General features: G+C 38.1%; 1 pseudogene; it reads right to left on the reverse strand.

Annotated features, from left to right (window-relative positions):
- Positions 1-5,582: 5,582 nt before the first annotated feature.
- LOC150020315 (farnesyl pyrophosphate synthase pseudogene) lies at positions 5,583-6,707 on the reverse strand (annotated as a pseudogene).
- Positions 6,708-288,358: the final 281,651 nt, after the last annotated feature.

The raw sequence follows: 288,358 nt of genomic DNA on the forward strand, positions 1-288,358 counted from the left end.
TTCATCTGGTTAGCCCCTTAAACCACAAACATTTTATAATAAGTACAGGTAACAGCCAACATAAATGAAAGAAATGCTAACTTCTCTATTATAGTAAAAATTACTGTGACTCCTTTTACTTGATGTCTAGTGAGTGAAAGAAAGTAGGTAAAAATAAACATTTTGGGATTTGTCTTTTAGAGAGCTTACCTCGATGTTTAAGGAATGTATTATCCCATATAATTAGAAGAATGTTTCCTGGATAATGATAGTCAAGAGTATAAAGTGCATGTCTCTGTTATTAACAAAGTAACAAATTTTAGCAACTTAACAACATACATTTATTATCTCACAATTTCTGTTGGTCAGGAGTGTGGCACCAGCTTAACTGACTTCTCTGCTTTGTAACCTCTCTCAGACCTGCAATTAAGGTGCCCAATGGCCTGGGGACTCATCTGAAGGTGGAACTGGGGAAGAATTAACTTATATGCTTACTACACGGCTGTTGACAGGATTCAGTTCATTGTCATTGCTGGACTTCATGCCTTGGTTTCTTGTTGGCTGTTGCCAGAGAACATCCATGTTCAGTTTCTTGCCATGTTGGCTTCTCTAATATGGCATATTGTTTCATCAAATCAGAGGGGCGGGGGAAGGAGATGAAGAGGAGGAAGGAGGAGGAGGGGGAGGAAGAGGAGGGGAGACTGCTAGAAAGATAAAAGTCACAATCTTACATAGCCTAATCATGGAAATGACATCCCATCACCTTTGCTGTTTTCTGCTCTTTAGAATCAAGTCTATCCAATCACCTTTGCTATATTTTATATTTTAGAAGTTAGTACAAGCCCACACTGAAAGGGTGTGGGATTATACAAGAATCCTCTATTTTAACTTATAATCATTCTGTTTAAGTTTAGCATATAGGTTCTGGTGAACTTATATAGACTTTAGTTTCTTTTATCTTTCTGGTGCTGCGGGGGCTCCTGCACAGTTTGTTCTGGTGGGGACGGAAGGGACTTCCTTGGGGTGCCTGCCGTTGCTGAGTGACCCTCTGATCAGGAGGAGAGAAGCTGCTGGCCCTGGCTCTTTTTCTACCATTTTGTGGGCAGGGGGACATTGGAGTTTACTGCTGGCTGTTGCTGCTGGCAGATCAACTTGCCTGACACCCAGATTATGGAGTTGAACCTCATTAGCCCAGGGCTTTGCTACTGCAAAGGCATCAGACTCCCAACCAGCCTGGGTAGGGGAGTGGGGCTGGAGCTTCTCACTAGGCTAGGCATCCCTTTTACCAATCTTCTGTGTTTTCTTGTGTGTTTTGTATAGTACCTGTTGGTGGCCCTGGGTTGCAAGGCTCTCTGGCATCCTATCTGGGGGCGTGTGGGATATAAAGTGATCATGCAAGGATATCGCTTTATTGTTTCTCAAGTTTTGAGGTCTGTAGCCAATTTGCTTCTTTCTATCTAGATTTTAGGTCTCATTATCATTGTCAGTGAAATAATTAGAGTACTTAGTTGTATTTAGTGGGAGAGAGTGTAAGCTATGCAATCTGGTTCTATAACCCATCATTATTCTTAAAGTCTTCTATATGTAGATGAGCAAGGTTCTAGAAACCAATTGGTCTGTAAAAATTCTCCAGCTTATTCCAGACACAGATAAAAATACTGACTTCCTTGAAGAGCTCTTTACTCCCTTACAAATGCGTTCACTAGGCAATGTGATCTTCGCAAAGGTCATACCACAGTACCTGTCACTATTATCACAATTTTGCTACTGAAGCATGCCCAGAAACAGCCCACAGCTGCAAATATATTCACTAAAATATTAAATAGTTGAAACTGGAGTCTGAATCTTGTTTTTCCAAATTGTGACTTCCACCAGCTAATCCAGGCAAGGGGAAAATATGTTTTACTGTGGCTCAAAAGAATTCAATTAATTGCCTTCCTAAATTAATTAGGAAGTATTCTACGAGGTAATATTATCTGATATCACTCTTTAACTATGGTTAGAAGACAAACAAGGATGAATTGGAGAGGCAGTCAAGAAAGAAGAATGGGCATTAGTATACGCGTGGAGTTGCAAAGGTACAAAAGCTTTATTAAAGAACTAAATGGCGGACTTTTTGTTTGGAATACATAGCATATAGAGGAATATTATGAATAATAATGAACTTGGAGACTTGCTATAGAAGATTTTGAATGCTATTCTAGGAAACATGTTGCTAATTTGTGAAGCAATGGAAAATCTTGGATAAATGTATTAGGGACATTCATCATTAAAGCCATGCCAAGCATCTGAATATGGGTATAAGATTCCAATTGTGACAGTAATGACTTACATAGTAAAAGATAGACAAAATAAAAATCTAAGTTAAGCTAGTAATAATTAGTTTGCTCAATGCATAATGGTTGGAGGTACGTATGTGCTATGCAGTGGGGTGACATTGTGCTAGGCACTCGGGTATATGGGTGACTGTGACAGGCATAGCCCCTGTCCATAATGAACTTGCAGTCTAAAGAATGTAAGAAAGATAAACAGGAAATTCAAGTATGGTAAGCTATGTTATTTGATAAATATTATGTAAATTTAATGAAAAATAAGTTGCAGTTGCCAATTAGAAATGTTTTCCAGAAAGAGGTTCCTCATTGGGTTATCCATCCTGGGTTTTCCAGAAAAATTATCATTTATGTCTGTTCTTCTGTTATAATCATTACTGATATCTCCTTCTACTCCAAAAAGAATCCCAGCTTGAGCAACTAATTATCTGATAACCCTTTGTCCAAGTGAAAACAGGAATGAGTTGCAGTTTTCCAGATAAATGGCTGGGGGGAGAGAATGTTGTAACTACAATCAATGGCATACATGTAGACCTGGAGGCAGAAGGAAACATAACCAGTTCAGAGCATTCTAATAATAAATAGTGTTGCCGGAAAGATCAGTGTGATTAAAAACAAAAGGTGCAGTTGAGCACTTAGTTGAGCTCCAGAGATGGAAACTACAAATGCTTTCTTAAGGACTTTTACTTTATACTGAATGCAATGGGAAGTCTTTGAAGGATGGTAAGCAGTAATTAGATTTGACTTTAGAAGTACTTTCTGGTTCATCTGTGGATGATGGCTTTTAGGACATTGTGTGGGATGAAAGAAGGACTACAGCAGGAAAACTAGCTAAAACTTGTCGGAGTGATACCAAAGACAGATGATGGGAGGCTAATCCAGGATAATGGCCGTGAGGATAGGCCACTGAGGAAGGATTCAAACAAAATATTTCATGATTAGAGTTTGTAGAAATTGGTGAATTGTTGCAATTTGGAGATGAAGGAGTCAAAATAATTAAGGATGGGACATTCTTCACTGGGTGAAACAACTCAGTTGGTGGTACCATTTACAAGCCAAGAGGATGAAAACAAAAAGAGGTATTCAAGGTGTTTTGTAGAGGAAATGCTGCAATTAATCAAATCCAATGAATGAGCAAGAATGGTAAATAACTGGTAGTTTGATGAAAACAAGACATTTAGCACATTTCAGTGGAAGAAATGGTCCAGATGGGAATCAGGAGTTGAGCCTTAGACATGCTCTCAATAGTTTAAGAGGAGAAAAAAGTTTAAGTGTTAAAACAAAGAGGTTTTTCACAGATGGTTATGTCTGGGACCACTAGGAAAGTGCAGGTGGATCCCAAGAAACAGTATAAAACTAGAGATATCCAAGGGAGAGGCAATGCTATGGACTGTGAAAAGCCTCCGGGTGGCGGAATTTCCAGAGAGGTCCAAGGGACAACGTGCTGGACAGGGTTGTCATAGGGAGGAAGACCAAAGCTGGTTCCTATTATCCTAGCCAAGCATGAGATTTGATTCAACACTTTTCAGTGCTGAAGAGAAGTCAAGGAAAAGTGCTAATTTAATTTGGCCATTTTACAGTGAGTGACCTTTGGGGAAATATTGAAAGTAGAATCAAGGAGATGAAAAATCAAAGGTAAAACTTTGAGAAGTTAAACAGTTGTGGCTAAGTAGAGACAGAGAATATAAATTAGCTTTTCAATAGATTTTTACTGGGAAGTATAGAAGAAATGGCTTTAGATTTGATGGCATAAGAGAGAGGAAGGGATGTTCCTTGTGAACGCATGAAGTGATAGCACATTTGCAAGCGGGGAAGTACCCCCAGAGAAGGAAAGTTTCAAAAGGAATCAGGGGGATTTATTGATGAAGCTAGTTACACAGATCGGGATAATAGTATTCATAATCTAACAAAGAAAGAGGACAGTTTTTATCTCAGTAATAAGAAAGGTAAAAAACAGAGCTGGCAAAGATATATAGATTTTTAAAGTGGACAGGGAACAAAATGAGAGGAGGGAAAAGAAGTGAATAACTTTTATTGATTTTTCCTTTGAGACAGGCTCTGTACTGAATTTTACTCTAAGCAATTCTTGTAAGAACCTTTGTAATTATAGGTCTACTTAGTCAGGTGAGGTTATATAATGTACATTTTTAAAGGAAAATTTTAGTGACTTAATTAAGCAAATTTTACAGCGTGCTCACATTAAGGTTAAATACAGTTGTTCAGAGGCGATCCTGACTCATTTCCCTTGACCATCCACTGGGTTCTTGGAATGGCATATGGCCAATGGACCAGGAAAGGAGTGTTTGTGTTAAGAGTTATAACACAGTTCCTAACTCATTTAAGAAAGGATTTGAAGTAACTATATATTATTGCAAGTGGAAGAGATGTGAAAATACATTAAGCCAAATTTAATCAGCACTTGTTTCTTTTATTTAGACCTCACATCTCTGTAGTTGAAAACCACTAACATATAGTAAAATATAAGTTAGATAAAAGTGAGAAGACAAAAGAAAATACAAAGCGATAACACGAATTATAGACAGAAAGTAGGAATTATATTCCACAAAGGGTAAAAACAAATAATTAAAGGGAAGCCGACAGAGGTTATAGATGAGTGAAGTGGACCAGTACAAGATAATGTGGGTAGTGGAAACTTTGGTCAGTTACTTCCTTTCAAGGGATCAATTTTAGCTAAGTGTGGTTAGAATATGGGTTTTCTTTTTTATTTTTATTTTTTATTTTTATTTTTTCCTGGAATAACATCGTTTTTATTCGCCTTCATTTCCTCGTTTGGGAAAATATAATCTATTCCATCCAGGTGCACTGTGTGGAGCTTGCATATTCTTCCCTTCTTTAGGTTTCCTCAAGGACCCAAGTTTCTTCCCACATCCCAAAAGATAGGCATGTAAAAATTGGTGTCTATAAATTGCCTGAGTGGGTGTGGCTATGAGTGGGCCCTGTGATAGAAGGGGCCCCTGTCCAGGGTTGGCTCAAATAGGCTCCTGTCACCTACAACCCTTAACTGGAATAAGTAGGTTGGAAAGTAATCTTACCTGTTTTTATTTATTCCTTAACTTAAAAAAAAAAAGTGTGTATAGCTCATATTTATTTCAGTGTTTTATATTAGAAGTGTTGAGTGATGTTTTTGTGGCCAAAAATAGGCCATAGGAACTTATCTCTTGGCTACATAAATTAGCCTATGGCAAAATTTTGTCACAGTACTCAAGAACATATGACGTTAAGTGAGGATTTACTGTAACGTATGGTATCTCCCCTCCCTGCCCTGGTAGTCTCTAGGTCACTTTTTCCTCTTGTAGATCTTGTGTGCTAGCCTCAGGAAGATGGCTGGGGGCAGGGGCGATGAGTACTGCTCAATGAGACCCATAAGGTGGCTGTAACTGTCTTCCTCATGCTGCATAAACACAGCCTGCAGATTCTGCTCCTCATAGAGCGCCTTCACTCGGGCCACCTTCTCAGCCTCTTTCTGCCCATAATTCTCCTGCAAGATCTGGCGCTGTTCCGGAGAAGCCCGTTGTAGACACTGAACCACCAACCAGCTGCATTTGTTGTCCTGGATGTCAGTGCCAATCTTGCCTGTCACACTGAAGTCCCCAAAGAGGTCAAGGTATTCATCCTGAATCTGAAAGAGCTCCCCCATCTCCAGCAGAATCTTCTTGGCATTGGCATGTTCCTTCTCCCCATCAATGCCCGCCATATACATGGCAGCTGCTACAAGAAGGTAGAAGGAGTAGAAAGCTGTTTTATACTTGACAATAGATTTGTACCTCTTTTCAGTGAATCTGCCAAGATCCACATTGCCTTGTGGGGCTGTGATGAGGTTCAGAGTCTGTCCAATCTCAGTCTGATAGGAAGTCTGCAGGAAGAGCTCGATCAGGTTCAGGTAATAGGGCTGCTCCTGGCTATAAAGCTTCAGCAGTCGGTAGATACATGCTTCCAGAAGCATAGCATCATTGATGGCATCCAAACCTATGCCTGGCTTCTGATACCAGCAGATCTGCCCCCGTCGGGTAAGGGATGAATCCATAATGTCATCTGATACCAAGAAGAAAGCCTGGAGCAGTTCCACACACCAGCCCACAGTCATGGCCTGCTGGAGACTGTCAGCATCCAGCTTTCTTGGTTCCACCAGATCCTGGAATGTTATCAGCACTGTCATACCCCGCTGGTACTTGCCTCCAATGACATTGTACTCCAGGACATCCTTGAGCCGGGCAATAGCATCTCCTATTTCTGGGTGCCCCATGTCAACCTCAGTCAGGACCCTGACAATCTCGGAGAAGTGCTGGATGAAATCCTTTTTTTTTTGGTCATAAACATCCAATTTCTGGTCTCCATTCATTCTGAGGGAGGAGTAAAGTACTCTGTTGCTGGATGCCGGTTCTTCTTCTTTTTTATTATATGTGTGTTTCTCTGTGTATGTGTTTGTGAAATTTCTGATTATCCAGTTTACCGAAAAAACAAAGAAACACACATGTATGGGATAAATCAAATTCCTTAGGCATCCAAATACAGCTCCTTCCATCCCTACTCCAACTCCTTCTAGTAGACCATAATGTTGTATCTAAGCATTCTTGCAGCTAGTGTATACAGGGACTCTTAGTTAGTTATAGATTTCAAAATATCTATCAAGTAAAATCAAACCAGTTGTTAAGGGGAATAATAAGATCAAAGGAGATTTTTCTGCAGGGGCAGAGAAAGAACTCTGTGCAATGTATGGGCAACATCACTTACTTATCTTTACTGTAGATGGAACAGTTAGCTCCTTGGCTCACCTTCAACAGCAGTTGTGAGGGTATAGGATAGCCCTACTGATGTCGGAAGAAAATATATTCATTCAATTGCTAACACAAAATGGCAGGTTCTCAATTTTCACTAACTTTAAAAACACAATGAGAATCTCTTAATTCCTTACTTAGATATTCAAGTTGTTACACATATTTAAAACACCCACAAAAGTATTGAAATGTTTTTTCAAACACATAGAACAGTGGATTTTCTTTTTTCATTATTGAAAGTGCCTGTTACATTTTAAAATGGTGTAAAATGTCACTCAGAGTTGTTTTCAGCTTTAAGCCTGTAAAATGTATGCCTAAAACATAAAATGTATGCCGTCAAAGGTCTGCAGCAGTGCACATCACAGGGCACTGTCGCGTTAATGAATGCTACTAAAAGTGCTAACACTTCTCATATTTCGCATCATTCAATTTCACAGACTGGTAGAACTGCAAAACTTTTGTTCATAATTTCATATTAACTACTTAAATTTGTTGACATATTCCAAATTTAGATTATATTGTTGCTGCATAAATATGTAATTTCGGTGAACTCCTTAATGCTTTAATATTTCTGGTGTATTTGTTCCTATGTGTTTTTTTTCACACATCTTTTGGAGCTTATTATAAGTTCCCAGGGGGTAATAAACAAGTACAGGTTGCAGAAAAGATGTATTTTAAATGAATTAAGGAATACGTTTGCAAAGTATTTCTGTGTGCTTGCAATAAACTTGCCATTTTTTCCTCAGGAATGTAGTTTAAAGAAGGTAGAGATACTTTTTTTTTTTTTATAATATTCTATAAACAGTTAATCAGAAATGGATTAAAATAACACTGTTGTATCTTTACCTTTCTCTTAAATTAAAATTCTCAGAGGGCAAGATTAGCTTTTATATCTGTTCAGATTCCTAGACCCCATCATAGTTCATGGTACACAGTAAGCATTTAATAAATATACATTAAGTAAGTGATTTGTCTCTGCGTGGTTGGTTGGAGCAAATATATTGTCTTTCTTTAAGCAAAACTTGTAGTCAGCCTATATTTGATGATTGTATATATGTGTATACAAGTGTGTGTGTGTGTCCTTTCATTGTGGGATGTCTACAGCCAGGTTTCATTTTCTGCCTATGGATAAGATTTCTAAGCTCCAGTTGAAGCATATTATATTTTGAAATATTAATTAAATATAGGATCTGCTCACTTTTACATCTATACTTTCTTTCCCTAGATACTTCTGTTTAAAAAAAAAATGGCCTTGCCATTCTGTTTCCTTGTTAGATTTTTGTCAGAGGGAATATTAATTGAAATTTTAAAAAAATAGGAAACAATGAAAGAAAACAAACTAATGTTGAGACCCTTGGGCTTTTCTATTTGGACCAAAGTTGTTAATAAATATGAGTCATTTACTGCTGCTACAATTATGGATAGTGGCTATCTTTACTTGCAGACTTAAAAAAAACAACAGGATCTTATTATAAATTGTTAATTCCAGAATAATGCAAACATTCTCTTTTCTTTTTCTCCTTTTCCAAGGAGTCAACTACAAGGAACAAAGAATTGCTATGTAAACATAAAAAATAGGATTTTTTTCTGCTATTTGCACTTGAGTAACTTGAATATTGAATATGCATTTAGAAAGGTGCTTCTGAAACTTGATACATGAATAAAAATAGAAGGCTTTAGATAAAGACACTGATATCATTAGAAAATAGAGGAAGAGGTCAGGTATTTTACTCTAGTAGATAAAAATAAATATGGTAGGGTTAATTGCACCTTTATTTATGTATTAAATGAATTGGGGTGACATTGGTTAATAAGATTGTACATGTTTCAAGTATACACTTCTATGATATATGATCTGTCTATTGCATTGTGTGCTCACCACCCAAAGTCAAATAATCTTCCATCACCATATATTTGACCCCCTTTACTCTTGAGTACCCCTACCTCCCTTCCCTCTGGTAGCCAGCATAATGTTGTCTTGTGTCTGAGTTTCAGTTTTATATCCACATAAAGGACTGAACAGAGTCAATGGCTGCCAACAGGTTATGATGTGACAGGTGGTAAAAGACTTCTCTGTCCCTATATTTCCCTTTTGTCAACCAAGCAATTGTGAAATTATGAGAACGCTACTTTGAAAGTTTTTTGTGAGAACAAAAGAAGAACTATACAGTGCACCTAACACAGCACATTGTACCTAACACATAGTAACATGTTAATTAGTATTGTCTTCCCCTCATCTTTCTTCTGAAGCCATGGAGGGCTGGGAGAAAATTCAAAAGCTCATTATAAAGGCTAACATTTAAAATATTATTTTCCTAAATTGGAAAGCCCCAAAGCATGAACTTTCCCTAATAAAGGCTGACCATAATTCTCTGGTTGCCTGGACAATTCTGGTTTATGAGGTATTATCACTAGCATTAATTTACATTCTCAAAATTGTCTCAATTTGAATAATAAATGTTATGCTAATTCTATTCATAAGGCACATTTAATTGGAGATTTGATTGTGACTAATAGAAAAGTTCTAGAGACAAGATATGATTTTGGCAGTGCTGGATTATAAAAAACTTCATTATGGGGTTACCTGAGCAGCAGCAGAAAACAGAAAAATTGTTGATAATGGAAGTGAGAGAGAAGGCCCCTCTTCGTATAGGGAAGGAGGCTGAGATCAAAATTGGTAAATAAATTTACTAAAGTCATGTTGTAAGTGCAGATATAAGACAATAATTTTTCTTAGTAAAAGCATTATTAAAAGAAATAATAATATAAATTAGTTTTATTTATTAAAACAAATAAAGCTATTCTTTAGTTCAAAATAAATCTTAACTTTGTAAATAAGAAAATATATAAAAAGAGAAAAAGGGTTTTTTCTTTGGAAAGTTCTACACAGAATATATCTAGCATAAAATTATCTGTAACTTCCGGTAATCTAAGTGTTGATACCGGAAGGTGCTGTCCTTTTCCTCTTAAAGAATAATACAGTTTCTTAAGGTATATGGAAAACACGTACCTAGTTTGGGATGCTTTTCATAGAAAGCCAACAGAAATTTAGATTTTGTTAGAAGCTAACAGCTGGGGAGATAAGAGGTGGGGAGAGGAAGAACCCCAGGAGGATGGCGGGCTGCCCGGTCAGAGGGAGACAGCTAGTGGGGAAGTCCCCATGGCGGACTGTCTGAAACAAAAACGTGTAACTTTAAAGTATAAATTCCTGTCTCTGCTGTGTATTTTTTCAGTTTATCATAATATTTTTTTAAACGTTTTCACAGTAGCCTTCTGCCAATGGAACTCTGGAAAATAAGAGATTCGAGTGAGGTAAGAAGTGAGGCCTGACAATGACCTGGCCCTGGGGATTGTGGGTGATGATCCCCAGTGGAGAAAAAGGTGACCTTAGGGACATTGTACGGGCCTGGGGAGGAACCCAAGACCAGGGAAAACTGGCTGCCAACTAGGCGAATTCAGAGGTAGACATGAGCCAGAGCCTATTTATCTTAAATATGTTAGTGAAAAGTACTCTTTAGGGTTGAAATTCCAACTCACTACTTAGTAGGTATATGATCTTTGATAAATTATACAATCTCCAAAACCTGTTTGCTTATGTATAATACTCCGACGGTGAGAGAATCCACTGCATAGGGTTGCTGGGAAAATTTCAAGCACTGATCAATGGTAAGTGACCAGCCATGGGCCTAGCTAGTGGCCAGAAGTATATATAGAAACTAGACACAGTTAGTTTTGATGTTAGCATATCATTTTTGTATCTAGTGTATTATTTTTGCATTTACTTGATATTATAAGATAAATCTTCTACTGTATCACTGAATATTCTTTAAAAACATAATTAAAACAAAAAATCTAGGAGTTCACTATTGAATCATATGCTCAATTTAATTATTTTTCCATTCTTTAGTTGTTTATGTTTTTTCACATTTTAACTGTCATAAAAGACAATAAGTTGCAAGTCCCCATATTTAAAAACTTGATAAAAATTTCTGATTATTTAGTCAGAAAGAAATCTTTTGAATGCCACTTAAATGTGCTAAAATATACAAGCATTTTAAGATTCTTCATACATGGAGAGCTTACTCTGCAGGAAAAGACTACCAAAGTACAACATTTTGATTATGATGTTTCATTCTGCAAGTAAAGTACCATTCTGAAGTGACTTAAGCAAGAAGAAAAAATATTGTAAATGCCAAAGGTAGGTCAGCCTCGCAAGTTACTTGATAAGAAAACTCAAGATCATTAAAGATCCATGTTCTCTCTATGCGTTGCGTCTCTCTTAGTGTTGGCATTGCACTCAGGCAATTGGCAACGTGGCTATAACAGCTTGCAGTATTTTATCTGGACACAGGGCCTCCTTTATACCACAAGAACGCCTTCAAAGAAGCCTTCATGGACTTCATTGGTCGTTCACCAGACTGACCACATGACTAGTCCCAACCAATCCCTGTGAGTAGAGTTGGGTTACCATATTGATTTGAGTAGTTACTTAGGATGGACTGGAAGTAGGGAAAACAATAATAACTATGATTTCCATTGTCAGTCTTCAAGAGTAACACTTCAATTTCATCCTCACAATACTATGTTTTATTGTCAACTTCCATTTCTATTTGTATATTATCATAAGATATTTTTGGGTACAATATACACCATGGTTCCATACTAGTACTATTGGATGACTTTTGGATTGAAAGTGAAGAAATTAATGACTAATTGATAGACTGGGACTTTACAGGTTTTTAGTTCAATTGGGCTGTAATCTACTGGGTCAAATATTCCTAGCTTGAAAGAGGAAATGAACCTTCTTACATACAAAGGGGTCATTATATGCAATGAAAGAATCTTGAGCAATAATATTACACAACAGCTAAATCATTATTTGGGGGACTCTACAAACTGACTGTAAATTAAAACGTGAAAATGAGTGTAGAGGGAAGTGAAATTTAAGCTCTCAATGGGATAATCCTTCAGCTGAAATGGCCTCACACTGTTTTCCTAGGATTATTCTGAAGCCCATTGTATTATCTGAAGGAAGCCTATTGAACAATGATTGACTGATACTGACCTGCCGCTACACTCCTTTTGCACAAAAGCTTCTCTGCTGCAGTGCTTGGTGAGGTTGGTTATATATGAAGGCCAGATGTGATCTTGAAACAAAATGAAACTGCTCACCCACTCCTCCAAGCTTTCGGTATGACACATTCTATTATATTATAATTTTGAAAAAAGTCATTTCTCCTGATGGCTAATCTTTAACTTTTAAATGGATGCTGTGCAAATTGCAATCAGCTATCTTTACTTTTAGAATGTATACATCTTGAGGAAATAGATCCCACTTTAAAGGGTTTCACACTTTTACCGACACCCAGATCTCTTTGTTCTGGTTTTGGTCCCCCCTCTTGCTGCCTCCTGGCAAATTGAAAACCTACTCTATTGAGCTTCACGTTTCAAAATTCCTTGATGTGCATCACTGCACAAAATAAATGCTCAGGTGATTTTCAAGGTTTTTTCTTTCTATTTTTAACTTTTACTTAAATGTTGTAGAGATGCGATAGCCTAGCAACAGTGTTTAAACAGGTGCACCCAAACATTACATGTGAAAGATTGTAGCTGCGTTTTCACATCTCCACCTTAAATTGTAATTTGACTGCAGTTCACATATGGCCCTGAAATTTGAATTTAAATTGGTGTATAGAATGGTTAGAATCTTTGTATATATATAGTCTTTCCAGAAGGTAGGAATCCAGCCATGTAATGTGAAAAATAGAGGCATTTATTGAAGAAGGTACAAGATACAAGAAACATTGTACATTGTCTCAGTCCGCTACAAAATAGGCACCGTGGGACCTCACACAGTCCTCCCAATCTCCATCAGCTACCCCATCATATTTTTCTGAATCTCATTGATGGTCTGAAATCTCTTCCCTTTCAAAAGTGATTTTAGTTTTGGGAAAAGCCAGAAATTGCCAGGCACCAAATCTGGGATATAAGGGGCTGAGTCACCTGGGTGATTTGATGTTTTGCCATAAAACTCTGCATGAGATGTGATCTATGAGCAGGCACATTGTTGTGATGAAGCTGCCAATCACCAGGTGCCCATAGCTGTGGCCTTCTGAATCATCTGAATAGTTTCCATGGAGGAATGTTCAAGCTTAATGCAAAATTTGATGCAGATCCGTTGCTTTACTCTCTCAGTCATTTTGAATGTGACAACCACACAGTACACAGGCTCACTCAAGGGTGTCTGTCACCTCTTTGACTAGTACAGTGGAGTTGCCATTATTCAACTGTGTGTATTTCAGTCCCCTCTCCTTGGCTGCCAGGTTACATCAATGTCATGCAAACCATTCTCATTATATTAACAGTGGCTGCATCCTTTCCTCACAGACCATAAATATATATATTCCAAGATAGTTAGCATATTCAAATATATATTTTAAAAGAGATAGCGTGTTTCCACTAAATCTGTCCCTCCTGGAGGCTTGCTTAGATGTTTCTTCTCTCTGCTTTTTTAACACTCTGCACCATCCCTGTCTGTAGCACTTATCACTTTGCCTTGCACACGTCTGTGTCACAGATTAAATTGTAAGCTCCTTAATAGCAAAGCCAGTGTATGCCTGCACTCTCCTTCAGTCTATTTCTTGGACCTAAGTACTCAATAGTGTATTAAATAATTGAGTGAATTAAGAAAGGAAGAAACGTCTTTTAAAATATATTCCTGCACTTGAAAGAGTAACATATTTTATCATTTTATACATTGGAAAACATGTATGATATTTCTTAAACATTGTATTTTACTAGATTATTCAGCTTGAAACACAAAATGATTGAAAGAACTCTATAAAGAACAGAGCGAAAACATTGAAGCCATTGTAAATGATCTTGAAAAAAAATGAGGGAATCCACTAGCTAAAGGGGAATGAAGCATAAGTTTGAGTCCATGTATAATACATACCAGTAACCTAAGTTCCTCAGATCCCAGTAAGTTACATTGTGCAAATCATGATACTGTATATGACACTAAAGATCTTAGGATTCTGCTTTCTAGGAATTTTTGATGTGTGGCTTCTTGGACATCATCTATCTGGTTCTTCCTTTCATTTTAGATATAAGGGAGCATAACTGCAGAGATAAAATGTGATTTACAGAGTTTATCTTCTGGACACAGGGAGAGGAATTCAGACACTGAGTAGTCTGACATACCTAGAATACCCGATAACTGGAGAGATTAAAAATTACCTCTAGAGATATGATAAGCAAATATTGTGCTTCCAGATCACCAAGAAAGCTTTTTAAGTTAAAGGGTTTCTCATATTTTGTCCTCTAGAGGAGGGGCACTTTTTCCCTTAAGAGACCTACAGCTGTTTGTGGCCATTTTATTACGAACACTAGTATATGCGGGAGCTGCCACTGGTATCTAGTGGGTAGAAGCTGAGGAAACTTCTAAGCATCCTAAAATGTTTCAAATTTCAATAAGCTAAGGTTACACAACCTTGCCCTTGAGTATCTTGCAGATAACAAAGACTAGGTTACATGAGAGGTCTATTGAGCATGTATTGCTGATTACTCTTTAAAGCGCATAAAATTGCACACACATATACATGCCTAGTCTTGTCATGATCTGCATCATGACAAGGCTGTGACCAGAGTGTGTGGCCCACAAGGTCAGGATACACAGTTGGTGTTGTTTCGAGGCCATATGTCTATGGGGATGCCTTACTTATGGAGAAGAGCTTGCCTGAAATAGCATTCAGGATCTAAACCGAAGTCAACCAGCAATCAAGTTTGTATCTGCAATTCTTTCTTCTAAGGATGTTGTACTCCTTCACCTTCCCATGTCTTCTTCCTTCTGGGCATAAGGATGTCAGCTAATGTATCACCTGCCATCTTTTCCTGACTACCCAATTTAATCTGCCCTTGCCATCTTCTGTGGGTTAGATGTCCGGCTGGCAAGGAGAGTTACAGTAGGCTGCATCATCTCACCTCTCAGGGCCCTCGATTTTCCTGTATTGATCCAGGCCCCTGGTGACCCACATGCCTCAAACGCCTGAATATAGAAATATTGGATTATGCTGTGGGTGTGCAGTTTTAAAACACCTTTCAGGAAATTCTAATTACACCTTTTCAACTCAGGAAACAGCACTGCATTAGATGCCTTGCATGGAAATCTCATAGGGATAGTAAAGTCATTAAATTGAAGTTTACAGAGGTTTAATTGTCAACAGTGTGCTAGATACATATCAAAAATTAAAAATACTCAACCCGTGGGTGACCCCGTTGTTCTCTTGAAGGTTTAACTTGCAGATGTATTTTGCATAAAATACCTAATTTTTAATGTTAAGTTTGCTCTGCTGGCTAGGCCAATCTCTATGACCTTCAAGAGTTGCTGCCAATTTTGGTAAACAAGTAATTAATTAAAATAATTTTTTAAAAAGTATCATGATTGCAGATAGTTATTGGTCTTTTTCAACTTTACCCCCTTCCTCTAAGGAAAGAACAGTATGCTTATCTTACTTTCACTTATAGAATTATGGGTGAACTGGATTAAAATTCACACTTCATGTTCAACTTGTCAATAACACCTCCTTAGGCAGTGTATTAATGGTGCCAAACATAGACATGGAAAAAAAAAAAACAAAAAAAAAACAACCTATGAACCTGAATCAAATTGCTTTTACTCCCTGTAATCATGTTCATTTGTCCTGATAGATCTCCTGAGAGGAGCTGTTTTCATCCCCCTTTCTTTGAAGTAATACCTTTACACTTAAAGCAGTAGGGAATTAATTGTGGAAGACTAATCACCCATAATAATTACCAAAAAATGAAGATCTGTAGTTTGGCTGATCTAAAATAAACTGGTGCTCTCAGTACCCTGGAGAGAGGTCCTCTCAGACAGGAGACAGGACTCCTCTCTACCTTTGCCCTCGATGTGAGTTTTGTTCTCTGTGCTCAGCAGAAATCCTGATGTTGGATAGACTGAGAGGGCTAAGGCTTGTCAAAGACCAGTGACGGCTGGGCGAATGTGCAGCCAATCATAGGCTTCAACAGTCTGGATGATTCCTTTTCTGTCAATTAAATAGTATCTATCACCCCTTTCCAAATCTGTTTATTCATTATTTATTTAAAGCTTCAAACAGAACACATTTATTGTGAGTAAAATAGAACATACCTTGGCTGGCTTAGTCCCCTTAATTTATAACAATGGAAAATCCAAGGAAAAAGTCAATGTAATGCGTTGTTTTATGATAAAGGAAAACAAATGACAGGCTCGGAAATGAAGTAGAGTTTTCAAATTGATTGTGTGATCTTAATCTTTAACAGATAAGTACCATTACCATTTTTTTGTTTGTTTTCTTGACCTCCTTCCAGCTGCAGGAAAAGGGGCTGGGAGTGCTATAGAAATACCCAGCATGAGCCTGCTATTTGGACAATAAAGTGAAAAATGTGGCACGAAGGTCTGGTAATGCATTGGGGGATAATATTGTTAGAACAGAGAGAACTTTACCTGGTCATTCTGTGTTCTGCCAGCAACAGCCCAGGGAGAAGTAGTGAAATCTGTTATCATTGACATCATATGCAGTCTTTTTCCTTAATGGTGTGACACAGGTCAGCATAGTAAGCACTGATATTTTCCTGCATATCATATTATGTTCTGCACGTTGCCTCATTAAATGTATATCAAATAAGGAAGGAGAATGCTGTTAGAAAACCAGTATTGTAACTATGAAATTATAATATTTCATTTTTATAGCTTTGGCCTTGTAATCACTGGAAGAAATTCTTTCCCCAAAGATGAGTTTTTTTCATCAACCCTATCCTAGGAAGAACAGTAAACTAGAAACCTTTTTGTATGTTAGCCTTAGCAAGAATCACCCATTGAAAAACTGGTAGGTAATTTGTCTCTGGAAAACCCTCTTCCTTTTATCTTCTGGGACCTTTTCATCCTTCGTGACATGGTTTAATCACTGATACCCCTGAGGTCTATTCCCTTTTGTCAATTCTCCTCAGAAAAAAGATTCACCATCCATCCATCCACTCATCCACCCATTTGCTCATCTGTCTGTCCATCTCTCTACTTCCTCAGCATCATTAGTATGCTTGCTATGCTCATAACTATCTTCCAGAAATAGTAAATAGTGACACAGTTTCTGTCTTCTATTAGTTAAAGTATGCCGGGGAAAAGAGAGAAGTGGCAATTGCAAGTCATTATTTTTAGTGCTATTGTTCAATATAAGAATACAGTGCAATCAAAGCCCTTGGAATGGTAATTAAATAGATTGGAAGGTCAAACAGTGTTTCCTGGAGGACATCAGAACATCTGAACTGAGATCCGAAGGGTAAGATTTGTCAAGCAGAAAGGGGCAGTAAAATGGGAGGAATGGAGAGAATGCCCCAGCTTAAGGAGTAGCATGAATTATGGATGGCCTGAAAGAAAAAATATACAAAGGAAATTGAAAGAAGGTTCACATTTTTGTAGGATAGGAAGATTAAGAAGGGTAAATAAACTCTGGAGAGGTCATCTGAGTCTGGGTTATTTCAAGTCCAGCCAAATTTCTGTTTGGGAATTTGGACATAGGCAAAGGGAGATAGGGAGCCACTGAAGGGTTTTTCAGCAGTGAAGTCATTTGATTTACAACGTTAAATATGACTCTCTCAATACTATGGATTACGGATTGGAGAGGAAAATACTCTGAGAAGGAAGACTCTTTAGGTTGCCTCTGCAATCTGATCATGAGATAATAATGACTCTTCTAAAACAGGAAAGGGAGGATAGATACTCAAGATTTAGGAACTACAATTGGCAGGACCTGGTCATTGAATATTGATGATTAAGGACAGAAAGACATCAAAGATGATTTCTGAGTTGGCTTCCAAGTCAGATGATAACCAGTTACTTAAGAGAGATGATACCAGAATAGATGGCCCAGTCATCAAATTAGTTGGGTTGCTGGGGAGTGGGTTTTGTGGAAGAATGATGGGCTCCGTTTTGGCCTGTTCAGTGTGAGCTGTCAATGGGACGTCAAGATGGAGGTGCCGAGAAAACATCGTTTGGAGTTCACCTGCGCAGAGTGGGGATGAGCACTCAAAGAGAGCGTGAAGGTGGAGGGAGAAGCTGGCAGGGAACATGCCAAAAGTTCCAGGAAAAACAAATGGGGAGGAGCCAGCAAAGGAAACTAAGAAGGAGTCTGCAAAGAAGTGCAAGGAAACCTGGGAAGAATAATGCTGGGGAAGCTATTTTGACATTTAATATCTGTTATAGCTTTGTATGAGTTTACTTGTCTCCTTCACTAAAATTCAATTACTTAAGGACATGAACCATGCCTTTGTATGCCTTGATTCTAGTTACAGTATCCTGCACCCAGTAAATACTCAATACAATGTATGTTAAATGGGAAAAACACAGTGTCCAATAATAGAGGTGAATTTCTACTTTGTTATTTTGGTGAAGCAGCAAAACATTTAAGGAGCAGGACTGGTGAATTCAGGTATAGACAGGGTTATCTGGCAAAAGGAGTATGTGTCCTTCTCTTTGCAGCGGTTTACATTCTTCTGTGTGACCTAAACTTGAGTAACCTTGGCATCAGGTTAAGAGCTCTAAAATAGATGGCAAGTTACAATTGTGCAGAAGGAAAGCAGTGCATGGAAGAAACAGTGTCAGTCACAATGAGCCAGTGTAGAGTCCAAGACATTCTGATCGAATTAAAGAAAACATGTCAAATAAGTTGGAAACCACAGGCCACAGGGAAAATGTTGTAATAGGAATCTTGCCGGAAAGAGCCTGTCCAATCAGTTTAGGAAGGAGGTATGTGCCAGGATAGAATGATTTATGTGGAAATTTTGAAAACCTGATCCACACCCTATTGAAATTAGTGGATCATGGGAATAATATGTGGTTATTATGTCCAAAGTCAAAGGGTTTGGTTTACTATTCTCAATAGAATATCAAGCAGGTAGTGAAGGAGATGAGAATATTCCTCCCAGAAAAAGCAACATAAAGGCCAAAATTTCTCATAAAAGTGGAATGTGCTCAGAAATAAGTAAGTTTGATATTTAGTTTATAGGCAGTTGTGTGTAATGGAAAGAGGACACATTTGGGAGTCCCACTAAATGGATTTCAAAATCTGATGTAGCCAAAATCAAATTATATGACCCTGAGTAGGTTGTTTAACCTCTTGGGCATCTCAATTTTCTCATTTGTAAAATTGGCATAGTATTTCCCAATGTGTCAGGTTGCTCTGAGTTGATTAAGTGATGACATGTATATAAAGTGCCTTGGCAGTATCAGGATATTAGGTGCTCAATAAAACCTGAGTTTTCTGACATATGACCATACTTTCTAAATGGCACTCAGTAACAGAGGCATGCAGAGGCAGTAATACTAGTTTGTTGGTTATTCTAATGATTATGTATTTTAAAAAGGTACATTTTTCCAAATTACTTAAAATACAAAGAAATTTCATTTAATATTGTAATTGCGTTCTATGGTATAAGTTCAGGTTAAAGCTGTGACAGTCAGTGTATGTGATTATGTGACTTTGTGTTGTTCTGCCTTAACACACACTGCAACAGCAAAAACAAAAGAAATATATGTTCATGATCAAAGTAAATATTAACTTGTACTATATGCTCTAAGCAAAATATTTTCCTGGAAATACAGGCAAAGTGAAAAGATAAGGTTTTATATTAGTCTGACAACATGATGGAGAGTCAGAAGTTATAGGGAAGATCATAGGAAATTGAAATAATTGCTGCCAGCTATTTTCAGCAACCCCAGAGAAAGCGAGGGAACTCAGGGGTCCCCACAATAGTAAACTAAACTACTGCCTATGTTATGGCGCAGTTCCTGTACTAGTTCGTAAGGAATTAGGAGAAAATACACAAACAAAGAGCATAAGCAGCATTGTAAGTGAAGGATTAATTCTTCTGATTCTTAAACCAGAGTGAGAAAACAGCAACAAAACCATGCATTAGTATTGTAAATATAAAGTGAACTGAATAGAATTTCCATAAAAATTGATTTGGATTTGATGCTGATGAAATTTTAAAATCCCATCAAGCCTGTGAGATGTAATGCTAGGAGTTGTTAAACTAATGAAACTCCCTTGTTTTTAGAAAATGAGATTTAAAAAAAGTCTAGATTGGTTCCTCAAGTGGTGATGTTATCTTTGCACAGGGAACAGAAATGTGACAACATTTGTATTTTGACTAGAATTTTTAAGTTCCACTTGCAATGCTGAGTATGGACGTTGTATCTCAAATAATTCACAAACACAGTGCCATATCTATTTGACAGAATTGAAGGTAAACATAGAAGACACAAAGGAGATTAGACGCTAGAAGTCAGAAGGGAATTTATAGTCAAAGTGGGAATGGAATAGAAATCAAAATATTCATGGGGATGAGGGGTTGATTATACTCAGAGTATCACAAATAATAACAAATGGTACAATACCAAACTGCATGCCATCTTATTTTGGGAGTTAAAGTCTTAGGGACTAGTTTCTTTCCTATAATACAGTATAGAATAACAAGGCTTTTCAATGAAGTGTCTAGGATGATTGGGGTGGCAAAGATAAAGAAATATTTCAATATTTTAACAATTGACACTGTGTACTGGCTAGTTGCCAACATTGGATATATCATCATCAGTGTCATAGTAAATCAAGCCAGAATGTTGAGGGTCTAGCCTCATTCATGCATGGAATTCAACTTGCAATCCTTACATAGTTCTCAAATCCAGGAGGATGCTATTTCTTCCCTCATTGCAATCCAAAGATATCCACTTGACATTCATTTTAGGGTTCTGCCCTACTAGTGAGCTCTCTGCCCGAGCCACTAATGGAAATCATCCTGAGGAGAAATCAGAACACCCAGCAAAACCACATATGTGTGTAGAACCTCAAATCATTCGTGTAGTGTGAAAACCTCAAGTCTGGAAACTAATCTAAAACTGGCCTGAAAATAAAAACCTCTGTAGGGACTTTTCAGAGACAAATGTAGAAGTACTTCCAAAATCTTGGGGAAACAATGAAATTCTTATGCAAGAAAACCTATACTGAATGCAATAACAGACAAAATAACAATGCACCCAAGAAAACCCACAACCAAAGATTGTCCTCTGATTCTAAATGGGGGAATTTATGTTTGCAGAACCATAGATAATAGCACTGTGAAAGGAGTTGTAAAATAAGTATATTCAAATTATAAAAGAAGATGAAGCACTAATTTTTATCCCCAAAGTAACAATTTATCATAGTAGTGGATATATATGCCTGTCCAGAAAGTACTCAGCCATGCAATATGAAAAACAGAGACATTTATTGAAGAAGATAGAAGATACAAAACACAAAAAAACATTGTACATAAGAAATTGATACCTGAGTCTCCTTCAAAATGGGTACCTTGGGACCTCACACAGTTCTGTCAATCACCGTCAGTTGGCCTCTTATATTTTCCTGAATCTCATCAATGGCCTGAAATCTCTTCCCTTTCAAAGGTGATTTTAGTTTTGGGAAAAGCCAGAAGTTGCAGGGCACCAAATCTGGGCTGTTGGGGTCTGAGTCATCTGGGTGATTTGATGTTTCACCAAAGCCTCTGCATGAGTGGGCATGTTGTCATGATGAAGCTGCCAATCACCAGTTGCTCATACCTGCATCCTTCTGAATCAGGGAATGGTTTCTGTGGAGGAGTGCTTAAGCTTAACATAAAACTTGATGCAGATTTATTGTTCTACTTGCTCAGTCATTTTGAATGCAGTCGCCACACCATACACATGCTCATTCAACAGCATGTACTGCCTACACTGACTACTACAGTGAAGTCGTCATTGTTTGTGCATCTACATTCCAGTCCACTTTCATTGGCTTCCAGGTTACATTGATGTCACACAAAACATTCTTATGAGCAATGGCTGGACTTTTTCCAGATAGATCTCATAACTTTTTCTATTGTAGTAGTAGGCAAATTTATGACATATTTTAAAATCAGTCCCATACTTGTAGAAATATTGTTGTTTGCATTGTCCATGTATTATTTACCATATTACAGGCAATACAATTAGACAAGACAGATGCACCAAATATGAATTAGAATGAAGGACGTATAATGATAATATAGCTATTCCTGGAAATTTTTAGAAAATAAACAGCAGAATAGCCATTCAGAAAATAACACAAAACAAAAAGTGAGATCCTTCTCTCATTCTTTATAGTAAATACAATCTGAGAAAGAATAAATAGATAAGTATAAAATATGAATAAAATTTTTTAAATATTATTTGGTAGAACTTACAAACAATGAATAGAAGTCTTAGAGGCCAGTGTAAGAAAGAATAAGTGACTGTTAGACTTTCTCAACAATGCAAGAAGTCTCTTAAGATTGCTGTGAACAAATCAGTATCTGAAATGTTGAAAAAAAAGACTGAAGTATTACTACCCAATACAGTAGTCCCTCTCTACATCACAGTTCACTTATTGTGGCCTCACTGTATCGCAGGATTTAAAAAAAAAATACATTTAATTAGTTATTGTGCATTTTGCGCTATATCGTGGGATTTTGCAGTACTGTACAGTAAATACTAAAATAAATATAAGGTTCCTACTTCGCGGATTTTCACCTATTGCGGGGGTTTAGAACATAATACCCACAAGAAGTGAGGGATCACTGTAATTCTAAAGATGGGATCTTTGCACGAGGTGAAGTTTCTTATAATTCTCTAGATCTCTAACATAATATTATTCAAATTCATGAGCCTGTAACGGGGTGGTAGAATGAGAAGATTCCAGTTTAAAATTGTTTAGTGAGTATATGTGCTTACATTTCCTGTCTCCCATATGCCTCTGAATTCGCATTAAATAATTGCAAAGAGAATATATGTGAGAGCAATGAGAATAAAGAGCATTGTTGGAAGGAGGGGATCTCTTGCCAGTCTCTTACCTCACTCAGTCAGGTATAGTAAGACAAAGAGACCTTCTAATAGACCTGAAGTCAGCATGAGTTCTGAAACCCTAATTTCAGAACCCATCTCTCATTTGTATGCAGTATAAAATAAGGATTTTTCCTTTTCCTACTAAAGTATATCACAATATTCAAACAGCATTTATTAAGTAAACCATTATTTTCCCATGAATTGAAATGCCAATGAAGTGAACTTTATCACATTTATACATACATTTCAATCTATTATTAGACTGTTTTCTTTGACTTATCTATCTGTCCCTTTGGTACCAGTACCACTGTGTTTTTTATTGCAATGGTTTTTGAGTAAATTCTCTTATTTAGTATGTCTCCTCACACTTTTTTCTTTCAGACTATTGTTGGCTAGTTGTAGATATGAAGTTTTCTAAAGAAGTTTAAAATTATTTTACCTAACAGATAAAAACAAGGTTCTTGTTGAATTGTAACATGTAATTTTTACGTAGAATCCTTACTTTCATATTTTTCTTTTAATATTTATTAATTGTTTTATTATTTTATGTATTATTATGTTATTTATTGTATTGCATATAATCTTATTAGATTTGCATCTACTACTGATATAAATAAAATGAACAATATTTAAACATAATTTTAAATGACAATGGAGAAGTACATTTAACTGAAAAGCAAGAGTCCAGCATACCAGGATTTAAACCCTGCATTTCCCATGTCCTCCCTCTGTAGTCATTTGTCAGCTGGTTCACTTCTCTCCCTCAATGTAGTACTCAGCTTCTCAGAAAACGACAGTGTTGTGCTCCTCAGATTTCATAAAAGCGCACAGCTATATTCCTCATACGATAATGGAACATGGCTTGAGTATTTGTAGTTGAGTAAAATGAAATTTTTTTGAAAAAAATTCCTTTCACCATTTGTTAAACTAATCTCAGCTATCTGCTGGATTTCAGCCAAGTAAGTCCTGAGAGTGTAAATGTACTGCATTGTTTTGCTTTTGTGGAACTATTAGTGGAATTACACGTTGGCATTTGGCTGATGGCTTTTCATTTACATTGGAGAGACGTTATTATAAATGATGCTAGGAAATCCATTGCTGTATTTACTGTAATGATATTGTTGAGCCTTGTTTGAACTTCCCTCTATACCAGTTTGGCTTCTCCTGGATCACCAGTTGGATTGTTGTGTTAGGTATTTAAGTGAATTTTGATTGGTTTCTCTTTACATTGGCTAGTAAAAAACTCAAAAACAATATTTTGATTTGGAAAGTAGATTTTGTACATAAACCCAAATCTTTCTTTTTCTATTTCTCTACATTATTTTCCCCGTGCCTGGATTTTCTTACATTTTTTTTTATCGACTCTGGCTGTCTTTAGGATTTGTTCTTAAGCCTTTTAGAATTGATTTTCAAACAAAGAAAATATGTAAATAAATACACAAGAACATAAATAAATGAAATCATCTTTCATAGCCTCAGTTTCTTTTAATTATTTCCTCTCCTTTTGCATGCCTCTGCGTATCAAGGTCTTTCTTGATCATCCCTTTGAAGATAGCCCCTGTCTTAGACACTATCCATTTTTTCCACATTATCTTTCTTCACAAAAGTCCCCGTGTTCTGATATGTGAAATCTATTTCATTGGTCTTTTTTTTTTCCCACTAGGATATAGTTCCATGTTGACTTCTTTATCCTCAGAGTGACTGGCACCAAGTAGGTGCTTGGGTAAAATTTAATGACTATCGGCTGCAAAGTAGTTTCAGAAAGTAGTAGATGACAGGTTGAAATGACCAGTACAGTGCCCAGAATATTGACTCCTCTTCCTTCTCCTACTTGACTTCTAGAGAAGGCATCATTGGCAAGGCTCTGACTGTTACCTGCTTCGATAGGATGCTGGGATTTGGGGCTCACTGAGAACCTCTTCTATTCCAACCCCAAATGCCAGTCTTGGAAGACCTTTTATACAGAAGACTCAAATACATAATGCTTTAGACTAATAATGAAATGTAATCATATTTATTATAATGTCAGTAAACATTCCTTTCATTGACAATTGAAACCTCCTTCATAGAAGTAGGTAGTACAAAACTGGAGAGTACCCATTTGTTGAATAATGAATGAATAATTATGATAATTATAATACAAATTATTCTGATAAACATTTTAATTATCATCTATTTTAATTCTTCCTCATACAATAATGTGGATTGGATACTGTTATTACACCCTCACCCCAGATTGTTACCCACATTTTACAACAGAGTAAACAGACTGAGAGAAATGAGATAATAAGTCTAATAAACTCATATAGGTAATAAGCACAGAGCTGGGACTTGAATCAAGGGTTTTCTGTTTCTAGAACCATACTCTTAGATTTCACCACCATCACTTTGGACAAGTCCTAAATTCCTTTTTCATGTCAGACTTTTGTGTGTGTGTGTGTGTGTGTGTGTGTGTGTGTTACTAACTGGTTGCATCCTTCAGTGAAAGTGTAGATAGCCCTATTTGTGGGTATTGAAACCAGGTTGTGGTACTGCAAGGTTTATTTTTCCAAGAAAATGAAAAATAGTTGTTATAAAAATGACTTTTGAGTCTCTTAGATTGTCTGATAAGCCACGTATAATGTCTGAGTTAATCTTTTCTGAAAGCTCTTTGGGCAAATTGCTGTTAACACTCAGGTCTGACAGTTTAATGCTATTACACTACAAAATATATGTTCTTTCCCAAAATAAACATGTTTTACAATAGCAATACAGATGTCGTCAAGGGGCAAGGTTATCAGGAGATAATTAGACCCCAGAGAGATTACAGGCTCTTAGATCATGAGAGCACTATGGCGAGCCTGCCTTATTAAATAATTGTAAGAAAGTCAAAGTCAACTCTAAGTGCACACATTTCCCTGTAATTACTTTGAAAAGTATAAACCCAAGGTACATGCCGATGTACTGAGATGATAAGGCCTCTCTCTCTATTACCCAAAAATGTCTAAATATAACCCAGAAAACCAACTTTCAAATTGAATTTTAAATAAGAATGTGAAAGGAAAGACACTTCTTCCTTCCTTTGTTAACATTTTTAGGTTAGCTGTTTTTAAGGACATTTTAAAACCCTGGAAAATGAATGGCTGCATTCCAATAAATAATCTACCCTTCCTACTTAATACTCCATAAAAGTATAATAATAAAAACCCAACTACATGTAATTTTCAAAATATAAGTTTCTGTGTATTTTCACATAATATTCTCTTGCCCCAAAAGATGTTCCCCTCTCCCTCTACTGAACTTGCTAACTAGAAGTTGACACAGGCTTGAGAAAGTTCTACATCTTCAAAAACAGCCTTACAGTGAGGTTTGTGAAATCTTCTCCAGCTCCCGCTCACCACCATATCTCCTCAGCATCAGAATGTTTAAGTATTTCTTATTTGGTAATTAACTTTATTAACACAGTTATCATCTGATTTCATTTTACTATACATTTCTAGATATTTGACTGTACTAGATCAAAAATTAGAAGCATAACCCAACAGTTTCTACCACAGTCCTTAGCACAAAGCATTCCCTCAAAAGTATTTATTGAAGAAATAAATGCAGAAATTAATAAGGTGAGGTTATCTAAAACAGGTAAATAAGATCAACTATCAACTATTGTATACAAAAGACGTTATTTCCCCTAGATGACAGGTTCATTGTTCATTGCTTCCATCCTTAGTCCCAGAGTGGGGCTTTAAGGGCTCTTGTTCTCAAGTAGGAGGTGCATATTCAAGTGGAAGGTGTAGAACATTAAGAGTCACATTGCTATGCAAACAGTGGTCATTTACATTTAAACTCCCTGAAGGACTTAGTTTGTCTTATTTGGTGCCACATCCCCCAGGGCCTGCATCACTGCTTGGGACTTAGCAGTCAGTAAGGGACTTCAAGTGTCTTGGGATTCTTTTCCGCTTGTTGCTCTTAATGCAATTACATACCTTTCCCAGAACATCACAAATAATTAGTGGCAAAGCTGAAATGAAAAGTAAAGTCTTCTGTGCCCAACTATGTGTATTTTCCATGAGATTATTTCCAGTTTCCAATCAATCCCGCTTAATACAACCACATCAAACTCATTTGTTGCTTATCTTTGAACTTGAACTTTTCCAGATTCTCAAGAGAAATATCTATGAAGTATCTTTTTTTTCCTAGGGCCTGGATGCATTTTATAGTTTCCAAATTCTGAAATCCTGTCCTAATCAGGAGCCTGGTTATTTCTTCCTCCCCCATATTTATTGTGGTGTAACTGACAAAAATAATTTTAAAATCATATATATTTAAGGTGTACAATGTGATAATTTAATACACATATGCAAGGGAGACCCCCAAAACTGGAATTTTTATTAAAAAATTGAATATTCTTACATTTTAAACTTCAGTTACCTTCAAAGTACTATTCATTTGATGCAATGAACCTATTGAGATGTTTTTTCCACTGCTCAAAACAGTGTTTGAACATGTCAAATTTGATGCCTTTTAGTGCTTCTGCTGTTTTTTGTTTCACCTCTTCCACATCAGCAAAACATTTCCCTTTGAGGACGTTTTTCATCTGGAGACACAAAGAAAAAGTGTCTCAGGGTGAGATCAGGTGAATAGAAAGGGTGGGGCACAGGTGTCATGCCGTTTTTGGTCAAAGACTGCTGAACACTCAGCCAGGTGTGGGCAGGTACCTCTGTAAATCGCCCATCATGAAATGGGCCAAGACATTAAAAGAATCTTCAAAAAAAATCTCACTGAAAGCAACCCCAGCCTCTCATATCACCAGCTGGCACACTGATACAGATGGGGTCCCAGAACACCCACCTAGCAGGGGAAGCCTGTACTACAGGGAGCCCACGATCCAGAAGATAATTCCATTTTATTTTGGGGGGGGGGAGTCCTGCCTCATACATTGTGGAATGATCACCGATCAGGTTAATTAACATATCCATTACATAGTTACCTTTCTCCGTATGGTGATTTTATATCTTTTTCTGTTGATAATACAGCAGGAACCTAACAGAAAGCATTGACTATGAAGCATTTTTAGGTTCATGTAATCTCTTGAATTCAGACAACAGAGACTAACTACGAAGCACTCTCTTGTCCCATCGTCTGCTATGGCCAGGTACTTTTTAGACTATGCTATTTGTATTCATTCATCTATTCACTCTATATTTTTTTCAATGGCACATTCAATTAACAAGGGTTCTTTTACATTTATACTTCAGGAACTTCAAAATCTTAAAGAAATTTAAACCTAATAGTAAGCAAAACAATTCTTGTCATGCTTTTGAAACCTGTTCACTGGCAAGAGATCTCTCTGTTATTTTGTATTGAACTATTCAGAGCTTTTCCAGACACAGAAGAGAGAAAAAAATATCTTCCAACCTTACATTTTCCCATAAGTGTTTACATTAGTCTAGATAAGATAAGTTGTGCTATAGAAACAAATAAGCTCATGAGTCCTGATGTTTTAGCAACAACAGAAAGTGTATTTGTTTATGTGGCATATCTAAAATGGGCCATTGCTTAGGCTGGGGGTTGGGGTGGAAAGTGGAATCTGCCAGATGTAATCACTCAGAGGCCGAAGCGGATAGAAGCTGCACAATATTGTAGCTGTACCATCTGGAACATGAGGACTCGGGGCTCACTATGGAATGAGAAGTGGTGGCATAGGGCTGGTGTGCCACTTCTTAAATGCCTCAGCCTTAAAGGGGCACTTGTAGATTCTGCTCATATTTCTATAGCTCTTTGGCTAGAATTTCTCACATGGCCCCAAAGAAACTGCAAGGCAGTTTAGAATATGTGAGGGAGAAAAGGGACATGCATGGATGTATAGTTTTTGCTGTACCAACCAATGAAGCACACTTTAAAGTAAACTAAACAAAGCTGACCCTTGAGTCTAAGGACAAATTTTCAAGACATATATAGATTTGCCAGTAATTTAGCTTGTAGTTCTTTAACAAACAAAATAAAAGTTTTGGGATAAACGGTGTTACACACGATTCATAGTGGTGGTTGTATTTACAAAGAGAAACAACAACAACAAAATCCCACTGTATCATGAATGTTGTGTGACATTCTTTAAAACAGTATCTTAAAAACAGTACCTTTCTATTTAGCACCCTTTTGTTTTAGCTGAAATATGGAAACATGGCCCTGAGCTCTCACTCTCCCCTCTTTCTCCCTTCAGTAGACAGAATCTTAGCTGATGGATTCAGAGGAAGTGAAGGACTCCCAACCATATCATTTAATGAAGAAAGGGGCGTATCATGAATAAAGGATTAGAGTGTTCATAAATTTCATCGTTTAGCAAGAAAGAGTTCATATCTGTGTATGGATGGATGAATGGCCATGATGAATCATGAAGTAGGTGTTATCCACTATTCCCCCTCCAGTAGACTTCCTAATAGTTTTGTGATGTACAGTCTTTTCTTTCTTTTAGTCATTTATTTACTTATTCATTCAAAACCAATTATATATAAAACAGACAAAATCCTTGTTGAAACTAGTATTATGAGAAATGTTAAAGAAACTTCTTTAAGAAGAAGGAAAAAATTTGAAAAATAAATGGCAATAACTACATACCTATCAATACTTATTTTAAATGTAAATGATTAAGTGCACCAATCAAAAGGTATAGGGTGGCTGAAGGGATAAGGAAGCAAGACCTATGCATACGCTACCTGCTGCAAGAGACCCACTTCAGGTCAAAAGGCACACACACACTGAAAAGAACAGGATAGAAAAAACATTTCATGCAAATGGAAATAAAATAAAAGCTAGGGTAGCAATACCTGCATCAGACAAAATAGACTTTAAAACAAAGGCTGTAATAAAAGTCAAAGAAAGACATTTCCTGTACAATGGCCAAGATATGGAAGCAAATGAAATGTCCATTGACCATTGGATAAAGAAGACGTGCTGTATATATACCGGAATCTACTTAGCCATAAAGAAGAATGAAATGTTGCCATTTCCAACAACATGGATGAACCCAAGTGTCATGAGTGAAATAAATCAGACTGAGAAATACAAATACTCTATGCTTTCACTTATACGTAGAGTCTAAAGAACAAAATAAATGAGCAAACAAACAGGAAAATCTCATAGATACAGAGAACAAACTGGTGATTACCAGTTAAGAAGGATTGGAGGAGAGGTCTGGGTGAAAAGGTGAAGGATGAAGAAGTGCAAAAGGGCAGGTACAAAATAGTCATGGGGATGTACAACACAGGGAACATAGTCAATAATATTATAATAATTATGCGTGGTGCCAGGTCGGTACTGGACTTCTCAGGGGGATCATTCTACAAGTTGTATAAATGGCTAGCCACTATGTTGTACACCTGAAACTAATGTAATATTGAATGTCAACTATGATTGGAAAAAGTTCTTGAAAGATTCATGTTAATAAGGAACATAAATTCTAACATGGAGGAAAATAGACAGTAGAAGTCCAAGAGGCAGACTGAGAAGAAAACAAAATGGATAAAACATGTCAATGAGACAGAGAGTAACTGGTAAATATTGTCCAAAGGTTTGTCATTATTTAATAGGATGGAGCAAAATGGAGCTATAGGGTTTGAGCAACCTGATGAATGGAATACAAAGAAAAATCAGAGAACAGGAGATGCTCTTTCAAGGCAGTTGATTGTGAAGAAGTAAGACAGTTGCTTGTGGAGGAGGCAGTGATGAAGGCAGGACTCTGTTATGATTTGTTCTTTGTGATGAAGAGGTGAACCCTTGGGTTTTTCCCCTGGCACTCCTGTGTTTTTCTTATATCGTTTGTAAAACTATCTTAGCGCTAATAATAGTGCATGCCCTTGTATGGTCAACATCCTCCTGAGTGTGGGTGGAGCCCATGGGACAAGGCAAGGGGATGGAATGTGCGCATTGCAGGGATGGGATTGTGCTGCCTGAGGTCACAGTGCCTGTCTTGCTGGATCTGCCTCTCTCCCCTGCTGGCTTGGAGAGGCTGACATCCATATTGGGGAGTCCCGTGTGGCTTCTAGGAGATGAGAGTGGCCTCTGGCCAATGGTCAGCAAAAAGCTGAAGTCTTCGGTCTTGCAGCTTCAAGGAACTGAATTTTGTTAACAACAGGAGTGAGCATTCAGAGGAGCCTGAAGACCAGACCACCTTGACAACCACCTTGGAAGACATCCAAGTAGAGAACCCAGCTAAACCACGCCCCTGAGTCCTGACCTGCAAAGTAAAGACAGTAATACTTTTTAGCACTTATTTTGAAGATTAAATTATGTGTTACATATAAAAAGCCTAAAATCATGTAGATGCCTAATGAATATTTTTTCTTCCACCTATTTTATTCCCCTACCATGTAACACTCCCTATATGAGCCTTACAATGATAGAATGAGCAATTTCAATCATGTTCTAGAATTTACTTTGTCCTAAGGAAGCTACCACTTCTTTGAATGTGACAGGGGCTTTTCATTAAATCTATTTTAACGTAGATGGCAGGTATCGTATCGGCAGCCGTCTGTCTCGAGAGACGATGGTGTAGCTTCTTAAGAGTCTATCTGCACCGCCGAGAATGGCTGTGCAGTCCGACTCGGGAGTGACACGGTATCTGTCTCCTCCCGTGTTGAATCGACATCTTGCGATGACGCTGGAGTGTCCTCTCCAGTGGAGCTGAAGCTACAGAGCCTGGGCAGGGTGATATGGAGGGTCTGCTGTTGCCCATGCAGCAGACACCCCCTCTCTTCGCAGCTGAAGGGTCCAAGGGAAAGACAGAGTCAATACAGCTTGGCTTCAGGTGCGCCACAGGAGTTGCCGGTGTTGACTACAACGTCAAACCGCCTTAGGGACTCCGGCTCCGGATTTTCTGTCCGGGTTTACTCCCTTAGCCTTTCCCCTGAAAAGGTATGCTGCAAGGCAGCGGATGTTTTTTGGAGTCAGAGTTTTCCTTCTCTGATGTGCCCTGACTGGAAGATCGAACCAGCGACACTTAGCTCGCAGGCCGACGCTCAATCCACTGAGCCAAACCAGCCAGGGTAGAGATGGCAGGTAGTTATATGCTAATGGACTGTATACACATACGGCATTTTTATAACAAAGTATAAGAGCTTGTCTAGCTCTTCCTAAAGGCAGTGGTGAAAGAGTTAAAAAGAAACTGCTGCTGGCAAGTCTCCTTAAATCAAGTGCCTGTTACCAACAATGGAAAACTGGTAAAGGGGGCTGATGGCAGGGGGGGGTGAAATAAATAGTCCTTCTCCCAAGCACAGATCTCACTTCTATAGGCACGAGGGGAATAGCAGAGGTACTTATAAAGGGTCTTTTATGCAAAGCATTTCAAAGGACTGTGATGAAAATTCAATATAAAATACACTCTTAGAATATTAGCCAACAGCTAAGCCTAGAAAAATAAGAACATTTTCAATTTACTCTTAGAAGTCTCAAAGGAGCTGGAAGTTCTTACAGCTGCAGAAAAAATAAAAAAGAGGGGTGAGTTTGAATGCAGCCTGAAGAAAATATGCCGTCCTTACTGAATCAAGTTGAACAGGGGCCACTACTGGAAAGCAAACCCTTGAAGACGGTTGGTATGTAGGCAGCAAGAATCTCTGAAAAGGAGTAGAGTTCTTGGTTGTAGAAATCTCTGAAAATCAGGCATGAAGTCTATAAATGAGTCAAGGATTTCAGAGAAGAGAAATACCACTTCATTAAGTGCAGACAATAAATACGGCTGGGTCCCAGAGAAGACCCGCACTAATCCCAGTGTCTCTAGAATTAAATGTCAGTGCCGGTGGAATGCGTACAGATCTATTGTCTGTATCTTGTAGCCGAAACCCTGACAGAGAACTGACTGATTTTCAGGTGTACGCTGATTCTTACACACAGTTAGTGCTTATTTGGGAGGAGGTTAAAAGCAGAAAGGTATGTAGCGAAGAGGAGCAAGGAACTCTCAAAACAGAGGTCTACCTTTTGCAGAGTTTTGAATTGTGTCCATGAGCAAGACTGACTTGACTCAATTTTCGCAAAATACATGTTCAGCTATCCCTTTAAACATTCCAAACTGGAAGCACCACAGTGGAAGCCTGAAATAGCACACGAATTGTGAAACACACGTGAGCCTATTACCGTGTTCTTTTAATGAGCTGTGACGTAACGATGGGATATCAGGAGCAGGTCACAGTTAAGGTTTTTCTTAGCCTTGGATTGGTTAGCTGTTGGTTTTTCCTTAAAATATATTGAAAATCTAATAATTTCTTCCTGTTTGCGCTGCTACCACACTTGTTCGTGATGCCATCATCTCTGTGGAATTAACGGAGTAGCCTCTTGTCTCAACGCTTAGCCAATGAACGCCTGTTCTCCATACTGAATAAAAATGATCTTTCTAAAATAAAATTAATATTACAGTATTCTTTTGCTCAAAGCCCAGCAATGGCTTGATACCCCTTCAAAAAAACTCCTTTTCATGACTTATAAAGCTCTTCGTGATCAAACCCCACTGGCTTCCCTGGCTCCGTCTCCTGCCATTGTCATCCTTACAGGGGCCTTCTGTCACCAGACAACTAAAAGACAGAATTAGGTTGCACCCCTGTGTCTTTGCTACCCCATACTGCCTCTAACCACAGTGTCCTTCTCTCAGTAATGGCATGCTGAGTCCCAGTGACCACTTTTACTTTTCTAAATATTTCAGGACCCTATGTATGCTTAATAATTCATTATAAAAAGTTGCTGGGGATCAAGGGTACACTTTTGTTTGGGAAGTCAAATGTTCATTGTTGCTAGATTTCTGATGCAGTAACTAATGATCAATTCTCAGCCCTCATCTCGCTTTACCTTTCAGGAGCATGTAACCGAAGTAATGACTCCTTCCTGAAAGTACCTTCTTTACTTGCCTTCTCTGGGTGTTGTGCCTACTCCTTAGCTCTCTCCTCTGCTGCCTCTTGCTCAGATTCTTAACCTCTACATAGTGCCGTGCCACAAGGCTCCATCCTCAGATCTTGGTTCTTCTTTATCCACTCCCAGTCTCTAGATGACCCTGTTCTAACTCATGCCTTCATGTAACATGCCTGTGTGGATGGCTAGCAGCTCTAGCCATCTTCATAGATGCCATACTCATGTGTGTGGAAGCTTATTCAATTTCTCTCTGTGGATGTCTGGGATATCTCAAGATTAACACGTCTCAGACTTTAAATCTCCAAATTTGTCCCTACCCAGTAACACCCCATTTTAATATATTACATTTGTATTTATCTTATTGGTGAGATGCCCTATGTTCGCATCATCCTAATTACTTTCTTTTTCTCATATTTCACATCCACTCTCTGGAGACATCCATTTAAGGGTCTCTCCTACTGATAACTCAAATCTGGCCACTTCTTACCACCTAATCAAAGCCAAAATTTTATTTCATCTTGACTACTGAAAATCCTTCCTAAGTAATCTCCTTGATTCCACTTTTTCTTTGACTTCCTTCAAAGTCTATTCCCCACAAAACAGTGATTCTTTCAAGCATAAACCAAATCACAACCTGACCCAAACCTTCCAATTACTTCTCATTAAATACAGAATAAAATCCAAAGTCTTTACTATAGCTTATAAGCCCCTACGTGATTTGACCCTTGGATATCTAAATTCCTTTTCTGTCACTCTTCTCTTTGCTTATACACAACGGACATGCAGTGTTCCTCCCTCTTCCTTAAACACACGATCTCTGCTCACAATTCATGGCCTCTGCACTTGCTGCTGTTTTTTTTCCCTGCATAGCTGATCACGTAGTTTATTCAACTATTTACTGAAATGCAACCTCTTCATGGAAAACTTCCTTGACATCCCCATCTACAATGTCAACCTCCAGTATAATTGACACGTTTCTTATTATATTTTCTTCATGTCACTAACTCTACATCATCTAATTTATTTATTGATTGATTGATTTGCTCTAGGAAGGTTGTATTGTTTATTGTTTATTCTCAGTGCATGAACTAGTACATGGAAATACTAGGTATACAACTGATGTCTTTTATTAAAAGAACTATATTTTGTGATTCATTAAGTAGTTCTGTTTTATTTTTTTCATTTTTAAAGTTGTTCTATTAAGAGTTGTCCCAATTTTTTCCTCATTGCTCTCCTCTGCTCCACCCATCCTTTGATCTGTCTTCTATTGTTAATGTTGAATGAAAAAAATTATAATTAATGACTTTAGTATTTTTAAGCTATTTTCTTATTTATCTTTTGTTTCATTTATATTGGTTTTCCTTTAATAAGGCATTTTTCTTTATATGGGTACCTTTTCCTAATTTATCTATTTGATTATCCTAAATATAGTTATCTTGAAATCCTTGTCAATATATTTTTTAAATGAGTTTCACTTAAGTGAATGTATAACCCAATAATTGATTTTGTTTTCTGTTTTACTAATGATATATTTTCTAAGACAACATCTAAACACGAGACTTAAAACAGTAACAGTTTATTATCTCACTATTTCTGTGAGTCCAAAATATAGGAACAGATTAGCTGAGTGGTTCTTGTTAGGGGTCTTCCATAAGCTATTCAAGGTATCAGCTAGGGTTGCACTCATCCAAAGGCTTGACAGGAACTCTTCCAAGATGGCAATCTCATATTGCTATTAGTAGAAGGCCTTCATTTCTCAGCATGTGAATTATCCGCTGGGCCTCTTGAGAGTCCTCTAATAAGACAGCTGGCTTCTCCAGAGTGAGTGATGTAAGAAACAGAAGTCATGCATTTTGTGTGACCTAGCCTAGGAAATTATGCACTGTTATTTGCCCAATATCTTATTGGTATAGAAGCTGACCCTACTCAATATGTGATGAGTAAGCAAGGGCATAGATATGAGGAGATAAGAATTGGGAACCCCCTTGGAGATCGGCTGCTATAATTGTGTACTGGTGTCACCAGATCTGTAATGTTGGTTGAAAAGTCCTGCCCAAAACTGATATTGGAGATTTCAAGTGCATAGTAGAGATGTCTAAATTTTTCTGATTTTATACAACTTCATCCTCCAATCTGTGGCCAACAGTCAAGGGAAGACAGGATTTCTTCACACATATTTCATGAACTCTACTTCAGTCTCTGGTTTCTAGCAATAGTCTGAATCAGGAACTCTGCTTATGTGGGGTGCTCTTAGTTACCACTATTTCTTGTGGAAACAGAGCCCATCAAGTGAGTGCTTTAGTCCCACAACATGTTTGGTGTTCTGTTTCTGATACCTGGAGACCTTTGCCTTGATTTCCAAATTTATACATATATATTTAATCTCCTATTATTACCACGTATTTATCATGGAATGAATATATCAAAGTGCATAGTTAGTATTACATTATAATTTGAATTATCTGCATCACCAGCCAGGCAATTACAAACTTTGTGCATGTTCTTAAAATTATAGACTGCAGTTTTAAAATCAGTTTAGGCATATCTTCTGAAAGAAAGGGACAGCAGTGGACATTCAGAGTCATTATGAGTGTGTCAGAGGGGGTCTCTAGGGAGTCATGAAGGCATGCAGAACAAAATTTGGTCACATTACCTGGACTCAACTTAAGCTTAAAAAATTAATCAGATCCCTAGCTTCAAAAAAGATAAGACAGTACTTTGTCTGGAATTTTACCACCAATCCAAACTGATATTTAATTATGGTTCTTTTATGGTTTGAGAATGTAGAATGGATACAAATATAGATTTGAATAAAATCTTAGACTACATATATTGATGGCTCACCATCTTTTGGCAGGTGGACAATTTTTGGAGCTATATTCATTGGTGTAATAGAGATGACTTTATTTCATTGAGTTCTCCTCCTGATATCATTTGGCATTTCTTCGTTAGTAAATCTCTTCACATTAATTGCAGTTCCACTGTTTGACTTGATCTGACACTTGCAATACATGTGATATCTTATTTACTCATTTATAAATGATCTCATAACAAACTATGAGATCCATGTCTAAATGGCTATAATCACTCAAACAATCTTGGAAAATAATGGATAACATTGTAAAGGTCAATAGCCAAGCAGGAAATTATTTTGACCAATGAGGTTGAGAATGTATTGAGAATCATCCTTCCATGCTGTTACCAGATATGTATGTACAAGGTCAATTTATTTGTCCAATAAAATGAAAACACATAAAAATGTAAGTGCACATTGGCTGTCAATTATAGCTCTGAAAAAAATGAATAGACTTTTACATAAAAACATTAAAATGCTTAGTCTGCTGCTGAGATATAGTGCTTATATTCAAAAATGTAATAACCTGACACTAGAACATGAAATAAAGTTGAAACTTCAGAAATTTTTGAGGTATCACCTAGGGAAGGGAAAATATATAAACTTCAAGCTAATACATGTTCAGATAATATGTTATGTAACTGACCTTATCCTCTGACCTTGAATGTTGAAATAGGCTATACATCCAGCAAAGTGAGTGATTTGAAAAAATTATGATTTTACAACCCTCAAGAAACTGATGATTTAGAACAAACAATTCAAGGAAAATAACAGTTTCCAAATCAAATGGAAATAGAAGAATAAGAAAATAATTCTAATAACATCCAGATAATAAGCATGACTTTTGTCAATGCATAATTAATGCCTAGTATTAAATAAAGCCAGATTTGGGAATTAGTTCACAGGCATCCTGACATCTATGCAACACATACAAATACACATTTGAGTCTACCAGTGTTAATATTACCAAATCTGCAAAATTGGTCGACTTCATTCATTATCAAACATTAGTTAATCACTGCCTGTTTTGTCCAGCACTGTGCAATGATAAGACCTGCTGCCAACTTCATATGACAGCCGTGGGAGAGGAATTGATTGTTTTTTTTCTTTTTAAGTATGATGCCTTTCTGGGTTTTATATTAGAAAAACAACAATACTTAAAAATATTTGCATAATGTTTTATACCTACAAAAACACTCTGTCCTCACTAAAATTTCATAAGTAGTTAAGACAGGGAGAATTATTTTTATTTTATTGAAGATACACCAAGCTTTTTGTATTGAAGATACACCAAGCTTTTTGAGGTCACATTAATTTACCTAAACCTTTGCCTCTAGTTAAGGTAGAGAAAGGATGAAACTCAATCACAGATTTTCTAACTCTGATGGAATCCATTCTTCAAGGTGCAGCACAAAATGCCCTCTCTTCTGCAAAGGGAATGTTTGACCCTTATTTCTCAGTACTTACCAACATTTTAGGTCTATTTCCAGTACCTAGCTCATCATGCTGTATCCAAGGGCAATAAAACAAAACAAAGTGGAATAGAATAGAGTAGAATAGACTAGACGAGAATAGGACAGAATAATAAAATAAACTGGAAACAGATAAATATTTAATACTGTCAAATTAGAAGCTAAGATTTTAAGCAGTTCTTTAGGTCAGTTAAGACATTTTTAATGCACACAGATACTTTTGGAAAGAATAATAAGAACTACATATTATAAGAGAACTGATTAGTGATTAAAAGTTTGTGAATGTAAACACAGGAATTAGTTCAGGGCAGCCATTTTTAATTTTCTATACCAGTCAGGAAATCTATCTAGGGCATTTTATTTAGCTCATTAACATATCTTAGGAAACAAAATAAATTATTTGTCAGAAAGAATTATCTGCAAAGAAATTAGTGAGCTCAGTGTTGCATATCTTTGTGGATATTGCCACACCAAAATTAATTACAATTATTAATAATGGTATTCTCCAGGGATGCTTCTTCTGCCACACAAATAAGTCATTCTGTGTTCAGGCTGAATGCGAACGCAGTCTGTGTTTTTTTAGTGCTATTGCATATTTTAAGACATATTGAAATAATAGTTGGATCAAAGATTTCAAAAATGTAAGAACACATTAGAAGTGCAGCTATTCAAAATTAAAATTTTAACCTGTAGTAAGTATATAGGTTGTCAGGATCAACAAGAAACAACTTGTCTTTGGAACAGTATAGTATCTGGCACTTTCTTACCTAGAGGATTCTGTTATTAATAATTCCATGAATATTAATAGGTGTTTTCCATTTACATGACAATGGAAATAGCCATATTTGATGTGGAATTGTTAAATGACCATCTATCATAGCTGGGAAAAACTGGTTGCATTTAGTGGGATGCTGGCTGAAAGATTGGATTTCACATAAATGAAACAAGTTATTTTTCTGTGACCTTATTCTCTTCTTTGCCAATAACCCTTTATATTTGAGCAAATTACCTATGTGTTATGCTTGATAGTTTGAATGAGTTTGTCAGAAAGCAGATTGTGCCCACATCAGTCATTTGCTCTGAGACTGAGGGAGGGTGAGAAATTGTGTGAGGTCCCAGAGCCGGGGCATTGGGGACTTTCTCAGTGGCACAATTTCACAGCGAGCTTTTCCACAGATCATTGGAGGGGCAATGATATCTAGTGCTATATTCTAGATTCTCATCTTTTTAAAAGTTGATTCAATCTTAAGCTATCAGGAAAGTCTCCAGAAGTAGAAGAATGGATATTTCCTTTATTGAACACACAAGCACAAAATTTGGAAATTGTGTCTTATCTATATAGATTTCACATAACAGTAATTCCATATGTACATCCTGGACAAGATATTTCTTTACCAGTGATGCTACTAACAAAGTATCTCCTGACAATCTGGGAGGCAATAATAGCTGCCATGTTCATAGTGTGGATTATGTTCTGATTATAGTGTTTAGAAAGCCTCTCACCTAATGTTGAATGGAGTATTTTTGGTTGTCTCTGGATTTTGGCTAAGGCCTGCTAGTTCTAAACAAAAGAGATAGAGGGGTTCTAGATGCATCTGTGTTGTGTTTCCCGAGATAGTTAAAGTGGTCCAGACATTATCACCCCCTGTTACTCATTGCTAGGCTTTATAAGAGAAGCCTATATATTTGAAATTGTAAGTATAGAGTTAAGGAGTTTGAGAACTTTTGATATAGGAGATAAAGCACATTGATGTACTTTTCTTTTTATGTCTGGTCATGAATAGAAAATGACATTCCTGTGTACCTCTGGGCGAGGAGGAGGGCTCTGAGGGGTATGCTCCTGAAGCTCTGGGGAGTACTAGTTGAATATTTATGGACTTGTGAAAATTAGGACCCTTTCTGTCAAGGAACCAGAGGAAATGTGAGAAGAAAAGTCTTGGGAAAACTTGACATATGTCCCTGGTATTTGGAAACACATATGACTGTGTCTTGCTGCTCAGTGATATAATTTTGAAGACAAGCAGTTGCCAGGGACATCCTCCAATGGCCAGAAAGAGAACCTGAGGGAAGGTGAGGGCTGCACAAGAGATGCACCGTTCTGCAGTGGCTTTGAAAACTCATAACAGAGCCTGGATTTAGAAGCCATCTGTAATGGAAATGTAATGGCCGAGAAAAAAATGACAGTAACACGTGGATGTGAAATGCGTTCTTTTTCTTCTAATATAATCCCTTACTCTGACCCTGTCTCTGGAGGTACTTAAAGATAGAAAAATAGCGATGGACTGGATCACCACCTTCCTCAAGTGGATTTTACCAGTTGGAAAGATTGTGACTCAGTTGTAGCAATTAGAGAATAATTAATTATATGTGAAATTGAAGCATTGATATGAGGCCAAAATGTAGGCCAAAATTTTAAATCTTAAACGTGAATTATAAGCATGAAAATGGGTGAGTTTTTGTTTGTTGGTAGGCAAACTGACGTGAACCAAGATATCAGCTCAAGTTATAATGCAGGGATATGAGAGGGAGCATTGATGCAATATAGGTGAGCAGCAGAATGGGAAACTTTCATTAGCTTATCTTGGTTACATCCATTGCAGGTACAGTCATACCTCTGTACTTGTTGGCTTCAGAACTCATCAAACCCTGTACTCATCGCATATTGACAGAAAAAAAAATGTTTCAGCACTCGGCGCTTGCTAAGGTCTCATCACACATGCTAGAAACTCGTATGAGTCATGATGCTGCCTGGCAAGAGAAAATGCTTCATCATTTGGTACTCATCGATTTTGGCACTAATCATGAGTTCCGGAATGAAATAATGACCAGTACCGAGGGACAACTGTATCTTATTTAATCGATCAGCTGTTTCTTTAAAAATGATGTTCTTAAGCTTCAGGGAGCCACTAGGAAACCAGGCTTGTACCTGATATGTCTAGATCTGACACCTTACCTCCGGTATCTATAACTTAGTACCACTCAACAGAATTGTCTGCAGTAATAATAATAATATTCTTTACATGGATGACACAATGTGATATCCAGTTGATACATTTGACCATTGAGTACTTGTAGCTAGTGTGACTGAGGAAGCCCATTTTAAACTGTATTTATTTTACATTAATTTAGGTTTAAATAGCTACTCTTGGCTACTGGCTGCTATATATATTTCACATCCTTGCTCTAGACTGCTTCATTTGTCCCCTGATTTTCAATTTCTGTGGACCCTGGGAATATGTAAGACAATTGCCCTAGCTCTTAGTGAGAGTTCATATTTCTCATGCATTTAAGAACATAAAGGGAAACACCCAAACAAAATCACACATGAAACACACACGCATATTTGTTTAGTTAGAAGAACAGTGAATGTGGAATTGCTGAAGATGCCTCTCTCTGTGCCTTCACGAGAGGGGTGATTGTCAAACATGGGACAATAGTGTGCAACATTCCCTAGGCTTTAGAGACCCTACGCCTGGCAAGCAAATGGACAAGCCCGTTGGACCTTGCATCCCTCACCTCTCAGGAAACCTCACTAAGTCCACTTTATTATACCAAGCTTTCTAAAGACCTATATTTGACATACAGTATATAAGTATATAGGAAGATAGATATATAGACAGATGAACAAAAGCTACTTGGAAATGCATTAAGAATCCAGGAGAGCTTACGTTTGCTATCAGGTCTTCAAGTTATTAGCAGTGTGACCATAGGCAACTTAGTTCACTTCTTGGAGTCTCTAATTTCTCATCTGTAACCTGGGGACTGTAGCAGGTGTGCCTCCCTTGGGCCCTTGTCTGAGCCTTTTTTTTGTCATAAATGAGGTCTGCATGAGAAAGGAATGTGTGAGTGGTCAAGTGCCACACAAGTGCGGTGATTATTCATTTGTTACCATGGTAACTAAAGGGCATCTCTGTGACAACAGAGCATCTGACTGAAAAGCAAAGATTTCGGAAAAAAAGGCATTGCCAAGATTGAGAAACATGATACTTTAACAGCCAGAAAGCCTTGTTACTGACATTGCTCCCAGGTCCTTTTCTTTCCGATCAAGGACATGTACATAGAAAAACAATATTTTAAGTGCAGAGAACTATAAAAACTCTTGTCATATTGTTAAATAGTCTTTTAATGTTTTTTGACTCACGAATATATTCATATATTTATATTTGTATAGATATGTAGGCAGAGGGATATAACATCAAATTTTAAAAATTGAGATTATACTCTATATGCTGTTTATTTGCTTTTTATGTGAATAGTATATCATAACCCTTTATGTAATTTTTTTTCTAAAATACTATTTTAACAATGGCATAATATATTATCACATGGCTATACTATAATTCACTTAGTAAACAATTAATGGATGTATTTCTCTCTCTTCCTGCCTCTTGCTTTTCCTCCCCCTCTCTTACTCTTTTCTCTCCCTCGCCCTCTCCCTCTCTCTCTTTTTTTCTCAGTGTGGTTGCCTATTGAAACAACACTGCAAAACCATCAAAGGCCTCTAGAAATACACAGATAAAACCTCTCATAGGGAGCACATTCGAGCTGAAGTTGAACACTCAGAGGGAGTCAGATATTAGGGTGGAGCACTCCAGGCAGCAGGGCAAGCAAGCACAAGGCTTTTGGGGAAATGTGTTTCACTGATGACTCTGTATTACCTCCCTAGAGAGGGTTTATAACTGACCCCTTATTCTTATTGGCACTGGGTGAGATGCTATTTCCTTGCTTAAGCAACTGCAGAGGGGTGGTGGCAGGTTCCTAGGTCCATTCCAGGCTGTGTGTTTGAGCCAGACTTTGTCCCCTAAACAGGGTTTCCATGGCACATGGGAAATGGATACTGAAGCCAGAATCTTTAAACAGCAGTCATCCCCGTCAGTCCTTAGTATTGGCCATATATAATCTTGTCAGGAAGTATGTGCTTAATGAATGGAGCAAAATGAAAATATTTGCAGTTTAATCTACTATTTTATAAAGTGAAAACTGCAATAACAGTTTTCTACCACACAGGGCCTATTTAAAGAAGATACTGTTTCGTATGCTGATAACTAATATTTCAGGGATTTACAGAAATTATTGGGAAGATCAAAAGAGTATACAGAACTCAGATAAATTAATTATTTCCTAATGTAAATTTCCGGTACTGATACCCATAGATGCAGTGAAAAAATAAACAAAGACACAAAAATATTTGCGAAAAGGCATTATCCAGTGATCATCTCAGTTCCAGAAAAAACGATATCTTCTTTGTTTTTATTCTTCTATGTTAACAAAAGCTCATGACTTTTTGTAAGTGTAACATATAGTATGTCTATTCCAAAATTAATGCAACTAGTTTAAGCATCATCACGTTTCATGTTCTATCACTTTCCAAGTAGGGTTTTTTTTTTTTTCCATCCGTTAGCCTGTAGGATGCATTGGAGCACTTGGAGCAGACATTAGGATATTGCATTCTGTTGGTTGGTGAGGGTGGCACACTTAGTTTAGGGACAATTGCCAGTCATACTTTCAGTGTTTTCACCTAGTTTAATACTTATGCGGGTGCTCCTGTTTTACCAATATGCTAGAAAAAAGATTTCTGAATATTCAACAAAGTATTCTTCTTTGTGCTGAAGACAACAATGCTAAGCTGTGTTAAGATATCAAATTTATTTTTAAACCAGCTTCTAGAGCAAGCCTAATGCTTAACCTGTCCATAACTCAATAATGCAGATAAAAATATCATCTAATAATTTGAGAGCATGAATAAAAACCAGGTGTGCTCAACAGTTCCCAGATGTTTTTCTCAAGAAACTCCGCTGTACATAAAGCAGCAATTTTAGAAAAATCAAGAAGTGTTAGTGCTTCTACTTAGGAGAAATTAAAGAGTCCACTGAGAAACTCATTTTTGCTAGAGGTTTCTCCCTAAGAAGCTTGCACCACAGGTGGACTGAAGAAGTCAAAGAAAGCTGGGTCATGCCAGGCAGCTTTCCACAGAAATGCACATTAATTATGTGTATTGGGGTGGGGGCACAAACAAACACTACTTGCTTTGATTGTGCACTTCACAGTCAAAGTAGGGGGTATTCTGGGAAAATGGTGACTACGTCTCCGAGACGCTCCAACATGAAGAGAGCTGGGCTGAGCTGAACACCATTCTTGTCAATTTCCTTGTGCCTTAATATGGACTCTAGCTGGCAAAGACCAGGAATGGGACATTCCCCTATCCCCATAGGTCAATGGGAACTTGACAACGGACTCCCTCTACCAAGCGCATGCAGCAGGCTGAGAGGTTCTCCGTTGTGACTCTTTACCTTAGAATCTCAGGGTAGAATAGTCCATTTGCCTCACAGAGCCCCAAATGAAAAGAGAAGATTGAAATATATTAAAAACAAATCTGAAAGCTTCCCTGAGAACTAACACTGGTAGACAACTTGGACCGATGTGTTTTAGTGCTGTGTGAAAAGCAGAACTTGTAAGCGATGAATTCAGATATTTAGCTGAGGATAATTCTAAGCAAAGTGTTGAAGGCACAGCCTGGTTTTTGTTGCTGCTTATAGTAAAACATCAGAGAAGAGAGGTAAAATGATGAAGGGGTGTTAAGCAAAGAGGGATTACCACTTGGCGATTTGGAAGATTCTCAGTCTATCCAGGTACTGTGTTCTGGAAATAAGCCTAAGTGTGCGAATAGACAACTTTTCTTGAAAAATTAAGTGTGGGACTCAGGGATCCAATCAGCTGTCTCGGGAGAAGCCAAAAAATAAAGATGCTTTTATCCAAGAAATGTCTGTGAAGGACCCCTTTTCTGTGGGCTTGGATCCCTATGAATTATTAATACATATGAGGCCAATGAGGATTTTTAAAAAATTGTTTCTAGAGAGAGGGGAAGCGAGAAAGAAAGAGAGGGAGAGAAATATGTTGGTGCGAGAGAACATTGATCGGTTGCCTCTCGCACGCCCCAAACCAGAGACCTGCAACCCAGGTATGAGCCGTGACCTGGAATTGAGCTGGCGACCTTTTGCTTTGTGGGATGACACCCAACACACTGAGCAATGCCAGTCAGGGGAGAGATTTTAAGAAATTTTTACCAGCAGAAACATTGTTGGCCTGGATTCAAAGGGTCAGAGATGGGATGTAGTGAAGGAAGAATGGCTTTGAAGGCGAAGCCTCAAGGCAGAGGGTAGCGGGACTGCCACTTCTGCTGCATACCCTGTGGGCACAGGCACAGGAGCTCAGGACTGTCTGCATCTTGGCCCCAGAGGGCAGAGCCGTCTCAGTGGTTTCAGAGGATGGAGCCGCTCTTGGGAGGTGGGGTTGCCATCCCAGCAGGCTGACAGAAGAGAGCATCAATCAAAGAAGTATAATTTTTCAAGCCTTAAAAATCTAATGGAATTTGCCCTCCCAGGTTTCACATTTGGCACGGGTCTGAGACCCCTTTTATTTTTGTAGTATTCTTTTGGAATGGAAGGTCTGTTTTCAGGCCTGTTCTGTCTTCATATTTTGCAAGCACATAACTGTCTGGTTTTATAAGCTCAGGGATGAAGATGATTTTTGCCCCAGAATGACTCGTACTCTAAGTCTCACTCATAACTGAATTGGATAAAATATGGACTTAGAGTCGATGCTAAAATGGGTTAAGTCTTTGGGGAATGCTAGTGTGAAATGAATGTATTTTGCATGTGAGAAGGACATAAATTTTTGGATAGGCGAGGGGGCAGGCTGGTATGGGTTTAATGGTGCCCTGGTAGAATGTATATATTGAGGTCCTAATCCCCAGTGCCTCAGAATGTTACCGTATTGAAAGATTGAATCTGTACAGAGGTAATGGAAGTACAATGGGGTCATTAGAGTAGGCCCGAATCAAATAGGGCTGGGACCTTTACAAAAAGAGGAAATAGGAGACACACACACATAGAAGGAAGATGTTGTAAAAAGAAATACGGAGCAGACGACTGTCTATGAGCCAAGAAGAGACTTGGAACAGATCTTTTCTTCATAGCCCTCCGGAAGAACCAACCCTGCTGACACCTTGCTTATAAAATTTTAGCCTCCAGAACTGTGAGACAATAAATTTCTGTTGTTTAAGCCACTCCGTCTGTGGTATTTTGTTCTGACAGCCCCAGCAAGCTAATACAATCCAGTATGATTGAGAGTCCTCAGTTCTCCCACAATCTGTGATTAAGCTAAGAAAACAGCCCTGGTGTTATCAAGTCAATAAATAATTCAATGCCCACTGTGTGCAGCGCCCTGTAACAACAGCCAAAGGGAATAAAAGAACAGTGCATGTCAGTCTGTGCTTATGGACTGCAGTTGGAAACAATCGTATATTAAATTGTCTGGAGAAATGTGACTCAGGAATTCCTAAAGTAAATAAGTTCATGCATTTGAATTGGAAAACCTTTTTAGATAGATTGTTGTTTATGTGGCCCATCTGCCACCTTGAACAACACTCAGAGCACTGCTGGTGGAAAGTGATTTTGAGGAGAGTACACCAAGAAATAAAAGCAGTTGACAGTCTCAGAGAGAGTACAACGTGTCATTCATTGTTTCAAAATTTTATGCAGAGCTGGATCTGTGTTTCAGCTCAAGTGTATATCATAAGTGTAGTACTTAGTTATTTTATGCTTTGGGATATAAGATACAATATACAGCGTTTATTGTGGTGAGCTATATTGCCAGTTGAAGAAAGTTACCTGGTGATATCCCATGTGCCCTTTGTTTTAAAGTATTTTTGTAAGTTCTTTTTTTCCTATTTTGAACCTCATACTTTCAGTATATGATTTGTACATTTTTTCTATTTTTTTTATAGAGAGTACTTAAGAGTAATTTTCTAAATGTTCTCTGATTTTACACATGGAGCAAGGCAATTATCATTATATGGTAGTGTTGTAATTTTCATAAATTAATATTATATTCGAAGACAATATATCTGGCTAATAAATTATATATCATGTTGTGAATCTTGGTACAGTTGGTTGATAAATTGTACCAATAATGATGGACATAGTTCATGTAGACAATTCATTAGTTAGGCTAAGACTACAGCCTTTATATTTATTAACCAATAAATTTAAGTCTAGAGGTAGTGTCGGAAGCAATGAAGATAACAAATATTTATAAGTTTATGAAGTTTAGTTGTAGAAATGAGACTAGGGAATAAAAATTATTAGCATGGTACCTAGACCAATCAAGCAGTGATAGGTTTTCCATAATGAGGTGTTTTGACCACATCTGGCTGATAGGCATTAAGGGGAATGGCTGGCAGCAGAGAATGAAAAAGATGAGCTGGAAAAATACCTAGCCACACGGGTTGTACACTTTTCACCAGTGAGAATCCCCATGGTAATGGAAATCACAGGTTCCACTCACGTAGGATTCATGTAGACTTTCTGAATAGATATTCTACCAGGGTGGTTTGACCTGATGGGTGGCACATTGCAAGTTCTTGACAAGTTCAACGGGATCCATCTGTGAGAGAGAAAGTCACAGTAGGAGAGAGGCATGAAAAAACGGGTTTGGATTTTAAGGGAAAGGAAGATTTAAAGAAAACTAATCCTTGAGTTAATGGTACTCAAATGGTTTCAGAAACAAGAATGAGACCATATTTCATGAAGAATAGTATCGTTGCTATATCAGTTATGTTTCTGAGTATTTTATTGTAAACTAGTAAACTCTCCTGAGAAAATTACACGTTTACTGGTCAAAGGACTTTAAATTACTAAGAATAACTGTGGTGAGTCATATTGAAGCTGAACAGAGCTACCTAGTGATAATCTGTACTTCCTTTGCTTTAACGTGTTCTATTTTCACCAGCTTTCTAGTTGATATACTAGAGGCATATTAGTCAATAAATCATTCATTCACTCATTCATTCATTCATTAACACATGTTTACCATATGCCTAGCAGGCAGCAGTGATAGAATTATGAGCAAAATTAGATGTCTTAATATTTGATATAAAATCTACCTAGTATGTTCTGAGGGAGTGAGTGAATATTCATTTCTAAGGATAAAGGTCTTATTTGTAGGTCTACCCCTCTCATTGCTAGGGAAACTTTTTTGCAGCTTGTAACGGGGTAAGTAAGGTGTGTGGTAGGGAGAGTAGTAAGACAAACCTAGAAGAAAACCGCCCAGTGTCATAACAGGAGGGAGAGACGTGTGACATTCATGAGCCTCTATAATTAGACATGCAATATTTTTCAGTGGTGCTTGTTAAGAGGTAATAGCTCCATTATCTAGTCCATGATGTCAAGGTGCATTACAAGGTCCCAAGAGAAGCCAAGAATACCAGGGTAAGCCTGGCATCATAATATTTATCTGCTTCCTCTTAATCCTCAAACAGCCAATTTAGCAAAGAGAAATATAGGGTGTCCAGTTAAATTTGAATTTTAGATCATCAGTGAATGAAAGAACATCCTGCAGCAATGCTTCCTCCTCCATGAGGTGCATTCCTCCTACCTACTCCACAGAACCCTGAGGGAACATCTAGCCTAGTGCCTTTCAGCTGGGACACAGCACTGTCCACCAAGAGCAGTATTCTCAGTCCCAGCAGCAGGCACACCCTCCAGAGAGAAAGGATTTTACTTGGAAGGTGTGTTTTGAAAAAAATCTTCCTTCATGTGATTTAGGTATGACATACAGTTTCCAGAAAGACATATACAATGTCCATACTCATCTAATTTGAAAGGAACCACTATCCTGTTGTAAAGTCATTCTTCAGATGGGCACCTCGCTTGAAGCATCTCTGTAATACTGCTGTTCATGTATTAGCTTCGATTACTGCTGTTATAATTCTTGCTACTGCTACTGCTATTACTACAATTCCCTAATAAGCTTTTATATATGTATGATCCTATTTTACGTTCTTTCGACTCAGCAGCTCTTTAAGGTCTGAGTGTCTGGTCGTTCTTAAACTATTTTACAGATAGAGAAGAAAAGACCCAGGGAGATTAGGTAACTAATCCTCTATCATTTAAATAGGCAGCATCAGAAATGAAATTCATGGTCATAAGCTAAGTCTTGTAACTCAAAAAATAAATGGTTTCCCTCTTTAGCACAGTGCAGTTAACCTTGTCTTTCCCTTTTCCAGTCTTACAAAGAGACAGCATTATAGAGTGGAAAAACGAAGGAGCTTTTCTGTTCCTCCTTTCCATTTGCACAACTTCTCTAATGCAGAGGCAGAAGAACATCGGACCATTCACATCTGTTAATACAAGTTTGAAAATTGCGAAATGAGGAATATTTACTTCGTCTGCTCATTTTCAAAGATGGTCTCTCTTTAAAGAAGTCAGATCAGCATTTTAGACATAGGGCAACTCACACTAAATCATGAAAGCTATTTTGTCTCTTTGTCATAGTTAATACATTGACTGCTGCCAGGTGCCAACGAGTAAAAGCAAGTTGAAAGCATGTTGTTTTATCTTAGATCTTAATTATTTATGAGACAATGGATGTATTTAAGGATTATCTAGGAAATTACCTTATAACAAATCAGGGAAATACAATATTAAGTAAAGCAGACTAATACAAAGATTTAAATTAAGTGGTATCTTTCTGTATTTTGATTGGAGTCCAGCTGGGAAGTAAAACATGAAGACATGAAATGTTAAATATGGGTAATCCCCATATAACATGATTGTTAGGTTCCTAACAAATGCTGTGTTATGCAAATCTGTGTTATATGGAACAAAGAGCTAGTACATAAAGGAGGGTTAGTTTCCAAACATTAAAAAAACCCCAACATACTATTATATTTTTATAATTAAGAGAAATATCTTTATTAAGGCCATTTTTATCAGAAGTATTACATATTAAGATGAATGAAGTAATGTTTTCTTCATCATCACTACTAAGCTCCATTAACCGAATGTGTTTTCTTTTTGACAAGATATCCTCATCCTCTGAACTTTCTTCAGCATTATCTTGATTCCTATGCTCTACATTTTGCAAAAAAATCCATTATTTTAGATTGCTTGCTTTTAGCTGAGAGGTCTTTATAAATTTTGTAATACTGTGCTAAGCACTTTTGAAGTTCTCTCTTAAACTTTGTGCTCCTTTCAGTGCAAGGATCTTTGTTTAAGAAATATGACTCTAACTGTTCGGCTAAGTCTAGGCCTTTCTTTACACTTTTCAGAGTAAACTGATATGATGTATGTGCTCAAATGAAAATTTTTAAATGAGTTATCCTTTGCTCTTAAAAGCTTTCATCACATTCAGTATTGTACGGGGATTTCCCTAATTTCATGTTATATGGGAGTTTCCCCCAATTACCTGACCATGTTAGAGTGAAACTGTGTTATAGAAGTACTGTGTTTTGTGTGTGTGTAACAATAAGTAATAAAAATAGAATTTCTGAAAAATAATATAGGAGGTGTTTCAAGGTAGACCTGGCAACATCATATGCAAAACAATGTGGACTATGGTGCTATATAGACCTGGATATGATTCTTAAACATTTTTATTTGTGTGGTCATTGTCTAGAATATCACCATGTTCTAGTTCTCTGAATAGTACTTACAATAATCTGATTTTATTTGTATTAATGTAAAAGCTCCCTGAGGACAATGATCCTGTCTGCACTTTTCACTAAAGCATCTCTAGGACCTGGAATGGTTCCTAGTACATAGTAGATAAATGAATGAGTGAGTGAGTAAATAAATGAATAAGTAAATTTTCCAGTTAATAGCTGTGTGGTCTTAGGCTTTTATAGGTCCTAAGTTTTATCCATTTTTAAGTATTAAATAATTATTTTCTCAAAGAATTCTGGTGATTTTTAAGTATTAAATAAGTAAATCATACTGGTTAGTGGTAGCAATGAAAAGGAATTTGGTACTCTTACCTTCAACATAAAATGATGATGTATCCTTTTCTCCTTGTTGGGTTTGGTAATTATTATGTCTAATTTAATGGGAGCAGAAGTGACTTAGATGCTTCCAGGCAGAAGCCTGATGTCGCTCATTCTTCCCTCTTCCATGATATGTGCCTGCACGTTGAGCTTGAATCCGGGAATGAAGTTGTGTGGAGCAAACCCAGCCCCAACTGCCAGCTTGAAACTGTGATTCACAGACAACCTACTAATGTGTAATGTAATGTAACAAATACTTGTTGTGGAGAACCACTGAGATTTTGGAGTTGTTTGTCATATAGGATAGTCTATTGAACATTGACTATTAGAATATCCTACGGCATCTCAAGAGATGAACTGTCTATCTCAGAATGAAATTAGTTGAAAAATATGGATTTTTAATTGGCCCAGGAAAAGGAGCAATACATTCCTGTCAAGGAACAGGACATGGCCATTGGCCTCCCTGCTCTGCTTTTAACATATTAGTGCCTTGCTTTATTGTATTTTGTCTTCCTTCTTACTCTGTCCCCACCTAAGTTAGTCCACTTACCAAGTTTTCTATAAATCTGGTGACATCACCATAGGTAACGCTGCTGCTATACTGAATTGCTTCATTTGTTGCTTTGAAAGTATCATACCATGTTGTGCTTCATATACTTTGCACAAGCCTTTTCCTTTGCCTGATATGTCCCCCTTCTCCTCAAAGACTCTGTGTTCCCAACGTTTACAAGTGAGATCCTCTTCAGTCCTAATCCATTTCAGAGATTGGTCACTCTATGCCTATTATCATTACTGTGACATTTTAGGCCAGGGTCATTATTTAATCACCTTTATTATCCTTGGTGCTTAACACAGGCCTGGAATTTAATATGTGCCCAATCAACAAGTTGAAGTGATTTGGACTGATAGTGGATTCAAAGGTAAAAAAAAAAAAAAAAAAAAAAAAAAATCTAGAAGAATCATTCTGACTGAAATCCAACCTGTTCTGAACGTGACTTTTGTCAGTGTGTTTTGTGAATTAGGTTGGGAACAGATTTTTGAACAGAGGGAGTTGGAAGAATTTTTAAGCCTAGAATGTGACTTTTTCCTCAGTCACTCCACTAGCATAGTTTCAACACCAGGGATTGAAAGGTCTTTGGTCTTCTCCAAGTCACCAGTTGCTGTTTTCATGACTTTAGGTTAGGTTTACATCAAGAACTAGGCAACTGTAACCAATTAAAAAAAAAATAGAGTTATCTCTGGTTTGGGGGAAAAAATCTCAATTTTCTTATTTAATAAAACAAATCCAATATCTATATCATTGGATTAGTATTATAAGTTCATGAGCAATTGCAATGTAAGTTGTTATTGTTAAAATAAACGGACATGATTTACTTTGTATATATTCACAGAGTAGACATGAGGAAGTTTAGGGCACAGGAGAACCTGAGAGTTTATATACTCAGATGAAAAGATATCCAAGAGCCAGGAAAGAGCCTGTGAGAGGTGGGAGGCACCTCAGTGAATTTTCCTAACATTGCAATTTACCTTCATGACTAGCATTAGCTGAGGAAGCAAACAGAGAACAATTAAATTGCATTTTTTAAAAAGGAAAGGTAGAGAGGAAAAAAAAAAAAAACCTCCCTGGAATCAGTGAGAAAAAGACCAGAATTGTATCTTTCATGTTATATGGAGTTTTATTGTGAAGGATCTTTTTAAATGAGTTTGTAGATGGCTACTCCACGTAAGGTTTCCTTTCTTGACTTTTGCCTGTAACATGATGCTTTGCTATATATTTGTTACAAAACGTAATAACTTCTCATTGGCTCTTATATGTCTCAGTAAGAGAAATTTAATTGAAAAGCCAACAAAAGCATTCATTCAAAAAGAAAGACTGATTTAGCTGCCACAAAGAAATGAAATGTTGAATAGGACTATCAATAATCCTCATGCTCTATGTAAAAGAAACAGATAGCCTGATTGTACAAAATGACCTCTACCTTCACATAGCACCAACGGATTGCCTCTCATGGATCTCTTTGACTTCCTTTTACCTTTGACTTCCTTACTGTACAAATTACTTATTTCCACCAAATGTTATGCCATTTACTGCTCTTAATGAAAACCAGACTGGTGGTCAACTGATAAAATATTATGCAGGAGAACAATTAATGGTATCAATATAAAGTGTCACTTAGATCATCTTCTGATTAAGTCCTTGTCTTAATCACAAATTTAGAGATTGAGATAAGCCTTAAGCTGGATTGAATGATCCTGATCTTGGTGAATCAAACTATTAAGATGACTGGGTTAGATATGCATTCAGTTCTTTTTCATGTCACATGGCTAACGTGGTTAGAGTGAAAAGATTCCCGGCCCACATAACGTTTCAGGGGAGACTTTACAGATCTATTTGGCACACAGGCAAAATTCCTTGAACTCTCCCCGGCCCGCCCCACCCCACACCTCAACAGCCTTCACTAAATGCAAGGAGACTGGCAATGCACACACTTTCCCCGGCTTCGAGGGGGACTTGTTCTTATAAGTGTGCTGTGGGCAATAAATACTTCGGGCAGTGGAAGAGGAAATAAAATTTGCACAGCAAAGGAAAAGCCAAGCACTGAAATGTTCCCAGGAATTATAGCTTAGCTAGAATACTGTATGCAGGATTAGCCCATAGAAGTAATTTTGTAAGTCCCTTGTGGCAGACTCGGTCTGGTAGGGGAGCACTGTGATGTACAGAATGTTTCCATTATATTCCATAAATTTGCATTAGAGGTTCAGAGTAACATAAATAATGCATGATAAGTTCTATCAAAAGAATCTCCGGCTGGCGTGAGTGCACACAGCAAGCTGCCTGTTAGGCCTTATTTTAACAGGCCTGGGTAATGACCTGGCTGGCCACGTTCATGCCCATAGAAATTCAGGGGCTTGCAATTTGTCACAGGTTAATAATGGAGAAGCAAGAGAACTGAGTGTGTTTTAAACTTTGAGATGCTTTTCTTTGAAGGATACAGAGTCCTTGCACAGTACCTAGGGTACTTCCATCTCTCCGTATAAAAGTAAAAGCATTTTGGCTGACCCACAGATTATTCAATGAACCTCCCAATCTGGCATTCACTCCTGAAATAACGACTCGACAGCAGAGAGAAGGTTTGGCTGTGGGAGAAAGGGTCCTCCACATGCTAGAATTAATGAGGACGGTGAGTACTAGTTACTGAGAGCTTCTTCGGTGCCAGGTCCCCTGCTAAGACTTGGATTTGCTATCTCAGAATTACCTCATTTAGTCCATATAGCATCCCTACCACAGAAGGTTTAACTTTGAATAATAGGTAAATGTCTCCGAAGAATTAGATGAATGAAGACCCCAAGGTTCACGTATAGGGGACATCTACACTTGAGTCTGTTTGTTCTTCTCACCACTACGTTACACTGCTCTGTGGTAGATGCGGTGAATTCAGAAGTTAGCTTGAAAGAAGCAGCTCTGGAGCAAACAGCCTTGCCTGAGCCAGAAAGAAAGGCCCTTGGTGGCGCTTAGCAGTCAGTGCTGTTTGAAACGTACATTGAAGGCAGGGCTCAGGGACGTGGGATGAAGCTCTCTAGAACAGCCTGGACCTGTGAGGCCCTCATAGAAGCCACGATCGGCCGTGTGAGTTGGGTTGACTAAAGAAGATTGCAGCACAGGAGACATCTGCTTTTACCTATGACCCAAAGTTGCATGGCATTCTTGTCTTTACTAAAGGAAAAGAAAATTCATTTGAACACCAGCTCTCCCCAGTCTCTCTCTTCCCCCTTATTCATTCCTCCCAGTGGACCATGTGTTCTTCTGGGCCATCAGTGTTCTTGTTAGCCATTACTTCCCTTTGCTAGAATTCATTCTCCACCCTCCTCAGCCTGCTATGGGCCAGGGTGGGTAGAGGCAGGGTGAGGGCACAACCCCCGCGGACTGAGTCACTCTAGGACTTTGTATCATGTTTGGCCAATGGCATCTCCAAGTAGGAGATTGGAGGGCAAGAGGAGAGAGGTCACACTATTTCTTTCCTTTCTCCTAGTTCCTCTCTGCCTGAGTCTCATTCCCGCGGAAGTAGCTATCTTTTTTACAGCTATAGCTACTACTGCTGCTCTTTCCCTACAGGCCTAATTCTCACCGGGCTCCAAACGCACGATTCCCTCCCCAAGTCCTTCAAGCCCTAGTGGTTGTCACAGTTTCCACCTGTTGCTGGGCTTTGGGTGCTTCTCTACCTTTTATTTCCTAAACTCTGACCTCACCTCTATAAATAGTGTCTTCATTAAAGTCTTTTTGAGTTATCTAGAGTAGGTTCTGTTTCCTGCAAAAGCTCTGACAAATACTAATAATACTAATAAACTTTCTTTCTGGGATGTGCCTGCAAGGAGCACAATCTCTGTTCATCTTGCCTGAAGTTGTACTGGTTCAGGCCCCAGTGCAGAAGGATGGATGAGGTCCTGCTCTTCCATGTGAGGATTCATCATTATTAATAAACCCACTTGCCCATAGTCCCAAGAATTTGGTATCTAATTTCTATAGCTGTTTCTCAGTAGACTCTGCAGTTCATATAAGAAAAAGAAAAGAGGAATGATTTACCGAGTCCTTCAAACACCGGCAGTTTTCGTGTCTTCTGCCAATGACTTGGCTTCCTTCCCAATGCCATGGAGTCTGTACACAGCGTGGCTTCACCTACATAGCGGTAAGGTGGGGGGGGGGGTGCGCTCTTTCTACTCCCTACAGAGGGAGCCTTTCGATGGACCCAAGTCTGTCGGGAGAGCCCCTGGGCCTCCAGGGACTAGAAGGAGAGAACAGCTGGACCAAGACAAGAATCAGACTCTCTTGCGTGCAGTTTTTGAAATCCTAGAAAGAAATATGGAGTCCTTGGCAGTGCTGCACTTTTGATATGTACCCCTTAAATTAATGAAATGATAAAATACTTGCTAGACTAAAAGTAATTAATTGAGGAGTGGAAGCCTGCCTGTGGGTGAAGAGAGGCCTGCTGGTAACCAGAAAGGCTGTTGTTGGTGTCTTGTCATGTAGTAAAGGAAAGAATATTATCTCTTTCCAACTTCCCCTTGGGGGGGGGGGGGACTCTGTTGTGGTGCACAGCCTTTCAGGGCATGTAGTCACAAATGGGGGAAGAGTGGAGGGAGCGATAATGATATTTGTAATGTGAATATACAAATAAACAGTAAAGCCGTTATGCCCTCCTCTCCACTTCATCCTAATTGCTACCCTAGTGCCTTCTCCTGGCTTTCTGGGGAGGGGATGTCTGCCTATAGAAACACCTCAAGGACAGGGAATCCCTGTGGAAGGAGGAATCATCAAAAACCATTTGTCATAAGCGTTTATTATGTGTTTCTTATACTTCACCATCCGCCTCAAAGAGGCATCCCGGGGCAGGAAATGACAGGTTAGGAACAGATGAGAAGTGAGCTGGATGTAGACAGGGCAGAATCATGTGTGACGGGGTGCATCTGTTGTCCCATGATCCCCAGTCTTGTGAAGGAAACAGAGAGAGTCCCCTTCATTACAGAGCAGCGTGACCAACAGGAGGAAGGGGCAAATCCAGGGAAGGCACCCTGTGTTGGCACTGCCTCATCCTCTGCCTTTCAAAGATGAGGAAACTGAAGCCAGAAACATTAGTGACTCATGTTGGGTCACACAAGTTCCTCAAAAAGAACCTTTGACTAAAGCTCAGCTTCTGGGTTGCAGAACTAAACATGATAGAGGGATGTGTAAGAAAGACAAGGAGAGGCATCTGTTGCTTTCCTTTTTTGTTTTTCCTTTCTCTGAGTTAGAGAATTGGACTTCTGTGTGGAATCAGAGTAGAGGACTCTGGTTTGCTAAACTACCCTAATCATGGCAGAAAATGAAGACAACCTAATCTTAAATTTGAGATGCAATACTTTTCAGTTGTTTCGAATCCGCACTATTGTATCTAAGCTACTAGTGCCCAAGTGAATTGTTAAAAACTGAAAACCTTTCACAAAATGAATGTATGTCTGTGCCACACACATCAAACCCCAGACATTATCGCAAATACCACTGCAGCAGATGCATGGGAGCCTAATGCAGTGACTTCTAGACTCATCTGACTTTTCAAGACGTATTTAATATTTGAAGTTGCTTAACACAGATTCTTCATATTCAGCATTCACTTAATGAAACAGTAGTGTTAATAAATTCAGCTCTCACTGGTGACAGAGACTAAAAATGATGTCACTAATGACAGGCATTAAAGTGTTTTGCCTGGCACGTTCAAGCCCTGGTGTGTTCACCAAGAGTCATTTTTTAATAGAATTTCAAAGGAGAAAAAAATGAAGAAATGTGACACAGATTGAGTACACGAGCAAAGTGGGATCTCCTTTTAACTTCCCTAACTAAGCAGAGGACCAGGTTGGGGAGAATAATAAGCATTGATTAGATAATAGGCTCATCTCATCTCCAAAGATAAATAATTGTTTTATTTTTTGCGTTTCATACCATGAAGAAAGCCTAAAACCAAGAGTCGTTTATAATCGTATTTCTTATTTTCTATTACTTTGTTTTTCAACGCTTTGTGAGCGTTGTTTGTGCTTTCAATCAGAGATGTTCATGCAACAGTAATTTTGTCTCCAACTTAACGAATTATTAATTAAGGACCCAGATGCAATGGAAGCTAAAATCAATGAGTGTCTAACCTGAGGGTTAGGCTCAGGCAATGCCAGAATAAGCCAAATGTATTATTAGACCATGCTAATGAGAAGCTTAGTGATTGTTGGAAAATGGAGCTATGGCAGGGTGACATGAAATAGACCTCTGTATATGCTCTCCCCTTCATTTTCTCCCTAACCCTGGGAAACATAATGATTTAATTCCCTTTGATGGTTCCCACTGGTACTACTAGGTTTCCCTGGGAGTTATGATAAATGAAAAGTCGTGTTTGAGCTTTATGTCTGAGGAGGAAATCCGGAGCATTCTGTAGAAACTAGTTAAGAAGGAGAATAGAATCCCCACTTGCTTCCGCTCAGCCCATCCTGGCCAGCCCACTCTCCAAGATTATACTGTCTGTGTAGCAGAGGCTCATCCAGCCCCACCCGTGGTGCGTTCGATTCCGACAGCGGCAGAGCAGTATTCTCCATGAGTAATCTGACCCCTAGAAAGCCAGTCTGGACCCATGTGATCAAGGAGACAGAGAAGGAAGCTAATATTTGGGAGGCAGGCTGTAATTAGGTGGTGGACACCGTACCGGACACTTCATACAGGTCGGGGCATCTACTCCTTAGAATGATGTGCGGGCTTGAAAACAGCAGATCCTACTCATCCTCAGAGGAGAAAATCTAGGCTCAGAGAAAGAAAAGCACCTTTACCAACTTTTTCACTGCTCACAAATAAAGAGGCAGGTTTGATGCAGGTGTCTGCCTTCAGGTTTGGATGTGTGGAATCAAAGATGTAATACCAGCCTGACTGGTGAGAAACCTATGAATCTTATTCTATGCCAGGTCTGTCTCTCTCAGAAGGAAATGCTTGGCTATGGCTTTAGTAATCTTACTGAACAAACGTAACTTCAAGCAAGCTATTGAACTTCTTAGAGACAATTTCCACATCAGTAAAATGGCAAAGTTGCAATAGATGTTGCCAAGGAAGACTTTAAGCCCCGGAGAGTTTTGTACTCCTGCTATAGTACTGGCATATTTTTTCTTTCCCATCCATATTGTTTTGTTTTCATCTTCCAATCTGATCTTGACAAAGTTAGAGACAACAAACATTTTCCTGAAGGACACTTCAACTTACTAGGAAATAAAGCTAAGGAATAAGAAAGGTCTCTGAAAATAGGGAGGCATTTCTTTCTGTGTAGAAATCTTTATTTACCATTTTTAATCCTGGTGCATTTTTAAAGTATTTAGATGTTTTTTTATGGGATGATATCTTAGTATTATGCTCTCGTATTTTCCTACTTAAAAAACAAACAAATAATTCTATAGAGACAGTCTGTGATGACACAGGCAAAGATTATAGGGATTTATATACTACCTTTTCATGGATTTTAAACAATGCATTTCATGCAAGTTTGCCAAAAGTAATCAGAATATAAAAACAGTGAAAGAAACATTCACTTATCTATAAAAATACTTCTTAATATAAAAATGAATTTAAATCTACAAAAACTTCTTATGTGTCATGGGTTTCTTAGAATTAAGTTATAAGGTAAATATTCCAGAATTAAGGATTTCATATTAAATTAGTGTATTCACTTAAATTAGGATAAAAATCTAGCTATCCTCTGTTTGTAATGAACACATCTAAAAATCTAATGCCATGTGATGCTTGTAAGTATCACACACACACACACACACACACACACACACACACACAGATGCATTAGATGAATAGAAGCACAAAAATAAGATACCAGAGGTAATAATTATTCAAATAAAATAACTATAAGCCTTAATCAACATAAGGGATATAACCCATGAAGAATATCAGCTATCTGTGAACCATTCAATACCTGACATCCAGAGAAAGAGAATTAGCAAAGTAAAACTCATAGTGAGAGTCAGAATGTCACAAATCAAATAGATTTTAAAACCATAAGGATATATGAGATTACATTACAAAATTGGCAAAATGACTTAATTTCTGTTCATGGGATTTTATACCCTGTAAAATGCATACTTTTCTCTCGTGACCAAGATTCATTAGGTACCAAAATAAATAACATGTAACTGGCTATAACACAAACCTTCATAAATTCCCAAAGGTGAAAAATTTAGAGGCCGCATTTTTTTGGCTAAAAGCCCCAAAGCATAGACTTGTAAAAAATAATAAAACATTTTAATTGTCTATAGCAAAAGTTAATTTAAATAACTAGAAATGCATATGAGATAAAACTATGATTCCAAATAATTTAGAGATTAATAAATATTAGATCACTTCATATAAAACCTTATATAATGCATCTAAAACCATATTCAGAAGAAAAATTAAAGCTTAGAATTATTTTATTCATAAATGATAAAGACTAAAAATGGATTAATATTACACTTAAGAAATTTTAAAAGTAATAAAGAAGAAGAATAGTGAAATTTAAATAAGAAGTTTTGTGAACCAAAGAATACCAAGAAGAAAATATTGATAAAATTAAAAGCTGGTCAAATCAAATAGATAATTATAATTTTAGTTAAAGAAATAGGTACAACATGATAAGTAGTCAGAGCTACAATAGAAATTTTAATAAGATAAATATCGTAAACAATTTTATGAAATCTGAATACAAATGATTTATGGAAAAGAACAATTTTCAAGATAATATAAACTTCCAAAACAAATTCAGAGTGAGAGAGTACAAAAAAAGAATACTTTGGAAAATATTATATAGAATTTTAAGGTCTAACCCTAAAAAACATACCAACCAAGATGAATTTACAGGTAAATTTTATCACATCTTTTGGAAATAAAAATAATTTGTATGGTATAAAATTACTTCTGGGCCTAGACAAATATGAATATCTACTAAGCTTATATAACCGTATACCAAAATGTGCTAACGGTGGCACAGAAAAATTACACTACACAAGAATGATACTGAAAATATAAATGAAGAAAATATAATGTAAATAGCATTCAGGGAAATATTATCTACCATATGGAAGTAGAATAGATTTCAAGAAAGCAAGGTGGTTAACCATAGAAAACCAACCACTTAGCACGCTCCATTGTTTAAGATATGATTGAACAACAGGGTGGGGTTGACTGGGAGATGGGGGAGGTGGGCGGGGCAGGAGAGAGCAATAGGGAAAAATAGGACAACTGTAACAGAAAAACAATAAAAAAAAAGATACGGTTGTATCAATAGATAAATAAGTTAATAACATTCTACAAATTCTACTGTTTTAAAAATAGTAAATAAAAAAAATAGGACAAAATCTCCTTCAAAAGCTGGGGAAAAAATATGCTCGACAACAACAGATGCCATCATAAGTACACTGACACATTCCGTTGAGTTCAAGATCAAATAGCGATGCTGGCTGTCACTGCTGCACCACTGTTACTCAGTATTGCTTTAGAGTTTCCAGCTGCAGAAGAGACAACATAATAGCTTTATGTTTGGCCACAAGAGCACAGGAGTCAGAGACATACTCTGGTTCCAAGTCTGTGACAGACATTTACTTGGGGGGTGTAGAGGGGCAGATATTTATTACCTAGAAAATATTTGGCAATTCCTTAACCCTTGTAAGCTTCAATTTTTCACCTGTGGAAAAGCACATTGATCTCTCTTGATCAGGAAGATTATGAGGATTTGATCTAATAAAGTTGTAAAGTGATTAGCCAAATGACTGATACTTAATTAGTTCTTAATTAATAATACAATTATTAAACATATTAATCTTATTATTCGCATCATAAATATTGTTATTGTGCAATATTTTAACCACTGGATAGAAGGAAAATAACTTCAAGTTATTTTAGTTATGTTTATTATGGAATATCAGAATATATATTGGGGGGAGCCAAATCCAAAATATAAAATACAAAACAAACAAAAATTAAATCTAAAAATATAAAATATGAAGATAAATATTTAATATAAATCTGTGTAAAACCAATATTAGGAACTCAATAAAATGTTACTAAAATATTTAAAATTTTAATAATCGGAGAGTTGTATTATCCTCTGAGATGGGAGAATGTCTCTCCATCTCAAATAATATATACATATAATTTAATGTAAATCAGAATTCTAACTTTTGATGATTTTGTGAGAAATTGCAAATGTCAGCTGTAAGAGTAAATGTAAGAGAAAGGTCAAGAAAATATTGAAAACTATGACTAATGAAAGCGCACTTATGCTCTTAGAATTTCTAATATACTACAGAGAAAACACAAAGGGTCACCCCATTGTTGCTTTCCCCAAGTGCCGTGCACACCTCTGTCAACAGTCCGTGATCACACTGCACTTCCCCAGTGTGAGTGTGCAGCTGGCTGTTTCCCGTTGGTTGTCTCTCTCCATCCAGTATTCATTAACTGTGATCCCCTGACTTGCGACCCACCTGGTTTAGTTGGGGTTAACCCATGGCTGGAACCTCAGTTTGGCAAATACGATTATCGATTATCTTATTCCTCAATGTACATTGATCGACTTGGGGGTGGACATGTAACTTATTGAGCTGGGTGATCAGAGACAAGCACAGGTGTTCAGCTGCAGTTAAAGGGAAAGAAGCAATTTCTTCCCATTGTGTTAATCTTTCCCCTGGTAGACCGAAAGCCTAATGCTTCCGGTGGCCATTTCTGTCACCACGTGGGAAAAGCCTGAGGGAATGATGGCAAGGCAGTTCAAGCAGAATTGAGAAATGAAGACCAACATATTCCCGATGATATAATTTGACCTTATACCTTTAGTCATATCTTTGCTTTGATTCTCCATGAATTCACAAGATACATGAGCTAATAAACACCCCTTTCCTTTTTTCTAATTTCAGTTGTAACAAAGGTTCCTGAACAATACAAATACTGCGTGGCCATATCTGCTCATCCCAGGGCAATGACTTACACTGGCCCGCTCTCTACGTCATAACTTCGGGTGACAAACTGCGGTCTCAGACTGAGGTGATAGTTGAAACCTGGCCTAAACAGATTCCTAGATTCGGTTTCTCTCTCCCCCTCTCCCACTTCCTCCTTCCTTTCCTCCCTCTCCTCTGTCCCCTATCCATCTCAAAATTAAAACAAGGAACATGGGTAGATTGTACGGGTGATTGGAAGAAAGAAAAAAATAAGGGCAGTTACTTCATAGCTGACTCATATCTTGGCAGCCTGGTGCCATTTCACAAAGCTCCCGCTGCTCACCTCTCAGGGCTGCCAGGAATCCCCAGTTCCCCAGTTCCAGTGGCCATGATGTTTGAACACCCTTTATGGGGAAAAGAAAAAAAAAAAAAAAGTTAAGTCTCTATCCCTTACTTCTCCATAGAACCGTTTTTATTTGAATTGTTGTGTATGGATGACTAATCCTTTAATGAAAAAATATCTTAGCTAAAGGGCTTATTGATATGGGACCGCGTTTATTTTATGTTTGCTGGGAAAAGCTCCTTTAAAATAATATGATTTGGTTTCAGCTCTCTCTCTCTTTTCTCCATTTCTCTAATCAAGCATTACTGGTACTGATATTGATGCTTATGTGAATATGTATCTACAGCTACCCCACTTACATGCAAGCTCTGCCTGCACTTGTGCTTATTTCTATATTTACACTGATACCTACTTTTCTATTGTTACCAAGTTATTACATCTGAGAGTCATCTCTGCCCCAGAAAGGGTTATGAACGCTGATGCTTATTCAGGAAACATGGTCTGGAAACCAAAACAATAATTTCTCAATCACTCAAATATTTTTCATGTTTTTCTGGAACACCATAAAGATAAGTCATACCATATAATAATACATTTTCTAAATGCTCCCTTTTTGTTTCTGCACACACCCCAGCTTTCGCTCGCCACCATCCTGCAGAATGTCCTCTCTAATATTTCCCCTACTTCAAGCTAAAGCTCTCCTCTTAACCTCCCCACTTATCCTCATTTGTAATGCTTAATGGCTAGAGAGCTGGTCTAGAAATAGGTGGACACTCTAGAAATAGCTGAAAAAAGAAAGTGAAAAGAGAAATGGGTAGGCGCAGACAGGATTCTCTTTACCAAATACAGAAAAAGTGAAGTCTGGGAATTCCCTGGTTAATTTCTGCTTTGTTGCAAAAAAAAAAAAAAAAAAGAATTATAAACATACATTAAGGCTTAGGAATTCAACCACGATTCAACAGTGGCTATTTCTGAATGGGTATACTCTTTAACCTCAACAATGTTTTTCTACGTGGCTCACAATAGGCATATGTCGCTTTTATAATCATAAAAATATGTCATTGACAAAATTAATATTTGGAATACACACGCCTAAGCAAAGTAATACTGAAACCTTGAATATCCTTGGAGATGTATTGTAGAAAATGAAGCCATCTGCCCCTACGCGCCTCCCCTTGTAGGTACATATCACCTGTTGCTACTTCCCTTAGGGCCCATCACCCTCCTGACATGGCTTCTCTTCGCAGCATTTCGAAATGGCATTGCATAAGGCACAGCTTGTGTCCTGAGAACAAATCATTCTGTTCTCTGGAAAGGATGGAAGCAGGACCCACATCCACTCTGTTTTTCTCCTCGGTATCGGTGCAAGTGCTTTGCTGTGATGCCCTAAGTAGGATCACAGAGCACCTACCAGGTTGTTCACCACCCCGGCTGCAGTAGCCTGTCTTTGCATCTTTTACTTTTATGATGCCTTCATCAATTGGATTAAGTACTCTTTTGTGCTTTTTTCCTGGCAGAGAGCCTAACGAGGAAAGGTTAAGCTTGACTGATTCAGTAGAAAGGAAGAAAAATATTTCCTCGGCACTTGTGAAGGTCAGCACAACTAAGTGAGTTCCCATTAGTCACTCTCAAGTAACTAGGAAATGTGAATAGGTAGAGAGGGTCTGACTCAGCCACTCACTGATTCATGAGATGCTCAAGGAGCACGTCTTGTAGATGCTGGGGACCAGATGAGCATGACACACTCACTACCCAGAAGGTACTTCTAGAATGATGGGAAAGATAGACATGAGCAGGTGGAGCCCAAAACTATTAATGCTGGTAATCGCAATGAAAAAAGTCATTTTATTTATTTCTGTTTACCACGTGCCAGGGTCTGTCCCAAATTCTTTGTATATCTTACACCATCTCTCAACAACTTAAGGAAGAAAGTATTATTATTTTATCTATTTTATTGATAAAGGAATTTAAGGCCAAGAGTTTATAACTTGTTCAAGGTCATAAAGTCATAAGTAGGAGAGCCAAAGTTCATATTCAAGGAGTCTGACTCCAGTTAAGAGCTATAATAAAATAGGGAACTCAGTGCTGCGGGGTCCCAGAAGGGAAATGCTAACCCCTTGATAGAAATGAAGGTTTGATCAAAGAGAAGCCTTCCGGTTGGCCTTGAGAGAGACATTATTTGCACACAGAGATGCAGTAAAAATGTACTTGTGAAAAGAATGGAAAAAGGAGTCCATGTATCCATTTACTATCTGTACCAGAGGTCCTAAATTGCCAGCCTAGAAGCAGAAATAGCCTACAGATATAATTGGTTTGGCAAAAAAAAAGAATTAAAAAAATAATAATTTCAAAGATGCAGGAACCTGGGGAACCTGTCCTGACTCCTCTCCTGGTTTGCAGTGTGACCTTGGGCAAGTTGATGAATTCTTTCACTGGCCCTGTCTTCTCATTCAGTTGTTTGTGTTGGAATCTACTTCAGTGAGATGTAATTTACATAAAATAAACTTCATCCATGTAACATAAAATTCATAAAGTTTTGACAGGTAAATAGACCCATAAGCCACTACTATGACGAAGATAGGGAACGTTTCCATCTTCCTCACAAGGGTCCTCAGGCCCTTTGGGTCCCTCTCACCCTCCATTCCTAGCCTCTGGCAGCTACTGTCTTGTTATCACTACAGATTAGTTTGATTTCTCTGGAATTTTATATAAACGGAGTCACATCATATGCAATCTTTTGTGCCTGGCTCTGGTAAGCATATCATAAGGATGCTAAGGCTTATCCACATTGTATCTGTAACAGCAGTTCACCCCTCCCTTTTTTGAGGAGCATTTCATGACCACATTTGAGTTGTCTGCAGTTATTGGCTATTGTGAATAAAGCTGTTATGGATATTGCCCACACGTCCTTGTGTGGACATTTGTTCTAATTCCTTTTGCATGAACATATTTCTTAACTTTGAGAAGAAGCTGTCTAGTTGCTTTCCAGTGTGGTTATACAATTGTCCACTTTCACCAGCAGGTCCACATTGCTGCCAACCCTCAGTTCGGTCAGTATGTTAAATGTTCTGTAGTAGTGGAAATATAGAGAGAAACACAATGTTTTAAGAGTCTTGTAACACTGGAATCCCTGTGGGCAGGGCTTGCCACTCTAATTTCATGATGTTTCCCCAAATTCCCTTTTAGCTGATGCCAAGGTGCGGAGCCCATTGCACTACCTTCCTGGTCCTGAAATCTCTTCCAGCAGGAGTTTTATACATATTATCTTACGTTAACTTCCCATGAAATATTTTATTTTATTCTCTTAACTTTAAAATGTAGATATTAGCAAGCCCCCGTTCACAGATAAAGAGGTAAAGGCCAATAAAAAAAGATTAAGTCCTACTCATAAAAGAGCAATTAGGATATAAGCTCAAGTTTGTTGGGATCAAACACTGACCTTTTGACAAGAGATCACACCTGTAAAGACAAAGAACTAGGAATGACTGGGATGTTTAGAGAGCTGTACCAATTGAGGGAGTCTGTTTGTAGGACCTATAGGTAGTCAGGGCCACCTATGTGATTTAAAATATAATGATGCAGTATCTCCCGTTCAAAGATCAGGAAAATTTTTGTTAAGATTATTGAAATAATATTTTTTCTTTTCTTCCATACTCTCTCAACTGATATATTTAAAATTTTCTATTGGTGTCATTCTAAGCATATAAAAATCACTGTTTTAAATTATTAGCCTATGTTTTTCTGAACATCTTTTTGACTATACAATGCCAGCTTCAGATGAAAGTATAGCCACATTTAAGTCATATGTGGAATCACCAACATTATACAATTGGTATTTTGTTGCTCGTACATCCAAATGTATATCATTCTTACCAGAGCAGTGAAAACATGGCACAAAACTAACTCAGCTGGTTTTAGTTCACTTTTGATGCACACACATTGTCGACATTCCCTACCTTCAGCCTACAGAGGAGGAGGAAAGAGCACGAAAGAAGAGGAACTACAGTTTGCCTTATCTCCTCCTTTCCTTCTATGCCTTGATTTTCACCATAAGTGACTGGTTAATATGGGGAAGTAACACCAGTAAGAAAGCATATGAGCACCCTCGGCCGTTTGTGTTTGTTAGAACACCATTTCCTTCTTTCCAGTAGAAGAGTCTGATTCGAACAGAAGACATGTCTCTTGAGGCTGTCAGGGCCCCCTTACTCAGCCATAGAGGTGGCATATTTTATGTTTCTGTGAGTGCTGCAGACCTCCATGCATCATGGGCCCATGGGAATTCTGTGTCCAGGTGGCATAGTGAAGGCTGTGTTCAAAAGGAATGGCAAGTTATTTTGAACATTCACATTCATGTGTATCTTCTGCTTATGCACATCCTCCTTATCCCACCGGATGTCGCTTACAATTACCTTTTTAGAGATAAACTTATTAAGAACTTCAAACCAGGAATGGCAGAGCATTAAATCAGACATCTGAGTGCCAGGGTTTGTGATACTGCTGTGGGGAAAGGCTCATGAATCTGGCTTTTCAAACAGTGGAGAAGCAAGACAAGAATAATTTATACAAATAGTCTTTATTCAATAACTCAGTCAATGAATAGTCACTTAACACCTACAATGTGTCAAATAATGTTTTAGGTGTTTGGGATACTTCAGTGATAAAGAAAAGAAAAGATAATTTTGCCTTCATGATACTTATGCTCTATTTTCCTTTGAGGAATAAAGTAGATATGTAATATTGAACTATCTGTCCTTACTGGAAGAATATGAATGACTAGAAGTCAACTAAAAATAACCAGGTTCTTTGAAAAAGAAAATCTTGTAAGTGTATTTCCAAAAAGATTATATATGTTGGAATCCATTAAATGTGTAATATGGGGATAAATTTTTCTTTTGCTCTTTTGATTGTTTTTCTGGTCCAAATGTCAGAGTTAGATAACATCCTTTCATTTGTTTGATATATGCTTTTTTTTCCCTTGGCAATTGGTGTAAGCAAAAACCGCTAATTAGATTTGTTCTCAATTTTCTGCATGTTTTGATAAAACAAACGTAATGCAATTCCATCATCAGTTTTCCATAGAAACCTGCAATTGAGAAGGGCTCTATTATCTAATTAATAAATCATTGATTGTGGTTATCATTTGCCAAGTCTATTTTTCAGCAAGATGGGCCAGTAGGCAATGATCTCTATTATCAATCCTAAAAGGCAGCATAAGAAAAATTGGGCTATTTCTAGCCCAGAGGTTCTCAAACTTTAGCATGCTCATAGTCACCAGGAGGACTGGTAAAACTCATATTTCTGGGTATATCTTCCCTTTGTGATTCAGCAGGAGAAGGATGGTTCCTGAGATTCTGCATTTCCAACAAGTTTCCAGGTGCTACCTGTTGCAAATATAGAGAACAGGACCAATAAAATGGCATTGATCCAATCAAGATAACATAAAGTATATAAAAGGAGATGAAGTAACTCCTGTCAACCAAGAAAGCTACCAGTCAGCCATGACACTTTGGTTCAGGAGGGAAACTACCCAAGTCAGGGCAGATATATCAGGCAAGGAGACAAACTTTAGATATCTGCACATGTGGTCAGAGCAGACATATCTGGCAAGGGGACACACCTAAGATATATGCATATTTGATCACAATAGCCATGTCTACAGAATGGGACCACCCATAGATAGGCTCCTGGGGAAATTCCACACTTGCCATCATGGATGCCAAGCAGAACAGCCATGCACCACCAGTAAGTTCCTGGGCAAATTCCCCACTTGGTATCAGGGGTACCAAAACATTTATTAAAAGACCAAGAAGGGTGGTTGACACCACTTTCCAGATATAACTGAGGCAGGTTCCAGACCACTGCTGAGAGCTGAGCTCCATAGACCAGAGCGCTGCTCCATGCCATGCTGATCTCCCTTGGCATCAGCTGCTGGAGGCTCTGCCCTGCTGACTGAGGACTCCGTCTGCCCCACTGCCCACCTGGCAGATCCAGAGATCCTTCCTTGCAAGACGCTGACAATTCCTCAGCCCACCGTGCTGTCTCCCAGACCTGCAGACTGAGACTCTGGTCCCCACTGATTGCTGTGTGCGTGTGTTACAATTCTCTTAGATTGTTAGAGTGTGAGTAGGATATTAATGTATGTTGATGTTCTACTTTGAGTGAACCTGCATTCAATAAAAGCTGAGTGAATAGCAGAGTCATTATGTGTGACTCCTGTCTATTACTTTGTGCCAGGCTGCTCAGCAGGCAGCTAGCCGAGCCATTGCCTGGCTAACTTATAGGAAAGACTATATCACGAAAATAATACACTCATGACAGAAAGTTAGTTGACAGAGGCTCTGACATTCCTTTTTCACTTAAAACTCCTGTGGGTTTTATTGCCATGGGCTTAGGACCAGAACTTTCTACCAGTTGTGTAACAGACTGAAACTAAGAGACTAAGTTGAAACTGTCATTTTTATCCTTGTCTCTATTTACCAGATGTGAGTGTAAGTATGTGTGTGTGTGTGTATAAAAAAAGGAAGTAGTGAATGGGGAAAGATAGAGATAAACAAAGAAAAAGGAAGAGACAGGCATATAAAAGGATAGAAAGGAAAGAAGTCCCCCAAAAGTTTCATATTCTCAAGCTGTCCCCACTTAAGGAATGAAAGAATAAAGTGAATTTCGCAAAAATTTTATCAGTAGTTCAAATCTTATACAAGCCAGCAAAAAATAACAGTTTATCGCCGAGTTATCATACAAGTACTTTTACATTTTATCTCATTATTACTGCAACATGAATCTTTGCAGAACATCTTTCCAGGTCCTTTTAGAGATGAGACCTCTGTCCTGTCCTTCATGTCACTATCCTGAGTCAACATAGTAGTTGGCAGGGACATTCCTGGAAGCTACTCCCACATCAGGGTAGACAGTAACTAGGCAGAACCCCATAAACATACCTCACCAATTTTCAACTACATGTCAACTTTTCCTTAGCTGGATCCAAATAAATCTGTGGCCACTTCAGTATCACCTGACATAAGTGAACACGTGACAGAGGGAAACTAGGAGTGGTAGAGTGTTTACAATACATAAAACATGTTAACACATTGATCCTGTCTCTCTAGGCCATTGGAAGGTGCATTAGTTTTCCAGGGATGCCGTAAAAAATTAACACAACCCTGGTGGCTTAAAATAATAGACATCTGGATTCCTTCCTTTCCTCTTCCAGCTACTGGGGACTCCAGGAGTCCCTTGGCTTGTGGCCCTATATCCCCAGTCTCTCCCTCCATTATCTCTTTATCCGTGTGTCTCTTATAAGAACACTTATCATTGGATTTGGGGACCACCTCAATAATCCAAGACAACCTCATCTCATGATTCTTAACTTTAAATATATCACAAAGTCCTCCTTTTCAAGTAACGTCACAATCACATATGCTAGAGATTAGAACAACATAGTTATATCTTTGGGGGTTCTGGGGTGGGCACTATTCAATCCACTATAGAAGGGTTTCATATGAGACAGGACTTGAAAAATAAGACTCGTGATCGTACAGATTACAGGAGAAATAAGTAGCTCAAACTAAGCTTCTAGAAGTAGCTGAACAGATATTTAAATTTGGATTTTTTTAGGTGCTTTTCTCTGTGCCAATCTGCCTTTGAATTGTATTTACAACTTAGGCAGAAAGGTAATTTAGAAGGCTCATGGGTCCCCTCAAACCTTTATAAAGAAGAGACAGAAATCAAATGAAATATTACCTATCCACAAGTGATTTCATTTAGGATACTACCAGTATCTTTTCATACTGGACAGATACCAGTATGGACTGAAACAGCACCCAGGCCTGTGGTTTCCACTCTTTATTCTCCATATCTTATGCTGCTCCAGTTCTCAGTACATCCATTTTATTCTTTTCCTGAGCCTATTTTATTTCTGTCAAAGCCATCTGAATGATTTCATTTTAATTAATTTTATGGATTTAAAGGATAAAGTATATTATGTGTATCTCTTTTAGGAAAATATAAGATGACTCTAAACCCTATGTTCTTTAAGAATTTGTTATCACCAAGTCTTAACATTTTATAGTTTCTGAATATTAATCTTATTTTCAGCTATGGATTATGAATGAAAAAGGATATCAGAGTAGCAAATTGCCAAAAGCTCTTTTTGAGATTATTATGAATAACAGATATTAAATTAGTTTTGCTTATTTTGAGAAATTATGCAAGTCATATAAGTACATTGCTCCTGCAGTGAGGTGTTTTGATAAAAACAGCTAATTCTCTTTGTTACAGCATGTATGTAGTGTTTAAGCTAAGCATATGAAAATCTTCAGGCTTCCTGCTATATTATAAAAACCCAAGTTATGTAAAAATAATATGCTCTCTCATAAAATTAAGATTTTGGTGAATTTACCCTCAATTCTTTTAATTTCACTCTTCATTCTACTAAACTAATAATGTGTCATTTCATATGGTTTCAGAAGTTATTACGTTTTTTTATTGAGCTTATGACTTGAATATACCTAAAGGAAATAATCATCATAACTATTCCTTGGGCTAGAGCATTCTTGTTATAATTGAGTAAAGATGTATATTCACCAAGTGCCCATGGAATGCAGAACTCAAGTGATTGGATCCTACCTTCAAAAGGCTGAAAGTCTTCCAGAGGAGAAAAGCCATGAACCTTAGAAAGCCAGGATATAGGCAGTATGTGTGGGGCTACAGGAAGAAGATTCCGTTTCTGGGTTTAGGGGTTGAGTGGCACTCAGTGAAGATGTCACAGAGGTATTGACATTAAAGCTGAAAATTAAATTATGGAGAGATTTTGTACGTAAATAGATGAGAAAAATTGATACAAAGGAACAGGATGAGTGATCACTGAAAATGAGAAAACATAGGTTATTTTGAGAAATAAAAAGTTATTCTGCTTCAACAGACAAGTAGATAAGCCACATGTGGAGTCTAAGATTATAATAATAATAAATAGTAATAAATACAATGAAAATAATAAAACCTACCATGCTGAACACTCACTAGATTTAAGGTCAGCTAATTAACAACCCTTCTTCCATTCACAACTTAAATTACCCTTTGGTATGTAACCTTTTTCATAAGTTTCAGGGGTAGGGAGTGGGAGTCCATTATTCTGTCCATCACAATTCTCTTTCTGCCCAGTTCTACTTGCTTCCCCACCCTTTTCAGTTATTGGTCACTAGTACACTTTATATCTCCTACTATGCTTGGTCCCAGATTCTACTTCCTGAGGAATTTGACTGTTATCCTGATAGTGGTTACTGCCCTATGTGAACCATTATAATAATCCACTTCTGATTTTCACTTGGCTCTTGCATTACCCCTTTATCATTACATTTCCTTGGGTCCTTATGTTGGCTCTGTTATTGCCCTTCATAAATATGTTCCATTCTCTATTCTTCTAGCACAAGTTCCTTTCACACTATCATTCTATTTATCTTTTTTTTTTAATTCAGCTTTATTGAGGTACAATCAACATATAAAATTGTAAGATATTGAAAGTGTATATCATGGTGACTTATTATGCATATATAGTGAAAAGATTCCCTCCTATCTAGTTAATTACCATATACAGCTTCTCACATGTATATTTATTTGTTATATTATTTTGTTTTATTTTTTGGTGAGAACATTTAAGGTCCAATCTCTTAGCATAATACATTGTTACCAATTACAGTCATCATATTTTACATTAGGTTTTCAGGCCTTTTTCATTTTATAGCTGAAACTTTGTATCTTTTACCAAACTCTCTATTCCTCCTCACAAGTACCCTGGCAATCATTCTTCTACTCTCTGTTTCTGAGTTTGACTTTCCTTTTTCAATTTCACATAATTGATACCATACAGTATTTGTTTTTCTCTCTCTGGTTTATTTCACTTAGAATAATGCTCTCAAAATCTATCCATGTTGTCATAAATAGCAGGATTACCTTCTATCTAATGGATTTATATATAATTATATATATATATATATATATATATATATATATAATTATATATACTTACACACACACACACACACAACATCTTCTTTGTCAATTCTTCAGTTGAAGGGGACTTATGTTGTTTCCATATCTTGGTTATTGCAATGAATGGGAGTGCAGATATCTCTTTGATGTCCTGTTTTCATTTTCTTTGGATATATACCCAGAAATCGGGGTGCTGGATAATATGGCAATTCTAGGTAGTTTTATTTTTAATCTTTTAGGAACCTTCATATTGTTTTTTATAGTTATGGTACCAGTTGACATTCCAACTTAGAGTGTATAAGAGTTCCCCTTTCTTTACGTCTTTGCCAACACTTGCTATCCCTTGTCTTCTTGACAATAGCCATTCTAACAGGTGTAAAGTACCTCATTGTGATTTTGATTTGTTTTTATCTGATAATTGGTTATGTTAGGCATATTTTTATGTAACTGTTGGACATTTGGATGTCTCCTTTGGAAAATGTCTATTCAAATCATCTGCCTATTTTTTTATTGAATTAATTGTTTGTTTTTGTTGCTGAATTACATGTGTTTCTTTTTCTATCTTGGATATTATAAGGAATATACAGTATAATATAGTGTCCAGTTTCATTCTTTTCATGCGACTGTCCAGTTTTCCCAACACCATTGACTGAAGAGACTATCCTTTTCCTATTGTATATTTTTGGCTCATTTGTTGTGAATTAATGACATAGATGCATAGGTTTATTCCTGGTGTCTTTATTCTGTTTTATTGTCTATGTATCTGTTCCTTTGCCAATACCATACTGTTTTGATTACTATAGCTTTGTAATATAGTTTGAAATTAGGAAGCGTGGTACCTTCAACTTCATTCTTATTCCTTAACATTACTTTGGCTATTGGAGGTCTTTTGTGGGTTGATAAAACTTTTAGGATTGTTTTTTCTATTTCTGTGAAAATATTGCTGGAATTTTGATAGGTATTGTATTGAATCCATATATTGCCCCTGCATAACTGAGCCTACATGGAGGATGGAAGTTGATGGTAAGTGGTCAAAGCCAATCTTTGCACCTGACTGGCTTGGGTATATCCCTCCCACTGATCTCTTAACAGCAGCCAAGGCTCAACTACAAGAGGAGGGTGTACTCAGACCACATGAAGGGCACATCTTGAGTAACCAGCTTGAGTGATAGGAGAGGCTGTGCCACTGAACCCCACAGGACACCTACTACATTAGGCCACACTACCACGACACAGAGTCAAAGCAGCACTACATAATACATAGAAACAAACACAGTGAGGCTGCAAATATGAGGAGACAAAGCAATGTGGACCAAATGAAAGAATAGATCAAAACTCCAGAGAAAAGCTAAACAAGATGCAGATAAGCAATTTATTAGATGTGGAGTTCAAAACACTGATTATAAGGATGCTCAGGGAACTTAGTAAAGACCTCAGCACCATAAAAAAGGTCCAGTCAGAAATAAAGGATACACTAATTGAAGTAAAGAACACTTTACAGTGAAACAACAGTAGTGTGGATGAAGATGAGAATCAAATCAATGATTTGGAACATGAGGAAGAAAAAACAACCAATCAGTATAAAAAGAAGAAAAAAGAATACAAAAAACATGAGCATAGTAAAAGCAGCCTCTGGGAAAACTCAAGAGGTCTGAAATTCACATCATAGGGGTGCCAGAAAGAGAAGAGAAAGAGCAAGAAATTGGAAATTTGTCTGAAAATATAATGAAAGAAAGCTTGCCTAATTTGGTGAAGGAAACAGACACGAAAGCCCAGGAAGCACACGGTCTTAAACAAGAAGGATGCAAAGAGGCCTACAGCAAGACACATCATAGTTAAAATGCCAAAGGTTAAAGATAAAGAGTTAGTCTTAAAATCAGCAAGAGGAAAGAAGTTAGTTACCTACAGGGGAGTTCCATAAGACTGTTAGCTGATTTCTCAAAAGGAACTTTGCAGACTAAAAGGAATTGGCAAGACATATTCCAAGTTATAAAAAGCAGAAACCTACAGCCAAGATTGCTCTCACCAGCAAAACTATCATCTAGAATCAAAGGGAGATAAAGAACTTCCCAGACAAGAAAAAGCTAAAGGAATTCATCATCACCAAACCATTATTATATGAAATGTTAAGGGATTCATTTAAGAAAAAGAAGATTAAAACTATTAACAATAAAATGGCAAAAATACATATCAACAGTTGAATCTGAAAAACAAACCAAGCTAACAAGAAGAACAGAGACACAATCATGAATGCAGAGAGCATTTTGATGGTTGCCAGATGGGAGAGGTGTGTGGGGGAATGGGTGAAGAGATGAAGGGATTAAAAAGTACAAACAGATAGTTAGAAAATAGTGATGGGGGTGTAAAATACAGTACAGGAAATGGAGTCACCAAAGAACTTATATATATGAATCATAGACATGAACAATGGTGGGGTATAGTTTGAGGGAGTGGGGGGTGCTAGGTGGAAGTGGAAAAGGGAGAAAACTTAAGACAACTGTACTAGCGTAATCAATAAAATATTATTTTTAAATGATTTGTATGGTTTTTTGTTTGTTTGTTTGTTTTGTCTAAGTTCTCTGGATAGAACATCCAATCTATGTTGAATAAAAGTGGAGGAAGTGGGCATCCTTGTCTCATTCCTGATAGAGCCCTCAAAAGAAAGTCCAAACCACATGGCATCACAGTGAATCCTACCAAGTATTTAAAAAATAATTAATACCAATATTTTTCAAACTCCTCAAAGAAAATAAAGAGGGGGGAGCACTTTTGATTGCATACTATGAGATTAGCATCTCTCTAATATCAAAACCAGACAAGGACAGTACAAACAAAGAAAATTACACACCAATATTATTGAAGAAGGTAGATGCAAAGATTCTCAACAAGATATTAGCAAACCAAATTCAACAATACATTAAAAGGATCATAAATCATGAGCAAATGAGCTTTATTCCAGGAATGCAAGGATGGTTCGACATCTACAAATCAATCAATGCAATACTCATTAACCAAATGAGGAATAAAAATCATATGATCATCTCAAAAGATTTTAAAAAATTTTTGAAAAGTGCATCCACCAGCTGAGTAAGCGCAGAACTGCTCATCCAACCCACAAAGTCATGAGAAATAATAAAGGATGATTTAAAGCCACTGTATTGGGGTAGTTGCTCATGGAGTAATAGGTAAGAAATATAAACATACTTCATTCTACCTGAAATACTCAATGCACATTAACTTTTTGAGGTCTAAAAAATACTGCACTATAAGAACAAAAAAAAAACCCTGCTTAACTTAGTTTAATTCAGTCAAAATGATTTGACTAAAGAAGCATTTGTTCTTAGTACTTACACACTTTATTCAGATTTATAGTGCTGAAACTCTTCTGTAAACCCAGATTCTTATGATCTGTATACAACTTACTCTTTAGCTCTATTTTTCATTATTGTGTTTTCAATACAGAATCCAGGCTTTCAAATTCAATTATCTGCAGTTTCTAAATATTCTCATTTCTCCCTGGCCTTTGACCTTGGCCAAGTTCTTCACTTTCCTTTCTCAGTTTCTATTCACAATTCAAGGAGTATTTAAAGCTGTGCCTCTTCTTGGAAGCTGTTGCTGATTGTCTGTTTTTAAGTTATCAAATTATTTTATGACATATACAGCAATCAGCTCAGCAATTACCCAATTTCTTTGTGTACCTACTGTGTGTCAGGGACCATGGTGGTCCCTGGAAAGCCAGACCTCAAAGTTTTCAAGTGATTTCATTTTGGTTATTTGTATCTTATTGGTCTGCATATTCCATGAGGTTAGAAGGGGTTTGTTAAGTGCATTTTATAAAATTTTAATGCTTTCTTTCTTTGGGTAAATTCCCAAAAGATACTTGTGGAATGGTAAGTGAATGAATAATGCAAATAAGTGGACTTTAATATTCATCACTTAATCTATTGCATAACAGGAAGGCCTTTAGAAGCTACAAAATGTTGCACTGATTCCTAACATAAACCACGAGAAAAAAGAGCTTTAAATGGTCATTGAACGAGTCTTCACTCCATTAACTCAAACAATTGTTCCCTTGAATAGTCAGCCTAGATAAAAACATAGTTCATGAACTTTTTATAAGCTTCAAGTGCCTGTCCTTTATGTTTTCATTAGCAGTCCATATGATAAAAGCAGCATTTCAATAAGGCTAGGATAAACATTTAATTACCACATTAGTGTCTTAAAACAACACAAATATATTACCGTTAGGCATAAGTCAGACAAGGGTCTTACCAGGCTAAAAAAAGGGTATCAAACTGAGTTCCTTCTGGAGGCTCCAGGGAAAAATTGATCCCTGTTTCTTTTCCAGCTTCAAGAGGCTAGCCTTCCTCCATCAATAAAGCCTGCAATGTTATTTCTCTTGTCATTCTTCGCTTGCTCCCTTTTTCTGTGCACACCTGGGAAGGTCCTCTCCTTTTAACAACTCGTGTTAACTAGGCTGGGGCTAAAATAATCTTCCCACCTCAAGGTCCTTATCCTTGGTCACATCTGCAAAGTCCTTTTTGTGAAGGCAACATATTCACAGGTTCTGGATGTTAGAATCCAGGCATTTTTTGACGAGCTATTATTCTGCCTTCTGCAACAGATATGTTAACTGCTTTAAAAATTTAGTGTTATGTATAAGACACTAAAACACACTGTGTGGAGATAACATCAGCCATGTTTTATAGGTGAAGAAACTGAACCAGACCATTGAACTTGCCTAGAATCACGCTATCAGCTTCTACCACAGGATGTCTGTCTTTATGGCCTTTATGCTATGACTGTTCTACTAGAGTGACATGTTGTTCGAAATTACAAGGTGTGAACAGTATTTCCTGATGCAGGGATAAAAGGGGGCCTCAAGGAGAGGTGGTATTTAAATTGTGTTCTCAAAGATTTCACGATGACAAACAGGGAAGCGAATGTACTACGGGCATAAAGGTGATTGTAGCAGGTGTTTCTGGAAGCTTGAATGAGATGTGGGATCTCATCTGCAAAGTGCTCCATGTTTATGATCCTGGGCAAGTCGTTCATCTAACCTGAACCCCAGCCCTAACCACAACCTTAGCACATTTCCTGCCATATTGTAAACACTAACAAACTGTAAAATCAGATTTAACAATGACAATTTGGATATCTGTTTTAAGGGTAACAGAGAATGCTTACACGGATATGTTTATATTCACTGATTGCTTGTTAATGCAGACTGGAATTATCCAATGAGTTTTAAGTATAGCGTTTACAAAGCACCCCTATTTTATAATAGGCCAAATTATGATATTCAGAAAAAAATAATTTAGGAACTCATATTTCATGGGAGTATGAATGAATTGAAGGAACAAAGAAAGTGACTTAGGAAATTTCTAAAAATATGAGAAAAAATTAAGATTAGTTACATTAGATGTGTGACAATTGCTTACTAAAGGAGATAGAGTGCGCATTAAGTCAGAAGATAAATCTAGAAAATGTAGTTACCAAGTCCTAGATTGATGTGGGTCATGGGTTTTTTCCTGAGGAAGTATATCGGGAAAGAAAGACAACCTACTTGCTACCCCAAGTGATAAATGAATTGGTACATTGGAGGCGAAGACGAACGTTATGGCTCAAGGCACGGGGACTCCCCCATGCATCACCATCGACGGATACACCCTGGAGGTTGTCAACGACTTCACTTACCTCGGGTCCACCATCTCGAGCTCTCTGTCAGTCGACTTGGAGGTCAACCGGAGAATCGCCAGGGCAGCCACAGTTATGGCCAGACTGAACCGGCGAGCGTGGAACAATTCCAGCCTCACTGAGAAAACCAGACTGCGCATCTACCAAGCCTGCGTACTCAGCACTCTCCTCTATGGCAGCGAGACGTGGACCACCTACGCAAGGCACGAAAGGAAACTCAACAGCTTCCACATGAGGTGCCTGCGACGCGTCCTGCATGTCGCCTGGCAGGATAAGGTCCCCAACACCGAGGTGCTGAAGTGAGCCAATATGAGCAGTTTGCATGCAGTTCTTAGCGAGAGACGCCTCAGGTGGCTCGGCCATGTCAAAAGAATGGATGCAGGCCGTATCCCCAAAGACCTCCTCTACGGCAAGCTAGCAGAAGGCAAGAGGATGACAGGGCGCCCAAAACTGCGGTTCAAAGACATCTGCAAAAAGGACATGACACGATGCTCCATCAATCTCAACACATGGGAAGTTCAAGCAGACGACCGCCTAGCCTGGAGGCTCGCGGTCAGGCAAGGTACGTCACGCGCGGAGGCTGCGCGCAACGAGGAGGCGGTCCAGAAAAGATCGAGGCGGAAGCAGCGTCAACAGCAGCAACAACAGCCATCTGCCTTCACCTGTACCAAGTGCGGCAGGGATTGTCACTCCCGAATCGGACTGCACAGCCATTCTCGGCGGTGCAGATAGACTCTCAAGAAGCTACGCCATCGTCTCTCGAGACGGACGGCTGCCGACGATGACATTGGAGGAAAGGACCTTGGAAATTTGGATCGAAAGAGAAGTAATGGAGGAACAAAGGAGCCAAAGCATGCTTCTCGTATATTTAGCCAAGAGGAAAGACAAATTCAGAATAAAGAAAATCCTTGGGCGCAATCATTAAGAAAAAACAAAACAGAGCTCAGACCTTAGTTTCTTTACATCGGGCAGCCAGCACACAATCTGCAGGGCACCTGATGGAACTCTCATGGAATGGCAGTGTCTTATTTACAGAACAGCGGATGCCAGGTTACTGAGAATGGTTTTCTTACACACTGGGGGTTCTAGGGGGAAAGGAGGGAGAGCACCAGGTTTCCAACGTAGTAACCTAACAGGAATACCAGTATAAATTCCTCTCCAGAAGTGAGGTCTTCATAGAATTCAAGTATATTTCCTTGGGTCTCTGACTTCATTGCAATCAAGATCTGTCTGTACAGCCCAGTGAGAAGGCTAATGAAGCTTGCTGGGCTGTCATGATGGATGCATGGTCGGGTTTAGAAGCACACTAGAGGGAAAGAAGGTATTAATTCTACACGCCTATTAATTACATAGAGTAGACTCATATATGGAGCTATGCCTATTGTAAATATGAAGGGCACTGCTGGGTTGAAGAACAATTGTTTAGGTGTCATAAAGATGAAAGTTTGATACTAGATTTTCTATTTATTCTCCTGGTTACATGGCCAATTTACTTAATGCCCTCCAATCCTCAGGGTTATCTGTGAAATGCAGATAATACTTACCACAGTGAGATCACAAGGTCAGAAACAAAATGAGCAATAAACTGAAGATAGCACAGTTTCTCAGATAATTTCACTAAATTTTCACTAAGTACTGAATGATATATAATGTGCATGTTATGGTAAGTATAAGCTAAGAACGCTTTTTTTTTTTTTTTTTTTTTGCTATACCTTTAAGGAAAGTAGTCATCGCGCATACAGCTCTCCTCAGAACACTCTGCTTGCCACATTCCACCTGAGAAAGGGGGTCTTATAGTGACTCAAAGCTTTTGAACGAGAGCAAAAATAAACACGAACAGGTCTATTTCTGTAACAGGGCCTTTGTGAATTCTCCGCCCCCCACCTATATTTGCACATGTAGAGATAACTTCACAGTCGGATGCCTTGTCTATGGTTTATGTTAATAAATTGCTGTTCCGTGACCCTTTTATATTACAGACTAGGGAGAGGCCATAGTTTATTATTTCTGTTTTATGGATTATATCACTGAAACTCTAAACCTGAAATGGCTCCATTTTGACCCCAACATTTTAGTTCATGGAATCTATCCCAAATAAATAATCAGAGAAGGGGCTAGAGATTTATGTACAGGAATGTTCACCATGGTGTTATTTATTATAGCAAAACAGAGAAAAATTCCAAATATCCAACTTTAGGAGATTTATTAAATATATTATGGTCTATTCACATGATGGAATTTGTTCAATAGTAAAGTGACATTTTTAGAAGGCGATTTTATGATATATTGTTGAGTAAAGAAAACATGATTCAACACTGTTTATATAAGTGTAATAAAAAATTTAAAATATTTTACAAATTACCAACTAAAACAACTGCACTCAAATACTTGTATTTCTTTTCCTTTAAATGCCTGGACTACAGGATATAGTTTTCTATCTGAGTAAAGATATCTATAAAAAGCATAAATTGTTTCATTAGAACAAGGAAAAGTACACATCATTATCTTTTAAAAATAAAAGGGATGTCTGTCGATACTGGAGCACCAAATTTAAACACCACCTGTATTTGCACCATTAAAAAATATATATATACATATTCTGTTAATTCAAAATATCCAGTATATATAGAGTGGGGCAAAAGTAGGTTTACAGTTGTAAATATGCAAAACAGTTTATTTTCATATTATTATTGATTAATTATTGTATTATTTTCTATAAAGACAACTATAAGCCTACTTTTTCCTCATACTATGTATATAACGTAGTTATACTTCAGAATATATTTATATTATATATACTTCAACATTGTTAAGCTTATATGTTATGTATTTATATATTATATGACAATAGTATATGTTTTTAATTATATATTAATATAAGATTTCAATTAGTTTTATATAAAAACTGGATTCTGGTTTACCTGAATAAGTGATGCATACTCTTCTTCCTTCAGTATTCACTGTTATCAAATCAATAGGAGTGACCCCCATAGATGGAGAGGAAATAAATAATGGGAATTGCAATGCAGTGGTGCAGTCATTTGTCATATGGAAGTCCTTCCCAAGGCCTATTCCTGGGATGATTGTATTAATTCAAGTTGTACTTTAAGCAAACACTTTTTATCATCCTTTATTAGATAATGGACAACATTTTCAAAATATTTGTGTGATCTTCTGTTAACATTTCACATCTTGTAGAAGAGTTAATTCAAATATACATGTGATAATCTTTGGTTTACCTCTTTTGCAGTTTAAATTAGGATTTCTTGACCTTAACACTATTGAATTTGGGGGCTGGAAAATTCTGTTGTGGGGAATCATTCTTTGCATTGTAGGATATTTAGCAGCATCCCTGGTCTTTCTATCCCTTCCCAAGTCATGAAAACTAAAAATGTCTCCAGACATTGCCAAGTATCTCTTAGGACAAACAAAATTTCTCCTAGTTGAGAACCACTGTATTAAACAATAGATATGTGTCTGAAAATCATAAATATGTTAACTGGAAAATCTCAGTGGTCTCCTTTTCTAAATCAACTTATTTAATTCTTATGAAAATAACACTTAATTTTGTAATGTTGTGGTTGTACTAGTTATATCTAGACAGTCAATCTTGTTTGAAGATGCCTAATTTGAACAAATAACTATTTCAAAATTTAATTGAGTAGAAGGGCTGGTAATTAACTGCTTATCTGATTTTAATCATCTTCTTCCCCCAATCAGTTTGTGTATAGTAAGTTACTCAATCTAACACATCACTGAGTGTCCCAGTCAATGATTTACTCAGTTTTTATGGAGGAATACACATCTTCTAGTAATCAGAAAAGCATCTGTGTGTAGTGTGCTGGTGTAACTTTGGGCAGGTCATTAAATTTCTCTTGGGTGTATTCTTTTTATGTTTATAAAAACATTAAAGTTAATACTGACATCTTTTAAAGATTTTGAGGGTTAAACAGAGAAGAGCAAAATATTGCAATATTAAGTCCATTATTACATCAATTATTTTTCAGACAGAGCACTAACTTTTACAAAGTTGAATCAGACCTTTTTGTTGACTTAAAACAGCTCACAACCTAATGGATGAGACACACATGCAAACAGCAGCCACATGCTGTGTCAAGGGCCAACCACAATCCCAGCTTGCCAAGGACTGAGTGATTTTCTGGGCAAAGGGCTTTCCATGTTAAAACAGGAAGAGTCTTGTGTAATCAGGGACAGTTGGTAACCCTAATAATAGATGCTTCTACTAGATTCTGTGAGCACAGTAGAAGAGCACATTTGACTTTGCCAGTGGGGTTTTAAGGGGTCAGACAAACGATGTCACATTTGAACTTGAATTTTTGAAGATGAAGTAAGGATTTGAAGGAGGCAGGTGTCCTGGCAAAGGAAGGGGCAAGTACTGAGCACTAAGCATTAGAGAGCATATCAGATAGTGTGCAAAATAATCTTATCACTGCAACCTAGGGTGCTGGGAACAGAGTGCTTTTGCAGAAAGCAAATATCAAGAAACAGTATAGGGCTGGCGACAGTAAGTCTTTTAAGTCATGTTTTGAAGTCTGGGCATTTAACCTTTGGGTTACAGGCAGCATTAACTAACTCTAACCTGGAAGTGACATCATAAAATGAGTTTAAGGAAGAGAATTTTGACATTAAAATATAGGACGGATTGGCATCAGTCAAGTTAGAAGACTCGGGACCCTACTAAATGCATGTTTCCAAGGCATTGTGAACAGAAAAGCATGATGTGTTTAGGAAAACCATGGCAGTGGAGATATATAATAAATAAGGATTAGCAACTGATTTAACAGGGACAGGAAGCAGTTGAAAATAATGTCCAAGTTTGTGGTGATGGTTAGAGTAGTGGAATGGTAGAGCCATGCACAAAATTAAAAACACAGAAAGAAATGGAGGTGGTTGTAAGGTGTGGGGTGGGTAAAGATAATCAAATCTCATTAGCTGCATTGAACTTGGGGTGCATGCATGATTTCTGGTCAAAGTTGTCTAGCTGGCAGCCACCAGAAGTATAAGGTGAAGAGCTGAGCTTGAGGCTGGAAATGTAACTTTAAATATCTTCTGCACCAAAGTCATTGCTGAATCTATGGGACTTATGTCACCCTAAGAGATTATGAGGTTTAAAAGAGGAAAGTCCTGAGCCACTGGCCTGCTAAGAGAAGGTTTCTCTAATTCTTTATGGCTTTTCATTTACTTAGTGTCAGGAGAGACCAATTCTCACCCACAAACACTGAAGGATTTTGACATATCTGGTTTTAAAGAAATTGTCTTTGATATTAATTTTGCTCTGACTTTTCCAATTTGTTTAGGGACAACTTTATTGTTCTCATATACACTATTGTCCGTGAAGAAGGAAGGAAAAAGGGTGGTTTGATTAAAGTAAGTACAGCTGGAGAAAAAAAAAAATACCAGCAACCCATTCCATCCCACTTTCCTGAGGTTCCCCTAGTTCATGTCTTGTTATTTTGGGTACGGGTGAAAAGAGGCAGCAACTGAAATCACCTTTAAGTTGCTTGGCCAAAAGCGCAGCTTCCTAAGTTTAACTGAAATAAGCAGACCTCCTTTTCGAGCCAAGAATTAAGGCACTGAATTCAGCCATCAATTCCCATTGCACGTGATGTGTGATCTAACAAATTTTCAAACAAGCATTCTGGAAACAATTAAAAGTAAGCAAGCTACCCTGATCAAAGGCTGCTGAAGTTTTAAATTGCATCTTGGTCACCCACAACTAGTCTTCCAGAATGTGCCTTGCCCTGCTGGGGCCTGGAGCATAAAAAAAGAAAGTTTTTGTCATCCTGCCCAGTGTGAGTTTAAGGCTGTGGGTCATTAGGAAGCAAACACATTAGGACTAAAAAAATAATTGTTTGGTTTATAGCCACTTGGGGCTTCAGCCTGAGTCAGACCTCAGCTGCGGTGTGGCATGCGCACATGCGATGCTCTATAAAAACAGTTTGCTGGTTTGTCACTGACAGGAGCACATGTGATGTTAATAACTTCTCAAACAAACTTGAAATTCATCCTGATCTCAGAAAGACAAATACCATCATATTAACAAAACATGCTTTAGATTTCCATGCAAACCTGGGCGATATAAATAAACATGCCTTGTGTATCATTTCAGCTCTGCAAATCCTCCCCGTTCTGGACACAATTTAAAATTTGGGATCTTTGCCTCCCATTCAGGAATCGTCTGCATTTGACAGTCCATGGCCAGGAACTGAAGGGGAGGGGATTTCACTCTGGGTCCATCCAAGGAATGTTTAAATGCTGTTTATGACTTTAGCCAAGATCCCAACTTTGGCTCACACATGTATTTTTGGTACAGGGAACTCAATATGATGCAATAAGAATAATTAAAAAAAAAAAAAAAGAGAGAGAGAGAGAGAGGAAGATGAGGCACGGTCTGTTGGCCGACATCCATGTCAGTAAACATATACTCATGATGCCGTCGGGAAGGAAGGAAGTGTAACTATCCAGTTCAAATCCTCATTTTACAGAAGAAGGGCACATGGCCAAGAGAATTTGAGAGAACTTGCTGATGGTCTGGGCTAATTAGTGACAGATACAGGACCGGAGACTGCATGTTTGAATTCCCACTAACATTCTTTCCAAGGCACCATATTGCATCCATAAAAAAAAAAAAAAAAAAAAAAAAATTTAAGTCCAAGAAATATTAGGCATGTTGAAAAATGAACTGTACTGTAGTAATATATAAGCAAATTATAAGTCCCTGGGATTTACAGAGTTCACTGTGTCAGTACTTAAATTTAGTATTTAAAATTTCTTAATCATCAGACTTGAATCCAATCATTGTCACTATTGAATGATCCCTTGAAATGTAATAGATCATGTGGTAGGTTGAATTAGTGATGTCAATTCTTCCTTCCCCTGGGGTAATATTACATATCCATAACCTTGCATTGTTCATGTGGTGCATGGAGTAGTCTTCGCTGCACCTTGACTTTGGGCTTGATGTGTTTCAGAGTTAAGGGTTGTCCGAAGGGTTGGATGTTAGCAGATAGAATGGCAGAGGACTAGCCCTATGTGCTCCTACCACTCCCCAGGAGCACATATCTAGGGGAGCCACTCATCTTACCCAGAATCAGAGCGAAGTGGAGCCACATCCAGCCTAGATTAGCTGTACCCCAGCTGACCACAGACGTGTGAGTGAGAAATCATTGCTTACTGTGAATGCCTTTGAGATGTGGTAGTAGTTGATTAAACATTATTACGATAATAGTGACTAATGCAAACTATTATCAGTTGAATTCACTTATGTGACATAAGTAAATGTTGAATGGATAAATTCTTCTTTACTTATTAAGGCAAAAAATAAGTGAAGTCTTGACTTCAAGGGTGCAAGGTTGCCCAACTGACTGATGCAGTTCTTCACTTACTCAATTTTTTCCCATTGGTTTATATCTCTGGTGCTTTTTAAAAAATCATTCTTATATATAGTTCCCTTCACAGGGAGTTTGTTATAGACTGAATGAGAACCCCCGTGCCTGTCCAGAATCATGTGTCAAAATCCTAACCCCCAATGTAATGGTATTTGGAGGTGGGACCATTTAAATGAGGTCATGAAGGGGGGTTCTCCACCCCCCTCGATGGATTAGTGCCCTTATTTAAAAAGAGAGAGTCCAAAAGAGAGACCAGAACTCCCTTTCTCTCTACCATGTGAGACCACTGAGAAATTAGCTGTCTGCCAGCCAGAAAAAGCTCCTTACGAGGAACTGAATCTGCTGGCACCTTACTCTTGGACTTCCCAGCCTCCTGAATAATGAGAGAGAAATTCTTTTGTTTAGCCACCCAGTCTATGATGTTTTGTTATAGCAACCCAAGTGGATTAATGTACAGTTCCGTGATGATCAAGTGTTACAAACCATGATCCTTGAGAGTGTAAACCTCTTTTTACAGCTTATCAAATTGATCTTCCCAAGCAAAAAAAAAAAAAAAAAAGATGCGTAAGAGATACATTTGCATCAGAGTTACATTGCTAAGAATGTTCTTTACCCCATTATAGATTGGCAGCCTGGCTGATCCAACCCATAATCTACTTCTGGATGGAGTGGGTGGGACCCAGTGATTAGAAATCCAGACCCACGTAGAGGAAAGACAAGAGCAGCCGGTGGTAGGAATACCTAGAAAGTACTCCAAGGTGGAACAGGGCCTGGACCTTGGCAGATAACATGGCTGCGATCAACAGGACAGGAAAGGATCCGCCAATGAGTGCTGAGCACATAGTAGCTTCTCCGCCCTGGGCTAAGCTCTGAGGGTACGGTTATGAGGCGATGTGACTCCTAGCAGAGGAGGACGTGCAGTGTGATGTGGACAACAGCGCATGGATCCTGAGTGGGCGAGATCACTACTACACAGTTGGTGATAAGACAGGGGCAGGCACCGCTAGCCCCTCACGTCCTTCTGGTGTTCGCTGAAGTGCCACTTCAATCACAGAGGCTTTCCAGGCCACTTTATATGAAGTGGTGTCTCCCTAGGGTATCTGCTACCCACCTGACCTTTCTGCTCAGAAACTGTGAAACACATTTTAATTTTACTGCTTTTTCTAGTTTCTTGTCTTTCTCCCCTATCATAGCATAAGATCTCTGGTTAGAAATGTGTACCTGTTGTATTTTGTTGTTATTGGTATTATTATTGTTTTTCAGTGCTATACAACTAATGTCTAAAAGAATGCCTAGCACACACAGTTCTGGGGAAAAAAAAATGTCGAATGAATGAATTCATAAGAAGTTCGAGGCCCATAGAAGACCTGAGCCATGCTTGCCTTATCTGAGACTTTGTAGTTTCCACAAGGGAGCGATGCTGGAGCTGAAACATGACATATATTTGTTAGCTTTGTGTACAAAGTCGAGGGGTGTTATGAGGTAGTCGGGGAGGCCTGTGAGGGGGTGCTGTGCACACAGAAAAAACAGCTGAGGGCCAATTATTCATGTTGCTGTTGTAAAGGCGGGACAATGTTTCATACGGGGCACACTTCTGGATGCTTGTTGTCCATCTGGATTTGTTGCAAGAACAAAAGGATAAAGAAATGCCATTTTTCCAGCCAGACATTTGATATGAAACTCATTTAGCTTTGGCATCAAAGAAGAAATATTATGAGATAATATTCAAGAATTTGAAGTAAAATATTCATTATCAACAAGATGGCCCTGCTGGGAAGGGGAAGTGATGAGTCTTGGGAAGTAAGTTAGAGAGGCCAGGGAGAGAGTGACATTTCCCCCAAGTCCTCAGCTTTAAGTTAGAGTTGGATCTGAAATTAGAACCACAGGTGGGAGGAGGTCTGTACACCTTCAAAGATGGGGAAGGTAGATGGTTTATGGTGGTGGCCCAGTGCCTTGAAAGGGGGACCATGCACTGAAGCAGAGATGGAAATATCCAAACAGAATGATTGTACCAAAGCTAATTATATTTTAATTATGAATGGAAGGTATTTTAATAATAATTCCATAGTCATTTAATGAAAGCTTAGTCTCTCTGGGTATATGTGGCCTCGTTTGATCCTTGTAGCAATCCCATGTAGAAAATGGTATTTTAAAATTGTTTCTTGTGAGGGAAATGAAGTTAGGCAGGTTAAATAACTCATCTGACATCACTCAGCTAGAATGCAGAAAAGTAGAAAGCATTTATTTATTCAAAAAACTTTTTTATTTGGTAATAAATCAACATTGAGCATCTGCTAGCCCTCTGCTAGCCTTAGGGATATATTGTGAGTAAAACTGACAAATACTTGCCCCCATGGATGTACAGCTAAGTGCAATCTCAGTTCCCAGGCTGCTGGACACCTGAACCTATGCTTCCAGCCATTGACCTATGGGTGAGAGGGAAAGAAAGGGGTGGATGGGATGGGAGTCGAGGGGGGGGCAGGAACCATTAGCGACTGCCGTTCCTCAAAGAGGAAAGGCATGAGAAGGCAATTGTTTGCCTTGATCCAACAACGAGTGGGAATTCATTAATTTATCTAGTCGATTGATTCAACAGATACTTAGTTGCAATGACTGGCCCTGATCAAGGTGCTGAATGAGTAATTCAGTGATGTCAGCTAGTAATAGAGACTGTGATAAAGAGTAAGTAGGTTTTTTGAGGGCAGCATTAGGAAGGGGTCAAGGGGATGTATCTTAGAGCTGAGATCTGAATACACAAAGAAGGCACCCATGAAAGAGGTTTTCCAGGCAAAGGCCCTATGCAGAAAACATTAGGAATGTTTGAATAATAGAAGTGGGACCTGGAGTGTAGGGGGCATTTAAAGGGCAAGAGGGTGGCCTGGTATGACAGAGTGGGAGTAGCCCTATCATATACCACTTTCCTGATCACAGTGAGGGTCCAGGGGTGGAGGGAGATGATGGGATATTTTTCTCTTTAAATTATTGTGGTTTCTCTCTTTGAAGGCTTATCCCCCACAGCAACTGAAATACACTGCTTCTCACCTTTAGTAGATTAATAGAAACATCCCCTCTTAAGTCCAGGAAGAGAATGTCCTCAAAGGCATTATTTTTCTGCATTTGAAATGCTCTGTGTTTGGTCTATATTAGGGGAGCCCACAGCACTAGCGGTGGCCGAGTGTTCTTTGTGTGTGTGTGTGTTGTGTGTGATTTTGCAATTAGAGATTACATAGCACTTTGCTGATAAGATCATTAATTTTTTTTAGTTGTTATTAATTGTTTTTCATCCATTTATAAATTGTGCCTCTGCAAACTGGCCCCAGGGTATAAGTACAGAAATTGAGCTTTGATTATTATAATAAGTAAAGTATTATTAACGAAAGCAATTACAGTTAATAGCTTCAACTAAGGAAAACAAAATGATAGCCTTTAGTGCTTTCCCACTGGGTAAACCAGATTAAATTACTTGCAGAGAAGAAAAATCTTTATTCTTGCTCCCACCAAACGTTATAACTAGATGTCGCTTTTGGATATTTCTGTCTCCTTTGTTCAGAGGCAGAAACTGAGGCTTGAAGTATATAAGGTCATTGCTAATTAATTGTTCAGAAAAGGCTAGATCATAGCAATCAGGATTTTAATTTGGATGTTATTTTCCCCCTGTGACAGATGAGCTAACTGAGTTTCAGAGAGTTTATCTAACTTAACCTCAGTCTTATAACTTAAAACGTAGTGCAGTGGAGATTTGAAAACAAATCAGTCTTCACTCAGGACTTTTCCACTGTTTACTTGGAACTCTATTATCTGATCCAGTAATGATATGTGACATTCAACATTTTCTAAATGAATCAAAATGGAAATTTTCATGTATTAGGTTTCTTATTTATTATAATTTTCTACAAAATTCAATGCCAGGTGTTACCTTTATTGTGTTTATCAGTATGATCAGAGAAGGCCAAAGAGTAGTTACAGAGCTCAAATTTTTCTAGGAAAGTGAGGCTCAGAGAGGTTATGGGATTTGCATCTAATCGCAGAGCTATTAGTGGGAGACCTGATATATTTGAACTCAGATCTTTCTGTCTCCAAACTTCAATCTCTTGCCAAGAGGACCCAAGGTCACATCTTACACAGGGCTTCTCCTTTCACAAACAACTTACTCATTCTGAACAAAAAGGCCAGCTCAGAATAGCAGCCATGGCTTCTGCTCCCAGCTCTCTTTGACGTAACACAATCTGCATTTCCCAAGACCTGACCAGTTGTTGGCTATTTATGGGATGCTAACCGTAATATAATCACTCGTGTTTTGTTGACTTTTGCCCCTGCCTTCTTACACAGTTCCTGACAGTCTTCTTACTTATGTTTGGAAGTCCAGTCCATGGTGAGCTCTGGGACGTGTTAGTCAACTTGACTCACCTCGCAGAGTTCACTTACTTGCTCCCAGCTCCCTTGTGAACATCCTCTGTGGTCTGAAGGTGGTCGCCCAGCACCAGTGGAACAGACATCTTAAGGGCCCCACAAGCCAGGGCACTCCCGTCCCTCCCTCCCTCTAAATTTTAATTATAGGGAATACATATGAGGGTCCAAGAGAGAATTAAAGTATAAACTCATTAGCATTTTGATTGGAGCGTCCAGTTTTTGCCCATGGATGACAGAATGACCTAATCCATCATCCTATCTTGAAAACACCAGTTGCCCAAATGAAAGACTGCCTTTAATACCCACCCAGTTTTAGGTGGAGAAATATGAACGGAGAGAGCAGAGAGCAACAGCAAGCCACTCTCAGTCTGCTTATCACAAGGAAAAAAGGGTCAGGGTGACCCCATCCCTCCCTGAACATAGACAGTTCAAGCCAGAAAAAGAAAAATGATACAAGACAAGGAGTGGCTCAGCTGCCTTTCCGTTCTAAACTGTACATAGTGACAAACGCAAACCAAGCAACACCAGACTCTCCCCATTCCCACCCAACAGAGATCTCACTCCTAACAAGGAAGGCAGCAGAGGGGTGGGGGCTGCGAGGGGAAGGAGGATGGAGAGACAGAGGCAAAGACACTCTTTGGAAAGCCCTTCCTAGAGAGAACGCAATTGCTACTGGAAGCTTCTTCTCCAGGGACAACATGAGGGCATTTCCAATGATCTCAGGGCCCACATGGCCACATCTCCTGCGGGTGCTGAACTCCCATCTTCAGCTGAGTGGGGAGAATACTCCTCCTCCCAGCTAACCGTGCATTGCCCTGCAAGTCAGCTCTTGTGAGCGGAGGCCTCCCAGGACCTGAAACCATGGTCAGCACAGCCTAGCGTCAAACAGGGACACCACGCCTGGTCAGCTCTGGGACACTTTGCCTTTTCCCGCCTTGCAGGGTGCGTGCTCCAGCCCCATTTCTGAACCTCATGTCCTCTTTACTTCCTTAGGAGATCACCATTCTTTTTCATTTCTCGTCTCTCCTTCCTTAATTCTCTGCATGTCACTCATCAAAGCCTCTGTTTCGCTTGGGAAAACACATGCACTCCAAACACAAAACCCAGCCCTCAAGTCAGAACAACATTGTTTTCCAGGGGTGAACTTCATCCTTTATTCTCTGCCTCAAAACCTACTAATGCACCACTGTCCTCCTGTACTAAAGTTTCCTTTGCTTGCTTTCTGGTCATTTATTATCAAACCGCCTACAATCTACAGTTCCTGCAATAGGTGCTGAAAATACAAATAGATACAGCTCAGATCCTGCCCTTGAGGCCCTGGCACTTAACTGCAGAGACAGGTAGGCCAACACACATGTGAAACAGAATGTAATTTGGGGTAAAATTGTGGTATGAACCCAGTGAAGAGGCAGCAGAGCTAGTTGGTAAGGACATGCTTTCCGAGCTCACGTTCCAGCTCTGTCATGTCTGTGTGGCCTGATCTTGGGCAAACCATTTATTATGCTTGCACGTCAGTCTCCTCACTTGGAAACGGAGGTCATGTTAGCCCCTCCCCCATGGGGCCATTGTGAAGACTAACTGAATTAATCTACAAAAACCTGTCTGGAGCTGGATTGTGGAGGGTCCCACGTGTCGTTGAGGGATGTTCGCATCCCACCCTGCAGAAAACAGGGAGTTTGGAGGAATGTTGAGTACAATTGCTTTGTCGGACCATGACCACGGCGGCAGGCAATGGTTTTGCTCTTGCGTACCAGGCAGTGCTGAGGAAGTACACATGCGTTTCCTTCTAAGGGATCCTTTCCCTTGAGGTGTATCCATTTTGTTGTTTGAGGATTGGCTCCTCCAAGGCAGCAAATCCCTGCCAGTCACCGTGGGTCACATAAATGAGCTCACTTTGTGGATATTCTCATGTTTCAGACTATTTAGCCTCCCCTCCTTTAGAAGTGCTGAGGCTCTCTCCTCCAGCACTTTGCGTTGGCCCTGCGGCAGGCATCCAGACCTCATGGTGACCAAGAAGGGTCTGCGATGTTTGGATGTTATCCCTTCTGCAAAGCGACTCACAGATGAAAAGTGCTATTCTCCGCTGGAATTAGACTCGCGACTGACCCGCGACTTGGACTGGTGAAGGTTACTGGAACTCGGAGGAACACCGTGTGCACTTGAGTCCCCTCTGTCCTTCGCAGAGAGGTGCTGTCCTTGGCCTGCAGTGAGAACTTTCTCACAATCACGTCTCCATCACTCGACCTTGTTCTGTTTATTTCTAACCATGGAGAGACTGACCACGAGCCTGTGGAGCGCGCCTCACCCTACAAAACGTGCCTGTGCTGTGATGCAGCAGCCCTTCTGGTGCATTAGGAGTATGGGCTGCTGATGCACCGCCAATAACGTGTCAGGAAACACGGGGGAGGACCTCACAGTTCATGTGCAGATGGGCTCCTGCAATACGCAGTGAAAGTGCCATACGTGGCCCAGGATAGGGTGGTTTTTTGTACACGTTTGCATGCACACACATGTATTTGGCAGCGGACATATGGATACAGATGTCATATTCTTAATAAGCGTTCTTTTTTTTTTCCACGTTGCAGAGTTCTTCTCATTAACTATTTAGTTTTCCCCCTATTTTGAAATAGATACTTTTACTTTCTGTGAAACTTTTCCCTTCCCACCCAATGCTGCTTAAAAAAGCAAAACAAAACAAAAAACAAAAACACAAAATGCAGTTATTTCTTTTTTTTCAGTAAGTTTTTAAGTATGTGACTTATAAGGGTATGCACAAATCAGGCAGAAGAATCTTAGTGCCACTGGATACTGTATTTATGATGATAATCTGATCATCTAGAAAGACCATTTTATTTCCCTGGTACGTGGCACAGGACTGGCTGTATAGATTTATTAGTGATTACTTCATATCCACTAATAATTTGGAGCTTATCTATTTAAGTGTAAAGTATCTTTTTTAGATTACTTTTAAATTTTTATTAAAGTTATCGGGGTAACATTGGTTAATGCAATTATGTAAGTATCAGGTGTATAATTCTATAATACACCATCTGTATATTGTATAGTGTGTTCACCACCCCAAGTCAAGTCTCCTTCCATCAGCATTTCTATCACCCCCACCCTGATTTCCATCTGGTAATCACCACACTGTTGACTGTGTTTATGAGTTTTTCATTTTTGCCTAATCCCTTCTTCACCTTTTTCACCCAGCCCCCAAATCTCCCTTCTGACAGCTGCCAGTCTGTTCTCTGTATCTATGAGTCTGTTTCTATAGAATACCTCTTTTTTTGTCCTCAAATTTTTCTCCTCGATATTACATGTATGTACTATAATGTTTTAGTTTTGAGAATGACAGTTTTGTATTGTCTACATAAGAAAACATCTCATATTTTTGTGGTCTAACATCCATACTCCAGCATGATAGCATATTAATATTTCTGGATATTTGCCCTGGCTGATGTGGCTCAGTGGATTGAGTGCCGTCCTGCAAACCAAAAGGTCACTGGTTTGATTCCCAGTCAGGGCTCATGCCTGGGTTGTGGGCCAAGTCCCCAATTGGGGTACACAAGAGGCAACCGCACATTGATGTCTCTCTCTCTCTCTTTCTCTCTCCCTTCCCTTCTCTCTAAAAATAAATAAAATCTTTAAATAAATATATATATACATTTACATATATATATATTATGGATATTATAGTTGATTTTAATTGCATTGGCAAGCAAAGAGAAGCAGTAGAGTGTGAGGGTTAAAAGCTCAGGTTCAGTCTGTCTTGTTTGAAACCTGGCTCCCCTTCTATCAGTGTAAACTTAAGTAAGTCCTTTTACTTCTCTATCGTTCAATTTTCTAATTCATAAAATGTTTAAAACCCACTACCAGAGCCATATTGTGAGCATTAAGCAATTTAACTCCCATAAAGTGCTTTTAAGAGGAACTGCTCCAAACTAAGCAGTCTGTAATTGCAAACTGTTATTTAGTGCCTCGACTAAAATACCTTTCTGTCATCTGTCATTTGTATTTCTTTCCATAATTCTGTAATGTCTAGACTGGTGCCCCTACTAGGAGCCACAGATAACAAATCTAATGAAATGTCTATCCAGTCTTTCTTTAATCCACACACCAACCTTGCTTCTGGCCTCCAAGCACAGGATGCAGCTTCTTAGGGAGGAGCCAGGTTTCCAGAAGATTAGAAAAGGATCCTCTCTTTCACCCAAATAACCATAGCATCTCATGACTCAACCGAACCAAAGGCCTCCATTAAAATGCTGCCCGGCATATGTTATCACACTGACATTTATGGAGCATTCACTATGTGCTGGATACCAGCGTATCACTAAGTAATCTACATGTGCTAACTAGCTGTCCTCTTAACCCTATGAGTTAGCTAATATTACCCCCCCACCCCCAGATTTCATGGATGGATAGACAATGCACACAGGCTAAGAGATTACCTGAGGATGCCTGTGCACTAGAGGTGGAGGTTAGATTTGGATGAAGCCATCTGTTTGCAGTTTGAGCTTTGGAACCACTCTATTTCTGCCCCCTTCTCACTCCTGAAGAACTAGGTCATCATCCCTTGAGAATTAGGAACCTGTGTGGCTTCATCGCAATCCAATGATTTCCACAGTACCCGGCACATAGTACATTCTCTGTAAATGTTTACTCAGCGAATGAGCAAACTATCAATGCTTTTGAATTATTTTATGAGATTAAATAGTCCATATGCAGACCCGAGGTAAATAGTTGGATAAACTTTGTAATGGATCTGGTGAAGGTCAGGGAGAAGAATAAAATCTTGAGTTTATTAAAACTCCACTGGGCTGTAATCGCTGTGTTTGACACATTTATATTCATTATGGTTGAACCCTCAGAAATTCATGGAATAAGGAATGGAGTCGCCCATTTATGTCATAGCAGTTCTTTATTGCCCTGGACTCATATTCCTCCCAAATAAGAATGAGTGGAACACAGCTATGTCCTCTGAGGCCTCCAAACCACAACGTGACCAATTGCGTCACATTCTTGTGATTGGATAACAAGAATAACAGTAGCACTAACAAGCCACGTATCCATCCAAGTTTCACAAACCAATTTACCGACTCCAGCAGGGCGCATGCGGATTTGCCCCAGGACATTGCTGTTTATCGTTCCCTTGGCTGACGTGTGTTTTGAGGAAGCTTTTGTTTTGTTTTAGGCAAGAGTCTGAGAAAAGCTGACACAGTCATATACAGTCGGGGGAACCCTCAAATGAATTTTAACTACACATTGCAGGTCCATAACAAAACAGTGCAACCACAGGCTGTTCAGACGGCAGTTAAAACCACTTGATCTTCCTCCAGATGTTTCCTGTATCCCACGAAGCAAACTCTTGGAGAAGAGTGCCTTTCCCCAAATCTCCCTGTGTTTAAAATGTAGGTGCTAAACATACACAGTCAGTGAAAATGGAGACGTAAAAATTCAATTACTCATCCCAGTTGCCCCCTGCAGATGTGTCTCCTTGCCAGATGTCAGATCCATTACTGATTATTACGGTGGCTTTTCAAAAGCCTTTCTTCCTTTTCTGCTTTTCGTAGACTCTGATGGAATTCCTTTCTCTTCCTTTCTGGCAGCTGCTTTTATGACATATTGAATCAGGGTTTGAGAAGTTAAAAGATGAGTCAGCTTTACTTTTCCTCCTGCCTTTCTCCATATAACAAATTGCTTACGGACCAACCCTGTAGGGGAAACATAATAAAAGGCCTGTGATTGGATTGTCTTCTTGCCTTTGCCTAAGTACCGTCAACCCTCCCAGGCCTGAGAAAACCATGACCCTGGCGGGAGACACAATGATCTTCCCTTCCGCTGTCTGGAAGCCTCAAAACCCACACCCATTTCCTCTCCAGGCAGCATCATCTCACTTTCAAACCTCATATTGCAGGGTTGGGAAGTGGCAAGTCAGGTTTGTTGGAAATGCCAGACTCTCAGGGTGGAGTTTCATTGGATGGCCAATGACATCCCCTTTTCGCTCCTGCTTTTCTCTTATCCACAACAGGAAAAGCTTTTTTTATACTTCTTGAACATCACAGAATCTATCCACTGAACTCTTTCATCCCAAGAGTTGCTTTATATACCATTTATAGTTTGCTTCAAAACACTATATTTTAAGTAAATATTTTATCAATACAATTTTTTTCAGGGTAGTGTTTTTCAGTGTACTATTGACTAAATGTTCATGGCCCTTCCCCAAATGTATATGTTGAAATCTTAACCCCCCAATATGTTAGGACGTGGGGCCTTGACAACTGATTAGGTCATGCGAGCTCAGCCCTCATAAGTAGGATTAATGAGATTATAAAATAGATTCTGGAGGGATCCCCTCCCCTTCTCCTGTGGAAGGACACAGCAGGAGGATGGCTATGAACTAGAACTAGGAAATGGACTCTCGCCAGACACCAAATTTGCCTGCACCTTGACCTTGAACTTGCCAGCCTCTAGTAGATTAAGATTCAACTAGTTTATAAGAAAACAAGAGCAGAGCTTGTTGTGAAATAACATGAACATGTGATTTAAGACTCATTAGTGTACTTAGGTAGCTGGGTGGCTTATCGCATATATTGGACAAGACAAATAATATCATAACTACTTGTAAGTCTTGAGATTAGAGAATTGTTCAGAGATATGTGAGATTTTCCTTGGACATTTGTGTACGCTCAGTAAAATAGGGCCATGCCAGCGAAAGCCTTCATTTGATTAAATTAGTCACTATAGGTGTTCTGGCTGAGTGGTTCTGGTTTCCCAACGACAATAGCCAAGTTTGATGCTTTTATTGATGAAACTAAACAGAAAATGTTTATATCTTCAATTTGATGTTCGTCTTGATTTTATAATATAAGGTTCTTTGAGCAATTGGAGTGAATTCAGGAAATTTTACTTACCTTCCAATATTATTTTTTAGCACTCATCTAATCCAACTGTGTTCTTTCCTTACATATTTCTTAAAAGTCTGTTCACACACTAGGTTTTCCATGCCCCATTTTGTTACAAATGCCATTACCTCTGTAAGTACCACCCTTCCCCTGTTTATTTTCTCAGACTGTCTTACCACACTGGGAAGGTGAGGGAAACAATCATTTATTTGAAACAGATGAATAGGTAACATTAAGGATTGCAGTGTGTTGGTCTCTGTGGATTCATTTCATAGAAGCATTGACATCTGAGCAGGCAAACAATCCATTTGTTAGACCTTCCTACCTGAGCCCCGCTTGCTGGCTGAGGTAAAGTGTCATTGTGGTCAATTCAGTATTAATTTGTTCAGGCAGCTGACTTCCTAATGCTTCCCATGAGAGATTAATCTCTGTGCTCAGTGACTCAGTAATTTCCTGGTTAAAAAAATGTTTTTATAATGTATACGTGTGTGTGTCTGTGAGTGTGTGTATATGTTCTGTACATGTGGATCACCCTTTTCAATGTCTTTCTCTCAGTGATATTAACAGATCGTATACTTCAGATGGTGTTAGCTGGTTCTCCTATCCTATTTTCATTGGCTCATGGGCAATGTATACTTTGCTCTGTTTCTCTACTTGGAAGTTAAATCCTACAGATATTTAAGTTGAGTTCTTACTGATTTAAAAGCACATTTCTCCAATGAATTATTCTGTTCTTTAATTAAAATACTTCATACTGACAATAGATCTTTGCAAAGCCTGCCTCACTTTGCTATGGTCAGTGACCCCCTACCACCTAGATCTTTTCCTTACCCTTCACCAGATATACAACTTAGTTTTGTCTACTCATGGAATTCAAATTCTATAAGGAACCCAGTGATCACTTTGTCCAGTGGTAAGAATTTAGGTGTAGAAATGAACAAAATGGACTATTGGTGAAGATAAATTCTAGGTGAAATTTTTAACCATTTTTTCACTAAGGTTATTTTGACAATTTGCTGAGTCAAAAATTTAAACAATAATAAGATTACCATATAGACAATAAGTAGCTTAGATAAAGAATCTTATTTTTTAGTTGCATCATACCTGAGGAATTGATTATAAAATTAGTGCTTAGAGTGAAAAATCAATCCAAAATTTTCATTGAAAATTTCATAATTATCTACAAAATACAAACATGATTAGTGATTGGGAAAAGTACATGCAATTATTTGGCATCGGTTTGCTAAAATACATTGATTATGTCTAGGAATGATGGCTATATGATGCAATCAACACACTTGAATGAATTCCAACTGAAAATTCATGATTCATTTTGTGCAAGTTAAATATGCGTATTTATTGCATAACTATAGTCACTTTGTAACCCACATACCAATTAACACAAATAGCAGACTTTTGAAGCCAGTGCACAAATGAACACAGTTCCTTTTCATTGTGTTAGAGTTGCTGTAGTAACAAAGCAAGGTGGATTTTTTGTAGGTCTTGGTCTTGAGTATCTACAGTGTGAAAGATCTCCCTGCTAACCTATGCTGGTCATGTAGCGTGAGAGAAAACTATACTGTATATAAAGCCGCTGGAGCTCAAATATTATTTGTTACTTCAGCATTACATGGTATATCCTGATTGATAAGATGCTATTTTAAATCTTTCTCCTCAACTGTTCAACCCTTTCACTGTACAACTTCAGCCTGGAAGATGAACTGCTTCTTATTTCACCAAGAAAGTAGCACTTAAAAGATTACATCTTTATCCTTCAACCTAGTCTATAAACCCACTTATTAAATGACTCACATATTCTGCACAATTTTCTGTTAAAATGAAAGAACTATCATTATATATAAAAGAAGAAGAATCATGTTATGCTTCCGACTTACTCCAGGTCTTCTTATCCTTGAAATAATCCTTGCTCCCTCTTTCAATATCAGATGCACCTTCTCTGTTAGATTATTTATCTCAGTATATACAAGGTGGAGAAAAGTAGGTTTACAGTTGTTTGTATGAAACATAATACAATAATTAATAAATAATAACACAAGAATAAACTCTGAGTTTTGAGTACTTACAACTTTAAACATATTTTGCCCCACCCTGTACATGGGCTATGATAGTGTCTAGATTTAAAACCCTCCCTAGATCAACTGCCTTTTCAGGTTTACCTTCATTTCTCAGCACAATTTACAAATAAACTTTAAATAACATTTTCCTGTGCTGGCTTCCTTCAATTTTTTACCTCCAATTCTATTCTGTTATTACTTAATTCCCATCAGTCTGCTTAATAAAGTTTTTAATTACTGTCATCTTGCCATATCTGATGGCCAATTCTCATTCCTTTTTAAAATTATTCTCTCATACCAACATAAGACATCACTGATAGAACTTTTTACCTTGAATTGTTCTTCCACTAGCTCCAAAACACTTTTCTCTCCCTTTCTCAAATGTCACTTCTAACTTTGTGGGTATTTCTCTTATTCTTAACTTTAAATATTAAAATGCCCCAATGAAGACAATACATTTAGTAACTTTTATTAAAATAAATTAATGAAAGATCTTTGATATAAGTCTACTTCCATTCAAATTTATGGGGAGGTTTTATTGTTTTTTATAGCTAGTAGGTTTCTCAGAATCTATTTTACCTACTGAAGGAAAGGTGTCCTGCTCTTTGTCCAGTATATCTGTGCTATACGCATTACCCACGTGTTAGTTACTTAGTGACCTTGGTTATTAGATTGACTGTTGTGGTATCACAGTGCTTAGGCATGTACATAAAGGGGAAAAAAACATAGTGTCTGTAGGGTTCACTACTCTCTGTGGTTCGGGGCCTTAGAACATATCCTCATCAAATAAGGGGGGGAGGCCTACTGTAATCATGAATTCACAATAAAATGGTGGCCTGTGATTATAGGGCTCATTCAGTAGCCTAGTCAGGTCAATAATGTTTCCAGCTCACCCCACCATTTTTCTCAGTTCTTATGATCATTTTGCCTTTTCCTTAATCCAAATCACCACCCATGGTTGCAAGAGGAGCTCTAAGAATCATGTTTTTGAGCTATTTTCATGATAAGAGTCTGAAAGCTCTTTAGTTTTATCAGTGAGAACCACATTCTCTCCTTTATAGTTCTGCAAATATTCTTTTGGCCATAACTCGCTCACAAAGCTTCCTCTAGCTTCATGGGAGACTGCGTGTATCATGTAAAGGGAATGACTTATTTTCATTGACTTTGCTGTATTTATACTTTCATTTTGGGGGGCTGGCCACATTGCAATTCCAAACAATTCAGGATTCTGTTAACAACCCTCCTTGAGTAGGGAACTAGCAATGCCCACCATACTTTCCATCCTTTCCTCCCCATTCCTAGCTATCCTTTTTTATTTGAGGAAGTCACAGGACTTATGCTGGGATTAAAGTGAAAGTACTATTTATCTACCTTTAGATTTCCAATTTATCTTGCCACTAATCCATCCCCCTCTATTTGTGCTATTAGGGCCTCTTTGCACCTACCCCGGCAAGTCTTGCTGTTTTGTCCTCATATGCCTGTCTTGTATCTTATTTAGTTTATTATCCCTTAGTAGCTGGCATTTAGAGGACAATTGATAAATATTTCTGAAGTGAATGAAGGAATGGTTACCTGGTTGTGAGAAAACCATTCTGAAATGCTGTGCTTATCATAAAGCTTCCCTGTTCTGATCCACTCATGCCTCCCTTTTCTCTGTTGGAAAGAACGCAAATGGTCACCTGCCTCCCAGGGCATCTACTGAGTAACTCAGACCCACTCACCTTTAGTTGGTTTTACTCTTTAGTAAGCTGTCAGAATTTAGTCTTCTGGTGATATTTTCACAGTCCTATGTAAACTAGTCTATTTAATGACATGTTTTACATGTGAGAGTGATTTATACATGATAAAATGATAGAAAACAATAGTGATTATTTTGAGAAGCTTCACATTCTTATACATACTAATGCTTCTATTATATTAAAATCCTTTCTTTTCCTCTTCTTTTTCTCTAAATCTTTGTCTTTCTGCCCATCTGTTGCTGACTCCATCAGCAACCCAAATACATTTTCATAGTGCTCATCTCCACATACTGAAGGCCGATATTTTTAACATCCAGGACTCTCTACCAAGAACATTAATTTTGTGGCTGAGGGGAAAAATTCAACCTGTGGACAGCCACCGGCAATATTGAAAAGTTAATGCCTCTTGGATCAGCCCTTAGCTAATAATATATGGGGAATTTGTGAATATATATCTTAACTTTCTCATCCATCAGTTGGTATAACTGTGAGATATGCTGGATGTGGTCTGTCAGAATACCCATTGGACTAAACCTAGCTGTCCACAGTGAAGATCTGTTATGTTGCCATGTATTAAGGGTTTTCAGGGTTTTCACTTTACCCGACTCTCTTACTTTCCTTGTCTTACTTTTCTATCATTATGTTCTGGGAGTTTCTCAAAGAAACCCCTGGAATTCAATTCCTTGTCTCAGCATCTACTTCCAAGGGATCTAGGTTAACACACTAGACCGACCCATACTCATATCCTGACTAACACACCTCCCTTGAGGGACTTCATTCATAACTTTGACTGATTTTTAAACCAGTATTCATTTTTTCTTCCACGTGTTACTGCTGGTCACTCTTTTTTTTTTCCTTTAAAATATTAGTTGCTGCTTAAACTCTCTTCTAAGACCCTCACAATGATTTCCTGTACCATTGTTTATTTCTTCAATAAAATCCTCAGCTTCCCAAGGGAAGTTGTTATGTTGCCTAGACATTCTCTATAACCTTAAACTACCTGGCCTGGACTTGTCCACTCAGAAAGTACTCCACAAGTGCTTGCTGGTTAATAGGGTATTCCAGGTCCATGAGATACAGTGGACTCCTGATAATTCAAAAGAAGCTGTGACTCCAGACTGTCATACAGAAACTATTGATTTCTAGTATTGCAACTCATTGACATTTTCAAATTACATCTGAATTTAGATGCTGACTTTTCCAACTAATTATTGCCTGATAACTTTGGAATAGTCACTTAATTTCTCTGAGCCTCAGTTTTTGCATTGGATAAATGGAGCTAATTATCTCTATCTCACAGAATAATAATGCCATCAGAATATATATAAAAAGTCAAAAAGGACAGATTTGGTAATTAATGGAAAGATAGGCCACAGCATAAATGCTACAGACAAGGCAGGCAGTGTGATCAGCAATAATACAGAGATATGTGACCCCAAGAGTAGAGTTGTTTACCAGATTAGGAAGTCTAAAATTTCTTTTCAAAATTGGTAATCAAAGAAGGGGAGTTCTAGAAGGCAGCCCATTATGGAAATTTAGTTTAGTTTAGATGCATCAAAGGTAGGAGAAACAGAGCAAGAGCAGCCACAGTGGGAGAAAAGAGATTATAATAAGGATAACAGGTCTTGATCTGCTCCGAGCAGTTTCTGGGCAAAGCTCAGTCTGAGAGTTCCCCTAGCTAACTGGGGAGTCTAGTTTTGTAAAGATAAAAGTAGACATAATGAAGAGAATCAGTATTAGAATGAAGACTCTGATTCCAGCCACCTGTCTGTAGACTGAGAGGTGAGTACCTAAACAAGACCACAGGTGATTAAATGTGTGTGAATTATTATCAGCATGCTACAGAGGAGATACATTTTGCTTTCTATCTCTTTTGCTCTATGATTTTGCTTGTTTGTACCACAGATACTTATGGTAAAGAGACATCTGAAAGAAATAGATATCAGAATTCATTATTCAAGATCTACTGTGTCCAAGGAATTTCTGATCATTTTGTTGATCCTTGACTAACTCGTTAAGGTCACTGTCTACAGAGTCTCTATTTTCACCTAGGGAAACTCAGCCTTTCTTTGGAAAAATCGATGGGGACTGTCTCTTTTACTTCTTTCCTACAATTATTTTGAAAAATACCTTAGTGTCTCACCAATGCTAAGTCTAAAAATCATGCCAAATATGGAAATGCAAAGTATATTCTGATTATGTTGGCACACATTGACCAGTGAATGCCAGTTCCAACTAATTGCTGTTTGAAATAAAAAGAAAATTTAATGAACATTTATGGTCAAAATCCCTTTTTCTTAATAGTTATCTCAAAAACCACCTTCCTACTGAACACTATGTGTGAATTATTACAATGCTTTCTGTTAACTCATTGTTCAGAAAAATTTTTGTTTGTGTAATTCTTTACAAAGGGCTATCTGCTTTCTCTGTATTCTGTTGGAGCTCGATTCTGATGACCTTAAGGGCCAGTAAGTTTCTGATAAATGGTGGCTGAGATGGGAGTGGACTTTAATTGCATGTCTAGAGGAGGACTGCTGGATTGCATTAGTGAATATATTAGTATTTTATGGAAATGCAAAATTTTCCAAATGAATTTAGTTCACAGCACTAACAAAAACAAATCTTTCATTTGAAAATCAGCCTGGTCATTTGTGTTAATAAAGTTGGTTGCCTTCTGTACTCTCTGAAAAACTGTTATAAAATGTTTTGCAAAAAAACCCTTGAGTGCAGTATATTGTTAACTTGCAATTAAATTCTGAGGTATCTAGGAAAGAGAAATACAACTCTCAAGTAAAGAATTTCCAATCTATTTAACATTGATGCCTTCCTTTGCCTAGTTAAATATTTATTGTGCCTGTTGTGTGCCAGCTACATTGTATGCTATATAGTTATGTGAGATAAAGGTAAATTAATGACACAGAGTTGGAAGCTATTATAGAACACATATAATAATTGTAATACCGGGTGATAAATATAGTACATGTGTCTGGAGTGGTCAACTTTGTGGTATGAAAATATAGTTGGATTCTGAGAACTATTCTCAGCAGAGGGGACAGTTGGACTGTGTGTGGAGGATATTAGGGGTTCTATAGGTCAAAAAGATGACTTAAAGGGCAGTTTGACAGAAGACATAGGAAATATGGATGAGAGCTGCACTCAGCAAAGTTTTTCTGAGAAGAACCGGACAATGCTACTGTAAACTGTGTGGGCCTCATGGCATCTGTTGCAACAATAAAACATTCCTGTTCTAGTATGAAGGCAGCTGTAGATAACTTACGCGAGTGTGGCCATGTTCGCTAAGACTGTATGTAAAACAAACAGGCAGTATGTTGGATATAGACTCTGGACCAACCGCTTCAATAGGCATTCTTTCCCAGAAGACATCTGAACAGTTCTTTTGATATCCTAAGATGGACTACAGGAAGCTGCCAAATATTCCAAGGCTGTAGCAATTAGTCCTTGGTCCACTCAGACACCCACTTCTCATGCATCATCTTGGTTTCTACTGGGCACGCACCCAGCAGAGAAAGTTCTCCTGCTGTTTTTATTCTTTCCCTCGTAATGACCAGTAACAACCTTTCTGTCCACTTCCGACCTGCTTCAGGAATTAGGTCTCACAGGTGAGCGATGCCCTAGGGAGTGTGTGAAGCTGTAAATGCCTAGCGAAGCAAGCAGGCTTATTGTCCAATTCAGCTCGCTATTTTATTAGGCTTGGTTTCTTATTCTCTTTGCCCTCTTCCTTTATTATTATCTAGTTGCCTACGCTGAGAGTCTCTGCCTTATTAACCTTACAATTCTAGTGCATCAGAGATGGAGTCAAAATAATTACACAATAGACTATTTACTCAAGTACAATAAATGCTATGAAAGAGAGGTATGGGTTAAGGACGTGTGTAACAGGAAGGTGAAGACTTGGAGAAATGAAGAACAGGAGCGTGCCAGGTGACATGGGAGGAGATAGGTATGACAAATGTGCCTGGTATAAGAAAATTTCTGTAAATTATGAAGAGGCAAAGCATGTTCAAAAAACTGAAAAATATAAAAGATATGTCGAATACAATTAGAATATAGAAACTAAAGGAGAAAGTTATATGAAATTAAGCTGGTAGAAGGCAGGGGAAGACTGTACATGATATATCACGACGATATTAAAAGGTCAATCCCTCTCCTGTGGTGAGAACTGATTAAGGTATAAGAAGGAAATCAGAGAGAGCTACCTGGATGCTATTGAAATGCTTCGGGGGAAATACAGTGTTGGCTAGTGACTGTCGCCGAGATAGACGAATAATGGTAGATTACTATGCATTAGAAGGAGACATCAAAGGGCCTGCTGTTGTTTTAGGATTAATAATATAAAACCTGTATTCAGTGATTTATCTGGCACAGAGTAAGTCTAGATAAAGGTTAGCAAAATCCCAATTATTATAATCAATGCAGGCTTCTGAAATAGTTTGAACCTACTGAATATGAAGCAGCTCCTGGAATTTGCTGCCAAGTGAATAATCATCTCCTGATACCAGGAGAAGCAGCCCCCTGGATGCTTCCTAGGCGCCCTTCACACCGATTTTGAATGACACCTTTTGCAGGGTCACCTTTTGTCCCGTTGAACTTGCGCTCCACCTCTGCATTGGGGAAGCCTTGCACAGATGGAGCAGGGGCTGCTGTTCTGTAGTGATCTGCAGAAAACATGCGGATGCATTTCCTGGGCTCAGCTGCCCCTGTCGCTAAGAGTTGAGTGTCTTTGTCTTCAATAGCATATTTATAGTAGAAGCTTCTCCTTTAATTCTTTGACATGTAGTGCTTGAAATCTTATCAACAAGAATCCAATTTTGTTCAAGCCTTTGGACAATTCATTGTGTGTTCCACATTCTAGCTGCGCCATTGGTAATTTAACTAATACACACGTTCCAAACAATGTACCGAGCAGAGGCCTGAAATGTAACTGGCAATAACCAAAATAGAATTTTAATTAATCAACTGTAAAATTTACAACTTTTAGGAAGAGATGGGCTGGGTGGGGGGAGCAAGTGGGATGATTGTAACAAAAAAACAATAAATAACTTTTAAAAAAGAAAAAAAATGACTAATGTCCATGGTGAAAAGGATATTGTTGTATTTCAACAATTTCTTGATATCTCACAGTTCTAAATGACACCGGACTTGTGAGAAATCTCAGGAGAATCTCCTAAATTAAGGCCTAAAGTGAGCGTTCACCTGTTAAGGCTCTGATTTTTTTTGCTGGAGGTAATATGGTTGGATGGACAGAAAGTCAAGAGAAACGAAAACCGTTCAATGGTGGCTTCTGAGCTTTTAACATTTAGCCTCAATTTATCGTGACTTAAACCTATGTAATACAAATCCTGGGAAATAGGCTTATGGACCTCAAAATCTTAAAATACTTTAAAGCAATCATTTCAAGTTTTGGAATCTTCAAATTCCAAGGTGGTGTTGGAGAGGAATTTATTATCTTCCATTGCCACATTGGCTACCTAATGCAATCTTGTTTTGTCATAGTCAATAGTTCAACCACTCTGTGTTCAGAACGTGTCACTCATGTAAAGGCTGGATTTACCAGGATTTGTTCCCTAAATGTGATCAGGTCGTTGAAACCTTGCCACGAACAGTTCTTTACTGAAGTCAAAGTCACTCAGTGGGCAAAATCTTAAATTGCTACATTTGAATGGAATAAAACTATCACTACTAAGAATTAAATAAACATGGCATGTGTTCTCTCTCATTAAAAATAATTATTGAGCTTTCTCAGTGTTCCACCACGGGGGCAACAGCAAGTCAAACAGTCACAAATCTCTACTCTTTGGATCTTTTGTTCTAGTGATGAGAGGCAGACAACTCTCCTGGGTTGTCAGGGGAGCCTCACTGAGAGGCTTACATCTGAGCAGAGATTTAAAGAAGAATCAAACCATAGAGAAATATAAATGCCGGAGGGAAAATGAGTCTAGAAAGAGGAAATGGCAAACACCGAGATGCTGAGGCTTTGAGGAATAGCTGGGAGGTCAGTGTAGCTGGGTTATAGCGACATGATAGGAAAATGATAGAAGATGCAGTCGGAAAAGTAACTACAGTCCTTACTGTGCAGATCTTTGAAGACCACTATAAAAAATGTGACTTTTTACTATGAATGAGATAGAAACAATGGCAGATTAAGAACGGTCACAAAAACTATTGACATATATATTCCATGGAGAGATAGTGGGTATGTCCCCTTCTACTGAATGTTAAGAACCCACTGAAAGTGGCGCTGTGCCAGTTTCTGGGCCCAGGTCTTTACAGACTGGCAGCTCCTGCTTCCTGTTATTGGGAATATTCACTTTTGGAGGGCTTCACACTCTGAGAACCCCAACCCACATGGAGAGACCATGATAGGCCATCTGACTGATAGCTAGCTGACATCCCAGCCAACTGGCGGCATCTACTTCCAGCTACGTGGCTGAGTTATGTTGAGTATCCCGCCCAGTGAAGCTTTCAGACGACTCCAGCCCCAGTAGCTGCCTGTTATCATTCACCACTTGCATGAGTGACCCCACGCCCGAGCCACTTGGCGAAGCCCAGTCAACACACAGATTCATGAGCAAGAATAAAAAAGAACTGCTGTTTAAAACTATGATACTTTATTGTAATTTGTTAGGCAGTAATAGATAGCCATAACAGCATTTATTGCAGGTTTCTGGGTGGAGGCTCTCTTCTTGTTTTATTAAGAAGGGATGGTGTCAGACAAGAGAAAAAGTTGGTCATGTAAGAGGAGGCTATTATATTAATCCGAACTTGAGAGTGGAGCCCTTGGACCAGGAGAGTTAAATATGAAAGTCAGAAATAGTCAGGTTCTGGATACATGTTTACGGTAGAGATAACACAATTTGTTAATGAATTAACTGTGCAGTGTAAGAAATTAGTGGAGCCAAGGATGATTCCAAAACTTCTGTTCAAGGAACTGCAAGAGCAGGTTTGGGAGCTTGCAGGAGAGGTGGTTGGGGGGGTAAGGTTCTGTCTGGGTGATATGAATTTGAGGGTGCTTAAATTAGACATGTTTATGAAATAACAGGTGGGCAGTTACATGTATGTTTCTGGAAGTAGGTGAGAAAACATGTGGTAGCTGTTAGTGACTACATGCGCTCACAGAGTGAGAGTCATAAATAAGTAAGAGAAGAAGCCAAGTAATTGCCCCCCAGGATACTCCCACTTTAAGTGATCAGAGAGAAGATAACAGATCAGAAAAGGAGACCAAGGAAGGTCCATGAGATAGAAGTGGCATGAGGAGAGTGAAGGCAAAGGAAGAAAGTGAATAAAAGATGGAAGCGGGGGCTCCTCTCAGATGATACTGCCGAACTGACCATTGGACTTAACTGTGAAAGTCATGGTGACCTTGACACAGTAGCTTCAGTGGAGTGGTGGAGGCAAAAAACCTGCTTGGACTGGGTTCAAAGAAAAAGGGAGAAGAGGAATCAGAGATACAAACATAGGTGATTCTTTCAAGGAATTTTGCTGTTATAGTGCAAAGAGGGGAGTCTTTATTTGGAGGGGTGAGGTTAAGAGAAACAAAGAGATTTCTGTTTTGTTCTTTAAGATGGGACAAGCAACAGCATGTCTGTGTGCCAATAGGAATGGTCTGGTAGAAAAATTGCTGCAGGATTAAGGGGATAATAACTTGATCAATATCCTTGAAAGGAATGTTTGTCAAAGGAATTAGAAGAGATGACAGAATATGTTGAATTAATATCATTAGTAGATAGTGAAATGGTGAGATTATTTCCATATTCCGAGTGAAGTAAGAGGAAAGGTTATCAGCAGAGCATGATATTGGGAGCCAATATGTCAGCTGCTTGAAGAGAGCAGAGAAAGTATGACATTGTGGTCCAGGAGAGAGGGAAATGAATTATGCCAGGGAAGTGTTTTCTGACCTCTGGGCAGCAGTAGGGCCCGCTTGAGGTTAGTGATCCTGCACTTAAAATGAGACCAAACAGCATAGCTCTGTTCTCCAGCTGTGTTTGGGTGTGTTGGTGCAGATTCAACACAAAATATAACCAGGTATATTATTGTAAAGTCAGCAGGACAAAGAAAGAAAGCAGGAAAGTTGAACCTGTGTGCAAGGGAATGATAATAATGATTGTCTGTAAAATTAAAATGAGAATTTTACTAGGATTGTAGCACAGCTTTAAAAGAAAGTTTTTGTTACATAATTTAGAGCTGGAAAGATGAGTTCTGCCATGACTCCATGACTTCTCTTTGCCACACCATCTTATTTCAACAAAGCTCTCAAATTAATTTAATCAGCATTTATTGAGTACCTTGTCTGTGGATAAAAAAGGATTATGGGCAGAGAGCTTCTGAGAATCATTCTGATACATAGGCAGGAAAGATGGATTTTTGACACTAATTACAAAGACATGATCTTACTCTGGGAATTCTTTAGTACTCATTAGAGAGGCATTTTCATGACTTAGATTTAGCATCCACTTAACATTCATTGTGAGCTAAGACCTTTATGGAAAATATAAACAACTTTCTCCCTGCTTTTATGGAATTTTATAGGCTACCCTGTGCTTTTGTCAAGTACCTAATAAAGACAAGAAGAACTTGTTCTAAATTGCTATTGTAACAGTGTGAAAACTGGATTTTGTGAGTAAGATGGTTAAGTTCTTTGCAAATAAATTAAATCTAGCCAATAAGTTCACTTCATAAACTACCTTGCTTCAATAAAGGTTACTCCGTCTTGAAGCACATGCCTTCCTGGAATCCTGATAATGTTAATGACTCACCCATTCATCATCCCTAATTCTTTATTTGAGGCATATTGCATTGTCTTCTTATAAATCTTTATCCTGATCAAAGAGTCAATTAAAGAGAGATAAATCTTCTTTCTAGGTAAGAAAGCATCTCCTCCTTCAACTCAAATTGCACTGGCAGATTTACTTTCAAATCCAGTAATAGATGCAAAAAATAAAATGCACATAACCTATATAATATCATTACCAACGCAGCTATTTGGTAGTGGCATATACATTTACTTACCTTAGTAAAACTGCCCTAAATAACTTGCATATTTTCTTTCTTACTATGTCTGTGTAATCTAAATCTCAGTGGGAGCTTTTTCAAAAGATTTATATTCACTCAATAAATGTGGCTGAGGGTTGTTACTAAACTTAGAAATGTCTTTTTCATCTCTGAATTGGGCTATTTTATATTGTGTTCTTAAACTACTTTGCTTGCCATCCTTCCTAAATTGCATTCTGACAGTGCTCACACTTGGGTATTCTTTTAAAGACTCATTTTCTCTTTTATAGATAAAAATACAACTTGAAAACAAGGTTGAACCCTCTTTCCACCTACAGATTTTGAAACAAAATTTGAAAGTGTGGCGGACAACATCTCTCTGATGAGTTTCCCCTTTCTAGTTTTACTAACGCAGATCGTGCAAACTAATGTTTCAGCCTTAAACTACAGCACCTAAATTCTGTTGGCAAGCAGCTTCTCACTGCCACTCCCCAAAACAGGTTCCCTGAAAGCGGCCTTCTTTGTATCTGTAAAGAGCCTTCAAAGAAACCTTAAAGATACTTGACTTCCACCCCCTAACTTTTCAAATGAGTTAGGAATTTTAAGACTTATCCAAGCTAATTCGGGGATCAACAGGCCCTAATCCATCTCTTGATTTTTACTTCGGTGTTCTGTCTGGTACACCATTCCAGAATGAATAAATAACTATGCCACTCATGTCTGTGCATATTGGAACTCAAGTTACACTGATGTAGTTTAAGATTGTACTGATAGCTGGCTTTTGGAGACTTCTAACTCATATTACCATGGCTTAATTTTAGAAATATCTATAATGGACATCTGCTAGATGCCCACAGAGGATAAGAAATGTCTGGTATGCCAGTTTACCAGGACTGGTGGTAGTGAAGCTGGCAGTTAAGAGAGGTGTTAAGAAGCTGCCCAGGAATAGCTTATCCTTAAGTAAGAGAAAGTCTAGAAAGAGCCCTAAAAATTGTGGGCCATAATGTTAACTCTGGGGGGGGGGGGAAGAGACACCTACTAAGAAGGGTTCCTGGTGGTTCACTGGGAAGACAGAAAGCTGAGCCTGGCAGCCATATCCGTACAGGGGCCTCTCATGGAAACTGCGCTTCTCCGAGAAGCCTGAGCTAAACTGCCTGCCTGCCCTGTGTTCCTGCCGTCGGAGCCAGTTCTTGTACAGGAGTTTCTGCAGACCTATTTCAACCAATAGGACTGAGGCTTTTCTCATCCAATTAGAGCTGAGCAGTCATTATCAATCAAAGCAGCTCTATTCTGACCAATCAGGACAGTGCCTTTGGGGCCAAAGTTTGAGGATTCAGAGACCTCGTTTGCATGAGGATGGCCCAATCAGGGAGCAGAGGTAAGGTGCTCCAGTTTGTATAAGACAGCTTCCCTCTGGCTTGGAGAATACACTTTCCACCAAACTCTGGCCAGAGCTGATCTCTGCTCAGAATGAAAAATTAGGGGAAGAGAAAGTACCTCCCAGCCTAAAAGGAAGGGAGTTTTAATCAAAAGATTAAAAATAAAAAGAAATTATAGCATGAGACAATGCTAAAAATAAACTATCAATGAGAGTCTGTAGCACAGGTGTGGCAAAAGTAGGTTTACAGTTTTGAGTATGGAAAGTACAGAGTTCATTCTTGTATTATTAGTTATTAATCGTTGTATGATTTTCCATAAAAAAAATTGTAAACCTGCCTTTGACCCATCCTATATATAGGTGCTATGAGCAAATAGGCTCCAGTGCAATGATCATAGGAAGATACAATAGTCTCCTAAATCTTGGGGTTTTGTTTTCTTTTTCCCTAAAATGTGAAATTGTTTGCATTGTTTTCCTGTTAATTGGTTAAGCTAACATCCTTGAACATTATATATTAATATTTTTATATTACTCTTAGTATCTTTTCTGCGAATATTTTAACTCTTAGAAGCCGAATGTGATTTTTCTTGTAAATTAGAAGTAGGCCATCCCTGGTACCAGTGAAAGGAGAAGGGGCATAATTTGATGATGACGTAACAAGGTGTCTTGAGATGTAATCCTCTCTTCACACAGTAGCAAGAGGCTGATGCTATAACAAAATTTGGGAGAGATACTTGAGAACCCTCCTTTAATTATTACTATTGGAATTTTTGCCTTGACTAGGATCCTCAGAATGTGTCACAACTGAGTTCATCTGTTATCAGATGCCTCTTCACGTCCGCTTGCTGAAACACCCTGCATGGCAGATGGCAGGAGATAGAAAGGTCAAACACACGATATTAAATGCCAAGCTTCTTAACATCTGGGAGGTTTAAAAAAACATAGGAGAAGAGGAAAGAACAGTAAATATATGTAGGTGTCATTGGCTTTTTTTTTCATATTAACACGACAAAGTACACTTCCTTGCAAGTGAGCCGAGGGGATTTTGATTTTAATAGAATATATCACAAGAGAAGACATTCCTCCTTCCCCTGTTATACCTGCACAGATGATTTATTTGCCTCACCCTCAGGCAATGAGCAGCCTGGTGGTGATGGGAGTCATCAACATGTACACAAACACCATCTGTGCAGAAGCTAGGCTAATGAACAATGTAAGTAGGGGCTGGCAGAGGGTGGAGGGAGCGAGGGGAGGGGCCGCGGTGGGTGGGTTTAACTCCACGCAGTCCAGAGGTGGGCCTCCCTACAAAACGCTGCGTCTCAGCCATGGCTGTCTGTTAGGCTGACAAGGCGAGCTGTGGCAGACTTTCAGTGTTCACACCCCATTCCAGATGAATTCATTCCAACTCCCTAGTGAGGGATCTAGACAGAGAGCACAAGCAGGCATGACCCATTCTTTCATGGGGTGTATGTCCACTGGTGGAAGCAGACTTTACATCAGGAAAGAGCTGCTTGTGTGTGTGTGTGTGTGTGTATGTCTAATAAACAAATATTTCTTGAAGGTCAGTTACATGTCAGACATATTATTGTAATAATCATTAATATTTTTGTGTAATTGATATACACATCAGACAAGTCACTTTTTAAAAGTAACATTGGTGAGAATTTCCTTTAGGAAAAGCTGAGGGATTTACTTTGTTGAGGATTCTTGCATACATCAACTATTTTTAAGCAAATAAAACTTTGTTTTTTGCATTTAAAAATTTATTTTTCATTTGTTAATTTTTAAAATATGTTTTATTGATTATGCTGTTACAGTTGTTCCAATTTCTTCTCCCTTTGTTCCCCTCCACCCAGTGACCCCCTCCCTCCAGTTGTCCCCCCCCCTTAGTCCATGCCCATTGGTTGTGCATGTAGTTCTTCTCAACATCTTCCTGTCTACTCCACTCCTTCCTACTATGCTTCTTAATTCACATACCATCTCCCTCCCTTCCCCCCTCCCCACTGACCTCCCCCAAAATGTTCCCCATGCCTATAATTTTCCCACTTTCGTTGCCTACTTAGTTTGCCTTTGTTTCGATTCCTTAGCTTCTGTTGGTTGTTGTGATACAGTTTTCATTTTAATGTTCATAGTTTTGATCCTCTTTCTCCTAAACAAGTCCCTTTAATGTCTCATATAACAGTGGTTTAGATCTAATGAACTCCTTGAGTTTTACTTTGTCCTGGAAGCACTTTCTCTGCCCTTCTATTCTGAATGACAGCTTCACTGGATAGAGTAATCGTGGTTGTAGGTTTTTGCTTTTCATTACTTTGAATATTTTTTGCCAGTCCCTTCTTGCCTGCAGAGTTTCTTTTGAGAAAACAGCTGATAGTCTTATTGTGACCCCTTTGTATGTAATTCTCTTTTCTCTTGCTGCTTTTAAGAGTCTCTCTTTATCCTTAATTTTTGACATTTTGATTATAATGTGTCTTAGAGTGGTTCTCCCTGGGTCCAGTTGTTTTGGAACTCTCTGTGCTTCCTGAACCTGTAAGTCTATTTCCTTCCCCTAGTTAGGGAAGTTCTGCTTCATTATTTTTTCACATAATTTTTCAATTTCTAGTTCTTCTTCTTCACCTTCTGGCAACCCTATGATTCAGATGTTGGCCCCTTTATAGTTGTCCCATAGGTTTCTGAACCTTTTCTCATTTACCTCACTGTTTGTTTCCTCTTTCTGCACTAGTTGACTGTTTGTTTCTTCCCTATGTTCCAATTTGTTGCCTTGATCCCTGGTTTTCTTTCCCTCACCACTAGTTTTATATGTGTTTTTGTTCATTTCATCAGGACTAGCCTTCATTCCTTCCCCATCTTGTTTAAGATCTGCTGTTAGGTCTATAAGCATTTTTATAACCAAAGCTCTGAACTCTGCTTCAGAAAGATCTCCTATCCCTTGCTTCATTAGATATTTGCTGTCTGGTCAGCTGCATCACCAGGATCTCTATCATGATCTATGCCATCCTGACAGTTTTGTATTTACCTTTGCTTCCTGGGAGGGGCTGTCACACTTCCTACTTCCTATGCTATAAGGGGCGGAGCCCCGTGCTCTTGTCACAACCGGGCGACCCTTCTCACCATGCTGTGGCATTGGTGGGGTCAAGATGGATTCCTGCCATTCACTCTCCACTGAGAGACTGGGAGCCTCCTCCTCCATCCCTACCCCCTCCGAGCCTCACAGTCCAAGGCAATGGGGGTCTGCCTTCCCCGGCATTGGAATCGCGAGCTGACGGGTCTAGTCTGCAGCCAGGGGTGCTCCCCAGGCGCTTCTCGCTTCACCTTAAATAGAGGTGTTTGTGCTTACCACTGTCCTGCTGCCATCGCTACATCCACTGCCACCAGCACTGCTTGACTTCTCTGCTCCAGCTTTGCCCCTCCTACCCATCCAGACAAGCACCACTTCTTTATAACTTCATACATTAAACTTCCATTTATATTTTGGAACTTCTGGATATTTGTTTTTGCGATGGTTGTATGTATTCCTTCTTAGGTGTGGAGGGAGATGGAGCCTGTCAGTCGAGGCCTCCATCTTGGCCAGAAGTCTCCTGTGTTTGTTTGCCTCTGTGTCTTAGCTAGAGCTGTCACTCCTGTTACATTGGAAGGGACAGAGCCTTAGGGATTCATCAGTACAGGGTGACCTTTTTCACCATGTTGTAGCACTGTATGTGGGGGAGAGGTCTGAGAGGAACAATGCCACTTGCCCAGCACTCGCCTCCTTTTTAGGCACTTCTCCTACTTTTGTATGGGACTGGCGCCCCTCTAGCTGTTGCTCTGGCTGTCATTACCAGAGTGGTTGGGTCTGTGGACGTTCTAGGACTGTGGGGGCCCTTTAAACAAGTGGACTCTTCTGAGAGATGAGCAGTTTCTTCCTCTGCGCCAACCCCTGCTGGTTTGCACAGTCAGAAGCAATGAGGCTTGATTTTCCCAGGTGCTGGGACCATGAGCTGCGCAGTCTGGTCTGGTGCTGGGACCACTCTCCAGGTGTCCCTCCTGATTTTTTAAAATATGTGACTGCGCTTTCCACCCACCTGCTTCTGCCACCACCACACCGCATCCTCTCCAACCCAGCTCTGCCCCTCCTACTTGTCTGGATGAGTATTTCTTCTTTACATCTTTGTTTGTTTAACTTTCATGTCGCTCGATTTTTTGGAACTTCTGGTTGTGTCTAGTTTTGAGATAATTGTATCCCTGCTTAGTTGTGGAGGGAGATGCAGCATGTCTGTCTACGCCTCCATCTTGGCTGGAAGTCCTAGGGCATTGCTTTTCAATTTTTGAAAAATCCATGGGAGAAGAATCAAGGTAGAAACTGTTATTTAATTCATTCTTTCAATCGTTCAATGAAAATTTACATAATACTATGGACTAATCTGTATGGTGGACTCCAGGAACAAAATGGTGAACTTTTACAGGTAGAATCTTCATTTCCATCAAGCTTAAACACCATATAAGTCAAGTAATCTCACATAAACATGTGTGATGATCAACTGTGGTAAGGGCCCACCAGAGCACCCCTTCTTCACAACGGCCTCTCCAGGCCAGCCTCCTTCAGTGAATTATCAGATTATTTAGAACCAAATCTTAGTATACCTACCTCAGGTCTTTATGACCTGGTGGTCTGTGCCAAGTATTTATTTGCTCTGTGCTTAAGCCATACTAGACGTATTAACATTTTCTCAGGATTGCACTGCTGTTTTCCTGCAGGTTTTGAGTCCTTTGAAATGCTTGTTCATCTGCCCCATCACCCCCATGTTCTTAGTCTCAGTAATACCTTTCTGAGTAGATCAGTCTCCTTGGTTATAAGATTCTTCCTTTCAAGATTACTCATCTCAACCTTAATTAAGCATCTTTTTCCTGATGTAAGGTCCGCTTCCACCAGTGGACTTATGCCCCATGAAAGAGTTGGTCATGCCTGCTTGTACTCTCTGCTTTATCTTCAGGGACCAGCACATGTAACATGGCCAGTGTACCGTTATTGGAATAGTTAATACACACTTGTGTGCATGGGGGAACCAAGACACCTTGGGGAAGGAAGTCAGCAGTGTCCAGCATTCCTGAGCAGTCAAATAATGGAAGGACTGGAAAATAACTGTTGGATTTAATGACATGTGAGTAAAACAAATATCAGGAGCGCTACCTAGTGGAACTTCCTTTTGGAACTTCACAAGACTCATTAGAATACGGAGAGTACCAGGAAATAGTATGGGAAAGGCACACATTTAATCTCTTTAGCACATCATTTTTGGCACTTACTTTCATCTCAGAACCTTTGTGCCCCCAATACTAACAAACGTCCCAGGAAACTACTATGCTTAGGCACAGCGGCTGAGTTCTGCATTCCCATGGAAAGCCCTGATCCCAGGGCTGGGGAGTATCGGACATTTCCCCCGTGTGCCGGCTCTGAGACCTTTCGCTGCAGGACTCACTCCCACTCACATCTCATAGGGCCCAAGATCAATGGAGAAAGGAAAGACCATCCATTATGAACCCAGAGGACTAGTTCACCAAACGTTAGTCAGCTGCTGTAATGACTTCCAAACCGCTTGATCGCCTCAGATGCATTTTCTCATCCGGTAACATGTCACTAAAATGTCATTCATTACCCATGTGTGTGCCACCATGGTGAAGTGAAATAACACTTCTCAGACTGTGCTCAAGCATTTCTTCCTCAATTGCACACTCTAAAAAGGCAAAACCTTGTTTTTTTTCCCCCGAGCTTGTTGAATGATAGCATGAAGATGACTTTAAAAATTAATTATTACTTGAGTGACTGCATTAAGTTACCCTCTGTGTCCCTCTCTTTGGGAGCACTGCATCACCAATGCCAAGTATGAACTTAGACATTCAGTAAGCACTAGCTGAGTCTTTACCTAAATGAGTGAATTTACTGCCCCAAAATGAGCCTCAGTTTTATTGTCTTAGAAGTATTTCTGAGGATAAAACGTACTATCTATAAATGCAACAAGTCCAGGACCTGATACACAATCAGGCAAAGTAAGCATTAGTTCTTTATCTTTTAAAAAGTAAAGATGAATCTGTCCTGACGTAAGTAGAATACAATTAATTATCTCCTCTTTTCTTTTTTCCAGTTAAGTTCATTAATAAAAAAAAGTGGGAGATTGGGATTAAAACATTAAGGCCACAGAGCTCGTAAACAGAAAGATCCAGATATGAATCCTGTGAACAATAAGATTTTATAAAATGAGCCAGGTTTGGAGCTCATCAAATAAGCTAGGTAGAAGTTACAGAAGTTGCAGGAGACTGCCTCATTCACTCTCAGAAGGAATACATTCAATAGCATGGGGAGAGGGAGTAGGGAAACCGGTAAAAGGAAAACATAGAGGAAACACTAGTAGTAACTGATGCACTTTTTCAAACCCTGATCTCACTTTTGTCATGATGCCAAGTCTCATTACCATGATGGTGGCTGAAATGCTGCACATCCACGGTTTAGTCTCCTGACTTCATTTTATAGTGAAAACAGCGGAAATATATTAGAAGAGACTAATCCATAAAATATGCATCTGATTCACCATCCTCTAGTTAAGCTCCATGAAGGAGGAATTATTTTTCATTTTTTGAGGATCCCAAATGAATTGCAGAAAGATCCCAATGAGAAGTAGAGAAGGAATAACTTACATGCTTGAAAGCCTTTTTGACAAACACCAAAAAAAAAAAAAACCCAACATGCACCCTTGTGTACATCAGTAACAGATAAGAAAGAGAGCTGTGGGGCTAGCCCTTCCTCCCGCTAGAATGAGGCTGCCAAGGGAGACCCTCCCCTGCAGGTGTTCCCTGTGGTCAGGTGGGAAGCGGAGCTGTGCAGACATCACAAGAGGCCTTGCAGTAAATTAGGTAGCATCTCTTCTGGAAGAAGGCCAGGCTACCTTTAAAGATGTTAGGGCCAGCTCCCTGGTAGCTTAGAGAGCAGGGATCCATTTCAATCATTTCCAGGAACATCCCTCAAAGCTAGGGTTTTTTTTTTTTGTTTTTTTTTTTGTGGTGTTGTTCTTTTTTTTTTTATGAAGGGCTCAGTGTTGCCATAACTTCCTGCTGACGTTATGCAGGAAAAATAAAAGCACTAAATTCATTCCTGCAGACTCTGACTAGACTGGAAAACTAATTCTGGGTCATGATTCATACAGCGAGGTTTGTCTTGACTTTTACTCTCTTTTCTATTCTTCCCTGCCTCCCCTTGTAAAACAAGTAGTCCCAAAATTTGTAGTTGGGTGAAGAATGGCCATATAAATTCAAGCAATGTTTTTGAGATAATTCACACAGTACAGTGTTCATCCAGTGGAATCTATGGTCTATGAAGCAGAATGGACTCTTGGGTAACTCATAAGTGAATCATTTCTTTGGTTGACATTGATGAGTAAGGGGGAAACCCAAATCACAATTATTGGATATATAACCCTATAGAAAAGTCATGGGCTTTATTGGGTGACAAGTCAGGATTTGAGTACTACCCCCACTATTAATTAGCAGTGAGAAAGTGGGTGAGCCTTTCCAAGCCTTGGGTGTCACTATAAAATGGAGATGATACTTCTTTGTAATGTTATGAATCCTTGATAAAATAATGCCAATTAACTAATTAAACTGATAGGGTGTTTAGTTTCCTATCACTGCTGTAATAAATGATAACAAACTTAGTGGTGTAAAATAACACAAGTTCTGGAGATCAGAAGACCAAATATCGATCTTACAGGAGAGATAAAATCAAGGGGACAGAGGAGATGGTTCCATTGGGAGGCTCTAGGAGAGCTCATTTCTTCCCTCTTCCAGCCTTTAGAAGCTGTCTCCCATCATTCCTTGGCTTGTGGCTGCATCTCTCCTGTCTTTGCTCCCATCATCTCCTTGCCTTCTCTCCTCTCTGACCTCCTACCTTCCTCTTCTAAGGAACATTGTGATTACATAGGACCCACCAGGATAATATATCTACTGCAAAATCATTAATGTAACCACATCTATGAAGTCCATTTTGCTATTTAATGTAACATATTCACAAATTCTGGAAATAAGGATGTGAAGCTGTTGGGAGGGAGGGGCTTTATTCAGGTACTTAACCCAAGTATTGGGACAAATAGGTATGCAACAAATTTCATCTGCTATCTCCTATCCTATCAACCTTGGAGGCAAGGGAAATGTAATTGTTCTTTTCCCCAATTTCCATCACCTTGAACACTCTTCTCAGAAGTCCAGAAAGAAATGCTGAAGAGATCCTCTAAGAATAAAATCTTAAAAGCTATAAGGAAAGAGAAGTCTTATATTTATGGTGTATATTTATTTTATTTGCTTCTTTGGTGAGCTTTCAGGGTCTAGAATGTTTTGCATATCTGAGTTATGTTTAGAAAACATCTCAACAGAAACAAAATAATGTAGTCAATTTTAGGTTTAAAATCATCATGGGCCAAGGGGAATTTGTTCACTCAATGTGTCCTAAAACTAGTTGCAGAAAAGCTATTTGGATTTTGAGAATGATGGAATCATCTCAATATTTAGAGTCTGTGAGAATCCGGACCTTGTGGTGTGAGGGAGTTGGAACTGCTAAGTATTTTCAGCCTCTGATTTAATATTCTTTCAAATTGCACTGACATCATGATCATTTATCTTCAATAAAACCAGAAGGAGGCCACAATAGTTTTAGTTTCACTCTGTTTCAATGGTACATTCCTATCCTTTTGCTGATGTCCTCTATAAAGTGATAATTTATACTGCCATTATGTGTAATGAACCAACTAAATCAAAATATTTTTTATAGGGGAGTAGCCTAGGGAAGTGAAGGAAACAGCATGCTGAACTTCTCATGCTGGGCTATTTTTGGATGGCCTTCTTCAAGGATCAATTTAAAGCTAACATCCACAAAAAAGCTTTCTCTCCAATGAGGCAGAAAAATGTATAGAACTGCACACATACTTAACGGAAATAGTCAGCTGATTGCACTTGACTTAACTACAAAATATTGAGTTTATTCTCCATATTATCTACTGGAAACACTAATTATGGACATAATGCATGATTCATTAACTCATTTATTTATTCATTATTTCATCAAAAATCTTTTACAAACCTACTCTTTTTTTCACTCACTTATTCACTCATTTAGTCTCCCACTCTCCTATTTTCCATCTTACAAATTGGATTATTTTGTGTATTCATTAATTCACTCATCTGACAAAACTGCACTGGATACCTTATCTCTGTTCCTATTGTGTCATGCCCGAGAAATGGAAAGAGAAATCAAATCCACCTCTTGGTCCACTCTTCAGTTAGAAGTCTCCAAGAAGAGGGCACAGGAGCAGAAGTATGATGTTTTGTTGATGATCAATTTGCATGTAGGCAGATGAATGGTGATAACACAGAGAGCGTTGTGCTGATTACTGGGGATCTGACTTCAGACCATCCAGATGTGTGGGGAGGCATCCACAGTGATTGCATCTTTGTTGGCCACCACAGCCCTAGTGGGAGAGTCTGAGCTCAAAATCTGTGCCATGTGTATTGATCTCTGATTAATGAGTAATTATGTGACTAGCCCCAGAAAAATGTGGATTCCTATTAACCACCTTGTTTTTATCCTGGTATGAAACAGGACTGACTGAACTTCCTTGTGCTCCTGAGCAAGGTCAGTGTACCTGTTCGTTCTGTGTCCTCAAGTCAGTCTTTGCCATAATGACGTATAGCTAAGCAGTCCTGGCCTTTGTAGTTTTCACCCTCCTAACAAAATCAGGCCATAATTTATATCTTGAGATCTGATTCACTCCTATCCCAACTGACCCTGTCTTTCCATCTAGAGTCTTCCTGCTTTTCCTCAATACTCAGATCGATCCATGAAATATCTTAATTCTTCATATATTTTAAATTTTCCTTCTTTTGCTCTTATATTCACCAGTCTAGTTTTTTTTTTTGCTTCTCATCTATCCAGTATTTCTTGAGAGGAGCATAAATAAAAACAGAATGCAATGGAGGGTAACGGGGAAAATTGGGACATAAAAAAGCAAAAAAAAAAAAAAAAAAAGAAAAAAGAAAAACAACAAAAAACAGAATGGAATTTTTAAAAGTAGTTTATCATTTTCTTCCCTATCTTTCATATATAAAATTATATTAAAAAAAAGCTTTTTAGAGTTAAGAGAATTATTTTTTTTATATCTCCCATTGCTCCGACCCCGACGTTGAATTGATGAATCTATAAACAACCATTTTAAAGCCTTTATGACACCTGATCACATGCTTCTATGACAATGGACCATTGACTGCATTACAGGGTTCCTGGTTCTCTGGAAACCCCTGTGCTTCTAATGCTGCAGTGCCTTTCCCACATTACTTTGCTTTTCAACTTTTCTCGTTTGCAGGAAACATGTGAACTTCTGCATGAAGCTATCAGTGACTTTTAACAATGGGGTGTGATGAAGATATGTTCTTGAGGATAAGAATTTGGAAATAAGAAAGTATATAGGGATGCTAGGGAGGAAAATGAAAGCCCCAAACAAAACAAAAATTGAAACTTAACTCCTAGGAATATTGCATTGATTAAATTTAAATCGCGTCCTCAGCACTTCTAAGTGCTTTGCATGTACAAACTACATTAATTATTCTAATAACCTTATAATGAAGATATTATACTGGCATTCCAATTGGAACAGTGAGACATAGAAGTTAAGTAACTCTTTCCAAGGCCGCATGCAAGTGTGGAGACAAGATTAGGACCCAGATATTTGACTCTAAACACCCTCATCTAAATCGTTAGGTACTATGACCTCAGAGACAGAAAATGGACTAACATTGTTATCATAGTTGTGCGTAAAAAATTTAATGTGAGAAGGAGGTGCCTACATGGATTATGGAAAGGTCCGTTATAGGAGAACAGGTATTAATATAAATTTCCTTTCTATGCTTTTAAGATAGCATAGAAAAAACTGAGTTCCAAATATTTAAATATCTGATTCCAACAAACCAAAGATGATTGACTGCGTTGCAATGATCTTGGTGTTGAGACTCTGACACCACCCCTGACTTTGGGACGGATGTGCTAATGAGAGACGATCCATTCCATTTGCAAAGCCAGTAATAGATGACAGAGAAGCAATTAATCACTTAGAATTTAGAGTTTGAGATATTTATTTTGGAAAGTCCCAGCCTTCAAGTCATTGTCTTTTAAGTCTGGTCAAATACATTTACCTAGAAATGACTGTACTTACTTTCAAGTGAGGTGCCGGATAAGAGAAAATAACAAAGAAATAATTACTAAGGCATCTCTCAGCAGCTATCTCTCTGCACATTGCGTGTACGTGTGCACGTGCACTGTTCATCTGGAACAATTGTCTAGGATTTTGCTTCTGCTTTGGAAGCTAAGGAATGTGTTGAGTTTTGGAATTCCTTTCATGTGGAAGGAATGCAGTTCCCGAGGACTGTTGACAATGGGCAAACACTCTGCACAAAAAGACCAGAAGTAAGACTTCCATTTCAAATGGACTTAAGTAACTCTTGATGGAAGCACGCAAATGCAGTGTTTTCTAGGAGGATGACATGAGCTTCTTGGGTCAAGAGACAAACATTTGCTATAAATTCCACTTTAATTAGTTTAAGTGCATTTTCCCAGGGCACATAATTTGTTGAACAGTTTTCAGTATTTTCTGCATTGCAGTATCAGATACTGTTTTTCTTCTTTTGTGTTCCAATAACACTCTCTATAAAAAAAATACTCTGTGCCATAGATATGCCACGGAAACAGAAACTCTGTGACAAATTTTTATATTGTTGGCACTTACTGATACCTGGTGATAAGTGGAAATATGGCTGAGTGAATAGATGTCTAAATGAACAATCGGTTAATGAAATGCTCTTGTCTTGATTTGGAGTGAAATCAGTAATGTTATAAGATTGGGCAGCGCCAAATATTTTGTTCTCATTTTAGATGGATATTAATTTTGTAAACTTGTTCTATATATAGTGTTAATGATCAGGAGAGTTGCTGATTAGGAGTCACCGTGAAGGTACTAGAGGTGGGTAGTATTAGTTGTAGTCAGAGGAAATCAAAGTAGGACTTCATTTTGTTGTTATTTCTTTTATTGTGCTTCTTTGTTTTCTTCTATTTTCTTTTCATTTCTTATTACTCTTCCACCAAGAACTTTCCAATGGCTTCCCATAGATCTGTAATAAGATCCCAACTCTATAACCTGGTTTAGAAAGCCACACTGAACCTGGTCCTTACCCACGTCATTGGCCTCATGTCATTCCACATCCTTGGATCCTGCTCCATCTTCAAGTCTTAATTTTGTTAACTCCTCTGAGTGGCCTTCCTTGAACACTTTCCAAATTAATCCCCAGTCACTCAGTATCATATCATTCTATTTTAATTCTCTGCATAAAGCTTAGCATGTTGGAGATTTCATGTATTTGCCTCCCAGTGAGGCTGTCTGAGCTTCAGCCATCTCAGTCGTGACACTCAGCTGCCTTGTAATGTGGCTACAGTTCCCATTCTCCTGTCTCTCGGGTGTTCAGATCATCCCCTGGAACAGAGAGTCATCTCCACTCTGCCTTTAGAGAATCCCTGACTTAGAACCCGGCAATTACACAGCAACCGAAAAAGAAAACTCTCACTGATCAGTCAGGAAGTTGCCTTTTATTGGTATGCTTTTAAAAATCTCTATCCCCTACAAAACTGTCAGTTCCATGATAGCATGGCCTTTCCTTTGTTCACTGCCATGTCCTTCATACCAGTGCCGGACACAGAGTAGGTATTCCATAAATATTTGCTAAGTACATTAACTGCTTTGTTATTTGAGCTGGATGATTTTACATTCTTAATCTCATCAAACTTTTTTGGTGATTCCATATAATATTATCCCTGAATAAATGTCTTCATTTTTCCTGATGAAGAAAGTGACTATTAGAAGGCTGACTAGTTTTCCCACATTACAGAGGTAAATCACACAATTAGAATGTGAACAGATTCCAATTTGAACTATTTTGTCATAGTTTTAACAAAATACATTTTTGTATTAATCTGCTCTCTAAATATACTTTCAACTTTAAAAAGCTTGTAGTAGGATGCTTAAGAGCACAGAATTTGGAGCTAGACTGCCATGTTTTCAAACCAAGCTCCTCCACATTTTGGCTGTGTCGTTTGAAGATTGAATAAGTGAATATGTTTAAAGTATTTACATCAGTGCTTGGCACATGATAAGTGCTCTATAGATACTACCTATTGATTAATATCCTCATTATTGTTATCGTTGTATTGTATGATTTTTATAGATGGTTCAATAACTCTCTAATAACTAGATATTAGTCACGCAACATTTTATGTGTAAAATGTTGAGTGTAGGATAGATCAATATATATGTATTTATGTCATCAAGTGAATGGTGTTTTATTTTCTGACACATGTGGCTTTGGTAAGTATTGTGGGGTTTTGTTGTTATTGTTGTTGTTTTTAACTACCAAAAAATCCTCCTGAAATTGAAAGTTATATAATTTAGACTTAGAGACAGCTTTGGAAATGACCTCAGACAACTCTCTCGTTTTTTAAGTAATAGCACTGATGACAACAGAGGCATGAGGTCACATTTGAAGTCACATATACAATGAATACCCGAGACAGGGTAGGAGCCCGGGTGGCCAGCGTCCTCCTGCTCTGGTGCTGTCTGGCCTCACTCTGCCACTGCAGTGCCAACATGTCACTTTTGATGAAGAAAAGTTTTGTTTTTTTTTTCCAGTTAACTAGTTATCAAATGTGTGTAATTTATCAAAATGTATGCATGTTAGCACAATTTGCTGAGTCCCCCTATGCAGGGTGGAAACTCAACAAACGCTCATGAAGAGCCTTACATCCTCTTCTCCTTCAGTAATAACAGGTAAGGTAATGCCTGGTTCTCCTAGGCTAATCTCAGGTCATGGGAAGCATCCCGTAACTGGAAGAAAGTAAGGCTATTGAAGTATACAAGAGGAATTTTAAAGAGTGTGCCTCCTCTGGTGCCTCTGACTGTAATTAGTGGCCTGAAGCTACTGGCCACAGCAGCCGGGGCCTTCCTACAGTCAACAGATGTCTTCTTTTTTTAGGAAGAGCTATATGAGGCAGCCAACCACATGGACTTCCTTTGATGCAGCTAGAACTTTTGTCAGTATCATCTTTTATTTCTCCCTTTTGCTTCAGATCCTCAGAGAATAGATCATATGAAAGAGAGAATCAAAGGAAGCTTCTGGTGTTACTATGTCCCAGACTACTTTCTGGAATTCTTAACCGTGGAGCCAGATTCCTGCCAGTCACGATGTAGTTTGCACTAGTGTTTTTCTCCCCAGTGACCCCTCCATATGTCTTCAGGCTGTGTGGACAAAAGCCAGACGGGGCTTTCACCTCTGCCCTGTTTTCAGGAATAAAGGGTCCACGGCACCCTCGCTTGCCCCTTCTCCTTCCTTGAGGCATATGTGAGAACTCAAGAGTAAATAAAAATAGACAAATCACCACTCTTTCTCTCTTTTCAGAAGAACTCTAAAAATCATCCTTACTTTAACATAACAACTTTAGAAGGTCTTGCAGTTACTTCAAAAATATGAATCAACCTTTTAATTATACCACATCGAGAAATAACTGTGGTAATATTGCCAGGATAGTTATTGTCAAAATGAACACAGAATTTTTATGTGATAGCATTCTAAAAATGGCGCACTATCAAGGAAAATGATTTTCTCCCAAATGCTCTACTTCTAAATTTAAAATGAGCCTCACAAGCAGGTATAGTTTCTGTCAAAAATACATATCAGCTTAGAGATGGAGTTCAGTCACGATTCTTGATTGTGTTCAACAGAAAACTATTCTTTTGAATTTAAGGGGAAAATGTTGAGGAATGTGGTTCAGTCTATGGGCACACCCACGGGAAAGTAATAATGGCTCATACCATGCAGGTGATGTTGGTGAAGACTTCCATGTGAGTGGATACTGTTCTATGGGCACTAACTCCTTCAACCCTTGAGTGGTGTTATGGGATAATGAATATTATTATCCTTGCTTTACATATGAAGAAATCGAGGCAAAGTTGTTAAAGCTTTTGTCCAAGGACATTAAACTATTATATAATGGAACTGGAGCAGCAGTAAAGTTTGTGTTATGGGAACATGCTTCTTAGGATGTCACTCCTGCTTCTACCGTTCACCATACAGTGCTCCACTGACGACCGTCTTTACTACCCCTAAGCACTGGACACCAGCCCACTGCTTTGCATCACTTGTTCCAGATTCCAAACCTGGGCAAAAATATCTCAAATCCACGTTGTCTTCTAGGAGATTGAGAGGCAAGTATCTCTCCTTTGATGGTTGGACTCATGCAATAATAGAGTTCTGAAAACTGAGAACGGAATTCAGAGGCTTAACATGCAGAAGAGCAGAACAGGCACTGCTCTCTGTTAGAGTAACTCCTAATAACCTTGGATGAAAAAATCGAAGTTCTACTTAAAGACTACCATGCAATTTAGTAAAATTGTGACTGTGGGTAACATTAATTGATTACAAATGTAAATTACCTTGCTTCTAAAAGATATCATTTTGAATTCTATTCCAAGCACAAACAATTTTTAATCAGTGAAAAGAAAAACTGAAGGGAATAATTGTATGCTTTGAAGAAGTTTTTAAAAATCTGTTGAGAACTAATACTATGGAACTTTGATCCTAATTCATAGTAATCTCTTCCAATATAAACTTTAAAGTTAGATAGTGCAAGAAGTGAATGGAAGACAAGGGCTGAGAAAAATAGCAAACAAATGAGATTTTTACTGTAGAATGCTTTTGACATGGTCCAGTTACTGCGTCACGACTTCATGTTTCTTAATCTTGGCAATAGAATAAAGTCCTCAGCAGAAGGACTTTTTTCAAGTCCAAAAACATGACACTTCAGAGCTCTAACCATAACTTTTCTTTTTATGTCTACGGGATTTACAGTGTTTGCAGATGGAAGTAATTTAATACCGTGGTGATCTTTCATCTAGCCTGTTTCCTTTCAGTGACCTTATGTTTACTATAAGAAAACACCAACAAGGTGTCTGATTTCTTCATGGAAAAATGGCAACTATTTAAAACAAAAGGATTTTGTCCAGCAGAATCATAAATCTTTTGCTGTTTCTGTAATTTAACAAAAAAGGCTCATTTGTTCTATAAGGAGTCTTTGCTTGCAAGAAAAGGCCAATTTAACTTTCTCATAAAATATGCATTTTTTGAGGTGGGGGAAGATAGCATTAGAATAAAAAGTCACTGTTCTATCTATGGCAGGAGAATCAAATCTTCTAATGTCCATGGCTTTGCCTCAAACTGTCTATAAGTTATCATGTTGAAAGAAATCCAGGAATCCTTCCTGGCATTTCCCAGGGTGCTTTGAAAATAATAGCAGGTTCTTTGTGCCCTTCACACATCTTTGCTTAAGCATGTATCATTCCTGTTGATTTTAAAGCCTGTCCTGTATCCCAGAAAGCAGACTCTTCCTGGGTTGAGAGAAGTTCTTGGTAACCACAGCAACACACCTTTCCAGGGAATCTTCCCATCAGCATTTAATAGGTCAAGTTATAAATAATGGAATGAAATCTTTCAGCTGAAGACCAGAAGCTGCAACTGAAACACTCAAGAATTGTGTAACATCTGCCTCTAAGGTGATGAGATTCAAGATGCCTTCTTACACTGGAGGCAGTTTTTCCAATAAGATGGAGAACTGGAATCTGGAGTGTCCATTCTTTTTGCACCATAGATCAGGGATATGAAAATGCCAAATACTCTTACAAGTGCTATACTACACCCAAAGGCATATTATAGACTCTAGAGCGTAGATCTGGCCTCTGTATATAAACAACTCTTTCAGAAATTATTTACAAATATGTATTTTCAGGATGTTGAGTAGGTCCTTGAGCAGGGTAAAATATTTTAAACAGCAGTTATGTGTTGAGTACCTAATGCATGTCAACGTGTTCTGATGCTTGGAAGTAGCATAGAGAACAATGCCTTTGGGAAAAACATACTGGGAAGAAGCAATGTAGAAGCAGATCCCTGAAAGCTGACTAGGACTGAGTTAGGGGGAAAGTCAGGAAAGAAAAGAGACAGGTCCCAGGCAGAGGAAATAGCTCAGGCAAGGACTTAGATGCAAAGAAATTGTGGTGTATTTGAGTACTGAAATTGCTTCAGCATGTTGGTATCTTGCCAACAGACATATTCACTTAACTTTCAAAAATACTGTTTTTTGGGGGGTGGGGTTCTTATGATATAACAGGAAGTGCTCCAGGTGTTTTGGGTGTGGCCATTAGCAAACCACAGAATGTCTCTTGTCCTTGTGGAGCATATTACACAATCCATCCCCATGATCCCCTCTTCATTCCCATATAGTGAAGAGGGAGTGATTGTATTGCAACAACAACTACTGAAGACCTGTTGTCTTAAAACTTGAGGGTCACAGCAAATTATCTACCTTTAGTTTATCTTGTTGGATAGCTCACATCAGCAAAAATTATTGGGGACCCAAAATGTGTTAAGTTCCGTGGTGGGTCCAGACACAGAGATGAACTTGAACCATAGGTTCAATACAATCCCAATAGAAATTCCAAGAAGTTATTTTATGGATATTGACAAACTGATCCTAAAGGCAAAAGATTGAGTATAGCCAACATAAAATTGAAAGAGAAGAGCAAAGTTGGAGGACTGCCACTGTGCAACTTCAAGACTTATTGTAAAGCTACAGTAATCAAAAGAGGGTGGTAAAAGAACAGAGCCCAGAAATAGACTCACACAAACATTGGCTACTGGTTTTAATAAAGAAGCAAAGGCAAACCAATGGAGAAAAGAAAGTGCTGAAGCAACTAGACATCCATATGCAAAAAATTAACCTAGTCACTGACTTTACACCTTTCAGAAATTAATTCAAATGGATTATGAATCTAAATGTAAAATGCAAAAGTATAAAACTTCAAGAAGACTACATAGGAGAAAATCTAGGTGACCTTGTGTTTGGTTATTACTGTGGCAACACCAAAAGCATAATTTATCAAAAAATGATTAAGTTGGACTTCATTAAAATTAAAAACTTCTGTTCTGTGATCGACCCTGTTAAGATACTGAAAAGACAATCCATAAGGTGGTAGAAAATCTTTGCAAAATACATGTTTGATAAAGGACTGTTATTTAAAGTACACAAAAAACTCTTAACACTCAACAAGGAGAAAACAGAGGCCAACTAAAAATGGGCAAAATATCTGAATAGACACCTCACCGAAGAAGATATACAGATGACAATTATGCATTTGAAAATATGTCCAACCTCATATGTTATTAGAGAATTGCAAATTATAACAACAATGAGGCACCACTACAAATCGAGAATGGTAAAAATTTGAAACACTGACATCACCGGATATTGACAAAGATGTGGAGCAATAGGAACTCTCATTCATGGCTGGTGGGAATGCAGAATGGTACAGCCACTTTCAAAGACAGTTTTAACTTTCTTATAAAACTTAAAATACCCTTACTATATGATCCAGCAATTGGACTCCTTGGCATTTACCCAAATGAGCTGAACACTCACATCCACATAAATGCCTGTGCACAAATGTTTATGGACGCTTTATTTGTGGTTACCCAAACATGGAAGCAGCCAAAATATCCTTCAATACATGAATGGATAAACAAACTGTGGTATATTCAACAATGAAATATTATTCAACAATAAAAAGAAATGAGCTGTCAAGCCACAAAAACATACACAGGAAACTTAAGTGCTTATTGCTAAGTGAAATAAGCCAATATGGAAAAGCTGTGTATGGTATGAGTCCCACCTGTGACATTCTGGAAATAAAAAAAACAATAGAGACAGTAAAAAAAAAAAAAAGAAATTGGCTTAAGAGGTTCAAGTGTAAGGGAAGAGGGCTGCATACGTGGAGCAGGAGGCATTTTTAGACAGTGAAACTAATCTGTATGATAGAGCAATAGTAGACGCATGTTGTCATACATTTGCCAAACCCAGAGGATTTGTGACGCAAAGATTGAAGCCTAATATCAACTATAAACTTTGGTTGATAATCACGTGTCAATGGTGGTTCATCAGTTGTAACAAATGTCCCACACTAACTGGGAATGTTGATGGGAAGGAGGGCTGGGGGGAGGTGTAAGCTCTGTACTTTCTGAATTTTGTTATGAACATAAAACTACTCTAAAAACACACGATTAATTTAAAAAGAAACAAAATAAGGAATTGTCCTTGATTTTAGAGAGTGCCTGTTGACTCAGGATATCTCTCTGTCTGTCTTTTTACCTATTTTTCTATCATCTATGGATCTATCTATATATTTATCCATCTAAAATTACAATATGTGTTATAATAGAGGAATAACAAAAATTCTATCTGAACATAGGAAGCAGAGGTCAGGATTAATTAATTCGTCTGTGGTTTTGTGAGTAAGTTCAACAGAGATCTAAGAACATGTAACATTTGTGCTGAACCATGAGGGATGACTAGGAACCCACCAAGTGAAAACTGGTAGGAAACAAAGAAATATCTTGAAGTGGGGTGAAGAAACATAAAAATCACCCTGAAAGCGTAAATAGAGCGCATATGTGTATGAAAGCAATAAAGGAGAGATAAATTTACTATTAGCCTGGAGTCAGGCTGTTAATGACCTTCTAGCTTCCATGCACTGAGTGTCTGCTCCAAACAGGCCCCGTGCCAGGCACTACCCGCGCCGTGTGCTCTAAGCACTTACCACAGACCTGAAGGTTAGGTATTATTAGCTTGATTTGACTAAAGAGGACACTGTACTCAGAGAAACATACTAACTGGCCTGAAATTCAAGGCCGGGGGGCCTTGCCAGGGAGTTCGTAAGCTTCAGTGGGGCTGATGAAAGGGAACACTGTGCTCACCACTACAGAGATCACTCCAGGGTGCTTTTTCAGACACCAGGAGAACTATCCTCCACACACTTCACACACCAAGGCAGTTCTGGTCCCCCTCTTGAACTGGAATGCCCACACTGAAGTCACTGTTACTAAGACAGCCTATTCCTCAGATACCGAGGGACTGAAAATAAAGAGAAAATCACAGGTGTACAGGCAACAGCAATATTACAGAGGTTTATACAGTATCTGTGTATAAAGTTATATCTCAGATATGTCACGCCTGCAGGTGTCTGTGTGTGTATGAATGTGGGGGGATGGACCTGTAAAGACACTCCTCTCCTGACAAAGGAGCCACATAGGACAAGGCTTGCAGGTTAAGTGTAAACAGTATGGAGAAGAAATGAGAAGGATCCCTTCCTCCCTTCCTCTGACACCTTCCCCGCTCCATGGAAGCTGTTGAAGAGAATCCGTCCCATTCGTACCATTCAGAGGATGAATGAAGTTTTGGGCTCTATTGGGAGGTAACAAAGGAACCTTCTTATACAGTGACTGAGCATTGCATGAACCTTTTCTATGTGCCACACATTCAATCTAATTTTTATAAATCGATGACATGGGACAAAACCGAGACTCAGGTGATTCAACTAGGAAGAGGAACACGGTAGAAACACAAAATTCCTGTCTCCAAAGCCTTAGTCATTTTTCAGCACTAACCTGTGATATTGGGTCAGCTCAGAAGTATTTCGGCGGTTGACCTGAATAAATATTTAATCTGGTATTAATTATTTCAGGATGTTGAAATCATTCCAATTACAGGTTTCTTTCATTGATTGTGCATACACACACACACACACACACACACACACACATTTAATCAATAGTTCAGAAAACATTTACTTGGATCAAGTAATATTAAACGTCCGTCTCCCCCACCGGGTTGTGAGTTTTGGCAGTGCAAACACAATATCTAAGTAGCATGTAGTGTAGTGTCTGGTATTTATTAATGCTGAGTAAATATTTGTTGCATAAATCAGTCTCCTCTCACAAGACAGTTTCCTAGAAGCTATGCACATATCAGGCAACAGCAGCCTCTGGTTGCTGTCTCTGTATATCAGAGGGGTTGAGACCGCAGAAGAAGATACCACAGTTACGATTCGTCACTCTTTGTCGAGCGGGTCCCACTTGAGGACCTTGACTGTGATCCCATCCCTTTCCCCAAACCACTGGCTTTCTCTCCTTTGGCTTTCTTCTGTCCCTGTTCTCCTGATAAACACTTATTTTTTAATTTTCTTTTTTTCCCCTCTCATAATCTGATGTTTCTTTAACTACAGCTGCCTTTACAGAATCACCTCTAACCTTCGCTCCCTGTATTCACTCCAGCTTATTCGGGTCTCAGCTCAATGCATCTGGCACTTAGAGGCTTGTCTTTTTAATCTCCAGGATTGTAGGCTCTTCTCTTGGGGTAACTGGGATTTTTTAAAGCTGGTTGGGACAGAAAGATGTCCAGACAGCTCCATTGTGTGGGGTTTAATAATACAAATAGAGCACTCAACTATGCTCATTTGATTTATAAATAAATGGCTCTGTCCCTGAGATTCCTGAAAGGAAAATATTTTTAGCAAAAATAATTTCATGTCTATCTAAGGTATAAGTTCCTTAAAGAAGCATAATCTGATACATAGTTTTAAAATGCTTTCAGCAAACTTTCAGTTGTATATGGTTATTGTTGCTTATATTAATATTACAGCTAATTTTGTAAACACAGACAAATGTCTTGGAGTTTATGGGAGTTATTTTAAAGTTTCTCCTGTTCTGTAAAGAAGGCCTAACTTTTTATTTCACATATAATTATTTAATTAACCAAGTGAAGTGTATATATATGATTAATGGGACATTTGTGAAAGCTGTTTCTTTTTGTATAAATACCAGAAATACGGAGTTCAGTCCATTACGGATTTAGGAAACATCTTCCAACATTATAAATTATTTGGATAAGATAACATGCATTGTGTTTTTTTTTCCTCTGGAGAGCCAGGCCACTTTGAGCAGAAAACAGATTCTATGGCCATCAGCCCACAGAAACTCTGTGGGCCTCTCTGGCAGGGCATGAAGGAGTTTGATCCTTGGTCTAATTAGGCATACTCCCTCTGGGACTCTGCTTAGAAGTCAAAGTTAAGGCTTGCCTTGTTTCCTCGCAGCAATGGGGAAATCCATTTCAATTCAGCAGCATTCCCTTGATTTAAGCACATTTGGGGACTTGGAAGCGTAGCAGAGCAAGCTCGAGGGTTACAGTCTTAAGCTGCCAGTTAGAAGAATTGGCAGGCACCCCTCCTAAGCTTTTGGTCTAAAGAGGCTGCTTCCCTCCCACAAGGAAGAAGCCAGAACCATATGGCCCAATCCCCAGGTGGCTCTCCTCCATGGCTTGTGGTTTCCCTGAAAGTTATTTTCCAAGCTTGAGGCCTGCCAGCAGTTCTGTGATGGCAGATACATACAGCCATGGTTTCGTGGCTGGTGGGGAAGATCGTAGACACAATGTTCCTTCCCAAAGACCCAGGGGGTGCGTCTGTTATGTCTCAGACATCCTCCTATGAAGGAGGAGATAAAGATACCATTGTGTCTACCTTGAGCAGCTTACAGTTTTGTGGTGCATGCTCTGTTGTGATGTGCTCATTGATCTACTCCTGCTGTACAAATAAAGGAAATTCAGGGCAGAGATACTCTGATGACAGTCGTATAGAAAATTAAAAAGAGCACTGAATTTGAACGCTTCTTACTCTGTTTGACACCAGGTTCTACCACTTACGAGTTATGTGCAAAAGTAATAAACTAATTAAATATTTCTCCAACACTGTATATGTTTTGTTCACATTGCTACGTTTTAAGAATACTAATATAAATAAGATATGATCCCTGTCTTCAAGTTGTTTACTCTGTGCCATCCGGGTTTAACTTTTTTTTCTCATCTATTGCAAATATTATTTTAATAAATACTGCTCCTTCTCTCTCATTAAGCTCTTTTGAGGATCAAATTTAATTAAATGCCTGAAAAATATTAATTGTAAAAGGGTGTACAAATACATCTCGTAGATTTATACAGTTTATTATGTTTAAGTAATTTTCAAGGATTGGAGTATCCAAACTAGCATATCCTCGTATAAAAGAGAACAAATAATGACAAAATGCCTTTCTAAACTTGCAGAGCATTGTTTCTTTCCCTTACAACGCTGGTTTTGAAAGTGTGGTCTTGGGAGCAGCAGCAGCAGCAACATCACTCAAGAACTTGGTAGAAAGGCAAATTGTTGGGCCCCAGCCCAGACCTAATGAATCAGAACGTTTGAGGATGGGCCTCAGCAGCTTTTCAAAGATCTCTTCAGATGTAGAGTTGAAGACCGAGAAAAAAATGGATATTTAAGGGAAGTCTGATTTATGCAGAAGGTAACTTCCCATTGCTTCATCTTTCATTGATCAGATGCGTTCACCAGATACCTACTGAATACATATTATGTAGCAGATGTTGCGCTCAATTCCTTTTTATAGCTTTCTGTTTCCCATGTGCCCCTGCCTTATTCAAATGACATGATACATTTAAAAAGGAAACGTTAAAAAGACATTCTGACATTGTTCTTAAGACCTGGAAGTTAACTTTATTCATTTTCTGCTCAAAGATCCATTTCCTCCTCCCCCTCTCTATTTTTTATTGTTCTTTTTCCTTCAGTAAAAGGCCAGAGAAGACAATAGGGGCCAATATGTTGATGAATTTTCCTTGTGTTCTCAAAGACTTGATTGAAAACTCTCCATGGGAAGCCTGTCTTTGTTTTACTGCAGTTCTGTAATAACCCAGTGACCTTGAAGAAGGAACTCTAACTTAAAAATTGTAACATCTTCCTGCCTGCCAAAAGCAAGAGGGGCCGGCACTTTGGGCTTTGGGGGGATTTTATATATTTGGAGGAGCATTCCCCTGATTATATCCTCTTCAGAGACCAGAACCAAGGCATTCAGAAACAGCTGTGTGGTGGGACACTGCCGGGTAGATTCTTCGTGTTTAATTAATTGGCCCCACACCAACCTTTGTAAGCGGGAAACTTCAGAGGAGCGGTGCAGGAGCTGAGCGTCAGGTGTTCCTTTGGTTTCCAGCACTTAGTCATTTCTCCTCGTTCTGATAGAGAGTTAATTTGAGGAAAATGAGTTGAAGGCTTCCTTTGCCCAGCTCCCTCTTTTCTATGTCTCTATATCGCATCTGCTTTCCTTCTCTGAAATGTTTGGTCCTTTCATGAAGAAGAGATACAGCCCAATAAAGCTGATGCATAACATGGTGAGCTGGACCTAACCTGTCTCCTTCCCAGGATGCCAGGCTTCTGTGGCCATTTATAAATATATTTTAATGAATCTCTTTCCATTTTATCAGGAAATTACCTGGAGAAGCTAAAGATTAATGCAGAAAAGCACAAAAGGGTCACTATCTTATGTCACCATCAATTAATGAAGAAGCTGTTTTGCTTACAGGGCAAGGGGGATGTAGTTTTCTGACTGTCTCTGAAGTCACAGTCAAATAAAGGTTAATAGAAGAGAAATGGAAGTGTAACACCTGACGTGTTATTGCTAAACAGCAACTTGTTTTATTTCCATAGAAATCAGTCTCATCTGAAAATGAGAGTAATGCATTCTCACGCCTTGTTCTCCGCATTTTTCAACTATCAAATAACTAAATTTACATTATAACCTGGTGATCAATATAATTCTGATGATCAGTCTTATACTGGTTACCTTGCCTGGGCTCTGGGGTACTCAGACATTTGGTCAAACGTTACTCTGGGTGTGTCTGTGAGGGTCTTTCTAGGTGATATAAAGACATTAATTGGTAGGCCAAGAAAGCAGATTGACCTCCCTAATGTGGGTGCGTCTTGTCCCATTAGTTAAACACCTGAATAAAACCAAAACACTGAGTGAGGGGGAACTCCTGTCTGGCTGTTTGAGCTGGGCCATTGGTCCATTCTGGCCTTTTGGCTGAAACTGAAACATCAGCCCGTCTTGATCTTGAGCCTGCTGGTCCACAGACTGGAGCTACATATTGGCTGTCCTGGGCTTCTGCTTGCCAACTGCAGATTTTAGGAGTTGTGAGCCTCCATAATTGTGAGAGTCATTTTCTTACAATATCTCTCCCCCACCACACACACATATCCTATTTGTTCTGTATCTCTGGAGACCTCCAGCTAACAGAAATCCTCTGTTGTGGGTACTATTGATATCTCCATTTTATAGGTGGAGAAACACACACTAGGAAGTTAAATAATTTTCTGTGATGGTGTCAAGGTACATTTATGCATTCTTTGACACTCCCCTTATAAGAAGTGAACCTTAATTTCTCTTCCCTTGAGTTTGGGTTGAACTTAGTGATTCATTTCTGATGAATAGTATATTGCAGATATGATGGGCTGTCCCTCTCAAGATTAAGGTATAAAAACACTACAGCTTCTGTCTTGAGTGCATGCTCTCTCTCTCCAGTTATGCCTGTGAGCAGCTTTTTGAAGTGACCCATACAATGAGGTAGGGAAACCTACTGTCACTATCCACAGGGAATTTTCCAACTTCTTCACATTAATCCAGTCTCCTGAGAGATCCTGAAACAAAACCAGCTAACTGAGCATCTCCTGTGTTTCTAGCCTTCATAAATTCTGTGCAATAAATGTTTGTCACTTTAAGCGTCTAACTTTGGGAGAGTTTATTACACAGAACGCAGAAAGAGATAGCAAATACACCTTCAAAGGTCACGTGTTTCATAAAATTCTGAACCAAGATCAAAACCCAGACAGTGTTTTCCAGTCATTGTTTTAAACCAGTACCTCCTGTTGCCTGTCTTAATGAGAAACCTATCACCTAACCCTAAAATAACTTTGATAAAAAAAGGGGTCACAGACTCTATATTTCACTTCAAATCATGCCTTTCATGGATCTTCTTTGAAAAAAAAAGCAACTGTAAATCAAGGAAATGAAATTTACTGCTTTCTTTTTTGACAGACCTCAGAGATGTTCTCATCAAACTTCATTTAACAGATGAGGAATGGAGGCTTTGTTGTGCCCAAGAGGCTGCCTAAAAGAGGGCTGAATGCTTGTCATTCATATTTTCTTATTAAAAAATAATATTCTGTGAGATACAATCTGACTAATTGAGGCCTCTGCTTAATTGAGATCTAATTTAATAATTTTCTGGTCTAATTTTCATAGATTAATGCCCGGGTGACATAATAGGGCCCTCTTCCCCAGAGAGACTTCTTATGACAATGTAATAAGCTTTGTGATGGATTACAGTTCCCTGAAGATCCCTTGCTCCTCACCTCCAGGCCATTGCACAGGCTGCACCAGTGCCTAGGATGCCCTTGACTCTGGCACTCTCTGGATCTATCCTATCTCCAGCTCCCTCCCTTTAATCTTTCAGGATGCAGCTACATAGTCAGTGTCTTCTCAGATGCCTCTTTGCTACCATCTTACCCACAGATATCCCTCGGGGTCCAACTGCAACTTAGTCACCATAATGCAGACAAAGAGCACGCATTTTGGAAACCAACTGCTTGCGATATATAGTGTGAAGCAAAAGTAGGTTTATAGTTGTGAGTATGCAAAACACAGAGCTTATTCCTGTATTATCATTTATTACTTACTGTATTATTTTCCATATGAATACCTGTAACCCCACTTTTACCCCACCCTGTATGCTAGCTGTATGTCCTTGGATAAGTTTCTCACCCCCACTAAACTTTCCATCTATCAAACGGAGATAAAACATAATTGTGAGGTTTAAGTAACTATATACTTCCATCTGGCACCTAGTACATAGAAAGCCCTAAATAAAATTTACCTATTATATTTATTGTGTTAAGTGCATATCACAGTGTATGCACAATTTTCAGTTCCTTTCTCTTTTATTAGAATAGGTGCTTTGAATGAGTAAATGCAATGTTGATGTTTTTTTGCCTTTGTAACGCATGATGTGAGAGAGAAATTTTTGTTCACTTATTCTTATTGTCACTTCATTTTAAAATATATCCCCAACTTGAATTCCCTACATGTGTTTCTATCCAATCCTGCCAAATTTTTACGTCTTCAACCTTGAATCATAATGACCCCCTTGCTCTCTTCCCTCCATCCTTTTAAGCATTTTGTAGATTATTCACACTATGCCTTTCACAATTGCTCCCTTTCCTTCATTTCAAGGGCATTGGAGTTAATCCAGCCCTCATTTCCTCTAATCTCTTGTTCTTCCACCTCTGGTAATTCACATCTTCTTCTTCCTCTGGTTTCTTCAGCTCCAATCTACTGTCCTCCATGTAGAGATATTTACTTCTCCCCAAATAGCTCTTAATATATTACTACTGCTAAAAATACTTCCTTGGCTGCCCATGTTGTAAAATTGGGAAATTTCACATAGTTTTTGCAGGCTGTAGTGAAGACACATTACCTATTTTTTAACTATTCATTTGCTCCCCTCTATTGAAATCGTGTGGTTTAAGCCTGCATATCATACCTGCACGTTTTTATGTCCTTAGGCTTTTAACCATCCTCTCTCCTTTTTCTAGAAAGCCTGTGGGAATAACGTCTTGCAAAGACCATCTCAAATGTCACTCTCTGCATGAAATCTTGGCTCATTACCTTGCCCTTTCGCAGGTCCAGAACTGTAATTTCTCCTCTGTTTTTTCGTGGGTCTGTGTACTTTGTTTACAACACTTCCGTTATGCCTTAGGTAGCGGGGTGTTGTCGCCTTCCCCTGAAAATGTTAAATCCCTTGTATTTTAACCACCTGGACACTCATCTCCCTTCTGAAGCTAAACACTGCTTAACTTCAAATGAAGAGTCAGATTCTAAATTGCATTGTATTATATAATTAGTTAAAATTCTTGGTATTTCAATTATATAAATATGATTTAAAATAAAATCATCTCATTTCCCACAGAGTTTTGACAAGTGAGAAACACTGTTACTATTTAGGCATCTCTAGCATAAGTATCTTTAAATAAATGCCATTACAAGGTAGATAAATTGTTTTCGTATTAATGTTTGAGATCAGAGTTGCTGTCTGCCTTCCAATTACTGGAAGACCAAAACTAGCCAACTCACAGTAGACTTTAACAAGATACTTGCCTGCAATGATAATTACTTTTGGGCTTCAAACTGACTTATTTACTAGCATTTTGATTTGGAAGTCATTTCTTTTTAGGACCTGCAGGGTTTTTTGCACTGCCTGGGGAATTGGGCAGCCGCCTTTAATTAGAAAAAGGGCAAGATATTCAATATGCACTAAGGTTTGTGATATTTGTGATGGGGTTGAGGTTAGGCGAGGAGAAAATGTGGACTAGAGAAGGATGAAACACTCGTTTTATTTATTTATTTTTGTACTTTTTCTTATATTTCCTGAGTCAGTAGGAGAAAGCAAAGACAAAGGGTGCTGCTCTGTGGTTACCAAACAGAAGACTCCGGTAGACTCGATGGGTGTGTGCCATGATAACTGGCCGGCGTGGAAAGGACTCTCTGCAGAGTACATGAAATTTAAAACTGTTCAAATGAAGAACAAATGGTACTAGGGAAATAAAATAAATGTTTTCCAAGGGTGCATTGTTAATTATTTTTTTACGTTAGGGTTTACATCTACAGTTGATCCAATAATTCTTAACCCTAATAAAAACGGCATGTTGAGAATTCCCACCAGAAAGTTGAGAGGTATCTGGAACACAGAAGACAGGTTTGGCTCACAACACAAGAGCTCCTTGACTCTCGAGGCAATATTTTTCTTTGAAAATTATTAAGTCCTTCAAATTTTGTTAATAAATCTATTTGAAGTAAAAATGTGAGCTGAAGAGTATATGCCATTGCTAGCTACAAAATAAAAATGGTGCCTGATTTTGTCTACATGTTTTGGGTTTGTTCTTTTTTACTTTATTTTTTTTTTCAGGGTGATTTCTACATTTATACAAGAAGTAACAGGGAAATTTAATGACTTGGAAATAGCAAATTATTTTTGAAATGCAAGTCACCTTTTTAAAAATTGAAAAGTAGAGATTGTGAAATAAGCAACACATTTTCATTTGAAAAGGAACATTAACCCAAACGCAGATGTTAAAAAAAAAAAAAAAGGAAATTAGCTTTTCCCCATCTCTCTCTAGAGACCTAAGGATATTTTCAAGGATTGAAATAATTAATTGTCACTAAAGGACACACATCAAATATCATTTACATCAAATTTTTTTTCTATATTTAACAGCCAATTAAGATGTAAAATGTGCCCATTAAATAGTATCGGAACCATGTTAATAGTGAATCAATGACTATAAAAACTAATCCTAGAGATTATTAGAAATTTTCATACACAGGAAATTAACATTGATAACTATCTTTCTGGCTGCAGGAGAAAATGAAATATATTATTTCCATATGTGTCCATAACACCTAAAATATATTTGAATTTTAAGGGCGTCTTAAAATAATACTTCAGCTTTATAAAATTTTCACATCAGGAAAAAATTGTCTGCTTTAGGAAAGCTATATTCACTACATTAGTTGCTATTGAGTCTCTAAACGATGTATTACTTACTGCATTTAATAGTTGATTTTAAAATAAAAAATTAATGGAGGCTACTAGTGCACAACTGATGATAATGTAATGCAATCATTATTTTTATGGTTTTCAAAGTATCCAATTCTGTGAACATTTTTTTTTTCTTATTTTGCGTGGTGCATTGTATTAGCGGAGTTTCTAGAAGAATTATCTTGCTATAAATATCTTTCTGTAGGGCACACTAATGAAGTTTTCATTTTCTTTTTCTCAATATATACACACACACAAGTTGATATATGTGTGTGTATATGTATATGTGTAAGTATATATACATGAAATTTGATGGAGGTGTAATTTATGTTCGATAAACCACGTTCACTTAATTGTACAAGTTGGTTAATTTTGAAAAGTGTATAGAATATTGTATCCCCCACTGCAGTCAAGATAGACAACGTTCCAACATTCTAAAAATGCCTTTGTTCTTAATATCAGTTGCCACAATCTCATTCCAGATGAAGTAAACACTGATCTGCTTTCTGCCACTATTGATTTGTTTTGCTTGTTCTAGAATTTTGTAAGCATGGAAAAATACAGCATGTGCTCTTTGACTGTCTCTGCGTTCACACATTATAAGGTGTCTGACATTCATACATATTTCTTTTTTGTTTTTGTTCAATGGCATTTGATGGAATGAAAAGTACAACTTGTCTATTCACCTGTTGGTAAGTAACTAGGTTGTTTCTAATTTGGAAGTAATATAAATAAAGCTTCTGAGAACATTCCAGTAGACAAATTTGTGTGGACATATGTTTCCATTTTTATTTGTATATACCTAAGTGTGGACACTCTGTCATTCAGAAAGTGTTTATTTAAAATTTTAAGTAACTCCCAAAGTAGTTCATAAGCACTCCAAAATGGTTTGCACAATTTATACCCCTTGCAATGCATGATAATTCAGTTGCTCCACTTCTTTACCAAAACTTGGTGTTTTCAGTCTTTTTAGTTGTAGCCATTTCAGTGAGAATATTGATATTTCCTGTGGCTTTAATTTTATTTCCCCAAATCTAATGTTGTTGAGTACTTTTTCATGTGCTTATTTGCTGTTTGTAGCTCTTCTTTGATGGAGTATTGTTCAAAATGTTGCTCAGTTTCAAATTAGATTGTTTTCTAATTATGAATTGCTTATATAATCTAGATGAAGTCTCTTGTTATAAGTACATTCGTTCAGCAAATATTTTCTCCTAGTATGTGGCTTGTCAGTTTGTCTTTTTTTTTTTTTGCATAGTGCCTTTCAAAACAAAGTTTAAAATTTTTTGATTAAATCTAATTTATTAATTTTTACTTTATATTTATTTCTTTTGATTCTGTGTCTAAAAAATACATTGCTTATCACATGGCCACAAGATTTCCTTTTGTATTTTCTTTTAGAATTTTAAGATTTTATGTTTAGATCATTTTTCAAAATTAATTTTTATATATGTATGGCAAAAAATAAGATTATTATTTCTAGAAATTATGGACATCCGCTTTCAGCACTATTTATTTAAAACATTTTTCTCATTAAATTACTCCAGAACTTTTGATAAAAATAAGTTAAATGTATACATGTGCTCTATTTCTGGAGCTTACACTGTTCTGTTATTGTAGATATCTATCCTTATGCTAATATCACACAAATGTTCTATTCAGACTTCCAGTTTCTCCTGTTCTTCTGGGACTCAGATCACAGATTCGTTATCATTCCTGAAGTGTCTGGGGCCTCTGAGGTGCTGTTCAATTTTCTTCTTCTATCCATTTTCTTTCTCTTTTACAGATTGGATGGTTCAGCTGGATAAGTCTCCCAGTTGACTGAGTTTTCTCTTCTGTCCCATCCTTTCTGTATGTGAGTCCGTCTAGTGATGTTTTGTCATTGTGGCTGCTGTTACTGCATTGTCTTAGTTCAAAATTTCCATTCAGTTCTCTTATATCTTCTGCTTCTTGACCAAGGATTTCTTTTCTTTTTTTCTTTTTTTAAGAGGATTTGCAATTGCCTGTTGGAGCATTTTTATGACTGTTCTTTGTCTTAGATGGCTTGGGATTTTATAACAAAATACCAAAAGCTGAGAGGCTGAAACCACAAACTTTATTTTGTCACAGTTTTGGAGGCTAGAAGTTCAAGAACAGGCTGCCAGTGTGGTCGGGTTCTGGCGAGAACTCCCTTCTGAGCCTGCAGACAGCTGCCTTCCTGCTGCGTCCTCACACGACTGGAAGAAAGAAAACAAGCCCTCCAATGTCTCCTTTTATAAGCACACTAATGCCATCAGGCCAGGAGTCTGTCTTCATGATGCTATCTAACTGTCATTGCTCCAAAAGGCCCCATCTCCAAATATCATCACATGGGAATTTGGGGATCAACATATGAATGGTAAGGGGATACCAATACTCAGTTCATACATGCTTTCAAATCCTTGTTAAGTAATCCAACATTTTTGTCACCTGTGTGTTAAGATTTTCTGATTGCCTTTTTTCATTGACAGTGAAATTACAGTGGTTCTTGCTATGAGGAGTAATACTGGATTTTATCCTGTACATTGTGACTATTATATTATGAGACCCTGGTTCCTACTGAAATCTTCTATCTAGTTGGCCATAGACCTGATTAGGTCTAGAATATATATCCTGTTCCACTTGTGTAAGCTGTCATTAAAATGTAAATTTAGGTTTCAAAATGTTTGGTGGACTATTTTGGCCTGCCCACCCGTGTGTTTCTCAGAGGCTAATCCGAACCCCTCAGACAGCATTTCAGACCAGTGTTCCGTTGTCGACTCTGGGAGTTATTTCTGATCAGTATCATCATGGGTCACTAAGAGATCTGCTCAGGAATTCATGCAGAGTTTGAAAACCCTTTTTGGCCACTCCCTTCTCTCTAGATCCCTCCCCAAGCTCCATTGTTGGGAAGGAGGGGATATGCACTTACCCTTATTACAGCGTGTTGAGGGAAGACTGGGCACTGCCTACAGTCTCGGTAGCTGCAGACAGGACATTCCATGGTGTTGTTACTCAAACCCCGAGACTCTTCTCACTCTTCTCTGCAACCTGCAGAGTGTTTTGCCATTTGTGTTTATGTGTGTGTGTGTGTGTTTCAGTTGTAGTTTGTAATGAGTATAAGTAGAATGTACTTAAATCCAGAATCAGAAACACTATCGTGGTCTTTTGAGTCTGTCCATTGATGACTTATAAAGTTAGTAAATTTTTTAGTCAGTATTTTCTAACATATTTTCTGTCCCATTTCTTTCTCTCCTCTCCTTTTGGGACTCCATTTATATATTATTATATTATTTCTTCTCATTGTATTCACTATGTCTTTTATTCTCTCTTCTGCATGTCTCTATTAGTTTTCGGATGCTTCTTTTTCTAATGTTTTTTTTTTTACTGTTGTTCTATAACATTTGCCCCATTTTTCCCCCATTGCTGCCCCTTGTCCCCACCCCTCTCCCACACTTCGAACCTATCATTTACATTATTCTCACTTCTGTGTCAAGTACACTGGTAAGCCAACCCATTGAGTTCTTACTTTTTGATACTGTATTTTCAGTCCCAGTTTTTCTAATTGCTTCTTTTATTATTATTTTTAATGTCTTCCAGTTGTAGTGAATCCCTATGGTTTTATTCATGCCAGAAATTTCTACTTCCAGTTCACCCCTTCTTTAGGAATGTATGCTCTCAGGGTCTCAGCCTAATGTGCATGGGTTTTATCATTCTCCTGGCTCTGAATGGCCTTAGATTCCTTATTTTAGACCCTCCAGTTCATGAGCATCTCAAGACTCTAAGACTCTCAGCATTATCTTTTGCAACCTGACCAAGTACTACTAGATCAAGCACAGGACCGTCTCCTCCAAAATCCTGGTCCTATCATCCTCACTTCTTTGTTAATTCCTTGATGAAAAATATCTTTGTTGTATGCTTAACAGGTGGTTTAATCTGAATTACTTAGGATATTTGTCAAGATTCTCCAGAAAAATAGAATGAATAGGATATAGATATAGACACTTGATGTAAAAGGAGACATTAAGGAATTGGCTCAGGCGTGCATGGCAAGCTGGAGAATCAGGGAAGCCACTGGTATATAGTATCCCCTTTTCTCCCCGAGATATGATACAAGATTTTCAATGGACGCATGAGACTCTGGACAGTACTGGCCCCAGATATGCTATGTTTTTTCCTATACATACATACCTATAATAAACTTTAATTTATAAAGTAGGCACAGTAAGAGATTAACAATAATAAACAATAAAATAGAACAATTATAATAATGTACTATATGAAAATTATGTGATAATGTAAGATGATACAATGCCTACTTGATGAAATAAAGTGAGGTACTCAGAAATACATGCAATTAAAAACTTATGAAATGTTTATTTCTAGAATTTTCTATTTAATTTTTTTGGACCATGGTTGACCACAGGTCGTTAAAACCTTGGAAAGCAAAACCACAGATAAGGAAAGATTGCTGAAATTCAGTCCAAGTCCAAAGGCCTGAGAACCAAGGGAGCTAATGGCGTAAGTTGCAAAGTTCAAAGACTCAAGTACCAGGAGCTCTGGTGACTATGGGCAGGAGAAACTGAATGTACCAGCTCAAGAAAAAAGAATAAAAAGGTGTCCTTTCTCAGACCTTTTTTGTTGTTTTGGGATCCTCGATGAATACATGATGCCCCCTTACATAGGGGAGGCCAGAACTTCTTTACCGATCCTCCTGCTGCAAATAATAATCTGTACCAGAAACACCCTCAGACACACCCGGAAATGTTTTGCCTGATAGGTGGACATCCTTTAACACAATCAGGTTGATGCATAAAATTAATCTTAATGCCTAATCTTACTACTAGCATTTGAAAGTCACACCAAATATACTTACATTGTCTAGTTAGGAAACAGAGAAGGGATATATCAGTAGATACAATTTAAAATTGATTTAAGCATTCCAATATTATCAAACACCATCAACTTATTGGTTTTTCTTTTGATTAACATAGCAGGTAATAGATAGGTGAGATTGCCACTTTTCTATCTTTTTTGGACCTCTATTTTCAGCTACCACTTCCTACCCCAGAAGCAAAAGCAAAGCTCTCCTAATCTTCTTTTGCAGATGTGAAACGCTATTGTTATAAGTTCTTTCCCTTGTATCTGAAAGGTAGATAACTCATGTTTTAAAGCATATAAATAAAAGATAACTTCCAATTACATGAATTAGGTTAAAAAAATCTATTTTCCCCCACTTTGCACTTTATAACTGTTCATTCTCCTTGAGGTAAATTGTCAGCTTCATGGAAGGAAGAAATAAAACCTTAAATTCTTTATCACCATTTCATCTGTTCATGGGCTCAACTATAGAAACATTTCTACATCTGTTGCCTGGCTCTCCAATGTATATCCTTATATAAATCCTACTTAGAATTACTAACACTATTTTTCCCCTTAGCTCATAATACTTATTATTGCACAGAAAAACTAAGAAAACATACAGTAGAAATAAAATACATATCTACAACAATTGTATATAAGAATTTTCTGAAAAAAAAAAAAAAAAGCTGTTATCACAAAACAAAAAGTAGGGCCTGATACTAACTTCATCAAAACAAAGATTCAGTATTTGTTGAATATTCTTTGGAGGTTTCTCAATCTTATTTCCTCAAAATATCACCTCTACCTTACCTCTACCTCCTGACTCTAATTTCCAGTTTCTAATGATATTTTAGATATATTATTGCTATCATTCCTCCTTCCAGTTTTCTCTATTTTAGCACTTATCCAGGGAATAATAATTCCATATTGTCTTTCCTCCTCTCCCCCAACCCCATAAACTGATGGTTGGCTTATTTATGTCTATCTCCAAAGCAATTGTGTTCTTGAGGCATACCTTGATGTTGTATTAATTAAATCAAATAAATTACCATGTTAAAAAGTTACTTCCAATAAAAAAATTCTATGTTTTGATATGTATTTTATACATATAAATAAAATATATTTGTGTGAATATATGTGTGCATGTCTGTATATGTATATGTCGTCGGCAGCCGTCTGTCTCGAGAGACGATGGTGTAGCTTCTTAAGAGTCTATCTGCACCGCCGAGAATGGCTGTGCAGTCCGACTCGGGAGTGACACGGTATCTGTCACCTCCCGTGTTGAATCAACATCTTGCGATGACGCTGGAGTGTCCTCTCCAGTGAAGCTGAAGCTACAGAGCCTGGGCGGGGTGATATGGAGGGTCTGCTGTTGCCCATGCAGCAGACCCCCCCTCTCTTCGCAGCTGAAGGGTCCAAGGGAAAGACGGAGTCAATACAGCTTGGCTTCAGGTGCGCCGCAGGAGTTGCCGGTGTTGACTACAACGTCAAACCGCCTTAGGGACTCCGGCTCCGGATTTTCTGTCGGGGTTTACTCCCTTAGCCTTTCCCCTGAAGAGGTATGCCGCAAGGCAGCGGAGGTGTTTTGGAGTCAGAGTTTTCCTTCTCTGATGTGCCCTGACTGGAAGATCGAACCAGCGACACTTAGCTCGCAGGCCGACGCTCAATCCACTGAGCCAAACCAGCCAGGGCCTGTACATATATATACACACACACATATCTGACCTTAAATCCTCATACTTCATTTTTCGCATGACTTCTCCCTTGAGAAGAGAGGAAGCATATTCACTGCCTCCATGTTTATACCATCTCTTCCAGAACATACACATTTATTAAGTACCTTTTCCTTTCCACTTGTCTCTGCCTCCCTGCTTTTCTTTTATGACCTAACTTCCAGCCTTTTAATCACTTCCATTACCCTCTGTTAGCCATTTCCCACGTTATCTACATCTCTGTATCTGCAGTAAGCTAGAGGGTCACCAAGTTGACCAAATGCTCCAAATGCTTTTTAAAAATCCAGTTGGTTAAAGCAGTCAGAGAAAGAGTAAGAAGGCTGAATTGAGGTTAACTTCAGGGAGATTTACAAAGCTTTACCCACATACCCTTGTCTCATAAGTAGATGATTAGTCAAGGGTTGCAAAGTACACACCCAGAAGCCTTTTTTCCTGCAAACCTACCACCGAAGCCATGCCACTGAAATGCTAATGAACTTGTCAGCGTCTCCTTTATTTACTAGTCAGGGTCTGCATGGAAGGAGCAGGCTTGGTCCTGAGACTATGGCATTCCGCACTTGATTGACATTATTTGAATGTTCTATGGTATCCATGGGTGAAGACGCTATGTAAATATTGTCATTACTATAAATAAGTTAATATCGCAGGAGAAATATGGGAATTTGCTTGAGGACCCACTACAAAAATGATAAATGAGGGAAGTTGGTGAGAAAAGCATTTTTCTTGGCTCGTGGTCAAAAACAAAGCTTTAAACAATTGAAAGGAACTTACTCTAGACGTGTGCTGGGAAGCAAATTCAGTTAAATATAAATCAAAGGAGTTTTCTTTATTGTAATTCAAGAATGCCGCAATATAAGAGGCAAGGGAGGTTGCCACAGGAAGAAACAAATATTTTCTTCCCAATAGAGAAATCTTTGTAAAGCGTGGGTTTTTACCTTCTAGTCTTACAGTTCTTTGATGGCTGTGGAGAGGCCTGCTGTGGCCCGCAGAGATCGCTGAGAACCCTGCCTGGGGAGTCCAGGGGCACCGGGTTCAAGCTCCCGCTCTGCCATCAGCTGTGTGCCATTGAGTTACTCATTCTCTCTGCTGCACCAGTTCTCCATCTCTAAGATGATCCTAGTAATGGTAGGAATCCCAGCGTCGTCAGCGGTTAGCACTGTACTTAGCCTAGAGCAAATATTCAGTGTTATCTTTGTTATTAGTTTTGTTATTCCACTGTTCAAAATCCATTTCCATATGGCTTTCTTGCTGGCTATCATTTATTTTATTAACTCATTAGCAGTCACTCATGCTGAACCCTTGCTAGCTAGCCTGGGAAATTCTAGACATTTCCTTGATCATGGTAGATTTTTCATCATGTGTTTGCATGTACAGGCTTTTCCCACATATTTGGTCTGATAAATGCCCACTCTTTATCTCTGATGCAGTTCTAACTCACTTCTTTGTTTCTGTCCTCAAGCATGAAATAGATTTAAGCTCTTTCTGTTTTCTGTTCTCCTGCATGATGATGATGATGATTAGTACAATGATATCTGTTACATTTTTTTAAATGAATTTTTTCCCTTACTAAAATGTAAACTCTTTGAAAGTGAAGATTAAGTACTATTTATTCATCATTGGGTCTCCCACAACCTAACACATTGCTACATACATATAAAGCACTCAGTGTTTGATATATAAATGAATTGTATATAATATGATATGGCAATGACAAAAATAAAATAATAGAAAATATTAGGAAAATTGAAAAATAAAAATTGAATAACTTAGAACCAAAGAATAGAAAACATTACAGTGATGTGTTAACATCTTTAATGCCAAGAAAACTCTATAAGAAAAGATATTGAACATCATATGGATACATTAGAAATAATTACATTTTTTACTGATGATAGTACCAAGCATTCATATTATAATTCAAATTATACACAAATAGGAAAATACAGAAGAAAAGTATCTTGGTATGGTAATATGGATTACCTGTAGGTGATAGCATTAAAGGTGAGTTACATTTTATATTTTTCTGAAGTTCCAAAATCTGCACCAAAAGCACTTATTATTATTAAGAGTAGAGAAGACCCAGGTACCTTTTTATCCTGAGATAATGCTATATAATTGGAAATGCATTAGTACCTATTTCAGTACTGTACTCAGTAATTGCCAATTGGTTAAAACATCATGTCGGTAATTAAAGGTTCAATATCTTTTCAAGATTTTTTTTTCAAATCTAGAAAAAGGTAGATAGGTATTTCTTTAATACTGTCTATACATTATCTTGTCTATGTATTTTTTTTTTATATCACAATGTATGATGCACATCCCAGCTTCTAAACCTATCAACATATATTCAATGGGAAGGGTGTCTGGGAAGAGAGTTAACAGGACAAAGCCATCAGGAAAACAGCGTAATGCAGAAAGGTTTACTTTCTTTGTAGTTATTAAACTGAATTTTTCATCTATAAGGGACATTGTAAGTTTTAGTCCTTTATGTGTATAGATAAAAAGGCTGGCTCTCAGAGAGAGAAGGACATACATGTAAAGCTGGATGCTAGTTGGTGGCTCTAGGGCTAGCCTGACAATCATGCCTCTTTCCATTATTGCAACATCATAGAATGGAAAAAAGGAAGAACTTTAGAAGGTTTTTCCTGCAACTATCTCATTTCACAAACGGATAATTGAAGACTTAGAGTGAGCAATTTTTTTCCCCCAGGCCACATAACTTTCTAGAGTTTGTCTGGAATGAACAACCAGGTCTCCTGTATCCTGGTCGTTATGTTTCCTTCTGTAGGAGCAAGAGGTTAGTCTAGCTTTTCACCTATATCACTGTTATCACCAGAAGTATTGAAGAAAATCTTGGCCCCATACTTACATATTATTTATGCATCAGTCAAAGTCTGATTTTGTTCTAACAAGGGAAGAACAATTATAAAAGAGTACATCACATATTAACAGGGGTCAATATCTTTCTTCAGAACGTCTCTGAGATTCTCGTCTATCTATATCATTTATTTCCCTATAAAACAATGAACTATGAAGAAGCTCATGGAAAATTAAAACCTTGTAATTCATATATAGCATTAATTTTATCTGTATGTATATAGGTCACATACTATATTTTCCTAAGTGCTTTAAATCTACAAAAAGCAAAGTACTTTTTTTCTGTTTTTAATCTTGATTGATAGACATGTGCTAAAGTGACCAAATTAACTTCTTCACATTAACAAGGAAGAAAAAAAGTGGGCTGGAAGGAGCTCTGACAGGTGGATGAGTCTGGATTTCCATAAAAAAGAAATCAGGTTGGCTCTGTGCTATCATAGAACGTACATGACTTCATAAACAAAAATTGAGGACCGGAGTTCTAGATATATTCCTGCCCAAATTAGCTCAAGTTTTTAGAACAATTTCTTCTATAATTCCAAAATATAAATCTCTTCATAATTCAATTAAGGAATGTATGAGAATTTATCATTTTCTTTTTCTCTACTCAGGGAGTGGTGTTTATTTATTTGTTTGTTTACTTATTTATTTAATTATTGGGTGACATTGGTTAATACAATTATATAAATTACAGGTTTACAATTCTATAACACATCATCTGTATATTGTATTGTGTATTCACCACCCCCAAGTCAAGTCTCCTTCCATCCCCATTTGTCCTCCCTTTACCCTCTCAACCTTCCCCCCTCCCCCTTTTCCTCTGGCAATCGCCCTACTCTTGTCTGTATCTATGATATATATATATATATATATATTTTTTTTTTTTTTGCTTAATCCCTTCACCTTTTTCACTCATCCCTCCCACCTTCTCCCCTTTGACAGCTGTCAGTCTGTTCTCTGGATCTGTGAGTTTCTCTTTTGTTTGTTAGTTTATTTTGTTCATCAGATTCTATATATAAGTGAAATGATATGGTACTCGTCTTTCCCCGACTGACACATTTCATTCAGCATAACACCCTACGGGTCCATCCACGCTGTTGCAATGATAGTAAGGGTGACATCCAAAGGCATCAGGAAGGCAATGGCAGATGATTTATCACCTGTTAGCAGGCAAGCTGCTGCTTCATATGTGGCAGTGCCTGATCTTTACTCACAGCCTATCACTCTGTCTGTGCTGAGAGCCCTAAATATATAGCCAGAAAACTTCCTTTTCGCTTCAGAGACAACATGGTTAAAATAGATGATTATTATGATATATACCTTAATTTTCTATTTGAAGAGAGATTTTTGAATGATGAGTTTCACATAAAAAATGAATATTAGTGGATTGAGCACCAGCCTACCAAAGAGTCTCTGGTTCGATTCCCAGTCAGGGCACATGCCTGGGTTGTGGGCCAGGTCCCTAGTTGGGAACACGCAAGAGGCAACCACACATTGATGTTTCTCTCCCTCTCTTTCTCTCTCCTTTCCCTACTCTCTAAAAATAAATAAATAAAATATTTTTAAAATGAATATTAGATGAGTTAATGCTTATCAATTCAAACCCAGATATTTTTGTTAAAAGTTAACAAATGGAAGGTAATAAAAAACATGATTTAATTTTATCTACTCCTGTGTTTATACCATCCACTGTCTCAGCCATTATCGTATGACAAAGCCTTTGCTTTAGGAATGTGCTAATTTCAGATCATGTCACTGACCTGCTAAACTCTCTGCCCATTGCTTTCCAGTACAATCCAGAAAACCCTTCCTATAGCCATTGAGGCCCTCGGAAATCTGGGCTCTGTCTGCCTACTGCTCTAATTTCATCCCTCTCCCCATGAGTGTTCACTCTGCTCCAAGCCCACAAGTCCTCAAATGCCCCAAAGCCCTTTCCACGTTAGAGACTGTGTACTCGTTCCCTCTGCCCAGATGCTGCTCCCCACATCTTTGCCTAGCTGGTTCTTTCTAGTCGTACAGGTTTGTGTGCGGATGTTACATCCTCAAGGACTCTTCCCTCATTTATCCCATCTTATTGCATCTTGCATCTCTATCTGTCGCTCTTGTATCTCTATCACATCAGCCTTTTTAATTTTCTCTCCAATTCTTATGATCAATTTAGAGTTTCTTGAACTATGTATTTACTTATTCTCTTGCTACCCCTACTCTCTCAACACACCATAGCATTTTGAGGGCAAAGCTTATCTTTCTTGCCTGTGTATCTCAGCACTTACAATAGATCCTTTCACAAAGCAGGAGCTGGAAAACTAGCGCTGGATGAACAAATGGATGGATGAATGAATGAGTGAATAAGTGAATGCTCTTGATATAGATCTGTTAACTGGAAATGCAAAATGGAATGCATTCATAGTCTTTCAGTCAAGTCCTTTTCAAATGTACCCAATATTTATCATCATTAAAGCTTCTGGCTCCAGGGCTAGGAATAAATCCATGTGACATTCTCTGTGATATGAATGGGTTGAATGTCATTCATCCCACTTACAAAAAATAAATGACTGACAGTAGTAAATGATAGAGGGAGAGTTCGAGAAGAAAATAACAAAGTTTTCTTCGGTCCTCTTTTCGGCTTCTTTCTTCTTCCAATGACCTTTGCCTTGAATTTATGCCCACAATATCAGGTTTTGTTTGTTTTTACATCTCTTGCTGAGTTCTCTTTAGCATCCTTTTTCTTTCATGAAATATGGCAAAAAAAAAAAAAAACCTAATTATGAATTACATTTTCCACTCTGTTGCTGGCTGTTTTGCATCGTGGAAGTAGGCTCAGCTGAATAGTACAATCAAAGGACAACAATAATTAGGAAAAAAATTTCTACATAAAAAAGTAAGGGTAATTCTTGTCATTCTTTCATACATGTCTTATCCTCTGATGCTCAGGAAAGCCAAATTTTCAAATCGGTAACACTTCTATAGTTCTCTAGGTTTGATTAATAATAATTGTCAGTCCATTAAAATGGATCATGACGAGTCCTGAGGAATTGGTTGTTAACATAATTAACAGCTGGCTGTACTTTCAAGACATTCATCAAAAGAGCGAGTCGCTGGAAATGACCAGGTTCTCACAAACGGTGCTCATTAGCAAAGGCCTTGAAGTTGTGTGACAGCACTTCCTGATGCTGTTGTCTGCATGACTGTATCACGGCTTTAAGTGCTCACAATGTGATGTGTTTTCTCAAGTGTTAAACCAAGAGGCATTCGAATGAGTTTAATTAAAAAAAAATAAACAGATTCTATATTTTTACTGTTTACTTTTTAACTGAATGGAACATAATGTATAAAATGACCATGATAGATGATGGGTAATATTTTCTATTTATAAATTGTGAATAAATTTTATATATGCAGATTACCCCCTGCATATATAAAATTAGCCAACTAGTTCTATCATCAAAATAACATTGCTTTGAGAAACAGGACAAACTTTTTCACTATCCGCTCATATCATTTATTATGTCTGTATGTAACGAAAGCAATACATTAAAGAATTTAAGGAAGTAATAAAAGCACAAAGAAAATTTAAAACAATGACTCTGTCAAGAAAGAGAAACCTCTCTTGGCCTTTTAGGATCTTAGCTCCCAGTATCTTTATGGGCCTAAACTATTTGATGTTATTGTAATTAGACTTTGTATGTAATTTTATTTCCTGCTTTCTCATAACATTAGGTCACATGAAGTGTCTCTGTCAAATGAGATAATTAATAACATTTCAATTGGCATCGATAATTTCATCAAAAAGATATTTTTACATCTTAACAATTCCCATAAGTTTGGAGTCATGAATTTCACTTTTAAATATAACACTGTAATAAGGATCAAAGTCAGTGAAGTAACCATCTTTAGTCTTTTGGTGCTTCTATGTCTGGATCACAAACCAGGGTTACTTACCTCCTGGTAGGGTTGCCAGATTCCTCAAATAAAAATACAAGACACCCAGTGAAATTTGAATTTTGCATAAATAATGGTAATTTTAATGTAAGTACATCCCATGTAATGTTTAAGATACACTAATGACGAATAAGACATACTTATACTAAAAAATGTATTGTTTATCTGAAATTCAAATACATTGGTGCATCCTGTGTTTTTCCTGGCAACTTTCAACAAAGCTATTTCTTACGTGTCTTACATATTGTAATAGGCAGCATACTGGCCTGCCAAAGATGCTCATGTGCTAACCTCCAGAACCTGTGAGGTTATACTGTTGCCGATAGGGTTAAGGTTGCTAATCAGCTAATGTCAATGTGGGCACAAGATAATTGTCCCCAAAGTGAATGAGACAGGCAGAAGAGAGAGCCACAGAAAAAAGACGTGTGAGAAAGACGCAGCCCAGCATTGCTGGCTTTGAAAACGAAGGAAGGATCCGTGAGCCAAAGAAAGTAGGCAGCCTCTAGAAGCGGGAAAAGGCAAGAAAATATGTTCTCTTACACAGACTCTGGTAAGGAATTCAGCCTTTCCGACACCTTGGTTTTGGCCCAGTTAGGACTGTCGTTGGACTTCCGACCTCCAGAACTATAAGGTATACTGCTTTGAAGAAACTGAATTAGTGGCATTTTTAATGAAGTGGCATTTTATAATAAAGTAATGCATATGTTTTCGTAAGGACTTCGGTGTTCATTGAGCTAAAAGGTGGGTTGGGCACCTTGATTCTATTGTGATAATTTTATGTAAGAGGATAAAAATATCTGACCTGAGACCTAGAAAGCACGCTTCCTGGAAGCTCACTGGAGTTAGACACCTTCCTCCTGCCACTGTTAGTCATTTCTGAGTGAGCCTACCAAGGAACACTGCCCAGAGTGCTTTAAATCTCTGAAGGCTGACGTTAGTAATTGCATATGAATGGCATGAGGAGTGAAGAGAATTTAATTCAAGCAATCAGTGTCTTAGGGCATTAGTGGTGAAATGAACTCAACTCAGAAGGTTCTACTTGGGAATCAAACTACAGAGTAAATCAAAGACAGCTGAGATAAGCAACTGTTCTTCACAACACACGTTCTCAGTCTGAGTTTGCAGGTATTCGATGTGAAAATCCAATTGTTAAATGCACCATGTTTACATGTACTTATTGTTATGGGGAAGGTCAGCTGAAAAAATATATTGCTTTACAACATGGTTCTGAAATATGAGGGAGACAACTCAAATGCTGTAGTCGTTTTGCTTTTCTGGGAATTTCTCGCAGCTCACACGTTTGTATTTCAGGGAAGGAGGATGTTATCGTTCATTTAAAAGGTGCCTGTATCCCAGAGAGTTCACATCAAATCAAACTTAAAGATGTAAGTTGGTTAGAAACCTCAAATTCAATAACTTACAAGTCTATAGCTGTGATAGGTTCATGAACAAGTACTAGTGATGCGATGTGAGAAGTGTTCTTACACAGAGGAATGTACGGGAAGCCCTCAGGAGCCAGGGATCGATGCCCAGAGGCTTCCGTGAGGATAAGGTGCCTGACAAGCCAGTCAAAGGATTGGAAAGGATGCTCAGACACTCCCACAGCCTGTGTTATGAGGTAGGAGGGTTTTTGTATTGAAGAAGTGGAGATTATCATCATTAGTTTTTTCTTTCTTTCTCAGTCAAGGACTAAATAAATGAGTTAGAATGGTTTTAGCTTATTTACCTGGTTTGCACGTTGGATATGTGTGTTATTGATATAGCATGACTTCTTGAAATAGGTTTAATACTCTTCACTCTTTTAGAGCATATTTTCCTGCCTGCTCTTTTTTGGGTAATTTGGGCCAGGCAGTGGGTCAGGTAATTTCTAGGTTATTTCATTTTCAGAACAGTCCTAGAAGTTTAATCACCTTGTAGATGATGCCATATCTACCTTGGAATACAGCGTGGCTTGTGGATCTCTTTGCCAAGATTAGGGACCTGGGGTGGGGTGAGTTTCGTGAAGATTGCAATAAGCTATGTTTGGCAAATACTGGATTTGAGATCACATTGAAGAGTGTCTAAAAAGGCTATGTTGTGTGTGTGTATGTGTGTATCTTTGAAATAAAGTTTTGGGAAGAAATATTGATCTGAAATATGTGACAATTGAAACCCCGGGAATCCCTGGGGTGGCCTAGAAAGATAGGACATCAAGACATCCAAAGAAATGCCAATGCTGATGACAATGTTTAAGAGGACAGAGATGCTAAACATGAACAAAAATTAAAAGGGAGAGTCATGAGAGAGGCAGAAAGCCAAGTCAGAGTGATTGATGGTTTGGCCAGCAGTGGCAGGAACATTTTGTATTTTAGGTCAAAAAGAGCAATATCTGAACAACATCTATTGGATTTTACAACAATGTCATTTGTGATAATTTTGTTAAAAATTCTGCAATGGGGACAGAAGGCAGACTGGAATATGACTAGTTATTGGAAAGTAAGGGAATAGAGACATTGAAGGTATACAATTTTATTGAAGAATTATCAAAAAAGAAGACAGAGGGTTAGGGAAGAGAGTCCTAGTACCTGGATAAGACATGGTGTTGGGACAGACAATTTGTTTTGTGTTAAGCATGATAGACTTCATTGTATTTACATAATGGGAAGAAGGAACCAGTGGCATGGGCTTATATATTCAGGATTCTTCTGGGTATGACTTAAGGAGAATTTAAAAATTTAAAAATACAAACTGCACAGTGAGGCTGACTCAGACAGTCTAGGGATCCAACTGATGTTGTATTACATTTTACAGAATGAGAGAACTTTTCTCTCTAAATCAGCATATGTAATCTTAGAGAAGGACTTTGACCATACTGGGCTCACCTATTCATCACTGAGTCACCTCATATGACTGGAGGATTGTGAAATGTAATTGGCCAGGCCCAACATGTGCCAACCAAGGGCCAGAGTTTGGGACTAGGGCTGGAACCCCACAGGAACAATTAGAGATAATGAAGAAATTGTACTCAGTGGAATGGCTAATGTTCCCCGAAGGAAGGAAAAAGATGGGCTTAGCAGCAAAAATAATTGATATCCAGCCCAGAGCAAGAGTCGAAGATAAAGCTCAGAGAATACTAAATACATAGAGGAAGGCCTCAGTCAACTTTAAACAGGACTTATTGTCCCTTCAGAGAGAGATCTTCCCTCTCTGTCCCACTTGGCATCCCTGAATCCACAAGTAACTCTCTGTCCCTCTACTGTCTTTTCTTCCTGATGCGATGATTCTCTAAATTCACGCTATCTGTTACTTGGCTTACTTGTTACCAGCCCAGCTTTCCTGCCTTTCAAATTGTCCTGCTTTTCAAATATCCACTTTCTTGTCAGAGACTCTGCTTGTCTTATGCACTATTCTAACTCTGACATCTAAAACCTAAATATCACCTAACACATATTTAACATTCAATTACCTGTTGAATTACAGAAGACATAGGAGAGAGAGAGAGAGAGAGAGAGAGAGAGAGAGAGAGAGAGAGAGACTTAAGACTACACCTAACAAAGTTTGTCCATAATAAATACAGACCAATTGTTACAAAATGTTGAGTCGTCGGCAGCCATCCGTCTTGAGAGACGATGGTGTAGCTTCTTAAGAGTCTATCTGCACCGCCGAGAATGGCTGTGCAGTCCGACTTGGGAGTGACAAGGTATCTGTCTCCTCCCGTGTTGAATCGACATCTTACGATGACGCTGGAGTGTCCTCTCCAGTGAAGCTGAAGCTACAGAGCCTGGGCAGGGTGATATGGAGGGTCTGCTGTTGCCCAGGCAGCAGACCCCCCCTCTCTTCGCAGCTGAAGGGTCCAAGGGAAAGACGGAGTCAATACAAAATGTTGAGTACCATATTTGCAAATGTATATATGATCGTCAGATATAAAATAATTCGGGGTGATGAGCTAAAAATTAAATTGTTTCACTGAGCAGGAATCGCATTCAATGGACTTTTATGCTGCCTATTGGCTTAGTTTTGTTGCTTGTGATCACACTGAAAAATGTTGAAGTCTATGACTTTTCCTACAGCATGCAGATAAGGAATATGCTACAAAGTCCCAGAACAGACACATACATGAAACATCTAGGTTTTATCAGTGGAAAGATTCTCTAAAGTTAAACTAGTTTATATGAAGGAAACTTTTAGAATTTCTTCAGTAAGAATGTCCCCAAACAGCTCCACAGTAAAATGGAAAAAAACTGCCTCTCAATGAAACTTTGGCAACTGGATACCCCCTTGCCTCCAAGTCAGCAGTGAGCTGGAAGTTTAACACATGTGGAAATAATTCATTAGGTGAACTTGCAAAAGAGCCTCTGACAGCTCTTCTCTTTGAATATCTTATAAGAGGAAAACTGTTCTAAAAACCAGAAAAAAATGTCTGGTTTTACTTAATTTTTCTTGGGAAAGCTGCATTAATAATACAGCTCATACACAAACACATAAGCTTTTCATGATGAACATTACTGATGTGTCTTCATCCTAGGGGATTATGCACGTGTGCATGTGTGTATAAGTGTGTATTTACATATATATGCAAAGAAACGTATTGATATTTCATATGCTTTTGTCAGACAATATATCAGTTGATTCCTTAAAAGAGTTTAAAATTACAAGCCATCTAGTAATCTTGTATATATTTAAGGAGTAAACATGGAAAAAATGCAATAATATTCTCCATAAAATAATACACAGATTTTCATGTTCTATAATATGTTAAGATCAAGGTGAATGCTTAATGTTTTAGGATGGAAATAGAATGTGAATGATATGCTAACTCAAACCCCAGACAGAAAAAAATTTGTTTTCCTGTCTATAATGAGTAAAGATGAGTAGAAAAAGTTGAAATTTTACTTTTGAATGTCAGTGAAGTCAATTACAATAATTGGGGTGGGAAATAAGGAGGAAATGAGGAAAGATATATTAGAGTTTTAATGCCACAGAAGAAAGATAACCCAGCCCATCCTTTTTAAGTATGTGTAGAAGGAACTTCTACAGTGGTATTAATTTATTCATTCATTAACTCGTTTAAAACATTTTGCATTAAGTGAGCTCTTGTGCCGGGTATTGTGCTACTTGATTGATTAAAAATAATGGAAAAGATCAGAGTGGGGGTGTGGAGGGGAGGGTGGCCTTCCCACATGGGGAAGGATCATGCAGACTCCAGGTCAGTTGGCTGTCTCCGGACAACGGCGTGCTTGGTTTAGCAGGCTGGCATCCTTGTTGTGTTCTGGGGGCAATAGATTTGGCAAAAAGGGTTAAAAAGCATCATTCAATCCATAACTACTAGGTGGCAAAAGGCAGGGATTAATTTTTCAATGTTCCACATTAGGAGAAAAAAAAAAAAAATAAGGGCTTCTTTGGAGGAAGGTGTGCTAGGCACATCTCTCCTGTCCAAAACCCTTTTGCCCATTTTATTTAGTTTGGGCTGAGGGAAATAGTTTATGTTTCCCCCCTCTCAGACCTCTGGGCCCTTTCTGTCCAAGCCATTAGGATAGAAAAGAGAATTCAGTTTTAAAGTGAAGCCCACAGACCACCCCATTCTTCACCAACTCAGCCATTTAGTTCAGCCAAACTGTTGAGTCTCCGGAGGCAGCGCTGCAGAGAGGATTAAGTGAGGCTTATGCGTACAGACAATCACTCAGGTAATGCGGTCATAGGCTTATGCCCTTTGAAAACAGAAAACACATGTTAATTTATGTAACATAACCAACAAAAAAGTCTCTAAATCTGTAAGACTGTCTTATTGGGAAAACATACCCCCACTCTTATTAGGGATTTCTGGACCCAAGGGTAGGTAGGATGACGACCATGTCCAGCTTGAAGCAGCTAGAGGAGCTTGAGACCTTCGCCCATTGTCCTTTACAAGATTACAAAGGGTCTTAATATCTGAGAGGGAGGGATAGTTATTTTTTACGAACCATGGGTATGGACTTGGGGGGGGATGCTGGGGGAGGGAGATACTGGGTGGAGGGGAGTAAAGGGGAAAAAATTGGAACTACTGTAACAGCATAATCAATAAAATATATTTAAAAAAAAAAACTTTCAAAAAAAAAAATAATGGAAAAGATCAGTCTCCACCCTAAAGGGGCCTACATTTTGTTTGGGATTAGGCCTTCAGTCCACTAACAAAGACTTCTCACAGTATGGAGGATGACGTCCATTCAGTATCACCCTTGGATTTGGGCGGGAAGGGTCTTTTCCCTGAATCCTTTCTCTAGAGGCCCCCACGTGCTACAGATATTAAGGAACTCAGGGATGCTCAGCACTGCTGCAGCACAACCCAGAATCCCGAAATATCTCCTCCCATGTCTGACTCTGTTTAGGCCCCAGAGAACTATTTCTCCACCCCTCTGCTGGTATGCACTGAAATGAAGGGAACTGCATCTGAATTCTGTACATGGCCGGCATTGTCCTGGTTCTGCTCTCTGAGGTGAACACTGCTTCATGGATGGTTTGATCTGGCAGCACTTCAATAAGAGCAAAGACAAACTGGGTAACTGGTCACATCCTTCCTTTGGCACGGCACGAATATAATATATTCTTGCTTATCAAAATATGTCTATTTCTTCCATACCCTAATGGTCCCATATGTGTTTCATGCATAGATACACATGCGTATATAATACACAATATAATAACAATATCAGTATGGCAGGACATGTACCAGGCATGTGCTAACTACTTTACTTCCTTTATAGTGTTTAATGTTCACATGATAAAAACATTTTAGCCTTAGAGAGATTAAGAAATTAATCCAGCATCACACAGCTAGGAGGTCCTATAGCTGGGATTTAAACTCACTTATTCCGATCATAGCTGGGCAAAATTCACACATCAGTCTGAACAGTTTCTAAGTATTCTTCCGAGTATGACCCTAGAATTACTGCAATTTCTCAGAAAATTCTCAAAGGACTTCTAATTTTATAATAATGCATCATTTTCTTCATTTTCCCCCTACAAAATGAGAAGATAATTTCAGAACAAAATCAACCTAAGTATAGTTCCTTTCATAGTTTTTTCATTCCATGGTCTATAACTGAGAGGCAAAAACCAAACCCCATGACGTACTTTCCTAAGGAATGGAGAAACTGGAGTCTTTCTCATTTCTAATATGGCCACCATATGTTTTATTTTTAATGACAATGTTTCTTTCAGCTACTTCTATGAAGTCCTGATAGGCAGAAATCTCAATGATTTAAACCTCTTTATTATAAAATATAGATAAACCACAATTGGTTCAGGTCTTTTACTCACCGTATTTCATGACAGTTTTCTCATCTGAACCTTGATCTCTTTTTCATTTCCCCTAAGCACAGTTACAACCTGTTCTGCGTTCTGCAGAAAAGAAGTAACAAAAAAGAGTTTAACGAGTTTTTTTGGTCAAGAGACTGAATTAATGAAGCTCGGTGTCTTTGGGGCCAAGTCTTAGCACTTATTCCATTTTTCCTTCAAACAGGTGTTTGTGGCTGAAAGAAATCTCACTTTAAAAACAGCTACCCTCCAGCCCTGGCCGCTGTGGCTCAGTGGATTGAGCGTCGGCCTGCAAACCAAGTGTTGCTGGTTCGATTCCCAGTCAGGGCACATGACCAGGTTGCATGTCAGGCCCCCAGTTGGGGGTGCGAGTGAGAGGCAACCACACAGTGATGTTTCTTTCCCTCTCTTTCTCCTTTCCTCTCTCTCTAAAAATAAATAAATAAATAAATAAATAAGTTAATTGATTAATTAAAATATTAAAAAAAAACAAACAAAAAAAAAAAACAGCTCCCCCCTAGTGTTATGAAATTTATAAGGCCCAGCCTAAACTAATTTTCTTCTGCCTCTGTCCAACCTGGATTGAATTAGACCGGTGATCCAAAATTGTTTAAGAAAGAGGACAGATATGCACACAGAAAAATACATGTTATGATTTTATATTCTATCCCACATCATTTACAATTAACAGATGAATTGTTCAAATGCAAAATAGTGAGCAATTAAAGTCTTATTCATTCATTACGAAAGGCATTATGAAGAAGAAACATTTATTGAGCTATTTTTGTATGTTAAGCAATAAGGACGGTGCATTTAATCTACCACTTTAATTTTAATCTTACAGAAATGTGTTATATAAAATATTAACTTATTAATGCAAATGAGGGGTAAGGCCCAGCAAGGTTCTAAGAAATGTGCCAGAGTGTACACATCTAGTAGGAAGTGACAGCTGTGTGGTAAGAACTGAAGTTAAGAAGTCCAAAGTCTGGCCCTGGCCAGTCTGGCTCAGTTGTTTGGAGCATCATCTCATAATTGCAGGTTCAATTCTTGATCAGGGCACATACCTAGGTTGTGGGTTCAACTCCCCTTCCTGATGATGCATATGATCCCTGGTCCTGGCACATACAGAAGGAAACCAGTTGGTACATCTCTCTCACATCAATGTTTTTCTCTCTCTCCCTTCCTCTCTGTCTGAAAAGCAATGAAAAAAATGTCCTTTGGTGAGGATTAAAAAAAAAAAAAAAAAAGTCTAAAGTCTGAGCTATCAAAATCAGTGAAAAAACTTTCTGGTGTTTGTAATCATTTTTTTTTTCATAATTATTCAGAGATAATATCAGCATTTCCATTTCTGGGAACTGTCTTTTCTACCTACCAATCCTCCGCAAATTCACTATTTTGCTAATACAACATTTTTTGAAAAAAATTAATAGTTGCATCATTTAAATGAATTGAGTGTAGATGGTATCAAATCCTACAATAGATGGAATTCTAAAATTATTTTTGAACAAATAGATGCAGCTGTTAACTGTAATATCTATTAGGTCAGAATTAATTTTCTAATGCTTTGACAAAAAGAGCATCTAATAAATATTTGCTATAAACTAGATTTAGTCTTTTACTACAAAGCATATTGTAGTTCATAAAGCAGCATTTTGCAATATTGTTAAAGTTGTTGTTATACTAATATTTTCTCAAATTTTTTTAAAAAACTATATGTTTTAGAAACTCCAAACTAGTAAAAGGATTGATGATTTCTACAAATTTGTAGAAAAAAATGCTAGGTGTTGAGGATTTATAAATACAAGTGAGATCAAAGGAAGTCAAAATACATTCATTAAAAATAAACAATATTAAACGATCCTCATTGATTTTGGTGATTCTCAATGCTTCTCTCTGTCTCTCTCAATCTCTGTTTCATTTCCACTTTCTCTCTTTTACTTTTAGTCTCACTGGGTCTTCAGCCTAGAATTCTACAAAGTTTATCAAATTAACCTTGGAAGCAGGAAGAAGAGTATGGTTAGAAGACAATACTGGGAAAGAACAGTAAATGTTGATTTTTAGATCCACATTGATTTAAAAAGGGGGACTTGGTTCTTCAGCGTGCTGTAGAGGGCTTCATTCTGCAGCATCTTTATCAATGCCTTGTATGAAGACAGATTTCCTGCTACTATAAATCTGAGAAAGATAGTTTTTATTTTGAAAGATTCATAAAGATCTCAACACTTTGGATTCTTGAACTTTAAAGTACCATATAAGAGAAAATTTAATGATGATAAATAGAATCAAATTGCACAATATTAAAAATGTTAGTAGTAAGAGTTGGTTGGGGAGGAATTAGATGAGTAAAACTTAGGAGATTTAATTGACTGCAGACTGCTGACAAATTCTCATAGCAATGATGACTATAGATGTTCACCTCTTCCGCAGTTGAAACCCCTCTACTTATCAATATATTCCCCCTGATCTAGGAAGTAAAGGCAAGAGTAGAAAGCTTAAAAGCGCAAGGGAAATGTAAATGAATGAAGTGAGCAAGGATAATGAACATGTCTACTTTCACCTCAGACACGCTTCGCATCTTAAAGAAAAAAAGAGTTGTCTCTTCCATAGACAAGTACGATTTCCCACTATTTTTTTATTCACAAAGCTCCTTCTATCATTTATGTTCCCACCTTTAACAGACACATAGATAAAATTAAATGTGTCCTTCCTTCTAACTCTCATACTTTAGAGAACAGTCCAGGTTCAGTAACAACAACAAACGACACTTGATGTAATTATAACGTAAATGAGAGGCAGCTGGGGGGATATTTGGAAACTGAAGCATACAGGTCGCATCCAGAGGCCGCACAGTACTTGGACTCAGCTTCAGATGGTTGTTCTCATGCACTAACACAGGCTCAGCATTGCTGGATACTTCCCTTTCTCAGAGGAGGCAGGACACAGAGATTACTGTGTCAAATGTCCCAGGATTTAAACGTTGGCCATTCGTTCACTTAATCATTAAACTTCGTGTCGGCAAATATTGTGTGAGCCAAACAAAACACATCTGTAGGTGATGGAATACAGTGCGTTACTTCTGCTTCAGAAGCCCAGACTATTTTTGCACTTCTATTTTTTTATTCTTCTGGTATTCCAAGACCAAGCTCAAGGAATATCTTCCTTGTGAAGCCTTTCTTAAATTTCTTCAAGATGTGTTTTACTTCTTTGTGTCTTCACTACCCTCTGAACAATTTTGTCATAGCACCTATATAGTTACTGTTTACTTATTTAATCTTCCATATTAAGCTCTAAACTATGCAAGCAAGATACTGTAGTGGGTTGAATGGTGACCCCCCCAAAAAACAATTATGTTCACACCCTAAACCCTACATCCTGTGTAACTTTATTTTTTTTAAAAAAGGGCCTTTGTAAATGTACTTAAGTTAAGGATCCCCAGATGAGATCATCCTGGATGTTCTAGGTGTACCCTAAATTCAATGCCATGTTCTCTTATAACTGCCAGAGAGGAGAAGAAACAGACAGGAAGGTCACGTGAAGACAGAGGCAGAGATTACGGAGAGGCAGCCGCAAGTCAAGAAAAGCTTGGAACCCCCAGAAGGCGGAAGAAGCCAGGCAGGATCCTTTTCTGCAGCCTTCAGAGAGAGCTTAGTGCTCCTGACCCCTTGATACTGACCTCTGCCCTGCAAACCGTGACGGAAAAGTTTCTGTTGTTTAAGCCACCTTTTTTTCTCTTGGTGATTCAGTACAACAGCTCCAGGAAACTCACACAGAGACTGTGCTTATGCAACTTTGTATGCCGAGCTCCTCGCACTGTAGTTGGTAGGCAGGAAAGAGTATAGATGTTAATTCTTGGAAACCAAATGATATAGCCTCACCCTTGGAGCTTATCACACTTCGTGTGCTGTAGTGGGATGTTCCATTTCTCACGAACAAGGTTCTTATATGGACTTATGAAGGCTCAGTAATCACCCAGTAGCAGTTTTAGTGTTAGATAGTCTTATGTCCCATTCCTCTCGTAGAAGTGCTTATAGAATGCCTCTCTATAGATAAGCAAAAAGAGACAGCCACTTCCTCCACATGGGATGTGCTGGGCCACACCCAAAAGCACATAAAAGGTCATTTCTCTCCTAAGGAAGGTGACCATCCATCCTGACGGAAACACAGAATAGCAGAATGGGTTCTGGAAACTGAGGATGTGGATTTGGGCCAATGTGCTATTTGCTCCTAGCTGTAAGACCTTGAGTAAATTATCAAACTTCTCTGAGGGAGTGGAGGGCGAGGGGCAACAGTAAATACTGTAAGTATCAAAAGGCTTAGACAGGTTAAAAGTCCTCCCTGACTTTCTAGACTTTGAGGGACTGAAAAAAAAAAAAAAGTGTTCCTTGCCCTCTACAGATTGCCAGTACTGTCTGCTGTGTTCTCTTATTGGGGGCATTAAAGGTTGAGCAAATGTATTCACTGTGCCTACTGGTTTGAATTTAAGGAATATTAAGTTGGATTTCCTATTCTTAAAATGAAATCCAGATTTCCCTTTATAATTCCTGAAAAGCTGGTTGGGGGATGGGTAGGGTGAGGAGCTGGGACTCAGTACCACAAGGAGTTCAACACCCTTCTTCTTGACGATTGTTAGTTGATGCTTCTATTCATCATTAGGATTCATAATGAGAAGGTCCAAAAGATGAAATCATGCAGCTACAACTAGAATCACATCAATGTCAAGGCTTTTTGTGAGGAAGCGGGTGTTGAAAATAATGTTCAGCTTTATCAATGGAGTTCTCTCAGTAGGTAAAACATATTCAGCATCGTGCTAATGTTTTTGGTAATTATTTTGGCCTACCCGTCAACCTTTCTAGAAGAAAAAAAGACCCAGCTCAAGACCTGTTGAAGACAACCGCTGCTATTCTATTCCCTGAAAACCAGTCCAAAAGCCTGGGTCAGAAGCAGGAAGCTTACCAAAGGGAACGATCTTTAGTTCTGTCAGTCTCAAAACTAAGCAAAGGGTAAATTGGGTTGTATCAGTAATTTGGATTTTTAATTTTTTTTTTTTTTTTTTTAGTTACAGTTGACATATAATAATAATTTCAGGTATAGAACATAGTGATTAGACATTTATATAACTCATGAAGTATTCACTCCAATAAGTCTAGTACCCAGCTCTGGCCAGTGTGGCCCATTTGGTTGCAGCATTGTCCTGTAGACGAAAGGATCACGGGTCCGATTCCTGGTCAGGACACATACCCAGGTTGCAGGTATGATCCTGGTCAGGCCATGTGTGAGAAGTCCATCAACCGTTGTTACTCTCTCATATCAATGTTTCTCTCTGTCTCCGTCTCTCTGTGTGTGTCTCTCTCTTTCCCTCCCTCTCTCTTTGAAAGCAATGAAAAAAAAAAATGTCCTTAGGTGAGGATTAAAAAAATCTAGGAAAGTATGGTACCCATCTGACATCATGGTTATTAAAATATTACAGTAATTTGTATTGATTAGTAGTTCTCAGCTGGGAATGGTTTAAAATCCCAGGTGACATTTGGCATAGTCTAGTGACATTTTTGGTTGTCATGTTGAGGATGGGAGAATGATCCTATTATCTAGCAGGCAGAGGCCAGGGATGGTGTTAAACATCCTGCAATGCATGGAACAGCTCCCATTACAGTCTCTTACTTAACCCAAAACTGAACAGTGGAGAAAACATAGACTAGAAAAGCATGAGAAGTGTTTGGAAGGGAAAGCTCGTTTAAATTTGGGTCTGAAGTAGCTTTTGTGGGGGCACACCAGAGCTGAGAGACAAAGGATTCAAAGTAAAATCTTGGGAAGAGAAGTAGAGACATGTATTTCTCTTCCTAGCAATAGGCAGCCCAAAGTGTGGCATGCTTTTGAGAATCAGCAGAAGGTAAGAAAAGAGACATCTGTTTGATCTGACCTGATGCCAGAAATGTATTTGTCACAGCGGTGTGTTCAGGTCATTAGGCACAGGCTAGAGTAAAGCAGATGTCAGCTAGACCCCTGACTTTTATCTGTAATACAGATGTTGTGGGAGTCACAGAAATGAACACTTTGTTGGTTTCCCTGGGATGAAGGACTGAGTTCTGGTTATTGAGCATATCAGCCCCTGTCAACTAAGATGTAAAGGTACAACCGGTGGAGTTGAGCATAGAGGGAAGTAAGAGGAAGGAGAAGGAGAAACGTGCTGACACCCTGTTCTAACATGTCAAGGTGAGAAGAGACTGAGATATATATATTTATAAAACAACAGATAGAGATTTGAGACTGTCATTTAAAGGTAATTATTTTACTAAACCGATATTATTTTAACAATGAAAAGCTTGGAATGGACAGGGAGATTAAAGATTGAGTTAAATCTGGAGGTGGATTATCAACATATTGATCATCAAAAAAGGTCAGTGAAGATATAACTTAGCATGATGGAGAAGTCTTCAGGAGAAAAAAACGCACAAAAAGTTGGTGAAAATGATTATAGCTAAGAAATGGGATGTTGGATGGTGGGCGTACGGTGTTGTGCTGGTGGGGGGGGTTAGATGGGAGGTTATTGCTTTTTATCATAGGCCTTCCCATGCAATTACTTTTTTAACATGGGCAAGTGTTATTTTGCTAATTTTCATGAAAGAGTTAATGAAAATTTTATAAATTTAGCTGGAAGGGTAATAAACTTTAAACATAATACCATATAAGTTGTCTTTGATAGGCCTGCCATTATTCTTAAATAGTGTGTACAGCTATTCACAGTTCCTATTTATTTTACCTAATAGTTGATTTTATAGTTTGTATTTATGTAGTGTTTCATATAGGGAACATATTTTTCACATTTATGATTTCTATATATTTTTAACAACACTGGAAAATTTGGTTAGGGCACTTGGAAAATAGACCCCGAGATAGATTTGTGTTTCTGAAATTGGTTGGCGAGCACTAGGAATGAGCGCTCCTGGCAATAAGGGAGCGGGATTGTGGCCGCTGCAAGGCAGTCACAGGAGAGTCCTGGACTGGTTCTACGGGCAGTCTCTGAGCTGAGATGGCCCTTCAGAGTTGTCCCAAATAGAGGCAAAAGGGCCTGGACCAAACTCTCCTTTATTGACAAGAATTGCCTGAAAGCTTGACCATGAGTAAGGAGGCTTTGTGCAGCAGAGTACAATTCCCCAGCAAAAGTCAACTGAAATCTGTGAGTCCATGATACCTCCAGCATCGGGCAAATCTCTGCTTTATTCCTGAAAGCAGAATGTCTGGTCAATGTCTCTGTCAGTGTCACCACAAAAATCTCCGCTTTATACACATGGAAATAGAAGAACCCTTTATGGTTTTAACCATGCTAACCTAACCTCACCAACATATATATCAAAATACACATTTTATAATCCAGTCACATCAGTTTTCCTTTCCTCCCTGCAGAGCCAGGCCATGCTTTCTCTTTGTGCCTTTTGGGACGCTATACTTCCTGTCTGAGATGTCACTTTCTCCTCATCTCTATGAGACTCCCTGTAAATAGCCCTTCCACAATCCTAGGAAAGGACTCAATTAGTTTTGGTGTCTTTTACTTAGCCTTCTCTATTCGTTGGCAGCCGTCCGTCTCGAGAGATGATGGTGTAGCTTCTTAAGAGTCTATCTGCACTGCCGAGAATGGTTGTGCAGTCTGACTCGGGAGTGACACAGTATCTGTCTCCTCCCGTGTTGAATCGACATCTTGTGATGACGCTGGAGTGTCCTCTCCAGTGAAGCTGAAGCTACAGAGCCTCGAGAGATGATGGTGTAGCTTCTTAAGAGTCTATCTGCACTGCCGAGAATGGCTGTGCAGTCCGACTCGGGAGTGACACGGTATCTGTCTCCTCCCGTGTTGAATCGACATCTTGCGATGACGCTGGAGTGTCCTCTCCAGTGGAGCTGAAGCTACAGAGCCTGGGCAGGGTGATATGGAGGGTCTGCTGTTGCCCATGCAGCAGAACCCCCCTCTCTTCGCAGCTGAAGGATCCAAGGGAAAGACGGAGTCAATACAGCTTGGCTTCAGGTGCGTCGCAGGAGTTGCCGGTGTTGACTACAACGTCAAACCGCCTTAGGGACTCCGGCTCCGGATTTTCTGTCGGGGTTTACTCCCTTAGCCTTTCCCCTGAAGAGGTATGCCGCAAGGCAGTGGAGGTTTTTTGAAATCAGAGTTTTCCTTCTCTGATGTGCCCTGACTGGAAGATCGAACCAGCGACCTTTTGGTTTGCTGGCTGGTGTTCAATCCACTGAGCCACACTAACCAGGGCTAATATATTTTTAGAATTCTTATTTAGGTCTCTCACTAGCCTTTGTAGCCCTTGAAATCTGAGACTTTGCAGCTAGGTTATTATTCTTTCCCAAGTATCAAATTCACTACTTTACCCGTAGTAGGTGCTCAACAAACATAAATTGCAAATTTCTTGAAGACAATAGAAGGCTTGTTTTAAATCCTAAATCAAGTGATTTATATTTTATATTTCTAATTTTAGGATCTCACAGAAGCTCTTGTATCTTTTTTGCAGGGTTTGCCCTACCTACCTCAGAGTTCAGGTATAAAAAACTCAGATAATGATGTGCACACACTTCACAAGCCAAGGTATAAAAGACATACTGTGTTTTTCTGTTATGATCCTGACACCACCAATTATCAACTTGACCTCAAGACATATCAATTTCATCAGTATAAAATTTGTTGGTTTCCAACCACAGGCTTACATTCACCTCTCTTGACCCATCTACATGACTCACTGAGTAGTGAGTTAAGCCATTTTTCTAAAAATATGCCCAATACCAAAACACAACTACTGAAATTGAATTTTTATTTTCAAATGCAGTGTCTGTAAACGTCCACATGATTATTACTTTTAGAACATTATCCTAGTCAAAGGTTACTTCTTGACATCTGACTCCTGACCAAATTAAAATTTAAGCAACAAGAATATATGCATCATTTCCCTGTGTGTATCTCAGGGTTTTTTAAATTTATTTATTTTTTTATTTTTTGAGGTTATCTTTGAGAACCCAGGAAAATACTTTCCTCCTGACTCTCCACTAGAAGAAACAATCCCTGGATTTATTATAAATATAATTAATTACCTCTGTGATTCTTTCCTGCTACTAGAGGGTTAGAAACCATCAATAAAATAAATAGGCATGCAAAAGCTTATTTCATGAAAAAACACCTTCAAATGTGATCTACAAGCTTCATAAAGTATTAATTCTAAACAAACATTAGTGAGTAGTATTTGAAAACCTAAACTTTAACATCTGTCTTTCTCTAAATAAAATATCAAAGTTATTATTTTCCACTTGAGTATTTGGAAGACAGATACTGCCTAACATGAAAATCTCTTCTTTTTAGAACAATATATTTTTTAAAGATTTTATTTACTTACTTTTAGAGAGAAGAGTAGGGAGGGAGAAAAAGGGAGAGAAACATCAGTGTATGAGAAATACATCAATTGCTTGCCTCTAACACCCCCCCAACTGGGGACTTGACCTGCCACCCAGGCATGTGCCCTGACTGGGAATCGAACCAGCGACCTTTTGGTTTGCTGGCTGGTGTTCAATCCATTGAACCACACTAACCAGGGCTAAACAAGATTTTTAAAATTTAAATCCATTTTTAAAATATTTAAAAGAAGTATTTTTTTTCCCCAGTGTTACAAGTAAGATATGCTCACTGTAGAAAATTCACAAGATAGAGGAGTTTAAAGAACATAAAATCATCTCTAAATTTTGTATCCAAAGGTAGCTACATGCATTTTTTGGTAAATTTCCTTCCTGTCTTTTTCTCTCACACGTGCATTTTAATTTTAGTTTTATGAAATCATTTTCTATTTTTAAAAAAATTTAATATTGAGTTTTCCCATGTACTTAAAATATTTTCCAAAAGAAGTTTTTAATAATTGCTTAACATCCTATTACATGGATGCCCTAGACCCTGATTTCAGTCATATGTGGAATCTAATGAAACAGAGACAGCTTTATAGATAGAGAGCAGGGTGACAGCTGAAAAGGAGAAGTTAGGGGGTTGAGGGACTGGGCAAAAATAAAAAAGGACTCATGTACATGGACAGCAGTGTAGTAATTGTGAGGGGGTTGCATGAGGACTAAATGGTAATAAAAATAAATAAAAATCGTCTTTAAAAAGATGATTAATGAAAATGGCTTAAGTAATGGCTTTGTAGTTCCTTTGCAGAGTTTTGTAAAAGTTTCTGTGCTTATCTGAAGTTACAACACATACTTTTAGAAAATTGATAATTTATGTGCTCAAAGAAAAGAAAAGAAAGTAGGAGAAGATTTATGGCAGATATCAGAACTAGAGTTGAGAATAACTGACAAATAAGCTCATGATAACAGGAAAAAAGATGGAAATTTTAATCAGAAAACTGGAATATATAAAAAATAAACATAAACAAATTACAGATATGAAAAATAAAATAATCTAAAATTAAAATCTTGATTGAGCAGCTTTGCCACGATTGAAGAAAAGACTCAAAGATTAATGGACTAGAAGATGGGTCAGTAGAACATCAAAAACAAAACCAAGCCACCAACACAGCAAAACGCCAGATACGTATCATGGTTCATTTATTGCGGCCTCACTGTATTGCGGGATCTTTAAAAATATTATATTTAATTATTTATCACGGATTTTTTGCTATATCACCGGATTTTGCGTTACTGTATACGTATGTTGTTAAAGTTACGCAGGTTTAAGAGTGTAGGATAAATGTAAGGTTCCTACTTCGCGGGGGTGGCTCTGGAACGTAATACCCGTGATAAGTGAGGGAATACTGTAGTTTGAATCATGGAAGAAAAATCTGGTAGACAAAAGTGAAAACCGATCTTGTGGGTCACGGTGAAGAATATAACATTGAAGTAATTGCTAAATATTCATAAAATAAAGAGAGACTATGTCGCAGAAGCAATTTTTAAAAAGAAAATGGCTAAGAATTTTGCAAAACTTAGAAAGGACATAAAGCTATTGGTTCCCAAAGTTCTACAAACTCCATGTCGTATCAAAGGTAAACCACACCCAGATATATTATAGTAAACTTTGTGGCAAATGAAAAGAAAGGGCGAGAAAAAAGACACATTTCAAAAGAGCATAATGCACGCACACATGCATAACGCACACTCATGCACACACGCACAATGGTGGCCTCTCAACCAAAACATTGGGAGCCACAAAGCAGTAGGGTGATACCTTCAATGTGTTATCAATACACAACAAAGCGTGGCCATTTACATGGCAGGTTTTGCAGTTAAAGAGCGCTGTGTTCACACCCTGTGAGCTCTAGCGGAGGCAGCACAACCAAGTTTTCACCTCTGAGCCTAGGATTGCACTTGGGAAGCATGGGAAAATCATGATGTATCCTTTTAGGGTTCTAATTGTGACTAAACAAGATAACAATATCTATCACATGTTTAGTATAATACATGGCCTATTATTCTGTTTAGTTATTGTGGTAAAATATACATAACATAAAATTTACCATTTTAACCTGTTTCAGGTCTAGGCTCCACTAGGATTAAATGCACTCACAGTGCTGTGCAAGCAGCCTTCAGGTTTTATCTTTCCAAACTGAAACCCCATGCACTCTGAACACTGATTCTCTCGACCCTCTCTCCCCAACCTTGGCTACGCACCCTGAAGTGGAATTGCTAGATCACATAGTAATTCTATTTTTAATTTTTTGAGAAACTGTTATTATTATGTTTTCAGTGATCACCCGTCAGTGCCATTCTTTTATTCATTAGATTGAAAAGACCACGATGAACATCCTAAGTCTTCTCCACTTTACGGTGGAATCCTAGCATCCTGCCTACACCGTGTGTCCCACAACTTTCTGAAGGAATGTGTGTCACTGTGAGCCGGTAGGTTGTGTGCTTGTGAGGGTAGACCGTGGCGGATCAACTTCAGGCAATCGCACAACCCAGCTCAGTGGTCTGGCTTCAGGGCCCTTTCGTCACTTACCTTTCTGAGCTTCCCTGTTTGCTCATGAGCAACAGGGAGGAGAAGGAAAGCCCAGTTGCGAGAAGCGAAGGGGGAAATGTATGTCAAGACAAGCGGACGTGCTTTGAAGAGACTGATATCCTGTTCAATTTTTAACCACTCTCCATCTGAAGACAGCTGTTTCAGCATTTTCTCAAAACACATGTAGTGCGGTTGCACATTCCATACACATTATTTTTGCAAATTATATTTTAAAATTACTTGTTTCGTAAGAAGAGTCAATTCTGGTTTTATTTACTTACACATTTAAGCACTTCAGAGTACTCTTAAGAAATCAAAACATTGTTTTTGGATTACCATTTTTTCTGAACATTAGGGTTGAAGTTATATTAATAAAGTGAAGGTGCTAGGGAAAATCTATACAATAATCTGATTTGAAAAATACATCAGATGAATACTAAGGAAAGATAATTCCTTGCCACTGCACAGGCCCTATAAATGTCGCCAAACTTTGCAATGAGGAGCTGACTCCTTACCGACACTCCGCAGGACCTTGGCAGGTCTTGCACTGTGAGCTGTAGGTAAAAGACACCTAATTTTACTGATTTTTAGGGGGAAAATTTGGGAACAGTGGTGTGCTGACTCCAAGAACTCAAGTAAGAGTTGAACACTAAAACTACAAGGAGGTCAGGAATAAATCTGGATTTCAGGAACAATTGGAATCAGGGACTGAAATGCTCCCAGATCTGCCTCTCTGTCCCTCACCACTGCTTTTGGTGGGGCTTTCGTCATCTCAGCGCTTTTTCAGATTGCTTTCTCCTCCAGAGGGACAAGTGACGTCCAACGGCATAGTCCTCGACTTCGCCTACCGGAGCGGCTGCTTTAATTCAATTTTTTTATTTAATAGACTCTTCTTTAGAGCCAGTTTACTTTACACAAAAATGAGCATAAAGACCAGTGTTCCCACATACCCCCTCACCGACTCATCCTCCCATTTCCCCTGTCATTATCTTGAATTAATATGATACATATTAATTTGCATTAATTAATGTTATAATCCATCAGCCAGTGTTGATATGTTATGAGTAACTAAAGATTATCGTTTTCATTAAGGTGTGCCCTTCCTGTTGTGCATTCTCTGGGTTTTCACAAATGTAGGATGACATGTAACTGTCATTCAGCATCCTACAGAATAGTTTCACTGCCCTAAACATCCCCTGCGCTCCACCTACTCATCCCTCCCTCCTTGGCCTACCCAGTAAGCCTCAGGAAATCACTGTCTTTTTACTGTTTTTATCGTCTGGCCTTTTCCAGAATGCTGTCTATCTGGCATCGTATCTGATGCAGCCTCTTCAGCTTGGCTTCTCTCACTTAGTATGCATTTCAGAGTTCTCCATGTCACTTCAGGGCTTAATAGCTCATTTCCTTTTATTGCTGAATAATCCATTGTCTGAGGTACCACAGTTTTGGCTTTTTAAATTTTTCCCCATTCACCTATTGGATGACATTCTTGGTTTTTCCAAGCATTGACAATTATGTATAAAGCTACATTAAAGGTATGTGCAGGTTTTTGTGTGAAGACGTTTTGAATTGATTTTTTTTTTTATTATACTTTTTTTTTCTTAAGTTTTGGTGAAGTATTCTGATGTGGCTGTGTTGGGTGAAGTTATTGTCCCTGGATTCATTGAGTTGATTCATTGGTTTGGTTGTGAGAGAGAAGTCATTTAATTCATGTGTTGAGTCATGAGTGAGAATGATAGTCGCTGCCCTCGCTGTATGAATGAGGAGCAAGAGCCAATCTTAGAGGAGGGAAGGATGACACACGTGTACTGTAACCCCTTATAATAACATTTTACATGTTAATCTTCACAACAGCCCATTTTAATAAATGGGAAAGCTCACTAAGGCTTAGAGAATTTAAGTAAGTGACTTGAAGTTTAAGTTAGTTACTCGTGGGTCAGAGATTGAATCTAAGTGTATCCATTTCAAAATCCAACACTCTTCTGTCCAAACCAGCTGGAATCTAGCATCACACAATTTCAGAATATTGCAATATTGAACCCAGAGCTGAGGCTCAAATTTAGAAGTAACCCTATGTTACACAATTTTCCATATGGAATGTCTGCCTGTTGCCTGTCATCTTCAAAAGCACACATAGGTGTATTCAGGGAGGGACCAATACTTGGCAAGAATTTATCTCAGCTGCTGTCACCAAAGGAATCTTCATCACTGCAGTTTTAAAAATTTTTTTCCCAATCATATAGATCCTAAAAGTAGATTGGCCCAGTCATCAGTGTAAAGATCTGAAGGTGTTACTATCACAATTATTTTTAAATTAAAGAATAAAGAAGGGATAAGCTGATATAATTGGGTCTAATGGTAGAATATTAGAGGTACTATCCTTAGTTATAAGTAAGCTGATAGCATTCATCTGCTTATCTATTGCTGAGTAACAAACCACTTCCAGTCTCGGTAACTTAACACAGCCATCTATTTTTCTCACAGTTTTATGGGTCAGGAGTCATGAAAGGACTCAGCTGGGCAGTTTATCCCTGAGTCATGTTGTGGCACCAGGGCATCTGGAGCTGGAGACTCAAGTACAAAAGTGTCTTCTTCACCCACATCTGGTAGCTTGTCCTCCTGACCTCTTTCTCCACATAGCAGATCATCCTCTAAGGTGTTTCCATCTGTCTGGGGCTTCTTGCAACATGGTGGGCTCAAGATGGCCACACTTTTTACATAAAAGCCAGAATTCAAGGAGCAGCAGCAAAAGCAACCAGACCAGTTAAGGGCTACCCGCGGAACTCATGGAAGAGTTCCACGTCTGGTCCATTCTGCCGGTCAAAGTGCCCTTTCCACCACTTCTTCATTCAGGGGCACCTTCCCTCTTCAGGAGAGTGGCAGTTCCCATCAGAAGAGCATGTGGGGTGAGAGATAGACCATGTTAGGGAAACATAAGCTGCCACCCCACTGCTTGCCTATAGCCAAACTTTTTAAGTTCCATGGAAACTCAGTGAGCTCAGAGACTAATTTGGACTGTAGAATCTTAGAATTCATTGATCACATGAATGTTCCTGGGAGAATATGATATGCTGTGTTGGATCGAGCTCACGTTAGTTAACGTAAAACTATGACTGTTGAAACCGTATTTGTAGGTATCATTGACTGGCTATTTCTTTTGTGATAGGAATTTCATTAGAAACATTAAACATATTTGTCTTTTAATTTAATCTTCAAGACAATCCTGAGAAATAAGGACCTGTAGCCTCCTTTCACAGGAGAGGAAGCTAAGGCTGTTAGAGTTTAAATAACTTGGCTGTGATCTGAGTCCTGAACCTAGGTCTATCAGATGGCAAAGCCTATATTCTATACCTTGTCTTAAAATGTGTGTGTGTGAGTGTTGTGTGTGTGTGTGTGTGTATGTATGTGTGTCTGTGTGTGTGAGTGTTGCATGTGGATGTGGAGGGGGCCACATACATGAGCTTGTTGGTTTTGGCATCAGCCCTCCCCAGCTCACACACATGGAATATAGTACTCACCAGCCTCCTCCATCAAACCTTTGCCCTTATCATAAAATCCCAAATCCCAAATGATCAGGAAAAATTGTTATTCTGTGGGTCCTTAGGCAGGTCCTTCCTACTCTACCATCACACCCTTCAAATATACTTTAATAAATATTAGGGTCCACAAGTCATATTTTCTCGTGAAACTTCGAGTACCCTTTATAACATCCCAAAACTACTTAACTTGCTACTATAGCTTTCTAACTATGACACAAATGGAATTCAAAGTGTTGGGTGAGGGAGGTAGAATCACCAGCGAGCAAACCAAGGGCAAGAAATATAAGACAATGCAGTCTGCCTTGATCCAGGCATAGCTTGGGGTAAGCTCAGGGCCTGTTATAACCCACCTCAATCCCATTTGAATATTCTTCCTTTATTAGGCCTGAGAAGAATCTCTTTGCAAAATGACCAGCACATTCTGTTATGCATGCCATCAATACAGGCTTACTGACTGTTGCTCTGACCCCCTTCTTTCTGTACTATGTCCCCACACTGTAGATTTACTCTCCACATTCTGCCCACTCAACCCACCTCTCCATTGCCTGGTTCAATTTCCCCATCAGGGCACAGGCCTGAGTTGGGGGCCAGGTGCCTGGTTGGGGGCATGCGTGGGAGAGGCAACTGACTAATGTTTCTCTCACACATCGATGTTTCTCTACCTCCCTTTCATTCTCTCTAAAAATAAATTTTAAAAATATTTTTAAAAAATTGTAGTCTATTTAACAAAATTGAAATAGTCTATACATTATGATAATTTAGCTTACTCTAAGAGTCTGTGAAATATGTCCACGTTGGATCTATTCAATATAATTCTCACTATTAGCTTAATTCAATTTCTTGTGTCTAATATCCAGAAGTTTCTCAGATATCTTGTACTTTTATGTGAAAGTTATCTTGATGATCAAGTATTATAAAAATAACAAAATTAAGGGACATAATTTGTTAGAAAAAAGAAGTGGAAAATATTTTCTGATGGCATAGTGCTAAGTAATAACATTAATAAAACATTATAAATAGTAATATGCTCATAAAATAAAACACCCCCAAATGTGTATTATTTCTATTATTAAATCTATGTCTAAAGGTAGAATGTTATAATAGTAAAATATTCAAAATCTGTTGAAACAAAATTTTTACATGATCATTTATAATTCCATAACTTTAACTATAGAGTAGTGAATAAAGACTATTATTCTTTCAGCATATTTGCCTTACTTTATGTTTCTAGGATATGAAAATACCCCAAAGGAATTTTTACTTCCTTTTTTCCTAGTTCAGAAATGAAAATGGAAGGTTAGTCAATGGAAACAGCTTCTAGGAAGAAAAATATTTGAGTCAAATCAGAAGAGGCGCCTGGTCCAAAATCCCAGGCGCAGTGGCAACTCCAACACAGCCGATAAAGTTGCCTCTGGAGCCATGAGGGGGGCCAGATGCTCAGCAAGTCGTGTCCCCAGCAGAGTTCTTGGCTCTGGGATGAGCTTCTGAAGAAGGAAAGGAGATTTAAGTGCAGGGAGAAGTTGAACCTTTTTTCTTCTTGATCAGCGAAGGTGGCATATTATGATTGGAAGTTCAGAATACTGCCAACATAACCCCAACTTCATATTTTCCCTCATTCAGTTTTTGTGGGGTTTCCTCGGCTGGTAATTATTTTGATCACCTTTATGGTAAATGTCACTGCGTGGAATCAGGTGGTTGACAAATAAACATGACCTTACATTTTTCCCCAAGTACCGTTTATCATTAAGGTTCTTGGCACAGTGAATGGAGGGTTATGGAAGTATCCAGTTCTTTGGGGATGCCTCTGCTATTATTCATTTAAAGAATTAGTGGGAATGTAAATTCTGTAGTACAATGTGTTCTTTCTGCTTGGCCTCAGGCACTTCTAAGCTGGACAGAAAGGAAGACCTCAGTCTACCTGCACTGGAGCTTCTTGAAGGTAAGTGATGGGGATGATGTCACAGTTTTTGGCTTCAATATTTCTGGGCAACTGAAACTCAACTTTCTCCTTCATCAATTAAGGGGACTATACCATTTTGATACAGTGTAGTTTTATTAACAATGCTGTGAGAGAGGTGTCAATGTTCTCACGATTTTGTAGATGAAGAAATTGAATCTCAGGACAGTCAGCAAAGCTGCCAGGATTTCATAGCCAGTAATTGATGTAGAGCCGGAAAATAAATCCTGCATTTAGGACTCAGTCCATCCTGTCTCCATGACTTCGTGCCGTCACTCAGCTCATACTGTGCTCATAAGTTTTCTCTAAGGAGTAGTCAAATCTCCACTGATGTTTATAAGAAAGTGTAAGATTATATATGTGTGTATGTTATATGTAATGCATATGTAAGACATATGATCACGTGTGTACATATAAAGTTATAGCTACATGTAGTTAATATTCACATAACATTTTGAACAACTTAATACATAGCTAGATTCTTAAACATATGCAAATTATGACTCAGTTTATTATGTAATCCATCCAGAAAGCGGTAGTTATACCATAACTTATAATTAATATCAGACTGCCTACTTGGAATAAATGAACTAAGTCTGCACTCTAATTTTCATTGTAGTGCTGTCACTAAGGAATTTAAATAACTTCAACAATAGGATTTGTAATATTCTTCTACTGCATGGAAGAGAATAACAGCTGTTCTTTCAGGTGATTTCACTGGACTTGGGGAAAATCAATAGTAAAATCTCCCTCAAGAATATTTTCAGTGCTATTAATGACAAAAATAACTCCTATGACCTTGGTAGGTTTGCTTATGTCAGTCATTGGACTGTTTTAACAAACACATTATTTGGTAAGCTTTCCTCTCATTATTATAAGATGAATAAAAATTTACAAGACTAGTTTTAAATCACATGAAGTAATTTTTCAGAAAGCAATAAAAAAAGGGGGGGAGAGGCTTGCCATTAGACTCAAAATGTACCTTTGAGATAAAGTTTAAAGAATTGAAACAAATCCTGATTCCTTTATTACTCTGTCGTGGTGTTAGAGTAGGACTTGAACACTGATTTTTGAGCTGGGCAGGCACCAGGGTCTATTTTTCATACTACTTGTAAACTTTGAAAGAAAGTTTTTAAAATCACACACACAAAAAAACTACACTGAGGTAAAAGTGGGTCTTGAAAAATCCCAAACTTTAATGACATGGATAAAGTTTAAATCTAATGTATTGTAAAACTAAAACTTTCCATACCTTTAGAATTAGTGTACAGTCCTTAGAAATCCATTACATCCTTATAGGTCAGTGACTGACGGTGGTCAGCAAAACAATCATTGATCTAGGGAACTTATAAACTGAGCGCCTGAGAGGACCCACAGTTTAAAAGCCACGTGATCTTTTCATAACTTACCTAATCTTTTGTAGTAGGCTGAACAAGAGGTATCCCAATATACCAGTTCCTAATTCTTGGAAACTGTAATTGTTACCTAAGAAGGAAAAGAGGGTCTTAACAGATGTAATTAAGTTAAGCATCTGGAGAGATGGGGGTTTTCCCGGTTTTGCCTGTGGGCAGTCACTGGGAAAGGCGGAGGGAAATGTGGTACCCACAGAGAGAAGATACACACCAGTAGACCAACAAAGATGGAGGCAGAATGATGAGAGAATCAAATTCTGTTCTTTTAAAACACTCTGTGGCTCTTTGTTGTTGCAGCCAAAGGAAACTAACATACCTGTCTTCGCTTTGGTTTCTTCAAAATGTAAAAAACGTTTATTTCATAGACTTGTTAGATGAATGAAAGGGTTGATTCATCTAATGAATGCAGAATCATGCCCTGCACTTACTAAGCACACTGCAAATATCCGTGTAGTCTCCTATTCTGTCTCTCTCTCTGTCACATATACCTACACACATCCCTGTAATCTATTGCATAACTATGGAACCTGGTATTTTAGATTACTATCCATTTTTATTCTAAATCTCAGCATGATGAATTTTACTATTAAAAATAGGAAATAGATATTTTCTCCAAATGAGATTACACAAACAAAAATATCTCAAAACCATGAAGTTTACATTATTTAAATAATGTCTTTATTAATTGTTCTATGTACAATGCTATAAAATAAGAAATAGCATGATGCATATTTGTTTTTATATTTGTCAATGAAAAAGATAGCTTGGAAGAACAAAGAAATGTTAAACATGATTTACTGTCTCATTATTAACTTGATAGCTATCTTTAGTGGTATTTATTTCCTAATCTACAAATGTTTAACTATAGACTATGGTATTTGATAAGGAAAAAAGGATTTCCATTATTGCTTTTACCCTGGAGCACATTTGCTTTGGGGCAAATCACTGGATGAAAAGGCAGAAGGAAGGTGTTTCCACATTGGCTTTCTCCTCTGACAAACTGTGGTGCTGGGTTCAACTATTTTTGGAATTTAGTTTTTAGTTCCATGGTATCCATAAAACTTTTTATGAGATGACTTTAGATTGACATTCTTTCTCCTGTTTTAAACTTCTACCAAGCCATCTATTTAGCTTGTGGTATCATCCTTCCTTTGGCCCTTGGCTGGTTTGGCTCAGTGGATTGAGCGTCGGCCTGCGAGCTAAGTGTCGCTGGTTCGATCTTCCAGTCAGGGCACATCAGAGAAGGAAAACTCTGACTCCAAAAAACCTCCGCTGCCTTGCGGCATACCTCTTCAGGGGAAAGGCTAAGGGAGTAAACCCCGACAGAAAATCCGGAGCCGGAGTCCCTAAGGCGGTTTGACGTTGTAGTCAACACCGGCAACTCCTGCGGCGCACCTGAAGCCAAGCTGTATTGACTCCGTCTTTCCCTTGGACCCTTCAGCTGCGAAGAGAGGGGGGGTCTGCTGCATGGGCAACAGCAGACCCTCCATATCACCCTGCCCAGGCTCTGTAGCTTCAGCTCCACTGGAGAGGACACTCCAGCGTCATCACAAGATGTCGATTCAACACGGGAGGAGACAGATACCGTGTCACTCCCGAGTCGGACTGCACAGCCATTCTCGGCGGTGCAGATAGACTCTTAAGAAGCTACACCATCGTCTCTCGAGACGGACGGCTGCCGACGACGACGATCATCCTTCCTTACGGTATTATTATTCACTTCTATTATCTACACTCACCTGGAAGCTCCCTGGGGACTGAGGCCATGTCTTAGCATCTGTGCATCTGCCCCATAGTCTTCCCCAACTCCTGAACCCACCAAATGCCAGGCATGGTACTCGGCGTACCAGCACCCTCACCCACAAAACCCACACATGGCCTTTCTGCCCTCTTTTCCCTATGAAAAGTGACTGCTTAAGGAGGTGAATTAATGGATTCGCCCAAGTAATTCTTAAGTTCCCTTGGAATTCCAGCTCTCTAACTTGATTAATTAGTGTAGATCTTTCGTACGTCCCACTAGTGTTTTCTACCTGGTCATTAGTATATTTAGGACTAGCCTACATAAAAGAGGTCATGAGGTGAATTAACTTATCGCAAAGATAATTATGGGCATTTAGCAAAAATCAAAAATTAAAGACACTGAGAGCACGCGGGCTGAAAGTATTGACTCGTTGGCTTTACAGACTGCACTCACACTGATGTCCTGAAATTTCAGGGAGCGTGATAAATGATGGCCAATTGGTAATGAAGAGAAACAGGATACTTCTAAGCCCTCTGGTGCTTTTAGGCAGCTGTCTGGAAAGCCCAAGGCTGTCCTTTGTAAATTTACATCCCTGTTTTTTTTTTAGCTCATATTAATAATATTTGCCAACATTCTGATTTTTTTTGAGAGTCACTTGTCTATAATTGCCATTACTTTTTTACTTGACTGTCTCCTCTGATTCTATGAGTTTATTGATGACAATCACTTCCTTTCCCAGGGTCTAGAAGATGCTCAACAGTAAACTAGCACACAAGAAATATTTCTGGAATATATGGATGAAGGAAAAGTTCATTACAATAAAAATTAAAGGTAGTTCCTTCTAGATTCCAGAGAATTTGTGTGTTGTGGAGTGGGAAGGGCAATGCAGAAGTTAAGTTTATTTTGAGTGAATTAAACTAATACCTTTCATGATTTTTTATTGGACTCCCTGTACAGAGAAATGCTTCCAATATAGTTAAGTTGACTCACAAAGCCTTAGGGAACAATGATCTTCATATATCATCAGTTTTTATGGAAGACTTTGTGAAAAAAGAATATTACCTGTCCCTGGGCACATGCAAAATCCCACCTCAAGAGGTACAGTGCACATACTCTTTCAAAACTGAATTCTCTGGGCTAATTATTGACTATGGATCAGTGTTCATGTGGAACTTTATAAAGATAGAGAGACAGTCTGAGCTAATGCTGATAAAAACTGGCTCCAGCAGGCCTCCAAATGTGCACTTCAGTAAGGGGAAGAAGCTCTGCAAACTAAGGCTGAAATCCCACATGTAGGGAGGGACATGGAGCACGATCCAAAGCAGATTTAAAAAATTCAAAGTTGGTATAATAAATTAGAAAAAGAAAGGATATAACAATGTGTATAATTTCATCATTCAACCGAACACCATTTACCATAAGAAAGCAACGTAGCAAGTACAAAGACCCTAGAGTTCAACACGAGATAGTTTTATATTTTTATCGAGCTGTATGACATTATAAGTGCTTTTTAGCACTTACTTACTTTTCTCTTCTATAAATGTGTACAAATAGCTATACTTCTGGATAGTTTTAAGAATTATATAAAAATATAAATGAAAAGCTTTGGAAAATGCCTGGCATACAATAATTACTCAATGAAGCTCATTGTTAAAGCTTTTACAGTTTGCTGTTTTTTTCTCATCTCTTTTCCTCTACCCTCATACTTTCAGTAATTGCAACCATAGTTTATATGCGTCCTTGGTTTCTTTATGTTATTTTTCACTTGTTCCTTTATGGTAGACATTAGGTTTTTTTAATGCGTCTCACGAATGATCATTTCCAACACTGTCAGTGAGCGCGGCCCCTTGATGGTCACGTAGGCTTCCCGACGCGGGTCTTTGGAAGTGACTCCTTGAATAAAGAGCTCTGACCCTTGACTGCGAATAGCTGCTTGTTATTTACATCCGCAGTGGATGAGGAAGCGGGGCCTCTTTTTTCACTGATGTGGATTTTGCCGTCATTACCGGGGCCTCTAACCTGCGGCCTTGATTACTGTAATATTCGCGACTCCGGGCTGCCTTTGAGCTTCTGCTGGAGGAATGCAGCAATCTATCTGCCTGTGGGTTAGCCACCGCAGGAAGCATATTTGTACCTGGGTCCCAGTGTAAAGTGCAAGGGAGCCGCACTTGAACGAAGCCACAGCCAGGTCGGGTATATTTGAGGAATCACTTGAATATTTAATAAGTCTAAATGGAAAGGAGGTTTGCATTTTTCTTTTTTTTCTTCTTGCGCTATTTTCCTAGCAGCGGCTGAACAAAAGACACTTAATGAAAACATCTTGACTGTGTGTTATCGTTTCTAACAGCAAAGGCATCATACAGCGGAAAAGCGAGGTTCACAGCAGGACTTAAAGGCCTCTGTTTTCAAGCTCACCATAAAGAGCGCACATCCCTGCCTTCGGTGCAAACGCCGACTTCATGGAGAGGGTCCAGCGGTGGAGGTGGGGAGCGACCTTGCTAATAAACAGGCAAAAAAAAAAAAGTCCTGTCACATCATGACATCATCAAAGGCATCTGGTACACAAGACTTTAGAAGGACTATTTATATAAAAGGAAGAAATAAACAATTACCTCATTTCTGTCACCCTTTGGACATACCTACACATACGTGGAATATGTATGCTGTTTTTCCGTTTCTACACAGTACACAAGCATACACATACAACACATGCAAATACTTATTTCTCTCACTAGACACCTGTTCCTCCTTTTAAGATGTGTCCTTTGCTGTTGTATTATCCAAGTACTTTCCTTATCTGAACACATCTCACCAAATCTTATTTTCTAATTGTATCTTTTTTTTTCTCATAAAATGGAAATATCATGATTGTATCAGCCACCTGGTTTCTGCGTATTTTTTTTTTCGCTAGTCGGTGATTCTTTATGCTTATTTGTCCCCAGAATCGAGAGGAAATGTGCAGACTGAAGGCATCCCCCTGTTCATTAACTCATGTTACAAGGGAAACTTTTCCTTTGACTGAATTAAGTTTAGCCCACTTTCACAAACCTGCGGGCAGGCAGCTTTAATAACAGTTACGTGCAGAATCTGCTTCCATGAAGACAGAAAATGCTGGAAATGGAGGCTGAGCATGAGAGTCCTAGATCACCCACTGGTTGGCTGTGAAGCCTGGGGCCTGCGGCATAATTCCGTCGTGGTTCCGCAATGGTTTTGGTGTCAGATTAACCACAAATTCAGGCTTCCCTGCTCACTAGCTGGGAAACTTGGAGCACATTATATAACTAAATCTCAATGTTCTTGTCATTAGAGTGATGATATTAATTGTACCTATCTCAGAGGTTTTTCTGTGCCTAATCAATGTTACTTTTATTCATGGGTTGACATGTAGTACTCAGTCATTGTAGTTAATATTGCTCACATCACTGTATGGGACATGAAAAGAGTGTCTTCTCCTACCTTCTAGGCCCCTCCAATGTCAATATTGGACTCAGGAGATCAGGAAATGAAAATTAGGTTCACCATCTGTAATTGTTTGAGTGATCGATGTCATTAAGTCATTAATTTCTATTTTTTAATGTATTTATTAATTCATCCATTCATTGATTCTACCAGTGATTACTGCCTGCCTGCCATGGGCTGGGCATTAAACAAAAAATTGATCATCTAAAATGAATAAGGCAGTGTCTCTCTGTGTAGGAAGCAGGTTTATGACTTAGGGAAAGATCCAGAGGGGACCATGAATTACAATTATGTATTTCTACGAAAGAACACACCTAACTTAGTCTAGGGAGTGGTTGAGGGTGTGTATAAGGAAGTTTTAAAAAGGAAATAGAGCCTCATCTAAATTTTAGGTGAAAAAGATAGTATAACTAAAAGAGGCATGAAAGGTTAAGTACTCTACAAAACTCATTTTGATGAGTTGAGGCTGGGAGAGGTTATATGACGTGAGCTCAGAGACAAAGAACTAAGAAACCAGAGCTCCTTCAATGCAGAGCTTTGCATGAAGTGTTTTCTAAGCCACATGTTGTCCATAGATCACAGGTTAGGAACTGGGCCATGACCTTCAAACTTACATTCTGGAAAACAAGGCCACTAAGCCTGGGAGCCAGCCCATCTGGGGAATGTTGAAAACCCTATAATTTCCACCCATCCCTATAGCAATATTTCCCTTTCATTTGATAGTAAGGTGGCAATTAAAATAAAATGCCATGCAGTGTACAAGGAAAGGGCAAAGGCAAAACCTAAGAGACTCCCAATGAAAAGGGGAGAAAGCATATGGTCAAGGTAATTAGCTTCTCTCTGTTAAGTGGAGGCAGATAATTAAGAGTTGCATATACTAATCTGCATACTTCTGACTTCTATAAGAAACTCACTGAATAGCCAGCCCTGACTTTAATAAGTGTCAGAAATATTACTGGTTATTGTGCCCACACTACTTTAACTTGGACAATTTCTTAAGCTTTGCTTTATATCAAGCCTTTCACTTACACATCTACTCCCAATCCAATCGGGCATCCTTCTAAGGCAAAAGTTAATTTCTTTTTTTAATGTTAAGTCCAATGTCTGTATGTGCGTATGCATGTGTGTATGTGTGTTTTCACACAACCAAGCAATTCTCCAAGTTTCAGCAGATACTGACCAGGCGCCCCACAAATTTAACTTACTCCTGGCACTATCTGCCTGGAGATACTGTCAGATCCTACAGGTTAAGACTCAGCACCCCCAGACTGCCTCCACTTCAGATGCCAATCACGAGTCCAGGCTGTTACCTGTCCTTCTGATGACTGACTCTAAGTTGAAGATTCACTGACACCCTCCTCGGATTCCATCAATTTCCTAGAGTGGCTGACAGCACCCCGGGAACCAGTTTACTTACTAGCTTACTGGTTTGTTACAGAGGATATTAAATGATTCAAATGAACAGCCCGATGAAGAGAGATATAGGATGTGGTTGGAAGGGTTCCAAACACTGGAGCTTCTGTCTGGGTGAGCTTGGGGTGCACCACCCTCCTGGCATGAGGATGCATCTGCTTTACCAGCCTGGAAGCTTATCAAATGAGGCTTTATGAAACTTACTGCTGCCTTCCCTTCTTTCCTTTTCCCAAAGCTTGGTGGGTGGGGCTGCAAGTCCCAACCTTTCTAATCACTAGTTTTTCTGGTGATCACCACATCCAGAGGCTGCCAAGGGACTCCACCCTAAGTCACCCCATTAGCATAAACTCAAAAAGGGCACCTAACAAGTGGCAAAAAACACTGCTGTCCCTTCGGAAATTCCAAAGGTTTGGGGAGATTAGTGCCAGGATCAAATATTTTTTGATATAACACAATACAAAATTTTTATTTAAAATGTTTATTGATTTTGCTAGGTCCATGTGGGGGACCGCTCCTTGTGGTTTTGGGAATTGTAGCCCAAGCCATGAGCCAGGCCCCCCACCCCGGGAGGGCCTCTAAGTCTCAATGGAAAACCAGAAGGCTGTGAGGCAGACAGGACCAAAGGCCACTCAGAGGGTTCCTGTGGGAATTGGATTTAAAGAATGCATATTATGCGTTAGAGCTTGCTCCGCTTTTCTTATCTTTCAGTTAATTATAAACCATCTGTAGCTAAAAATGTATAAAGCCTAATACCTAATGTCAGCATGGCATCGGGATGTTTAATAGACCCTGACACAGACTGGTCCCCATGTTCTCTATATTGATATCTGTCATCAGTAACTGTCAACTGTAACCCAAGCATCTGAAAGCTTATTGATGATTCATAAGTCTTGACCTTGTATCTCCTGAATCCCCTCCTCAATAAAAGGCACAGGAGACAGAAGTTCTGTGCCTTTCTCCACTAGAGAGAACAGCCACCTCCCATCCCACCCAGACAAAACACAGTGTCCTGGATAAATCTGTTCCAGTATGGCCCTGAAACCTCTGCGGGACAGAGAGTTTTCCACCGAGCTGGGGTGTAAAGGCAGCTCAGCCTCAGGTCCGTAGAAGCTAACCTCCTTATTCCCAATTCATCAAGTCCACTGAAACCATGGCTCCTTCTTTTCTTTCTTTCTTTCTTTTTTTTTTTAATTTCCTCTCCTAGGTAGGTAAGAATTAGGACATAATTATGCATGTTAGGACTATATAGACTGTTGTGAATTATGGGTTGCCCCAAAGTTATAAAAATTTAGTGACGCTTTGTCTTACATTGCCAATTAAGTAAAATTCTAGCCTACTAACTTAAGTTTGATTTATGTTGCCTTCCTTTTACTTTTTACAAAAGTGAGAAATTACAGAGATATCTTAATGTTTCTAAAGATTAATTGTCCATAACGCCAATTTAGTTTGCATGAAGTCTGAACAGCTGTAATTATGCTTACCTTCCCTAGTGAATATACCTAAGAAAATATTTCTAGGTTACAAGTTCCATCATGTTACATTTAAGAGGCCAAATTAAATACAATGAAACCTGCTTATTTTGCTCTTTTCCTGCATGCTTCCTACAGTTCACATTCAGATTTCAAAGACTTAGCAAAGTTTCTAAAATGCTGGATTGCCAACCTTTAACTTTTTTTTTTCTTCTCAACATCTTTGAAAAATGATGGCAATTATTTTTTGATTAATATCTTCCTTTCCAATTGCATGCAGTCACCTAATAAAAAGACACAAGGAAAAGTAAGATAAATTTGAATTTCAATTTCTCCTTTTAATCATAGACTTTGAACTGACCTCGGTGATCCGTTATCTGAGAATATCCATTTCTTCACAAAAACGGGGATACTGTAATCATCCTAAGGTAGCCTGGTTGAAAATACAAGCTCATAGTCAATGCTAGTAGGACACAATTTTAATGTCAACTCATTCGTGAGTGCTTTAAATATTCACGTGTATATTGCTTTCTACTCGACAAACTTATTTTTTAATTAACTGTTTTTAATGATCAGAGAAAGGTCCTGGGAATCTACAAAAATGTTTAAAAATCAGTTTTTTAAAGTATATTTTATGGACTATGCTATTACAGTTGTCCCAATTTTCCTGCCTTGCCCCACTCCACTCAGTACCCCCTTCCCTCCAGTAGTCCCCCATCCCTTAGTTCATGACCATGGGTCATGTATATACCTTTATTGGCTTCTCCATTTCCTATACTATTCTTAACATCCTCCGGTATATTTTGTACCTGCCAATTATTTTTTTTAAATTATTTTTAAGTATATTTTATTGATTATGTTGTTACAATTGTCCCCTTTCTTTTCCCTTTGCTCCCCTCTTCCCAGTACCTCCCTTCCCTCCAGCAATCCCACCCCCCTTAGTTCATGTCCATGGGTCATTCTTAACTTTTCCTTGTCTATTTTGTACCAACGAATTATGCTTCTTAGTCCCTGTACCATTTCTCCATTTCTCTCCCTTCCCCTTCCTAGCTGATAACCCTCCAAATGAGCCCCATACTTATTATTCTGTTCCTGTTATGGTTGTGTTTTCTTTTTTCTGTTTTTATTTTTGTTTTTTAGATTCAGTTGTTCATAGTTGTGAGTTTGTTGTCATTTTACTATTCATAGTGTTGACCTTCTTTTTCTTAAATAAGTTTCTAAGCCTCTCCTCATTTTTTTCAATTCTTGTTTCCTCATTCTGTACTGGTTGATTGTTTTTTTCATTCTTTGTATTCCAAATCATTGATTTAAACCCCAGAGTCTTTCCTTTCACCCTTGGTTTTGTGTGGATTTCCCCTCATTTCATTTAGAATAGCCTTCACTTCTTCCCTTATGCATCTGCCATACTTAAGCATATCTGACAAGTATGTGAGCCTCTTTATCACCAGTGTTTTGAACTTTGTGTCTGTTAGGTTGGCTACCTCCTTGTTTGTTAGGTTGGCTATCTCCTCATCACTTAGTTTTCTCACTGGAATCTTGATCCGTTCCCCCTTTTGGGCCATACTTCTCTGTCTCCTCATCTTGACAGACTCCTGTGTTTGTTTGTCTCTGTGACTTAGGTAGAGCTGTCACACCTGTTACATTGTAAAGGGCAGAGCCTTAGATATTTGTCTGTACAGGACAACCCATTTCATCATGTTGTGGCGCTGTGTTGGGGGGGGAGGGATCTGAGAGGGAACAATGCCACTTGCTCAGCACTCGTCCCTCTTCCAGGCACTTGTCCCACTTCCATATGGGACTGGCACCTCTCTAGCTGTTGCCCTGGCTATCGTTCCCAGAGTGGGTGTGTTTGTAGACATTGTAGGGCTGTGGGGGCCCTTTAAACAAGCAGACTCTGCTGAGATACCAGCAATTTCTGCCTCCACCCCAACCCCTACTGGTTTGCACAGTCAGAAGCAATGAGCCTTTATTTTCCCAGGCACTGGAACTGTGAGCTGTGCAGTTGGTCTGATGCTGGGAGCGCTCCCTAGGTGTCCCTCTCGACTTTTTAAAAATGTTTGAATGTGCTTTCCAGTGGCCTGCCATTGCTGCTGCTGCTGCTGCCACCACACTGCATCCTCTTTGCCCCAGCTCCGCCCCTCCTACCTGTCTGGGTGAGTATTTCTTCTTTATATCTTTGTTTGTTGGACTTCCATGCAGCTTGATTTTTCTGGAACTTCTGGTTGTTTCTAGTTTTAAGGTAGTTATATTCCTTCTTAGTTGTGGAGGGAGGTGTAGCATGTCTGTCTAGGCCTTCATCTTGGCCGGAAGGCCAAAAAACTTTATTCTAATGTCCTTAGAAATGGAGAGAAAACGCCCAAAATACTATGCATTCAGCTCCAGTGGCAGCCATACTCAGAATATACTTCATATTTTGCAAGAGTTTTGCAACCTAATGTTCTATGAACTACTTTCCTCTTGGGGCCTATAGTTTTCAAAGTAGGCTCCTTTTAGCTCTGTGGTTACAAAGGGCAGAAGAAGAGGATTGAAAAGGGCAGGACAATGGAACACGGATGCTTTCGAATGTTAATAGCTTCATAGGCACCAGAATCAGACACTAGCCAGAGTTAGCCAAAAAGCTTAATGGTACTGTAGAGATTAATATAGAAAAGTTAAGAGACCAGAGGTCTCAACATTACTTAATGAGAGACAATCTCCGAGAAAAGTGCATGTCACAGAGTCAGAAAAACAGCATTTGGATTTGATTGTCACTTATAGTGTGATTTTAGACAAGTTACTCAAACTCTCTAACACTCATTTGTCTTATTTTTTCTATAGGAAATTTAGTAATATTGTAATAAGTATTTATGGGGTAACCTCCAGCCCACAGTGATACAATTTATCCTAGAACTACCCATGCTTGTTTGTGTGGTTGTTTTTCTGGGAAGAAAAATATATGACAAAAATTATAGTTGAATTTCCACTACTGCAGATAACATTTAAGAATGGAATCCTTTGCATGTCTCTTATGTTAATAAATACTTCCATGACTTGAATCATTGCTATGTGTCCAATATTTTTTTAAGCACTGAACATATAATTTCTATTTAATTCTCTCAACACATATATATTGTTTGTTTGTTTGTTTTTCCTATTTCTTGATGTTTGAGTAGAGAGAACTATACCGCAGAGGGCATATGGCTTGTCAGTATCAGAGAGTTAGTATCAGAGAGGTAGCATGATAGTGAAAGTTACTCTCTTAATTACTACTCCATATTCTCTTAAAAAAAAAAAAACAGCAGAATAATAATAAAACTAAATGACAGTTTTAATATATTGAACATTTATTATATGCTAAATTATGACTAAATTTTACTATTATTGTATCTATGTTTCAATAATGTAACAGAAGGAAAATTTTATCACTATCAACCATTTTAAAATAAATTTCATGTAACAAAGTTTACCTTAGATCTTGTCACTCCCCCTTTATTTAAAACTATATTTGATACATTTAAGTCCTGTTGAAACACCTTAATGTTAGTAAAATATGACTTAGTTCCTATCCCTGACAAAAAAATAAAAAAAGAAGAAGAAAAAGAAAATGGGTTTGAATAAGATTCCAGAATACAGATTAGATAATATTTCAATAGATTTAAAATGAAAAGGTTATCCCAAACTTTTAAACAATAAATTTTATTTACCTCTTGGGATGATATTCTTCAGCCTGCTCTGGTAGGCTGGCTCTGATATCTCTGTCTGTAGGAGACCGTTTTGTGTGGTATAGGAAATTGTAACCACTGCACAAGCCAGGCCTGAAAATGGGACTGTAAGACTTGATCGAAAATGGGCAGCAGCAGGCGTCATGCTCCTAATACCACATCACTGATCACATGCTGGGGGGAAGGAACAGGAATGAGATGTATCTTTTGAAGCCTGTCCTGCTTTATCCAGCTTTAGATCTGTATCAGCAGGATGTTTAACTGTCCACAGAATGCTTAACTAAAGGAGTACCATCTAATGTTTTGCAATGTGCTCTGACGCCAGGAAGTCTAACCGATTGTTACAATGTATTGATCTATGCCCTTCTTTGATGATCCTCCTTATGGTTGGGTGGAGGGCTGCTTTCACAAGCCAAGCATTTATGGGTGTAGCTAACTCTACAAAAGCTCTACTAAGAAAGGGATCAGCAGCATTGTCCTCTGAAGGGTGCTCTCTCTTCCTCCCCAAGTCATTTGTCTCTGGGTCAATTTCTTCATCTGCGATCAGGGGACTGCAGGTCCAGGAACCTCTGCATCTGTCCATCATCATGTCCCAGGCGACAGAAGTCAAGTTTCCTTTCCTCTCCAGGCCTCAATTCCATCAAGTATAAATTGGTGGGAACTAATAGGATGACGACCATATTTCACTCTTTATTGTGATTCTATTCATTTGACATCGGCCTCTGTAGCATTGGGTTTTAAAAGATTTTGAGCTCTATCTAGATTCAGAAGAAAACGGAGGCATGATTAATAGTAAGACAGTAGAGAGGAGTGGCTGTATAATAGCAAGGCATTTGCAGAAGATTCTTTTTTTACTTCAGGTAGGTGAACTGCTATAACAAAGAGACTCCCAAAGGTGTTCTGCCTGGAACACAATAGAAGTTTCTTAGACTCATGCAGTGTGGGGCAAGGGAACAAGGTGGCATGATGGGACCACCCATGCAGGCATTCACTGACCCAGCCTGGTGAACTTGATTTCGATTCTAGATGAAGTGGATGGAGAAGAGCTGTAGACTGTCACCTCATGGGAAGAGTTTATGATCCAGTCTGAGAATGTCATTTATCGCTCTACTCACCTTCTGCTCTCCAGGTTTCATTTCACCTGGCCAAGTCTAATTGAAGGGGTGGCTGAACTTGGGGTTTCTCTGTGTCCTAAGGAAGGAAATGAAAATATGAATTCGGGTAATCAGCTGTGTCTTCCACAATATCTGAGCTACCTTTTCAATTCTAATATTCAGGTTGGTTCTCATTTAATACATGCTCATTTATCAATTATTTTATAGAGTCAAGTGACTGCTTTGCTTGGTGAGTTTGAGAATTAGTTTCTTTATCTCTAAGGTGCAGTAATACCTGGCAGACTGATAAGTTGTTTCCCTTGGCTGGCAAGCATAGGTCATTAATAGGTCTTGGGTACATGTTTCAATATTGGTGTTAATTTGGTTAGCTTTGTTCTGGTGGAATTATCTTCTACTTTTTCATTGGAATATAAACTTCAGGGTGTAAAAACCTCATTTCTCTTGTTTTTCAATGTATATCTGGCAACTACAAAGTGCCTGGTGGACAGAAGATTGTGAGTATTTAATGAATGAATACTTAGATCATAGAACTATTATCATATGTAGTGAGTTTATGTGAAGTTGACTTTAAAATTATTGTCTATAAAGCATTAAACTGACATATAGTGATATTATTAGTAATATCAACAAACTAAGTATTCTCTAGCTTTCACATTTCCATTATGATGCAGACTAACACTGGTACATCTATGAGGGGATTTATCCTGAACAAAGAAATTACTAAGCGCCAACAATGTAACTAATGAAAATAACCATTAACGATGAACAGTATGAAATGTAACTGTACAACCCAGAGTGCTTGTGACTGTCCTGACTTGTGTCAGTTCACACAGAATTTCATCTGGATACTGGTGCCTTTACTCTCACAAGAATCCCTGTTTGGATAATAAATTGTGTGGTTACTTTAGTGATGGGATTTTTGTATTTGTTTTTCTTTTGAATGATAATATGTTGGAACCCTTCCCGATTTCTTTTGGACAGGTCTAATTTCAGTGAATCTTGTGGGTCTATAATTGGAATGGCTGCTTCAAATAACACATCCATTGCTGTAAATCCTTCCATTTTATAAAATGTTGTGTCACTTTTAAGCATGTGTTAATTGGCCAAATTGACTATTCTAATTAAGAAGCAAAGTAAAATTCATTAGAATAGAGCAAGGAGCAGTATATTAAGATTTACTTGGCAACAGTTTTCCCAAGCATAATTGTAGCTGGTAGCAACTACAGCTGAAGACTACAGCTGACATTTCAAACACAATTTGTGATAACCAATGAACTGGCAATAGACTTCCCAGGCAAAATTAGGCAAAACCAGTAATAAGCATGAATAAGAAATAGATTTCGGAAGCACACTTGAAAGTAACTAATAACTAATGAGTTGGCACACATTTCCTAAGCACATATATATCTGGAAGCAGCTACCAATAAATGTCACAGCTGAAATTTCAAACATAATTCATAACTCTGATGTTATAGGTCAGGTGATGCATTTCTTAATTGAATATATTCTAATTTGGGTAAGTATTTTTTGGCAAATTTTTGAAGATAATAAAACTCTTTTAAGTGCCGTGACCCAAGAAGTATGATTTTTAATTAGCTGGGTCACATCTGTCTTCATATCTAGTACTTCAGGCAATGAAAACTCAATTATCCATTCTTTGTCCTTCACAAGTAAAAACTACATTCCTGCTGTTATTGTTACTCCATCTCTTCCTTCACTATTCCAGTGCAGCACTTCTACGACTCCCTAATTCACAGATTTACCTACTAACACGCCACCATGTTTTTCCTTACAAACCCAGGCCTTTATATTTCCCCAACTTTCAGCACTCTCCCCTCACTTGGCTCTTTACCTAAAGACCTAGGAGCCTCAGCACTTAATTTTAAGAAAAAAAAAGTTCTTTAAATGCACGAGTAGCCATTATGTATCAGACATATTGCTGTTTTCATACACATTCTCCTACTTGCTTGCTGTTATATTCTTGTGAAATAGGTATTGTGCTTTCCTCCTTGAGCGATACACATGTGGTCTTTTCCGAAAGAATAAACATCCTTCAGGCCAGTAACCATATGTTTACCCTGGGATGAATGTTGGCCTACGGTAGGTGCTTAATAAATAACTGTTGACCGAAAATCTTAAATCAAGAGCATATACATATGTAACATATTAGGTATCTCTTGCTGCAGAACCGTATTACTACAATATTGGTGGCTTAAAACAGCATGTATTTATTATCCTACAGCGTCTACAGGTTAGGAATCCTGGCCTGCCTTAGCAGAGTCCTCTATTTCGGTTCTCACAAAGCCGCAATGTGGATGTTAGCGAGGCCTGCAGCTTCATCTCCCCTTCACTGGGGAATGATTTACTTCTCCCAGCTCACATGGTTGTTGACAACATTGAGTTCCCAGCACGTTGTCGGTAAGGGCCTCAGGTTCTTCCTATCTGTCCAGCAGAGGCCTCCATCGATTTCTTGCCAGGTGATCCTTCCCAGAATGGTTACTTGCTTCCTCAAAGCTAGAAAAAGAGCGTCAGAAAGATGGGGTTATACCTGCATGATGTAACGTCGGCATGTGATCGCATCTCTCCACCGTTGGTTGCTGTATTCTGTTGGTTAGAGGTAAGCCACAGGCCATGTATTCACACATGAGGAGGGGACACCAGGGGGTTATGACTCCAGAGGTGGGGGTCACAAGAGTCACTGCAGAATTTTTCTTCATCCAATTTTCTAGTGACTTTTCTAAAAGAACATTAGCTTGATAACACAGTGTTGATCAGAAACTTCACAGAGAGATTTTAATGTGTCGTTGGTTTGAGTGGAGAGCTGGGGGCTGTTTGTGAGGTTAGGTTTGCTCTGCAGAAATTGGCTACTTTCTTTCTAGGCCCCTCTGCAGTGCGTGGGTCTACTTTTAAAATATGTATACAACTTACATAACTGCGTCTAGAACTTATGTATTTGATGCAGCCTATTGAGCCACAATTTATTTTTACCCTGTATTTTAAAAGCATTTTTGGCAACATAAGCTCCCCTACCCTGCAAGCTCCAGAGCCTACCAGCACTGTGGTTTGCCAGGGAGCAATCTGGATGCTGAATTCATTTTAAGTAATAGCAGGATAGGTTCAAAGGAGTACGTATCATTGAGTGAAATTTGAAATTATCGTGCTTGAACTTTTATGGGGATTCTCAATTGCCTTCATATTTTAAACTCCAGCTGATGGAATTTCTTATACAGTAATATTAAAAAATCACAAAATAACACACGCACATGAATTCTCATTTCCAGTCTTTTATTCTCCTTTCGCCTAAGTATGGCATTTTCATGTTTTGTAAAATATCATTACATGCGTAGGCACGGATTTACTGAAGCCGAAAAGTCATTTTGTGTCATCGTAAAATTCTGCCCTTCCTAGCGCTCTTCATAGCTTCCTTGCAATACTGCTAACAGCAAGATATTTATAGTTAAATAAATGGGAGTGCCAGTTTCCGCTCCTGCACTTACTAGTTGTCTGATCTTGAAAACTGGTGTATTCATTTGAGCATATATTTTCTCACTGCTGATGCCATTCCTTGATCCTGTCGCTGCACATGAAGTCCAGGCTTCCGTGAAGAGATGGCCGCTCCTGAGGCTGAATGACTACATGACTGTGCCATCTTGGAACATTGTCCTGATTAAACGATCCTCAATATGTTTTTGATAAATCAATTCTAAACTTTCAAGGGCTCATTGAAAGGTTTTGTGTTAATTATTGTTTATCAATGTCCTTCCTACCTAAATAAAATTTGAGTTGCTGATTATCTACATTGTTAGAAGTTTCCTAGTTATAGGTGTCTTCCATTATATTTGCATGGTAATAAGCACTAAAATAAATACTAGAATATTTGGTAAGGTATTTGGGTTCATAAGCCCACCAAACGATTTTTTTTGAACATCTGCTGTATGCAATGTGTGGTGGAGGCTTCAAACGCAATTTTAAAAATATTGTTATTAATCAACATGAAGTTCTTATTAAGTGCTTGGTACTCTTCTAAACAATGTATTCATTAAAACCTCATATCATCCTTTTCATGTGAACACTGAGATTCAGAGAGGTCACTGTAGCGTGGTACCGTCACACAGCACATACCGGGCAAAGCCAGAATTCAACCCTGGGATGTCCAACTCCAGGGTCTCTTCTTTCCATCAGTATACAAAGGCTTTCTTTCATCAAGGAGTTCCTGATTTCATGTATTTGAAATATATTTTAGCCCATTAGTTAGATGAGCCATTTATTTTAATGATTCTTAATTGCAAAAATGTTCTCTACAAAAAAGGCCTCTACACAATAGGAAAGACTTGGTGAAGCTATCGCGATGAGAATGAATGCCCCTGTATGACTACCCCGTTTTGACTCTAGAAAACTCCCCGCAGTGCCTTGACTCATATTGCTCTTACCAAAGTATTAGCTGGCATTTACTGGCTACTCATTTATATTTCATCCATTCCTTAACTCATCAAAGTTTTATTGCAAGCTTACATTTTTTGTCTTTTTATTAACCCACTTTATATGCAAAGCAAAAGACTCACAAAGAGAGCAAGTAATTTGCAACTTGATCTCACAACTATGGATAGAGGCAAAATTTGAACTCAGAGCTTTTGCTACCATACGTGCTCATGTAACCCTATAGTCGGTAAGTGTCCTTTGTATGTTCTTGATATATGCTTGCTATTGCTAGCAGTGTTAATGTAAAACAGGGCAATGGTGTATTCTTGACATAGTTATCCATGGTTTTTTTTTTTTTTTTTTTTTTTTTTTTTTTGCTGAAAAACTTAGGAGAAAGGTTATTAATCTAGTTAGGCAGTTCCCCTTGTCCAGGCTGGTAGATTCCTGTCAGATATGATTCATTTCCATGCTTTTTGTCTGCATTGCAAGAAGGCTTTGCAAAGAAGCTCCTTGGGTGGGGGGCCCAGAAATACAGTGGCACCCTTGCTGGTAATGAAGTACCTTAATCGGTGAAACAGGAAACACCAGCCAGAGCAACACCGCCAAGACTTCTACTGTGGAAGGGTGAGCCAAGTCGAACAGGTGATGTAATCTTTGTTCTGCTAACCAGCCCTCCCAGCAAGGGCTGCTTCAGAACCGTTTGTGAGAAAAGGTCTTGGTCTCAAGTTCACTCAGAAAGAAGGACAGCCACCCCCAACTTTTTTGTGAGTACCTGAGAAGCAATGTGAGTGAATAATGTTGAATTGTGTTTGCCAAAGACTGATCATCTCGGGATAATTAAAGCAATTAGTGAAAGACAACCATATTTCATTTTCAGTTATTTTCCAAAAATATGAATTCAAAGAGTTGTTCCATTTGGTACAATTTTAAAGTCTCCTTTACATTTAACTTCCTATATGTTCCAGAAGCACTGTTTTACTGAATTATCAGGAAGATGTTTTCTTAAAAGTTTAACAATGACTAAAGTGTGCTTTAATTTCAGATAATGGCTATTTACTTAACCTATATCTCTAGAATTGCTGTGGAGCAGTTTAATTAGTTGGTAAATCATAGCTGTTTCCTATTTCAAGTTGGTAAATATTTTGAATAAGAACAGTGTTAGGCTCTTCTGTCAGAATGTAAAGATAAATATGCCTTAGTTCCTGTTTTAAATGTTTAAAATTTGGTTGGCAGGATAATAAATCAGCAAAAAAATTAGTTAATATTTATTGAGGGCTTACTATGCACCATACAATGTTTAAGCACTTAGCATTTATTTAATAATCGAATTACAAAAACAACCAGATTTCTTTTTTCACCCTCATTTTATAGATATGAAACTGATGCCCAGAGAGCTTTAATATTTTGCTGTAGGTTACGTAGCAGAATAAAAAATGTTGTGAAATAGATCGCAAATCCAGGCGTAATAGTTTCCTAGGCTGCTGTACGAAATTGCTACAAACTGGTGACTTAAAAAGGTCAGAAACTACTCTCTCAAGTTCAGGAAGGCAGAGGTCTGCCATCCAGGCTTCAGCAGAGCTGTGCGCCCTCTTCAGGCTCTCAGGAATGTGGTTGCTGTTGTTGTTGTTATTATTATTATTATTTTGCCTCTTCATGCTTTTGGTGGCCGTGGGTGGCTGTCAGCGTGCCTGTGTCTGCATCACCTCAGTTTTGGCCTTGTCTTCACATGGACTCTTTCTGTCCGGCCTGTGAATTTTCTTCTGTCTCTTACAAAGATATGTGTTATTAAATTCAGGGCCCACCAGGTAATGTAGGAGGATCTCATGTTACAGTCCTTCATTTAATTATATCTGCAAACACTTCTTTTTTAAAAAAAAAATATGGTCCCATTCATAGGTTCTCAGAGTTAGGACATGCCACCATTCAGCCAACTTCACCAAGCACCTTGGCAGATAAGCCCTTGCAATTATTCTCAATATGTCAGTAAACAGACTGAAGGGCTCAATGTAGTACCTTTCAGGGGATGGAGCAGTGGAGAAATCACAAGTACTGGCATTAGGCAGAACGAAGATCAGACCTTTGCTTTATCACAATCACAGACACTCTCTCCCTGGGCAGGATACGTATTAGATCCAAGTTTCAGTCTGACATCTATTAAATGTGTTTTATGATATGTTCTACCACATCACCACATCATTTCATGCATATTTATATATAAATAACTATATATACATATCATTGTGACTGACATGTAATGGGCAGATACAAAAATATTAGTTTTCCTTTACTGCTTATGAACAAAAAAATGGGAAAAATAAAGAAAAATTCATCTCTAGATGAGACTCAAGAATAGAATTTGGAGGAATCCAGATATGTGTGGTTGGAATGGTTGGTCTTCTACAGATGAGGACAAGCAAAGTACTCTTTTGAAAAGGTGAAAGAACATATTTTTTTTTTTAAAGAGAGGATTTTTACAGGAACGTTATAGAAAATAATTTCAGGCTGGAAAAATAGATTTCTAAGATACCAAGGAGGATCATCAATATTAGAATGAGAAATGTTGCGGAAACCCGAGGAATCTGTTTTAAACTTCCGATACAAAGATAGTAAAATATTAAGGATTTTTTCTAGCTAAAGCATTTTGTGTAATGGAATTAATATTTGTGATGTAGAAAGAATAGTAATATACACAAAAGCCTGAAAGGCAGACAACACAGCTGGAATTTAAAGCACTTCACAGAAGTAAATTGTAATGGAAAAAATACAATTAAAAAATAATGTAAAAAAAAAAGTAAACCAAAAAACAACAGAAAGAAAAGGAAAAGAGGCCCCAGAAAGCTCCTTTGTCCCTCCCACCATGTGAGGACGTAGCCAAAAGACAGCCAACTATGAACCAGGAATGGGCTCTCACCGGACACCAAGTGTTGGTGCCTTGATCTTGGACCTTGTAGGCTTCAGAACTGCGGGAGATAAAGTTCTGTTGTTTATAACAAACAATCAAATAAATAAACCCAGACAGTAAGACTACCGAAACTACTATATGCTCCAGCAATCCCACTTCTCAGTGTATGTCTAGAGGAAATGAATATGAGACATAGCAGAGGTATCTGCATTCCCGTGTTCATTGCACCATTATTCCCAGAAACTAAGCTGTAGAAGCAACCTGTTTATCAATGAATGAAAGGATAAAGAAGGTGAAAAATTATGCAGCCATGAGACAGACAGAAATCCTGCCATTTAGGACAACATGGATGGACCCTGAGGACATTATGCTAATAGAATAAGACAAGACAGAGAAGGGAAGACAGACACTGCGTGGTATCACTTCCATGTGAAATCTAAAGAAAACCCCAGAACCAGTCAAAATCATTGAGACAGAGTAGTAAAGTGTTGGCAAGAGGCTGGGTACAGGGGACTGGGAAGATATTGGTATAACAGTACAAACTTTCAGGTTCAAGATGATTATAGTCTGAAGATCTAATGTAACACATGGTAATTCTAGCCCATGACACTGCATTGTATAACTGAAATTAGCTGGCAAATAGAACACATGTGTTCTCACCAAAAAATGACTTAATTAGCTTAATAAAGAAATTAATATGTGTGAGGTGATGGATGTGTTAATTAACTACATCAGCAAAAGGTTTTCACAATATATACCTGCATCAAATCACCATATCATATGGCAATGATGCCTCAATAAAGCTAGATTTTTTAAAATTTCGGTGAGAAACTTTATTACTTTGATGTATTATAAATGCTATTTTTATTTTCCTCTGAGGTGTGTGTAGTTCTGTGGTTATTATAAAATAAAATAATTTTAATATAAATAGTGAAAAGTTTTTCTCCTTCTTCCTCAACATTTATCACCTGCTCTTCCTTCTTTTCTTCCTCTTTGTCTCTGCCCCTCCTTTTCTGCTTCATTTGGTGTGTATTTGTCCTTTGTCTTTCTATGCTATGCATCACAGAATAAAAATGAAGAACAACAGAAGTCTTCTCCTTTCTTGACCGAGATTAAAGAAAATAAAATTGAAGCAATTTATTCTACACCCAGCAGGGCACTAGTTCATGAGGGTGTACATATGGGGAAATGAATGTAAGTCTCTGGAGTTTTATAAGGTGTGACTCCGATTCAGGAAAAATATTTAAATTACTCTTAAAGTACTTAAGGCGTGCTAGGCATGCAGTTTTTCACACACACAACATACACACAAATGTTCAATATTACCATTCCAACATCATGCTTATTAGCATGATCAGATTTTACTTCATCACTCTAGAATTTGCTTTCTGTGGTTTGTCTGGTTATTTGTTTGACAAGATCTTTTTTTTTTTTTTTTTTTTGGCAGTGTATTGAAAGCTTAATAGCCAAGCATGTTGGAGAGCAAGAGGTTTTCCTTCTGTTGATTGGAAAAGGCAAAGGGAGGAGAAGAGCTATTGCACAATTCTAGAATGGTGGGTATGACTCAGAATATTTTACAGGGCAGCTTTCATCATGGCTGATATACACAAGAGTGGGTGTGTTCATGCCTACAAAACACTGAGTTTCCCTTTTCCTCTTAAAAGATTGTCTGTTGTTGGAGTTTTGTTCAGACAAAGCTATTGTTGTTCTTTGGGTTGTCAGAGAAGTAAATAGGCTATAGAGTCCATGAAGAACATTGACCTAGACCTCAGATGCACTGCATGTGGAAACGTGGGGGTGGAGAGGAATTTTGGAAAAAGGAAATGGCTGGACTCCTTGACCTTGACTGAGGAGTACAATAGTAACTTCTTTTTTAAAATTTATTTTTTATTGTTGTTCTATTAGAGTTGTCCCAATTTTTCCCTTGTTGTTCTCCACTTCCCCTCCCCCCAATTCCTACAGTCAATCCCTGCCCTGTTGTCCATGTTCATGGATAATTTATACCATTTCCTTGACTAAACCCTTCCCCTTCTTTCCCCCCTCCTACTCTTCCCCTCTCCCCTCTGGTCACTTCTGTCTTCAGTAAACTAGTAAGAAAAAGTTAAGATCCATGACAAGAAAGAAATATTTTTTTTTTAATTTCATCATTTTGCATTTACATAATTTACTTAAAGAGACCAAAAGGCAAAATGGTTACAGAACTAGTGTAGGATGGGATGACTTCAACTTTTTATTCTTAATAGAGAGTTGTGTTTGATGACATCAGTGCATTTCCCTCAAGCCACAAATCATTACATTTCAATTTCTCATGCGGTTTAGCACCTAACACTTCCGTTTGCCCAGTAAATATTACTACAAGTTATAGATACTCCCACAGCACAAAATAAATATAAATTATCTTCAATTTAATGTTCATATTGAGAAATTATTGGAAGAAGTAAATTACAACCATAATAAAAAGTAAGGCTTGAATCACATTCCAAATAAAAAGGCTTAACATGTACAATTTTAATAGCAATAATGTGACTTTGCTGTAAAATGAATTCTCTAAAAAACTAGTAGGTGTGAAAAGGCACTTTGGAAAGGTAGGCGAACATAGTATGAAAACATTACATTCAAGGGAATTTTATAGAACAACCAGAGACCACTCAGATGACTTGATAAAGGTGATATTTTTGACATCACAAATCAGAACCTGAAATGAGTTTTTGCAATTTTATACAATACAGAGAGAGGCTCATACAAGGAGGTCAGGCCCCAAGGACATAACTCATAGATAAAAATATGGCGTGTTAGGAGAATGTGAAAAGGTGTGGAAGGACAGAAATAGCAAAAAGACATGGTGAGAAGGCACAGAGTTTGAGTTCTAAGTTTGCCTTGTTGTGGAGAAATGTAGATTTTGTTTCTTTTTTGTGACTTCTAGAATCTATCCCCTTATCCCGACATTTCTGAAAACCTTTCTGTGGAATCACTGCCTTCTGTTGTATGCATTCATTGGGAAGGATACTTGTAAGTGGACATTCTTTGCCAGTGCTGTGAAGGAATAAGAACACATTCTTCCTGTCGTATTAGAACCAGTGGCAGTCAGATAAGCCAAGGACTAATAAGAAACCCCCTCCATGGACTTGGACACCTGAGAAAGTGATAACACAGACCTGACATGGGAAGAGGTATCATGGAGCTCAAAAGAGATGTGTGTGAGCGCAAACTACTGGACACCCTGCCTTTCAAGGCGCCATGATATCGCTCTGAAATATGCAGGTTGTTTGGGCCGTATTCTTTCTGTTTCAAGAATTATTGTCTCTAGTGATTTCCTTTGAAGGCTGATGTCTGTGTGCACACTTCATGGAAAAGTGAAGTAAATCACAGACATTCTCTAGCCATTGAAATCAATGTGGGAACAGGCAGAAAATGGTAAATTTGCTTCTACGCTGCTGACGTTAGTTTCTACCCTTGGTAAATATATGGTCATTTGCTTTTCCAGAAAAATGGATATAAAAAGTGGGCTACAGCTGAGGTTAACAGATCTGTGCCATCCTGAAAAATCACCACCTATTTTGGAAACTATCCTTATGGTATTTACTGGTATTTTTGCAGAGGTTACGAGAAATAGGCTACTTGTAATGATCAATTACCTGGGAGAGATTAGAACTCAGTTTCAATGCATTAAATGAGTGTTCTCCTTCTTAACTTACTGTGAAATTTCTCACTTCTCTGGACCACTTATGTAAACTGTAAAATGAGAGATTTAAAATTTTGGCTAATTTAAATATGACTTTTAATACTACTCTTTTTTGATTTAACTATTTTAACAACTCTGAAGATGATCAGCCTCTTATATATCCTTGTTTTGTGGGACACCAACAAATTCTAAGAGATCCCATATGAAAATATGAGTAACATATCATCATCACTCATGGGTCTCATAAATATCAGCACATTCTCTTATATTTAGGTCATTAGCCATCAAATATCTATTCATTTTGTTCTTCCAAAACTGATTAATACTCCCTGCTTGTTTATTTCAAGAAGACATATCTTATCTTACGAGAATTTTTAAAAAATTGCAGTTTGGTCAAGCTGAGCCATAGCTGGAGGTAGGCAGGCTGATATTTCTTCTCTCCTGCTTTTATTACCATACAAATAGGCAGATATGTCTTTTTTTTCTTCACCTTTGAGGAGACCAAGTTGGAGGCAATCCACAGCAGGGAGCAAAAGTGTAGGCAATGGAGCATGCCATCTGGTAGGAATATGCTGGAAAATCTTCAGCTTTCTCATTTCAACAAAAGTAAAAGCAAAAGTCTATTAATTCAGTTTCTCGCTTGGGTGAGAAATAAATTCCACAAGTCTCAAATTGCATCTGGTTTACTACATGTCTGGCTCTAATATGTACAATGAAAGCCAGATAATTTGGATGAAAATATTGTTCCTCTCCGAGCTTTCAGCAATTGGAGAGAATGACAGCATTTTTCATTTCTTAAATTCCGTGCCCTCCTTTCCATGGCTCCGTGATACTGCACTGAAATGCGCAGGCTGTCTGTTTGGGCTGTTTCTTGGATGGTGGCATTTGGTCTGAAGATCTCTTTCTGAGGAGGAGATGGTAATGATGAGAACGACGGTTCCCTAAATCAGCACACCTATTGGTGAGACCCAATGCAATCACCAACGTACTACCAGTTCTCTGTGCTTTGCACTGGCAAGATCTTTGAATTATCTCTTTAGGGCAGCAGTTCTCAACCTGTGGGTCGCAACCCCTTTGGGGGTCGAACAACCCTTTCACAGGGGTCGCCTAAGACCATCGGAAAACACATATATAATTACATATTGTTTTTGTGATTAATCACTATGCTTTAATTATGTTCAATTTGTAATAATGAAAATACATCCTGCATATCAGAGATTTACATTATGATTCATAACAGTAGCAAAATTACAGTTATGAAGTAGCAACGAAAATAATTTTATGGTTGAGGGTCACCACAACATGAGACACTGTATTAAAGGGTCACAGCATTAGGAAGGTTGAGAACCACTGCTTTAGGGGAGTATGACAGCCTTTGGAAGCTATTGTGGCTCCCAAATATTGTAAAGTTTTGCCCACACTCTCCTTTCTATTTTATTTTCTATCCCTCTACAAATACCTTACAAGTGTTTCTAGGTCAGGAGTCACACTAACACTGATTTTGTGTTCCCTATAGTCTCTCACACTGTCCTAACTGTACAAGAAGTATTGTATAACTCTTCTGTTGATCAAAATTAATGTGGTCCTTTTGGTCTTTTCCTCATAGGCACAAGATAGCTTCTGTAGCTCTAGGCGTCAAATCATATTCAAAAGAAGGTAAAGGGGTGCTGGTTGGTCGTGCCAGCCTTCTTTGCCCTTTTTATCAGGAATAGTAAAAGCCTTTCTAAAATCTCCTCACCGGGAAATGTCCCCTTAGGTAAGTTGGCCGGAATAATGTCCCAAGGCTGTGCTGCAAAGGAGGATAGGCATGTGCTTAGATTTCTAGTCTAGAGTGGAGGTAGGAGAATGCGTTTAGGAATGGTATTGGGCATGGGTTTAGTGAACCTTCAGTTCCCTGGACATGCATGAAATGCAGTTAGAACATAGTAAAGACTCAATAAATTGTAACTGCTCCTAGCTACAAATTTGAGAGCAGAAAGTTATTTAGTTCATGGAAATTAACAAAATATGATTGCGTAGCCTCAAAATGATTAAAAAATGTACCTCATTTAAGTTAACCATCAGGCAGTACTTAATGAATTTTAAATTCCACATTGCCTATGTTTTTTATTATATCCAGAGAAAGAAACACTATGTGTGAATTCATAATGTTATACTCACTGAGGGTTTCTAAAATGATAATATCTCAACAGTATTAAGTCAGTATAATACACTAAAATAATTCATATCTTAAATTTAAATTTAAAAACACATCTAAAGAGAGACTGAAAATATTGCTCATGATCCTTATAGGACCTTATCTGATGCTGACCAGAGCCAAAAACGCAAACGCGGCATCGTCAGGCTGTACTCAAGGCTATTGTCAGGAAAGGCAGACTCTTTTTAATCCCTAAGTGCTGGTGGCCCTGGAATCTAAACCATGGCATGCAGGAGTGGTGGGGGCTTCCCTTGGGGTCGGAGCCATCCTAATCAGGGGGTGGAGACATCCCAGGAAAGAATAAATCAAGGGTGAACACCAGAGATAAAGCCAAGAGCAAGACCCAAGTAGGAAAGCTTTTGCCAACACACCGAGCCAAAAGTGAATGACATGTATCTTGCAGCATCACTCGATTATAAAGCAATAACCATGCTCTAGTGCAGTTAAACATACATATTTGGAAAGCTGGCCTCATTGTCTCCAGCTATAGACAATTACTTAATTTCTTACAATCCTAATTTTCTTAACAAATAATGGGAAAGATAAGATGACTTTTAGGTTGTGGTGATAACTAGAGAAATATAGATAAAATACTTTACAGGTTTTTTATCACTTGTAATCATTTGTCTTATTTTAGGATTTTCCCCAAATAGGGACTCAAACTAGATTTGTTTAGGTACCTAATCTGGGAGATAGATTCAGAGAGAAAAATGGAGGACAATGAGAAGGAAGAAACCCAGTACAAGGAGGCATTATAATGTTTGCCATGTGCACAGTAGGGACTTGGCTTGGCTGCCTCGGGAGCAAGGAGTATGTTTTTCAGAATAGGTGACTTCAAGGACAGAAGGCTGACCATTGGTCCAGTCTTCTGCACTGGTTGATTGAGGATTTCCATTCTTCATTGCTTGGCTCTTCTTAAGTAGAACTTTCAAGGCAGAAGAAGGCAAAAAAAATGCTGGATATATGATTGAGGCTAAATGCTGTCAGGGTTCCATGAATCTGAGCTCCTCCAAAGCATCAGCTGATTCTGCCACAGCTAAAATCAGGAGCAGATCATGGGACATGGGACATGGGTAGTAGAGATATCTGCTACAGTTTTTAATAAAGTTAGTTATGATTAGAGTAGTGCAATGAAAGGGCATGAACCAGTTTTCATCAGGCAGATCATGAGGACACAACTCAGAAATTAAGTTAGAAGAATGGAGACAGATAACAACCACCAAGGTGCTTGGGGAGTAATTTGTTTGGGCAAGTGTTCTTTGGCAATACCCTGGTATTTGGTGCTTGTACAACACACAAGTAACTTGCAGACTAAATGATGTTAAAGCAAAAACAGGGAGCCACTTGAAAAAACCTGAAGAATACCTGCAAAATAACAAGAAGTATTTATGTTAGCAGTTGGGAACTTTTTTTCAGTTTCTTAGTGAAGAAAAACTGGAAGTTTGCATTTGATTTCCAATGACAGAACAATAACAAATAATAATAATTAGCATGTATTAGGTGCTAGAGAGTCTTCTGATGTGGGCTACAAATTCAAATTGTCTGGATCTATTGCCTGTGCCCTTGGTGGGCAGAGCTGAACTTCATTTAACCATATCCAGTTGGAGAAATTAGTCAACTAATTAGTCAACAAGTCAAGCCCGCTTTGTCCAAGGATGAACTCCATGGTTGGGAATACTCATATGTGGAGGACCCCCTGTAGTAATATATGGATTTTCAACTGCACAGGAAGTAGGGACTGCCAAGCCTCTCATTGTTCAGGGCCAACTGTATTATGTTTTGTCCTATACATACATATGTATGATAAAGTTTAGTTTATAACTTAGGCACAGTAAAAATTAACAACAACAATAGTAAAACAGAACAACTATAACAAGACACTATAATATAAGTTATGTGGATGAGGTCATTCAGTTCAGGGGATCCCTTGTCAAAGTCTTCCTATAGGCTCAGTGCCTTCTGGTGCAACAGGTTGCCATCACATGAACACATTTCCTGTTCATGTCTTCTACCCACAAACTTCATGCCTTTTTCATTTCAACTAAGCATTTATCTTTGCTGTGACCATTAACGTTTGTCTTTCAGATGCCAAAGCAAAAATAGCACAGATTTATTTTCCTTCTTCACAATATCATGGATAGAAGATTCATTCTTACTCTAGAGCTTAGCAACATCAGCATACAATTATTTTTTTCCTTATTATGTTGATAACTTTCACCTTTTCACTTAAAGGAAGCACTTGGCAGCTTTTCTTCTTCATACTGGTGAATCACTTCTTCATCAGCATCACTACTCTTGCGTCTTCGGGCCATGATGAAGGGAAATCCAGTTATTTGGACACAAGCTCTGTGACAGTTGGTCTGATAACCGAGACGGCTCCTAAGTGACTAATGGGTGATGAGCCATAAAGCATGGAGACATGGGACAAAGAGATTACTCACATCCCAAGCAGGATGGAGTAGGATAGTTCAAGATTTTATCACACTACTCAGACTGACACACAATTTAAAACAGATGAAATGTTTATTTCTGGAATTTTCCCTTTAATATTTTTGGGTCACAGTTGACCTCGGGCAACTGAAGCCATGGATAAGGAGTGACTACTACTCTATATGTTATAAACTCACACTCATTTTATATGAAACTTAAAATGAGAAAATGCAGTTTGAACTAAGGGCATTTCTTTTTTTAATTATTTTTCAAAAATTCTCTCTATATTAAGGGAATTCATCTTGAAGTGTCTCCATCGTCATTGCATAGTTAGCACCCAGGTTACATTTGTCTCTGGCAGTGCCATGATGAATAATCCTCCTAATGAAGTTAAAAATTGACACAAGTGCCCATCAGTAGATAAGTGGATAAAAATGCTGTTACCTTTACATAATGAAATACTACTTGGCTATAAAAAAGGAGGAAATCTTGTTTTTTTGTGACAATATGGATGGACCTGGATAGTATTATGCTAAGTGGAATAAGCCAGTCAGAGAAAGACAAATACCATATGATCTCACTTGTGTGTGGAATCTAATGAACAAAATAAACTGACAAACAAAACAGAAACAGGGGCCTGGACACATGGAACAGACTGACAGCTGTCAAAGGGGAGAGGGGAGGAGGGGGCTAGATGAGAAATGGTGAACGGATTAGCCAAAAAACATATGTACATAACCCATGGACACAACAGTGTGGTGACAGCTACAGGGAAGGGGTGTTGGGGGCTGTGTGGAAGTAGACAAGGCGGTGGGGTGGGGACATCTGTAATAGTGTCAGCAATAAAAATGAAAGTTTAATTAATTAATTAAGGTTCAACTTATGTACAAATATAAACACTTAGTACAAGTGAGTGCTAAGCTGAATCGAGTAAAAATTAATGGGGAAAAAACCCAGAGACGTGACGTTTAGTGTAATTAATGTTTCTTGATTTCTGAGACTTAGCTTTATGGTTTCTAATTATTTTGACAACCTCTCTAAACCAATGTATGGATTCCCTTACTTTACTCATCCTGGTGGTATTTTTTCCTAAAAAAACTTAAGGTTTTACTACTGCTGAACAATAATGGTTATAATATAGGATTGTTATACAGAAATAGTGCAGCATATTTTCTGATCCTACTTCAAAATAGGGATCGCACATGTGGTAGACATTTAGTCAATATCTACCAATGCTAAAATGATTTCAGGATATTTTTTTTTTTGAAAATTCTTTTTTTCCCTGTCTCTTTAAAGAAGAAAGAAATAAATCTTGGGGCAATGGAAGGATCTGTATTTAAGGCATTTAAGTTAATACAAAGGCTATAGCTATGAGTATATTAACCCTTTGTAGCGGATTATAAACTAGATACGCAAAAATACACTCATTATATCTAAAAGCATTCGTGGTTTCATGCTGCTTAATAGATAACACATAAGAAGTGCACAGGCTTTTCACAAATTTGTGTCTGCCCTTTTCTCTGCCCCTACCTTCTCCCATCCTTGCCATTTTTGCCTCCCTGACATGACCTACACTATCTAGAATGGATCAGTCAACTTGTCTACCTCATGCCTTTGGTTATGCTGGTCCCAGAGCTTAAACTACCTTCTGTCCATAATTACATTTTCAGGTTTTACACAGCCTTAATTTTTGACACTTAAAAACCACTACTCTTTAGAACTGTCAGGTCAACCAAATATATTAATATCCTCTTTCTAAAGCTACCATGGCATTTGGAGTTCATTTTCTCTCACACTTTCTTTTAATATGTATCTCTCCTTTCTGATTAAAAGTTATCTGATAATACAAACTTACCAACACCTCACAATTTATTAAAAATTTCAGTAAATATTTGTATATATAATGTGATGTGCACCTACTATAATTACTCAGGTTTTCATTTTATAGGTGCTAATGGTCTAAATTAGAAATAAAAGCATACAAAATGTTTTCCATTGATTTGATTGATTAATATATATATATAATATCCTTATTATACAATTTTTCCCCTCAGATCTTTGGATACAGATTGCCTCATTGTCTTGAATGTTCCCATGGAGAGAAGTGTAAAGCCAGCCTGGTTACATCTACCTTGTGAGTAATTTGCTTTTTCTGTTCAAATATGCAAAGAAAGCTTCTTTTGTATTTGAAGTTTAATAAGTTAAATCTGATGCCTATTGATGGTGATGGTGCCCTATCACATTTTACTGAAGTATTGTCTATTTTTAGTATCTGCCAATTTGGTTCTATCTTAATTTAAGGGGAATATTTTTCTGTGAAAGGGTCAAAAACATACTTTTTTCTCTTTATGCTATTTAATTTTTTCTCTATTTCAAGTATATCAATTTTTCTTATGATCTAATTGGTTTAATAATGTTTTGCCTTTCTAACCTGCGTTATTTCTGATTTTCCCAAGGTGTTTTTTTTTTAATCTGTTGTGATTTGATTTTCAACTGGTTCTGCTAATTCCCTGCTAATTCTAATGTGTGTATCAATTCAGTAATAATGTTGTTTTCTTTATCAGGTTTTCATTATTTTTTTCATCTTTTGTTGTTAGTTTATATGCATGTCTTTCAGACTTTGGTTTGTTAAATTCATACAGTAATACTTGTTCTAAAATGTAATATTTATGAAGAATTTTGTTTTGTTCCTTGGTTTATTTTTCCTTTTAATTTGATTATTTGTCTTTGAAATGCTATGTGGCTATTCTTTCTTGTCTTATCTTAGATAAATGTATATGATTACTATGCCTTTTTTTTTTTTTTTTAATTTGCTCCCTCCTGGGCAGCTTGGTGACTTCTTAAATACTAGAAGTTGCCCTTTTCCCTTACCTGTCCAGGACTGGTTTGTTTAGGTATTTGGTGTTCTGTGCGTTCCTCTGTGGCTGAATGGCATATGGAAAAGGAGGGTCTGAAGTAGTAGGTGTGCAGTCTTTATACTCTATCTGCTCTTTCTTTTTTCATGTTTGGCTAGGTGTCTTTTATCGGGTTTCAGTTCTCCTAGTTGTAAAGAATAATCTCTTCTCATGGCACAGTTAACATTGTGCTTTGTATTATTTCCCCAACTCAGAAGAGCTGTGGAGCCTTGGGTTTCCTTCTTTTACCAGGTTTTCCAGCCACTGTTCTACCATTCTACTGGTCACCACATAGACCACCAGTTAGAACCGAAGGGATTTAAGGATATCCACTCAGCATGCTTTTTCCACAGTGTTGGGGTAATGGTGGAAAGGCGCAGGCTCTCCCAGTTTATCAATGAGGTGTCTGAGGTTTACAGCGCTGCAGAGATGTAGGGGCGCTCAGCTACTATAGAAATTTCTATTTCATTCCATGACCTCTAATTTTTGAAGTATTAGATGGTTTTCTTTTTCACGTATGGCTGAAGATGGTAAATTTTTCTTTATTTTTATTATCTAGATTTTTTAAATTCATTTCTTTAGATTCTGGACTGGTGGAGATGAATTCTGTTAATCAGCCTTGTTCTGCTATGTCAGTCCTCAAGCCCTCGCTTTCCTCATGTCCCCAACAGGAAGCTTTACAAAAGGTGACCTTGTTTTGGGGAAGTGCCATTACTAGCACAAGCACTGTCTTAGGCACTGTGAGAATAAAGGATCTGGGATAGTTGTCTGCAAGAAGTGTGCTATTTTGACAAGGAAAAAGAAATGACACACCTTAGGTGTTAAATTGTGTTATACTAAAAAATAATTATCACTTGGAAATAAACAGAGATATTTGAAAAAGTGAAGAATGCTTCAAGGAGAATCCCTTGGCTATTTTTAAAAGAGGAAGAATTGGAGTTGGACTTTTAAGGAGTAGTAGGATTTGGACTTCCGTTGACAAGAGAAAATGGTACTTGAGGTGATGGGTATTTTGTGAGCAAAAGGGAAAAGGCAAAGCAGGGGCTGGATTTGGATATGTCATAGCATTCAATTTGGCTTCAGTATAAGGTCCAAGAAAAGAGAGCATGTAAAGTGATGTTTTAAAATGTCACCTTAGTGATTTTATGATTTTAACCTTCAACTGCCCACAGATTTAAGATACTTCCCGTGACAGATTCCATGTGTCACAGTTGAAATACTTAGACTCCTTTCCTCTTGTTGGAAAAAAAAAAAAAAAAAAGCTTTTCTAGCAAGCCAACCTCATCTTATTGAGTTCAGACTCTAGCAAGCTGACATTAGTAACAACAGATTAGAGGTGTGAATTTCCTCAATTTATGTTAACAAGGTGCTAAATGCAAAGGCCAATTATGGTTGCCCCTGAATGTCACCTTCCTGTCACCTGAATATCCAATGAATGAGCTTGATCCGGGCAAGGGCCTGGTCCTGTGGTATTTATAGGATTCTCAGCTGAAACTTATTGGATTCCTAAAAGTGTGGGTTGTAGATTCCTCAGGGTATTGAGAAATTTTGCAGGCTAGCTATAAATACCCCAGATGCTTTCCAGAACACCTGGCAATAAATTCCAGCCCCTTCGACTTCCTATTTCTTCTGATGCAGGGTTATTAAATATAAAATATTGCATGCTGAAATTCACATAAAAAAGCCTAATTAGTGATAGGAGGAAGTGAGAGCAAGGGCGCATGTGGAAGGAAAGGGATCATGGAGGGGCTACGGACCAGGATCTAGAATCCCCAAAACACAGGGAATTCAACCCTGCCTGCCCTACAACGAATGCCCTTCTGCTGATCTTTTCCCAGTGTTCAGACTGTTTTTAATTTTCATGACATTTTTTTCTCTTTTTTAAGTAAACGTTTTTATTTTAGTATAGTTTTAGGTTGATAGAAAAGTTGGGAAGATAGTATGGACAATGCCCATATACCCCTTACTCCAATATTGATTTACAAGAAAATACCAGGATACAGACCCATTTCAACTATAAGGAAGAGAGAGGGTTTTTGGTTTTCATTTTTCCCCTCTAATTTTTTCCCTCCCTTTTTCACATTCAATGTTATGCCCTAGTTTAGATGTTCAAGAATTCGGATGGAGTCTGCTCACTAACACAATATTATGACTCAGGGCTGTGTATATTGCTCTGTGTGCCTACAGCAGAATTACTCAAAGCATAGTCAATGGACCTCTCCTGGTCTACAAAATATTTGTAACCAGTCCTCAGAGCAGTCCAAGGCTGGTGCCAGAATCTAAATCATCTACATTGTTGAGTTTCTTGTAGCAAGACAGTTTCTGTTTTTGTTTGTTTGTTTGTTTTGTTTGTTTTAGGGAGGAAGCCATGCATGGATTTGTATTCTGCTGCCGTCCTCTGGTACATGCTCATTGCTTTGTCTACCTGACAGATACCTACCTGCATTCCTTCCCCTGAGAAGCCTCTACAAACACATGGATTTCTCCCTAACTCTCGTTATTCTTTAGATCTCAAACAATCACCAGAGTGTAAGTAGCTTGAGCAAGGTCCTAAAACTTTATTAAAGAGTTAAGCATACAGAAGAGGATTCATAATGGGTGTTGAATTGCATAACACTCAGCTATATTGAGTTAAACTGAAAAATTGATGATCACCTAGTTTCCATAGGCTAGATTGTGAAGGAAGTAGGTATAATTCATATTGTGATTTAGAATTTTTAAAAATAACTAATTAATATTGATGTAATTGACACTATTGATGTAAATGCAAAGTAGCATTTAATGAATAGAAACTTTCCCACCTTTTCAACTCTTTGGCAAAAATTTTAGGTTGATCTTTCAGTACTAATCCTTGGTGCTTACTGCCTGTTACTTATAAGTACTATGATATGATACTCTTTGGTTCTCGCTTTGGTTACGTGTCAGCAAATAGAAAATCTTTGATTTTTTAAATCTAAAAATCTTGTTTTAAATAAGAGAGTATGCCACTAATAAAAAATAGGATTCATTTCCTAGTTCTCATCTTGTACCCTTTGTCTGTAATAACACCACACACACACACACACACACACACACACAAAGTAGTCTTCAATTGATTAAATACCTATTTATCACTGTGAGAAAATAGAGGTACTCTAAATTCTAATCTTAGGATCTAAAGCAGTGGTATCAATCAAAATCAACCAAGGATGACTTTACTCCATAGGTAACAACATTTAATGTTTGGAGAAAATTTTTTTTTCCTTTTGGTGACTGCATGCAGGGACAGGGGCACTTGCTCAGGGCATTAAGTGCTACTAAATGTACTGCAGACACAGGACAGCCTTTAAACAAAGAATTACCTGGTGTAAAACATCAGCAGTGCCAAGGCTGAGGCACAGTGGTTTATGAGACTACCAGACACGCACTAAGAGGTTAGTAGATTTTTCTTGGGAAAAAAAAAAAAATCTATAATGAGGGAAGATTGAGGTTATACATGTTCCATGTGTCAGAGACCACAGAAGGCTACTTCATCGAATTGAGAGTTCATAAAATCTTCCTAGAACAAATAATCTCTGAGATGAAATTTAAGTATATATTATGAGAATAAAAATATAGTAGGTTTTACAAGACGGGTGACTGCATGCAAAAATGTATGAAAACATTACATAAGTTGGTATCTGCAGGACACTTTATACAGTTTGGTATTGACTAAAAGTGAGGCAGGGATAGGTAGATATGAGGGAGGAAGGTAATGAGGTAGATTCTTCATCATTGGAGGTCTGGGAACTCTCAGAAGGGAATGCCCAGGATGAATAAGATGGTTGAGATATTTTATACTCAAGAATTTTACAATCTGAGATGTGACCCCTACAGGTGAGATGATAAGTTCTAATACTCTGCTTTATGTGTCATGGTAGAGATACACACAGGGTGACGAGGCAACAGATAGGACAGGGAAACAGTCAGAATAGAGAGAGACTGGAAAGGCTTTTGCGGGGAGGTGACATGGTTATACTAAAACTGAATCCTGCAGGGTGCGTCACAGTAAGCTGGATGACAGTGGAAAGTGCTAGTGTCTTTCTTCTAGACAAAAAGAAAGGTGCATGGAACAGTGGGGAAGGAGAGTATGAAAAATGTCATATTTCAGGTAGCCCAGTAGGGGCACCGCAGATTGTGTGAAGACCGGTGAGAGGCGAGGCAGGAAGAGAGGGCGAAGGGATCAGAATATAATGAGGTTCCCTTTATTACTGAACGTTGGTCAGACCACAGAAGGCCACTGAAGGAAGTAAAATAAGGGAGTAATGCCGAGGAGGCCAGACAGGAAACCTTGAGAGTCTTGTAAGCAAGAGCATCTGGTGGCCCCAATGAGACCTTCTATCATACATGGCTATGCTATTTGCTTATGACTTTCAAAATATGAAATAGTTTCAAGTAGTTCACCATTCACATGAAACAAATAGGGACACTTACCGCCACAAGTTACAGGGGAGACAGACGTGTATATATTAACTGCCACCGAAGGCAAGAAATAACACAGCCCGTGAAAAGGGAACAGGTACATTGTAGTGGGAATTCCGATCAGGCAGAGGACACTTCCGAGTAGAGAAGCAGAAAGGGTTCTCTGCCAGCGATGGCAGCAGAGAAGGCTACTAATATCATGAAAGTAATAGGATATTAGTAGGTGGTGATTATTAAGCACTTATGATGTGCAAAGTGCTTCATGGACATTATCTCTTTTAAGTGTTGCTATGATCCTAAGTGTGAGGCACAGTCATCGGATGGGGAAGCTGGGCTGTAAAGAGGGTAAGAGATTTGCCCAAGGTCACTCAACTGTTAAATGGCCAATTCAGGAGTGAATCCAGGTGTGAACAACACAAATGACATTTAGGAAGGTGGAGAAGGGAGACACAGGCTTCCCCTATGGAAGAAAGAGCATTGTTACAGGGACCGAAGAGGGCTATTCCGGGTACGGATAGAGAAAATAGAATGGCTCATTTTGCCAGGAGCTTGCATTGGATAAAGGATGTTCAAATTAGCAGACTTTTCCAAGCCATGTGGACAAACAAACCCGTATGAATTTTTCATGATTTAGATATTTCAGTTAGCACCATGCCATAAGGAAACTCCTAAGGCGAAGTCTAGCCATCCATCCGTTGCTTGGTTCCAGCTCTCTGAGGTGAGCCATCTTGAATAGTTTAGGACAATTATTTGATCACACATTTCCTAATTGACAAAAAATGTTAATAGTGTCTTCAAAAATCCCTCACTCCCTCGCTGCCATCAGAGCAGGCATAGAACAGATGCCAGAGACAGCTTGGAAACTTCCAAGACGCTTGGCAACAGCAGCTGCGATGAGTCCCTTACCTGCTGCATCCAGAGTTGGCAAGGCAGGCAGCATTGTGCCCGCCAAGGGGCTCAGAAGTGGCATTCTGAGGGGACCACTTATAAATCCATGACAAAAACAAAAGCAGAGACCAAGTATACAGACATTTCACACTCAACAGGGCAACGATGCATTATTTCAAGGAAATATTGTCTTTTCGTACGTTACCACTACATTTATACTCCAGATTGGGCATAGGTCAAAAGATTCTAGTACCATTTAATGTAAACTGATCAACTTCTAATATGTCTGGCCACGTGTTTCCTCTGACAAAAAATAAATAAATAAATAAAGTGAAGGGGATGGTATGTCCTGAGTAAAACCAGGATTGTTACCTCTCTAGCCATCCTTCCAGCCACAGCCCCCCTCCGCTGAGCCCCGACCTCGGCGGGTCCGCACGGGCTTGCTTGCTCCCATCACCCTCTGCCCCACTGAAATCCTACTTGTTTTCATCCTGTGTCCTCTCCTCTAAACTACCTTCTCCAATTGCAGGCCAACATTTAATTAGGTATTTTTTCCCTAAGCTACACCTTTTATCAACACTTCAATTTAATCATCATTCTGAAGGCTGACTTGCAGGCGAACTTTAGAAGAGCTGTCTCTAGGCTCTGACCTATGTGCTCCAAGTGGTTTGGGCATCGTCCCACAAAGCGAAAGGTCACCTGTTTGATTCCCAGTCTGGTTGGCAGCTGATTCAGGTTTCTTTCTCACACTGATGTTTCTCTCCTTCTCTTTCTCCTTCCTTTCCCCTCTCTCTAAAAATAAATAAATAAAATCTTTAAAAAAATAAAAGCATTGTCTCTTAGAATGCAACTCAGCTCTAGAGACTTGATTAGATTTCTGTTTTGTTTTGCTTTAAAAGAATAGTTTATGCGTGACAAATTACATCAAGACACCTGCGTGTGTATTTATCTCACTTCCAGTGAGGCTAACATGACCAGCAGGTTCAGGTCATGACTGTCTGATGCTCCATTATAAATTTTCATGTAAAGTTGATGACACGTGCCAACATTAATTACTTTTTTAGGGGCACCAAATAGTGCTTTTTATTTATTTATTTTACTTCTTTTTTTATTATTGTTCTAACTCCCTCCATTTATTAGCTGAGGTTTTTCTACAAAAAGATAACTCTTCAATGAAAGCTCTTTGGTGACATCAAAATATAGTTTATACAAAAAAAACAAAACAAAACCAGGATAAATTCTTGTTTCCTTTAAAATGATTATTTTTAGAGAAAGCAGTTGATGTCCTAGTAAATTTTAGTGGTACCCAGTGAGTTTCTCCCCTCCCTCCTTTTGTTCCTCCCTTTTTCCTTCCTTCCCTCCCTTGCCCCCTCCTTTCCTTCCTTCCATCCTTCCATCTTTTCTGAATAACACTATGGATTTTAACATATTCAATCTCTTTTAATTAGTTGTACTTATTAGCTTTAGTAATATTATTACTGCTACTATTATTGTTATTGCTACTACATGCTTACATTTTTGCTTATGACCTACAAAAGACACTTCAGGCTTGCCCCTGGGTCCTTTTGAAATAACCAAGTCATTTTTAAGAGCTTTCTTGCATTTTGTACGACAAGTCTCAGACTCATCTTAGATATTTTCTGCTTCAGACCTGAAATCACTGCTTCTTTTCCACGGAGTATATTATATAGAGAACACAATATGGGTACTAGCTGTTTCTATTGCTCTTGGGTTGTTGTAGCTGCTAGGCATTTTCAGTAGGCAGAGCTAGAATGGGCATATTTTAAAAATAACAAAATAAAAAATAAAAACTCTGCTTCTAGACTAATAGTTTCAAATGTAAGGTTAACATGACATAATGTTATTTGTAGTATTTGATTCAATATTATATTTCTTTTCTGTATACTAAGACCATTCACCCTATTAACATAACTGTTATTTGAATTTTGTAGAAACTGTACACACATATGTATACATACGGTCTCAATATAATAGTAGAAACATTAATAGAAACATTACACTATTGAATGCTGTTTAGGATTACTAGCAGTCCTACTTATTCTTAGATTGTATTTCACTGTGGATAAACAGTAAAATTATGATAATTAAAAAATCACTTTTACTAATTATTTCCTCTGGGTGCTTAAGTCACCATATTTGTTTTAGACTTCTATTTTCAATTTTTAGATGTTTCTTTGTTTTACATATTCATTTAATTTTATTTTGCATTATGTAAAACATGTAATGTTTCTGAATTCAGAGCTGCCACAAGGCATATTTAGATATTTTACATTCTTTCTTGTAAGAATATTAGATTTTTAAATAATTCCTATTTTAAGTTGTAATGGAGACTTTATGGATTTTATATAATTACATTTAAGGAAAGGAAAGCTATTTCTTCTTTATCATGAGTACTTCCTATAGCTTAAGAATAAAACAGCCTCTTTTAATTTGTTGTTTAACCCATCCTTACACAGAAATGCATCGCTTGTGATATGCTACAAACACAAACTTACAAAAAATATTAAAATTATATTTGTATGCATTTTTAAATGTTAAGAAAAACATATAAGACTTAACTTCTTCAGTTTTTAAGTGCACTGTATAGTATTGTTAACTAAAAGCATGACGCTGTGCAGAGATCTGTAGAAGGTTTTCTTCTTACATAACTGAAACTTATGTCCATTGAACAGCAACTTCCCAAGGTGTAAAACTCATAGATATTAATTTGTGTATTTTTAAAATCATAACCCAGCATGGTCAGCTCCATGTGGGTTGTCAACACCTGTTTCCTGATCACCTGTTATGAACAGTTGTTTAGGACCTTTTCTAAAATTTGTTCACAAATGCTAGTTATCACGAATATTATTGCTATAGCTAGCTCTATGCTACCTCCAAATCAAAGATATTAAAAAGTAAATATTATTTAATATACTGTGTGTCATAGCATTTATATAGATATTAATAATATAATAATTTATATTAAGTGGTATGTATAGAAGCATTGATATTATTGATAAAAGCTTACATGCACTAAGTGCTAATAATGCGCCCATGGCCAAGCCAGGTGGTTTTTATGTCTTTGTTTCTTCAACCTACAGTCTTGCTAACTGGGAAAATTCACATGAGGTTGTTCTGCCTCTAGAAGCCTGAGAAATTAGTCTAAAGCCACCCTAATAAGTAATGCACCTCCAGTCTTATAACTGAAATTCAGAGAAATTAATCTCTTAGATCACAAAGGTAGTAATAACCTGACTGATTTCAGTCTGTACTATTCCAAAGTCTGTGCTATATCAATTCTATCATGTTTCTATTTCCAACCTTGCAACAGAGAAATGATTAAACATTAATCTTGTGTAAAATGTGTGGATTGAATTAGAAAGGCTTTGGTGACCATTGCTGCAAATTAAATGTTTTTACTGACTTATTCAACAAATAAATTTGAGCATATATATATATATATATAAAATAAGTTCATCTCTTAGAACTTATAAAACAACTTACATTCTAATGGGAGGATGGATTTTGACAAATTATCGTTTAATGTTAGAGAATGACCCCTGCTTTACAGAGAGAGAGAGAGAGAGAGAGAGAGAGAGAGAGAGAGAGAGTGAGAGTGAGAGTAAGGGGTAAGGGACCAGGAATGACTGGGATGCCAGTGGCTGTTTTAGAAAACAGGGTTCTGGAAGGACCCTTTGAGAATGTGATATTTGAGCTGAGAACTGAATGAAATGAGAAAGTGAGTCTTTAGGAGGAGAGAGGCACGTACTATGTGGAGGCAAGTCCAGTGTGCATCAGACTGACTCTAAGGTGAGCCCCATGATTTCCCACTTCCTTGTGTTCATGACTTTATGTAAACCCCACCCATTGGACCTGTGACTTGCTTCTAACTAATGAATATGGCAAAGGTTATAAGATGTCACTTCCTTAATTAAGTTACAATTGATGGCAAAGATATGATAGGATCTAATTCCCGTATTTATGCTATGTTATATAAAACTCCATTTTATTTTTTATTTTTTTAATTATTTATTATTTTTCTTTTTTTTTTTAAATATATTTTATTGATTATGCTGTTACAGTAGTTCCAATTTTTTCCCCTTTACTCCCCTCCACCCAGTATCTCCCTCCCCCAGCATCCCCCCCCCCAAGTCCATACCCATGGTTCGTAAAAAATAACTATCCCTCCCTCTCAGATATTAAGACCCTTTGTAATCTTGTAAAGGACAATGGGCGAAGGTCTCAAGCTCCTCTAGCTGCTTCAAGCTGGACATGGTCATCGTCCTACCTACCCTTGGGTCCAGAAATCCCTAATAAGAGTGGGGGTGTGGAGGGGAGGGTGGCCTTCCCACATGGGGAAGGATCATGCAGACTCCAGGTCAGTTGGCTGTCTCCGGACAACGGCGTGCTTGGTTTAGCAGGCTGGCATCCTTGTTGTGTTCTGGGGGCAACAGATTTGGCAAAAAGGGTTAAAAAGCATCATTCAATCCATAACTACTAGGTGGCAAAAGGCAGGGATTAATTTTTCAATGTTCCACATTAGGAGAAAAAAAAAAAAAAAAAAAAAAAAAAAAGGGCTTCTTTGGAGGAAGGTGTGCTAGGCACATCTCTCCTGTCCAAAACCCTTTTGCCCATTTTATTTAGTTTGGGCTGAGGGAAATAGTTTATGTTTCCCCCCTCTCAGACCTCTGGGCCCTTTCTGCCCAAGCCATTAGGATAGAAAAGAGAATTCAGTTTTAAAGTGAAGCCCACAGACCACCCCATTCTTCACCAACTCAGCCATTTAGTTCAGCCAAACTGTTGAGTCTCCGGAGGCAGCGCTGCAGAGAGGATTAAGTGAGGCTTATGCATACAGACAATCACTCAGGTAATGCGGTCATAGGCTTATGCCCTCTGGTTCAATTTTGCTCATTTGTTTGTGTTGTTCATTAGTTTCCTGTAATAGGTGACAGCATAACGTATTTTTCTTTCGTTGCCTGGCTTATTTCGCTAAGCATAATTCTCTCTAGTTCCATCCATGTTGTTGCAAATGGTAGAAGTTCCTTCTTTCTTTCTGCTACATAGAACTCCATTGTGTAAATGTACCACAGTTTTTTGATCCACTCATCTACAGATGGGCATTTAGGTTGTTTCCAGCACTTGGCTATTGTAAATAGTGCTGCTATGAACATTGGAGTGCATAGGTTCTTTTGAATTGGTGTTTCAGGATTTTTCGGATATAATCCCAGTAATGGAATTGCTGGTTCAAAAGGCAGTTCCATTTTTAGTTTTTTGAGGAAATTCCAAACTGTTTTCCATAGTGGCTGCACCAGTCTGCATTCCCACCAGCAATGCACCAGGGTTCCCGTTTCTCCGCATCCTCTCCAGCACAAGTTGTTTGTTGATTTGTTGATTATGGCCATTCTGACTGGTGTGAGGTGGTATCTCATTGTGGTTTTTATTTGCATCTCTCTGATGGCTAGTGATGTTGAGCATATTTTCATATGTCTATGGGCCCTCTGTATGTCTTCTTTGGAGAAGTGTTTGTTCAGGTCCTTTGCCCATTTTTTAATTGGGTTGTCTGTCTTCTTGGTGTTGAGTCGTATGAGTTCTTTATATATTTTGGAGATCAATCCTTTGTCTGAGATGTCATTGGCGAATATATTTTCCCATATGGTTGGTTTCCTTTTCATCTTGCTGATGTTTTCTTTAGCTGAGCAGAAACTTTTTAGTTTGATGTAGTCCCATTTGTTTATTCTTTCCTTTATTTCCCTTGCCTTAGGAGATATATCAGTGAAAATGTTGCTACGTGGGATATCTGAAATTTTCCTGCCTATTTTTTCCTCTAGGACTTTTATGGTATCACGGCTTACATTTAAGTCTTTGATCCATTTTGAGTTTATTCTGGTGTATGGTGTAAGTTGGTGGTCTAGTTTCATTTTTTTGCATGTCCCTGTCCAGTTCTCCCAACACCATTTGTTGAAGAGGCTCTTTTCACTCCATTTGATGTTCTTTCCCCCTTTGTCAAATATTAGTTGACCATATGAACCTGGGTTTATTTCTGGGCTCTCTATTCTGTTCCATTGATCTATATGTCTGTTTTTATGCCAGTACCAGACTGTTTTGATTACCGTGGCCTTGTAGTATAGTTTGATATCAGGTATTGTGATTCCTCCTACTGTGTTCTTCTTCCTCAAAATTGCTGTGGCTATTCGGGCTCTTTTTTGGTTCCATATAAATTTTTGAAGTATTTGTTCTAGGTCTGTGAAATATGTTGCTGGTATTTTAATAGGGATTGCATTGAATCTATAAATTGCTTTGGGTAGTATGGACATTTTAATGATGTTGATTCTTCCCATCCATGAGCATGGTATATGCTTCCATTTGTTTGTATCTTCTTTAATTTCTTTCTTCAATGTTATGTAGTTTTCTGAGTACAGGTCTTTTACCTCCTTGGTTAAGTTTATTCCTAGGTATTTTATTTTTCTTGTTGCTATGGTAAATTGAATTTTTCTTTCAGTTTCTATCTCTGAGTTTTTATTGTTGGTGTATAAAAATGCCTTTGATTTCTTAATATTGACTTTGTATCCTGCTATTTTGCCGAATTCACTTATTAGGTCGAGTAGTTTTTTTGTGGAGTCTATAGGGTTTTCTATGTACACTATCATGTCATCTGCAAATAATGACAGTTTTACTTCCTCTTTTCCAATTTGGATGCCTTTTATTTCTCTTTCTTGTCTGATTGCGGTGGCTAGAACTTCCAAGACTATGTTGAATAGGAGTGGGGAGAGCGGACATCCTTGTCTTGTTCCTGATCTCAGGGGGAATGCTCTCAGTTTTTGCCCATTGAGTATGATGTTGGCTTCAGGTTTCTCATATATGGCCTTTATTATGTTGAGGTATGCTCCCTCTATTCCCATTTTGCTGAGAGTTTTTATCATAAATGGGTGTTGTACTTTATCAAATGCTTTTTCTGCATCTATTGATATTATCATGTGGTTTTTGTCTTTCATTTGGTTTATGTGGTGTATTACGTTTATTGATTTACGAATGTTAAACCATCCTTGCATCCCTGGGATGAATCCTACTTGATCGTGGTGTATGATCTTTCTAATGTGTTGCTGGATCCGGTTTGCCAATATTTTGTTGAGGATTTTAGCATCTATGTTCATCAGTGATATTGGCCTGTAGTTTTCTTTCTTTGTTGTGTCTTGACCTGGTTTTGGAATTAGGGTTATACTGGCTTCATAGAATGAGTTTGGCAGTCTTCCCTCTTCTTGTATCTTTTGGAATAGTCTGAGAAGGATAGGAGTTAGTTCTTTCCTAAATGTTTTGTAGAATTCACTTGTGAAGCCATCCGGTCCAGGGCTTTTGTGTGCTGGGAGTTTTTTGATTACTGCTTCAATTTCACTAGCTGTTATTGGTCTATTCAGACTTTCTGCTTCTTCTTGATTCAGTTTGGGAAGACTATAGGTTTCCAGGAATCTGTCCATTTCCTCTAGGTTGTCAAATTTCTTGCCATACAGTTGTTCATAATAATTTCTTATAATCCTTTGTATTTCTGTGGTATCAGTTGTGATTTCTCCTCTTTCATTTCTGATTTTATTTATTTGGGTCCTCTCTCTTTTTTTCTTGATGAGCCTGCTTAAAGGCTTGTCAATTTTGTTTATTTTTTCAAAGAACCAGCTTCTACTTTTGTTGATCTTTTGAATTGTTAGTTTAGACTCTATGTCATTTAATTCTGCTCTGATCTTGATGATTTCCTTCCTTCTACTTGATCTGGGCTTTGCTTGTTGTTCTTCCTCTAGATCTTGTAGCTGTAGGGTTAAATTTTTTATTAGATATTCCTCTAGCTTTTTTAGGTAGGCCTGTATTGCTATGAACTTTCCTCTTAGGACTGCTTTCGCTGTATCCCATAGGTTTGGGGTTGTTGTGTGTTCATTATCATTAGTTTCCAGAAACTTTTTGATTTCTTCCTTGATGTCATTGTTAACCCATTCATTATTTAATAGCATGTTATTCATTCTCCATGAGTTTGAATGTTTTTGAGTTTTTTCCTTGAGGTTGATTTCCAATTTTAAGGCATTGTGATCTGAGAAGATGCTTGATATAATTTCAACTTTCTTGAATTTGTTAAGGCTTGTTTTGTGTCCTACCATGTGGTCTATCTTTGAAAATGTTCCATGTGCACTTGAGAAGTATGTATATTTTGCTTCTTTGGGGTGAAAACTTCTATATATATCGACTAAGTCCATTTGATCTAGAGTGTTGTTCAGTGCCTCCATATCTTTGGTGTTTCTTTGCTTCGAAGATCTGTCCATTGTTGACAATGGGGTGTTAAAGTCCCCTACTATGAGTGTGTTGTTGTCTATATCTTTCTTGGAGTCTTTCAAAAGTTTCCTTACATATTTGGGTGCTCCTAAGTTTGGTGCATATATATTTATAAGGTTTATATCTTCTTGATGGATTTTTCCCTTAAGTATTATGAAATGCCCTTCTTTGTCTCTTTTTATGGACTTTGCTGTGAAATCTGTTTTGTCTGATATAAGTATTGCTACCCCGGCTTTTTTTTCATGTCCATTTGCTTGGAATACATTTTTCCATCCCTTTACTTTCAGTCTGTGTAGATCTTTTGTTCTAAGGTGGGTCTCTTGTAGACAGCATATATGTGGGTCATTCTTTCTAATCCATTCAGCTACCCTATGTCTTTTAATTGGAGCATTTAATCCATTTACATTTAGGGTTATTACTGATAAGTACTTATTCATTGTCATTTTTCCCCTTTGTACTCGTGTTCTTCTCTGTCTCTCTCTGTTTCTTTATCTTCTTAGAGCAGACCTTTTAGCATCTCTTGCATTGCTGGTTTGGTGGAGATGTATTCTTTTAGCCTTCTTTTGTCTTGGAAGCTCCTTATTTCACCCTCCATTTTGAATGAGAGCTTTGCTGGGTATAGTATTCTAGGTTGTAGGCCTTTGTTTTTCATTGCTTGGAATACTTTTTGCCATTCCCTTCTGGCTTGTAGTGTTTCTGCTGAGAAATCTGATGATAGCCTTATTGGAGTACCCTTGTATGTTATTAGTTGTTTTTCTCTTGCTGCTTTTAGGATCCTCTCTTTGTCTTTGAATGTTGCCATTTTAATTATGATGTGTCTTGAGGTGGGCCTGTTGGGGTTCATCTTCATTGGGACCCTCTGTGCTTCCTGGACTTGCGTGACTCTTTCTCTCGTCATGTTAGGAAAGTTTTCTGTCATTAGTTTTTCAAAGAGGTTTTCTATCCCTTGCTCTTCTTCTTCTCCTTCTGGAATTCCTATGATACGGATATTATTACGTTTCATGTTGTCCTGCAGCTGTCTTAGAACCTCTTCAGTCTTGTTCAGTCTTTTTTCATTTTGTTGCATTGTCTGGGAGTTTTTGTGTAGGTTGTCCTCCAGCTCGCTGATCCGATCTTCTGCTTCCTCTAGCCTGCTTTTAATTCCTTCTACTGTGTTCTTCAATTCAGAGATCGTATTTTTCATTTCCTCCTGGCTCTTATTGATAGCTTCTATGTCCTTTTTCATGCTCACGTAATTTTCTGTGAGTTCCTTGTAGTTTTTCTGGAGTTCTTTGAAGTTTCCGCTGAGCTCATTCAGCTTCTCCATAATCCATGTTTTGAATTCCATATCTGATAGTTCGCTCCCCTCTATTTCATTTAGCACTCTTTCTGGGGATTCTACCTTTCCTTTTGATGGGAGGTTGTTTCTCTGTCTCCCCATTTTTTTGACTCCTATTGTTTGTTGGTGCTTCTTGGAATGATCTGCACTTCCTGGATCTGCCTCTGGTGGCGTCAGATCATGTACCAGTCTGGCCCTAGGCAGCCTGTTGGAGACTTCCAGAGATCTACTGCTGTTGTCTGTCTTCTTTGATTGTTAATCTATTCAATCTGTGATTAGCTGTCAGGCTTAAGAACTGTGGGTGTGGCAGCTTAATTCCTGTAGGCAGGGCTTTTGCTTCCCCTCAGGCTGACGCCACTTGGAGGGGAATGGTCTACCCGCAGTACTGGGGATGAGTCAGCACTGGGACCCTGTCAGCTGCTCCTCCAGTTCTCCCCTCAAAGCCACCGTGCCAAATTCTCCCCAAGTGTCTCCAGTCCTCTCTGCCTTCCCTCTGCTTGAGCCCAGGGTAAGTGGTGGCCAAAATATTTTCGTATGTGATCCACTTAAGAGCTCTTTTTCTCCTGCTGTTTCTCTCTGGCTAGCAAGAAAGCCTGTGGCTTTTCGCTTTTCAGAGCTGATACTATTTTACTTTCCACTCTGTCGCTGTAGGCTGGGAAGCCCAGCTGGGGGTTTAGACCCTGCCCTTCTCAGGGGGAATCCCCGGCTGCTGAGCTGTTTCTCAGTCCCTTCAGCAGCCACCCGTGTGAGCCCAGCCAGCCCTTCCGCGTCTCCGCACTCCCTACCAGTCACGTTGTGATGTAGCGGCCTTTTCTGTCTCTCCGTGGTTATAAGACTTCTTTCCAGCTAGTGTTCCGTTGGTTATTCCAGATGATTTCTCCAAAATTAAGTTGTAAATCCAGACTGGTCCTGGGAGGAGGTTAGTGTAGCTTCCACTTACTCCTCCGCCATCTTGGATCTCCCTAAAACTCCATTTTAGTAGAGTGGAGTAAGAGGCTGCTCCTTGCTGGTTTTGGAGAAGCAATCTTCTATATTGTAGCTATCTGTGGAAAGGGCCATGTAACAAAGGGCTACAGGGTGCCTATAAGAGCTGCAGGTTTCTGTCTCACAATCTTACAGAGCTGAATTCTAAATCTGCATTTAGAAGCTCTCAAAGTCCAGATGAGAACCTGATTCTAGCCTCAGGAGACCCTAAGCACAGGACCTAGATAAACCTTGTCGGGACTTCTGGCTCATGGAAACTGTGAGATAATAAATGTGTGTTGTTTCATGCTACACAATAGTGGAGGCTTGTTACATAACAATAGAAAATCAGTACAGTGTGTTATAGAGAAAGCAGCGATGCCAGGTTTGCCGTTGAGAGGGTGCCTTTAGAATATAATAAGTTATTGGAGGTTTTGAGCAGAGGACAGATGATATAATTTATTTTATTGACTTAATTATTTTAGTTTGTGCAACCATGTTGGGGAGGACAGTAAGGAGGCTATGATACTCTGGAGGTGAAGAAGATGGTATCTTAGACCATGAAAATAGTGGGGATTGGTTGAGATGTGTTTCCAGACCTAATAAGTATTGCTGATGGACTAAATGTGGGATGTGAGTGAGAAGGAGGGACAAAGGACAGAAAAGTAAATTCAATAAGAGTTTATGCACAGAAACAGGGAAACTCTCTTTTCTTTATAATATCTGTGCATTCTATGGGAGTAAACAAGAGCTGTTTCTCATGTATGATGCTTTATAAGATTTAGTAACTTTGTACTTCATTTCTTAGGGAAGAGATTATGGTAGGCAAAATTGTAAGGGGGCCCCCATGATTTCTTGCTCACTGGTGTGTGTACTCTGCACAATCTTTGAGACTAGAACTAGAACTATAATGGGATTAACTCACGTGATTAGATTGTGTTTTATAGCAGAATTGACTAAGAACGAGATATCCTGAATAGATGTCAAAAGGATGCAAGAGCCAATTGAAGGAGCTCTTAATGGCTAAAGTTGGAACAATTTGAATAACTAATTAACTAAATATTGGATCATAAACCAGTGTTAAATAAATATCTTATGAGTTTATACTGATATAAATACATGACTGAACAAATAAAGAAATGGCAGACTTCCGGCCAAGATGGAGGTGTAGGTAGACACGCTGCATCTCCCTCCACAACTAAGAAGGAATACAACTACCTCAAAACTAGAAACAACCAGAAGTTCCAGAAAATCAAACTGCATAGAAGTCCAACAAACAAAGATATAAAGAAGAAATACTCACCCAGACAGGTAGGAGGGGCGGAGCTGGGGTAAAGAGGACGAAGTGTGGTGGTGGCAGCAGCAGGCCAGCAGAAAGCACAGTCACATGTTTTAAAAAGTCAGGAGGGACACCTGGGGAGCGTCCCCAGCTCCTCAACAAACCTCACAACTCACAGTCCCAGCACCAGGGAAAATCAAACCTCATTGCTTCTGACTGTACAAACCAGTGGGGGTTGGGGTGGTGGTAGAAACTACCAGTCTCTCAGCAGAGTCCGCTTGTTTAAAGGGCCCCCACAGTCCTAGAATGTCCGCAGACCCACCCACTCTGGGAATGATGGCCAGGGCAGCAGCTAGAGAGGCGCCAGTCTGGTGCGGAAGTGGGAGAAGTGCCTGAAATAAGGGTGAGTGCTGGGCAGGTGGCACTGTTCCCTCTCGGACCCCTCCCCCACATACAGCACCACAACATGGTGAAACAGGTTGCTCTGTACTGTTGACTCCCTAAGGCTCCACCCTTTACCACATAACAGGAGTGATAGCTCTACCTAAGACACAGAGGCAAACGAACACAGGAGCCTGTCAGAATGAGGCGACAGAGAAGTATGGCCCAAAAGGGGGAACGGATCAAGGTTCCAGTGGGAGAACTAAGTGATGAGGAGATAGCCAACCTAACAGATGAGGAGATAGACAACCTGACAGAGGCAGGATTCAAAGCACTGATGATAAAGATGCTCATAGGCTTGACAGATATGCTTGAGTATGGCAAACGCAGAAGAGAAGAAATGAAGGCTATGTTAAGTGAAACAAAGGAAAATCCATCAAAACCAATGGTGAAGGGAAGGAAACTGCGGTTCAAATCAGTAATTTGGAACATAAGAAAGAAAAAAACAAGTCAACCAGTGCAGAATGGGGAAGCAAGAATTTTAAAAAATGAGGAAAACTTCCCAAATTTTGCAAAGGAGATGGACATACAGGTCCGGGAAGCCCAGAGAGTCCCAGACAAGCTGGACCCAGAGGGGACCACACTAGGACACATCATGACTGAGATGCCAAAGGTGAAAGATAAAGACAGAGTCCTGGGGGCAGCAGGAGAGGGGCACGGGGTTGCCTACAGGGGATCCCTACAGGACTATCAGCTGATTTCTCAGAGGACACTTTGCAGGCAGGAAGGGACTGGTAAGCAATATTCAATGTGATGAAAGGCAACCTGCAAACAAGATTGCTCTTTCCGGCAAGACTATCATTTAGAATGGAAGGGCAGATGAAGTGCTTCCCAGACAAGGTAAAGCTAAAGGAGTTCATCATCACCAAGCCATGATTATATGAAATGTCAAAGGGACTTACTTAAGAAAAAGAAGATCAAAACTGTGAAGACTAAAATGACAACAAACTCACAACTATCAAGAAGTGAATCTAAAAAATAAAAACAAAATCCAACTAAGCAAACCAGAATAGGAACAGAATCATAGGTATGGGGATCATTTGGAGGGTTACCAGCTGGGAGGGGGGAGGGAAGATATGGGGATATGGTGCAGAGATTAAGAGGCATAATTTGTTGGTACAAAATAGACAGGGGTAATTAAGAATAATATAGGAAAAGGTGAAGTCAAATAACTTATATGTATGACCCATGGAGATGAACTAAGGGGGGTAGGATTGCTGGAAATATGGGGGGTACTGGGCAGAGGAAAGCAAAGGAGAAAAAAATTGGGGCTACTGTAACAACATAATCAATAAAATATACTTAAAAAAAAAAGAAATGGTGGAGAAGGGACAAATATATCATGTTATAAGGTTTCCAAAGATCTTATGTCAATACATTCAAGGAATAGAAAATACCTCTCCACCCTTTAAGTGTATACTACATGGTAAATGTGAGAGGAGGAGGCAAGTAATCTTGACTTAGCTCATTTCTCTCTCTTTTGGGTGCATTTTCTGATAAGAAGGCAAATCTTATCTGTTTATTTGTCTGTCATGGATGTGGTGAGCTAACCAAGGCCAGATCTATCCTGTGAAGGAAGGGTCTACAGTTATGGCAGTTCAGACAGCCAATTTGAATACATGACAGAAGTATATAACAAGGTATGTTTTCTCCATATTTACTTCTTTTAGAGTGAAGATGATACTTTGATCAGAATTTTATGGCTGCCATATTTTAACTTGATTTTTTCTGAACTAAGAGAGGACAAGACAGCATTGTTTATGGAGGTATTGTTTTGGGGAAGTCAAAAAGAAAGGCAAAAGAAAGTCTTTATTTTAAAAGATATTATTCTCATGATAACTACCAGACAAAGTAGGGTCAGGTTATTGATGACTGTAGACACCAGTATGAAGCATTTTGATTTAATGAAATCGAAACTTTTCCTTGAACAAGGGTGTGACATGTTGAGCGTAAGGTTTCACACCAATTAGTCTCACAGCTCTGCAGGCCAGGGGAGTGGGGGAAGTAGGGACAGAGTGTGTGGAAACAATTATGCCTATGCAAATATCATATAAAATGACTTACCTTTGAGCTTCATATAAAAACTGATCTTGGCTTAAACTGGGACGTGCTTAATAGGCAAGAAGAAAGAACGGTAAGAAACATAAAACTGACTCTGTAAAAGCTTGACACAGGCCTATGAGCTTATGAAAGTTGAATTTTTGCCAACTAGCTTATAAAAAATAAAATGTCATCTCACTGCTCTTAGCACTTGCAGCTGTATTTTTATTTCCATTCATGGGGAAATGATTTTCAAAGAACTTTTCATAATAGTTAAATTTGGCAAAATACAATATCTAAGTGTCATTTAGAGGACTTAAGTTATTAAACATGGTGGTCACATAATCTTTCAAAGAGGTACATTTATCTTGAATATGTGGCTCTTCTCATCGGATGTGTGAAAGCTGGCTTATTATATTAAACAATGTGAACTTTTAATCACTCTCCTGAAGCTCCATTGGTACAATTCTGGACTCTGGCACTTAAAAGCTAATAAAAAAAATATTGCTCTAAATTTGCTTTCTCATAGTAGTAAAACATTAGAGTTGTCATTTCAGTCATGGATACCCCTCTGGGGCCATGGTCGCTCAGATGTGCTGCAGAATCACAAGCACAAATCTAATTGGCATCAGCCATCGGATTCCAGCTTCGAGCTAGATGACAGTGGAAGTTGTTTGGCCAGGGAAACCAAAACCTGACCCAGTTCCAACCGTAGAATCATGCCCTGAGGTTTCATGGCTTCGTCTGTACCCTACAAGGCAGGGTGATGCAGCCCCCAGGACTTGCAGAGGAATGCTGGAATCTTGTAGTATCCTCAATTCTCTATCATCATGAACATCGGGTTTTCAAAAACTTCTTAGGGCTGGAACAGCAGCTGACTTTAACCGAACATGTGACCTGTGGCTGATAAAGGATAACAGTTACAGAGGTAAAGTAAGGCATTAGATTTTCAGATTTTGAATCTTGTGTCCACCACATCATACCTCCACTACCTTAAAACATGTGAATTTGCTTCTTGAGGATTCAGTTTTTTCTCATCTGTTGACTGGGCTAAGTAAAGTGCAGCAATATCTATCTTCTAACTCAACAAGCTATTCTTGGGGATTTAACACATAACTGGATAATCTATATATTAGAGTTCTTCAGTAAAAGAGAACTGATAGGATATGCAGGTATAGAAATAGATTTATTCTATGGAATTGGGCCACTTGATTATGGAGGCTGTTAAGACCTAAGGTCTGTAGGGTGCATCAGAAAAGTGGAGACCCAAGAGAGCAATGGTTTATTTCTTTGTACTCTGAGGGCCCGAGAACCCGGAGAGCCTTTGATGTGAGTAAGTTCTTGCCCCAATGTCCGTGGACTTACGACCCAGGAAGAGCTGATATTTGACTTTGAGTCTGAAAGCAGGAAAAAATGGTGATGGCCCAGTTGTATGGCTGTCAGGTAGGAAGGGTTTTTTGTTATTCAACCTGTTTTTTGTTCTCTTCAGGTCTTTAATTGATTTGATGAGGTCTGCCCACATTAGGAAGGACAATCTGCTTTACTCTATTGATTAAAATGTCAATCTTATCTAAAAATAACCTCACAGAAACCCCCAGAATAGTGCTGGACCAAATATCTGAGCTCCCTGTGACCCACCAAGTTGACACATGAAATTAAGCATCACAGTTGATATAAAGCACACAGTCTATGGCTGTTAACATGTATAATAATGGTGACCATTCTTTTTCATGAGCTATTAATGGTACTGCATAATTTGCTTCTAATAATTTTCAGGCAAGCAGTCATGGCCACATTTTGTAGTTGAGAAATACAGATGTTTACTGTGTATAGGTATCTTTTCCAAAATCACACAACTGTTGTGTTGCAGAGCTGGAGCTCAGAATTAAGAACTTTCTGGCCGCAAAAATCTGTGTTCTTACAATAAAATTGCATTACCTGTCTTCCTTCTTAAATAAAGGACAAACTGAGAAGGCAAAATCTAAAGCCCACAGAACCCCAAGTCTTATAGGTTCCAGTGCAGTTCTATGCCAGTATATGCATGTATATATAACCATCTTTGAAACATCTATGCCATTTTTCTGAAAAGTTGAGTAGGTGGTATGTATTTCAACAACTCATCTCGACCGAATGAGAGCTATCATATATAGTTAAAGATGATGTCAGCCTTTCTAAATATAATTTTCAACTGTGCTAAGAAAAATATAAACTGCAGCACTGTAATAATCAACATATAAATAGCTCCCACATCTTTGCCATGCAAATTTGGATGGTATTATGGCAGAGGGCTATCAAAAGGGGCCTTCTGTTACCACGGTTTCTGCTAACCAGTGAGCAGCTGGGAATGACGACATTTTTAGTTAAAGACAGTTTGGAAAGGCTTTTATTTCATGGAGATAAGCTAAAGGCTCAAAATAAAGCAATCCCAAACTGCCAATGTGCCAGTGTAAGAATGGGGTATTAAATGCCTTATTTTCACACAGTTATAGAGAAAAACATTTACAGCTTTCCATTGCCCTTTGACTACTGACAACCCAGACTTCTAGTTTTATCATTGTCATCGTTGCTGCTGCCATTGTTGTGGGAATGTCCTCCACCTGTCAGGGTTCAGGACGCCTGACCTATCAGCTCCAGGGCTGGTAATGATTTCTTATGCAGCCTGGACACTGCTCAGGCTCCTGGACACACAGTCCCTGTCTATGTAGGAAGCACGAACACCACGACCCTGGGAAAAGGTAGATGTGCCCTTGATCTCCTCACTACCAAAAACCCATGTGATATCTTTTGAAGACATAGAGAGATTCTGGCGCATTCCTGTCTCAGCCATAGAAGGACGGGGTTATGAAGGAATTGTTCCTTTTGTAATGTTACTAATCCCAGCTAAAGATGGGTAGATATTCATGTGGCAGGAATTCCCCAATGGGTGCTTCTTGGCTATCTCTGGCCCTGAAAGAGTTTTTTCTTTGTTTGTTTGTTTTTGGTTTTTTTGTTTTGTTTTTGGCAGCATAGTGAATTTTTATATATATACATATTTCTTAATATTTTTATTGACTTGAGAGGGAGATAAACATTAATTTGTTATTCCAATTACTTATGCATTCATTGGTTGCTCCATGTAGGTACCCTGACCCAAGACCGACCCCGCAACCTTGGCATATCAGGACAATACTCTAACCAACTGAGATACCTGGCCAGGGCTTTTTATTTTTTTTTCCTTAACTTGAATATTTTTGCATGCAGATGATGATTCATATTGCTCCAGACTCTACATGCCCCTCTTGTCTTATATCCAAGTCAAACTAACATCTTTATGTTACTTGTCTGGCTCCTTCAGATATTTGAGTTTGGGTCTTTCTTATATGGAACTTTTGCTATTGAACAACATCACAGATGAGGTATTTATTAATCAGGGACTATAGAAACCAAGTGATTTTTATGTAGAACTTCACATCTCATCAAAGAAGTCATAAACATGGGTGCAGTGGAAAAAGGAGTGCCACAGGGAAGGCAAACATGTGAGGATCTTCTCTGTGGGATGACTTACAACCCTGCCTTCGCTGTCTCAGTTTCATGGAATGTGGGATAGCATGTTTTCTAAGTCAGACTTTCTTTGCCTTGGTCTGAGCCCTATACTTCTAGATGAGTTACTTCTTTGGAGGCAGGACCCAGGACCTAAACAAAAAACAGAAGACAACACTACCAAGAAAGAAAATTATAGGCCAACATACCTGATGAACATAGATATTAAAAACCTCAACAAAATATTAGAAAACTGAATACAGCAATGCATCAAAAAGATCATGCATCATGATCAAGTGGGATTTATTCTGGGAATGCAGAGTTGGTACAGCATTCACAAATCAGTAAATCTGATTCACCACATAATCAAAATGAAGGACAAAAACCATGTGATCATATTTATAGATGCCAAAAAATCAATTGATAAAATCTAGCACCCATTTAGGATAAAAATGCTCAGTAAAGTGGGATTAGAAAGAATACACCCAAGTATAATAAAGGCCATATATGACAAACCCACTGCGAGCATCATACTCAATGGGCAAAAACTACACGTTTTTCCCTTAAGATCGGTAACATGACAGGGATGTCCACTTTCATCTCTCTTATTCAACAGAGTGCTGAAAGTCCTAGCCACAGCAGTCAGATAAGAAGAAATAAAAAGCATCTGAATTGGAAAGGAAAAAATAAAACTGTCATTATTTGCAGATGACATGATACTATGCACAGTGAACTCCAGAGATTCCACCAAGAAACTAAAACTGATAACTGAATTCACCAAAGTATCAGTATACAAAATTAATATCCATAAATCAGTTGCATTTTTATTTGACAATAACAAACTAACAGAAAGGAAAATTAAGAAAATAATCCCATTCACAATTGCTACAAAAAAAATAAAATAAAATACCTAGGAATAAACCTAACTGAGGATGTAAAAGACCTGTCCTTGAAAAATTATAAGACACTGAAGAAATAAATTAAGGTACAAATAAGTGGAAGCACATACTGTGTTCATAGATAGAAAGAATTAACATCATTAAAATGTCCATTCTACCAAAAGCAATCTATAGATTCAATGCAATTTCTGTCAAGATTCCAATAACATATGTCACAGAAGTAGAACAAACATTTCAAAAATTTATGTGGAACCACAAAAGGCCCTGCATAGAAACAGAGATCCTGAGAAAGAAAAACAAAGTTGGACGAATCACACTCCTAATATCAAATTATACTATAATGCAATAGTAATCAAAACAGCATGGTACTGGCATAAAAACAGACACATAGATCAATGGAACAGAATAGAAAGCCAAGAAATAAATCCACAACTTTATAGTCAATTAATATTCTACAGAGGAAGCAAGAACATACAATGGGCTTAAGATAGTTTATTCAATAAATGGTATTGGGAAAACTGGACAGATAAATGCAGAAAAATGAAACTAGACCACTTCTTATACCACACACAAGAATAAATTCAAAATGGACCAAAGACTTAAATGTTAGACCTAAAAACCATGAAAATCCTAGAAGAAAACATGGGCAGCAAAATCTCAGACATTGCTCATAGTAATGTTTTTTTTTGGTTTTTTTTTTTGTTTGTTTTTTGTTTTTGTTTTTGTTTACCAGATATACCTCCCCAGTCAAAGGAAACAAAGAAAAAATTTTAAAAATGGGATTACATCTTGCTTTATATTTCCAAGAAGTCACATGATCATGATTCTTCTCAGATACATATATAACATTTCCAAATGTGTTCCTTAATCACATGAGAACTTTCCAAAGAAATGGTTTAAGTAAACATTCATTTTTTTCTCTATTTTAATGTGTGGTGAGAACATTTGGCTGTGCATGAAATTTTTGGGGTTTTGATCCTAATGATTCTGAATAAGTTGATCATGGGTTGGTCCTAGGAATCTGAATCTTTATTTTTTATTTAGTTTGAACATTTTATTGAATTTATTGGGGTAACATTGGTCATAAAATTATATAGGTTTCAGGTATACAATTCTATAATGCATCATTTGCATATTGTGTTGTGTTCACTATCCCAAGTTAAGAAGAATGTATTAGGGAGATGAATAGTGATGGAAGGAATATGAATTTTTGAAAAACTTTCCAGGTGAAATTGAGTCACATTGTCTATAACACACCATACCTGATATACTACGTTGTTTCCTTTATTCTTATCTTCTATATACGTATCTCTTATTCTCTCTTATCCTTCAGTCTATCCAATATTGTGAATACATTGTCTGGGACTTACATAATAATCAAGATATAGTGACTAGAAAAAGGAAATGCATGAGTTAGAGAATTAATGAATGTGTTAAAGAAAAGTGATAAATTAATGAATGAATGAATCTCCAGGGAGCAATGATGATTATTTTTCTATCATGCCACTATTTAGGACTGTCCAGCCTCAGGTCTAGGACAACTCTGGCACAGTCTTGCTGAGGAAAAACCCCAGCAGAATGTGTTGTTAATAAGCCCAGAAAGGAAGAAGACATGATCAGGGAGCAGGCAAGAGAGGGGCCCGCTGTAGATTGTTAGCAGAGGCTGACATCCTAATGTATAATAAGAAAGAGCTACCATTTTGAAACCCATGGGAGACAACTGGGTTTTTTGCATCAGCCAATTTAGTTTATATTTAAGAAAGTAACTGGACATAAAAGAATTTATTTTCTGGGTTGAACTGGTTCGATGCAAATGATAAGCCTACTTGGGTGAGCTTCTTGTTAACTGGAGTGACCCAGAATCATGGCATGGAAACAGAGCACAGGTAATAACAATGAATATACAACTTGTTGGTCTTAATTGTTTTGGCTTCTAAACAAAGAGAAATTCATATTTATTGTAGATTTACAGATGTTATGGCATAAAAATGTGGTAATACTAGGACCTTTGTACTTAAAAAAGGATACTTTTGCTGAGCTATGTCTTGGGAGTGTGGGTGTGACTAGAAACTCCTGTGGTCCCACTCCCAAGAAGTCTTGGGCTCATTTTCACTAGTCGGTCATGGTGTGTTGCAGTGCCTAACGGGACTTCATCCAAGAGGATGCCTACTTTCTCTCCTGCTGTCACTAAGTTTCATCTGCAACTTGGCGCTCTCAGCCAGTGGAAGGCTTTTGGCTTTAGAAGTGGCCTTCGCTTTGTCCTGCCCATGTTAAAGCCACCTGGCTTCTTTGCTGCTGACCTTGAAGCTTAGCTTTCAGCTTCTGCTTTGACACTGTATCTGTCCATTCCTGCATCCTTCACAGTGGCACACAGAGATCTTTTGAACAAAACTAAGGAGCCTTCCACTCCCTTTCATCCTTTTTATGCCTCATTTGCATTGATCAAGGCTTGACTCTTAAAGTTGTTTTGTTTTTTTTTTCCACTTCAGTCCTACTATTTCCACCTTAGCCCTGGCCTGTATTAACTCATTTCTGAACATTAAACACTTCTACTCCCTTTCTCATTGGTTTGCCTGGCTTTTTCTCACACTCGTGTACCACTTTCCCTAATTCGAAATACACTTTCAAAAACATTACCTTTCTCTTGTCAACATTGTCTTTGAAATTTTTCAGGTGAATTCAACCTTGCTCAACTAACTTTAACCAACATTTCTTGAATATCCATCACATTCCAGACACTATTCAGGGACACTGAGAGATGAAGAGGCATTATGAAGCCATCCGAAGACAGAGACTCATAAAGAGATAGGTAATGTGCAGTGAGCAGAGGCCGTGGCAGGGTTAGACCCAGTGTCTGAGGAAAGGCTTCCAGCAGAAGAGACACTACGCTGTATCTGAAAGGATGAATAGAAGATGGCAACATGAAGGGAACAAGGACATTTGAGCAGTGGGTACATTGTGAACAAAGACATGGAGGACAGAGCGGACAGAGTTTTAGAGGTAGTTTGAGGTGGAGTAGGTATTTCAATACTGGGAAGGGATGGGCGAGAGATACAACCAGAGGAGATTCAAATCATGGAAGGTTCTTTTTGTCAGGCTGAGGAGAACTTTAACTTAATCTGAACATAGACTCTACCAGGAAGTTCTCAACTTAATTCTTGTATCTACTGGTGGGTGGCAAAGGGGTGATATGGTGATATTTATTAATGTGAAGATGGTATGTAAACCCATAAGATAAACATGGCTTTTTATAGATGGTAAATAATTCACAATATGATTTTTTAGTTGCACTAAACATATATTGGTGGTATATATAATAAAATGTATTTGAATTTCTTCTGCGAACCAAGTGTCGCTGGTTTGATTCCCAGTCAGGGCACATGACTAGATTGCACGTCAGGTCCCCAGCTGGGGGCATGAGTGAGAGGCAACCACACAGTGATGTTTCTCTCCCTCTCTTTCTCCTTTCCCATATCTCTAAAAATAAATAAACAAACAAATAAATAAACTATTTTTAAAAAGTACTTGAATTTCTTAAAAAACAGAAAATAGGGGGAAAAAGCAGACTTTCAGTAGACTATATTAGGCTAGATCCTATCATCTTATCACTTACTTTCTGTGCTGTTAAGGATCTATAAGAAAAGGCTCAGAGTTATTGGAACCAGTGGTTACAAACAACATACTACTCTACCCAGAGTACTGTGTCTGGGTGTAATGAGCCTAACGCGGGACTCAGAATTTCTTCTTGACTCCATAGCAGCTTAAGTTTCATGTATGCAAATATGCATACTTTTCTGATTGCATGGTTCATGAAGTCATCATATGCCATCCTAAAATAGTCAGTGGTAAAGAAATAAAAGGGCAGATAGATAGATCATAATTAGATAGCAAGAAATATAAATAATAAAAGAGGGATGGATTAAAATGTAGAAGAAATAAGTGACAGAAAAGTTCAGGAATATGGCACTAAGTTGCGGGATTCTTTCTCTTTCATGCGCCTTTGCATAACTCTGTTTATCGTTAAAATGTCCTACTACAACTTTTTTTTTTTTTTTGTGGCTTAGAAAAGAGACAAACTAAATTCTTATACCTCTCTAAGTCCTTCCGAGAACAAAACATAACTTCTATGAAAACTTTAGTGTTTATTTTAAGCAACATAAATTTGTTTCTTCTCATAAACAGCCTTCATTGTGGTTCTATTTTCATTCATCCATAATACATCCCTTCACTCAAATTGAGAGACCTCTGAGAGCACAAATATTATCTTACCCTCTGAACCCCAAAGAGCCCACCACTGGATCGTGCCAAATGTGATGACTGGTGCATTAATGTGTAAGTCGTGAACTGTTTTCACTTCCGTGTAACAATATGCATAAGCTTTTCTAGACTCTGGTGTTATAAGATGACTAGAATACCGTTTTAGATCTTGAGGTGCTCGCTCGTGTTATTTAAACCAGCCTTTAGAAGATCCCATGATTTTACTTTGACATTCACACTCTTTTACATTCTCTAGAAATTCTTTCTGGAGGGTCATAGTTTCTTTAAGAGTAAGATGATACCATCCCTAGTAGAGTGAAGCTGTTAACATTTAGCAATAAATCATAGGAGAATTCTTTAGACAAAAATGTCTATACATTTCAAAGTTATTAAATTCTTTCTCCCTAATATCGTAAGGTGAAATGCTAACTTTTAAGTATACAATATAATAAGTCCATTACTGTAGTCTTTTTAATTATAGTACTGATGTAGTCCAGATTGAATTATGGAGATCTGTAAGTAAGTAGACAATAGTAGATATCGATTCTTACTCATTAAAAACTAACACCTATATTCTAAAGGATGTAAAAGTAGCAGATCCTGAATATTTTGTATTATCTTGCCATACATTGAGGAAAATGTGCTTGAGGCTGTATTTTAGTCTAAAAAATTTAGGATGGCTGAATTTTATTTTAAGTTTGCACATAAACTTTACAGTTATAGTTTTCTTGTTAACTTTTCAAAGTACACTCATACCCATTACTTAATGGTATTTATAAGGATATTTATACTTAGCAAAAATGCCATTGATTAAGCCAGAAAAGAATTATTTTGATAGACTGATGCTGATATTAATAAATAAGAATATAAAGTAGCTGAGAACCAGGAAAATTTGCAATGAAAGGACCAGCATACCAGAAGATGAACTGGGAGTCTACATTGTGAGATCGCTAAACTTATCTAGCGTTACTGTCTATAACTCTGCTAAATCTGAAGTGGACCATGTGACCCTACTCTCTGCTCATCTTCAACCAGTTTGACCAAATCAAGACATTCACTTAGCAGCTAGCTTGAATATCTGACTTGGTTCGTGCAGTTCATTCTATCAGTAATTTCGTAAATTTGAAACTGGGGCACTGAAAGACAAAGCTTAAATAATTACGAGTAGTTCTGAAGAATCAGCTCACAACAACATGTGCAGTAATGTGCACAGTAACCACAACATACTGACCAAAACTCCACGTAAACAGAAAGAAGCATGGAAGTGTGACAGTGGCCACAGAGAAAGAAAAGCAATGGCAGCCTTTGCTAGTTGGTTCGTCAAGGCCTGTCTCCCTTCTACTTTCTCATTCTAGCAGAGCAGTTTCTTACTCTATTAGCTATTACAGCCAGATACTCACTTCTTCAGCCTCCCTTGTAGCTGGAAAGTGGGCATGGGCCCAATAATAGCCAACAAACCCCAAGAGAAGATATGGGAGCTTCTTGGAAAGACTTTGTTCTTGTCTAAGAGAGATGTAAGACAAGAGACTGCTCTTGCTCTTGGATGGTGTTAAGCAAAGATATCATGACTAGACCTACAGCAGCCTTCTTGTAACCATGAGGTGACAAATCAAAGAAACATAGACCCCCCGCTGAAGATGGTAGAGTGGAAGCAAGAGAAGACCTTGGTCTGTTGACTTTGTTAGGTTTTAAAATAATTTATCTATAGTTGAGATGTCTTTTGATTTCTTGATATGTATGATCGAAGATACCTTTTTAATTTTTCTAACCATAGTACTTGGACCTAGAATATCTTAGTATCAATAAGCCTAATTTATAAGTCATCTTAGGGCCTCACAAGTGAATTGATTTTCATCTAGTTCAACAGAACAGAACATCAGTTTCCTGTGATTTTTTTCCTTGTATTCTCACAAAACAAGCCTCCTGAAAAACAAAGCAAAACAAAACAAAACTTTTCCACACATATTTCTATTCTTTGCAAATAACATTGGCTTTGACTTAGGCTCTATTGCTATTTCTCTGAAGTTAAGAGCTTTGACTAAAATCTGACCAGAGCTCACTTGTGATGTGACTATGACCAGAACACAAGTTACCCATGTGGGCTCCTCTGGCTGTTTCCAAAAGGACTGGAAATAGAGATGTCATTCATTGATGAACTCTTCAGTGCTGTATAAGAAATACTATAAAAACCATTTTAAGAATAACTTCAATGCACGTGGCAGCATGATTTAACCTACCATAAAATTGCAGCATAATACCCAATGAAAAGGGGTTCAAGCGTTCAAAGGAGGAGATCAGAATGGAACTTGAATATATTCAATAACTATTTGAACTTTTTTGCAGGGAAGTCACTTAATACTTATCCATTTAGATCCCTTTTAAAGGAAGCTTCTCTTCCCAAAGCCTCTCTATTATGAAGCAACAGTCTTCAGATTGCCAACTCTATTGTCCATAGAGCAGGGCATGCTTGGAAAAACCTGCCAGATAAGCAAGTTCTCACAAGCCTGGGGAGAGATTAGTACTGAGATGAGCAGTTACTTCCAAAAATGCCTTTGCTTCTCCCGCTTCACTGCTGCTGTGACGTTGACAGTCCTGGAAATGCATTTTGAAGCAGGGAGTTTTCAGAGTGACAGGCTTAAAAAATACAATTCACCTCTTGCCCTTCCCCTCCCAGCTGCCAGATAGTAGGCTTCTTAGGACTAGGTGTTGTAACTCTGAATGTGCACTGGTATCTTAAATAAATAGGGTAAGCTCTCCTGGGCCAGAGGTTTCCAGGTGTAGTTTCTAGTCTAAATACCCCCTTTTAAATGCAGATGATTATATGAAAGTGTTTATGAGTTAAACAAGAGAATGTCTTTCCTATCTTTCCCATCTCTCAGTTATATACATTAATCTCAATTTTCTTATGAATTCAGAGAAATAATTAACAGCAGACTTGAACCGACTCCAAAATCTCCTCTTACCTAAGCTATTGTTAAACAGAGAGGAAATCAAGTAGAATAAAATACATGGCAAAGGAAATCTGTTCTGATTGTGCCTTAACTCCATGGTCAGAAAGAGGTGGGCAGCTCAGTGTAATAGGAAAGACAAAAGATATGAGTTCTCATTTTGCCTCTGAAACTAAGCAGTTTTGTGGCATTGGTTAGTTCAACTGTGTTTCCTTATATGTAAAATTAGTATGTTAGACTACACAATCCCTAATTACTCTTGAAATTTGGAGTTTTATGCCTTGCTAAATTGTAATTAAATTATTGTAAGAGAAAAAATAGAAAATTTGGACTCACAAAACCTAGGTTTCAAACCTACATCCAAAGTCCTAAGCAGTATAACTCTGGATGCAAAGTTAAACAGTTCAGAACCTCAATTTTCCCATCTGTAAAGTGGAAGTGATCATATCAATATTGCAGTTATGTTGGAAAGATACAAAGACATAATTTATGGAGTTTTATTTATTAAGCATCAAAGCACTGCCTAAGGTATACCAGTACTCCAGCCAGCCATCAGATATCCAAAGGCACTCTTTTGATTAACAGAAGTAGCTGACTCTCCAAGTAATTTTATTTTATTTATATTCCTTAGATTATATAAATTATTTCCTCCAATCCAGTTCCTTTCCTTTGCTGGAAATACAGGAAGTCCCTTCTTTCTCTACGCTCTTGCAGTTTTTCATATGCATGTCATTGGAACAGTCATCATATCATAACATAGATACCTGTTTCTAGATATAAGATCCCCATCAGGCTTTGAAGACCCTGTCTTAATTTCCTCTGTAACAGGGAGTACTTAGCAGAGCAATCTACTATGGTAGATGTCTAGAAAGGTTCAATGAGTGAATGAATGGAATCCCAGCTAGACATTTTTAAACCAATGTTTGTATTAATTCTCTAAAAAAGGAAATATTCCTACTATAAGAGGTCCCACTTTGAGTTCCTAGTAATCTCTTCATATTAGTGCAAATGAATTTCCATTAACTTCCTGGAAGTCATCGTGCATAGAGATTACTAAGGACTGAGTAATAGATTGGAGAAAACCATGATTGAGGGAGTGGAGGTCACTGACAACATTCACTGACTCCCCTTTTTCTTATCTGTTTGCCCTGAAATCTGCTCTGAATTACAAAGGGCCTGGCAGTAGGAAGAGCTAGCCCAGCTCCCACTTACGAAGTTCTCACTATGTGCTGGGACCTGTCCTAGGTATTTTACATGAATAATCTGATTGACTTTCCACAATAACTCTAAAACGTAGCAACCTTGACATTTCTGTTATTCAGATGAGGAAACTGAGGCATGGAAACATTTTTTTTTTCCAAAAGTCATTCCTCTGTTTAAATGGAACCATCAGGGTCAGAGAGAGTCAGGAGCTCCCAACCACAAGCCTCTTTCACGGGAACTCAGGAAATGTGTAAATACTGTGGCCACTGCTCTGAGCTCAGTGTTTGGATTAGCAGGGCTGGTGCCTGGAAATGTAACAGGAGTTTGTACAGGAACACGGCTCTGGACTGAAGTTCAGGCTGCGGGCAGATTGCAGCAGGTTGGAAATGGGACTTGGGGAGAATGTTTGTGTGTCCCACACGTTTGGCATAGCTGACGCCCTCTGCTTTCTCAAACTTGGCTGAAAACACAGAATTCCCTGGCTTCAGATAACTCCAAATTTGCACTTACTGTTGATGTTGATGTTCTTCTGTCTGGATGGGAATGACAGACATCTTTTGTCCAGATTTGGCAGACATTTGAGAGTGGAGTTGACTCTCCCTGAATGCAGTGTAACTGCCAACCTCACAGACAGCCCTAAGCAGCCTAAGTAATACAAATACCCCTCTTTCCTTTGTCTCCACAATTATTCATAAAAATATCGAAAAGGTGAAATGCAATGCGATTTATGAAGCAGCTGAGCTCGAAAGAGTTCTTAATCCTCTGATCCTTTGAGAAGAATGGGACGGAGAAAATAAACCAGCTAGGATAACAGGCAAGCGTCCCATGCCAAAGTTGGGCTTCCCAAGGGCCTGGACAGCCAAGATAGTTTAGAGCTGCAAAAAGCAGAAGTGAGTTCGAGATAAAGCTGATCAGAGGGTATTGAGAATGAAATGCTGGAGATAACAGTCCACCCTGAGTTCCACAAGGCAGAAGAAGAAAAAAATATTAAACATAAGCACTGCATAGCACATTTTTACTATATCATATGTTCTGTCCTAAACACTTTTTATGAATAATTTCATGTAATCTACTGTATCTATTGTCATCTTCCATCACCTATGAGGCAACGGATGCTATGATGAGCTTAGGATCCCCATTAAGGAAGCAAAAGAGGGAGGTGCCTGCAGGAAGACGTACACCAAGTCACAGAAGTCCACTGCCCATAAACAAGGTGCAGACCCAGAAGCCTCTGCTCCGGCTGATGTGAGATTAGTCTGAGAACAGTCCTGACCCAGTGGGAAAGGAACACAGGGAAGCTGCCAAGGGCAACCTCACTTAAGGATTGAAAATGCAGTGCGTGGGTCTCTTCAACTAGCTTTAGGGTCCAGATTATGATAATTATGATAATTAAGTGTGATTAAACAAAGTCAGTCCAGTATCAGGGACAGAAAGTACAAAACATGAATATTAGGCATTCATACACAGAATAATAGATTTGTGTTTTTTATTCATCAAATTAGAATCCTTGTCTCCTGAAATGCTTTTGCCATGAGATGATCAGCTCTAAAAGATGGTCTACCTTTCTGTTATTTTCACACTTTGTGTAGCAGGGAATACAGTAAATGAGAGCTGTAATGCTCTATAGAAGAACATGCACGTTAAATAATTTTAAGATTTGAATTTTGCACATTATGTTTGGTGTAAATTGTTATATTTAAACTCTGCATAAATTGTTAGGTGGTAGGCAGAATAATGGTCCTTAAAGATGTCCACGTCCTAATTCCTGGAATCTGTGAAGATGTTAAATTACTTGACAAAGGAGAATTAAGGCCACTAATCAGATGAGATTATCCTGGATTATCTGTGTGTGCCCAATATAATCACAAGGTCCTTAAAAGAGGAAGGCTAGGAGAAGAGAAGAGTCAGAAGGATACGTGGTGGTGGAAACAAAGGTGAGGCTGTGTGAAAAAGACTCATCCTGGCTTTGCAGGTGGAGGAAAGGGCCATGAGCCAAGGAGTGTGGGCTGCCTCTGAAGTAAGAATAAGCAAGGAATTAGGTTCATCTCAAGAGCCTCCAGAAAGAAATGTAGCCTGATGGCCCCTTGATTTAGGCCCAGCAAGACCTGTGTCAAACGTCTGACCTACAAAGCATTGAGATAATAAATGTGTGTTATTTTGTGCTGCTGAATTTGTGGTGATTTGTTAGAGCAGCAATAGAAGTTTAATATAAGATAGCATATTTTTTAAAAGATATTCCTTCTTTTTCTTCATAAACATTATTATCTGGCATTTAAAATCCCGCGGCATTATTTTCATCCTCTATCAAGCGTTTACTACTTCTATGGAGGTAATACCACTTTGACAAACCATGTGACATTGTCTCTTTTTTGAAGGTTAGAAAAACAGGGATACTAACAAAGACTCTACTTGAGCTCCCTGGGGCCCCTTTTTGACTAAGACTCAACCTTGGGCCCTGTGTACAGCCTAATTAGTCTACTGGTAACAAGAATCCTACTACATTACTTTAGCAAGAATCACCCTGCCCTTGATACCTGAAAACCCTGATCTACCATCAGCAAGAATCCCCCTTGATGTCTCCTTTTAGCAATTTTCTGACCCTGCTCCTTGGCTGTAAGTCCCCACTTGTTCTTGTATTTGGAGTTGAGTTTGATTCAATAATGGTCTCTATTCCCCTATTGCAACAGTCACAGAATGGAGCCTGCCCTTACAGCTCTAATAAGCTTCTGGCTCCGCTTCTCTATCACAATACCCAGCAACATGTAATATGTTCACAAGGAATGCAGATGACATAACTCAGCTCTTGGTTATGTATGTGTAAAACCAATGCAATAAATTGATAACGTAACATGCAATTATATATATATATATTTTGTCTGGTATCCCTAGCGACTTTTTAGTTTATTTTAAGAATCAGCCAGTCATTTCAGCATCAGGTGGGCCACAAGTTAACTATTTAACCATATAATGTAGGTGTTATTTTTATGTGCTCAATTATGAATCAAACTTTACTATTTAAAGTCATTTTAGTCCCCATTATGAGCAATGTACCCAATTTAAAGAGAATGTGATGTGTCTTAACCAACTCATATTCTTCAATAGAACTATACAGCTTAGAAGAAATCCAAAATTTCAATTCAACCCCCTATTCTATATTCTGAGATGAAATCTTTCAAAAGCGAACTCTTTGAGGTTTCAAACTTGAATACAAAATACAGTTGAGGAAATAAGTTAATTATATAAATAACTGCAAAATGTGATCGATTATAGCAGAAGTATATTGAATCTCATGGCACATCAAGGAAGGGCTATTCACTCTTAGACTGTGGACATTTGAACATCTTCATAAAGGAGGTGGCATTTGAGTTAGTTCTTGAAGGATGAGTAATATATGATAGGCAGAAAAAGGGGGTGTGGCTTACTAAGTGGGGAGAACAGCCTGAGTAAGACAGACACAGGGTATAATGCCTTTTTGTGGTTCAGGGAGGAGTCCAAGTTAGCACAAATGTAGAATGTATGTATGAAAAGCCTTTAAGAGATAGCTAGAAGTTATTTTATGGCCAGAGAATTTAGAGAGTGATGGGGAGTTCTTCCAACATTTGGAGCTTCCCTTAATTAATCTGTCAGTGTTGGGTAAGGCAGCTGGGAGAAGGAAGAGTTTACAAATAAGAAGTACTGTTCACGGATGCTGGGAGCATCCCCAAGAGCAAGGTGACTGTACCTGGGTGGAGGCAGAACAGATGAACCAAATCACCTTTGGAAGGCTTGGGGATCAGAGAGCGTCAGGTCTGGAAAACCACAGATGTTTGGACTGAAGACTAAAATTCCAGGCTGGAATAATGAAAAAGCCGAGTTGCAGATGTGTGCCTTCCTAGCTCCTTTTAGAGAACCTAAGATATAAAATGACTTCAAAGTTCAAAATACAGCAACTGAACTAGAACAATAAAAACAACATCAGCTAGACCATGCCAGTGATGCACTGGGATAACTGCTATCAAGCTAATTTGCAGCAGAAGCATAACGTAGTAAAATCTATCACTGTTAACAGGAAACAGAAAAGCATAAAAAGATGGTGTTGTCCATTTTATTCAGGAGGATGGCATTATTAATGAATGAAAAAAATGGGCAGGAACATGTATGACACAGAAGATACTCTTGAGGCATTATTTTCAACCTCTGATAAGAGTTTATTAGTCTTAGTAGAATATACTGGTGGGCAATCTCAGAGATGAATTACCTAAAATTCTTTATGCCGACCCCAGCAATGAAGTTAATTTTTGACAGTATGTTCATCTCAAAGAGGCGCCGATAGCCTCATGATTATTACAGCACGTCCGTGTATAGCTTGGTACAAACACAACAAAAGAAAAACAGAGCACAAATGGGCTTTCTTGGGCTACATGTCCTAAGTGTTACCATTGATTTTTAGTCTCAAATGAAGTCAGATAAATCATCCTTTATTCTACTCCCTTTTAATCAACTTGTGTAATATTATGTCTTAATTTGTTGCATTTCTCTGTGGCTTTTTTTCCCACATGGACACAATGACTTCCTCCCTTAGAAGACTGTGTATGCTTTGCTTTATAGCAGCAAGTATCTTTTAAAAAAATTATTTTGGTACCCACACAAAGCTGAATTCTTCTAGAGCATGGGCCATGCATCTAGCTTGGCCAGGCTCAATACACATTTACAGAATAACCTGACTAGAACCAAAGAGCTGCTTCCCAAAGCAATTTCTATGCACAGAAAGAGTCGTGTTTCTTGTTATTTTTCCCTCTGACTTTCACAAAAATAAAGGGCTAATATCACCAGTGGGCAAATGTTGTAAAATTGCTCTCCAAAGAGCTTCAGCAAAACCTGCCAACAAAACTCAAGCCCAAACTTCCCCCATCGCTGCTCCGTGGCAAAGGGTCTCCCTGGGACCAGCTGCCAGTCACACCGACGGGAGCCAAATTGTTCAGTGGGTTTGGGAAGTGGACAGATGTTCTCCTGGGATGATGGAGACAGGCACTGCCACATACATTTTCACTTGACGTGCTAACCAATATTCGTAGCCAATTATTCAGAGGCGACCAGCAGTTAATGCATGCAAAGGCAGGAGCTAGAATCATCACTCATGGCTCCCACGCAGTCCCAAACTCCTGCCAAAGTGCTAAATTCCTCTCTGGCTCTCAGAGACACAGAGTTCATCTTGTGTGTCCTTCGACACGCTGCTGGAGGATGGTATCAGAACATTGCCCAATGATTATGGGATGGTCATTGTGGATGAATAAAAAAGAGAAAACAAAACACATATGGATACTACATGCCTCACAATGTCAAACCAGGAAGAATGGGTTTTACGTAAGAAAATACATTCAGGGTCTCAAAGGTAATTACCCCGAGGCACTGGAATGGCGCAATAAAAACAAGAGCAGCTGTGTCACACCCGCGATGCACTGTGATAACTGCTGTTAAGCGCATTTGCAGCAGAAATATAATGTAATAAAATCTATCATTTTTAATGGGAAATAGAAAACCATAAAAAGACAATGTTGTCCATTTTATTCAGAGAAGCGATGACTAAAAAAAAAAAAAGCAGTCAATGATTGAAATTTTACTTCTAAGAATCTACATGCACAGTGCCATCCTATTGCTGACATCACTCTGGACTTGAAGCAATACAAATTCAGACCAGGTACCTGGAAAATAAGAAGATAAAGGAATGTAAACCTTATTTCCAAGAAGCTTGTAATGTTAGTCATCATTATAAAACTAGCATTTTATATCTTGGGGAAACTTTTAATTAAAACGATATAATAATCATTTCTATAATAAAGTTTTTTTTGGAAAAATGTATTGATATGGAAGAATATATCAAATCCTGTCAGTCAGGGTCAAGTCAGTAAAACAGAAAGACTTGAAGTTTTTCTCTAAATAGGTAATATGTTAGGGGTACTCAGTCATGTGATGGTGAGAAACCAAACAGGGGACTAAGAGGCCACCCAGAGATTGACAAGCACAGGAAGCAGCTACCACCCCAAGGGTGGGAGAGAATGGGTGGTGTGGCTCCAGTAGGACTTTGGGACACCCTGTGGGTGCCACATTCATGGCGCATGACTGCCCCATGGGAACCTGAGTCTATTGAAGGAGCCATGGTGAGTGTGAGCTGGAATCACAGAGGTGAACAGTCACCCCATTCAACAGTGTTAACAGAGAAGTGGGAGACATACTTTTTTCCATCAGCCTCACCCCTTCAAGTCTCCTGCAGCCACGAGCCATCTAACATGGGAAGCCTGTAAATGTAGGGTCTGTTCCAGCACAGAGCAGAACAGAAAAATGGGGACGGACGGAAGTGAGGGCAGCTTGGAAAATGACCAGCATGTTTCCAAAGCCTCACCTTGCTATTCCACCAATCATCTCTCTCCTAAATTCCTGCAATTGTCTACCACAGTTATTCCTGAACACCTTCTTCTACTCTATATTCTGTATTGCAGAGAACACAATCTCTTCCAACTCCCACCTCTGATCATAGAACGCTTTGGTCTCCTTGAAACCCTTCAATGTCTTCAGCAATCTTGGTAGGAAAACAAAACTCTTCATGTGACCCACAAAGTCCATCATAAAGTGCTGGGGCTCCCCCTCTGGGCTCATCTCATTGACCATTCACTGGGTCACTAGCTGTGTTACAGTCGTTCAGGTCTTCTTGTCATATTTTCATTGATTCATTCAACCGCTCAGCAAAATTGTATGAAGGGTCTACATTCTGCCAAGCATTTTTCTTTACTCGAGAGAAATCACTAATAAAACAGATGTGCGGATACTTACCTGGAGTGTGTTATTTAGTGAATGAGTGTGAGGTGGCAAGCAGTGAAACAGATGTGAATACAGAGTATTGAAGGTGGTTAACAGTGCAGTGAAGTATACTTTTATGTAACATCATTAGGGGGTCCTCTCTGATCATGTGATGCTTGGACAGAGACCTAAAGGAAGTAAAGGGGAACCTCCTGTGCTATAGCTATACATGAAATATATAGGGCAAGGTCTTACCAGACAGAAGAAGAAACAAGTGCAAAGTCCCTGAGGAATAAGTGTAAAATTCTAGAACTTTCCATGGCATACGTTAGAAAAGCAAACTTTCCTCTCACCATGTATTGATAAAATCATTTTTAAATATGAATTTATAAGATAAAGTTTCCTGCATGAATTCGCATTTAATGGGTATGACCTTTGGTATATTAAGTTGATAAGCAGTTACCACAGCTACTTGACTCTATGAGGGCAGTGACTGGGTTCCCTTTAACAAATAGTATTGTGTAAAAGAGGGACCAGAATTGCAGTGATGTCAAAAATTCCAAAGTATACTTCTCCTGCGCATAATAGTTGTGGCTCATTTGGCAGCTCTGTGATTTCAGAAATTCGGAAAGCCTCTATTTTGTTTTTCCAGTATCCCCAGAGTATTTTGGTACTGTCAAGGATACTTCAGCTTTCACAGTCCAGGCAGAGAGGTGGGCAAGATGCCCAGGAGCAGGAGGGCAAGCTTGTCTTCTTCCTATAAGGTCATGACCCAGAAGTTGCTCACATTCCATTAGGCAATCTAATCCCATGACCGCACTAAGGTAGAAGGGAGACTCACTAGGCATGTGCCCTGATAAAAACTCTATTTCCATGCAAGGAGAAGTGTAGGCATTGGGAGCTACCTGGTAGTTTCTGCTACGCCAAACAAGAGAAACAGGGAAGACAAAGACCTCGGGATACACACGAGAGTCAGCATGCTGGTGGGGCACAGAATTGAGTGACTTAATCAGAGCAGGTCATCTATTTTGACCAGATGCATTTAGTGTTGAGGTTGGAGCAGGACCTTAAAAAACAACAGCAGCCACAACAAAAATCAAAATTCTGCAAAACACCTACCAATACATTGAACAGTCCATTTTCTCCCTATGCTGTGAGGAGGTTGCTGTTTTGTTACTCCCACCAGATGAGGAAGCTGCCTTGTGTTTAATGGTCAGGCTGTGTGAAAGAGCTTTGCTTTACCTCTAAACATTAGCAGCCCGGTTAGAGCCGTCGAATGGAACTGAGAGCAGTAACCGCACATTTACAGAAGCGATTGGGTCCGCCCTGGGACATGCGCTCATGGAGTAAGCAGAGTGCTAAGCAGAACGGTTTGCCTCAACAGTCTGTGAGCTTTCTCTCTAAAGGGACTGATGGTAACTGTTTAGGCTCTGTGGGTTGTCCGGGCTTTGCTGTAACTATTCAGCTCTGCTGTCATAGCACTAAGGTAGCCACAGATGATATGTAAATGAATGAGCATGGCTGCTTCCTAATAAAACTTCATTAACAAAAACAGGTGGCAGCTAAATTTGGCCCAAGAGCCCTCCTTGGCTAAACCTTGGTCTGAACTGTTAACCTTCTTTGGCTGTGGGGGAGCAATGTCTTTTTTTTCTTACTTCACAGAAGTTAAACAAGCACAGGACTCTGGTCTCCTTAGGAGAGACTCATACACCAAAACATCATGTTTGCTCTTTTCTTAATTACACAAAAAAGCAAGCCCAGAAGCAGAATTGGAGGAAGGACTGCCCTCAGGTGGCAAGTTGGTCAGTGAGGACCACACAGAGGAGACAGAGTTGAGCTAAACCATAAAGGGTGCTATTTATACAGAATCACCGAAAGCTCCCTACATTATACCATTCCATCCTCCAACACTTATATGTAGTTTTATAGGTACAGGGATGTTAAAAAACCTTTTAAAAGGTCCCAGAGCCATCAGGAAATGGAGCAAAGCCAAGATTTCAACTCAGGGGCATCTCATTCCTTGGGCTATCAGCTTTCTAAATTTGAATGGCATGGAGAGGTCAGGAGTTGAGATTATTGCTTTGTAGGTATCAGACGCTCCATGTCAATCCATCTCATTAATACTCAGGTCATTTTCAGGGACGTTGCCCTTAATTTCCACATCCTGTGGTCCTAAAGCTAATAAGGAAATAAACCAATTTCAAGAATTTGTATAGCAGTGTGCCAGGGGAGATGCCAGTAGGTTTGGGAAAACGAAGCCTTTGCCTTGTATAGTAAAATAATGCATGATGGCTGCAACAGTTCCAAGTCTGAACGTCAAACTCATATGGATTTACCCCATATATGGGGCTGTCTGAAATACGAGTCCCTTGATTTCAAATATTTACCACCAGGTAGAAACACATTTTTTCTTTGTATTCTCCTCGTCTCTGAACAACAGCAGTGGCTCCTCAAGACATTAAAGGATCGCACACTCCATGACTGTACTCACCACGTTAAAGGCCGGTGTCAACAGCAGATTTTAATTAGAGTTTGGAAAGAGCATTTTTGTTTAAGTAAAATAAAAACACAGGTGGTTTAGTGAGTTCACTCTGAGTCTAAACCCCAAAACGCTATTTAAAGAGCAAAGTGGTTAAAAGATTTCATTTTTCTGGTCAGCTCTACCCCAGGTAGAAATAACAACCCTACCACGGTTGACAGCATGGGGTGGTCATGTGCATTTGGCTCCGGGCCAGTGGTTGCATGCTTCAATATTCTCTAACTGTAGAACAGGCTCTCCAGTAAAATGCCAAGCACTTTGCAAAATAATGTTGCCCCTGCGTTAACTTTTCCCTAGCTATCTTAAAATATTTTTAAAGACGGTCATGTTTCTTGGGCCCTGCCTATGGCAACCTTGCCCCGCCCCCAGCCACAACCACTGTTAGAGTGGTATAATTCTCCCTCTGAGGACCTCTTGTTTGCGCTTATTCTGTCACGTGGTGTTAGTGGTCCTTTCTATTGGTTAACGACAGCCAAAGGTGGTTACCTTTGAAGTGTGCATCTGGCTAGGAAATCATCCCAAACTCAAGTTAGTGACCGATGTGTGGTTAATCAGCCATCAGTGTCATCACTGAATATCTCGTCGTCGTCGGCAGCCGTCCGTCTCGAGAGACGATGGTGTAGCTTCTTAAGAGTCTATCTGCACCGCCGAGAATGGCTGTGCAGTCCGACTCGGGAGTGACACGGTATCTGTATCCTCCCGTGTTGAATAGACATCTTGCGATGACGCTGGAGTATCCTCTCCAGTGAAGCTGAAGCTACAGAGCCTGGGCAGGGTGATATGGAGGGTCTGCTGTTGCCCATGCAGCAGACCCCCCCTCTCTTCGCAGCTGAAGGATCCAAGGGAAAGACGGAGTCAATACAGCTTGGCTTCAGGTGCACCGCAGGAGTCGCCGGTGTTGACTACAACGTCAAACCGCCTTAGGGACTCCGGCTCCGGATTTTCTGTCAGGGTTTACTCCCTTAGCCTTTCCCCTGAAGAGGTATGCCGCAAGGCAGCAGAGGATTTTTGGAGTCAGAGTTTTCCTTCTGTGATGTGCCCTGACTGGAAGATCGAACCAGCGACACTTAGCTCGCAGGCCGACGCTCAATCCACTGAGCCAAACCAGCCAGGGTGACTGAATATCTAACTTGATCTATTTTTAAAGGCTGGTTGGACAACTAATACATAATGAGTGAACATGTAGGATGAAGGGACATTTTGCTTATCAGTTCCTCGGGACTGATGGTCAATGGCAGGCTTTAGTACTCGGAAGCTTAGGTTTAAATCTCAGTTTAGCCACTTGCGAGTTATGGGGACTGACGGAAGTTACTTAACTCCTCTGTTGCTTAGTGTCCTCATCTGTGAAATGGAAATGATGCAGTACCTAAGTCAGGTAAGCACTTCGAGGACTGTACATATTAACGTAGACTAGGCAGTCAGAACTGGCATGGAGTTAGTGCTACAGTAGTACCTTCTGTTAGTATCTTGATGATATCTGCCAAAGTTTGAGGGCCTGTGTCCCATTAAGTCCTCAGCATACAGTGTCTCATTTACTCTCCAGTCAGCTCTGGAGAGTTGTGTACTTGAGAAAACAGATCCTAGAGCTTTATAACTCAGAGGGTTTACAGCGCTAAAATAGAAGAGGCTGTTTGACTTATTAATTCATAATACAGTAGTAGAATAAAAAGATTTAAGGCTACATTTCTTGTTGAACAGATGTAAATACAGGGGAATATCTTCTACAGCATATACGTCTACAAGCATTGTAATATACATTTGCATATAAACATACTTCCTATGCACAATAAATGCTTGCAAAAATATTTATGTTTAAAAAAACCATCAGGAATACTTTCTACATTAGGACACATGATAACTTGCCTTAGAAGCACGTTTCCGTAGCATCGATCTTGCAGCCAGCATCTTTTCATTATCCTTGGTCATTTATATGGCTGTTTAGGGGAAATTAAAGGTTTACTCGCTCTAAAGATACTTTTATGTTTCCTTGGAATTATCACTAATATTTCTCAGAATACTCACTCTTCAATTAAATGGCTGGCACATTATAGAGCTTGTTTGAGCTTCTTTGTGGCATGTTTATCTCATTTAACTTCCTTTCTGGGTTATTGATTTCTTAGTGCATTTTACTGCACCATCACTAGCTTTTACATGGCACTATGATAGGATATTTTTAAAGATTTTAAATTATAATAACACTGAAAAATGTAAGTGCAGAACTGGAGTCACTGAAGCGTTTGTAGACATTCCAAAGCAGATGAAGAATTGTGTGGGCGAAGCAATACAAATAAGGGTTATTGGTATTTATTTTAACACAACTTCCATGCCTTTAACGCTGCCTTGTGACAATGTTACAGTGCTGTCAGTAGTCACTTAAATTGTAAGCTTGGAAATTATGAGATTTTTGATGAATGTTGACAATTTAGGGAGCATCACATAATATCAAACTGGGCATACAAATTATATCTTTATCTTCCATTATAAGATTGTATTTTGAATTTATATGAAATGATCATATACTGTTTATGACTAGAGCACAGAGCTCACCCTTCCCTGGTTTTCCATATCCCCTTCCAGGTAGCATGAGGGTGCTTCTACCATGTTGCTCAGGGCATTGATGTCATTTGAACATTGTGATGTTTAGGGCAAAATGTCCTGTTCAGTGAAAGGCTTTTAGCACTTCTAGCTTTGGGGCAAAAATAGCAGTCACCCCAGAAATTGTGATGACCAAAGCGTCTTCACACATTTCATAAAGCCCAATATAGAGTTAAAATTACTCCCTTTCAAAATCATTAGATGCCACTGAGTCTTTTCTTTCTGGAAGCCCGTGGAGTGCCATGCATGCTCTCCGATGCACCATCGCGGACCCTCGCTCACTGCGCCTTCCATCAGGATGAGGACAGAAGCGAGGTGACAGGAAGCAAAAGTCATTGCTTAAGGGATAAGTTCTAGGACCCTGAAACAAATTCAAAGAGGAATCTGGAGGCCAGATCAAAGGACATGATAGTAATAGATAGTAAAATCTGAGATAATTTAAACTGCACATTTTCTGCAGATCAGCCATTGCATTAAACGCCTTCTGTGACTTATTTTGTGTCATTATCTTCACAACAGCCCTGGGTGGTGAATGCAAGTAATTCCCTCATTATATAGATCAGGAAATGATTACATAGCGTTTGGTGTGAATTAGTCATCCCTTAGCTTTGCTAATTTCAGGGAAAAGGTACAGAAATAACTTGCAAAAAAGGAAATGTGTTACACCAGGGGGAAAGAGAAAAAGCGTGGGTTTAATTCTGTCTCTCTTGCTCTCCTGCTCTGTGACCTTGGGAAAATGTTTTAACCTCTCTGGGCGACCGGTTTTGTTTTTAGTGCATTTTTTTAAATGATGTTTATCATACACACTTCCTGGAGTCCCTTTGAAGATAATACGGTCATCATTTTGCAGAGAAGAAAACAGAGCGTCATTTTTAAAGTTGATATTGATTTTTTTTCTTAATTCTCAGATCTAATTTTCATTCACATAGTTATTTTATTTTTTTGCTTTTTTTTTGGTTTTTCAATTACAGTTGTCCCATTTTCCCCCATTTCTCTCCCCCACCCAGCCCACCCCTCTCCCGCAATCATATCCCTCCCCGCTGTCCGTATCCATGAGTCATTTATACACGTTCCTTGACTAAACCCCTCCCTTACTTATCCCCCTTCTCTCCCTCCCCCTCCCCCCTATTGACTGCTATTCTGCTCTCTGTTCTATTTAGTTCCTTTGTTTGTGTTGTTCTTAAGTTTCCTGTATTAGGTGATATCATATGGAATTTTTCTTCCTTTGCCTGACTTATTTCACTAAGCATAATTCTCTCTAGTTCCATCCATGTTGTTGCAAATGGCAGTAAAATTGATATTGTTTAAGATATTTTATTATCTTGAAAACAGCGAGGTCTGGTAGAAATGAGGAAATTTTGTTTCTCTAAACTTGGAAGTGTAGTTTTGTTTATTAATAACTAAAATGATCATTTATTGCCTTCTTACTCTGTGTGTCAGGCACAGTTCTAAAAGTGCTTTGTGAGCTTGCCGTTTTAATCCTCACAGCACCTAAACGGATACTTAGAGCAAACTGAATTGCTAAGAAAACTTTACCCAAAAGGAACTTTCAGAGATGGGGATACAGGTTTGCTTGGACTAGTAAGTTACATGTAAATGCAAAAACTATCGTAGCTAATAAGTCTTAAAAAAACAACAACAAAAAACAAACAAACAAACAAAAAAACAGGATCCTGCTAAAATATATGGCAGGTTTTTGGTTTGAGGTTTCAAAATTCTATCTGGATGTAGTTATCATGATTTTTGTATTAGAGTAAATGGCTTCCACATTTGCTCATGCATGTATAATTTATTTAGATGGGTGTCAGAATTTGTATATACTTTCCTCAAATCTGCTTTTCCCAGTAAAACAGTAACTAATGATAAAATCTTTGGTCAGGCTGAAACCTTCCATGTGGTAAGGATTAGTATCTGGCCAGTGACAATGTCACAGCAGTGTGATTTTTAGGAGCTATCATTGCTCATGAGTGCAAAGACTGTCTTGCTGAAAAAAAGGCCATAGTCTCTACACACATGGCTAACTATATAAGGTAAATTAACAACTGCCACCGGGTTGTGTCTGGGTTGAAATACAATTTTATAAAGGGCTCAAATGGAAGTATCTGCAAGGATAATATGAAGGCCTGACTACCTCCCAAAACAATGTTGCGAAACAGAATGTGATGGAAAACTTATGTTTATCTCTCATAAGATTCATAACTTTAAAGCTATTTAAACTCATAGTTTATATTATTGATATTAATATAATTGAATAAGTTCCTGTATACTGTATGATTTAATTGCTATATTGCTCCATTAGCATTATTTGCATACTGTTTTTACAGTTTATAAGGACATATACACATGTGTGTATGTGTGTGTATACGCAATCTTATTGGTTGTTTATAGCAGTCTTATTACCCTGGCTGGTTTGGCTCAGTGGATTGAGCGTCAGCCTGTGACCTAAGTGTCGCTGGTTCGATCTTCCAGTCAGGGCACATCAGAGAAGGAAAACTCTGATTCCAAAAAACCTCCGCTGCCTTGCGGCATACCTCTTCAGGGGAAAGGCTAAGGGAGTAAACCCCAACAGAAAATCCGGAGCCGGAGTCCCTAAGGCGGTTTGACGTTGTAGTCAACACCGGCAACTCCTGCGGCGCACCTGAAGCCAAGCTGTATTGACTCCGTCTTTCCCTTGGACCCTTCAGCTGCGAAGAGAGGGGGGGTCTGCTGCATGGGCAACAGCAGACCCTCCATATCACCCTGCCCAGGCTCTGTAGCTTCAGCTTCACTGGAGAGGACACTCCAGCGTCATCGCAAGATGTCGATTCAACACAGGAGGAGACAGATACCGTGTCACTCCCGAGTCGGACTGCACAGCCATTCTCGGCGGTGCAGATAGACTCTTAAGAAGCTACACCATTGTCTCTCGAGACGGACGGCTGCCGACGATAGCAGTCTTATATTGTGAATATTGATATAATTAACATCATCATCTACTCTTTCAAGATGAGGAAACTGAAATTCAGAAAGAGTTTTTCAGAGCCTCCGCAACACAAGCATAAAATTAGGGTCATTATAATTCACTTACTTAAAGGCTACATGAGAAAAATAAAATATAATATTCTTATTTTATGTAAGTGTTTATTCTTCAAAAAAGAGACCATTTTACAGTGATAAAGTTATGAATTCTAGAATCAAGCCAGCTAAGAGCTTATATCATGGATGTGTTACTATATGTGGTACCTAAAATAGTTCTAGGGAGGAGGGATGATCCTGTGTCTCCTCTACTGAGGTGATTAAAATGGATAATACTTTTCTTCTTGCAACTAAAGAGTAGTATTAATAGTGATAATATCAAAGAAAGAGAGGCAGTATCTTCGGCAACTAATGTTATCAAAACATTCAAGATGAACTAAGTATTTTTTCATGTATTACTGTTAATAATCACAAAACCCTTAAAATGAGGTATTGCTGTTATTATTATTAAGAGAAATATAAATTCATAAAATTGGTATAATATGACCAAAGTTATATAGCAAGTTAAACTGCATGAATCAAGCTCACCTCATCACCCGCATGCTTTCCACCTATGATGAAACTAACATTTTTCTCCAAGGACAAATCTCTATTATCTCTGTTATAAAGTGTGTTTTCTTTTTCTCTGCAAGACAAAATTTATGGAAATAGTACTGGCTGAAACCACAAATAATATATTTTCTACTTCTATTTTTAAAAATATAGAGGAAAATGGCTTTATTTTCGCAATATTGCTGCACAATATTAAGTAGAGACAGTTCTATAGTGAGTTTACAAAAAGGAAAGAGGGTAATTGGAATTTTATTAATAAGAGAACATTATTTGCATTACATGGATGACTACTAGTTGCTCTATAATCGAGATCTGTATCCAGGGAACAGAGATGTAGTATTTTTATTTTCCCATGAGGAAAAAATAGGATCACAGAAGTAGTTTTGAGCTTATTATTATGTTAGCATCTCCTTTTTCTTTTTCTTTATTTTAACCTTTAATACAGTTTTGCTTTTGTTTTATCTTTGGTGATTATGAACAATGAAACAATCAAAATTATGAGGTCAAGATAAAACATAAAAGCAGAAACTAGGACTTTGAAAATATTGAAGAAAAAAAAGAAAGAACCTTATTTATGTGTTGGATGAATTTTGCTTAAATTATTATTTTTCTATACTGTAATATAATACAGTTAAAGATATGACATATGCCCTTGTTATTAACTACCTGAAATTCCCTAAGCAATTTATTTTATTCTCTCTTAAAATGTATTTTTTCTCATACAAATTGTCTTAGAAATAAAGCCAACATGTTATGAAAGAACAAACTTTTTGACAAAAAATGTTAACTGTCTAATGTGCATGCTTACATATAGTTCATTTTTCTTGATGTTGCTTTTTCTTCAGTTTTCCACGAGCACATTTATTTTAAAATCTTTTAAAATATACCAACATGTAGATGTAAAACTCAGTTTGGATATAAGCCCCATCAAGCTTTCAGCATGCTATACTATAACTATATTGCTAAGTCATATCCCACAGGTTTACTTTTATTTTGTATTTTCTTAATATCTCTTTGAAAAGTTGTTTTAGAACAAGTTTCTAAAATGTCTCCCAAGCCCCAGATGTCACATTTATCACCAACCGCAAAAACAATGTTTCTTTCTCCAACACAAACCATCTACATTTTATCTTTAGGATGGAAACATTGGCACTACATTCAACCTTAACAAGCATTTTTTCTTAAATAAGAAGAAATGGAAGATACCTTTGGTATCAGCCAAGGTTTTCCAGAGAAACAGTCTCAATAGGATATGTATTTAAATATTCACTGTAAGGAATTAGCTCACACAATTACTGAGGCTGACAGGCTCCAAGGTACGCGGTCGGCAACCTGGAGATCCAAAGAGATGATGGTGCGGTTTCAGCTCCACCGCTGGTGAGTTCGAGACCCAAGAAGGGCCCGACTCACCCAAAGGCAGGCAAACGCTGATGTCCCAGCTTGAAGGCGGTCTGTCAGGAGAAATTTTTTCTGACTTGAAGGTGGTCAGCATGTTTGTTCTACTCTGTGTTTCAACTGCTTACTGAGGCCCACCACGTTAGGGAGGGCACACTGCTGGACACAGTCTACAGATCCAAATGTTAATTTCGTTGTGAAATGCTCCCACAGACACACCTGGCATAACGCTGTCCTGGCCAAGTTGTTGCATAAAATCAACTATCACATTTTCCTTGAAATCTTTCTCTTAAAAAAATATTTTCTAGGCTGCTCTCTAGAAGAGCAAAATTCACTGCTGACCCTTTATCACCACCAATGATCTCCTATTATCTTCCCACTCCCAGGAGTTACTCTGATAGAGTGGTTTAGACAGATATCCTGATTTTTAATATTGCCTTCACTAGGTAACTACCAACACATTTCTTAGCCTCTATAAGCCTCCTTTGCTTGTTTGGGAAATGAGATGTTAATTATGGCTGTATCATAAATTGTTGAGAAGATTAAGTGAGGATTGAAGCATCTTCCCCTCCATCATCGTCACCACAAATACTGTCTCTGAATCCTTTCAGTTTACTTTTAAAAATATTTTTTTATTGGAACGTATCAATCTGTTTTTCTATGATACGTTGCTGCGTAACAAATCACCACAAAACTTAGAAACTTAAAGCAAAAGTTGATTAGCACTTTCAGTGGTTCTGTGGATTAGCCGAGGCTCAACAGTGCACTTCTTCTGTGGCATGTGGTGTCACTTCTGGTTGCTTCCATGGCGGTGGTCAAACTGAAGTCCTTTGGGGGGCTGGGATACGAAAGACCAACTCACTGGCCTGTCGGTTGGTATTAGCTACACTGACAATGCTTCATTTAGTCTTTAGGTTACCATTCTTTCTCCAGATTCAAGCACGGCACATGGTTTCCCGGAGAGCAAAGGTAGAACAGAGCAAGGTTTTTACAGCCTAATTCTGGTATGCCTCACTGTTGCTTCATGGTATTGTTCAAAGCAAGTCACATGACCAGTCCTGATTCTAGGGTATGTAGATTCCAACTCTTGATGAAAACAGCAGCATTTACCAGTGCAGATAACAGGAAATGTTGAAGGCCATCTGTGAAGACATTCCTCCACAGCATCGTACGTACTTGTATTAGTTTACTAGGGCTGCCATACTAAAATGCCACAAATTGTTGTTTGGTAGGACTGGTTTCATCTCAGGGCCGTGGGAGAGAATTTGCTTTATGCCTCTAGCTTAGCTTTCGGGGGTTTCGGCCATTCCTTGATGTTCCTTGGCTTGTAGAGACAGTCCATGGTCTCTGTTTTTGTCTTCACATGGCATTCTTTCTCTGTGCCTATCTCCAAACTTTCCCTTTTTATAAGAAGGCTGGCCATACTGGCTTGGAGCCTGCTCTAATGAGCTCATTTGAACTTGATTACCTCTGTAAAAATCCTATCTCCAAACAGGGTCACATTCAGAGGTAGTGAAGCTTAGGGTTTCAATATATGAATTTCAGGGGGATGTAATTTAACCCATAAAAATATGATTTATTTAGTCTATTACAATCTATGTTTACTGTTTCCTATAAGCCTCTCTCACTCTAATACTTTGTGATGGCAAAGAGCTGAATTCTTTGTTTTGTTTATTGATGCATCCCTATTTCCTAGAACAGTACTTGACATTGGACAAGCATTTAATACATTTTTATTGAGAGAAAATAGTGCTGTTTATCAAAATGTCAGCATATTGTCTGGTATGTGAAAAATACTAACACATATTAACTCTTATTACTGCAGTACATTTATGGATCCTAAGAAGACATCCTTGAATGTTACCTTGCAAAACATTCAGGAATTATTATATATTAACCTGAAATTATTAAACATGCCAGAATAGAAAATTAGTATGAATGCATTTCTTCAAACTGGATTAATTAGTAAAATGCTTATGTATTCTGATGATTTTGCTATAGTTTAATACAATTTATAGAATCATCTTCAGAAAATTTTTTTAAATGTTTTATTGTTTATGCTATTACAGTTATCCCACTTTTTCCCACTTCATCGCCCTCTACCCAATGCACTCCCCACTTCCATAGTCAGTTCCTACACTGTTGTCTGGGTCCATGGGTCCTTCATATTTGTTCTTTGACTAATCCCTTTACCTTCTTTCAATCATCCACAATGCCTGCATCCCTTCTTACAGCTGTCAGTCTATTCCATTATTCTGTGCCTCTGGTTCTGTTTTGCTCATTAATTTATTTTGTTCATTAGATTGCTTTTTATAAGTGAGATCATGTGATATTTGTCTTTCACCAACTGGCTTAGTCATTTAGCATAATAGTCTCCAGTTCCATCCATGCTGTTGCAAAAGGTAAGGACTCCTTTTTGTCTGCTTTGTAGTATTCCATTGTGTAAATGTACCACAGTGTTTTTTTAATCTACTCATCTACTGATGGGCACTTAGGCTGTTTCTAGCACTTGGCTATTGTAAATAGTGCTGCTATGAACATAAAGGTACATAAGTTCTTTTGAATTAGTGTTTCGGGGTTCTTAGGGTATATTCTCAGCAATTCCATTGATTCCAAAAGATAGTTTCATTTTCAATTTTTTGAAGAAATTCTGTATTGTTTTTCACAGTGGCTACACCAGTCCACGTTCCCACCAACAGTGCACTAGGGTTCCCTTTGCTCCATGTCTTTGCCAGCACTTGTTTGTTGATTTATTGATGATGGCCCTTCTGACAGGTTTTAATTTGCATTTCTCTGATGGCTAGTGATATTGAGCATTTTCCATACATCTGTGGGCCCTCTATATGTCCTCCTTGGAGAAGTGTCTATTCAGGCCCTTTGCCCATTTTTACATTGGATTGTTTGTTCCCCTGGTATTGAGTCATATAAGTTCTTTATATATTTTGGAGATTAAATCCTTGTCTGATGTCTTATTGGCAAATATGTTCTTCTATACAGTTGGTTCCATTTTCATTTTGATAATTGTTTCTTTGTAAACATACCTTTTTGTTTCTATTTGTTACCTAGATTGAGAACTCACTGATTCCCTGAATACAATTCAGAATGTCTTTGGTTATTTTCTAAATTCAAATGTGTCCATAAGATATAGGATGATAATATTTCCAAATGTGTTATGTCTTACCTATAATTTTGAAAGCTGAGTTTGTTAAATACCTTCATTAAATTTATCTTAGGAATAGCACCATTATGGGGAAAGGAAACACTGTGCATCATGAGTGGACTTAGAAAGTACCTTTGTTTATCTTAAACTTCTTATCCTCCTTCTTTCAATGTTCCAGAATACCTGTGCTCAACAGAGCCACTGTAGGATTAATAGTTAAAAATGAGGTTATCTCACTTTAGTAAAATACAGGTTCCTGGCTTACACAGTAGTAGTAAAGGTGAAACTTCCCCACATTAATACCACATGCTAATATTCAGAACCATAAATGCTTGTGGTGATTTTTCCAGTTTAGATTAATATTGCTATCACTAAAAGAATGGTAAGCAACTCTAACATTAGCCATGAAGTCCAAGAAGGCCTTCCTCAGATCTGCCTCAAATCCAGGCATTCAAGATCCCCAGAATTTGGCAAGTCATACAAATGCGTAGAATAAATGAAAGTTAATATGTTGTCCAAAAGAGACCATATGCTTGACCATACTGCATTTTCTTTGCTGGGGGAATGTAAGCATTAAGACAAATCATGTCCAACTTGTCATAAAATTGAATTAGGACCAGAAGGAAGATGGAAATTTTAGTCAAGGGAGCTAGGAAGCTTAACAGATATCTTCCTGAAGTTAGCAGAAATAAGAGTGATGATCAAAATACCCTTAATCATTGATTTTCACCCTGAGCGGTAAAGATAAAAAATCATCAATATAAGAATGAGTGTTTTATAGTTTTCTCATAACCATATCACATCAAAAATGTATATAAAACCTGGTAATAATAGCCAATTAACCCACATACTAGAATCTAATTCAGCAATTTTCAACCAGTGAGCTGCAAGAATTTTTAAGACATGCAATACCTGACTAAAAGAGGGTCACCGGCCTTTTTTCTCTTAGGTTGTCAAATTTAAAAAATAACGACAGCCAATACAACAATATCCATCTAGGGTGAATGCCCTGTCCTGAATCATGAATACATAGGTCATATAATAGAGTTGCATATTATTGGTCAAATTACATAATAAGATTGTGTCTGATTAGTTAATTCTTAGTGCCAGAAATCCTTATATACAAGCATAGGCATCTGATTTTTTAAAGTCACTTTGGAGCAAAAAGTGTAGGTAAATTATTATTATTATTATTATTATTATTATTATTATTTCCAATCAAAATTATACCTATTTCCTTGTCAGATTGGCAACGAATATGTTTTGTTTGTGCTGCTGAACTTTAGTAATTAGTTTATGTGTACCATAAGATGATGTCAGCCCTGGCTAGTTTGGCTCAGTGGATTGAGCGTCGGCCTGCGAGCTAAGTGTCGCTGGTTCGATCTTCCAGTCAGGGCACATCAGAGAAGGAAAACTCTGACTCCAAAAAACCTCCGCTGCCTTGCGGCATACCTCTTCAGGGGAAAGGCTAAGGGAGTAAACCCCGACAGAAAATCCGGAGCCGGAGTCCCTAACGCGGTTTGACGTTGTAGTCAACACCGGCAACTCCTGCGGCGCACCTGAAGCCAAGCTGTATTGACTCCGTCTTTCCCTTGGACCCTTCAGCTGCGAAGAGAGGGGGGGTCTGCTGCATGGGCAAGAGCAGACCCTCCATATCACCCTGCCCAGGCTCTGTAGCTTCAGCTTCACTGGAGAGGACACTCCAGCATCATCGCAAGATGTCGATTCAACACGGGAGGAGACAGATACCGTGTCACTCCTGAGTTGGACTGCACAGCCATTCTCGGCGGTGCAGATAGACTCTTAAGAAGCTACACCATCATCTCTCGAGGCTCTGTAGCTTCAGCTTCACTGGAGAGGACACTCCAGCATCATCGCAAGATGTCGATTCAACATGGGAGGAGACAGATACCGTGTCACTCCCGAGTCGGACTGCACAACCATTTTCGGCGGTGCAGATAGACTCTTAAGAAGCTACACCATCGTCTCTCGAGACGGACGGCTGCCGACGACGACGACCATAAGATGAAAAATGTTGAAAATCACCGATCTAGATGAAGAACATTATTTATTTGCAAACAAAAAAGAGTACTCTAAATTAAATTTTTTCTTACTTGCTGAACCTCTATTGTGTGCCTAGTAATAAATAAAACAGGGGGGGAGGAAATCCTTTTTCAGAGAACTTACATTCTTGTGTGGAGAGAGACAGTGACAATATGAAATGTTAAAATATATATCAGGGTAGAATAGGACTGGTGCTAAGGTGTAAACTAAGGCCAAGGATGTGATGGGAATTGCTAGGGGAGACTGCAAATAGGTTACTTGGGAAAGGTGTCAATGAAAATGAGGGGGTGAAAGTGTGAGCTGTATAGACCTCTGAGAGAATATTCTAAAAAGAGGAAAAAGCAAGCGAAGAAGTGATTGCAAAAATCAAGGAAGAGAAATGTTTGTAGTTTAGGAAATAGTGGTAGCAACAGAGATGTTGAAAAGCTCTCACATTCTGACACATTTTAAATGCAGAGTTATGAAATTTGTGAATGGATGCAAAATTTTAAAGAGGAGGGTCAGGCATGAACTTAAGTTTTGACCTATGCTGTTACTGTTAATTGAGATGAGGAAGAACTGAACCACAAGTTTGTGAAGCCAAAAAAACAAAAAAAGAGAAAGAGAAACCCCATTATAACACATTGTTTCAATTGCCTAAATATTAGATATTTGCATGAAGAAATTTTAGTAATCAGTTGACAATATGAATTGGAATTCAGGAGAGTTCTGGGATGAGCACATGATAGGCCAGTAGGTAGATAGGTAGGAAGATAGGTAGGTAGGCAGGTCCATGGGTGGGTATTGATAGACAGATAGATGGTGTTAACACCATGAAGCTAGATATTGAAGCAATTATAATAAATGACCAAACTCTGAGGACCTATTGACCAGAATCATAGGTCCTAGAAAGCCAATAAATAAGAGTTCTGCTATATCAAATATGTCTGATAGGTAAAATGCATATTAAAAACTCATCACCAACTTTAGCAGATGGTCTTGGGGGAATAACTTTGGAGAAATGGTGGAAGCAAAAACCTGTTTGGAGTCATTTCAAGAAAGGTTGGGATAGGCAAGTTGGAAACATTAGTAGAATTAACTGTTGTGAGAATTTGTACTGCAAAAGGGAGAGAAATGAGGCATTGGCTTATGGTGGGTTAAGTCAAGAAAATGATTTTTTAAAATGGGACAAATTACAGTATATTTGACATAGCAGGAAATAACTTATAATATGAGAAAAACAGGTGAATTACCAGAGTCACATATTTGTGTTTGTGAAAGGGAGATAGTCTTGTATAAAAGTGGGTGTAATTCATCTATAGTCACAGGCTGTGAGGAAAAGTGTCTGGGCACAGATGCAGGTTGATGGATAAATGGGGTGGTAGACAGTAGCTTGTAGATGTTCTCTTTTGATTCCTACTGTTGTCTACGTGACAGAAGTACAAGATCATCATCTGTGACTGATGATGGAGGAAGAGGTATTGGAGTTTTAAGGAAAAGGTAGGAAATAATATCTAAAAGATGTGAAGAAAGAATAGGCTAGAAATAGAGTATGATTGCTGGGTAGCAATAAGGGTCAAGGTCAGGGTTCATGAATGTAGAATGAGAGCAGTTATTATGCTCCTATATTTTCTTCAGTCTTTTCCATCTATGTATTAGGACAGAGTAGGTATTAATTAGAGTGAACCAAGATGACTGTCTTACCAAACAAGGAAAACAAGAGAGTGATGATATGACATTGGATGATTATGAAAAGCAGAGGTAATAATGAACAATGTTGGCCTTTCAAATTATGATATCTTTTAAACTTCTTTTTTGATCAGAATGACTCAACTTCTATCTGATTAGCTGACCCCTCTAGGCCAGGCTATAATATATTTAACCATTTCTCTGAAGTAGAAATGTCTATAAATATATCCCCAAGTCACGTGTTCTAAAAGGGGTTCTGATAGATGTCCATCTTTAGAAGTAAAATAAAGTAAAAGTTAGGAGACCCTAAGGATTCAGTTACTACTCAGACTATTGCTAAGTTAAGTTCTATTCTCCAATGCTACATGTAAAGAAGAATCAGGATTCCTTGAGGAGACAAGATATTGAAAGACCTCACCTCAGCTGTTCATATATGTTCTAAGTATTTTCCCAAAGATGACTGAGGCTCATGTCTTATAGGTAATAAAAACCTCCTTCTCACAGGGCTCCTCTTTCTAGGGAGGTCTATGTTATTCAGTATAATCCCTGACAAATTAAAAGAGCTTCCTAGAAAACATACTGAGAGGTGGGGCCATCCCAATTTATTACTGGAACAATCAGCCTTGAAAATCCAATGGTTATAAAATACGTAAAAATCTGCAGTCGGGAAATATATTAGATAAAATTTTCCCATAAGGACTAAATGATGGAGGATGTTACGAAATATTACAGTTCCAGTAAATTAACTCTACCACCTAAAGAGAATGGCACTGTGGAGTTAGGTTCAAATCATCTGAAGGCGTGCTTTTCAAATATGTGGGAGATCTATTGTTACATGAAGGTCACTTCAGGACTTGCTTTGGGTGAAGTATGTACTGGTTTTAAGTATGTACCATGGAGTGGCTTACTCTACTATTTTTACTATTCCCAGTGCCTTGCCTCTTGCTGACCATTTAGAAGAAAAATAAGTGAAAAACAAAAGTTATGAAAACAATGCCAGACAAGTAAATGTTCAAAGGCTAAGAAGATGTTAGTCTGGCCTTGCTTTTCTGTTGAGCTACCTACCCCTTGTTGGAGAGTTGGAGTCATGGTCTGTGACACACTATGGATCTAGTATGGATGAGAACAGCATGATGCAGTCATTTTATTATTGTTCCCCTCTACTGGTATTCATACCCTTGGAGATGGAAAGTTATCTCTGCCAGGAAATTCCAAGCCAGGAACTATGGAATAATGTGTAGGTTAAGATTGGATAGGTAACTCTAAATCCATAAATAAAGCTGTCCCCTACTTTGTAATTAGGAACTGTATGTCATCAGATTTTTGGAACACATTCATAGCCATACAAAAATATTAGGGCTGGAAAGATAATAAGTCATTATCCAATCCAGTCTCTCCTTTAGCGAAGAAGAAACAGGGACCAGAGAACTGAACTTTCTTGAGTTCTCATAACAAAAAAGTTCTCTGATCTAGTTCTCTGGGTCAGAACCAGAGTCAGACCACAGCTTATTCCATTATATCATGATAACACAGGGGAACAATTTTTAACATAATTCCTGTTGAGTTCAATTTTTCAGCTGTTTTAGACTTAAATCGGCATGCTGATTTCAAAATTGCAGTTAGTTTTGTTCTATCTGTGGCAGTTTCACCATTCCTAGTCAAAGGATAAACATCATCACATTTTTCAGGCAAGCCTATTTTGCATATTTTAAAGTAAAACTTGGTGATCAAAATAAGTCTTGGGCCCCTCACAAGGTGTGCAAGCAATGTGTCAAGAGTTTACGGATGTGGACAAAGGGAACACATGATAAATTGCCATTTGGTATACCTATGGTTTGGCGGGAGCCCAGAGATCATTCAAGTGACTGTTACTTTTATATAGTGAAAACATCAGGATATAACAAGAAAAATAAATGTAAAATAGAATATCCTAGTCTACCATCAGCTATATGCCCAGTGCCTCATTCAGCTGAAATCCCAGTGCCAGTGTTCATTGAATTACCCTCTTTCGAAAAACAGGAATATGGTGAAGAACTAAGTGACAGCAACGATGAAGATTTTAAAATTGAAGATGACTTGGTTTGTAAGGGATTTGATCAGAATGAGTTGAAGGATTTGGCATGAGATTTGGGACTATCCAAAAAGGCTTCAGAACTCCTACCATCAAAACTGCATGAGAAAAACTTGCTTAAAAAAGGAGCAAAGGTATCCTACTTTTGATCAAGAGAAAGTGCATTTCTGCAGTACTTTCGAAGTGATGGTGATTTTGTGTATTGGCCTAACATACATGGTTTAATGGAGGAATTGGGAATTCCAATCTATAACGCAACTGAATGGCAACTGTTCATTGATAGCTCAAAGTGGAGCTTGAAGTATGTCCTCCTCCACAATGGCAATTTATTTAGTGCAGTCCCAATTGGCCATTCAGTTAGTTTTCATGAAGAATATGAAGACATAAAGAGAGTCGTTGATCTCTTGCAATATCACAAGCACAATTAGATCATCTGTGTTGACCTTCAAATGGTCTGCTTCCTTCTTGGTCAGCAATGCGGATACACCAAGTATCCCTGTTTTCTGTGTATATGGGACAGCAGAGCTCATGAGAAGCATTGGGTGGAGTCAAATTGGCCTCCAAGATCTGGCCTCAAACCTGGTGATCCAAACGTTCTACATGAGCCACTTGTTGACAGAAAGAATATTATATTCTCACCACTGCACGTAAAACTGCGTTTCATGAAGCAATTTGTGAAAGCTTTGCCAACTGAAGGAGACTGTTTCAAGTATCTCATTTTGGCATTTCCTAGCCTGTCGTTTGAAAAGATAAAATACCTTAATATGTATGTTTGGTAGCAGAACTTTGTTACTTGTACACAATATGACTTAGAGTAATAATATATAGCCTTTATTTGAATAAAAAAACTCTAAATAAACAGTCTATTCAGGTAATTTTTTTCTTTATTTTCCTTTGTATGTACATTTTGTATGATTTTGGGGACAAAGGGAGGGTATCCTCTACCTTAAAAAGTTGACGTGATAGAGGAAAACTGGGATCATTTTTGGATTCAGATGCCAAAAGTTAGTCAACGACAACTGTCAGATCTAACTCAATGAAAATTGTGTTCCCCAGGTAATCATTTGTTTAAGTTATTCCTGTTAATATTTTAGGCTAATAGAAAGCGCCAGTTTTTTACTCTGAAATCCTCCATTATATCAGATATGGAAGTAGAGACATGGATAATCAGAACTGGAAACAGCTCAAATATCAGTTGTAGGTGATTGGTTTCTATATTTAACTAACGGAATAGTAAAATATCATTAAAATAATATTACAAAATAAAGGTAATATTTAATCACTCAAGATTATTGATAAGTGAAAAATAATGTATTCAGATACCAAAATAGTAAATGCAATGTGATATTAACTTGCCACATAATTGGGTAGTTAATAGAACGAGGTACCCAAGTGTTAACAATGGATTTATCTGGGGTCTTTTACCTTCTTCCTATGCCATTTATCCCCTCCCCCCATTTTTATAAGGAACATGCTTTACTTAAACTATCAGACACATGCTACTTTTAAGACTTTATTTTTGAAGTGTAATTATGGCAAACTCTGTGATTAAATTATTTTATTCTTCCCATGAGAGCTAGTTGCAGACTCATTATTGAGCACTCGCAAGCCAGGTATGTTTCCTAAATGTGAAAACGTGAAAACAGTCACCCCCTTTCCAGGCTTTCTACCAAAAACCTTCACTGACCAGGTGAATGGAGGTAACACACACTTGAGGAATCAGAATTTGACTTTTAAAAATGAGATTCAAATCCTGTGAATACGTAATTACCAAAAAGTGATGAAGGAAAAACAGACTTCCTGAAACGTAACTGTCTGATTTTTGAAAAATGCTGCAGTCACTACACAATACTCATCCAAAGGAGGAGGACTTGCCAGAGAAAAACCTAATATACGAAAATCACCTAAATTGCCCCCAAAACTTTATAAAATGCCTAATATGAGAATCAAAGCTTTTGATTCCTAATAACACAATGGAAAATAACAGTTATAATGAAAACACAGCAATGAGAAAATGTGATTCTTAACCTCTTAAAAACAGAGTACTGACCTACAGTGAGAGGAACTTAATTCGTGGGAGAAAAATGATCTCTCTCAGTTATTATTCCCTGAGTAAGGCTTTAGCTATGAAACATGAAGAGCGATTGCATCTAACTGAAGGCCACATAAGCTGTGAAAATCATTTGAATAGGAAATGTGCAAACATAAAACTCACCAAGCATTTATATTAGCCTTTGCATCCCCAAATTGTAATTCAGCATGTGTTAGTAAGGGATGTTAATACAAATTTATGCTTTACAGAGTATTTGAAGTAAAATTCTAAAGCACCTAAGCAAATATACTCAGATAAAGTCTTTAATTTCCAGAAAAGTAACATATATTGACTATAGATATTCAGCAAGTCACATAGCCTCTTAAAATGTAAATTTTATGAAGACATGCAGATAGTGCACTCATAAACATTTATAGCCTTGCAAATATTGTACTGTGACAGTCATATTCCTTCATTCAACAAATATTCATTGGGTTTTTATCATGCGCTAGGTATTATTCTAGGCACTGGAGAAACAATGGGTACAGAAGACTTTTTTGACTTCATGATATTTCACTGAAAGAGATATGCGTACATCATTAAGTGAAGAGTTATCATACTTTACTTACTGAAATATAATTGAGACCATGTGTACTATATCTGACAACTACTCTATTCAGTGTATATAGTTAAAAATAATAATGCAGATATGACTGTTTACCTGGAAAAATTTAATTCTAATTCTAATTGTGCAGACCTTGAAACACATTTCAAAATATATGAAAAATCATGTATGCACCAAAGGTTTGTACATGATTCTATAATTGACATGACTTTAGGCATTAAATTAAAATGTTAAATGTAACACGACTGCTGTGGAAAGTTTCTGAATGGTATACATAAAATATTCATTGCATTGCAGAATTGAGGAGCTGCCTTTTTTGATTTTTCTCTAATAGACAATACATTTCTGGGCAAATACAAATTTTAAATTACTAAATCTATTTTTAAAGTGGTTGTACCATTTTATACACTTATCAACGGAGTGTGAGTATTACAATTGATCCACTCACCTTTAACATTATTGCTATCATTGGTGGGTGTATCCTGGTGTCTCCTGGTGTTCTCTTTGCCTTTTTCCAGATTACAATGAGAATTAGCATAGTTTCAATTGTCTCTATGCTATTCCTATAGATTTCTTTGTGAAATGTCCACATTTTTTGCTCATTTTAATTGATGTGTTTGTCTTTTTAGTATTGAGTTGTAGAAGTTACGTATGTATCCTGGGTACCAGTCTTAATCAGATATATATTCTGCAACATATTCTCTGGATCTGTGACATTCCTGTTATTTTTCTTAATGTTATTTTCTCTAAGCAAGCATTTAAAATGTTGTTTTTAATTTTTATGAAGCCTAATATGTCAATTTTTTCTTTCACCATTACTGATTTTTGTTTCTCCTTTAAGAAACCTTTGCATGGCCTTAAATCTCAAAGAAAGTTTCTGATGTTTTCCTCTAAAAGCTTTTATGTTTAGATCTATGATTCATCTTAAATTTGTTTCTGTATATGTTGTGATGTAAAGTTCAAGTTATAGATTCCTTTTATTCCACTATAATTTGTTGAGAAAACAAAATAAAATCGAATGACATTGGCACCTTTGTAGAAAATCAAAGGACTGAGTGAATGTGAGTCTGTTTTGGGCTCTCTATTCTGTTTTACTAAACTCTATGCCGACCCTTAGGCCTTTACCACATTTCTTGATTATGTGGCTTCCTATAAACTCTCAAAGGCATGTATAAGTAGTATAAGTCCTCCAACTTGGTTCTTTTATAAAGTTGTTTTGGATATTCTAAATACTTTGCATTTTCTTATGAAGTTTTAAAATCAGCTTGACAATGCCTTAAAAAATCTTGCTGGTATTCTAATTGGGACTGCATTCAATCTATAAATCAATTTCTGGAGCATTAAGATATTAACCATAGTAAGACTGACAATCCATGAAGTCATTTATCTCTCAAGCTATATTTAACAGGTCAATAATCTGCAGAAATATTAATTTTACTTTTTATTGACATCTGTCATTCCCTGCAAGCCTCATGTCTAGTTAATCCCCTTCATATGCATGAAAACAGGGATCATTAGACGTGTGAACTGTATCTTCACTATACCTTCCCTATCCGATTTTTCATAGGCACACCACTCTCAATTTCTTACACCTATTTCCTCCATGCATGTATGATGCCATCATTGAAGGCATTAACATTCGACACCTCTGCCCTATGTTTGATTTCACAGAACAACTCATCATTCCATAAAATCCTTTTACTTAGAAAGATACTCTTATGATTCATCCATCTTGTCACAAATGGCGGTATTGCATCCTCTGAGCAGTATTTCACTGCATATATGTTTTACATCTTCTCTCTCCAGTCACTCATTGAAGAACACTTCAGTTGTTTCCATGTCTTGGCCACCATGAATAGTGCTCCACTGAACATAGGGGTACATATATTTTTTCAAATAACAGTTTCCAAAATTTGGGGAGATACCCAGAAGAAAGGTGGCTGGGTCATATGGTAGCTCTATTCTTAATTTTATGAAAAACCTCCATATTGTTTCTCATAGTGGCTGAACCAATTACATCCCCATAGTGGGGACCCAGAGTTTCTCTTAAGCCAACCAATTTGTGGTGGGCTGCTACAGCAGCCTTAGGAAATGAGAACATACAGATAAGTGATCTTTTTTCTTAACAATTAAACTGAGGAACAGAATTGCTGGATTATAGGATCTGTGCATCTATAAATTATCAGAGATCACAAGATTCTTTCATACCTCTCTTTTTGTATCAACAGACTCTTTAACTTTTGTAAATCTGATGAGTAAGACTGTATTTCACTGTTTCATTAATCTTTCTATAAATATCAGTGAGGTTGTGTACCTTTACATAATTTTTAGTCATTCAGTTATCTTATTTTATGAATTATATATTTATATGATTTACTTATTTTGTGTATGTGTGGAGGGTGTAATTTGTATTTGAAAAGAAAATAACGTGTTGGGTGGTATAATTTTTTCTGGACACTAAATCTTTGTCTATACTTTACAAATATCTTCTCAAAGCCTCAAACATCTTTTAAATGTGTGCATATTGTCTTTTTAGTAGGTTATTTATTTTACTTATTAGTCTTATTTTATTATTTGTTCTTAGTTTTGCAAAATAACTTATTCTACTACTTCCATAAAGCTATTCTCCTACATGTTATTTTTAAAGCTTGATAAATTTATTTTCATATTTATGCTTATAATATATGTGGAACTTATTTTTTCTTCCATGGTGTAACATAAAGATCTACTTTTCCATAAGTAAAATCAATATTTCTTTCACCATTTACTAAGCAATATGTCTGTTCCCCACTTGGTTGTAATGCAACCTCTACCCTAAAAATACTTTGTGTGTGTGTGTGTGTGTGTGTGAGAGAGAGAGAGAGAGAGAGAGAGAGAGAGAGAGAGAGAGAGAGAGAGAGAGAGACTCAACTCTATGGGCTTTCTATTCTGTTCCATAACCAATCTGTCTATTATTGCCTCTATATCACATGCTTTTATTTAAGATACTTTTAAAATAGTTTTGATATATCAGAGGGCCCATTGCCCAACTTTGTTCTTCTTCAAACACATCTTAGATATTCTTAGTCCTTTATGGTTCCATAGGAATTTTAGGATCAACTTGTCAAGTACCACAATAAAGCTTAGAAGAATTTCAATTTAAATTGCATTGATTTTACAAATTAATTTAATGTTATCTGACATCTTTATGATGATGAACCTTATGATTCAGAAATATTAATCTAGCTTATCCTTTTTTAAAATTTAGGTCAGTACATTTAAAATGTATCTGTAATATTTTCATATTCAATTTTTAGATTTTCATATGTAGTGTAAGATAGTTCTTGCTATTACATTTTATTATTTATTCCTGTTTCCATTGGCTATTAATAGTATATGAGAATACTCTAATTTTTACACTTCTTTGTTCTTAGCATTTTATTGCCATCTTATAACTTTTGCTGACATATTGATATTCTCGGAGTTTTATGAATTAAATCCCATTTCTTTACAGTAAGTAGTAATTGTGCCTTTTTTCAATTGTTATGTTAAGTACTTCATTGTTTAGGGGGCTTTGATAATATTTGTAGTAAAGGTGATGATGAGCACACTTGCTTTCCTCACAGTTTCAATAGGACTACTTCTAATATGCCCTATTTAAGCGTGATATTTCTAAAGGGTTATTGAGTGCCTTTAGCAAGATGAAGACATTTTCTTTTATTTTCAGTTTGCTAAATTTTTCATGATTTGTCAGTGATGAACTTTATAAAATGTTTCAAAATAATGGGCAGTGAGTAATCACGCCAACCATACTCAATGACTTATAAATACTGTTGCTAGCAGGTGACAGGTTGTGCTCCATTACAAAAAAGTGTGTTTCTGACATATATTTACTTAATCTTTTTTACATTAAGCTTTGAATTTCTTCAAATGTGACACTAAACATGTCACCAATTTTAAACTTCATACAGGACAAGAAGTGTTTATAAGAACTGTGCATGTTTCTGAGTGTTTATGTACTTAATCAAAGTATTTTATGCTATTTTAAGCAGATTATTTATTTAATCAAGGGTTTAAATGTTTTAGGAAATGTAAAGTGGCTGCACCATATGTAAGATTTCAGAAGTACCCTGGAAAAAAAACGTGAATGAAACCCTAGAGGAGAGATGAAATAGATTTTGAAACCAAAATGAACTTCTATGGGATAAATACTAGCAGAATCCCCAAGAGAAGAAAGATTGTGTATTAAAAAACCACAAAACATAGACACTGTGGTGTAAGATACGCAAGATATTGAGGAACAGAAGTTAACACTTAAAGTAAATGCAATGATATTTTTATTAACAACTCTTAAGATGGACGAGGGGACGGTAGGTTATGCTGGGTAGAGGCAGAGACTGTATGTTTCACATCGAGCACTGGAATGTTTTGGAAGCTGTAGTATCCAACTTCATACATTTCTGAGCATTGCCTGGAGTGCCTCACTTGTCTTTTTAAATATACCCAGTTCTACGAAGTCTGTACTTACACTCAGTAGCCCTGAGGATATCAAATTCAGCATGGTCATGTGAGCAAAGTCTGAGCAACACAAAGGAAGTGAGAATGAATGAAGGAGCAGCAAACACGCTTCTGTGTCCCAGAGTCATTCCAAGGCCTCACTTGCTAGGATGATGGAGAAAATCACGTCATTATTTAAATTGTCCTTTCTGTGGATGTGTCTGGCCGCGCTCCATGTCTCACTTATCTCCTTCATGCCCTCCCTCTTGATTGTTTATCTGTGACTCTCTCTCTCTGTTTCCGACTCTCTCTTCTACGTGCATAGAAGTAAATGGAAGAAATGGACTAGACTTATTCCTCTTAAGGAATGGACAACCTGGCAATACTGAATGCATGTTTCAAACGTTCTATATTGCCTAAGCTAATTAAAATTAGTCAAATATTCAAAAGTAGCTATGCTCGCCATACAAAAAGGAAAAATTAAGTTTTCTTGTCTTTAAGAAATAAGTTGAAAGAACCCCAAACTCATTCATTTCTAATTGATATAATTTCCATAGCAATTTTCTCAATAGTAACAGTTTAAAAATATTTTCTTATTTACTGAACTTTTACCCAAAGAATTAAAAATCAATTTAAAACTAAATAATTTTACATTTGTTGGAAAAAATCAGATGCCAAGGGGAAAATAAAAAATACTAAGAACTAACTTCATAAAATGTGAACAATATCAACATTAATATTAGGTAATCAAATAGACAGGAAGACAATATAATTAAGGCATTCTATTTCCTCAGAATACTTTATACATTCAATAAAATTAAAATATTTTGTATTTTTAAATGAATTTTGATAAATTTATTTTAAACCTCATTTGGTCCTATAAATATGGAAGGAAATAAGGAAAAACAACGAAAAAGACAAGCAACAAAAAGAGAGTTGCCTATTATAAAAACATGAATTAAAGCAACAAAAACTTAATGTATTAGCAGAAAACTAATGCACTTAGCTTAATGGAAAATACAAGGAAAACATTGAAATATGAGAGCATAAATTGCAGAGTAAAGGTAACAGTAAGAATAAAATATCAGTTGATAAATGATATCTAGAAACATGCCTCACCTTTTATTAAAAATCAAATTAAGTCCCTCGTAGACGGAAAGAGCTTCTAATAAGTTAAGACGCTTGCTCTACTGACTAATTGTTTTCTATTTTTATTTTTTAAGTGTAATGGGCTCTGTGAATTATTGTATAGATCACGGTTTTTTTTGTTTGTTTGTTTTTGTTTTTTACTTTTTGCACTAAAATCCTCAGAGACAAATTGGGCTCCCCTTACGCAAGAAATTCAAGTTTTGCATTCTTCTATTAGTATCATCCCTTTCTCTATGTTGTGTCTCAGCCGCCCCTCCCTTTTTTTACTAACTATTATTTTGCTTCTTAAAATGTCTTCTATATAAGCATATATTGTCTAGGATAGAATAAGCTTTTTAACTGCCTCAAGCCTCTTTTTTTACAAGTGATATAAATAAACATATGCACAATAAAGTAGGTGTGTATTCAGTACCTACTAAATGTCATACATGCTTTATATTTACTTATACTTAAAAAAAGAGAAAAACCCTGAGATCTATATTATTATACATTTTATTGAATGAGGATACTTGTTTTCATAGATGTTAAGCATCTTTCCCAAGGAGGAGGAGCCAAAGTCTCAGCTATGTGTGACTCCAGAAGGTCTCTTTTACTGTGAGAATTCTAATTGGCCAACTCTTTACTATCTTTTGAAGTTCATTATATTTGAAACTCAGTAGTGGTTATAACCTCATGTAATGACAAATAAGAATGATCAGGTACCCTTCAACATGTTATGTGGGGTTTCTCTGTAGTCCATGCTATATGTGTCCTTAAATTAAATTCCTTTAACATTACATGCAGCCCATCACTAGCTCGTCACAAAACCAGAGATTCTTGGGCACTGCTATCATATATCCCCAGTGCTTTGATCATTACGTTTCAAAGCCATGCCAAGTTTTCTTCTGATCGCATGGCATTCAGCCCATAGTAGCTTTTATTTTTGTCTTTATGCAAATAAACAAATGCCTGGAACAGAAAAGCAAATCAAAGATGAAAGCCTGTTTACAAGAATTCCAAAACAACTTGTTTATCTTTGTTCCTATCACTCCTCTTAATTCTTCACAAACTGCAACAATGACACTGAATAGGAGTGATGTAATCTGAATATCAGAAATAACCAGATATAGATGGGTCTGCAGAATAAACGTGCATAAAACCTTAGGGAGGCAAATACTTGATTAATTCAATCCAAATTAATAGCAAGCATTCACTGAGCTTATGGATGTCAGTCACTTCACTGAGTATTATATATGTTATCTCCTTCAATCTTTTTTACAACAACAATGCAAAGAAGCTACTATTATTATAACATCATACAAATGAGGAGGCAAAAGATACACTGTTACCTGTCTAAACTAATGCAGCTAAGAAATGACTAATCAGAACTCAAGCACAGATATGTCTGAATATATATCGTTATGGTATCCAACTCATTTTTATTCTGGAAAATGCCAGAGGAAACATTATTGTCTCAAGATGGGGTGAATAAATAATGTGCTTATTGCCTACCTCTACTTTGCAAAATTTTGTTTCAATTTTTCAGTCTTCCTAGACTTCAGATGTACCCCGTTTCTCCATAGCAAAGTAAACCTATCATTTCTTTCATTTTTTTCCCAAAACACATGATTAAATTTATGGATTCTGTGGCTATTGATATATGTAGAGAGATTCAGATTTTTTTGGATCCTTGATGTGCCAATTGAAATTCTAAGTCTTCCTCATATGGAGTAGTGAAATATTTTTAAATAATTATTAATTTAAACAGTGATAATTTCTCAGGTTTTGGATTTGTAATATTTTTCAAAGCTGTATGTTCACTGTAGTGGGTTTGTAGATTTTGTCATTCTTTCCCCAGCATTCATTTCATTCTGTCCACATTGTGTGACTGCCCTGCTCGTGTGCTGGATTGACTCTACCTCCAAATCTAGCAGTGGACCTTCCTTGGTCTACAACCATCAAGTTAAGCCCACCGACCTTTCCAGTGGTTAGTACAGGTTTCTTGAACTAAGACAATCAGCAACCTACAGACTGTACAATAAAATGTGTTCAAGGGTATTCAAGCAACAGAAGATTGAAGACTTTTATTGGGTGGTCTTAGATATATAGTCTCTCTATCTCTACCTCTTAATCTTTGAAAAACCTTAGCACAGATTGCTGTTGTCAATCATCCTACAAACACAAGGATAAAAAACATATATTTTGGACAATTGAGCAAAGAGGAAGAAAGAAACTGGTTCCTTCAGGACATCCTGATTTCAATTGTATCTACTCATTATGAAAGTGGCCCTACTTCCATAACCCCAGTTTATAGAACCAAAAAAGTATCTAATGTATATATTAGTTTGAGGCAGATTTTCACTCATATTCAAGTCAAAGCATCTAATTTATACTTCTTCCAAGTTAGTGGCTATAGAATAGTTATGGAATTTAAGCTCAAATATGGGGCTCTGCTATTTCAAAATATATAATCTCAAGAAAATGACTTAACCACTCTGAGTTTTAGTTTTATTCTCAATAAAGCAATGCTTACTCTGGTTATTGTGAGAATTAAACAAAGTATCATATGTAAAGCCACTTGTAGTCTACCAGTAGCACAATAAATGGATATCATATTTAATGGGGAAATAAGCAATTTCATCTCCATTAATCTCTTCAAAGTAAGTTCATCTGCTTCCCGACACTTCAGTTTTCTGGAATTCCTTTTTGTACTACAAAGCCATATTTGGTTATGTATTTTTTCTTAGCTAGTATTTTTGAGGACTAAGATTGTTTTTACTCCTTTAAGACATTTTCTTTTTGAGAGGAACTAGGTCTTCCCTGTGCTGTAACTGCTCATGGCACTCAAAACTATGTTCTTTGCAGAGTGGAGACTTGACAAATTGCTGTTTCTTTCACATATAAACATATAATGTGAGAACACTGCATTTAAGAGTAAAGCAAACATTCAGAAAAATACACTGTTTGCCCAGTGGTGTTCATTAACCTCAAATTTAGTAACTATCATGCACATGAAATCCTATTTTCAAACTGAGATTTTTCTGGGCATTGTAAAATTATACAGGAAAAAAAAAAAGAGAAGAGTAAAAAATACATTTACAGCAATTAATTTGTACTGGACATCGGTGTATACCATAACATTTAATATTTATTAGCTCAAAACAATTACATATTACTTGATTAATACAACTAGTCAACATATTCTTATTGAACCACAAACATTGTGCTAGATGCTGGTGAGCTACTATATGTATTTTTCATGTGATTTACATAAACTAGTAATTATAAGAGATTATTAAACAGGTAAAAAAATTACTATCCCTATTCTTACAAAGAGATGTGAAATCATTTGTCCCAGGTGATACAGGTCACAAATAGTAAAATATTTGGATGCAGGATATTGGAAGGATACTGTGGAAAACAGAATGTAATCTTTGCCCTCAGTAGCATAAGATTTATACTAATCCACACACCCTTGGTGCATATTTGGAACCCAGGTTCATCTTCCTCCAATTTCCATGTCTTTCCTCTATGTTAAGCTGCAGTCAAATAATCCACATTTCAGCCATTATGCTGATAATATTAACTAGTCTATCATAAGTGAATCATATGTTTGGCATGGTCAAGTTTTATGCTACTAATACATCCATTTAAATTAAAAATCTTCTTTTTAGCCTCCTGTGTTTGAATATTGAATAGAAACCTATTTACATTTTATTTGAATTTTACTTAACTGTTTTTATTGAGAAAGCAGAACAGATTTTAACTTACATATTTTCTATAAGAATAAATTAATAAACTAAGTCAAATAAAAAATAACATAAACCAGACACTAATCAAATCATAGTGAACATGTGAATCAGAGTTCTGTCCTTCCCCTGAGGTCACTAACAGTTCCTCAGGTTCAGATTAAGAGTAATGAGTTAGCCAAAGAGTTTTTGAGAAAATTAACAGCAGCAAAAAAAAAAAAAAAAAAAAAAAAGGCTAGAAAGTATCAGAGCAAACAAACAACAAAATCTGTCTGAATACCATCCCAGCCCATTGAATAGCATAGAGTAATTTAACTATCTTTCTTAGATGCAACCTCAGAAGATTTTTATGTGTCTGCTTCATATTAATTTACTTTGATTTTTTAAAATCTGGTACCATTAATTTAGGCATAATTTATTATACTTAAAGCTAGTTATATCAGTGATTATCAGCCTAGTGTCCACTGGATGCTATGAGAATCGGCGATGCTCTGGAAATCATACACTCATTTATGGATATGTGTGTATACAGTTTTATCAGTATAGATTCTGTGGCTTTCTTTGGATTCACAAATGAGACCGTTAACAAAAATAGTTAAGAAACATCGATTTGCTTTCTGAGTTTATACTTGCCTTTGTCAAGCTTCAATTTTTGCCCACAAGTTCTTGTTGCAGGTTAAATTCATAAACTTCTCAGCCAGACTGCCTGGTTTTCCAGCTGCCATTCTAACACTATCTGTAGTGTTTTATATGGTACCAGCTGTGCGTATGTTATTACATATATCAAAGAGAGATAATATTACCTATCTCATAAGATAGTTGAGAAGACTAAATGTCGTAATGAAAGTAAAATTCCTAGAACTGTGCCTAGAATAAAGACAGTATTAAGGTAAGAGTTAGTATTTATTATATATTATAAAAGGATAAGAAAAAATTATGTTAGAGATATATTATAAAAGAATAGGTAAAAAATTATGTTAGAGAAAGTATGATGTCATTTTTACTGTGAAAGTTTGTGATCTCACCAATTATTAGAATGCTTCTTCCAAACTATACTTCCTCAAGCACTCATACAAAGAATTTCTGTATCCTATGAAAACTGTGTTAAAGGGCAAATAAATTTGAGAAATAGTGCTTATTTTTTTTTAATAAAGGTTCATTATACATTACTAGTTTCTTAAAGATAGTAAGGATTTCTTAAACAAACATTTAAATTTATTTAACTATCTATTTTCACCACAGAGCCAGTTTTGGGATGAAATACCTATTATTTTCTTGTGGAGTTTACAATTTAAGTAATGTTATTCTACTCGATGGTGGTCACTTCACTGCAGATAATGAGATGGTACCCAAATCCTGTTTCTTCTTCAATTAGTATCATGTGAAGATGCACTTAGCCATAGAATTTGATATAGTAATTTTAAGTTTTTTGGACCAACTTAAAGGATTCTTTATTCTTGGAAAGCTGGGAAAAGTAGAGTAGCTTCTCTCACATAAGAAAATGCTCACATAGAAAAATTGAAATTGCTTGTAATTGGAATTGTGATATAAGTGATTTGGGGGAAGAACCAAGAGTTAAATGTAATTGAATGGTAGTCTGAACATATTCTTAAGTTCACCAAGGTTGCTTCAGCTATAGAATCAGTCAGACCTCAGATATTTCTCAAAATCCAATATCAAAATATATGATCAGAATGTAAGTGGACAATGTATTCTATTGTTTTAGTTAATTCTGTCTCTAGAGATATTTATATTTGTTTTATGTTTTGTCACTAGAAGTGTATTTTGTAAGGGATTTATAAAGATATATAGATTAATATGAGGTATATGAAATAATTAGAATATGTAAAAATTATCTGAAAAGATTACCTATGTTTAAAACTTACCTATGTTAGTTTTCAAGGACTCCCCTAACAAATTACCACAACTTGGTGGCAAAAACAACTGAAATTTATTCTCTCATAGTTTAACTGATTGAAAGTCAAAGCCAAAGTTATCAACAGAGCCATGCCATGCTCTGAGGAAGGCTCTGGAAAGAATTCCTCCTTGCCTCTTCAGCCCCTGGTGGTCCTAAGCATTTTTTGACTTATGGATTCATGACTCTAATCTCTGTTTCATCTTCACACAGCCTTCTTCTCTGTATGTCTGTGTCCTGTCCTCTTCTGCATTTATTTCCTTTTCTCTTTTAAGGACACCAGTCATTAGATTTAAGGTCCACCCTAAATCCAGGATGATTTTATCCCAATATCCTTAATAATTACATCTTCAAAGAAATTACTTCTTTATAGAAAATAAAGAGGAAAGAGATCACTATTTGAGACACCATAATACCTTCTGGCAAACATGCTTTATATTTAGAGAGGCTTATAACTTAACAATTAGGATTCTCAATTAGTCCTATATAGAGCTAAGATGCCTATTGGTAGACAAAAAGGTAGAAATTTGAACTGACCTTATTCGCATTATTAAAGAACACAAAACATATTTAAGCACGTGAGTTTGATAGCTTCAAGGGTCCATAAGGTTTTCAGATAATTTTGACATACTCTAAATGTACCATACCTATATAACACTATAGTTTATTTGCAGTAAAAGGAAAGAGGTTATCTTGATAACCACTTGAAGCTTACACATATACTAACATTTCAAGGAGGAAGAGGGGGGAAGGAAAAGGAGGAGGTGAAGGAGGAGGAGCAGAAGAATTACAATGATTGGGACTGCATTGGAGAATTTGGAGAACTTAGAAATCTAATCATTTATTCACCCCTCCTTCTTTAACTTAAGAACTCACAACAGGCTATTTTCACTGAATAAATTAAAACTGAAGAGAACAATTTTGAGATTGTTGAGTCCAAAAATTTCATAGCCAGTCATTACATATATGAAGCCAAGAAACACCAAGAAAATTAATACAACATGGACAATTCCAATGGCAATCCCGAAAATAGACAATCTTCAAAAACCCATATGGCCTTCTTAGCTGAGAATACTGCACTTTCTTATTTACTAGAGTCAAAATGGTTTTTATTATAAAATAAGTTACCATATAAACAAATATAACAAACTACTATTTTAAAAATATGTACTATGTTCACAGATAAATATGACTTTAACCAAAATTTGAAGGTGTTGGAAAAGGGAGCTTATTTCTAATATATTAAAAAGAATATCAAGTTTAAAATGTCAAACAGGGCCAAACATTAGGCAACAAGGACTGGGTGGCCTTATATCAAACATTTAGAGTCATTTTCTACAGATGAGGGACATAGTGTTCACGTTCAGGGTGACAAATACACTAACCAAGTGTGTACAACTTTAGTTTTATATGGATCTATATAACAGTTAATGTTTGAAATCGTGTTGAAGTCACCAGAACTGGGTTTCCTCTTCCCATTGCAAAGATCCAGAAAACAGGAAAGTTTACATGTGAACCTGCGTTTAGATAAAAGACAATAATCGACACAAGACTGGCACCACTGAAAGAAGGGGAAGAGAGAAGTAATCTTGTCTTTTTCCCGGAGACACTTGTTCCATATTGTTGTGCATGGAAGGAAGTTTCACTGAGCCAAGGAACCAGTTAATGTACTGAAAATAAAAAAGCTACTCAGAGGAAGAGTTTCAGAGATATACAGGGGTCCCCTGGAGTCTCCGGTCTGCATACTAAAATGCAGATGTATTGAGAAAATCTCCAAGGCTGGGAAAAGCTAACCAATCAACCTATCAAGGAGCTATTAGCTGAGAAATCTCCAGAACATACAGAGAGCAAAAAGACATTTGAATTCCAACTAACCATAGTAGAGAGACTACACTCAGCATTTAGATAATTCAGTTGAGATCCTTGGTGGTAAGTCTAAAGTAGCAGGAGAGTGAAAGCTATGCTAGAAGCATCCCAATGGAGTTTAAAATCAAACTTCATAAGAATCAAGGTGATCAGCAAGTAATTTAAACATCTACCAAAAAAAAGAAAAAAAAAAGAAAGGACCTTTCAACATGCTTTGAAAAATGACATAATATTCATACATCAACATAAACATAATGTCTGGAATCCAACCAACATTATTAAACCAGCAAAGAAGCAATAAGATGTGAACCACAGTCTGGATAAAAAAATAGTCATAGAAACAAAACTAGAAGTGACAGAGAGAATAAAACTACCAGGAAAAAAACTTAAACAGTTATCATAAATACGCTCAAGAATGAATGAAAAATATACAGCAAGACGAGAAATTGAAACTATAAAAATCAGAAAAATTAATTAGTAGTGGCAAAAATACAATATATGGACATTTGTAAGAAAATTTGTGGAATGGGATTAGGAGCAAATAAAACAATACTGAAAAGATCAATTAACATGAAGACAAAGAATGGGAAACTACTTTTTAAAGGTGATAGAAAGAAAGTACTGGAGAATAGTGGATGGAAATCAGTGACCTGTGGAAAATATTGAGTCTTCAAGTATACATGTCATTGTATATTTTATATATTTACATTGGAGTCTCAAGGTAAAACAGCAGGTGAGATGGAGTGAAGAATAATTATTTGAAGAAATAATTTATTTTCAAATTTGAAGAAAACTATAAGCTTAGAGGTCTAAGAAGGTTAGTAAAGCTTAAGCAGGATAAACACAAGAAGACCACAGTAAGGTACATTATGATCAAATCGCTGACAACTAGTTATAAAAAAAAAATCTGAAAAACAGTCAGGTGTGGAGAACCATTGCAAAGAACAACAATGATAAGAATGATGGCGAACCTTTCATTGGAATAAATGAGAGCCCGAGACATGTAAAGTACTGAAGGAATATAAAAATCAGCTTACATTTTTTATATCCAGTAAAAATATACTTTATACTTTAAGATACAATGAAGGCCTTTTCAGGCTAGCAAAAGGCAAAACATTTCATCACCAGCTCACCTGCACTATGAAACATGGTAAAGGAAAATCATCAAATATAAAAAAACATTCTACATGACGGAAACTCAGAGCTTCACAAATCAAAGAGGAGCAACAAAACATTAAATGTGATAGTAGATATAAAATATTTTCTTTTGCATTTTAATACCATTAAAATAATTGATTGAAACAAAAATAATGGTGGTGAATTGCTAGTTTACAAAATATGTACAAGTTAAATACATAAAAGCATTAGTACAAAGAATAGAAAAGGAATGTCAATGTATACTGATACTGTTGTCAGGTTTTATATTATATATGAAATGATACGATATTATTTTACAGCAGATTTTGACAGTTGAAAAATGCATGTTGTAAACCGTGTATGAGTGTGTGTGTAAACAGTTGAGAAAATCCCATACTGTTTTCCACAGTGGCTGCACCAATCTGCATTCCCACCAACAGTGCACTAGGGTTCCCTTTTCTCCACATGCTCGCCAGCACTTGTTGATTAATGATGGTCATTCCGACACGTGTGAGGTGATATCTCATTGTGGTTTTAATTTGCATCTCTCTGGCTAGTGATGTTGAGCATCTTTTCATATGTCTACGGACCCTCTGTGTATCCTCCTTGGAGAAGTGTATATTCAGGTCCTCTGCCCATTTTTTAATTGGATTGTTTGTGTTTCTGGTGTTGAGTCATATGAGTTCTTTATATATTTTGGAGATTAAACCCTTGTCCCATGTATCATTAGCCAATATGTTCTCCCATATGGTTGGTTCCCTTTTCATTTTGTTGATGGTTTCTTTAGCCACGCAGATGCTTTTTAATTTGATGTAGTCTCATTTGTTTATTTTTTCCTTTATTCTCCTTGCCCTAGGAGATATATCACAAAAATATCGCTTTATAGGATATCTGAGATTTTACTGCCTATGTTTTCCTCTAGGAATTTTATGCTGTCACAACTTATATTTAAGTAGCTTATCAATTTTGAGTTTATTCTGGTATATGGTGTAAGTTGCTGGTGTAGTTTCATATTTTTGCATGTCCCTGTCCAGTTCTCCCGACACCATTTGTTGAAGAGACTAATTTTACTCCATTGTATGCTCATGCCCTTTGTCAAATATTACAATTGAGAATAATTAGAGCAATTGTACCTCTTAACCCTCTGAGAACAAGATGCCCTTTTTCAAAACCAGTTAATTTA

Source organism: Furipterus horrens, unplaced genomic scaffold (assembly GCF_987537825.1).
Source record: "Furipterus horrens unplaced genomic scaffold, mFurHor1.1.pri manual_scaffold_2, whole genome shotgun sequence".
Classification (NCBI taxonomy): Eukaryota; Metazoa; Chordata; class Mammalia; order Chiroptera; family Furipteridae; genus Furipterus; species Furipterus horrens.